The sequence below is a fragment of the Nymphalis io genome, chromosome 5, assembly GCF_905147045.1.
Source record: "Nymphalis io chromosome 5, ilAglIoxx1.1, whole genome shotgun sequence".
NCBI lineage: Eukaryota > Metazoa > Arthropoda > Insecta > Lepidoptera > Nymphalidae > Nymphalis > Nymphalis io.
The window spans coordinates 7,702,151-7,986,347 of record NC_065892.1 but is presented as its reverse complement, the minus strand read 5'-3'; the positions used below and the strand labels follow the sequence as shown (position 1 = coordinate 7,986,347).

The following is a 284,197-nucleotide window of genomic DNA, read 5'->3' as shown; positions in this document are numbered from 1 at the left end:
CGGTTCTGCGAGCAATGTGCCCCGCCCACTGCCACTTCAATTTAGCAATTCTTCGGGCTATGTCGGTTACTTTGGTTCGCCTGCGGATTTCATCATTTCTGATTCGATCTCGCAGAGAAACTCCGAGCATAGCCCTCTCCATTGCCCTTTGAGTGACCTTGAGCCTTCTTATGAGGCCCATTGTGAGCGACCACGTCTCTGATCCATACGTCATCACTGGCAACACACACTGGTCGAAGACTTTCGACTTGAGACACTGCGGTATTTGGGATGAGAAGATATCGTGTAGCTTCCCGAACGCTGCCCAGCCGAGTTGAATTCGACGATTTACCTCTTTCTCGAAGTTGGACCTACCTAGTTGGATGGTCTGACCTAGGTAGACATAGTTGTCTACAACTTCGAGTGCAGAATTTCCAACCTTGACTTGAGTGGGTGCAACATGGATGTTCGACATGATTTTCGTCTTGTCCATGTTCATTTTTAGACCCACTTGTTGGGAAACCCTGCTGAGGTCATCGAGCATAGTGCCGAGGTCTTCCAAGGTCTCAGCCATAATTACAATGTCATCGGCAAATCGAAGATGAGTGATGTACTCGCCGTTAATATTGATGCCAAGTCCGTTCCAGTCCAGAAGCTTGAAAACATCTTCCAATGCAGCGGTAAACAGTTTCGGAGATATCACGTCTCCCTGTCTTACACCTCTCTGCAGTTGGATAGGTTTTGAGTTCTGATCCTGGAGTCGGATCGACATGGTGGCGTTCTCGTACAAGCACTTTAACACCCTGATATACCGATAATCAATTTGGCACCTTTGAAGAGAATTCAGCACAGCCCAGGTTTCGATCGAATCAAAGGCTTTCTCATAGTCCACAAACGCTAAGCAAAGTGGCTGGTTATACTCCTCAGTCTTCTGTATAACTTGCCGCAGCGTATGTATGTGGTCTATGGTGCTAAAGCCTTTCCGGAATCCGGCTTGTTCGGGTGGCTGGAAGTCGTCAAGCCTTTGCTCGAGACGATTCGTAATGACTCTCGAAAACAACTTGTAAACATGACTCAGCAGTGAGATGGGCCTGTAATTCTTCAGAAGGGTTTTATCACCCTTCTTAAAGAAAAGTACCACCACACTTCTGTGCCATGCTTTTGGCGTTTGACCTTTGGCAATGACGGAGTTAAAAAGCCTCTGAAGAGCCCTGAGGATCGGTGTACCACCCACCTTCAGAAGCTCGGCTGTAATACCATCATCACCAGGTGCCTTGTTGTTTTTGAGTTATCCGAGAGCCATTCTAATCTCGAAAAGACTGACGTCCTGAAAATCTTCAGTGTAGTGTCGGGTTAGTCTTGCTCTGGGATCTGCAGCATGACTACTGACAGGTGATTGAGCTGTCGTGTACAGCTGACCGTAGAACTTCTCAACCTCTTCCAACAGCTCAGATCTTGACGTGACTATTCTGCCATCCTCAGTTTTCAGCCTTGTCAGTTGACTCTGACCAACAGACAGATCTCTGGCGAACACTTTAGAGCCTTTGTTCCGCTCGATGGCCTCTTTAATGCGCATTGTATTAAATTGGCGAGTGTCGCGAGTTAGAGACTTTGAAATCCGTCTGTTGATCAGCCGATAGCCGGCAGCATCAGCTGGGGACGTCAGAATCATTTTCCGTCTTTCCTCCATAAGCCGTAGGGTAGAGGCAGAGATCTTTTTGGTTCCTTTTGTACGGCTGGTCTTGAAGGTCTTAGACCCAGCCGTACGGACAGTTTCCACAAGCCTGTCGTTGTATGTGTCCACTTCCTCGCAGTCTGCTAGGCAATCGAATCGGTTTTGGAGTTCGAGCTGAAAGGCTTCGGGATTTCGGATTTGAAGAGGTGATGGTCGGAGCGTAGACTTCATCAGTCGGGACCTCTGGAGTTTAACATTGATATTTAACGAGCCTCTTACGAGTCTGTGATCGCTCCCAGTTTTGACTGCATTGATCACGGAGACGTCATTAAATATTTGTCTTCTCGTCGACAAGATGAAGTCTATCTCATTCTTGGTTTTCCCATCAGGGCTCACCCAGGTCCATTTACGCTGACCTGGCTTCTTGAAAAAGGAGTTCATCATAAAGAGTCCCTCCTTCTCCATAAAGTCGGCCAACACCTGGCCCCGAGTGTTGCGGTCTCCAATTCCATGAGGTCCCACCTTTAACTCATCACCGAATCGTTTGCCCAGCTTCGCGTTGAAGTCCCCCATTACAACAGTGAAATGAGTCTTGTTGGTATGTATGGCTTTAGATAAATCCTCATACATGACCTCAACCTCATCGTCGGAGTGTGTCGAAGTCGGCGCGTATACCTGTATGACCTTCAAAGAATACCGCTTGGTGATTCTGAGTATAAGGTACGCCACCCTAGCCGACACACTCTCGATTTTCACAACGTTGTTAACGAGGTACTTGTGGACTATGAACCCGACACCACCTTGAGACAGTTGATCGCCCTCTCGGAAATAGAGAAGGTTACCGGATTTCAGGATCATCGTATCCTCCCCCTGTCTTCGGACTTCGGATAATCCGACGATATCCCAGTGTAACCTGCTCAATTCTTCCTCCAGTTCGATGATCTTCTCGTCGGTCCGCAGTGTACGCGTGTTATATGTTGCCAGGGCCAGAGGTCGTCGGTGTTGGTAACACGAAATCTGCCGGGGATTCTTAGCACCCCCTGCCCCGCCGTTACCACAGCTGTTACCAAGGCTAGGAATAGCAGGGCTGCCGGGGACTAGGGGCCGTGGTTTAGTTGCGCGAATCATGAGGGGATATGCCATAATCGCCACGCTTGGCAGACGGGTTGGCGATCGCAGTAAGTTAGTCATAGTACTCAGAGAGACGCTGCTGCCCGTTCTCCGGTGTATATTCCCTCGGGTCGACTTCTACGCCCCCCACGGGATGACATGGGGTGGTGATATTCGTCGCCGTCACCACACGGCACACGGCACACCAAAGCATAAGTGATTTGTTAATGCTTATGTGACGCCGCGATATACATAATAATTGGAATTCCTAATGTCGTATTTAAGTATCTTAACTATACTATCTTATTTAACTATAGAAGATTTTTATAATTTTTGGGAAAAAATGGAACCCTTTCTCTACCAAGGAACTAGATTTTTTCAATCGTGGTCAAAAGATGTGCATGTATTTGTGTGACCTATACAAACTTGCCTTTAATAGACGTATATAAATAACTTTTATATTATTAAGGTATTAGTATTCCCTTGGCCTGTATTTAATCATACAAAAAAATAAACTTTATAGCAATGTCACATAATTACAATCTTCAGAAGAGGTTTATAAACCCGTAAGTGTGATCACGTGTGATGTTACATACGAGTACCTTTGCCTTCGGGAAATATAGACAAGATGTTATGTAATGTTTATACAAACTAAATGAAAACTGAAACAACTTCAATTCTTTTAGATATTTTTTTTAAATCATTATTATAGGGCATGGTGATCCAAGATGCGAAAAATGAATGATTATTCGATTGATTTATTAAATTAATGTACTTATAGCAATTAGTGATAATTATTATTAATCTTTATATTTATTATTATATGCATACAGCAATTCTTTATTTTCTAAATATTATACTAGTAAAATAATATCGCTTGTAAGAATTACCGGAATTATCAATAATCATCGTATTTTATAAACTGGCAACATTCACGTTTTTCCGAATGTCGAAAATCGAGTGTAAATCAAATGAATATACGTTTTTCAATATTTATTCGTATGTTACAAAAAATAGAGATTACTTTTTAAAAAGGTTTATTACTTTTAATATTATTAACTTTTTGTCCATTGCATGCCCTACTTCACACAATCTCTTTTTACATTATTTATTTCGTATTAAAAAGTATTGCTATATCAGATAAATACTCGAACTATTTTGGTGTCATATTGAAGTTTTATTAATTCGTTGACATCAGCCTCCTGAATGAACGAGACATTCGAAGTTATCGTGACATTGGCAGAATATTTTGAGCTTAACTAGCATAAATATTCTTATACTTACGATAATATTAAAATTAAAATATTCAAATAAATAAATACACTCCAGAAAAAGGATTATATAGATTCCAAAGTAACGCGTAAGGCTTGTGAAATAATACTATTGTTATTTGTATATGAACATCATTGATTTAGTTCATGTTAAAAATTGTTATTACATAATTTTAATATAATCACCATTGTTTTTTTTCTGAGCTTATTTGCATTAATAATTTAGAAAGAATCCTTATTTCTGTTTCACTAACTTTCCTACGTATTCTCTCAACCAATAAATTTCGGCATGTCGTATTTATCGAAAAATAATAAATACATACCCAATTGTCCAACTTAAATTTGCAGTTGAAACGCTTGGACCTTGGAGTAATAATGCAAAAAGTTTCATCAAAAATATTACACCCCGTCTTATTGCCTCTACTGGTGACAGGAGGGCTGGTTCATTTTTCGCCCAGAGAATCGGAATTGCGATTAAAAGGGGAAATGCTGCTAGCATTCTTGCGAACATTCCACACGGTCACGATCTGTACAGTAACTATTTTTAATTGTTATTTATATTTATTTAAGAATCTATATTAACTTAAAAACACTTAACTTCGATATTAATATGTAGTCTGTCTGGCGCCCTGAAAGCTAATAATGAAATATTTCAAGCTGAATCTAAAAATCTAACCGTGCATAAATACATAATTCTTATGTAACATTATTCGTGAAGGTTTGTCTTAAAATGTAATTTACTATGGTTCCACATAATTAAAAGATTTTTTTTTAAATTACTTATACTCTAAGGTGTATTTTTCATGGAATAAATGAATTAAATCGACATATTAAAAATCAAATACCATAGATTTATCATCGATAAATGTTACTTATAATAAAACAATCATAAGTAATACTTAATGTGGTACAGGAGGAGTAACGGTAAATAAACAACTTTAAATAACAACGCGATAGCGTTTGTTGAGATGTCAAATATCTATGATATTCACTACGGATTCTCTTAAAAATGACGTTTTGCGTGTCAGCGACGCTATTGTCGGAGTTTTGAAAGTAAAATTAAAATGGATAAAAGTAGTTAAGTGGAATTATGTTTTATAATAAACAAATGTATACAACTTAACTTATAAACATTGCTTAGCTTTTTTTCAGTTGAACAGTGATTTCGCTCTTTCTGTCATTATTAATTTGACATTAGAAAGAAGAAGGCAGCATTGCTTAACTAATTACCTGCTATACTACATTAAATATATGTAAAGCAAATATTAATCAAGAGATGTTTATAGTGCATAATATATAGTAACTTATTAACTCGTTGCTAAAGTAAATCGCATGGAATATATTAATCTAAATATTTGTTTATCTAGACTCGATCTTTAATTTGTTTTATATACATCAATCAACAGCCAATCGTTGTCCACTGCTGAACATAGGCCTCTCCCAAGGTGCGCCAAAGCTCCCTGTCCTCCGCCTTCCGCATCCAGTTGGTGCCCGCCACCTTCTTAAGGTCGTCGGTCCACCTGGCTGGAGGGCGCCCTACGCTGCGCTTGCCGATTCGCGGTCTCCACTCTAGGACTCGTCTGCTCCAACGGCCATCGGTCCTACGACATACGTGACCAGCCCACTGCCACTTCAGCCTGCTAATTTTGCAAGCTATGTCGGTGACTCCGGTTCTTTTCCGGATAATCTCATTTCTGATCTTATCCTTCAAAGATACTCCGAGCATAGCTCGCTCCATAGCACGCTGAGCGACTTTGAATTTGTGGACTAGTCCCGCAGTTAGTGTCCACGTTTCGGCACCGTATGTCATGGCAGGTAAGACGCATTGGTGTTTGAAGACTTTCGTCTTCAAACATTGCGGTATAGACGACTTGAGGACTTGACGAAGGTTGCCAAATTCTGCCCATCCCAAGCGAATTCTTCGATCGGCTTCCTTCTCGAAGTTGTTCCCACCGACTTGTATTATCTGTCCTAGGTAGGTATATTCACTAACAACTTCGAGAGGTTTCCCCTCGACGTATATCGGTCCCGGCACGACATGCCTATTGAACATGACCTTGGTCTTGTCCAAGTTCATACCGAGACCGACACACCGGGAAGACTCGCCTAGGCTACGCAGCATTTCGGTGAGTTGTTCCAGCGACTCTGCTATGATGACGATATCGTCGGCAAATCGAAGGTGTGAGATGTACTCGCCGTTTACATTGACTCCATACCTAGTCCAATCCAGCGTTTTGAAAACGTCTTCCAACGCGTTGGTGAACAGTTTCGGGGATATTACATCCCCCTGTCTCACCCCTCTGCGCAGTTGGATCGCCTTCGTCTTACAGTCCTGGATGTGGACAGTCATTGTAGCGGCGTTGTACAGACATCTCAGTACCTCGATATATCTCCAATCGATATGACATCTCTGCAATGAGTCGAGCACTGCCCAGGTTTCGATGGAGTCGAAGGCTTTCTCGTAGTCCACAAATGCCATACACAGCGGCTGATTGTACTCTTCGGTCTTCTGCACAATCTGCCGAACAGTATGGATGTGGTCCACGGTGCTGTAGCCTGATCGAAAGCCGGCTTGCTCTGGGGGCTGGAACTCGTCAAGTCGTCTGGCGAGACGGTTCGTGACGACTCTTGAGAACAGCTTATACACGTGACTCAGGAGGGAGATTGGTCTGTAGTTTTTCAAGAGGGTTTTATCACCTTTCTTGAAAAACAGTACCACCTCACTCCCGCTCCACGTTTCCGGGGTCTTGCCATGTTGGATGACGGAATTAAAGAGGCTTGCTAGCTCTTTCAGGACCGGAGTCCCGCCTGCCTTAAGCAACTCTGTTGTGATTCCGTCATCTCCCGGAGCTTTGTTGTTTTTAAGCTGTTCTAGAGCCGCCCTAATCTCTCCTTGGTCAACGACCGGGAGCTCCTCGGAGTAATGGGGCATAAGAGGGGCGCGCTGGTCATCAATACTGATTCCCACGGGTTTATCCGATCTTGAAGAGAACAACTGCCCATAAAACCTCTCTACTTCTCCGACAATCTCAGGCCTAGAGGTAACGACCCCACCATTTTCAGTTTTAAGTTTTGTCAGACGCGGCCTCCCAAACTTGCGAGCGAACACTTTCGATCCCCGATTTTGCTCAATCGCAGCCTTGATGGCACGGGTATTGGAGCGTCGGAGATCGCGTTGCGTCAGCGTTTTTATTGTTCGGTTTAAGGCCTTATCTGACAAAAACGATGGTAGTTCTCGTCGTTTTCTCATGAGCTCGAGTGTCTCAGCAGAGAGTTTTGGTGCGTTGTCTTTTCTCTGTGGCGGAAAACACTTGCGGGATGCGTTTTGCAGTATTTTGACCAGCGTGTCGGTTCTCTCATCAATGCTGCTTATGGTTTCCAACGCGGTGAATTGATTTTGAAGTTCCATTTGGAACTTTTCGGAGCCTTGAGCAGCTTGGAGCATGGTAGGTCGGAGAGTAGACCTCATCATTCTCGATCTTTCGGCTTTTAAGTTGATATTTAGAGTGCCTCGAACCAAGCGGTGATCACTTCCGGTATTAAACCTGTTGATCACTGAAACATCTCTAAATATGTGCCTTTTATTCGAAATGATAAAGTCTATCTCGTTCCTTGTCACGTTATCGGGGCTTCGCCAGGTCCACCTCCTCTGAGGCTTTTTTTGAAAGAAAGAATTCATCAAAAAAAGCCCCTGCGCTTCGAGAAAGTTTACCAGCATTTGCCCCCTGTGATTTCTGCAGCCCAAGCCGTAAGGTCCGACTTTCGATTCACCGCTATCTTGTACTCCCTTTAGCATTAAAGTCTCCCATAACAACATTGTAGTGGGCCCTCGAGGTATTGTTGAGGGCCTTTGCGATGTCCTCGTACATCGCTTCGACCACATCATCAGAGTATGTCGAAGTTGGCGCATATACCTGTACAACCTTCAGGGAGTACCTGTCGGAAAGTTTTAGGACAAGGTACGCTACCCGGTTCGACACACTACTGATTTCCACAATGCTGCTAATGAGATCCTTTTTGACTAGAAAACCGACACTACCCTGGGAGAGGTTATCACCTTCGCGGAAGTAGAGTAAGTTACCGGACTCTAGAGTTATCGTGTCCTCCCCCTGTCTTCGGACTTCAGATAACCCCAGTATATGCTGCCTGCCGATACCGCGACCGCTACCTTGGTTGGGCCTAGCGGGCTTGCCGGTAACTGGGGGCCTTTTTTTGGGCGCATCTGCCATTAAGGGAGGGGTTTGCCCATACTCGCCGCGCTGGGCAGGCGTGTTGGCGAGCGCAGTAGGGGGTAAGATGTTTATGGGAGGGGGGACGCTGCTGCCCATCCCCCCTTTTCCCCGTCCCTCAGTCGCCTCTTACGACACCCACGGGATGAGATTGGGGGAGTACTATTCTAAGCCGGTACTCCATGGCGCGATTATATACATATATAACGTAATTCTAAAAACTGAAAACTGTGTTTTTCTCGGAATCACGGAAATAATAGATTAACATCATTTAGAATTCAATTAATGAGGAAGAGACGAAAACGTAACATTCTAAAAGAATAAGTCTATATAAAAACCCATCCTCAACTATGGAATGTCCTTACCTTTTAACACCACCGTTCAAATCGAAAAACAACAATCCTTAACATTGCTGTATGGCCATAAAATATGTGGTGAGTGAGTGATACTTACCCAGATGACAACACACAAAGCTATATTACCAAATTATATATAATTACTTTTGATTACATTTTTTTTATATTCGCCGGGAGGGCAAATGACTCTACCCCACCTGATGGTAAGTGGTAGTAGAGTCCAAACGCGACGACGGCCAGTACAGACGGGAAAAACGTTCTGCACTAGCCGCCTTCGCTTTGCCGGCCCGCAAGATGCCTCTTCACACCTCGTTTGAAGGAACCCGGGTTGTAAGAGGAGGGGAACACGTGAACTGGTAAGGAATTCCATTTTTTGGAAGTGCGACAAAGAAAGGAGTTGCCAAATTTCTTTGTTCTCGATGGAATTGATGTCACTTGTCGCTGAAAAACATATATATATGAAATAAATAATCCATTCGTATTCAGTGAATTCAAAATAAAATAACATCGTTCATCAAAAAAGCGAAGATTTGTTTGAAGAATAGATTTTTTGTTATTTGTGTTTATTTCTTCAATCTTTTTACAAACTGTATAAATGATTTCACTTCTCAGATCTTTGATAAGATACGAATTCCCGTAGGCGATATATTTAATTTATGTTCGTAAATATTATATTTTATGATGAATATCTGATATATTTATGAATTTAAAAATTTAAAAATTTTACTGGTGGTAGAGCTTTGTGCAAGCTCGTCTGAGTAGGTACCACCCACTCATCAGATATTCTACCGCAAAACAGCAGTACTTGGTATTGTTGTGTTCCGGTTTGAAGGGTGAGTGAGCCAGTGTAATTACAGGCACAAGGGACATAACATCTTAGTTTCCAAGGTTGGTGGCGCATTGGTGATGTAAGCGATGGTTAACATTTCTTACAATGCCAATGTCTAAGGGCGTTTGGTGACCACTTAGCATCAGGTGGCCCATATGCTGGGGGACTGGGGCACCTGTGTTTGCGCACACACTAGTGTGTGTGCGCAAACACAGGTGCACTCGTCTATTCGTTAGCTGTCATAATCCGATGAGACGGCAATTCGACACGACTGGAAAGAGCTAAAACGGCTTTACGTGCTTTCCGAGCCACGGGAGTGTACACATCCAACTTCTAGACTCTGGGCTGCTACTGAGAATATTCTGACTGAAAAACCCAAAAACTTTTTATTGGCCCGACCTGGGAATTGAACCCAGGACCTCCGGGTCTGCGGCCTTATATCAAACCACTAGACCAACGAGGCAGTCAGTTCATAATATATACATTTCAATTCATTCTATAACATATACATTTTATAACCACAATTTAATTAATTAAACATATTAAGTATTTGATATTCATATGTTTAATCTTCACGTTATTTACATGATGATAATATGAAAACTGCATTAAATTTTCCTTAGATTTCAAAAATCATTTTTTTCTATTCGTCGAATATACATGTCCTAAGTATAATAGAAATCAAACGGTATGGATCAGCATTAGCAGCGGGTCGGCGGTCTTCCAAATATCCACGTTTGTCTTCCGACACTTGCCGTGGGATTCGTACAGAGCAACATCGGTTTGCAACACCTAATAATTAATCATGTTATTCTTTGCTATATTCTTTTTGTTAATAAAAACATGACTTATTTTGTTATGGAGTAGATTTGTCTAATTGACGCTTAAATCATTTTTAAACAATATCCTTTCTCCGCGTATTTACGTTTGACTAAATGTATAATATAGTAGAGCTCCTATCTGTTAATCGAAACCTTTTCTTTTGATCCGTAAATATCAAACCAACAGCCATTTCTGGACTAAGTTTCGTAAATAATTCTACTAACCTAGGCGGCTTCGACCACTATATTAACGAAACTATTACTTTTACAAATTTTATAAAAAAAAATCTGTAAATTTTTAAGGCGCACGAATGTGAAATCAATAAAAACTTATAGGAGCTACTTTAACGGCCCATTTACACTAAATATTTTAGCATAAACGAGAAGGTAGACTTAATTGATATTATACAATAAGCCCCAATACATTCTCATAAACATCACGATACTTATGTGCTTTACACATACATGCGAAGTTTACTTGGTGGTAGGGCTTTGTGCAGGCTCGTCTGGGTGGGTGGGTACCACACACTCAACAGATAATCTACCACAAAATAGCAGTACTTGATATTGTTGTATTCCGGTTTTAAAGGTGAATGAGCCAGGGTAATGGCACAAGGGATATAACATCATAGTTCCCGAGGTTGGTGGCGCATTAGCGATGTAAGCGATGGTCAATGTTTCTGACAATGCCTATGTCTATAGAGGTGGTTACCACTTACCTTCAGGTGGTGCCCATTTGCTCGTCCACCTATTTTTAATTACTATATTAATGTGATTAAACTCTGTAAACGTTCAATTTGTTCTCTTAATACTATGTAAAATATTTTTACCATAGCTTAGCGTTTTATAAGCATAATTATTTTAATATTCTATCCAAACTTGGGCGGTTCTTATTTTAAACTATTGAATTTATTAAGTCAGTATCTTTTTCTTATCGATTTTTTCTCTTATTTAAAAAAAATCTATTTGAACAGATATATATAATGCTCATAAAACTCCATTTAAAATGTATAGTATATTTTATACATATACAGTAACAGCCTGTTAATGTCCCACTGCTGGGCTAAGACCTCCTCTCCCTTTTGAGGAGAAGGTTGTGGAGCTTATTCCACCACGCTGCTCCAATGCGGGTTGGTAGAATACACATGTGGCAGAATTTCAATGAAATTAGACAAATGCAGGTTTCCTCACGATGTGTTCCTTCACCGTTAAGCACGAGATGAATTATAATCACAAATTAAGCACATGAAAATAAAGTGGTGCTTGCGCGGGTTTGAACCCACGATCATCGGATAAGATTCACGCGTAACCACTGGGCCATCTCGGCTTCATTTTATACATATATATAATTTTAATCTTTGGTTGTGACTATTTAGTATATTTTTTGTTTATTTACTTATACTCGTAATATCGCACTCGAATATCTAATATTTTACTTTTAACGTAAATTAAATAAAATTGTAACCGTTTTTGTAAATTATATATCAATAAATATCTATACGTTTTCAAAATTATTTACAAAACGCACGTATTGAAAGCGTCGTTATTGCGAGATTGACTTTGTTCAATTATTTGCTCCACGGGTTTTAGTTGTAATCGATATGACCAGATTACTTACTGATATTAGTTGTGCCCAACCAGTGGCTAGAATACGTGTATATTAAAAGAATATTTTGGGTTCTAGGGCAAGCACCCCTGAGTTTTCTTAACGTGATTAATTTGTTATTTATCCAATGCTGTGCGGTGAGAAAAACCTTGCATGTATCGTATGAAATTCTACCACATATGTATTTTAACAAACCGCATTGAATCAGTGTGGTGGAATAGTTTACTCTATAGTTTCACTGGTGTAGGGCTTTGTGCAAGCTCTACTGGGTAGGTACCACCCACTCATTAGATATTCTACCGCAAAACAGCAGTACTTGGTATTGTTGTGTTCCGGTTTGAAGGATAAGTGAGCCAGTGTAAGTGCACTTGCAGGCACAAGAGACATAAAATCTTAGTTCTCAAGGTTGGTGGTGCATTGGCGATGTAAGCGATGGTTACCATTTCTTACAATGCCAATGTCTATGGGCGTTCTTGTTCACTTACCATCAGGTGCTATAGGATGGTATATAAAAAAGCCAAGGACTTTGATGAGTTATCTGTTTATATTCTAGTGTAATAGCTCAAGCGTTAAATTAGCTTTTGCAATCAACTTTATATTACCCGCAGTGAAGTCGCGTATGTGTGGCATTCCATTCTTGCCGGTGAGTCGTTTAGCGTTGTCAGCGCCGTTATTTGCGTCGTATTCATTGATGTGAATGCCGTGACGTCGTGACAACTTGTCTATCGCTCTTTCTATAACTCTATATGAAAATCATATAAATATTTTTCATGCTAAAATGTAGGTTATGATGCTGTCTCAAACATGAAATAAAAATGCAAGGACATTACAATAACATTAAATAAAATGAAAACAACAAAGCACGGACAACACGTATTTGGAAATACAAAAATAAAATATATTTTTTACTGTTAATATTATTTTAAAAGATTAAAGCTTTATTGTTGTATCTAATTTCAAAAGCTTATGGTAACATAACATCTATATTTCGTTGAGGGCTTTGAGGTTGAGTTTGTTTAGTAAAAAAAAAATTGATATGTACATAACATATATACAATATATATTACGTATTTATAAATAAAATATAATAATTTTAATTGAAAACTTATTTTACTTACAAAATTCCGTCCTCTTCTCTCATATCCTTGGTAGAAAAGTACACAAATGTACCATTACCAGGCCAGTCGGGTATCGGTTGTGGTTCAAATGAAGCAACAGTTCCGTACTCCTCAGCAAGCCGACTGAGGATATAACGAGCCATCCATAAATCATCAGCCGCTTTGATCCCTGGACTTGGTCCAACCTAGTAAACGTTTAACGATTTAGTGACGATTAAGAATTATATTATGTATATACATACATGTATGTATTCGTTCAGTAACTATTCGTTTTTGTACCCAGTAACAAGACGCTAAGGTTACGCTAAGTTCTTAATAATAAGGATATTTAAATCTTTCTTGTTTTTCATCTGTTGTTTTGAAACTTTCCTTAATATTAAATATATTTTTAGTTATAACTAACAAAACTTTATTTCGAAAATATCTATGACAATGTTTGCTTTTATTATATACGTGTTTATATTATTAAATTGTTACATGCGACCTCATAGCTTACAAAACATTTTTATCGTAGCTTTATAGAAAAACTTCTACTATCCGTCTACTATTCATCGATCACAATTTTAGAACAAATAATGTGAATAGTGTAAATGTGTACGAATATGTATTGTACATAATCGAACTTATGGATCGAACCAGTTATTCCAATTTTTCCTTTTTGTTGTACATTGCGACATATAAATGCATGCATGTTATTAACAATAAATATGAATACCCAAATTTGAATCCAGGAACTCGGGCTTTGCAGCTTTATATCTAGCCACTAGTCCAATGGGGCCATTGCCCCAGTCTAAATTAGCTACTTCCTATTTCTTTCAATGTATATGAGCTAACAAATTTATGTATCCGACATAAATACAAATCAATAATTTCATTTATAACAAACAATGTGAATCGAAAACAACATAGAAACTCATATACAACTATTGAACCGCCTTATTTATTTTTGCAAGTGGAATTTTTTCTCTGATAGAACCTTTTATGTTATCAGGTTTTATATGAATTATTATTGGAACAGATACGTTATAGTTAAAATCCTGATAACAATAAAACAAGAGCTATCAAATAATTCACATACCTAGCAAATATCTAGCTAAAGTATAAGCTGAAAGAAATAGTATTACATTTTGAAACTTTATATTATATTTAAATAAAGTGAAAAGGAAAAGAAATAGTCTGTAAAAGTCCTACAGCTGCTGAACGAAGATCTCATTTTCTCTTGAGAACGTTTACCATTTTTTTCAAACTATGGGGCATTTCATTCGACACATACAGGTTTCCTCGCGATGTTTTACGGAATATCAGTGTGTATCAATATTGATATTGCGCACTCAGAGGAACCTGTAATCTTCGGTTATGGGTAACAAGTCTAGCCTTTGGGCCAACATGCCTGTTAATATTTAAATAGGTTCAATCTAAGTGATAAAAGTATTGTTTAACTAAGTAATCTCATATAATTTAATTATTTTACAAAGCATTTTTAAAGAATATAAGTTTCATATATTTTCTATTTACAATTAGTGGATACTGCTTTGTGCAGACAGTACTGGAATGGTTCCATTCAATTGCCAAATCAATACTTGATATTGCCGAGATCCAGTTTGAATGATGAGTGAACTAGCAACAACAAGGGCTACGATATGCTAGCTTGATTACAATTAATACACAAAAATCTTTATTAAATAAATTAAATTGATAAAGTGCTTAGAAAAGGTTTACAAATCATTTATTATATATTTTTTTGACAACATAACTTCATCTGTCGTCATTGTAAGAGATTATATTTTATCCACTTCGCAATTATTTTAAACGTTTAATGTAAAATGTTCTAAACTTTACAGATTCGGATTTAGCGTAATATTTATTGTTAGATTGCGTAGGGTGAGCTGTACAATATATTCAAGTCGTAAGGGAGTCTACCGGGTAAGGAGAGTTAGAGCGATTAACATGTCGTTCGTATGATTGATAAAATCAATACATATTGATAATACACATAATTTGAAGGAATAAGGAGAATTATTTTACATATAATATAACATAAGCACACACAGAATCACCAACAACTTTATAAATAAAAATAAATGTTTTTTGTATGTTTGTCCTATATGCGTTGCTAAACTACGAGTCCAATTGTGATGAAACTTTAGTGAATTATACCGCGTACGCCCGCGAAGGTTCCATGCACGAAAGAAACAAAAATTTACTTTATATTTATCTTTTAACATAAATATTTTTTGTAATATATATTTTCTGGAAAGGAAAATGACTCCCATTCACCTGATGGTAAGTTGTAGACGAGTCCAAGCGTGACGAAGGTCAGTGCATTCGGAAGGGAATGATCTGCACTAGCCGCCCCAACCAAGTATGTTGGTAAGAATTCCATTTTTTGAAAGTGCGACAAAGAAAAGAGTTGCCAATTTTTTTCTTGCGCGATGGAATTAATGCCACAGTTAGGCGGTGACATCGAGAGCCAGCACGCGTAGACTTGTGAAGGAAAGTGGAAGCAGAAATTAAAGAGAATAAATCGTTTTACGTAAGTTTCACTTTGACAGGTAGCTAGTAATATAATATAATATTCAAAATAAATATCATTCATTCTATTACACATCAATACATCCCGAGTTCGTACAAGAAATAATGAGGTTTGACACCATACTATTTTTATATATATTTAAAAGCTAGGAAGCTTCCAGTTAGGTATTTAGGTAGGTAAGCCTTTGCTTTAAGTCAGGGTATAAATTATATGTATTTCAAGTTTCATCCAAATCCTTCCAGTTTTTGAGCAATTGAGTAAAGAGGAGAGCTATCTCTCAAATACCATTTTAATCTCATGCTCTGATATCATCAATAATTACTTTGTAATATTTCTAAAAAAGTATTAGATTATTATTCCATCTAAAATCTTTTGTACCCGTTATAGTTATTACAACGTACGCTTGGACATCGCCCAGAAAATATTTTTTCGGCTACATGACATAAAAAATAAATCTAAAAAATGAGAAGATAATAACGACATTGCTAATGTCCTTTCTGAATCTATAAACAAAAATTTCTATTATAATTAGATTATTTTCCAAGAATATATATTTGTTAGAATTGGTTCAATTCTGGCAACACTTACCTCGTTATAATATTTTTATGATTGAGAAGGGTATTTTCTAGTTAGGTTGGCGGCTTCAATTTTACATTATAATAAAACTCCATTTAAAAACTAACGACCTTATTCATAAATGTTGTTTAGCAGATATTGTTAACAGTCGATACAACCTCAAGAAATCACTTTGAAAATATTGTATATAGTTGGGAACAAATGCTAATTACATTATACGAAAGATCAATGAGCGAGTCAATATTACACACCTTTACGACGACAGAGAAAGCATTAGCCCGCATGTTTTTTGCCCGACCTATGTGTCTGCTGATTTAAATATGTATGTATAATTATAATGTGAATAACATATATAAATTTCAGCTTTACTGATATAACGTAATTTTTATAAAAAAAATATAACATTTGAAATTTTATAAATCACTCTAAGAACCATAATAAAAGTCTGCATTGAAGTTTTTAATAAAAAAAATGTACACTTTAAGATAAAAAACAAGAGATGCTGCGATCACTTTTTAAAAATCAACTTTGGCGATTTCGAAAATTTACTAAAATACAATAAGTTTGCCGATCGCTGGCTCTTAAGCCATTATTGCATCAAAGAGTTACAGCGGCGTATCAATCGAATGCTTAATAACTATCAGATATTTTAGGTAAATTGAACATTATATTGTTTATAACAGTTTTACTTGGTAGGGCTTTGTGCAAGTCCGTCTGTGTAGGTACACTCATCATACAAATAATTTACTGTCAATACGTGACCGAAATGCCCGTCTGCAAAATTTTTATAATAAAAACAACAAGTTTTATTCTAAAAATGTCCATATAATTTGTAGCTATATAAAGACGTAATCAAAAATGTCATTGGTACGATTTATCAGCTGATGACGCACTTACCTGAAAATTCCATTGAGAAGGAGTGGTTCCAGGGTTAATGCCGTTTATTCGCACGCCCGCATACAGACAACACCTACGAACATAAACAAATTTATAGAGTCTTGGCCATGAGTAAAATCATAGATAGTAAAATATTCCAATTGTACAAAAGAACGAACTTATATCATTGATTTACATAACGTTTATGTCAGAATACAATAACGTTGCATTATATTAAGTATTTTGTTAATTAATTTGTAATTTAGGAAATTTTACTTGTATCTATATATTCGTGTCAAAATTAACATACTCATATATAAAGAGTTCCACATGGTAAAGGTACTAAATTTACTTTAAAAAAAAGAACATTAACCATTTGCTGAAAACGGATCGTGATAACGTTACCTACTTATTTCCGAACACTAATTCGCTTAAAGCAACAATGTAATAATTAAGGATTTAAATAATCTTGAAATCAGATTTTAACGACACGTTGACATAAGCTAAAATGATCTATTAAAATATATATATAAATATATATATATATATATTTATATATTATATATAGTATTAGTATATATACTCTGCTTGCTATATTTTAAGAATAGCATCTTCAGAGATGTTTAATATTAAGTTAACTAAAAAATTTAACACAAGGACGTCTCCTAGCTGATTTGGCTGTAATATATTTAGCTGTAGACAACGTTGATTTCTCTCTTTCTGTTATTATTGATTTGACATTCGAAAGAAGAAGACACGGCATTATTTAACTAATCCCTCGCTTAGCAACGCTTATAATTAAGGCCGTCTGTATTTTGTAATAATCAAAATAAGTTTATACTTTATTTCATATTTCTATTACTTAATATATGGAAGTAATACTATTTATATGAACCTATTGAAACATTTTTTTATTATAAATATGATTGTTTATGATTGAAATCCTTTTTTTTAATTTTCATTGCCATTCAATTTAATGTATGTTGACCATTTTACTTTAAGGCTTATTTCTTTCGATGACTAGAATTCATTAATTAAATATTATAAAAGGAGTTGCTCGCTGCTCCAATGCAGTTTTTCTCAAGATGTTTTCCAACACCGCTGAGCACGAGAGGTATTGTAAACGCAATTTAATCGCATGAATAATTTAAGCACATGAATATTCAGTGGTGCTTGTTCGAATTTAAACCTACAACCTTCACTTAAGATTCATGTTGTTTAACCACGGGGCGCCGTATCGGCTATCATGTTTACAGGCACTTTAAATGTATTTCGAAAACCGATATTATAAATATTGCTAACATGATAACTGCGGCCGGCTACTGGGAATTTTTCCTCGAGACAAAATTAAGCGTAGCGTAGCTACAAACAAGCCAAGAAGGAAGTCAAGTGTCTAGAGTATCTAAGCTATAATATTACTTATATATATATTAAATAGGGGAGATAATGCCGTTTAAACTACGAATAACAAAAGATTAAGATTGAAAGAGAAACTCGACGGAATAAGATAAAATAAATACTAACCAAGTGACAGTGATAATTATTTAGCATTAAAAATATAAATGAAATTACAGATAATACATTTAAAAAAATATATTCTTCATCTTTATTGTTTGGAACATACTATATTATTTACTTTAATAAAAATCACACTACATGAGCGATGGTGATTCATATTCATGTTATATATATATATATATATATATATATATATATTATATATATATTATATAAATTACAGATAATACATTTAAAAAAATATATTCTTCATCTTTATTGTTTGGAACATACTATATTATTTACTTTAATAAAAATCACACTACATGAGCGATGGTGATTCATATTCATGTTATATATATATATATATATATATATATATATATATATAACATATATATAATTAAGATTCAGAAGATTAAGATTATATATATATATATAACATATATTATATATATATATATAACATATATATAATATATGTTATATATATATATATATATATATATATATATATATATATATATATATATAACATGAATATGAATCACCATCGCTCATGTAGTGTGATTTTTATTAAAGTAAATAATATAGTATGTTCCAAACAATAAAGATGAAGAATATATTTTTTTAAATGTATTATCTGTAATTTCATTTATATTTTTAATGCTAAATAATTATCACTGTCACTTGGTTAGTATTTATTTTATCTTATTCCGTCGAGTTTCTCTTTCAATCTTAATCTTTTGTTATTCGTAGTTTAAACGGCATTATCTCCCCTATTTAATGAGTTCTACCAGACTAAACAAAACGTAAATAATCTAAGTTAATAAGGTAAATACAATTATTTTGCTTACATTTTTGACAATGAATGAAACCAAAAGAATTTTCTTATTCTGTTATTTCAATTTCAAAACGTACGAGTATCGTTTGTGTCATCTGTGGCATATGATATTTCTTGTAAAAAAATCTTGTACATGCAAAAAATGTTGCCAATTAATAATAATGAATATTATAATTATTACACGAATACCGCAGAAGACGTTATACTCCGTTTCGTATAATAAGGTTTCACGTGAATTTCAAAAATACTCGCAACTACACGCAAACAATTTAAATGCATGAATATTAAATATCAATACTAGAATATAAAGCTTGTTTGTTTATTTTTTGTTTGAACGCGCTTATATCATGATCTGCCTGTCCAACTTGGAAAATTCTTTGTGCGTTAGATATATCGAAAAGTTATAGAGTATATAACATCACTTTACGACTCACGGGAACGAACAGTGACGTTTATGGTATGGTCAGACAGCGGGCGGGACGGGACGGCAACCGGGCGTGAGCAATTATAATGTATTACCCACTGTCCATTTGGTTATTCACTTTTTGACAGATGGTGCTAGTGAGGCAACGTAACATTCTGATTATCGATTCGATTATTATTGAAACTTTAATTGGTATGTACTATCGATTTTATCGGTTTTTGCTATTGAATAAAAATACTGTTTGTTTTGTTTGCGGTTTCCATACCTTGCGTTTATTATTATTAAATCAAAAACAATACAAAATAACCGCTTTGTTAACTTTATATTCAATTTTACAGGTTTTATAGGAAATAATAGCGTAAAAATATGTAACTGAAACTGTGTGTAGTGCATCTACAAACGTTCCATGTCGGAAGACAGAGTAATCAATATATAATTAAATATATTTTAAGCATATTTGTCGTGACATAACTTCTAAATATTTATAAAAAACGAACACTTTATAACCATTAGCTTCTTTAAAAACAATCAGTATTTAGGATTGCTTAATTTATATATTTCAGTGATAATCAAGTGGATGCAAGGATATTTCTATTAATATTTAACCACGAATAAAACCATTATTCCCATCAGCTATCTGACCATGGCTTTAAGGCGGGTGTAAATAATTAGTGGCTTAACATAAACTATAACAATAAAATATCATTTTGTGACCTCATCAAAGAATGTTCCGGGAAAACTTTCGTGTTGATCGTAGGAACACTATCTCAAATTGATTACAAAAATCACCACCGATGCAATGTCTACTAAAAAAATTTACGACCAAAAGTTAGAAGTATCGGTTTTTTGCATTCTTCTCGTATGCGGTTCTTGGTTTGAACTGTTCATTACTTTTTTCTCAATCTTAGTCTATCGTCACTTTACTTTATACTTTATTATACAACACAAAGGTAAAAAAAGAAAAATAAATTACATAACACATGAATATAACCTAATTAATATACACCTTTGGCGGCCTTATCGCTATATAGCAATCCCTTCCAGGCAACGGCGTAGGGAACTACTTATAGGATATAAGGTAGGTGGTTCTAAGTATGTAAAGAGAAGGTTGCCGCCGTCCTACTAGTTGATATTTTTAATAATTCCTATGTACCCATATTTTAGTTTTTAAACGTTCATTTGTGGTTTTACAGTGAACGAGTCTACTAAAAAAATGTCTTCACCAATTATTTTCTCCCTCTAAATGTTGCTGCTCTAGGTCCTGCCTTACTCGGCCTCAAGGGAAATCCGCCCCTGACAACCTCAGAAGTATAGATGAGCAGCGACGTAGACTTAAATTACTTGGAATATCTCAATTCGTATTGAGCAAATGATAAACGAAAAAGCTCACCAGCTCCTTTGCCGCTAGTTATGAATCACGTTACGCAAAGGTAAAGCTCAAAAATCAGGCATACTTTAAATAAAAAAATTATTGGTTTTTCTTTTTCAATTTTATAGTTTTTTTTGCAATAAGTATTAACAATCGTTAATATTACTTCCTAGAATTTGTTTTTAGTACGAACACTATCGGATCGTGCAGAAAAACCGAATGTTATCCTACAAAATGTGGACAACGTGTTTATTTCTCGACTAGAAAATCAGATTTCATTCATATTAAATTTATTTCTTTCTTCACAATTATTTCCGTCTATACATTTTGTTACCTTTCTGTATTATATATATGATGATATTTTATGATATTTTATATTATTTTTATTTAAATAATGAAATGGTTGAAAAACCCATTTAATAACTTATATACTGATTTAGCCCATCCACGCACACATTAATAATTCTTAGCGACAAGGTAAATATTCGTCGTCTGTATTATATGTGTACGTTTCATTGATGTATAATAAAGAGTACTTATATTGTAATATCGTATAATTTAAAAATAAGCTGGAAATGTCTAACTTATTTTTTTAGATCACATTTTATTTTCTAAGGAAATATAAGCTGTCAACTTTACCTACAGAAGGACTCCATTAGATCCCGAGCAACTATTTTGTTAGCACCGATTGCGCAATAGTACGGACCAGGTGGGGCAGGAAAGCCTCCCGGTGGCCAGCCCAGTGGTCTGTTATCTGTTGTCGTTAAGAAAAACTCCTGGTTGAAACCAAACCATGGCTCTTCTACTTCACCCTTTTCACATACTAACGTGCAATTCTTTCGATGATTGGAAGCTACAAAAGTATTACAATTAATAAAAACATAAAACACGTAGATGGTCCAAATTATATTGTCAAAGCAATAAAAGTATAATTTTTAACCTAAGATTTAAGCAATTTATATTACCGTAACAGCCTGTGAATGTCCCACTGCTGGGCTAAAGGCCTCCTCTCCTCTTTTTGAGGAGAAGGTTTGGAGCTTATTGCACCACGCTGCTCCAATGCGGGTTGGTAGAATTCACATGTGGCAGAACTTCAGTGAAATTAGACACATGCAGGTTTCCTCACGATGTTTTCCTTCCCCGTAAAGCACGAGATGAATTATAATCACAAATTAAGCACATGAAAATTCAGTGGTGCTTGCCCGGGTTTGAACCCACGATCATCGGTTAAGATTCACGCGTTCTTACCACAGGGCCATCTCGGCTTTTTTAATGGGCCATCAGATATGTTGAAGCGTAATAAAGCAATCATATATGGTAAACTAATGTCAAATATGTCAAGAAAATGATAAATTTATATTACATTTATTTGTTTGTTGATTGATGAATCATCACGTCTTAAGCAATAAAATATTCATAGTCACAAAAGTAAGTGCATAATTTATTTATTTTTTTTAAACATAGTAATTAGAATATTTCATTTTCTGTGAAATTTTATTAAATCAAAGTATATAGTAATAATTATATTTAGGTTAAGTTATATCTACGGTCGAACTATCAGAAAAATAAATAAACAATATCACGTTTGTCACTTCTATAAACAATTAAGACGAATATATTATTTATTCGTTTCCTGTACTTCCCGACGATATTTATTACACGTTTAAAGCTCTAATATTTTATCTAACATATAATGTAGCTAAATAAGAGTTCAATATTGATATATTTTACTATAGTAATATTTATAGTATATATGTATAGGGCATAAGTTTTTAAGATCGACTATATTTCTGTATAAACTTCAAAACTTTTCCGGTAACTTGAATCTTAAATATAATATTATGACGTACAGTAAGATGTAATGTTATAAACGAGCTATTTGCAAGCATATTTTTCTTTACTTGGTATTGCGGCTCTGTGTGAGCCAAAGCAATAAATATTCTGTCGCAAAACCGCAATCATTTGTACTGCTGTGCTCTGATTTGAAACGTGATTGACAGGGTACAACAGGTACAAGGGGCTTGATATCTTAATTCGAATTCGAATTGAATGTTTTTACATTTGTCACTGTGCCAATGCTTATGGACAGTGGTAACCACTTACTAACAGGTGGTACATTCTTCCGTCTGCATTCCTGTTAAGCTTAAGTTAATAAACATAATTGAATATAAAACAATCATTTTGTGATTTGTTTATGGTCGCTATAAGTAGATATTGGTATGACAAAGCTAGACTAGACAAAATGCTTTCGACTATAATTGTCGAAGCGCTTTCAAATTTTTGTCTTTATTATTCAATTCAATACGACAATAGTTGATCACGTGATAAATCCAAATTAGCATTTTCTACAAACAAAATCGACAATAACTATGTGAATTCGTCTAGACTGTAACTACTTTTCTTAGACTTAATAATTCGTATAAATTATACCAGTAATCAATAAACACGGATCGGATCATTTGTAGTTTCATAAGCCTACAAAAATAAATCATACATTTTGTACGTTTCCAATTCTAGTACATATATACAAAATCATTGACTACTACTAATACTAACCGGTTGGCTGGTAATTGTACTGATAAGTGTCTGCCAAAACCAGTAAATGGCTTCCGCGTCGAAACGGATCGTGATATATCACTTCTGGGAAGATGTACGTGTCAGAGTTGTCTGAGCTGGCTTGGAACGTATTGCTCCCGTCAAAGTACCAAATGGGTAAGTCTGTAATATAAAGATAACTATAAAATAAACAGTCTTACTTATAAGCGTTGTTTAGTGGGTAATTAGTTAAATAAACTTGTCTTCTTCTTTCGAATGTCAGATCAATGATAATAGAAAGACCGAAATTAGCGTTTAACTATACGGCAGGTAAGCAACATTTATACTGTAAATGTTTAAAATATATATACATTTTTATATAATAATATCCTGGGAAATTATTCACACACGGCGATCTGATCCCAAACTAAGCAAAGCTTATACTATGGAAACCAGACAACTTATATACTAAATATACTACTTTTCTTTTGTAAATACATACTTATATAGATAATTACACCCAGACTCAGGACAAACATGACATGTTCATGCACACAAATGTCTGTCCTGGGTGGGAATCGAACCCACAACCTTCGGCGTGAAAGGCAAGTATCTACCAACCACGCCAACCGGCCCGTCAAATCTAATATAAAACTAATATAAATGTATCCTATCGTAATTATTAATTTGATAATCTCCATCCATAATTTATTATTGAAATCGACTTAACCGTTTTTTCTCTTGATATACTACACCGCCATCTAGTGGCGACTTACACTAAGGGGGATTATACGAAAATTTGAATTTTTAGATACTTATCGAAATCTGTCGCATCGAAGACAGTATATATATAACTGCATTATGATGAAGAAACGGGCAGCGATAGTATTTTCCGTTTTGTAGGCGTTTTGTCGTGCAACTTAGTTTCAAACTTCAATGTTGTTTTAGATCACATGTTATTAAAATCACTGCCTCGTTGGTCTAGTGGTTTGATGTAAGGCCGCAGACGAGGAGGTCCTGGGTTCAAATCCCAGGTCGGGCCGATAAAAAAATATTGGGTTTTTCTGTCAGAAAATTCTCAGTAGCAGCCTGGAAGTTGGAAGTGTGGACACTCCCGTGCTTCGGAAAGCACGTAAAGCCGTTGGTCCTGCGCCTGAACTCTTTCCGGTCATGTCGGATTACCGTCCCATCGGATTATGAGAGTTAGGAAATAGAGAATGCACCTGTGTTTGCGCACACACTTGTGTACTATAATATCTCCTGCGCAGTTTGCTAATGTCTCTCGAGATTGGCCGCCGTGGCCGAAATCGGTCTGGAGGACATTATTATTAAAATCATATTTTTTTTATTTCATAACGAATAATAGTTTATCTAATTTTCCTCTAATTGTCCTCAAATCGACAAATATGAATCAGATCGGATATTATCGGTGATTTATGGTTATTATAAAATTATAGACCAAACGATTATGGGCGTGGTCACAACGCCATTTTGAGTGTTTCAAACAAGTGTTTTCCAATAGTTACCAACACGGTTTAAAAAAGGCATACTGTCGATGTTTTTACAAAACATATTGTATCTTTCAAATTTAAATCTAAGTACATTACTTACATTTAAATTAAAAGACTTAATAGTTTGTTTTTTTGATTATGTTTTAGGTATGTTAACGGGCAAATGGGCCATTTGATCGTCACCACCGGCCATAGCCCCATAGACATTGGCGCTGGAAGAAATGGTTAATATTTCTTATATCGAAAACGCGCCACTAACCTTGGGAACTAAGATGTTATGTCCCTTGTCACATAGTTATACTGGCTCACTCATCCTTCAACTGGAACACAACGATACTAAGTATTGCTGCTTGGCTATAGAATATCTGATTAATGGGTACTCACCTAGTGAGTATACGCTTAAAATGAATGTATGCCTTTAAATTCGTTTTATCTGCAATTTTTTGCCTTTAACCCCTTGAAGCGTTAAGTTCTATAGTATAACCAAACGTGTTAGTTTTTACGTGCTGGAAAAAATCTAATCATTCATTTCAAATATTGTTCAGCAATTTCAAAAATGTCCCAACGTCTTTTAATGAATTATATATTATAAAAGTACTTTATAATTTTTCAATCAATCGAGGTTTTATTTTCATAGATCACGTTTTATCGAAATTGGCCGTTGGATTACGTCACGTCCTAACATTATAAAAAAAATTCACATCACATACTGTATAAACTTTATACGTAAAAGAATTTACAGCTACAAAGTAACTAACTTTGATTTTGTATTTGTATGATTGAAAGCGCTAGTATCATAAATCATCTATAGTATATAATTCTACCTACTAATAAATGGTATAGCAGTGAACTATCGGTTTCTAAGATCACACATTCACAATTAAGTTATTTTTTTCCATAGTTGCTGTGGTGTACTTTAAAAGTAGAAACTAATTTATTTTCTTATTCTATGGTTAGGATTTAAGTTCCATAATAATCTACTATGATAATAACAATGACATCAGTTTTTCATCACAATATAACGCAGTATTACGTCATAAAAAACTCATAAGAATATTAAAGCACTTAAACCCGTTGCCCTGTACCTGAACTCTTTCCGGGAACTTAAGAACTCCGGTCTTATCAGATTGCCATCCCTTCGGGTTATGAGAGTGAAGGATTAGTATGTACGCTCTGTACATATGTTTGCGCATTGTCTTGGGTACTATAGTATGTCCTACGCAGTTGGCAAATCTCTTTTGAGATTGGACTCCGTGGCCTAAATCGTACAGGAGGACATCATCATTGTAGTGTTTGTATCTATGCAATAGATACAATACATTCATTCTGTCTCATGTACACGAGTGGAGAGGGTAGCTGTCAATCAAGCAGCCTGATGTTAGACACCTTGTGGGTTGGACGTATGCCTGCGCTATTGCTGCGTGTAGTAGTGAGCCAGTGATAGTGAGCATTACAATCATCATAGTGGTTACCTGGTTAATATTTAACAATATGACTAATAAAATAAAAATATGTATTATTCTTCAGCTTAAGCATAAAAATGATTCACATCAAAGCAACCTTCAAATAATTTTAAATCAGCCTCCAAGTTCAAAATACAGTAATATCCCTAATATTTGAAATAAAACGTGAATATAGAAAATTGACGTTCATTAATAAATTAAAAAAAAATTGGGTTAAATTTAAAAAGGTACGGTATCAATCATGTGTAAACACTGGATATTGGTTCTTGCAAAAAAATAACTTAAACCAGGCTCATTAAATATTAATCTTAATTGCTAAACGTTATACAATATTCAATCAGTTTTTGATAATAATTAGAAATTGTTATTCACGGGTTTCTACCACATTTGACGTAGATGATGAACACGAACACAGGAATATTATCCGATTGAAACAAGTTATGTTATATATAATAGATAACCATAGCAAATGACAATAATAATATTATTATTATAATACTATAATAATATTATTCTGTTGATAATATTTACAATTATGTAAATACCGGATTTCGGAACAAAATTACGATGCCTAATGGCAAATGAATTTTATTTGGGGTAAATATCAGTCATCGAATTTAATATTCTAGTCTAAACACAGATCAGAGTCAGTAATAAGTTAAAAATAGCTGACAATTACAATTTAGGATATCTATTATTTAAGTAATTGCAATTTACAAATACATTATTAAATACTCAACATACAATAAATAAAAAAGCATAAATTATTTATTTATATCTTAAAATATGTTGCTTAAATGGGATCGTAGAACAAAAACATACTTGTAACTGTCAGATTAAATAACAATTTCAGAAATCATTAGCAAATTTTTATACGCTCAAAATATGAACAATAGTATTCAAATAAAACTACAACAATTTAATTATTACTCTCTTAACTCAATATTTTTTAATATTCCAATTAGTAAGCTGTTTTAATAATTAAAAATACTGAGCTGACTTGCATGTTTATTGTTTAAGAAGTTATAGGGATATCTTTTATTTAGTTTCATAATCAAATAATCAATGAATGGAACCTATTAGCAATTTATACTGATTTAACTGTGACTATCCTGAGACTATTATGTATTATTATACAGCTGGCAACCCTATTGATTACGTAAAAACGATTAGAGATCTTGGAGTAGTATTTTAAATACTTTTATACAGCATATGGAAAATATAATCAGCATAGCATCTAAAATGATATGATTTCTCAGAAGAAATAGTAAATTATTTCAAAATCCAAAAACTAAGATTATATAACACAATAGTTTTGTCAGGAGCGTCTAGGAATATGGAAGCGTTGTCTGGAGGCCTCATTACACGACTCAATGCTTAAGAGTTGAGAGAATACATAAACGTGTTCTTTATCATTTTATTTTATCTCTGGGTAAAGCCAAATTTCTTTCTACCTAAAATAAAATAATACAATATTATAAAATTCTTTCTCTAAGCAGGCGACAAGATTTATGAGACCTTTTTAAAAAAACACATAATAATATATGATAATTATTTTTTAGTATCTAGAGAAAAATTCAATTTTCTTGTCGTCGTTTACGAAAACCGGTAATTCCATTAGTAAGACCTTTTCGCAAAACTGCTTTAGGAAGTACTAGTAAGTTACTTAAGTTAATGAAAATAGAAATAAAGGAATCATTACCCTAGATATTATTTAATCCTTTATTAAACTCATAACTCAAAAACTTTTCATTTATATATAGCGGAATCTCGTCTATGCAGATGCAAATGCAAAAAAATTTTAAATGACAGCGCATCATCATCCATCATCATCATCATCCATCATCCTGACCTTGCACTTTGAAAGTGTGCAAAGTCCATCTTCTATAATTTGTTTGGCTCCTAAAGAAGTCCTTTGCAAATATTGATTATACCGTGTAAAACAGTCCATGAAATGTTTGTGTTCAAGATGTTTACCCATGATCCTGCTATCAAGTGATCCAGGTAAACGCAAATGATCCGGAAGCTGTACTTTACCCCGCAAAGTGAAGTCACTTTGGAAGCGAAGTTTTGTATAAAGAAACGTATGTCTTGCACCTCCCTAGGAGATATTTATCTTGAGACATTGTTTATTTTTCATTTCATTATTTGCACCCAGAAGTATGTATACGAAGTTTTTGAGCGAATACATCCAAACAAACATTATATATGACACAGGAAAACAAACCACCCGTTTGGGTGGAATTTCCAAAACTCTGCAATACATGTTTATCAATTCATATATGAAACACAAATCGTAAATTTTAAGCAGATCAGCCATTTATTTATACTAAAGTTTCCACCCCATTACTCCCATTTGGGGTTGAATTTCTAAAAATGACGATATATGTAAGCATTTATTTTTTCTCAGAAACTTTAATTTAAAATTTCATTCTTCTTAATTCAAAAATGAACTTTCAACTCCTATTTCAGAAGAATCGTTTTAAGAACTTTTATATCATTGTTCCACAGTCACCGTTAGATGATAAAAAATATTACTTTTGTATGTCTTATCACCTTTCAATAAGATATGAGATGTCAATAGTTTTGTTTGATAGCTTCATGTGTGAATATACTGGATGCTTGAACAGGCACTATATTTCCATCTAACGAGCCACTCATCAACCTAGATTGCAATTTAGAGAAAAAATAATGACTTTTAATATTATGGATTTGAGGAGTAATTTCAAATAGCAAATCACGATACCGCGTCATATTTCGTACAGTAACTAGTTTTTATTTTCATTTGTATACACTATTTAAGTCATTAAGTAAATTATTCTTATATAAAATATTTTGACTTAAATATCTTGTTGTTATTGTTTGTTGTTGTTGTTCCACCAACCCACACTGTAGCAGCGTGGTAGAATAAGCTCCAAACCTTCTTCTCAAAAAAAGGGAGAGGAGGCCTTTAGCCCAGCAGTGGGACATTCACAGGCTGTTACTTATTATTATATGCTGTTATCTTGTTGTTAAGGCATAAAACAGATTCGTATTCGAACAAAACCACTTTCGTTAAAGTGTATACGAGTATACAACATATGTACAAAAACATTTATTTATATTAATCTTTTATTATTTAGATAACCATATTTCAAAACAGGGTTTTGAAGAATTTCTTAAAACACTAATGCGGTTTTATAAATCGTTTGTTTTGCTTATAATTGTAAAACGTTGCTCGAATTTAACAAAAAACTCGACTTTCACTTATTGCACTAAAATATTTATAATAATATTTAAATCATATTTACATACATCCAACTTCTAGATTTATTATATAATTTTTGGGTTTATATATTTACTAAGACAACGTATACATATTGTAATAGTTAAAGAGATTATAGTTTGAAATTATATTATAAAAGCTGAATGCCTTATTAATATAACATAACACAGCCAGGGTACACAGTACATTCATTTACTTAATAGGTAATTTATAATTTTGCAAAGAAAAATGTAAAATACGGAGCACTTATGAAGAAAGCATAATTGGCCGGTCATATTGCCATCAGTATGACTTAAATAGTCATAAATTAAATTAAATTAATTAAATTAAATATATATTATTTTTTTCGTACTATAGGTACAAAATATTTAAATAAGGATATTAAATAGCAATAAATATTAATGATTTGTTGATCTGTCACTTTGTACAGACATTCTGACGACCACCAGATAAATCACTCGCTTAATAAAAAAGTTTCTATTGGAAATTGATTATAATGTGTTTTTTTTTATTTTATAGAATTGGTAGCGGACTAGCATATGGGCCACCTGATTGTAAGTGGTCACCAAAGTACATAGACATTGGCAATGTAAGAAATGTTAAATATCGCTTACATCGCCAATGCGACACCAACCTAAGGAACTAAAATGTTATGTCCCTTGTGCCTGTAATTACACTGGCTCACTCACCATCTAAACCGGAATACAACAATACCAAGTACTGCTGTTTTGCGGTAGAATATTTGATGAGTGAGAGGCCCTACCACCTACCTACCACCAGTAAAATATAATATATATAATAAAATAAACATATATATTGGTGTGTTGCGTATGCGCATGAAGCCGAGGTCGTAATCAGTCTGTTAATGTTCCACCTCTCCGCTTTAAAAGGTTTTGGTCCTTATTTCACCATGCTGCTACAACGCCGTTCGTAGATACGCATGTTACAATTTTTTTCGCATGAAATTTTTCTTTACCGCCAAACATGATGAATTATGTATGTATAAAAAATAGGCACATGAAAAACCCGCAATCTTCGGTTAAGATGGACGTGTCATAGGGCACAGGATAGGTTAAAATAAAAAAAGTTCTTATTATATTACAATATAAACCTAATAATTTATATCCAGTTTTTTAGTATTTATTATGAAAATGAAAATTATATCCCATGGTACTATAAAATTGGAACACACAAAACTTCGCATATGAAAAACATGACATGAAAAAATATTACCACATGAATTAATTTTGTATTTTTATTACGCAAATAGTATTTTTTTTTAATATTTGCTATTTTTATTTTCCTTAAATTTGAAATTTCAAATATAAGTAATAATTTAAAGTATAAAATATAATTTACAAATAAGAGCGGACAGATGATTAACCAATAAAACGACACTTTACCTTTGTTTGTTTTGGGCACGAAATCGAAAGTCCTATCCTTTGAGCGTAAATTAATTCCAGTGCCGTCGACCCAAACATAAGCAACAAGAATAGTTTCACAAGGTATTTCGAGGTCTTCGTACTTTCGCATTGCTGCTTTATTCAATGCAATAGGAATTGAATTCATCTTGACACCTATTGAGTAAATACGTTATAAATTATCTTATATTTCATAATTTTTAATTAAAACATTAAGGATTTATTTCCATTGAACGATAGAAAACTAATCGGGGCGTGTATTTTATTTATTTTTTTGTACATTCATATAATTCCATTTTCTGGTTCGTCTGGTGTGAGTTTGTTTGCATGGAAACCTTATTTATATCACATTGCGTGGTTTTCGTGTAGGTTTACACACACACTCGCCCTTTAATTCAGAACATAACAATACTAAGTATTGCTACTTGATGGTGAATATATGACAAGGAGGTAGTACCTACCACCAAGAAAAAAAAGCTAGAAAAAACTATATACACTAAAAGACTGAATATAATTTCATAGAAGTATGCTATAGCTTGAATACATTACTTACTTGATTTTGATTTAGAATTGGTAATGAAACTTACAATTTGACACAATTAATGTGAAGTTTGTTTTATTATTTGTCGTGAAACTATGAAGTTTATTTTTTAATGCTTAAAAATATAATTATATGAAAAAGGTTTATAGGTAATTTAATGCTTGTTAGATCAAGCTAAGACTAAATAACTACATAATTTACTTTCTATCTTAGTCTTACATTAAATATGATTTATTAACAAAAGTTTATTATATATTTTGTTATTGTTATATTATTTTAATGTACTTTTTATGGTCTTGTAATTTGAAATTGTAGATTTCAAACAGTGAAAGCGAATTCTAAGCGGGATCTTACGTATGAATTATACAAAAAAGTTAAATCTGTAAGGGATATCATTAAAATCGCATCAAAGGCCTTACATTAAATGATATATTCTATGAGCTTTATATTTTCATAAAAATTATACTGACAACATTTGCCGATATTTATTTATGCTGTTGTAAAAAAATTATAACACATGTCACTACTACGGTACGCATTCATAATTAATTCTTATATTAATATTCATATTTGACTGCCTCATTAGCACGTAAAGCCGTTAATCCTGCATCTGAACTCTTTCTTATCGTGTCGGATTTGCTGTCCCTTCGGATTATGACTTTTTTTATCGCTAAGAGAACGCATTACGCGTTCCCCACGGGAACAGTGGGGGGGGGGGGGTGTAAAGTCCCACGACTCACCGGGGTCCAAGGCGCCGAGTGCGCTCCGAACATTGGAATACCCACTAAAAAACCAATGATACCCTTTCCGTCTTAACGAGGAGCACCACGGGATCGCTTGCGCATGCTACCGTGACGCTCTGACAGCTGACCAGCATATGCGAGCCTCCATACTCTAGGAAGGATTACATTAAACCCCCCGGTGTTGCCTATTGCAGCGAGAGAAGGGTGCATAGCGCCTCTTTCTTCTTCCCAGTCTTCTTCGGCGGAGCGAGTCTCTATTAATTGATGTCCGATCAAATCATATAGATTCAGTCTCGTTTTAAATATAGCAAACTACCATATAGACAAAGAGTGTAGATGAAAGCTTTAGATATTTTTCTATAAATAAGCACGACAGATATATATGATATATTTAACTTTCCGTTTTCAAATAAAATTAATGTAACCTATTCCTATAAACCTATTTACGGGTATAAAATGACTTAACGTCAAAATTAGTAGAACAATTTTATCTTGCGACGTGCAGTATTGTTTACTATATGAATTCCTTTAAAATCAAAAGTTTTATAAGAATGTTTTTTCTTGAATAAGTTATATAGTGACATGTTGGGAACAGTGTTTATAAAAATTATAGTAGCTATTTTTGTATTAAATATAGGTGTGAATAGTTTTGAAGATATAAATTTTAGCCATGAAAATAAAAAACAAACAAATATTATTATTTCTACGAATAAAAAACACATAAAAACGACTAGTGAATGGAAAGTAGAAAGAAACGGACAAAATCATTATGGAATAGACAAGATATTATCAAAGAAAACAAACACATGTTTTAAAATAAATAATGTAACTTCAAATAATGAATTGAACTCTACAGAAAAAAATGTATATGACAAAAGCAATCATCGTCATCATGTTACATTACTTAATCGAAATCCCAATAAAGATTTATTTCCGTTTACACGTCTCCAAACAAACTCACAACCATCGACTCCTAGTTACATAGAATTTCATTATTTCGATAATTTAAAAAGCTTGAATACAGATCGGATGAAAAATCAAATTTTTTTTAATAATTATGAAATACCATTTTTACGTTCTCCCTTATTTTTAGTACGTTTAAATGATGCAGTTTGTAATAGTCCATCTGAAAATTTTATGATATCATCAACTAAAGTTCCGTCAAATACAATTAAATTTAGTAGACATAATAATGTTTTTACAAAAAGTATTCAATCACTGCAAGATGAAAGTACAAAGTATAGACAAGATGTACTATTTATCAATAGTCCAAAAGTTAATGAAAAAACTTGTGCCTATAAAACGTCAACAGATATTTATAAAAAAGAAAACCGATACATCTTATCCCGAGGAATAAATAATACTAGAAATAGAAGTCCAGCGGTTTCAATTGAGAAATATTCACGAAAATTTGAATCTACGACCGCTTACGATCGTATAAAGTTTTTCGAGATATATGACAGCGACACATACCCTCCAAGGTCGTTGCCCTTAAAAGAAAAAAACGATGAATTTCAAAGTAACTGTAATCGAAGTAAAGCCAATATAAATTTAAATAAAAACGATAATAACTTCTATACAAGCAAGAGAAATTATTACTTAATGACATACGTAAAAAAAAACCCAACCCCTAATGATACAAAAAGTGAATATTCAAAATACATTGAAAAATACAGTACAAAATCCACTAGTAGTATTAAAATGAATAATCCGAACAAAATTCTTACTTCGACGTGTTTTCCGTATTTGAGTCAATCAGCTTCCTGGTCCGAGTTTCCTTTTGTTGCTGTTTATACGTACGAGCCAGCCCAGGTATACTTATCTTTTTACCTTTTATTTTATTTTAATAATTTTTAACAAGTAAACTTGAAATGAGAATTGCTTAGATTTAATTTTTAAATATATATTTATATTATTGAGCTCTTATTGAACTTCACCTATTTTTGGGTTAGGTTTTGGAACAGAATTTTAAGCTAGAGTTTATTGTTCAAAACATTTTATTTATAAAAGGTTTTTTCACTCGATATTAATGTACTACTTCAATATAAACTATGATCTTAGAATTAATATTATTTTCTTTTAACATAAGGTGCGTTTCAAAATAAAAAAGGAAAATATAAGAAAAACGTTGAAATTTAATAAGTTACAGAGAATATACAAATTTACATAGATAATCTGTAAAAGTATCCAACACTCTCAATAAAGTTCAAATGTCGTGCGCCTCAGCTCGTCGCGTTTTATTCGGTGAAAAGAGAAATGAGATTTTTATGTACGAACATTTTTGTTCAAATATCTTATAAAGGTACCTTACAAAGCATATATTGCAAATTCTGAACACTGGCACCGACACAGACTATTTGCCCTTTTATTTTAAAATAATATAAATCCTTAAAGAGCTGGGATGGCCCAGTGGGAAGAACAAGTGAATATTTACCAATAATTGCGGGTTTATAACCCGGGGCTCGAAAGCGCGTGATTTTTTTTCCATTCGTATATACACCAACCCACAATGGATCAATGTAGTGGAATAATCCCCAAATTTTCTCGTAAAAAGAAGAGGTCTTAATCTGGGACACTTACTTTATTTACTTTATTAAACTCTTAAAACTTACAAATTAGTTTATAATATTTTGTTATAATGTCATTTCGTCTTTATAATTATATCTCACTTATTAATATAGATTTTCGTTATTTATATTAGAAAATTTAAATAACATTTGTAAAGTAAGAGGTAATGAACCCACAAAAAATTTATGAAAAGTAAAATTTAAGCAAAATATTATATTAAAGGTTCACTGTGATTGTGCGTCAATTAGTTCTCACTGGTTAGTATCATCAGCTACGTGTCTTTATCTTCATCACAAGGATCTTAGAACAGAGGGAAGATCGGCGTTTGTAAGCTACTGTAGCAATAATTGGAGACAACCCGGTCGAATCGCTTACGTCAGACGAAGTCTCCTCCATCCTCGATTCAAACCAAGCGATAAAACTCGACGACAACTTTTTAACATAGGTAATAATTTAATTAAAAAATGGTTTGCTTTTATTTACAAAAGTGATATCTAAGTTAATTAAATATTAAGTTTAATTAAATTGTATGATATTGAAATATTAAGCAAAAATTGGCGTAATGTTGCAATTTAAAAAAAAATAGAATACATTTAAATATTTTTTTATAATACTAATTGTATTGTGATTTGCTATAAATAATATGGAATAATTTGCCTAGTATTGCAAGTCACATATTTAACAAATTATAAATATGTTCAGGCGTTATTCAAGTTGCAAATTCAATGGCAAACACCTGCAATGGATGGCAGCCAATATCGTTAATGTCACATCAGTTTGTGGCTGGCCCTGATGGAACTTTAGCAACTGCTGTCGGCTGGGGATTAGATCGGTTTCTACATTTGATTAATAGACTTATCAATAAGTAAACTTAACGTTCGACTTGGTTTAAACATAGCCTGTTTGTTTCAATATTTAAAACGCTTTTTTTTTAATATTGACAGTTCAAATCAATAACAACCATGGGGAAAAATAAAATGTTAATAATTAGCATTTATAGAGCCACTATAAGTTAGTGATATGACCACGTGAATTTTTACTGAAAATTACGTGTTCAAGCGCGGGTAGCTCCTCTTAATTTTCATGTCCTTAAGCACATGATGATGGTTTTATTTTATAATTAATCAGGAGACTGATGTGATAAAAATCTGGCACATATGTATGCACTAACTGATATTGATCGTTTTTCCGAGGAGGCCTTGGTCCAGGATTGCGTCATTTTCAGGCTGCAACATACTTACTTAACATTTGTAATAAAACAGAGGCCTATTTTGCCTGGAAGAACATAATAACCTGATTAACTTACTTCTCGAATTAAAATCTAGGCGGATGGCGGATGACTTAAAGGAAATAGTGTAAATTACAAAAGTTTTTAACAGGAATTACTGTACTTGCAATATCGACATGGTGGGCACCATGTTAATAGCCAACGCTACGATTTATAATAAAATTAACAATATAAACCCTTAAAATACAATGTCCTTATTATGACATTAGGGCGCCTTTAACCTTCTCTTCTTTGAGTTAGAATGTACAAATGTACGCTGTCCTTTAACGCTTAGGCTAGCGGCTTTTTGTCTGTCATTTGATACATATGTATAAGCAGATAACGATATTGTGTAAATATTGTATTTAATTTCATACAGATAAAATATATTTATTTATAGATATTAGACACAATTGTAGACAAATATAATAGTAGTTAGCACAGTAAAAAATACAATTACACTTTAAATTAATGAAGGTAGATAAGATAAACTAAAAATTAATATCAAACTCAAATACTCCTGTTGATTCAGTGATTTCATTAAAAGTTTCATTATTCAGTCATTTTATTACATAGAAAAAAAAACAATAATTATTACATAGTTTACATTAAAATATTTTTCAAATAAATTAAATTTATAAATTGTAATAAGATACTAAAAGTATATTGGAAGAATACTTACTCTTAGAGAACGAAATTCGATAGGTTAGGTTCAACTTTATTTGAATAGATTTACCAATGTACTAATCCTTTGTAAGTTCCCATCGGAACACATGTTTATACATCAGAATAAGTACTAGTGACTTTAAATCCGGAATTAATAAAGGAAATCTTGCCTACGTTTTCGTATGCTACTCATAAATATAAATATTTACTGAAAAAAATGTCTACAAAAAATTGCGTTATATCATTATGAGATAGATAGTATTTAAATTAAAATTCCAAATCTTTATTAAATGAAGAAATACCTCATCTATCTAAGAAGAAACGGCAGGACGGGATTTTGGTTTTATTCAAATTGTATGTTTACAATAACAGCGTTATTTATTTTTTGATACAGTCTGGTAGCGATCATTTTATTCCCACGATATGTTATCATCTATTAAGCAGTTAGTTTTATAATAAAAATTACCACATAAACGCTATTTCAGTAAAATATGATAAGAATTGAGAAATATTGATAGCATAGCTTTTTAAAAGTATCATGACTAGTTGAATTGTAGTATATCATGACTGAACCACATTTCGAAAATCGAATATGGCCGTAACTATTAACCTGAATTGCGTCAATATTTTACCTTATCTTCTCGTATTGATCTTGTACTACGTATGTTACAGATATGATACTAGATATAGTACTTCCGAATTACCTTTGCATCCACTGATGATGTACCAAAGCCTCGTGTTCTCTGATTCATGTCCTGGAAACTTGGGCTACAGGTGCGCTAATATAATTAGTACCATATATATTCCAAGCGTAACTGTAGATTAATACTGTGTTTACATTTCAGTAATGCGAAGCTCTTTAATGAAGAAAGTGTTAAAAATGTATACTGTCTGTCATTGCCACCTTATATTAAGGAAGAGAATGATACTGTTCACGGCGGTCTACTTTTGGTGGAAGGAAAATTAATAGCGCTTTATTTTCAGGTTTAACTTCATTATTTTAAAATGTTATTATAATAATAATAATATCCTAGGACATTTTTCACACACGGCCATCTGCTCCCAAATTAAGCTTGTACAGAGCTTGTGCTATGGAAACCAGACAACTGATATACTACATATACTACTTTTCTTTTGTAAATACATACTTATATAGATAATTACACCCAGACTCAGGACAAACAGACATGTTCATGCACACAAATGTCTGTCCTGGGTGGGAATCGAACCCACAACCTTCGGCGTGAAAGGCAAGCATCCACCAACCACGCCAACCGGCTCGTCGTTATTATATTACTGTGGAATACACACTTCGAGATTTTGAAATTTTTATGGAAACGGTATTTATCCTATTGAATCACGTAATATTTATAATAATTATAAAACTGTCGCTGGTAAAATACTTTTGAGTTTAAATATAAATTTGGCGTTTACTGATATTACTTTTTTTGGTTGTGTTTTCAGTTCCATCTATCAAATTTCTCGATTATCATTAGTAACAGCACTGACGCTTATGTTGGCTGTTTCAGTACTCATGCGACTTTAGTATAACTAAAAAATACAGTGCTATTATGAAAGCCAATAATGTCGTTGAAATGAAAGCAAATTCTGGAAATTAATGTTATTCATATTATGATTGCTTTTTGTTGACGGCATTGTGAAAGAATATTGCTATTTTATTTAATCAAAGTATTTTTCATACAACTCGTTTTTTATTATTATCGGTATAGTTTTAGAAAAATGCCTAGAAAATGTTTATATTAAACCAATTTTTTTTTCTATACAAGGACATAAGATGTCTTTAATGTCATAACTGATTCAAAAAACGTTATATTTATTATATTTTTTTTATTTAATGCTTCATCATTTTTATTCTTTAACTGTAAGCTTATTACTAATGCTTTAAAAACAGGCTATATGTATATGCATATTAAGTACTGACTAGGCTTCTGACCAAGTAAAAACTTCATCTCTGACGGGTTCTGCAGCTTTACAAAAAGTAAAAGCATATGTATATAAGTGTAATATATTAATATTGATTTGGGCATTTAATAGTTCAGTCGACCGTTCGGCTTAGTAGATAATATTATAGTATCACTAGATATGCAATGCTCATTTATATTCACAAACATACGAACATACATATACAACAATATTCGGATGTACATCTTTCTAAAATAAACCAAATTAAACTTCATTGTAATAAAAATAATTGTCGAAATACAGATATCCAAAATATCCAAAAATCGAACCCATTAATTACCAAAAAGACTAAATTATTACGTGACTTAGTGTAAATCAAATGTTGAAGATTTAATTTTAATTTATTTTAATTTTTTAGTTGAATATTAATAGCAAACATTTATATAGATAAATTTGTAGCAAACGAGATATATTACGGGTATAATAAGTGGTAATGCGTGAATCAATTTGTTAAATTTTCAAATATATCAATTAGAAATTTCCAGTTATTATTATTTTTTCAGGAAGAGCGGCGTTCCTGGGGCCTCCAGTCGGCGCAGTATACTAGCATTTGGCGCTTAATCCCATGGCTACTCGATGTAGCACAGGAAATAGATGAACTAGACTAATTAGATGCAGAAATATAAAATGTTTTTGCACAAATATTCAGATTTTAATTGCAAATTGTTACAAAATTGGTAAAATGTAATTTTACTTTTATTTAAAGGGAGATTTTTATATTAAAATGGGAAAAGGGCATAAGTACGAAAGCGTTTAACAAATTTTACGCTATCGGAATATTATAGATAATCGTTATTAGGAATTTTATCAAAAACATTATAACATAGAGAGGCTTTATTCACATGTATATACATACTAAATAACAATATTTGAAAAACACAATAAATATATAATACAAAAATGTAAGTAAAATATAAATTTTTTTACAACGAAGCTTATATCGAATATAAAATCAGTGTTCTTCCCGTCGTTTCTTCGTCGTTCCTCCATTCTAAGTGCACCCGTTTAGTATTTTAATTTAACGAAATGAAAGAGATTTACAATAAATTTCCTTTACTATAACATTAACGCTGGGCAAACTTGAGTCACGGCTACATACGTTTCTCCATCAATTAATTATTGTATACTCTATTGGCTATGAGAAGCGAAAATAAATCGTGAGAGTAAGAGATTAGGTTTCTGATTTCATAGAACAGTCTATCAATAGTTTGCAGTACTAAGCCGTAATAGAATTTGTAACGTCAAGCTATTCGAGCGGAATGGCAAAATGAACACGAATTCAATAGAATGGTATTTTTTATCTTTTACTCAATTATCTTAACAGATCGGAACACTGATTATATTCGCGACATCAGAATGTGCAATTTAGTATTTTGGTACATCAGACTTTTCTCAAATTAAAACAAGGAACAAAATAAAATACTTTGATCTTGAAAAGGGTATTTATACATTCACAATTCTAAGTTTGACCATATCTTAGTAAGTTTAGACTGTATATTGGTTTTGATTTTCGATATTATATTAATTTGAATCCTAAGTAAATTTTAGTATTCATTCAACCTTAATACTTAATGTTCGGTTACTACAAATGAAATGAGTTCGATTTCGATAGTTTTGTTTACGTATATATAGAATTATGTAAAAACCATAATTCAAAAGCGTCCCTATAAAAAATCGTTACGTATTTAATAGATAGAAACGATTTCCAAGGCTTGTTAGTCGATATTGAAGAACAATCGGTTACTGTAGGGCTATTCTGTAAGAGCAAACTCGCTGCAGAAATCGGTGTGAGACGTCAGACAGTGATATGCGACATTGACTATAATAATTATAATATTTCAACAATACAAGCATCAAAATATTATATCCAGAAGTAGGTTGTTATCATTTCACGGGTAATGAAGTGAGTTCTTACAGAATTTCCCTGCTGATATATATTATCGATTCGTAAAATATAGACCTCCACATATAAGAACAATAACAGCCGATTAGGATGATTCGAAGTTAAAGCAAATGACCATTGAAATATAATTCACGGAAATGTAACAGATTTTATAACGGGGAACGCTTATAATAGTTATATAAATAAAAGCACAGCCAGTAATATAGATTGATAAGTACATCTACTATGCTCATAAAAGATTATTTACTTAGAAATGTTGTAACTTCGACATGAGAAAACGGTCTGCGAGATACAAATTATATCTCAAATGTCACTTTGATTAACTCCATAATCAGTCGTCGAAGTAATTATTATTCATGACGTCACGAATCCATGACACGTAACCGGATGTCCTTGTATAAATTCCGTATTTGCCTCGTTTACCGCAACCGTCACCAAAACTCGTAATACCCTGAAAATTATTTTTTTTTTGTAACAGTAATCATCAATTTATTAAAACATACATATAATCAAATGATGAGAGAAAGACAATATCAGTATTCAACAAACACTCATTGCCTTACAAGCGTTGCTTAGAGTGATTAGTTGAACAATGCTGTGTCTTCTTCTATCGAATGTAAAATGATGAATTAAGCAGCCGCTACGCAACGTTTATAAATAAGGCGGTGTAACACTTGTAACTAAATAACTAGTAACGTTAAGTCAATTTGAATAAAAAGACACAGTGAAAGAAAGAAAAATAAGGTTTACTATAACCTCGACTACTAAGTTTCGAAATCTAAAATCTGTGCCAAGAAAAGTGACTTCGGAAGAATATAAATGACCTGCAATTTTAAGCTCGAACTAAAAGCGAAATAACATGATTCGTTAAATTTCTATTACATTTTTATTATTGTCAATTTCTAAGTCTAAAAATTCTCATACGAAAGTTTAAATTTAATATACCTTATGACGAAATAGTCAACGAAAGTCGAAATAGAACGTGGTTTCGACTACAGTTCCGTTCGTATAGTCTTTATATAATATAAATAATATTATTATTATCGTACGATTCAGGGGAATTATTATTAAAGATATTAATTGTTGCTCATTATTTATTATCGAATGTAATTCGCAAAATTAGTTGCTTTATTACATATCGTGCACTTATTTAAAAGCCGAGATAGGGCAGAACACGTTAATCTAATTAACTGACATGTAGATGAGTGAGCAGCGCCAAGTTTTCATGAGCTAAATTAATGTCGGGCTTGGCGGTGAAGAAAACCGTCGCCAGGAAATCTGTAGCTGTTGGGTGAATTTAACTATAGGAGAGTCTGCCCCTCCTCAATCTCAGAGGGCTATTGCCCCGCAATTTGACGCCTGCACTTGGGTTGTACTTAATAAAACGTTAATTTCATGCTTAAACTCTTGCATATATAAATTCTACCTGTAAAAAGTATCGCATATTGCGATCCCGGCATAGAAGAGGACCGCCAGAGTCCCCAGCGCAAGAGTCCCGGTGACCTCGCCCTGCGCACACCATGTTGTCCGTTATGGCATATTGCCAGTAAGATCGACGACAAACCCCCTGCTGTATTGTGGATACCTGCTCAAGAAATCATAATTATTACAGGGTATTAAATTTCATCATCATCTGTAGTATGAAATAATACTGACAGATAGACGTTCCGCTCCTGAGGGTCCCGAGCGGTGGCGAGCATTAACCAGGTTATCTTGTCTAATTGAATTAAAATGTGATCAAAATATTTTACTGTATAAGCTCATTTTGAGCCTTACTTAACTAAAATAACTTGAGTTTATGTTTGTGTCAAGCCAGATAATGTTAAGAAGAAAAATACCAAGGATTAAATACAGAAGGACAATTAAATTTCTAGACAAAGTAATATATATTAATATAAAAAAATCACTTCAAACCTTAAAACCTATAAAACTCAATTACTTTAATAAATAGCTATTTTTATAATTACTTGCTTATTCTGCCTATAACCATTTAAAAAATTCAATGAAAAATAAAAATAAATACCTGAGCTTCATGAAGAATTCTCGTACCGTGTACGTCAGTCGAGCGTTTCTTCCCCCACCCTAAGATTATGCAAGTCGAATGTGGCGGTAATATCTGATGCGGCTTAGGTAAGCAAGCTATTCCATGTCCTAAGTCTGGTCTGGCTGGCTCAGGCAATCTATAATCAATACACAAGTAATATAACATAGACTAATTGAAGTAACACCAGAGATTTGTGGCGCATTGGCGATATTAATACAACTTGCAGTTTTAATGTCAATTAGCGGTAGTGACCACTTATCATTAGGTGACATATGTGTTATGAAAATAGGATAAACCTTTCTATTAAAAAAAAGAACATCTAATCGAGAGATCACAGACCAAGTCAAATAGTAGCTTGAAAAACTATTTTTTGTTTATTTTAGTCCTAGAGTAATTAATGTTTTAAATAAATTCAGTCTCAGATTAATAACTCAATCCTATAGTACTTTTTTAAAATTTCGAATAACTAATATCTACAAAGCTTCAATGAAAAAAAAGATCAGATAAATCTCTAACTGAAAGGTTACAACAATGAATAATTTATACGCTTTAAATAAATATTTTTAATCACTCACACTGTTAGATATAAAGAAAAGTGTAAATAAAATAGGCATTATTTTTATACTTTTTACTCATTAATTCTGTAAATAAAAATGCCGCATTTAAGCCTCAGTGACAGTGAATAAACAATGCAACCAGTAAACCCATTCACGAGGAAAGCAGATAAAATTGAATAATGATTGGCAATGCAAGTTTGCACAAATTTAACAAACCAAATCTAATGTATGATTAGAAAATCAGAGGAAAATAACATTTGTGAGCTTTGACGCTGCTTAATAATCTGATTGCCCCGCACCTACAAATAGACTTGTGTAACATTAGTCTTAACGAAGTTTCCGACTCGGTATGCGATTTGGCTGTACTAAATCTTTTGGCTGTGATAAATAAATAAAAACAAAGTATTTCTTTTAAGTATTGATGATATCCAATTGACATTTTTTGGTCGCGGTTTTCAATAGCCACTAGCCATTTGCGCAACTTTAACTTAATTAACGTTACAGAAAAATCCAGTAACTTCTAAAAAGATAGTGGTGGTTTTTGATATTGTATCTAGATTAAATCTTTTTAAAAAATGTTTAATTTTGCTAGGATTTCTGGAAGAAATTTCTTAGAAGAGATAAGGCATCTTTTGTATACTTTTTTTCATAGTTTGTTTTAGCAGTAACAAAAAAAATCATAAAATAACAATGCTCTTCTACTGAAGGATAATCTGTTTCAATATAACAAAATCCTTAGCACGAGCTTAATATCGGAAAGTTAAAAAAATAACAATGAAAAATAATGTAGTTATAAAAAAGTTATGGATTTATTATCTTTAAAAATGCTGCAGTGCTGAGCTAAGGCCTCCTCTCCCTTTTGAGGAGAAGGTTTAGAGCTTATTCCACCACGCTGCTCCAATGCGGATTGGTAGAATGCACATGTGGCAGAATTTCAATGAAATTAGACACAAGCAGGTTTCCTTACGATGTTTTCCTTCACCGTCAAGCACGAGATGAATTATAAACACAAATTAAGCACATGAAAATTCAGTGGTGGTTGCCCGGGTTTGAACCCACGATCATCGGTTAAGATTCACGCGTTCTAACCACTAGGCCATCTCGACCATTCTATACATATGTATAGAATGGTCGAGATTATTATATAATAAAAATGTAACTGATCGCTGTCTGTATATGAAAAATATATGAGTAAAACTATTTTCGGGGGCCTTTATCAACGCAGTAATCCAAAACAATGATTGTTAGAATTTTGGTTTGAATTGTTGCAGCATTGAATTTGCAGTGAACGCACGTATGTCGGCGCTCCCTGGTAACAGGGACCCGGTAAACCTATGTCTATATTCGTTTGTAATAGATTTTGTTAGGTAAGGATATTAAAAAAGAAGCTTATTAAAAAAAGTGTACATATTACGGATTTAAAAAATATATAATATGCATTTATTTTGTTTTTCGATTTATATTTTACTAGCTATTACCCGCGGCTTCGCTCGCGCATAAATAGATAAAATGATAAATATACAACCAGTATATGCTATATAACATCACGCTTAGACCAATAGGAAAGGAGCATCAATGAAAAATGTTGCAAAAACGGGGAAAATGTATCGTTTTTGCATTTGCCTTCCCGGCAAATATATAAAAAAAGTCATAAAATTAACCTAACTACTTATTGTGATACCTCTAGCTTCATAAGTTTTGGCTCGCCAATGTTGATTTCATAAATCATATATTTTTTAAAAGAACTTGTAATAAACATAATAATGTTCTCAACATCTATAATGTTGAGAACTTGTTTGAAATTGTTTTAAATTGTTTATCTATATAAAAAACTTTTTTTTTTATATATTCGCCGGGAGGGCAAATGACTCTACTCCACCTGATGGTAAGTGGTAGTAGAGTCCAAACGCGACGACGGCCAGTACAGACGGGAAAAACGTTCTGCACTAGCCGCCTTCGCCTTGCCGGCCCGCAAGATGCCTCTTCACGCCTCGTTTGAAGGAACCCGGGTTGTAAGAGGAGGGGAACACGTGAGCTGGTAAGGAATTCCATTTTTTGGAAGTGCGACAAAGAAAGGAGTTGCCAAATTTCTTTGTTCGCGATGGAATTGATGTCACAGTTAGGCGGTGACATCGAGAACCAGCTCGCGTGGACTTAAGAAGGAAGGGGGAAACAGGAATTAGAGAGAATAATTCCTCAGAGCACTCGCCGTGATACAGTTGGTAGAAAGCGCTCAGTGCTGCTATCTCACGACGCAATTGTAAAGGTTCAAGGGTGTTTGTGACCTTTACGTCGCCAATAATGCGTACGGCACGTCGCTGCAACCGGTCCAAGGCCTCAAGTAGGTACTTAGCGGAGCCATCCCAAAGGTGCGAGCAATATTCCACGCAAGACCGTACCTGTGTTTTGTACAGCAGGCACAGTTGTTGTGGCGTGAAAAAACGCCGCACCTTGTTCAGAACTCCGAGTTTCTGTGAAGCTGTTTTTATAACAGCCTCGATGTAATCCCTTGGACTAAGGTCGCAGCGAACGTCAATCCCCAGCATGATGATTTTGCTTTGCATCACCAGCGGAGTACCACAGAGGGAGGGAAGAGGGGAAAATGTTGACTTTTTCGCCGTGAGAGCGCATACCTGTGTTTTCTTGGCATTAAACTCAACAAGATTATCATAGCCCCATTTGGCGATGACCTCTAACGTCCTATCGAGTTCAATGACAAGATCCTTCCGCCTCTCCTCAATTTCCGCTCGCCCAGCCACTGCGCATCCGTGGTATCCACCATGCACTGTACTATCGTCTGCATAACAATGTATGTTCCCAAGAGAGAGCATATCATGCAAAAGAAAGAGTGTGGGAGATAGATCCCTGGGGGACCCCAGCATTCACTACAAAGAATTGTGAAGCGCAACCATCTACTAAAACACGAAGGCTACGCTTGTGTAGGAAGCTGGCAATCCAGGTGCATAGCTGAGCAGGCAGACCATATGCCGGCAGCTTGGAGAGAAGACTTCTGTGCCAGACCTTGTCGAAAGCCTTGGAGATATCGAGGCTGACAGCCAACGATTCTCCATGCTTGTCGATAGCTTGCTAGCTAGCTAGTTGTATTAGCTTCACCCCAGAGGTGTGTTACGTACGCTAGAAGATCATCTGTGGGCCGTTTTGGTCGAAACCCGTACTGACGATCGTTAATTAAACAGTGATCTTCTAGGTATTGGATCAGTTGGTTGTTTAAAATCCGTTCCATCACCTTACAAAGTACTGAGGTGATAGCTATTGACCGACAATTTGCCGGGTCAGACCGATCCCCTTTTTTGGGAACCGCTTGCACATTAGCTCTTCTCCAAGCCTCCGCCACACATCCCGAAGAGAAAGAAATCGACTCAATATAAGTTCAACATTTAAAAAAATGCCTTTAAATCCATTTCTCATATGATAATTCAAATCCATTTTATCTCATAACGATGAAAAGAGACCTTATAACATTATCAATTTCAAAGTTAAGAAATTTAATAATATTTACCTTAGTAGTGCAACATCGTTAACAACAGTGTCTGGGTCGTAGTGGGGATGTATGACAGCCTCAGTAACCCGCATCTCGATCTCACCGTGGCTGCGCACGAGCAAATCATGCTCCCCCAAACGAACATAAAGTCGTTTCCTTACACAATGGGCCGCTGTTACAACCCACCGTAACGCTACTAGTGTTCCGCCGCAAAAAGCTTCCTACAACAACATTAAAATAAAAAATAATTAAAAATAATATATAATATTAGTTCAAAACCAGATTGTAATCAGGTCAATGTTTTATTAGTATATGTAAAGCAAATGTGATTAAACACCGCGGAGCATTAATTATTTTAGAAGGGTCGCAAAATTGCCTCGATATTAATGAAGAAACTTTGTAGGTAAGTGAAATTCTTAGGCACAGTTTCATAAAATTATGATTGTTACGTTTTGCCCTTTTATTAATATTTTCTTTTGATTAAAACACAATGTGTTCATAATTAGAATTCGTAGTAATTTTAATATTAAATTTAAAAATATATTTATTTTATTTAATGTATTTATATAACGATACTTCGGCATAATAGATAAAGCATTATGTTTTAATTTGAAATTACATAACATAAAGTACGCAGTTCCAGTAATCATCAGCTAAGAATCACGTGTTATAAAAACTATGCAATTTAAACCTAGTGAGTATATAATACTCAGGATCTGAGTATTATATAAATAATTTTACTATAAAATAACTGACCTTATATCGATTTAGGACAGCAACTTGCCAAATCCATTTTCCTGGTGGTGCAGCCCTACCACCTATAATGCGGACCATTTCTTTCATTTTAGCCCGAAGACGACTATACGGAGAGCCGCGGTATCTGCCTAGTTTACCGCAAGGTGGTAGTTTCTGGGATAGAGCTCTAGAATCTTCTGGATGTATAGCTGGCACTGGTTCTGGCATAGTCTCAACGACACTATTTCCTGGAATAATATAAAATATTATCATAATGTTGTATACGTTGAAAAGCCAAAAGAAAAGAATTATCTGTATTCTACGAATATACTTATATGAAATATTTTACCGTGTAATTATTAAGATAAATACTAAGAATTTTTTTTTACAATTTATAATTGTACATTATAAAATTACGTACGTTTATTTAAAATAAATTATATTAAAAAGGTCCTTCTTTTATAAACTGTAATTAACTTCCATTTAAGAAAGTGATTGAATAGTACCTAGTACGACTAAAAAATATACGTGGTTAGATGTATGTCTGCTAATATTTCATTTTTGAAAATAAAGTTGGTTGTTTTTATTTCAAAAATTTAAGTAATTCTTAAATGAAAACACAACGGAAAACAATTTTTCGAATATAACAGCAATAAATTGTTACTTCATATTCAACGGAACCGATATAACTTAAATTAATTTGTGTAATTTAAAGGTAGATTAATTTTTCAGGTCCAGCGTAATTAATAAGCAGCTTCATTTGGCATCGTTCGTTAGGCCAATAACCGGAAGCATCGGCTGCCAAATGACATCATTCCACAGATGGAATGAAATTTACATTTTAAAAATGGTCTGTCTCGTATTTTAAAGTCATATTTCATTGATTAATGCTATCGTATCATTTATTTATTATCATCGGAAAATTTTATATGAAACAATAATATGCGACTCTAAAATACAATATGATGTTAATAAATTATTTGTTAATCAAGCATATTGCATATATGATATGAGTTTTATTTTTTGAATAATTTATAGAAAAGCTACAGAGCGAACCATTGTATACGATTCATAACCGGTTATTATATTTAACGAATCGTTTTTGTTTTAAGAACTATTTTATGAAATGGTTCCTATTTTAACATAAAAAATCGAAACGAATCAACAGCTAAACGATCGTTTCTTATATAGTCACCGGATATTAGTCGTTATGGGTTAATAGATAAATTTTGTTAGCTGGATACCTATGTGCAATTTCACCTGGGTCCTTTCGTCGCTGCATTCTGCCACGAATCCATTGATAGCAAAAGCTATCCTCCAAGTAGCAATACGCAGACTGTCTAATTACTTTTCGTCCGCATACAGCTGGCTTCAAACAATGCCTATGAAATGCAATTACAATGTGCTAACTGCAGTTTCAACGTTTTGGAACAATATAATGTTTGAAAATTGTTGAACTTAAATGTATTAACAATTTTGGTGTTTCGCCATACAATTGTATTTAAACCTCGCATATTCGTTATCAAAATAACTTATATTTATCAATTTATTGCACTTTATGGATCACTCCCTAAGTCCAAATAATATATACTATTACAAAGTAAAAAAGGAAGATTGATTATTACTTTTTGACAAACAAAACTGATATTATCAACAAAATTATATTTTTTACAAAAGCGACAATATTGTTCAAGATAAAATCAATTTTCTAAATTGTTGCTTAAAAAAATCAGAATAAAAATAGTAGAAAATTTTATATGTAACTAAAAAATTCATTTTTTCTTACAGTGCACATTTAATTCAATACTAGAATAAGAAAGACCAGACTAAAATTTGTATTATCATTTAGTACAAAATAATAATTTAATTTATTTTATTTAATATTATTTATTCAAACACACAAACATAAACATAAGTTGATATATGGATATATAGATTACAAACTGGTAAGCTTATGTACTGAGGCATAACATTAAAAGTACCATTTTTAATTGGAAAAATGGTATTTTTAACTATACAGTAACAGCCTGTTAATGTCCCACTGCTGAGCTAAGGCCTCCTCTCCCTTTTGAGGAGAAGGTTTGGAGCTTATTCCACCACGCTGCTCTAATGCGGGTTGGTAGAATACACATGTGGCAGAATTTCAATGAAATTAGACACATGCAGGTTTCCTCACGATGTTTTCCTTCACCGTTAAGCACGAGATGAATTATAAACACAAATTAAGCACATGAAAATTCAGTGGTGCTTGCCCAGGTTTGAACCCACGATCATCGGTTAAGATTCACGCGTTCTTACCACTAGGCCATCTCGGCTTTTTTTTTTAACTATATTAGTATATATAATAGAGAAATTTTACTTAAGCGATCTCACTTTTGGTGTTAACTTACGACGTTAGTCGAAGAGTTTGCAATAATTTTAATAACTGAGCAACGAAGTAAAGTTAAATAACGAGCTTTTAACATAAATAAAGAAAATAATACCTTCGCCTAATCGTAGTACATTTTCTGGAACATCGAGTCCAAGTGCTCCAGGGAGAGAATCCTAGAAACTTTCTCTGAACGTCTTTTGCATCCAGCTGCCGTAATTTGGGCTATAAAAGTTTAAAAGAGGTTCCAATAAAATGTTAATAGAAGAAGTAAATAACGAATTTCTTTGTCAAATAAAACTCGAGTCGTTTTGTTCCCTGAAAAAGATCGCTTTCTTAGCGATGAGGCCGCCTCTGTAAACTATAAACTAGACATATTCCATATATATACAATAAAGAATTTGTACTTTTAAAGTTAGATACTACTAAGAACAAAAGTCTTTGTCAAATCTTAATACTAATGTAATCATTTGCTAATAAATAATTTGAATTTGAATCATTTACTGCAAACTTAATGTTTTAACAGACAACCCTTCAAATTATGTGTAATGGATATATCCATTCCTGCAAAATCAAATAAAAGATTAGCAATTTTGCTATATCTTCTAAGCAAAACTATAATGCAGATCTAGAAAATTTATTGAAATGATATAATAGAAGGCAAAAATAAAAGTTATTCGTAATTAAGATAAGTACATTAAGACAATAAGGAGACAGCAAATTGTCGAAGTCTACAGGCGTAGTGTACAGAATATTATTTTTGAAGATTGTAATTAAAAAATAAATGCAATTACATACAAAGACAAAATAATAATAATAATATCATGACACATTTTTCACACACGGTCATCTGATCTCAAATTAAGCTTGTACAAAACTTGTGGTATGGAAACCAGACAATTGATATACTACATGTACTACTTTTTTTTTGTAAATTCATACTTATACAGATAATTACACCCAGACTCAGGACAAACAGACATGTTCATGCACACAAATATCTGTCCTGGGTGGGAATCGAACCCAAAACCTTCGGCGTGAAAGGCAAGTATCTACCAACCACGCCAACCGGCTGTTTAAGAAAAAAAAATTAAAATTATATATTTTTTCAACAAAAATCCGTATGCTTAAGTTAGTAATTCGTTATCTTTATATATACTTTACCTAATTAATCCAAAACTGTCAATTGTTTAATAAATTATTTGTTTATTTGTGTAAGCTCATTTCTCCTTTCTAATTGAAAGAAATTTTTAACAAAGTACTAGAAGTATGATTCCTTATGGGAGTATATATCTTTCTATATGTAATAATAGCAATTTAAAATTTAAAAATTTATAAATAATCTTACTAAGAACAATATAATATAACACTTACGTATAAGCATTATTAGTATTAATTATTAGCATAATATTCTATGAGATTAAGTGAATGTGCTACTTCTCTGTATTCAATATAATTTCATATAAGTAGAAGTTCCCTATGTCAAATATCATCATTCGTGAGAATTGTATTTTATATTACCACTATCAAATCTTCGACAGACCAATGTTCGCAAATACTTTTTAAAACACTTTACGTATTTTCTTTCTCTGTTCACACCAATAAAATGTTTTATCGCTTTTTAAAAATTGTTTTCTACTATATTTTAGCTGATCATACATCCCTCTTCAAAGTATTGTTGGTTTAAAAGTTGGAAGCCGTTCGTGAGGTTCCAAGTTACGTCACGTCGCACGATCGTTTTATTATAACTATAGTGTTAAAGGCATATTGGAATTTTCATTTTTGGTATAAATGAGGATAATTCCGTCCGTTCGGAATTGATTCTAGCAACTTTTCATACGATAGATTTTAATACGATTATAGAACTCTAGTCTGATAATCATAGAGGAAAGTGCAATAATCAATTAAATATTATATTTGTTTTCACCCAAATCTAAAAATACAATCTCTTATACTTAGTATACTTTATTCTAGTAAGTTCTGTCGCCATGTTACACATAGAATACTTAGTTTTATCCGCTATAAAATTAATGTACGCTACCATAGTTACTTCGATTTCGAATTGCTAAACTATCTTTCGAATTTGCGAAATTTACATTATATTGAAGCAATTAATTAAATTATATTTATTGCTAAGTTTGTTTAAGAATAATAATTTGAACTACTTTACTTCTACTTTTGTAGTTATAGATCATAGTTAAACAAATAAATAAAGAAATGGTTACGCTCATCTCAACAACTCAAATATTTACTGTCACTTAAAGTCCATGCATTATTAAAAAATTTAACATTTAAAATAAATCTTACTATCTATAATCACAAATCCGCATTAGAGAAGAGTGGCGGAAAAAGCTTAAACTCCCTCCAAAAGAAGAGAAGGTCTAAGCCCAGTTGTGGAATATTGTTGTCCATGTTACTTACTTCGCTTTATGTGTATGTATATATATATATATAGTATATATAATATAGATAACAGGTAAATTCTATTTAATGAAATATACAGTACAGTAACAGCCCGTAAATGTCCCACTGCTGGGCTAAGGCCTCCTCTCCCTTTTTTTTAAAAAAAAAAAAAAAAAAATGAAATATAATTACACCTAATCATATCTAATTAAAAAAAATTTATTTCGAATACCTACTGTTATTTTACAAAACGTTATGTACGTAAAACCGGCAAAGCCACAACAGGTTTTGCTCGTTCGTAAATATAGGTTACATTTTAATTTGGTTTCCTTTTTTAAATAGATTCGCATGACGAACTTTTAATTATACTCAGAGATATTAGCCGAAATTATCCATTAAAAAGATACATCATATTAATTTTAATAAATCCTTTTTGATCCTCTTTTCAATGTAATATGAGATTATTTTATAGATAATTCATGTAAACTATAAAATGTAGTTTTATCTTCTAATAAAAAATAGATTTATAGTATATAATTAGTTTTATTTATGTTGGTTCGTAGGACTTACATCAATATTAGTAGTCTTTAATTGGGATATATAATTACGTTTACCATTAGTATATGTTGTTTGTCGTTTCCTTGCATATTGCTCGGCTTGTGCGTCCGACGTAAGATACCGCAACTGTAAACAATAGTCACAATAATTTGTACACATTAATGTAGAATAATACTTTTATTTACAAACAATACTAGATTCCTTAATAAGAAGAGCAGTGATGCTCATTGAATAAAATACTTGTATCGTAACCGAAGATTGCGAGTTTCAGCTAGCATTGGCCAGCGGTGGACTTCTTGACTTAGTGACTTCTACAGACTTACGTTATTATTAATATGTAAAGTATATGAAATTTAAAATAATAGTAATACAATCTTAGAACAAAATGAAATTAAATATTGCTTGATATCGAATATATCTGTTACAGTAAAAATATCTTAACGTTAAATTTGTATTTCTACTACAACAATAAAGTTATATGAATACCTTGCGACTTGTATTCGGAGCGAATCTCCGCAAATGTGCCGATGTAAGCAGTGCCGTCGCCTCGTTTTGTGACCACCGAAGCATTCACTCCAACGCGCCCATCCAGAATATGAAGACTTTTTTAAACCTTCAAGTGAAATGAGACTATAAAAGATAACCACTTTTAACCCACAGACTATTTCGTGAGAAAATTGGAAGCATTAAAATTTAAAGCGCTGGAAAATGAAAACTTCTCTTACATTCATATTATTATGGATAATAAAAAAATATATATAACGTACCATTTTCCAAAACGTATTCTTTATTTGAACTCTCTAATTTTGTATTCATTCGGAATTCAGGTTCTATCTGAAAACGTATTGTAATGTCTAATCTATGTAATTCAATCGATATATAATAGCACACGTTTAACAATATGACGTTTGGTTAACTGGGTCAACGATTTTAAACATGTATTTACCACACAATGGTTGCAATGGTTTATATTGAACAAGCAACACATATTTCAATTTGGCAGAACGCCATTTGATTTTTGTGGAAATGCAATGCCACTTGCAATATCAACAATGGTCCTTTTAAAATTTTATTAACTTTTGTACATAGCTGAGATAAGAAACAACAATAGGATATCAAATTTAAATGGGGCATGTAAATAAGGTCATACTCACATGATGTCCTCGAGATAATTCTTTGTCGATAATCAGTGACAGCATTAATATATGAATCCACATCGTATCTTATAATTTCTAATGAGTCAGGACTCAACATCTGTTAAATAAATAACAACTTAAATAACCAGTATAGAAGAGAAACGAATAAATTATTTACATCATCCAGTTTCAATAATAGTTGCGAAGTTAAATAAGATCGTTCTAGTGTTAAGCAATTATCTAGAATTTACAGACGGCGAGTGCAAGACTAGTAGACAATTATAAGGGATAAATTCTTAACAAAGTTTTCACTTCATTTCTTTAATAAGTTTATCCACACAATGTTTATAATAAATCAGTGTAGCGCATTTAATTGAAATCTAATTAAATCTATATTTTAAAATCTATATAAAATCTCTGTTTGAGGCTTCTAAAATCCTATTTTAAAAAAATGTACATTGTTTTTTTTTAACGTTGAGATGAAAACTTAAAATAAATAGTCGTCAATGACAAGTAATCAACATTTGAAAATAAATAATTCTTTCGTTTTTTTTAAATGTTGTACATATATTATATCAATAAATAATTATAATTCACCATTTATTTCATGTATTTTACACAAAAAAGACTGTTTATGTGATTATAAGGATTTTATCACACCCTTCTCCGACGCCTACTTTCGTTGTGAAATTAATTAGCGTGTTGAGAATGTTTATCGTACTATGACAAAATGAATTTATTTATTTTATTTATGATTTTATGTTTGTTTAAAAAATACTTTATGTATTAAAAACAACATGTAACACTTACACAATCATTTGAGAAGTAAAAAATGTGTTTAAAATTATTAATAATTTAAATTCTTGTTTCAATTAAACAATGTAACAGCCGGTGAAAGTCCCACTACTGTACTAAGGCCTCTCCCTTTTTGAGGAGAAATTTTGGAGCGTATTCCAACACGCCGCTCCAATGCGGGCTGTTGGAATACACATGTGGCAGAATTTGAGTGAAATTAGACACATCTAAGTTTCCTCACGATGTTTTCCTTCACCGTCAAGCACGAGATGAATTATAATCACAAATTAAGCACCTGAAAATTTAGTGGTGCTTGCCTGGGTTTGAATCCACGATCATCGGTTAAGATTCACGCCACTGTGCCACCTCGGCCTACAAACAATTGAACACAGTGAAAAAATTACAATTTCTTCTTTCTTTCGATCCCCAAAACAATTTCACCATTTTGTGTATGAAAAAAAATAATTTAAATATTGCCAAAAAAAAAACCAGATATATTGTTCTCACAGTGTATTAAAAAAAATAACTTTTTATAACTTGTGATAATTATTATGAGACTACCGCATTCGGATTGTCCTGTGATGATAGTTGTAAAAAATAAATAAATACTTTAAATCTACTAACTGAAAAAATATATATTAAGTACAAATAAAGTTAGCCTCGACTTTTATATCTATTATTGCATCTAGTAACACGAACGAGAACAATGCAATTAGTAACCGCTAGTTACTCGTTGACACCTCTTATTCACGATCACCATTTGTAGACGGCACTTATATGGCATTGTGTCATAATTTTATTCAAAGTAGCGTAGATAGACAAATTATATTAGTCAAAAATAGCAATGTGGGTCAAGAAGAAAATTGTCTCACCATAAAATCTTTTATACGTACCATAAGTGTTCTGTTATAGTCGACATGGATATGATCACGAGACCAAATAATGATTTTCTTAACATGTACCTGAAAATAATATTTTTTTTATTTATATTTTATTTAAAATAGGTTGCAGCATGGTATACCCGTACATCGTCAATGCCTCACCACCTCACTTTGGGAACTAAAATACCCTTGTGCCTGTAGTACTATATATTAAGTATTGCTATTTGGTAGTAGAACATATGATAAGTGGATGGTACCTATCTTGAAATGCTGTTGAGTTTTCACTTTCATTACTATATTACACATGCGTATTATGGCATAAAACAAATTATATATTTAATAAAAACGACTCATGGATCACTTTTTGCCAACAAGTCTGTTGGCACAAAGTGTAAGATCAAATTGATCCAAAGACATCATCAAAATTGTGCGTTGAATTCCTGCTGTTTTTTTTTTTTGTTATGTTATTCTTTTCCTATTGTGTTTAATTATGAAAGCATAGGGCTTTATTTTTTATTTTATTATATGTTGACGCGATACTTTGTGAATGTTGTGTACACACATAATCGATATACATATCAGAAGTTTACTGATGGTAGAGCTTTGTGCAAGCTCGTCTGTGTAGATACCACCCACTCATCAGATATTCTACCGCAAAACAGCAGTACTTGGTATTGTTGTGTTCCGGTTTGAAGGGTGAGTGAGCCAGTGTAATTACAGACACAAGGGACATAACATCTTAGTTCCCAAGGTTGGGGCGCATTAGTGATGTAAGCGACGGTTAACATTTCTTACAATGCCGATATCTATGGGCGTTGGTGACCACTTACCATCAGGTGGCCCATATGCTCGTCCGCCTTCCTATTGTATAAAAAAAGTTTTTTTTTTTTTTTCGATGTTATGTATGCCACCATTTAATATGTATATTGTTAGTGTGCTTAAATAAATAAATAAATAAATAAATATACACCACAAGGACCTTTTGTTGCGTCTATAACTTCAATCATATAAATATATTCCATATCCCACGAAAAGTAAAGGTAAAATTTATTACACCGAATGAATACATCTTCCTGGGAACGATATTCTATTCTGTAATCCAAAAACATTTCAATACTAATGAATTATTTCAATATTTTGTTTTAAATGTACAAATTAATATATGCATATATGTATATTCCGTGGCTTGGTGAAAAAAAGGCCAAAGTACATTTTTGAGTAAAATGTAAAATAAAACTAAATTTTTCCATTTGTCAATTAATTAAAAAAATAAAAATATTTGAACTAATTTAAGAAGAAAACACATAAAATGAATACAATGTTTATTATGATATGGATTCATACTGAGCGACAAATAAATTGAAGTACAGGTGTTGACTTCTTTATTAAAGATAAATATATGTTGTCACGATAAAATATTCTTTTCTATGAAAATTACGGTATACAAATCTTGTTTATATAATATTGTATTATACATAATGTTCTTGTATTTATTATATTTTGGCAGCGTTTGCTTAGAAAGCGCTGTCAATTCTATTCAACTAAGTTGCCCTAACAAGCTACATAAAACTATAATCTATCATGATTTTGTCCCATATCAATCGCGTTTGAAGGTTTTCCGGACTTTTGTGGAAAAAATATAACTTAGCTCTTTATAAAATTAGTATGATTATATTTGTTACAACATTTTAATGAACAAATATAGAAATCTTGCATTACTATTATTTTAGTGCAGGATGTAAATTAATTAATGTTGGATGGATGTTATTAATTAATTTTATTTTTAATAAATTATATATTATCACGTTTTCTTAGCTCGCTTCAGGTGAAGGTGAAATTATGAATTGATTTTTTACTAACTTCTTGATGAGTAAGAGAATGTGCTCATGCAAGCTTACTTGAATTAAAAAAAAATCGCTTTTTTAATTTTAAAAACTCAAACCGTGAAAGCCTCTTTCGTGTGAGAAACATAATATGTTATTCTCTGTTATATTTATGGTGGAGATTCCAAATGACAGGGGTCTGCTCGTTGTTACTTCCGTCCTTCCTTGCGAAGAACTGAATAAAAGTTAACTACTGGAACGTCAAGATTGACATCAAAGTAAATGACATGAAAAATTTTAACGTATTCCTTTGATAAAAATTAATGTATTTAAATTGAAAGAAACTGTAAAAGATACCGAGAACTGTAACGTTTTTATTTAACTATGAAAACCAAAAATACAAACAAAAATTAATCGAAATATTATAAGAGCGTTTTATATTCATACTCAAATTTACAAATCTTTAATATAGAATCATTTTATTATTATAATGTCACATATTTCATAGAATGTTTTCACAAGCAAGCGCGAATGTTGTTCTAAAATATATACGATTTATAGTTTTTATCTGAGAACAAAAAAAATATAAACATATAGGTATTTGAAGACGGCAAAAAACATCGCGTTACCTAAACATTTAAGTAACGCGATACTTAAATATTTATGTAACGCGATTTTTCTGCTAAAATAAGCACCGCATAATATCTGCCCTCTCACAGACTTGTAGAGCTATTATGTAAGAAAAAATTCGAAAATAATCACAAAACACATTGTACAAAATGACAGAAGGTATTATACGACATTGACCAAAATAAATAACATTTCAACGACACACGTATATTTTTTTTATAGAATAGATAGGCGGACGAGCATATTGGTCACCTGATGGTAAGTGGTCACCAACGCCCATAGAAATTGGCATTGTAAGCAATGTTAACCATCGCTTACATTGCCAATGCGCCAACGACCTTGGGAACTAAGATGTTATATCTCTTGTGCCTGTAATTTCACTGGCTCACTGAACATTCAAACCGGAACACAACAATACCAAGTACTGCTGTTTTACGGTAGCATATCTGATGAGTGGATAGTACCTACACAGACGAGCTTGCAGAAAGCCGTCTACCACCAGTAAAATCAAAATGGCAAATCATCGTATTATTTCAACATATTATGTATATGTTCATCGTCAACATTTCAATCGTGAATTAAGTACAAATATTTTGTTACAAAAGAGCACTACAGTAAAAAAATATGTAACGAAATGAAGAAGTGCTTATAACGAATTATAATAGCAAGAGCAGAGATTTAAAAAATGTAATTGCAACGTTAATCATTAACAGTTAACTCACAATAAGTGTTTTTGTGTATGTAACAATTTTAAGCTCGATTTAAAATAGTAAGAGTGAAAATTAAAAATTATTTTATTCTTTCTCCCTGCGCGGAGATCGTTTGAAGTATAGTTAAGATTGTTTATAATACCACTGTTTCTGGGCGCTGGATTAGAATAAATGAAGCAAAGAATACTACGGTTACGCGTCTACGAAAATTTGGTTTAGGGAAAATATCGATAGGTCAAGGTCTAAATAGTCCCCCCACGCATCTATACTTAAAAGGTCAAAATTCAAAGTGAAAATATTTAACCAATAACTTCATACTTATGAATAAAATATTATTGATCAAAAATAAAATTACATAATAATATAGAGTATTTTTATTACTTGTTATATTTGATTTTTTATCATTCCTTTTAATGTATGAGTTGCAGATATATATCAGATCAAAAAAACACTTTCTATTTCTAACTATCTCGTCGATCTAGTTGCTAAGTTTTACAAGACAGCAAATTCAAATTAATTTATTCAAATTTTTTATATTATAGAATAGATATGGCCAACGTGATGATGAATGTTCACTACTGCCCGTGGATATCGACACAGAAGAAATAACGATAAGGGATCGTCGCCATCGCCAATACGCCAACAACCTTGGGAACTAAGATTTTATTGTCCCACTGGCTCAAAAGCATTACTCTTATTTATTGCAAATAAAAACTACCACCGATTCTGATATACATGAGATGTATCGCCGAAAGAAACTGAGCGAGGTTTTTGTCAAATTTATAAGACGAAGCTTGAAATGATTATTTTATTTTTACTTCAAGTATGAAATTGAAGTATGTCACTTTTCTATGCATAATGGTAAATATTGTTACATATACATTTATAGAATATTCGCGTAAATATACTGTGATGCAATTGTCATAACGCCAATATTCTAAAAGACAAATCTATGGGAAGTTCTAGCTTCTAAATTATAAATCGTCTGAATGGCTCTTTTCATCATCCATAAGCTCAGCTTTTGCACAAGCTTTTCTTTACAAATTAATAACAGACGCAGTTTGAACGCTTTCTGGGATCTTGTTGTAAAAGCGCCTCACAAATTAATTACGTTTATTTTTATGTATGTTTTTATTAATTACGTAACGTTCATATGAAATGAAATTATGTAACGTGTATCATTAAGAGCAATTCATTTTTCATTAATTGCCATCTAGATAAATATCAATACAAAGTTTTCAATCAAATATAAAAAGTTTTCATGCAATAAGTTTAGCTAGAAGTAGATTTAAAATAAATTCGTGGAAATTAAATAATCATTAGCGAATATGTCAATTAACATCCACATATTGCAACTTACACCGACCTTGATTGCTTTTTATAGACGGAAGCGTTATTAAAAAACAGAAGTTATTTAGTCTGCTCTTGTAAGTTTACCTTTAAGCTAACAGGAACGATTACGTAACGACGTCAAAAATTATTATAAAAACAATACAAATTTCATTTATATACAGTAACAGCCTGTTAATGTCCCACTGCTGGGCTAAGGCCTCCTCTCCCTTTGGAGGTTTGGAGCTTATTCCACCACGCTGCTCCAATGCGGGTTGGTAGAATACACATGTGGCATAATTTTAATGAAATTAGACGCATGCATTTCCTCACGAGTTTTCCTTCACCGTCAAGCACGAGATGAATTATAATCTCAAATTATGCACATTAAAATTCAGTGGTGCTTGCCCGGGTTTGAACCCACGATCGTCGGTTAAGATTCACGCGTTCTAACCACTAGGCCATCTCGACTTATTTATATGAAAGTAATTTATTCTTAATCATCATAACTCGCGAAACAAAAACGATATCCATTTTTATAAATCTATCTCGAACTTTTATTTGAATAAATAAAAAATCACAAACATAAAATACCAGGAGTATTTCATGTTTGTGATTTCTGGTGCTTCACTTAATAAAGATAAGGGAGTTAAATGAATTTACAAAATCATTCAAGCGTTTCCTAAGTAAAGTTGTCACAGGTTTCTAGACCGCACACTAAAATAAATAATCTTCTGTCTCAAGCACCTAAGAATAAACTTACTTAAAAACTTAATCTAATGAATCCTTTGTATTTTCAAATTTGTAGCATACATTAATCGAATTATACGAATTGAATTCGAGTTTCAAATTCAAAAACTTAAAATACAAAAGTATTAAACAAATTTTGTCTATTTTTGATCTGATAAAGATAAATAAACAATGATCTTTTGTAACGCAACTGAAGTTGTAACAATAACGTTAAAAAAAAAAAAAAAAGTTACTATATTTGATTACGCTTATACGTTACCTATTCTGACTGCCTCTATGGTTAAGTACCATAATTTACACGTTTTTAAAAAAGATCACATGTTAAATACATATATAATATTATTTAAAAGAATAGCATATAAGGACGCATATTCGGAAGTCCTAGGTTAGTTCGAAGTCTTTGTTCCGCAAAAATTTGTTTGCGCACACTTGTATACTAGTTGGCATTAAATAATGACCACTATGACCCTAGCCAGAATTGGCCATGAAAACCTCACCATTATCATCGTCATCGTACAATAAATATACTTTTGTAACAAATCAACAATAAAGTTACTAAACGAAATTTGAAAATTTGCCTTAACAATATATTTAATTTTAATGTCATAAATATATTACGGAAATTCATGTACATTAGCCTAAAATAAATCAAAACTATCTTACTCTTAGGGGTTTATAAAGAACTGAATCTACTAGTTATTTATTTAAGTAACAAGACTCATATACAAAATTACAAAAAATAAAATAAACACTACTATCTACTACTTATATAATTTACTGGTCCAGCCGAAACTTTACAACAGCGGTTTATAAATATACAGTCTAGTCTGTTAGCTACCATGATTAGAATTTTGTTTGAGCTGGCCCGGACCCTGTGAACCAAGGATGCACACTTTTTTCGCATTAATGCGTAAAAACAGTCTATATTTAATTCAGCGAACATCCCTGAAGCACTACAGAAGCGAGGCAAACCCATCAGCAATCTAAAGGCATTATTGTACTGGACACGAAGAGCATTGTATGATTTTAATGAATAATTAGCCCACAAACTACAAGTATAAAAAGAGGAATAATGTTTTTTTTTACGGCCCTTGAAGCACGCCCAAATCTTTTGACAATCATGTTAGCTTTTATTGACAATGCTCTCCTCTCCTTTTCAATGTCATTATCATCCTTAAGATTGGTGGTTAGTAAATGTCCAAGGTATTTAAATTGGAAAACTTGAGTCAAGCTCAGATTATTAATTTTTACCGAAGGTATTATTTTTGGACATTTATTACCACTTTCAAATATCATTATCATGCTTTGATAATGATATTTGCCTTTTACCCCAGAACTTTAACTGCTATAGCAAGATATCAAGTTTCCTTAAATTAATCATTTAAAGCTTCAAAGACAACCTTCTATTAGGACAGTAAAATATGCCATTTATAAATAAAAAATATTGGTTAGTTTAATATTATTATACTATTATGAAATGCAGCAATTAATCACGCACTTGCCGGAAACTTTTAATTCAACTATCGGTATGTCTGTAAACGCAACGATCGGTCTCGGATCGTTGGACGCGGTCATAAATCTACGCATCTTCGCCCAACCACGACCAACCTTGGACAAAATATTATTCGTCACTTGCATAAATTAACCATTAATTAACTTTATTGGCTCCAAACATAAAAACTGCGTATCCAAGAAAATTAATTTATGAGCGTAAAATTGCAAACTATCATCATCCGCATCGTTGGTTACGATATTAGTAATAAAATTTTAATAAGTAGTGAAGTTTCTTTTTAAAATGTACGAATGAATTTTATTTGAGTAACAATGAAATGTCAATGACTTTATTTATATAGATAATACAGGAAATACTAATATGTCCAATAAATAACAATTTCGCAGTCTTTACTAAAGCGAATAAGAAACTCATAATTTGAACTTTTGATGCTATGGCAACGCTCTCGAAAAACTTTATATTTTCTTAGATGTATTATTTTTAGCCGTATGTTACATAAAACTTTAGTAAACTACGTAACAGGATTTATGATGGTTTATAATAACACGTGTTACATTCGCGTTAGTTTACCGCAAACATTTCGTTTCAGACATAACATTTCATACCATTGTAATCATTTGTCATATATATGTGTTTTGTTATAGACAAAGACAGAAATAGTTTAATATTTTTTCCTTTTCTGTTTGTCAAACGGTTTTGTTGGGTAGCTATTGACAACGAGCTTTAGTGTTGTCAATAAAAAAAAAACATTGGAACCAAGAGTAGAACAAAAAATGTTTGACAAATCCATATTCTCAATTTTTCATGGATTGATGTCGAATTGCGTTCACTGGGCCAACACTGGTACTAACATATAATTAGGTTCTGTCAAATATATAAAATTGAAATGTTTGCTATACATATAAACTGTGCTTGCGACATGCCACTTCGTGACTTTGGAGAAAGATCTTTTACATTTTTAATAAATAACCACGTACACGCAATTTTATAATAGAATCCAGTGGCGTTTCTAAATAATCAGAAAATATAATAGGTATTCAAGGGCTGTTAATCGATAAACACATTTCACGACAAGACTTAACTGATCAAACTATGAGCAATGCGTTTAGTAAAATTATGAATAAATTGATGGATAATTTATTTTATTTAATAAATTAAATAATTAATTTAACGACATAATAATAAACAAAACAGTGGGTATATAACATTTGCTATAGTAAATTCGGATGTGTTTTCTAGCAATAGATCAATTTGTTTGTAATATTTTTTAAATTATCTTTAAAAAAATGTATATAAGCAACTTTAATTTATTAAAGACAAAAAAAATTGAAGAAAACAGGTATATATATGAATTTATATATTTTACTCTTTGTTTTATTAATAACTTTAATTTCGTCAATATATTTAAATCTCGGCTTGGCGGTGAAGGAAAACGCGAAGAGTGTATCTGATGAAATTCTACCAAATGTAGCCCGCCCTGGGCAGCCTAGTGAAATCCAGCCGCTTCTCATTAAGGAAATGTCTTTACCCAACATTGAGATATTTTCAACTATTACTTATTCATCGAATAATCGCCCTAATTAAAATTCAATGTTAATTATTATTTTTACAAAAACTATACTGTAAACAACAATTTCATTATAAATACTTAACCTTGGAAACGAGAGCAAATACTACAAGAAAATATCTGAATTGGTATGGTTTACCAATCAAGATTAATTAAGATGCTAAGAGCAAATCTACAATAAAGTCCTTGCACGGGATTCCATTACAAGAACTCGCTGACTCAACCTACCAAACGTATGGTGATAAAAAGTAGGTTAAATATATTTGGAGTTTCTCGATAACATTGTTTGATCAGACAGAAATTGTAAAAATATTTGACAACTCTTTTCATTAATAGTAAGTACGAGCTCACTGTCTATACAGCCAACTACTCTCTAGCCCCGACCAGTATTTTTTTTTTCGATATCTTGTTATATTTCTAAAACTATTTATATATTTATTTATTAATTTATATATTAATTACATTAATAAAAATTACCTACATACAAGTAAATTCGATTTCATCTGTTATCTATTAATTTTTTTAATATAAATAATTGCCTTTACTACTAGTAAATAGTAAATGTAGTTATATGCTATATTAATCGACTGTCTCGATGGTCTTATAGCTAGATATAAGGCCGCAGGTCCTGAGGCCCTGGGTTCAAATCCCCGGATCAAAAGTTATATGGGTTTTCCGTCGTAAAATTTTCACTAGCAAGCCAGAGTCCTAAAGTTGGAAGTGTTGACATATTCGTGTTTTGGAAATCACACAAAACCTTTAGCTGGCTGCCAGCCTGCGCCGGATCTCTTTCCGGTCGAGTTGGATTTGCCGAGTGAGAGAGAATGCACCTGTGTTTACACGCATCTGTGTGTTATAATATGTCCTGCGCTGTCGGCTAGTCTTTCTTGAGTTTCGCCGTCGTGGTTGAAATCACTCAGGAGGACATCGTCAGCATATGCTGTTACCTTTTATGTAGACAACTACAAATCTTAAATAATATATAGATTTCATGCATCTGTTATAGTTTTGTTTGTGGCAGCGTTCGCTTTGAAATCACCCATATCAACAATTCATTCCCGACGTTGACGTTGACGTTGACATAAGTATAAGCCAAATTAAACAAAATATACAACATCTAATCATACTATGTTTTCTATAAAACTATAACCTATCAAAATGTGAAAGCTCCACGCCGAAAAGTTAAACAGTTTCAGAGGATAAAATGACGAAAATAGCATAAGTTAATAATATTTTGCGTTTTACAATATCAATGCCAAGGGCACTTCTTAAATTTAAAAAATAACAAAAATAAATTTTAAAATAAGAAATAAAGTAAACATTCTATCAAGTAAAACAATCCATAAATCTTCTGTTAATCATCATTCGTTTTCTTTTAACTACAGGATGTTGAGAATGTTCGTTAGATTCGCTCTAAGCCTAATATTTACTAAAAAAAATGTTTGCTTCTGTTTTTGATGATGTATGTAGATAAATTATATTCTTAACGAGCTTACTAAGTACCTAATAATTAAATATTTATGTTTACTCTCTATTATTTTTTATAAACATTAAGCTTACGCTATTGATTACAGATACCGTTTTTATATTTACATTTATATTTGTTTTTTTTTTTTAATTTTTGTATATTTTTTAACCTGCAATATTGTGCTTAAAATTTGCCAATAGCAACAATATATTTTAAGCGTTACTCAACGCAATACATAATAATAATAATAATGTACTCCAGACCAGCAACAGTCTGACCACTCCAGAGCAGTCAACACAATACATACAAGACACAACACAATATTGATAAATATTTTTACGTATGAAATATAAAATATACTATCTAATATCTACTCAATCATTTATGTAACATTTATGTGGATAATTACCGATGCATTATAGATAAACCAGTGAAATGGAGACCACCTATCTTGTCAAGCAAGCTCGAGGCTACCTTGCAGTTGATTGAACTTTGCAATTACTTATCAAGCCCATTTGCAAATTATTTAATTAAGATTGCAACAAAATTGAACATAAAATGTTTTTTTTAAAAGAGTTGACATTTTTATAAAAAAAATATATAATATAAATGGTAATGATGTTGGGCAAGCACGCGAGAGACTTTACTTTAACGTCGAAGTGTAACATATATTTATTCAATGCCTTTTTACGTATCTTTATTGATTGCTTCACACAGCACGCACAATAGTTGTACAAATTTTTGAATTTATTTTTCGGAACTGTTTTTCTGGTTTATTTATTAAAAAATAAATAAAGTGAATGACTTAGTTAATATTTAGAAAAATATGTTTTAATGGTTTTAACTTTTTTAATTTTATACTTTATATCTAAATGTCAAATAATTAAAGTAATAGTAATTAGTACGATTAGTATACCACATATTGATTACAGCAAAGTATTAATGGTAATAAAATAATCATCAATTTTTTAATATACGTAATTTAAAGTCAAGTTTTTTTAATAAAAAATATTTTTGTTTAGCAATTGTTTTCTATTTTTATCGTTCTTAAATAAAAAGTATGATCCATTTTCGTAAAGTTTTCGCATCTTAGTTTATATATTTTTCATTAAGCAATTTTTTTCATAATTTCAGGTTATTTTGGTAGACTTAATTATTATTAATTAACAAACTGCTACATTTCTAAGTTCTCGTTTATAATTTTCGAATATATTTTAAATTTCTAAAATTAATTCGTTATTTTCAACAAAAAATAAATTAAGAAAATTATTTATATTAAATTACAGCTTACCGATATAAATCGAATCTTTGTTTCATAAATACACTATAAATCAAACGTCTCTCGGATCAATGATATGCACACAACGATGCTTCATAGACATGGACGCAACACGCTTCTAACGAGAGCAATACAGAACTGCGCGCGCGCCGACTATCCAAATCTTCACTAGTTACTCTCACATAAAAAATTGTAGATACTCAATTTTATCTCACGTAGTTTTTTTCTACTACTACTTAATGATTAACAAATATAAACTAAAAATAGCTGCGTTATCCGAAACGAAAATTAGGTTAATAGGATCTATGTTATTACTGATAATATTAATTATCTACTGAGAGTTTAAACAAAAATAGCCCTATTAAATAGCGCCCTAATCTCAATTTGAAATGAAAAAGGTAGATTTTTTTAAAAGCTTTTTTTTTTAACTATCAAATCAAATCGTTTTTATTCGCTGTATTGTTTTGTAAATTTTTTTTTCTCTGTGTGTATTTGCAATCAGCCCCAAGGCTTTGAGCAAATTTGTTCAGTGCTGTCATGCGGAGTGGCTTCCCATTGGAAGCGTCTACTCATCTGCTGCTCAGAGCTACTGCCGGTCTTTTAGCTCTAGGATATGATGACGTTTTAGTCGTCTCACATACTGGTCCATGGTGAGTTGGCGAGCGAATTCGTTTGAAAAATAGTTTTTTTTTTTATTTGAATGCGAAAAGCGATTATACATGTTTAATGTTTACGATAAAACGTTATAGATTTTTGTCTCATTCAAGACGAATATCATTGAATATATAATATATCCCTATTTAAATAGAAACAGTAACGTACTTTCGTATGGGCAATCGCCTACTGCCGTAGATCCCACGCGATGATATTAAGCTTATCCTTTTTTTCTGCAACCGTTTTCTAGGGTGACGGACCCTGAAAAAATAATGTAAGAAAATACGAAGCACATAAATGAATTTGCTTTTTTAATAATTTCAATATAGTGCTTACAAAGATAGTTTAATGTTTCTGTGTAGCAATTTGTTAAAATTCACAATACAATTTGAATGAAACTACAACAAATATTCATCCGAAGTTAACGAGAGAGTTCAAAGCCCAACAGATACCGTTACAAATCCGTCATACCAAAGGAACTCATTTGTAATCCGCCTCGGGTTATCGGCGCAAATTTTCTTACACAAATAATAATCATTAGTCATTTACGAATGATAGCAGTAAAACTTACCTTGCCTTAAGATATGCGCCAATTTTAATTTATTTAATAATTTGTTTCTTTTAATAAAATTACTAAGAAATAACGCTATACATAAAAAATTGATTAATTATTATAATGAAATAATGAGCAAGTGATTCTATATTGAATATAGGATTTTGATTTGATCTGATCGGAAACGTCTCCAACGATTTGGCACAAATTTAATTTCTAGATAAGATTTCACAAAAAAAGTAATTATAACTAATTATTATTAGAGCCTAACGAAACATAGTCGGCCCATGTGTTATAAAATTTTTAAATGTTTTATTTAAAATGTGTAAAGTGTAAAAAATAATGTTTTACTTTTAATGTTAATATTAATTTACAAAAGTGAAAACGTCTGCGAAACTTTAGTATTGGATTCTAAATATATAGTAATATATATTTTATATAATAAATCAAATTCCTTACCGTAGCAATCCAGTCGGAAACATTCTTTGTGATCGTATGACCTTAAAAACAATCATAATATTACTATTCTGAACTTTCGGTCGTCGTTTCGTTCAACTGGAACATGTCATATCGTGTGAATTTTAATTAAAATTATTGTTTTAATATAGTGCAATGCAAGAGTTGAATTTTGAAAAGCTCTTACTTTTCCTTAGTTTTTGCAGCCTACTAGTATTGTATAAAAATGTAATAGCTGTTCTTAAAAATTTGTCGTCAAACTCCACGAATAATTGGACTTTCCTAAACAAGACGCGTTCAAAGAAATAAATTTTTGTCAAAAGAAAAGTCTCATTGAATTGAAATTGAAATTGTCTCACTTTATATGATCTGAAGTCAATGTTAACAAATTTATTTATTTATTTAGTAGAAAATAAGAAACAATCCCTTACAAAATAAATAAGATAGTGAATATAAAGAAGTCGACGAAGCCAGTGACCGCTTGTTGAATAAAACTTCATCACCCAAGGAGGGTGTCAATATTATTTTGGGATTACACTTCTTCTATTATAACATTCTTTTCATCTTGTTTCTTATTATGATTTTCGTTAATATTTACTTAATAACATAGAAAGTGAAACTTTTCTTTTGATAAATAACAAAAAGAACAATAAAATTCTTTAATATCCATTAAACAAAGCAAAGCGTTGAACAAAAAAATAAATGTTTCATTATTATTATAAGACGGTTATATTTAACTTGAGCCCGCATACCGGATTTAAAAATTAGATTTAAGTATTATATTTTAATTCATTCAGAATTTAGTATAAAACAAGCGATTTTAATAAATTAATACAATTAGAATATCCAAGCCGAGATGGCCCTGTGGTAAGAACGCGTGAATCTTAACCGATGATCGTGGGTTCAAACCCGGGCAAGCACCACTGAATTTTCATGTGCTTAATTTGTGATTATAATTTATCTCGTGCTTTACGGTGAAGGAAAACATCGTGAGGAAACCTGCATGTGTCTAATTTCACTGAAATTCTGCCACATGTGAATTCTACCAACCCGCATTGGAGCAGCGTGGTGGAATAAGCTCCAAACCTTCTCCTCAAAAAGAGGAGAGGAGGCCTTTAACCCAGCAGTGGGACATTCACAGGCTGTTACGAATATCCAATGGATAATAATTACTACGGAAAACAAAAAACAAATTAATAATCATAAATAATTAACCCAAAAAATGAAATGAAGATGGTTGCTTCAAATACTAGGTTCTGTACGAGCGGTGATAATCTTATTAATTATCTACAAAATGAATTGTTATGTCAATTAATATTATTGGTTAATCAAATTAATTATTATAATTATTAATTATTATTAAATAACAATATTTTTTTTACAGTTAAAACAAAATGTACTTAACTTATGTTTCCAAAATGTTGGATTGTAATATAATATTAAAGAATAGAGATATTTCATACATTAACTCTTTATTCGTTAATGAAGTCTAAAACGCGAAGAACGTTTGTTAAAGAAATGATAATTGTAACAAGAAGGAAAATACAATACGTTCTAAGTAAAATATTCTTTAATAATAATTTTCGTTCAATATTGATCTAACGCTTATTGAATCAAAAACGACCTTATTCGTTCGACGATGCCTTCAGAATTCTAATGATTCCGATTTACATTATACAGTTAGTTTAAAAGCAATAAAAATAAATGCAAAATTCCAGGAATAGCATCCATACATACTTTGAGATTGTCTGTCTTGGGCAACAATTATAATAGTTAGGTGCCGACTTTACTGTTCCATTCGAGTCCTATTAATTAAAATTAAAAAATGTAATCAATTTGATATAGAAAGTCCTTTCGCTTTTACATGATCTTGTCTAGACCGTCCGTAGACGGTCAATATTAATGTAAATATACAAAATATGTTTGGAAATATATTGTGACACAACTGTACCTATTCCAAATAGCTCAAATAATATTAATCGACGTAACAATTTATTTTGTAGAATGAAAACATGTTAACAATGTTACATATCTTAACGTTGTTTTCTAATAAGTTATGTGTCTACTGCTTCATTTAAAATTAAATGCCCTCACGTCGTTAAAGGATCATTTCAGTCGCAGTAACATCTAGTTATTGCGTGAATCTGGAAAAAATAATAAGAAAATAAACTGTAAATAGTTTTATAACTCGTGTACATTGTTTCCTTCTCGACAATATCCAGTTTTGTTGCTAAATCGTTTGATTGGAGTAAGCGTGGGTGCGAAGGATTTTATGCCGCGCCGGTAATAAGTTAGAAATAGAGTAGGGACCAAACTTCGAATCTACTTACTTGGCTTAAACTTCCTTACGGTTGCGAAACATCTTATCATAGCAAACACCTCAAAGGTCTTGTTAATATGTTACACGAGTAGCTATTACATTACAGTAGCTTGGAAACAATTAATTCGTTATTTAAATTCTTGCGAACATATTGCGAGTACAATTATTTTTATACAAATATCAAATGATTCATTAAAATAAATAAATATATTTTCATCACAAAAATCTACAGCAAAGAAACCCACCATTAAGTTAATTCTTTCAAATGCTTGAAGGCCATTTCTAACTCGAACAATAACATAATTCAATTGAGTTGTTTATTTAATTTATTGTATGCATAAAACATATGCTTGATACATTTACCGTTTTTGCTTTAAAAACTGCTCATTGCTTGTACAGTAAAAAAATTAAAAATTATCTAAAATATTTAGTATGTTCGTATTAAAATAATAAATCATATCTTAATTTATTCAAAATTTCAAAGTGCTTAATGGAGGTCTCTTTAAGCTCAGTCCTAGAGCGGTTATCACGCCTCGTTGAAAAATATCTTAAATCCAAATAATGGTTATTTCATTATTAAAATACACAAAAAGCGATGATTTCAAAATTTCCAGTTTTACGTTATCACACACACTGACAAATATACGTACATAAAGATGTAATACATTTTTATATGACAAGTATTGCCTGTAAAATAAAAAATGAATGAAATAGTTGTCTATTTTGGTGATACATAAAATCAAACCAGTAAAAGTGCTTCTAAGTTCGCCTTTAAATCGGCATTACCTATGCTATTTTCGTGAAACTCTTTCGACCTATTGCACTTAATTTCCATGGCTTAATGGTTTTATTTAGTGTACACAATCCAAGGTATATGTGTAGAGGCGAGGTTTATAAATAAATTATTTATTTAAAATCAAATTTATAGAAAGTTTGTGTGCTCCTTCCCAGATCAGAATCAGATGGGGGTATAGAGGTGTGATAACAGATAATAAATGAGGGCCAATCGCGTTTACTTTCTTTGGAAATTAGAGAAGAATTTCTTTGAGAATCATAAATCAACTTCTTTTATTAATTAAGTCTTTATTGCACACACTTTACAAACATTATGTAAAAGAATAGGAAGTACATAAAGTATGCAAAGGCGGCCTTATCACTTACAGTCATCTCTTCCAGGCAACCTCTATAAAAAGAAACATATTTTTGTATTTAGGCAGAACATTAATCGGGCGTAGTGTGCCTTCACTTATAATTAAAATTTATTAAATTATTAGAAACTTAATATAAATATGTAACATACTAACATATATACTCTTATATGTACAGACATAAATCTATATACATCATTATATAAGAAATAAACAACCATAATCGTATAACAATGTAACATGTAATAATTATATTACATATTACAACTTATTAATTAATTCGGTGGATTCTTATTTAAGCTGGAAATGATGAAACGAATCATTTTGAACCCCCACCGTACAGTAATATACTAAGAATGAACAGCATACTTTGTTGTTGTAACTAAAATATAAATTTGAAAATGATTTGATTTTTTTCGCATTTTTTTATTCTGAGCGACATACATTTTAGTTACATATTGCCTTTAAAAGGCAATTTTTATATCAATGACTTTGCTACGAACCAATTGTAAGGTTCATATACCAGTTTTTTTAGGGAACAAAACAGCAGACGGCCAAATGTCAAATTATCATAGACATTAGCAATTAAGACATTATATATTGGTACCGTGCATTGCCAAATGAGGGAACTTAGTTGTGGCTGTAATTACGGTGACTTGCTCAAAGATTTCAAGAACTCATTCTACGCTATAAAAACACACTTCTTAATATTATGTTATTTGGCCTTAGAAAATACTTCCTACTCATCTTAAAGTGAATTCGATTATCTAACAGTACATTAAATTAACAGTAAATTAACAGAACAGTAAGTTATAATTTATAATATGAAGACCATAGTTTATAACCTCTAAAGTAATATGTTAGTCAAAATACTCTTCAACTGAAAAAACATATGAAATCAGATAAGACTCCAAATACTACATTTACTGTTTCCATTTGGAAAAGCAAACTCGCTATCGACATACAATTATTTACGCAGGGAACAACAATTTTAAACAAATTTTTAAAGAAAATGAATCAAGACAGCTCACACAAACTCAAAAATATAATATTTACCTACTTATATGGTGAGTAATTTGTATTACAATCAGATCAATAAAATCAAATTTATATTATGTAAAGCGACAAAAAAGCTACAAACTACGTTTTTTCCAAATAGTTTGCATTGCAGTGGTGTCCAGCATGTCTCCTCCGTAGAATATTGCCAAAAGGCGTTTCAACCTCATCAATTCAACCAAGAGTCGTAACAGGCAACAATCGAACTCAAAGTTGTTTTTATAAATTAATTTCACTTTACCATAATTTCGATGTAGTTATACATTATTAAATAGTAAATTGATAACCCCATTACCCACTAATTAACCTAGGGCCAACATTGTATATGTAAAAAGATTAATCTATTTAATGTAATTATGGTAATTAACAAATCTTACGCCTTCAAGAATGAGCATAGGTACTAACATATTATGTTAGTCTATTCTTGTTTATAATAAATATCTTTATTACAGTCTTATCTATAGTGTAACTATTGCTACTAGTAAGTACTTATTTTGATTTGTAGTTTTAATTCGTAATAGTTATTTAATACGATGGGAAAGTTTTAAATATAAAAATGTTCTGAACTATTTTCAAAGACTAGCCACCTAAGCAGGTGTTTTGCCTATAATCAAACACATTGTGTGTGTAACACACACTGTCTGATGACAATATATTGAACAATATATTTTCGTACTTTTTGACGCATAAACTGCTATTGATAATTACTTAACATAAAGTAACAATATTTTTTCATAGGCTCAACTCAGGATTCGTTCGGATTAATATGTCCAGTGTCACGTCAACGCAAAAACTGATGTGTAATTATGTTTGGTATCAGAAACCAGGACAGAATTTAACCCCCTTATCGGCTTCACGTGCCGCAGGTAATGTAAGCTAAATATATCATATCTCGGTATGGACCAATTATTCGATATACCTTTCATTTTTCATTCCTCGTGCAACTTTTATCATCGTCTATTTTTAATACTCGATCGATATTCGAATTTTATATTTTTGTTTCACTTGTATATTTTCTAGTACCTAAGTAAATATTCATTCTTTAAAAATGTTCCTTTAAAGATCGAACGGCTTTCCGACATTGGTTTGTCTAATTGTATAAAAGAGCACGTGCAATTCTCGACTGCAATGCGGGGATTACATCTTGTAGTAATTACTAGGATTTACCGAACAAATTTTCTTACTTCGGATTAGAAACAGTTAATTACTTCTCTGATAACTATTGGTCTTGATCTCAAACTAACCAATCAACCAACTTCTCATTATGGACCGACATATCGATTTAAATAAACTATTTTGTAAAATTAAACATTTAAAATATTTGATCAAATTAAAAACGAGTGAGTGATTTATATAATGTATTCATCGAGATATTATCCGATAAAAGACTCAAGAGTGAATCAAGATAATTTTGAAGTGCAGACACCACACTATCAAGCCTATTAGCTCATGTACACTACCTAATATCTGATGAATTATGATACGATATATTTTAAAGTTACTTAATTAGCTTGTTGTAGCAATGTGAATTCTGTTCGTTATAAAATATTTAGGTTCGGGATGGATGCGGACTGCCCAAGATCGGGATGGTTGGCGTTCTATGGGGGAGGCTTTCGTCCAGCAGTGGACGGCAAAAGGCTGAAAAAATAATAATAATTGTGCTATTCATTTGAAACACGCGATGCGCCTCAATTTCGCATGAATGTATTGTTTTATAGCGTGCTCTATATTTGTAAGCGTATATTTAATTTCCATTTAGAGTTTAAGATACACAAAATAAACAGTTAAATAACAAGCATTGTATATTAGTTTTTCTGTTACTAATAAAATTTCGTATACTAGATTGAATTGTGACCATTCCCATATGTGCTATGTGCAAAATTTCAGCTCAATCAGCTAGGCGGAATTGTTATCAAATTCAGTTGCGAGATTTGACCTACACATACAAGTGAAGTTAAAGCTTGTAAAAAAATTAACGATATTATCAGTGTCGTGCTAAATGATGTCGAGGTTTGCTTGTGAAAGTCAGTTTGGTAGTGGAGAGCTGCCAAACCCAGAGTCAAAACCATACCGACGATTTTCTATACGACTATGAGTGACATTATTTTGGGTGACAAAATTATTTATTACATATAAAAAAAATATTTTGTACGTACTTTAAATAAAGCCTTATTGCAATAAACTTTTTTTTTTTTTTGAACGAAGACAGTAAAAAACAAACAAAACTTTTGCCTTTACAAGTGTGATGTGTGAAGGTACTCACATAATGTCACCTTAAGTACGGTCTACTTGAAAAAGACTACTACTTGACTATTCAAAGATACGAGCTTGCTTTCACTGGCTCGCTTTCACGGTTTTGATTTAGGTATAACAACTCTGTTTAATTTACTATTACATAATAATAATAAAAAACGTCACAAGACGCCCAGCAAATATGAAATATGGATAAGAGAGCGTCATGCCGTTAGCTGTCATCGGCATGCGAGCCGGTCTTAACTGAGCCCCAAGGCGCGCCAATAGATATTTCAAATCAAAATGATCTGTCGGAATCAATATAAATCTGCTGAAACCGCAATGGCGCTTTTGATAGAACATGGATCTTTTAACAATAGGTCGCCGGTTCCAAACCAGATAACACTATAGTTACGTTTTTAAAGCGAAATCTGTGTTGTTTTTCTGAACCTGCTTTCACATAAATAAATAATGCAACGTATTTAACTTAATTACTTAGTAAATTCTATATATAATACTCGAAAACCTTTTAAAGAGCTTTTGACTCATTAGTGGTGAGAAATTTAGGTACGGACGGTTAATTTTCTAAAAAAAATGCTAAATAGATTATCTGAAAATAATAATGACGGATAATTAATTCAATACATTAACCGTTAAAATTCTGTATTTAATTAATAAGATTTTATTTTATTGCTTGTGAAAGTGAAAGCAGGTACGTTATTCGTACAACACTAATGTTTAATTTGTCAATTAAAATTGATAAATGCTTTTTTTTATTATCTGGGTATAATATATTAAATATCATCAATTACAAGCATTTACTAAGATTAGAACAATAATTTAATGGTCAACTGATTTTAACAAGCTTTTATTTGACCTTCATTTTGATCAAATTACAATATTCTGATCAAATTATAATATACAATCAACATCCCAAAAGTTTGTACACAGTTAATTCGATCGGGTCGAAAACTTTTGTTTAAAATTTATTTGTAAATTCGACCCACACTAACGAGTGGAGTATAATAATTAAATGTGATGAGATAAGATACTCCCGCACAGTACAAGGATCGATTGAAACCTGATTGTTATATATTTATAATTAATTTTTTTTTTAATATTTTTGTATATTTTTTATAAAAAGTTATTAAATTCTAATCAAATTCTAAAATAAACTTAGGCTTACTATTGATTTGGAAAGTTAATAACATACTTCCTTGCTGGCGAAGACAACTTGAAGGACATTTATCGCCTGCACGCAGCTGGGTTCAATCACTATCAGTCTCGATTTACGGAAGGTTGGGGGGTTTTAATTAGGTTGATTAAGTACAATCGATTTGTACGTCCAATTTATTTTCTACTAGCACAGTAAAGTCGTCAAAATTGGCTTTTTCCTCCTGAAGCTTGAAGTTTAACTTGGATATAACTTCTTTCCTTATACAATCTGTGTGAGTTGATTGAAGATGGCTGAAGATTAGATTACACTCCAAAATTACACATGTAAAGTTAGCTAGTACTTTATGGGTTTAACTCAGACTTATTTTCGTCATATTAAGCACTCTACCGAGTTACAGGTTTCCACAGATTACTACTACAGGGAGGCAAAAACAAGTACGACATAATAATACACTTTCGGAGGTAAAATCCTTAACTCAATTTCAAAATATTTATAATATCAGGAAGTCCTTAAAATCTGCCCAAATATAACAAACATAAAAAAGATGAATATAATAAATATCACTTAGCTTCGTGCGTGGTAACGTGTGGCAACTTTTAAGGGTAAAACGTCAGTCCGCGCGAACACGGTGCTTTACAGTGTTAAAACTACCGTGCCATGGATAGAATGTAATCCGTTAGTCCTGCACCTGATTTCTCTCCAATGATGAGGAGACCTAATTCAGCCAGCAGGGTCTCTTTTATTATCATTGCATATTCAACTGAAATATTCGGTAGTCGGCCTATTAATTCGGATTAAAAATTTCCTAGTACGCCAAATAACGAGAACTCGGTCAACTCATTTTACAATGATATGTTATTAAGGGAAATAAAACTAATTTAAAAATGAAAAAAATAATTAATATATTTGTTCAATAATTATACTCACAATACTCAATAAGTCTTTTAATTTGTGTCATTTTATTTTGTAATACAAGCATACAAACAAATAGATTTTATTTATTAAAGGAAAAATAGCTGCAGAAAATTATAATAACAAGTTTATAGTTAGTGTAATGTTAAGTTTATAGTTAGTCAATTATAATTTAAATATTTATATCACATATAATAATTTTGTAATTATTAGCTACTTTATATAATAGTAACCGTAAAAAGTATAAAAATATCAGGCTATATATTCTAAATTTATATTGTCAATACTTTTAAACATTACTTTTTTATAACGTTACAATAACCGAACTTAGAAACATAATGTAGATACACATTTTTTTCCACATCTTTAAAATTACATTAAATTCCAAGCAATCCACACACGGATAGAACTTAAGTGCACATTCACACAGGACGTCCGTATTTTCATGATCATTTTTAAAGTCCGTCGCTACTAAAGATTATATTCACATATAAGTCTCGATCCTAAAACCATATACGCCGTCGCCGAATAAAAACGTATCCGATAAAACGGACAGCTGTATATATCGGTATTTTTTTTACTGAACTCGTTCGCTATCATTCATTCATTCGCTCATACGCCACCTTCGAAAAAAAACGTAAACGACAAAACGAACCTCTAAATCGGATCATTGTGTAAATTAAGCCTTACCGTTAGATGTACAAAGTCGTTTGTTTTACTATAAAGTTCAAATATATTAGTAACTTTGATTTGAAGGATATTAAATCACTCAAAGTTGACCCAAAACGTTTTAGGTATCCCCGGCTGCCTCAAACATTCACTCCAACTGTCCGAGTAAGGCGATTTCTCATCAATATGGGCCTTCCCTAACATTTCCTTCTTCGCCATTTTAGTCTTGCACCCGAGACTGATATAAATGCTAACTTTATTCAAACTAGCTTTGAAAACAGTTAACTTCACCGTTGCCGACTTCGGATCCCATCTGGCGGATATTGTTGGGACAAATCTATCACTTTTCCAATAGCATTCCGCTTTATTAGCTTCTAATATAGTCGCTTTCAGATACAAGGGAGCTGAAAACAAAAGAATGTGCTGTTAGGTTAAAATATTTAATGAATTATATTTAAATATAATAAATTATAAAAAAAAAAGAATTAAAACTATTGGCCGTTTTAAAAATATATATTCGAACTTGGCAAAACCATAAATATTTACTGATAAGTTAATATTGCAATTATTTAAATAACAATAAATATATATATATTTGTATACATTATCCTTACAAACTTTTCTTTCATGTAAAACCAATATTATACTTAAGTTTTTAGTTCAAGTCAAACAAAACTATTTTTCATAAAATTTCAAGTAGTACTTAACCCTAATGGTCCAAGTTAAAAAGTAAGTAGAATTTTGAACTAACTTTTAGATAGATCTAGATATTTTCATTTATTTAAATTGTAACTGACAAATACGTAGAAATTATCTGTAAACAAAAAACAAATCCCATACATACAAGGACGCAATAAAACGAAATTCAGCCTAATTTATAAATATTTTATATCAGTAAAAATACAATCTCTGCTTCTTGTATCGCATCCAAAGCATTCATCGATCACAAGAAGGACAAGGTATTTGCAATTTGCATACATTACCGCGTGTTGTGACGTATGATAGTAGGCTGCAATCACCTTGCTGTTTATAATTCAACACAAGCAACGTCAGCCTACTCTCTCTTCTTTAATAAGCAAATACCATTACACGGCCTACTGGCCCCTCTGATAAATGCAATCCATTCTTAAACATTTAAGGTTTGGCGCTGACATACGGCACGAATAGATAAAAGAGATTACTATGATTTTAGTTGTATCCTTTATAGGAATAAAGAATTTTCTACGTACCTTATTTTATTTTGTATATTCAATTATGTCTATAACTTTGTATTTCTAAAAGCTCTCTTTTCATGTTTTAACTTTATTTTATATTCTAATATTGGAAAAAGTTAATTAAAATCTTTAAAAAACTTTTATCTCGGCTTGGATTGTAAACACGGTATTAATATCAAAGGTGAAAGCGATTTGTATAACCTTTATTGAAATTTATTTCTTTCATGGTCGAACCTTTTTCGTTATTGTTTTACTTTTGAAGTGCAAATACATTGTTTACTATACCGAAAAGAAATTTATGCTGTAATTGATAGCTTACTTATATTCTATTTGTTTACAGATTAAATTCAACATGCAAATAAGAGGAATGTTTTTCTCTGTATTGAATGAACTTTAAATACTTTCGAAAACTTAATCCTGTAACGCCGGATGTAAATATTTTTAGAGCTTGTTAAAACTCGACTGAATACTACTGAAATATAACCCTTTTTATTCCACGTCAAGTACATATTAATAGCTAAAACTTCGTTTACTTCTCTTGAAGAGCAACGAAACGATAAAGATTTACATTAACTAAGATTCAAAGTTTTAATGCAAAGCTTAACTCGTGTAAACTGTTTATCAACTTTTCGTTACCAATACAGAGTCGTGTTTGTTATTAAAATATTATTTTTATATAATTTAATTATATTATAATTATTTTATTATAATTTTAATTAATAATTTAACTGTTAGAAAGATCCGTATCGATTACAAAATAATAATTTACAGAATATATTTTTAATTAGTCTTAATTTTGTGTTCATTGTTTTAAGAATAAATAAAGCGATTTTGGCCAAACTTGTTTTGTTCTGGAAATTAGTATACCAAAGCTGTCCATAGTGTCCACTGTCTAGTCATGATGAAAATACTCTCGATCTGAATCAACTTTCAATAATTTTCATACCTCTTTCTCGAAATACCAATACACGTAAATAGGCAAATACAAAAGAGTTCAGTACCCTTTTTGTCAATCGATTTTTTTATTTTCATTTTAGTCGATATTGACGAGCTTTATTGTTATAATAAATTAAAAGAAATACGAGTAAAAACATATGTTCGAAATATTTTTTAAATTTTCAATATCATTATTGTCCACCACGACCACCAAGCGAACACAATTTTATTTAAATAGCCACACCGTTATGAATATCATACTGCAACGCTCAGCTTGACATTATTAAGATGCGAACAGCATATCATATTCGAGCTATTGGTAAGGATTACAAACGACTTATTCTACCTACCTTTGTATTGTTCTTGCTCTTGCATAGTTTGGACTGAACACCTGAGCCTGTTTACAGTTAACTGCACCGTATCATTTAGTCCGTCTTCACTCGCCGTGTATAGCAACGTCACTTCCAGCTGACCTTTCTTGTTTTCCCTCTGAAGACAAGCGATACAAGTTCATATTTATTTATTGGGTCGAAACAAAACTTAAATCAGCAAAATGAAAACATATTTGTATTATAACGTTACGTTAAACGGTTTATGTATTAAACTATACTCGAAAGCAATAACTTAATTGTGATATTAATTATTCTTAAGAATACAAAATTTGGCCGTAATATTAGGAATGGCTGAGGACATTTAAAATAATAACAGCTTACTAGCGACACTTAAAGGCATTGTCATGTTTTTCATGTATCAGACTAATTTAATGTTTTCATAACATTTCTTATTTATTAAGAAAATAATTATATTCTAATTAATTATCTAAACCATATTTTTGAGATAATTAATTAAAATTGTAGCCTACCTTCATTTTTATCTTTGTTGCCATTTATCAATACCAAAATTAAAGTAAGGTACTATGATAAATTTTTAATACATAAATTCTTATTTTAAAATAGAATAGAATATGCTTTATTGTACACCAAAATAGTTACAGAACCATTTTAAACACAAACATAAAAAAAAACGAAAACTATTTATGTACAAAAGGCGGTCTTATCTCTAAAAGAGCGATCTCTTCCAGACAACCTTTGGGTGAAGGACATGAAATAAATAAAGCGGTAAGGTGTACTGATCATACTGATCAACTCAACTTTTATTTTTTTAAATATATATTTATTTATTTATTTATTTATAATACAACACCTACATATTCATACATATACATATAAATAAATTGTTGGTTTTCAGTCAATGTCAGTAAGCCCGTAAATTTTCTTTCTACCTTGTAAAATTTTCATTTACATAAAATAAATATATAGTAGAAGTAGTAGTAGTAACAGCCCGTTAATGTCCCACTGCTGGGCTAAGGCCTCCTCTCCCTTTTGAGGAGAAGGTAAATATATATTGAACCTCAATTCATAGTGATTTCGTGAACAGACAAATTAACAAGACTTGGACCTCCTCGTTTCGTCGAAACACCAGGTCCGGCCAATATAATACAGCCCAGTCTTGAAGTTACTTCCGTTCATCTAAGACACGCGAAGTCTTAAGCCTGAACTCTTTCCGGTCGTGTTAGATTTTCCGTCCTATCGGAATTTAAGAAAATAGAGTGTTCACGTGTTTTGTATATGTAATTAAATTTGTCCTACGCAGATGGCCAGTCTACCTGTAGAGTGGACGCCGAAATAGGTAGACGGACGAGCATTTGGGCCACCTGATCGTAAGTGGTCACCAACGCCCATAGACATTGGCATTGTAAGAAGTGTTAACCATCGGTAACATCGCCATTGTGCTACCAACCTTGAGAATTAAGATGTTTTGTCCCTAGTGTCTGTAATTACACTGACTCACTCAGACTTCAAACCGAAACACAACGATACCAAGTAATGCTGTTTTGCCGTAGAATATCTGATGAGTGAGTGGTACCTACCCAGACGACCTTGCACAAAGCCAGTAGGGCCAATGGACATCAAACGAAGACAATAAAATTATGTTTGTTTACTTTGTGTCAATATTGATTTAAAATAATTAATATTTTGACAATATTATATTTTATGCACAAACTAAACGCTATCGTAGTTTAATTGTACGCGTGTATTTAAAACCAGATACTAATTATATAATTGCTGTAAAATGTAAGCATCTTATAAAAACTAAATTAATCGAGGCCGATGTCTTGCGTCAGCGTAATGATGCTAGGGTACATGTTGTAACTGGGATCGGTCGAGGTCAAATCTATTCTATTGTCCGATACACTAAAGAAGCAAGAATATAAAAGTCAACCAATCCGATGAATCATACATTAATTGTATTTATGATCCTCTATTACAGCTGACGGTTTATGTAAGATAAAACTATATCATTTACATACGAGTATCTTATCATATTTAATAAGTAATTTACGTGACCATGTATTACTTTATTTAAACATTTTTAATTAAATTAAGTATCCAGTCATGTCTTACGATTTTTATCTATACTAAGCTGAAGAGTTTCTTTAAACGCGTTAGTCATTTGAACTATCTATCAGATTAAAAAAAAAGTCTATATAGCTCAATTTCCAAGGGAGGTATGGTATAGGTTATGTAAAATCTCTCTACGGTCCGCTAAACAGGAACGTTTAACCCGGGTAAAACCGCGCGGAGCAAATAGTAGTGAACGAGTATAAAATAGGTACTTACGTACGAGTTACCATAAAAAATGTGTATTCAACAATGTTAATGATGATGTCATTCAAAACAAAAACATTGCTTTTTAAAGCTATTAAGTGATAGCGAGTGAATAATAATATTAACGTAAAATAGAACAACAATACTTAAATTTACTAATATACCAGTACAATGCATATTGTATGGAAAATTACACAAATATACTAATGCTATAAAGAGGTGAGTTTTGTTTGTTTTTGTTTCGATTTTATACAAAATTTATCAACCCAATTGGATTGATAAATTAAGCAACATGGAAATGTCATAAACTTTTTGTATCAGCCCAAGCCTAGGCTATATACTTCCTAATATGAAAGATTTGTAAATCGCCAAAATATCCACACATTAACAGCGAAACCAAAAAAAAAGTTAAAAATAATAATAATTAGTTTGTCAAACAGTCATAATCCTTATTGAATTAAATGACAAGTTATTTTAATTGCTTTCTGTTAATTAATGTTGTCTTTTAGATTTTGAAGCGATAATTTTAGAGACAAAATAAAACGAGTCTGAAAGATTATGCATGCGGCGACCCGTAAATTGTATGTATAATGGACAGTACGAGTAAAGGAATGCTTGGCTTCAGACTTTTTGTATTATATTGTTTTTTTTTTTAAACGTTTCCATATATATAAATACACAAATACAAACCAGTGCAGTACCCTTTTCTCCTCTGTTTGACAACCCATTACGTTTATTTCACCGCAGCTATTTACGAAATAAGTTTTATAAATACAAGAAAGAAAAACAGTCAGAAACATGCAAATTCAAATTGTTTTCCTCAACATTTCAATAATAATTACGGTCTAATTTCGGCCACTGGGCGAATCATGCAGCAAAACGCATTATTATTAAGGCAAAAATAATATTTTACTTACTCTAGAATCTGCGGCTGACAATCCGCTAGCAATCGCATTTATAGGCCTCCAAATATCAGGAGTGCCAATTAAACCATTCTTGAGATCGTTTTGAAACAATTTCGAATCGAAATTCCATGTTGCTGCTCCTACAGTCCTTCTTTTTTCTAATATAGACTTTTGTGCAATCGCTTCAGTCTTTGTAGATTTAAAACTATTAAATGTTTTTCCAAATAGATTACCAGGTTTTGTCTTTTGTTCTTCTTCACTCATTAGTTTAGAGGGCTTCGAATCTAAAGTTTTGGCACTTTTTCTTCTGTCCACATCGGCTTTTGTTGGTTCCAATAATGCATAAATAGTTAGTGATAAAAAATGACCAGCGACTAAACCTTGAAGGTCAATTTTGTCCGTTGTTTTCTTAACATCCTTTTGTTTTATTTGAAATTTAAAATCTTCGTTCCAAATAGGCCATGAACTTTCTTGTAACGATGTTTCATACTTATTATCACCAGGAAACATTTTGACCTGAAATAAAACAAAATTATGTTACTTAATCTGTAAACTACAACATATTATTTTGTTCGAATGTAATAAAGGTTGATTGTTGTTCAGTGAGCCTAGTACGAGTTTTCTTACTTAAATGAGTTGCGATTTGTATGGAATTTCAATTACTGCCATTAAATGGTGCCTCTTATCATTCCATACAAATCACAGTTAACGTAAACGCGAATAATGTAACTTCTAAAATCGTCAATTTTTATTACGTAGAAAATAAATATCGCCTGATCGTGATATAATTTTATTACCTCATATCTTTATGTTTTTTGATGACATAACGTATATCAAGCCTATAACGATAGGTAGGTAGGTATTAGATGGGTCGTCTGATGATAAATGGTCACTTTTACCCATAAACATTGGCAATATCATACCGTACTTAAGCATAACAGTGTAATCGTCGAACCGAGATATAATAGCCCTTGCCTCTATAATAACACAAGCTAGGGTTACCAATAACATTTTATAGCAATAACGTAGCTATTTTATTTTGTTTGCTGATTATCGTATTCATCACAGCCTAGTCGGTGTGTGGTGGTCGCGACTTGCCGAGAAAAGCAAGCCAAGCCAAAGGCATGCCGGAACAGTTATTGCTGGAGCTGTCAACCAAACCGATCTCTGACCATTATCGTCACATCCGACTGACGAGTGGGAAGAGTTGTTATTGCCGCCCGTTTCATAAGGCAAGTTCTCTTTAGATTTTTCTTATAACGTGAGAAACGCTATTGTATAAACTTACATTTTGTAGGTGATCAGTGAATATATAAAATGTTTATCTTGTAGCTAGCAAAACTGTAATTGGTATACTCGTATAAGATTCGTATGTTAAAATATATTATTGAAAGTATTTGGGAAGCTACGATCCTCAGCTCAGAAATATTAACTATTATTCGATTAATTTATATATGTAGATATAAATATATTACAAAATAAAATGCGTTACAAAATAAAAACAAACAATACTCGAAAAATCGCATGGAAGCAAACGTCGTTGAGATAAAATTTAAAAAAGTACCTATAATTTACGGAGAAGTAAGAGTTCGGGATAATATATCTTCAACAGATGGAATAAAATATACCTACATAGGTAAACATGGTTATCGGTACATCAATTTTCATTAAAATCTCGTATCCAATATATTACGGCTAATACTAACAGTTTGCTATTAATATAAAGTTTTTGAGTGAAAATATTTATAAAATCTATGTAAAAGTAAAACTTTTTTTTGTTATTTGGCTCCATTTGTTTTTTTAAAAACCGTCAATCTTATATTTTGATCTTATTAGCTTATAGATATTGCATACTAAACATCTTATCATGTTTTAAAATACCCCCAATACGTAATTGCTTGCAAGTCGTGGCTGCGAAATTGAGACATTGAGAATTGAGATTGATAGCCGGTAAATTCAACCGGGCTGTACGTAATAAAATGCATACATAACACACAAACACACACACACACACACACACGCACAGATACGTACACTTACACAATCAGATGATTAGTTGCATAGTATCCTAAAACAAGGAAAATTATATACTTAATTGGGGGCACCTAATAAAGAAATGCAAATGATATTATGAGTGATGAAAAAATATATATTTTTTATTATCTGTAAATATGTCACAAAGCAAAAATACTTTTATTTATTAGTCGCTTTTATTCACTGTATTCGTGTCAATTGTCACTACAAAGAAAGTTAATCAATGAAAAATACAATCTCACTAATGGGAATAACATTATAGCATAATGTTTTGGTTTTTTAGATTGTAATAATATGATAATCTGCTCTGTTTTAATATGATGATGATCTCAGTTAACCTTATTAAGCAGACCCAGCTTTGATGTATCGAATAGTGTCATTAGTTATATGTTTTATATTTTCATAATAAACGGCACATAGACAAAACAGACTTTTTTTTAATTTATAAACGGAGTGTAAGCTAAAAATGATTCGTACTAGCCACAAAGATTTAGGTTAACTTCTGACTCAACATTCAATTTGCCCTAAGGAACAAAGGTTTATTAATTACAAAGACATAAGTGGGAATAATATTACATTTTTCTTCTTTTTTATGGTCAAAAAGTAGATAAGAATCCTTATAATTGCACTCGTCATATATTTGCTTATATCACAATCACAACACATAGAGATTGGAACCACGCAAAAATGTATTATATAATAAATGTAATATAACATCATAATAAAAAAGATGATGTTTGCTTATAAAGAAGGATCTTATCAGAAGATGTTATCAGATGATTGTGGTGATTTTAGATCACATATGGTCATTATATACTTTATCTAACTATGAATATGCTATATATTTTATAATGCTAATTAAATATCACTTAGGTACTACTTTATATCAACTTCATTGTTTCTTAAAAATTAATTGCTTGTAACATCATTATTCTGTCTCTAAACTCGTCATGCGGAAACCACTAAATAGTATAACTGAAACTTATTCTAGCATTATATTATGCCTTGTATATTAAGCTTTATTTTATATATATATATATATATATATATATATATATATATATATATATATATATATATATATATGCCCCGGGATGGCAAATGACTCTACTCCACCTGATGGTAAGTGGTAGTAGAGTCCAAACGCGACGACGGCCAGTACAGTCGGGAAGAATGTTCTGTACTAGCCGTCCCCGCCTTGCCGGCCCGCAAGATGCCTCTTCACGCCTCGTTTGAAGGAATCCGGGTTGTAAGAGGAGGGGAACACGTGAGCTGGTAAGGAATTCCATTCTTTGGTAGTGCGACAAAGAAAGGAGTTGCCAAATTTCTTTGTGCGCGATGGAATTGATGTCACAGTTAGGCGGTTAGGTATTTTAACGTATATGAATATATATGTTATAGAAATAAGTAATTATAATTAAAAATAGAATTCGTTATGACTTATGTACGGTTTAATGGCGCTACTGACAGAGACATAAGACGCTTTTATAGTGAAATGAGTAAACGTGATAAGATTTCCGATCAATCTTGTTTATGTCTTTGCCATCCTACGTAAACATTGGCAAAATAATCTGTTACCCGTTGGCCAGGATTGAGATGATTTAAACAATTGTTTTAAAATAAACAATGATTTCAATCAATTGGCCTATTTACCCGAAGTTCGCGGCACGCCACCGTAAGAACTATAGAAAACAATGTTCTATTTTTGGGTAAAGAGTTGAGCGCAAAATTATAAGCTCGTAATTTTGTTTCATTTTGTATTGTCTAATAGTATTGTTGTATATTAAATGCCATATTTATTGCTAACGTCAAAAAAAGTATTTATTAATAGAAAAAATGTATAATTGCAACTTATAGTTGTATGTATTATCTTAATAGCACAATTATAGGGTATTTAAATTTTCGACTTTACGGTATAGCAGAAACTATTTTCCACACACACTACACAGTTCAGATGCAACAACGACTTTACGGGCTTCCCGAGGCACGGGAAAAACCCAGTTATTTTTCTATTGGCCCGACCTGGGGTTTGAAACTGCGGCATATATATCTAACCAATAGACGAACGAGACAGTCATACATACATAGGAATTAATTCGAAAATTTCCAGCGTTTTAAGAAGAAGCAAAACAATCGCTACCTATATTTAACGTTAAGGCGCAAAGCATCATCATTATGATACAAAATAGCCGAACCATTAAGTATAAGAAGCGAAACGGTGACCTTCACTTACATGCCTCTGCCTTTACGCTTCGCAGAACATGATGTTAAGCTGGCAGCATGACTGTTACAGCATATCTGATAACATTCATAAAATAAAGATAATTTTTTATTAAAAATGTGCTACTTTGATTATTATCTAATGTGCTTCTTATTATCACTTCTCACTGCATTTTTTTTTATTTATGTTCAGATTTTCGTAATAAAAATAAATAGGTAGTAAATTATAAGTTACAATATTTTTACACTTTTCTTACCTATGTATCTCATTTGACACAAGTCATTTGTCTAATCACAAAATTTTAGCATTTTATACGTTATAACAGTTTACGTTACAGTGTGTGTAATATATAGAATTAAAATAAACAGTGTTCGTAAGAATTTCAAAAATAGTTCAAGCGCAAAGTTGAGTACACTGCCAATATTAGATTGTAAGGTTAATATACGTTATGATAACAAATACAAAACCCAAATTAGAATCATATATTTTATCTCTGAATATAATTGATATATAAGAATTATATTGTATATAGTTTAATGAGTGATGTTTTTTTTTTATATTCGCCGGGAGGGCAAATGACTCTACTCCACCTGCTGGTAAGTGGTAGTAGAGTCCAAACGCGACGACGGCCAGTACAGACGGGAAAAACGTTCTGCACTAGCCGCCTTCGCCTTGCCGGCCCGCAAGATGCCTCTTCACGCCTCGTTTGAAGGAACCCGGGTTGTAAGAGGACTTACCAGCTCACGTGTTCCCCACACGTGAGCTGATAAGGAATTCCATTTTTTGGAAGTGCGACAAAGAAAGGAGTTGCCAAATTTCTTTGTTCGCGATGGAATTGATGTCACAGTTAGGCGGTGACATCGAGAACCAGCTCGTACTCATTAAATATCTCATTTTAATGCTAATACCTTAATATATAGTCCGATATAAATATTTTAGCGTACAAAGTTAAAGTGCAACAGTATGTATATTTTGTTTTCTTCTGGTGTTTGTTTACGGGTGTAAATAAGTACACATATGAAAAATGGCTGAAGCCTCAACCAGTAAAATTGTTACATAAGGGAATAATAGTAAACAAGGAAAGAGAAACTATTGTTGAATAATTTTAATATCGATATATAGTTTAGTAATGAAGATTATGGAGAATACGATGTGAATATAACTGAAACAGGACATAATTATGATAAATATAATATACTTTGTGATTTTCTTGATATGATCCCTAAGTTATTATTTCACAAAAATCCATGTGTTTTAAAATTTAAAAACTATATTTAACAATATTAATATTATGAATGAAGATGAGTTATAGGACCTAAGTTAATATAATTATTGTTCGATTTCCATCCTTTATACAGAGCCCGACCATGAGCTAAAATTAAAGAAATTACGCCACAGACTAAGCCCATCTCTCAGTTGTCATTGGATCGCCACAAGATCCTTGTCGAGCTATACTATGGTATATAATAAAATATGTTTTACAAACTCCATATTCGTCAAAGATAATTATAATAAATATGTTCCATGGAAGTTTAGAAGTAGCAGTCGTGCATAGACGTCGAATGTAACGATTTTCCCATTTGTATTTATTAAAACTTACGAGTACATACTTGAAACATGGTAGGGATGTTTCTTTTAGTAAACAGAAAACCGCTTTAGACATTTAATAAAATAATATCCACACCTAAGAGGGGAAGCGAAAGCTTTGAAATTGTACGTCTATTCACCAGTATTTACCTTTGTGCCTTCTAGAATTTAATTTCCGTGAAACGTACTTGATAATCACGGCTTCATAGCTTACATCCGGCACTAAGTGGGTTTACATTTAGTAAGATGGTAAATTTATTATAACGAATACATTACAATACATTTACAACCATTACAACATATACAACATTTCTGTACTTTTAACACGATTCCTTTTGCGAATGCGTTTACCAATTAGTCCTACATATCGGTACATTTATGAAACAAAAACAATTTGTGTCGGAAAATTCGATCTTTTTCCTACTCCTATAAACCAAAAGTATAAGTTTACGAAATACTTTCAGAAACGTATTTTGTAAATTTATACCAACTACCAACGTACGTTTAGGACAGAAAATAATTTTATTATTTAGTAAATAAATAAACAATCCAAGATTTTGCTTTTAGAATTTATGTTTTTTTTTGCCTACGTAATTTAGTTTTTTTTTTTAAGTTTTATTACAAAGAATGTACTTTTTTTTCCTACGCATGTTAAGTTGGCCTATATCGAAAACCCGAATCTAATTCAGCGGTGTAAGCACGCAGACCAAAAAATTTCAACAGCAAGCCGCACCCAGATAAGCTTGGCACTTCGATTGCACCGAGTTTATTTTTTTGACTACCGGAAAATACAAAAATCTGTGGAACAAATCGTCGACTGGGAACCCGCAATTTATCCGACAAGTTCGATTAATCGTCTCGCGATAACGCCCCGACCAGCGCGATGACTATTATTTTCGTTTCATTAAATTTGTAATTTGATCCCTGAAGTATCTGTATACTGGTTACAAAGTGACTTGAAGATCCCTTGAAATTTTCAGTTACTTTGAAACTCGGTATTTAAAAGAATAAATAATAAAATATTTGAGCCAAATACCTTTTTAATTCAGTTGTTTACTTGACGGCAAGCCTTTGAAAGGTCAGTGAGCCAGTGAATCAAGCATAAGAGACATAAAATCTTATTTCTCAAAGTTGGTGGCCCATTTACAATGTCTGGGATGGTTAATATTGCTGTGTATGAATGACGGTAACCACGTATGGTCAAGTGGCCCATTTGCCAATCCGTTAATAGGTCGGCAATTGGTATGTAAGTATTGGTCCGTAGTACAACAAAAGTTACGTTGAATTTGCTGAAAAATACTCTTGGATTTTATTTTATAGTCTTTTCGTGTTAATATATTAACAGTTTAAGCAAGCAACGAAATGTTATCTAATATAACACAGGTAGGTATGTATGTATATTTCAGTATGTGTAGGCATATTATACGTAGATACCTCGTCAGTAATTAAAATACAAATGTTCTTAAGCGTTGAATTTACGATCTAACAAAATTTAAACGCAAGGTAATTCGCACAATAACGCGTGATTGCAATTACTTTATAATTATTACCATAATGAAGTTAATAACATTTTAGTGGTGTTTTACTCATACATTTTTGTAGGTTAGTACCATTAATATAGGTAGTTCCGTAGCCAAAATAATAGTAACTTTGTAATTATATTTAAGACGCCATTTTTTGCGATTTTTTTAATGAAAATCGTCGATTATCGTAGATTAATGTCAAAGTTGTTTATTTTTGTCTTGACATCACTTGTGGTTGGAATAGGCTTTATATATATATTATGATAAAAATAAAAAAAATAAAAATAAAAAATATATGGAAACAAAGATTGGCTACGTTGTCGATCGTGCGACTAAGAGTATAGGTATGACGTAGAATATTTTCTGATAGCGAAAAAACGATAATCACTTATTGGCCATGCATGAGATATCGTTGTGACATATTTGCAATTTACTTAAGAAAATATAGGTAGTTTTCGTTTACATATTAATTAGTATTTATCTTTTTTTTAAATATGTTATTAAAAATAGAACTCATTACACGATATTTACATTGTTTATTCAAATAAAAGAAAAGAATACACGAATAAAGTTCTAATTAAGTACCTACAATTTACATACCCAATGCATATACAGTGTTTTTAAAATTAGGTAAGTAGTAAATTAGCATATGTCGACTAATTATTTGGTATTTGAACTCGACGTTAATGAAACGTTACTACTGCGTGTAGCACATACAGTTTAATTATGTTTTTAGCATAAATTTGGTTTTATTTAACCGTTTCTAGTACTATATTCGGTTATTATTCCAATTTTGTATATTGATTATCACGAAACTTAATTACACAATAAATAAACATGAACATAGCCCTGCGATAATTACCTTCACAGGCAAATGTAGGTATAATATTGTATACACATTAATTATTTTAAAAAAATTGATACCTACTTATGTAATTAAAAACTTAAAAACCGACCGACATTTTTTTTTAATCATTGTAATTGTTAAAATTTTAACTAAAAGTTAGGTGCGTTTACTTTGGCAAACAGTTTCTTATGTCGGGTTGGATTTGAAATTCACATCTGGAATTTGGGGTTGATAAGTGTTGTTTTTATAGGTGTTGTCTGTCCCTTTCAAACGACACCCCCCGCACCCCGCGGAGACTAGAGGTATGTCATGAAGAGTGCAAGCCTTTGCCCAGCTGTGGGCTATTAACGGACTGTTACTTCACTTTTTAAATTTAATATCTCAGGTAAAAAAACCGAGCTAAGCAAACGAAAATATATTGTTTTCATAAAAGTGACAATTTCGCTTATCTGATAATGATGTTAGAAATAGGTACTTAAAATTTACCGATTCCAAACGTGTAATGCGGTTATGCAGTCAGCTGTAATGATAAGGTTTTTATGTTATTACTTTGCCATTACAAACTTTTATTTAACGCGAAAATAGGAAGCGTTTAATTAATAAATATTAATAACATGACATAATATCCATTCATAGAAACGCTTATCGTTTGCCCGTACCTATACACCTAACTTAATAATTATGGAATGTGGAGTGGCCTTAATAAGAAAAAACTGTTAAACGAAGTGATCTCTTAAACTCCATGACTACTTTATGAATTGTTACATCATATTCATTAGTTCTCCATTAATAACAAATGTCGTAAAACTTAATTACTTACATGTGTATATGTACATACATTAGATATGTATGTACATATACACCTAATGATATTTTTATCTGTAAGTACCTGTATGTATGCTAGTTTTAATTTGTTTTAATTTTAAACATAAATAAGTTTATGCTTAGAAATGAAAATACTTTTTAAAATAATAATAGTATATATTTGTCGAAAAATAGAAACAAAGTTGAATACCTTAACGAGGTAGCCATGAGCTCGACTGAGTCCAAACAAGGATGGCAGATGCCGGGCGCCGATAACAGTCACGTACAAATTTTTATTAACTGGATGTAATGCTAATTTGAAACCTATTTCCGGGTGCAAACTGCCACTACCCGCTAACTGACTGTCCTTATTTATATTCAAAATATTTTTAAGTTTATTTATTGAAAACGCCATTGTAAACAAAGTCGTTCTCAGTTTTATTTCACAGAAAACTTGTATCAAAACCGGTTTTTCGTATAATCAGACGTACACACAAATAATCATTTTATTTTTCTTTAGAGCCGTTAATATTTGACTCGTCCACTTCATTTATTAAACAACAACACAGGCCACAACATTAGTTAAAAATCACAAACATTCAATAAATAAATAACAACAATACGCGACAATTTGTTGAATATTACTAGTCCCATTAGAAATCAGCGTGTGTAGTCGTACATGAAGGCAGCACTTGTCGCTTCCCACTATCATATTTGATAATGCGATGCGACCCATTAATGAAGTAGTATCGAAACACCATTGTGTGTTATCGTCTCTCTCTTTCACTCTCGAACTTTACTTTTGAGCATATGACGTCTCGTATGAAACAAAAACATGTGTAAAGTATGAAATTCTCATTGATAGTATTACGATGTCAATCTACTAGCCTGCCATCTGCCGTATTATTGAATTTTTATTTTACTCTCAAGTTCGACACTAGATGGCGCTGTAAATCCAATAATTATTATTAAGGACGTTTAAAAATTTAATCATGATTCGCCATAAAATTAAATATTATTTAATATGTATCTATCTGGTTAAGTACATTTACCGTCATCTCTTATGTTATTCATTATTATTCGTTTTGTTCTATTTTAACTTCAAAAAGCAAAAACTGTTATTAATGAATCACAGCTATACAAAATCTTACTTTGCTCATAAAAAGTTTTGAACTAATTTCACGATGCTGCCACAATATAACAATCGTTCTATTATGTAGAAGCTGATTTAACACATGCGGCAGATTTAAATCCGAAACATGCAAAAATCCTCAGGCCATTTCAATATGAATTGTAATAGGAAATAGGAATATACAAGACAAACACATGAAAATTCGGTAATGCTTGCCCAGTACCCGCGACTTTCGCTTAAAGTCCACGTTTCCTACGTATTGGGCAATCTTTGCTCATATTTAGGTACCTATTTTATGATTAAATCTGTTTAGTTTAAGGCATACATCTCTAAATTTTGATGGTTACTTCAAGTTGAAGAAGAAACTTAAAGGCCGCTATCGTCTCACGTAACTTTTTTCCATCATCTTTTAAAAAAAAAATTACGAAAAATTCCAAACTTTTGATTCCTCTTCCATATGATATATACCATAATGCAAATAGCAATAAGAATATTTAAATGACGGCGCTTCTATGGTTTCAACATGCACAAATTCGTAATTTACAAGTCGCGATAAATTCAGTTCATTTTATTCACATTCGATAAAACACAAATTCAATTCAACAGTCACGCAATCGTCGATGTTAATTTTTACACTATTTTCAATACCAATATATTATAACTTTATTTTATTTAAATTGTAATCAGTCTTCTAAGGTGTAGCTGTAAGTGAGGTATGTACTATAGTTATTGTTATAAAAATAAATAAAATGATGTAGAAAAAATAATTATATATTTATTGAAAATTAAATACTAAATTACACAGCAATGTCTGTACAAAACGGGTGCATATAATGTTCAATATATTTAAAATTATTATTATGTCAATAATGTAGTCAGTAAACAGTATTACTACAAATAATAAGAAATAAGTCTTATAATTTAGTATATTTCAATTTTAGGACCTTGTGAGTATTTTGCCCATAAATTGTACAATTACGTCGTAATAATGTATGAGTATTGACACTATTAAGACAAACATAGCAAAACAAATGCCAGTGATGTACATGAACTGACTAGCTTCCTGTGGTGTCGCCAGGAGTTCTTCACTACTTGCATCGCGGTCCAAAGCATCAAATTCTGAAGTATCTAAAAAAATAAAAATGATAAATTACATTACATAACAAACTACATCATTTTAACTACTAAATAATAATTTAATTATAAATATATATTATTTTTCAAATTGTTTATACAAAGCTGACAAGTTTTAGATATAAAAACTACAACTCAGATTTTAGAGTTTCTTTTTTTATTAGATTGTCCAATCATAATGATGGCTAACTGTGTGAAACAGGCTTTTATAATCCATGTATAATGCATGTGACACTGCAAGTTACAGCTAGTATTGTAATAAAACTATAATGTGACTATAAATTATAGGAAAACACTAACAGGACAAGTAAATTAATAATATTAGTAAATCAATATATATGCAATAATAAATTTTTACCAGGTTATAATACTATACCTGCAGGAGTTTCGACATCACAGACTACATCGCCTTCAGTGATTTGTAAGTCAAGGAGCTCTTTAACTGACAACAAAGCTTCAGCTGGTGCTTCACCAGGAAACAGATAGTCACAAAGATAAAGAGGACCCACAGGCACCAAAACTCGACGTGGAGGCTCATTAAAACACACTTTCTCTGTAATAAGTAGGAATTACTATTATCAATTATATATTAATATAGTAGTATAACATCTTATATATATCAGAAAATAAATTATTGCTTTGGGAATATATATTCATAGTAAATATGATTCATAAAAAAATTATAGTTTAGGGATAAAGAAAAGAATTTTTTTTCATTACTTTCAGATATAAAATTTTTGATTGGATGTTTGTTGTCCAATGCAATTTGATAAGACTATAGATAAGGATTTACAGAACATGTTATATAAATAAATAAAAAGGATTTTGATAGTAAAATATTTGTCAACACACTTTGTTTTGTTTAATTACTAAAGCTCAATAATAATATTAATTTTAAACTAACTACTAAACATAGTAGTTAGTTTAAAAGAAAGTATTTGTAGATAGTATAGTCATAAAAGAAAAATAATTTTACCTTCTGGCAACAAATTATCGTCAATTAGCGCATCACAATGCATTGTGAAGCGGGAAGCTAATGAACGAATTATATCTTGTTTAACTGCGGCAATGGCTTCACTGACTGTTGCTTTTGGGTACATAAACACACTGGACGATACAACGCCACTAAAATGGATGTTACCATCACATTCCAGATATTCTACTGTTTCTGGGAGGCTGTTTTCCTACGGTAAGCAAACAGATTTTTTTCCATATATTATAGTCAAGAACAATGTAATACCTAAACTTAAAATCACAAAAAAATATATATGTATAAATAATATATAATATTATAAATAAATATTTTGCATAATTTAATTTACTCATAAAATATAAAAATAACTCTTAACTCATTATTTAATCATTAAAATAATTGTAATATAATATTAACTTATATGATTATAATAATAATTATTTAATGGAAAAACTATGTCTATTTATTTACTTACAAAAGGCACAAATAATGAAACATGCATTGATTTAGGAGTTTCTTGAGCATTCTTTGTACTACTCTTCAGTTTTTTTTTCTTTGTAAGTTGTTCCAAAGCATCAGAACCATCTTTTAACTCTCCATCAATAAACATAACACTTGATTGTATTGTTTTGTATGCTACTTCCAAAATTTGCTGAAAATAATGAAAATTAGGATAGTGGTAATTAATTTAGCATACAACTCAAATAAGCCAGTTTGTATTGCCCTAAATATTACACTTGAGCTTACTAATCTCATACATATAACCATTATATGACATTTAACATTCCAAACAAATTTAAGATAGATAGAATAAGTTTTCCTAATCCTAGTAATACAAAAAAACCATATAATAAATTCATCCTAAATGGATTATACATTGTAATAAAATTTTAACAATTCCAATAATTTTATTAAAGTAATGCTAGAAAATTATGCATTATTATAAATTTTGTTTAGGCTACACTAAAATAAAAGCAGGAGTTTTGTATTTTGTTATACCTGAAATTGTTGCTTCACTGATATACCACTTTTCTTGACAATGACGGGATAAACATCATCAAATTCATAATAACAATCAAGTCTCTGCCATTGCTGCATCTTTGACAAAAATTTCCACTCAACTGGTTTCATTGATGTAGTTTTACTCGACCCCACCTCAATACTTTTACAAGTCAGTACTTTAGTACTAGTAGACATATGCAATATGAGTCTCTCATTCATATGAGGATAATTTCCAAACATAAACTGATTACTACTCAAAGTTTTATGTATGAAATTGAGGACAGCTCTAATTTTACTAAAATGGTTAGGATCTTCAAATATATCTTCATCGCTTGTGATAAAAATACCTATAAAAAAATAAAGTTGAAATCATGTAACAAAATTATATCTAGTTTAAGTTTATTGTAAATAATATTCGCCATAATGTATTTCTATGAAGTTAACAAAAGTTTTTATCCCTCCTTACTAAGTTTATTTTAAATATTACAATTTTGTTTCTCCATATCTTTGATGTTTAATGTATGTATACCTTGAACAAACATTCCTCCTGGTAACATTCGTGTTACATGTTTTGCGTGATCTGCAACCCATGCTTCTGACACTCCCAGTAAATTTCGTACGGATTCTGATTTTTGTGAATCGTAACTTTCCTCTGAAACTGTATCAGCGGTTTTGTCGTCGGGTGTTCGAGCTAAGTGAATTATATTTTCACGTGCATCGGTTATCTGTAAATGGTTCAATTTTTCGTTAGCAAGTTAATTGATATTATAATAATAATAAAGAAATGGGAGATATTACCTGGCCTAATATTAAACCCAATACAAAGTTTTCTTGACTTGCATATTGCTCTAAATATTGAAGACAGTGTTCAGGTGAATACACAGTTCTAACCATTTTGCAAGATTATATGATATTTGTATTCAAAAAAGTACTAGGTACCTATCATTTATTTATTTTGTTATGTCGTGGCGACAGACGACATTTGACAATTTGATGGTTCATTGTTGACACTTGACACTATATGTTTGTCATAGACAATCTGTCAATTGACATAACGAAAGAGAGTGAGATTGATCGATTTTTCATGTCTTTTCCATCCTACGTGACATTGGCAAAATAATTTTGTGTTACGTATGTACGATGTAATAATACCCTGTTGGCACAGCTAAAATAATTAAGATAAGAACCAAATTGTAATTTAATTTAACTGACTTAGGTACATGTTAATAAAAAAAACAAAAACATATTTTAAGCTATAGGCTTCATGGTAACGAAACTTAAACTTTATTTTTATATGAAAAATTTAATTATTAATCAATTTTATATCATTCTCTACTCACGTTTCCCGTTTTTAGGTTTTTTCCTAAAACCTTACCTTGCAAAAAGGTGCTAGCCTAGCACCTTTTTGCAAGGTGCTTCTCTTTCTGTGTTTTCACAATTATGGTTGTAACACGTAATCATCAATCACGATTACAGATTAACTTTGATTGTTTTTGCAAAGGGCGTGCAGGGATTCTCTGGGCCACTTACTTGATTTACTCACTTTACTTTTTTGATTACTTTCGTTATGCTGTAATCGTGATTGTTATATGCATTATCATAATGCATTTACCCAAGCCTGATCTTCAGTGTACATTATTATTATTAAGATGATAAGGCAACAACGCGTCATAAATTAAACGAAAACTCTTAATAATATTATGTACAACTCTCAATGTAGCCAATATTGAGCTAAGTAAAACAATAGCTTATCTTTGCCTAGTTCAATCACCAATGGACGGATAACATATTTCAAATAATAATCATGACATAAATTAACTGCTTCCTTAAGAAAATATTTCTTTAAATTTAATGATTATGTAAAAAAATAAGCATTTACGAGCAGAACAAACAAAATATAGGTACTTCAGTCAAGTAAGGTCTTATAAGCTCTATTGAATATACATTATTGTATTTGCAGAAAATATTAAATATACACGTTTCGATACGAAGATTCTATTAATAAGAGTAGTCAAGAAACTCAAAATTAATATCCCTCCTACCTAATATTAATGATTATTTTATAACATAAGAGTTGGCGAAGTTGTAAATAGTTGCGAATTAGTGTACAGATAGCGAACCAATCGCAATAGGAAGCTAACGTCTAATTACAGTTAAATTAACATTGTAATTATGCCGTAAAAATATCTTTTTTATATATTATAAGCAGGCGGACAGGCAAATGATACACCTTATGGTAAATGGCCACCACAGCCCATAGACATTGGATATGTGAGAAATAATCTTTCCTTACATTGTCAATGCGCCACCAACCTTGGGAAGTGAGATTTTATGTCCATGTAGTTAGAATGGATAACTCGGCTTTTAAACCGGAACGCAACAATACTAAGTGTTGCTCCTTAGCAGCAGAATATCTGATGAATGGGTGGTACCCACCCAGACGAGTCTACACAAAGCCCTACCACCAGGTAAAGCATAACGTATTGTAAAATCATAACACTAAATCTAAAAAAGGATAAGTACTGGATTATAATTTCATACATAATTATTACCATTCTTTTCCTAGGAGTACAAAACCTCATTTATGGGAATTTGTACGGGTGTGTCAACGCAAACTCCGATACACTTGTCAATACGAAGCCCCCACGCAACTAACGTGCTCCATCTATCTCATTTTTTGGTCAGGGTAGCTTATGTTTAAAAGTTATATCTGTTATATTTTTACTGAATCTCTAACTGCTCTGCTAATCGATGCTATATATTTATATTTTTTATATCTCCTATAACTATTGTAGTATTTAAGTTTTGCGATGTTTGGTTGCGAAACAATGACAATTTTAATATTCTGAAGAGTAAATTGAACAAATGTTAATATATTTCTTTTTGTTTTAGGTTTAAGATTACTGCGTAAGTCGCAGATATAGATTGATAAAGCTAACACTTTAGTCATTTACAAATCACTCCTAACAAAGTTTTGTTTATAGTCAGTTTTCACTACAAAAGCGCAAAGTAACATGACGACGTACGTCTTGAATCTTCCCGTCAGATTTCGACCAAGGCGGCCAACTTCAAACGAGAGTGGCTAAGTGTCCAGTACATATTACGCAAACACATTTATACACTCTCATAATCCGATGGGATGGGAAATCCGAAATAGCTGGAAATAGCTGCGCCAGAAGCGCAGGACATACGCGCCATAAAGTTACAATCAATGCAATATTATTAGGTCCTTACATATGAAATTAGCGTTTTGTCGTACTGACCACTTTGATCTGAAATATCTCCTCTTTGGTTAAGAATTCCAAATTCAAATTTATAAATTCATTTAACTGGTACATTTGAGTTTTGAAAACAGTCATTCATTTGTTTTTTCCTCATTATTTTGTTCTTTGGTGTCGCTTACTACCGCACAATGGAAAACATGAAATATCGGTTTAGGAGTACGAGTGCTACCGTGGCACCAGTGCTGCAGAAACAGCTCGAAGGATTAATGATGTGTAGAGCGCTGGTGTCGCAAAAGAAAGCACGGTACGTTTTTGGTTGCAACGTTTTCGTTCTGGAAATTTCGACCTTCAGAACTAACCCCGTAGATGGCAGGAGACCAAAGTAGAAAAGGGTAGAAAAAAGGCTATTGTGGAAGCGGATCCATCACAAAGCACTTCAGAGATAGCTGCAGGCTTCAGGGTAAGTGATAAAACTGTATTAATCCACTTTAAGCAAATCGGGAAAGTAAAAAAACTTGAGCGATGGGTACCTCATGAATTGAGTGAATCGAACTTGCAAACACCCGTCGACTGCTGTGTTACTTTGCTAAGCCGACACAATAATGAAGGGATTTTAAATCGAATCATTACTTGTAATGAAAAGTGGATACTGTACGATAATACTCTACTGGTGGTACGAGGTGGGGTGTACGATCTACTGGTGGTAGGGCTTTGTGCAAGCTCGCCTGGGTAGGTACCACCCACTCATCAGATATTCTACCGCAAAACAGCAACACTTGATATTGTTGTGTTCCGGTTTGAAGGGTGAGTGCGCCAGTGTAATTACAGGCACAAGGGACATAAAATCTTAGTTTCCAAGGTTGGTGGCGCATTGGCTATAAGCGATGGTTGACATTTCTTACAATGCCAATGTCTAAGGGCGTTTGGTGACCACTTACCATCAGGTGGCCCATATGCTCGTCCGCAAATTGACAAAAAATTGACTCAGAAAAAGTTACTTGTGAGTGTTTGGTGGACTAGCGCCGGTGTCGTTCACTACAGCTTTCTAAAATCTGGCCAAACGATTATGGCAGATATCTATTGTCAGCAACTGCAAACCATGAAGGAAGAACTAGCTGCTAAACAACCGAGATTGGTCAATCGCTCTAGGCCACTGCTGCTTTACGACAACGCAAGACCACACACTGCACAACAAACAACCACTATGTTAGATGAGCTACAATTGGAATGTCTGCGACATCCACCTTAATCCCCGGACCTTGCTCCAATGATTAACATTTTTTCCGGAATTTACACGGAAAAAATTTCAACTCCGATGCGGCAGTTCAAACCGCCTTCAAAGAGTTTATTGATTCTAGCCCCCATGGTTTTTTAGTAAAGGCATCAATGAACTACCTATGAGATGGCAAAAGTGCATAGATAACAACGGTGCATACTTTGATTAATTAAATATATTTTACAAAAAAATTGACTTTATATTCCTCCCGTACAAAACGCCAATTTCATATGTAAGGACCTAATATAAAGTCTAGTAAACATTTTAAATTAGAATAGTTTATTATTCAACGCTGAATATCAAGCAAGAAAAAAAATATAGTGAAATATATAGTAAGCTAAACTTATCGGAATAAAATAAAACAATAATAAAACATATATTTCTTTATTAAATAAACATCATAGTTTTTACCAAGCAAATCAAGTAACGAATCGGTTGAAATATTACTATTGACTAGTAAACGAGTTTTATTTAACTTTTATCTAAGTCGAAACGACATATGGTTATATTTTAATGGATACGATTTGAAAAAAATCAATAAGTTTAAGGCTCGACAGACAACTTGTTTGCTCGACTATTAATTTTCAAGTAATGAAATCGACATGCAACGTTTACAATCAATATAACCAGCTCTTATTTTAATAAAGCGAGTCATAGCTCGTCGACATCGAAATATTGGATACGTTTAAGTTTATTCATCTTTAATTAAATTTACACTTCGAGAAATCCATTTCCGGATGTTGTTCCATAAATCTGTGAACAAAAAATAGGATATTATTTATCTTATGAAAAGATAATTTCGTTGAAGTCTGGCACTGGTTTGCGGAAAAAGTTAAATGTTTGTATTCAAGGCAAAATGTATTGACATAAGAGGTTAAATAATAAGTTTTACTTTTTGGTAGTTTGTTTAAGTACTTTTATATGTATTACGTGTATAAGTCTCGATTTCCGCCCAATAATACGATTCTACCTTTATTGATCACGTGAAGAGGAATGAGGAAAAATATTACGTGAGGCTGTTTTACTACTAGTTAATTCTTATAAGTGTAATTTAAATACATACATTTGACTTTATTATTGTAGTTGATGCAATCATTGTTGGCTAACTTTAAAAAGCTAACATGTTTTTCCTTTTTTAAATAACTTGAGACAGAGGTACAAAACTATAAAGCCACATACAAAACAACTAGTTAGCATTATATACGTTAATTATTATTTTATTTAAATATTTCATAGTAGTTTAAATGTGTGTTGGAGTCTTAATATATTTGTAATGACCACGAGACGTTTTTGTTTATTTTATTTATAAATATTGTATTAGCTTCTCGTAATCATTATAAATAGCTTACCATTTTCTGATTCCACTCTCTTTCTCGTCTCTGATGGGTAGAGATTTAAAGCAATACTTATACAAATGATGACAACGCAAATATGTATTTAATAATAATATTTGAAACTTACTTCTTAAGTACATCCTGTTTCTTCTGTTCCTCGCTGGTCGGTAGTCCCCTTTCTTTTTGCCTTTGATCGTACATCATTTTCTCAACCAGCCCTCTTGTCTCTCCGTCTAAATCCGATAATTTCGATGGTTCTGGAATATCATTTTGTATTGTTAAAAAAGTATAATGTACTATTACAATTTATTATTCAAAATCTCAATTCATATTGGAAAAACTTTTGAAAGTACTCTCTTATATATTATTATTACCTAATTACCGATTATATTTAGACGGATTTTATTTGAGGATTACCGCTAACTTATCTTGTTTCTCTTTATAACAATAAAATTATAATTAAAATAAAATACAAAAAAAATAAATCTCATTTATTGGTTCCTAAATTAGAAAGTTTTAAGTACATAAATTGATTGTTTATTTAATGCAATTTTAGTGTAACGTTAATGTGGAAAGCGTTTTTGTGTTGATTGTTTGGATTCGAATTTTTCGCATTAACCGAGGAATTCGCGTATCGGGAATTCACTGTATTTATTTAGCACCTGACCCTTCCCCTGACACAGCGGGCGAAGCTAGTGCTATACGCTTGTTTATGCTGAAAAAAATTTAATAAATTTTGTATATTAAAATATATTTTCGATATATTCGGATTGAATGCCACGATCATTTTCGTTTATATTCATAAAAAAACCTAAAACTATTAGCATAATTTGATGATTAATCCGCCCGCACTAGCTATCCTAACGTCCGTTGTTAATACGTCATATACGCCCAGTATGTTTTTTTGTATTCTATAGTTCCTTTAACTTTGTACAATTATATTGTAACTTACGACGTTAATAAATGCTACAACAAATAGTATATTTAATGTTATTATAAGTGTTACATACTAATTATATTATATCAACAGATGGAATTACGTTTTTTTGCACATTAAGATGTTTAATAACGCCTATAGTAACAATATCCTGGGACATTTTTCACACACGGCCATCTGATCGAAAAATTAAGCTTGTACACAGCTTGTGCTATGGAAACCAGACAACTGATATACTACATATACCATTTTTCCTTTGCAAACATATACCCATATAGATAATTACACCCAGACTCATCACAAACAGACATGTTCATGCACACAAATGTCTGTCCTTGGTGGGAATCGAACCCACAACCTTCGGCGTGAAAGGCAAGTATCCACCAACCATGCCAACCGGCTAGTCAAATATATTAATATCTAGGTCTTTGTATATAGATGTTCTCACATCAGAGTCGATCAGGTTAGTTAAATTATCATTAATAATAAATAAATAATACATCTTGTATCAATTTTACGACGTAATTGATTTCGCTATAAAAGTCCATCCGTTCTATTGTGATTGAAGGACAAACATCCAAACAAGCAAAATTATTATGAATATATAATATTAATAACATTATATTTTTTAACTCTTACAGTATAAAAATCCAAAAAATACATGCAGGCATTTTTTATCTCTTTTTTATTTTTAGTTTAAGCAATAAATATTATAGTTTGTATACTAGATATATATTGTATCTTATCCTATTGAGGAAACACATCAACAATAAAGTGAAAATAGTTTCAAAATCGGCGAAATTATTGCGTAACATACACAAAAAAAAAAAAATCAGAGAAGACGAAACCTTGGTTTTTGGAGTCCGCTAAGAATATTTTATCTTTACAATCTATGTCCGTTCAATACACATACTTTTATGTGCCGTAATTACGTGAAAGTTTATCAATAGTACTATTAGTTACTCTAACAAAACTTTGCGAATATGATGAAAATAAAATACTATAGAATAAAATCTTGACCTAGTATGTACGACTGCTATACAGTTACGAGACAATTAAGTTTCTCTTTATTTCAATTTTAAAAAGTGGAATCAAGTCAACTGTATCTACACACTTCTAACTTCAAGACTACTAGCTGCTACTGAGAATCTTCGACAAAAACACCCTATAACTATTTATCGGCCCCACCTGGAGTTTCAACTCAACAGGACCCTCAGCAACCCTTAGGACCTGCGGCCATGAATCTTACTACTAAACCACTACATATTTTTTTACCAATAAATAAAATCAAGTAGTTTTAATCATTATTTAACAAGAAAAAATGAAAAAGTTACCACCGGTAGTAAATGTAGATTCTATCTAAAAATAACCGTTAAGTAACTCAGCAGCTTTTATATTTTCTGACAAAAGTCTGACATAGGTATAATATTCAAATTAAATTATTATTTATTCTGCATGACGCACCATTTTATAAGCAGAACATAATTACTGTTCTTTAGTTACTAGATTATATTTTTGATTCGTGTTTATTATTTATTTTTTAAAGTTCAAACGTTTTGTTTTTATTTCAATAATACTTTAACTTCTTTGCTTCTTATGTGTACGTTAAATCTTAATTGACACAATTATTTGTAGGATATTACAACTTACAATGTCGTTTATCGTTAAAGTAAACGAAGTAATTATAGTATTTATTTCATTCTCACGATTTTTAAAACTTAGAAAGACGTCTTGACATCCTTGTAAGTTTATATACTAGGTAATGTAGGAAATACGAACGGAAGGCTCTATCCATTGCAGAATATATTTATTTAACGTAATGATTGCAACAGTCGAACATCTAATTATTGAGATTTGCTAGCTATTTATTATGACGTCATCTGTGATATTGGGTACGCTATGTCCTTTTCTGTCGACGTACGTATGATATGAAATTTCATGATTATGGTTTGAGTAGATATTACGTGAAAACGTAACAAACAAACCCAGTTCGGGTATATTCACAAGAATTATTTTCCAATTATAACCATAAGATTTCATTTCTCGAAACCTTGACCTAAACATTATCTTTTAGACATTATCTATAACAACTTTCACATTTATTCGACGTTTTAGAATTTGGTATTTAAATAAGTTTTATTAATAAGGTATCGTGACATAAAACGATGATTTATTTAATCCAAAGACCTACTTTTCGACTTACGTTATAATTGCCGACCTACTAGTCTGTTTTAAAGCTATAATCCTAATTTTATAAATGTTTCGATTATCGTGTACTTTTATTTTAACATCGACTCGAAAAGGAAACACTTTTACTTTGATTTTTCGCTATCAATAAGATTTTCGATACTATCAAATGGGCTATATTGATATGAAACACATTTATACTCTACAAGTGTACATTGTAATTTTATTGCGTATTTTGTTTTCTAACAATTATAAAGCTGAAAACAAATGACAATAAATTCACCCGGCCTTTACTTTTGGCCACGGTCTCCCCATTCCTGTTACCATTTGCATTCGTATAACGAGAATATTTTTCATAAGTGTTTATAAAAGATTTCTAAAATGTTTGCAATGTTTATGCTGAACGGCGAAAAATAACTTATTAATAATTATTTTACCTGGATTGATTTTCCGAGTGGAAATTTCGGGATCGGTGGTGACGAGGCGGCTCCACCAATTCATTTTGTTAACCTTAAGTAAAAAAAAAACAAATGAAATTAGATAACTTCAAAATAAACCATCGCGACATAAAATCGGTTACAAGAGCGATGAGAAGAACAATCAAATAAAAAGTAAACCTTAAATAATATAAAATTTAAATTAGCATAAAATACAATTGTAATAGGTATTGCCTATTACGTGATATATACGAAATATCGTAAAAGCACCAAAAACTAATGCTTAACTTATATTATAGATACACATTCATATATTTCTAAACTTTAAGGAATCTAATGGGATATATAAATACAATTATCCAATCGATTTTTTGTTTGTTTTTAAGTATATTAGGCTTCAAGTATCAATATAAATCACCTTTTCCAAATTGACGAGTAAATTACGTCCATCCTGTAGCACCCAAGTGGATTCTTCAATTTTGACATCGGAATCCAATTCTCCATCGATGATGAGCGGTTGCCCTTTAATTCCCACTTTGAGGTGCCGCTTATTAATAATCACCGTCAGGTCACGAGGACGAAGAACTTGACGTAATGGTACGCGAAGCTGTGTGAAACAAAATGTATTATTAGTATATGTAGTTTGTTTTGAATTCTTTAATATGGACGACGACGACGAGTTGCATGAAACATAAAATCTATGTTTATTTGTGCTATGTTTCATTCAACTAATTAACGATCTTAGAATTTTATTTTTAAACTATAATTTAAATAAATACTCGTTTGAAAATTGTTAAAAATAAAAAATATTCATGTTAATTATATATTTTTATGTGTCTCTCAGAAAAGAATAATTATATATTTATATATTTTTCGTTACGTTCCCAACTAGGATCTCGGGATTTGTAGTAAAATAAGCTAGCTATTAGACCGACGAGGCTTTTATGTATATACAGTAATAATGTCCTCCAGACCGATTTCGGTCACGGCTAATCTCAAGAGAGATTAGCCAACTACGCAGGAGATATTATAGTGCACAAGTGTGTGCACAAACAAAAACAGGTGCACTCTCTATTCCCTAACTCTCATAATCAGATGGGACAATCCGACACGACCGAAAAGAGTTCAGGCGCACGACCGGCTTTACATACTTTCCGAGGCACGGGAGTGTACACACTTCCAACTTCTAGACTCCAGGCTGCTACTGAAAATTTTCTGAGGGAAAAACTTTTTTTTTTTCAATTTTTTAGTTTTTTTTTTAATTTGTATTTTATTTTGATTTAGCATCTAAAAATACATATAACCCTCCTAACCCATCACCGCATTTTGTAATCATGATTTTAGTATTTTTGTATGAACAATATCAAAATAATTATTTATAGTGAACCTCATCGAACTTTCGTCTACGTCATTCACGCATTCAGCATCCCGTCATTTTGACATTTAAAAATTTGCAAAATATTTAACGATTTATTTAATTGATAAGAAATATAAACGTGTTTTATATTGAAAAGGTTGGTAAAATACTAAAAGATCAAATACATCATCGGTTTACCGTTTTTATCAGTAAATACAACAATTTGGTCTATTTGTGTGTGTTACAGTGAAAAATGCCAGCAAGACGCAAGGGGGCTCATTTGGGCCGTCGAAAAATCCAACAAAATAACGAAAATGTGCGTGTGATCATGTGCATGTCACCATTAATCGGTTTGCTCATCGGCACGTATCCAGTAGCAAGGCTGTTCCTGAAGTCCATTCGCACACGAAAAAATATCGCAAAGAACTTCGTTCCTCCCCGGGTCTCTTCCCCTAACAATATTTTTTGTTATCGTTTTAATTTACACGGGACTTTTATCCCGTATAAATAATATAAAATTTAATTATTATATAAATATTATAAAATTTAATTATTTAATGCAATAAGTAAAACTTAATTTCATTTGAATTCTGTTAGTAGCGCCACCTTTGAACAGACTATGTTTGTTTAAATAGTTTGTGTGAAATAAATCATCTTGAGTTGTGTAAAGTATTAAACTATATTTCAAAAAATATTTAGCAGTAATTCAATTTGCCTTTTTTAATAAAAACTATTAGTTGCTAATAATTGAATCGATTGAAAGACAATAAAAAGACGCGGTTGCCTCACTGGAATTATGTTAGGATTAATTTAAATGAATATCTTAGGAGTCACGGCAAAATTAAAATTCTCGACCAAGAAGAAAAATTATGGTGCGACAACGATGCGACAGCGAAATAGCCAGCGCAAAGATTATGTTCCATTCGTATGTACTATGTTTATCTATATACATATTCTACCGCCAAACAGCTATATTTAGTACTGTTGTGTTCCGGCTTAGAGGGCCATGGAGTCAGTGTAACTAAATTGTCCCTTGTTCCTGACAAGGGACAATTTAATTCCCAAGGTTGGTGGCACATTCGCGATGTAAGGAATGGTTAATATTTTTATAGTGCCAGTGTATATGGGAGGGGGTGACCATTTACCAATATTATAAAGAAAACAAGTAACGGACCATCTTTTTCAAAAGTTCTGTCTCATAATGTGGGACGAATGTACGATGAGCCACCACTGCATATGCATGCAGCTTTATGCATATATGTATAATGACAATCAATAAGTCGCAAGGCCAAACGATGTCCGTTTGTGGGTTAGATTTGGGCACACCAAGTTTATCACATGGACAAGTAAACGTGGCATGTTCTCGGGTGGGCAAACCATCGAGCTTATTTGTGTTGGCTAAAGACGGACTGACAAAATAATCGTACACTTAATTGCTCTTCGAAATTAATTAACTGCTTTAGGATAAAAATATATTAGTTTTTTCACTTTACATTTAACTTTTAATCAAACAATAAATATGTCCATTACATTAATGGAATACATTGAATTAAGAAAATGAATGGTTGGTGTTTTTTTGTTTTTATCGGCGGTCATCGTCTACAGCGCTCCTTTTCTTTTTCTGTCATAGATCCCAACCCCACACACTTACAATAAATTCGTTACTTTTTATTTAAAAACCAAAATATTCAGTAGATATATATTCAGTAAATATTTATATGGCAAAACAACGTTTGCCGGGTCAGCTATATTTTAGGTCAGCTTTATTATATGTATAAATATAATAAAGCCCTTCTCAACGAGCCGCTCAAACCTATACCTACCTATCTATTAAAAATATCAAATTCGCAGTTAATGAAAACAAAATAAAGTCGGATTCACAACTTAGTTTTTTGTGAAATTGAATATTATTTATATTTATTTTTTATTACTTTTTAACTTATTGGTGTAATAGCTCATTGCTACACAATAAAAGGAGACTTACTGGTAGCGATTAAATGGATAATAAAATAATAAATCTTGCTTTTTAAATATTTACATTAATACAAATAAAGCCACAAGTACTTTATTTTACTTTTTACATATTGAACATAAACGACCATATAATGTTATGGCAACAATGCTTTACTTTATGAAAAGATGTATAATAAATCATAATTATCCTTTTTAACGTACGCGGATATAACAAAATATTGTGTTAAAAACAAGGTTTACTTCGCAATAACACTCATATTAAAGGTTATAAGATACGTATAATAAGTATGTAATGGTAACGATCTCAGAAATCGTTTCCCACTAAAATGGGATTTAACTTCAAAATAATCTTATGTGACGTCATATATTGTGTATAATTATTTTCAAGTACCTATGTAATGCAATAAATGTATTCTAAGTAGTATAAAAAGACTAGCATCTTCAGTTCTTATGTATAGCAATTTACAAAGTCGAAATTTATTGATTTAATATTTTTAATAGATAGAATAAAATGTAGTGTAAGAATGTACGACATTGTATTGTCGCCAGTACCCGAATGACATGGTAAATATCATTTCTCGCCTGGGCGAAACTGGTTTAAAATTAAGCAGCAAGTTTTGAATCACACATAGAATAAGTAATATAAAATTTAATAAAATCTTGTATAAACTTGTTAAATCTAGTAATGATCAAACTTATGAATTTATTCTTCAATAAAACCTATGTTTTAAGGAGGCTACGATTTATGATTATTACGAGACTAAATTCAGCCTAAGGCTTTTTAGTCGTCTATAAGAATGAGGTCTAAAATAGACATGAATGTTTCACGAAGGACTAAAAAAGCTTTAGGCTGAATTTATACGGAACTTATTGTTACACTATTTTAGCAACTTATTAAGTAATTAAAACTTTGGTTTCATCGGTACGAGGTGAAATTCGTAAGTCTCGGTTTTTGTCGCATTAATTTTGATATAAAAACATTTGAAAAATTTAAATAGTTTTAGTGATAGGTTCACATATTTTTTGAAGAGAATCTGGCTTCACTTACACATAAGTCATTCGGAAATATAACTTAACATGTCTAGAATGTAACAAGTAGATTAAATTTTAAAAATTAATCCAAAAATAGTATTAATAAAAAATAATCCAAATTACCAGACAAATATAACGTTAATATAATCACTTGGTTATAAGTTGTATCCGGGGTTGTTGATTATTTCTGGGTATTTCCGAGAAAATCTGAAGACGAGAATTGCATTAGGTGGTCGACTATAATATCAACTGAGAGATCACTTCCGTGATTCATTATATAATTTCATCATCATGTGCGCATGTACGATGAATACGTCAATCGAACAAAAAGTCAAGAGCGTCTGTTCAATATACACTCTCAATAAAAGGAACTGAATTAATTTTGCTATTAACATGACGTTTAGGATCTTATTTTATTCAAACTCACTTGAGTATAATCCTATCGAATGTCATTGCAGTTATTATCCTTTCGAGTCGATTGTGTCCGCGAGAACAAGGTGCGGGCAATCATAATGACATGCATAGAATACGGAATGATCCAAGTCTAAATCGACGATTATTATGTTTCACAAGAGGAGCGCCTCGAAAGAACGCGACCGACTACGAAGGCGTGATGACCTCGCATTCCTCGCAAGGACGATGTTTATATTAATTTATAGACACTTGAACCGGACCGGGGTATTATATTTTATAAGTCATTAAACTGTCGAATTTCGTATAAACTGTCTCTAACATAAGAATATTAGTGTCAGAGTAAGTAATGCTATAACTGTGCATCTCGTTTTGCCGATTGATCTAAAGGTTACTGGTAAAGTACATATTTACGTAAGACACTTATTAAATCATATCTATGACGTAAAAGAGTTAATAATTACAATATTTTTGTCTTGGCATTACAGATATTACGGAGAGCAGAATACCTTTCACATACGATGATTGTTTCGATCAAGTCGAAACAACCTCGCCCTTTAATTATACTATTGCAACAAAAGTTACCTTCTCCATTTAATTCATTTTTGTGTTGTACTAATTAACAAGCGATATTTAAATTGCTTCTAATTTTGATCTTCGAAATATAAATATAGTCTTAAGTGTTGTCTGTCCATATACAAAGTTTGTGAACGCGACAATGTATTAATACAAAAGTAACGTATTGTAAATATTATTTTTTCGGGGAATTCCATATAAGAGGTGCGATACATTAATTGAACGGAATTGAACGTTAACACTGACAGCCAGATATCATTCACAGTGAGGATGTAATGTGATTAAAACTATTTTAAATGTTAAGCTGTATTATGTCATATTTACTCGGTTTACTTAGTTCATATTACTTTAATGTTGTTTCAAAAGACAACTCGCACACTAACTGTGCTACTAAAATAATAATATGTTTTTAAGATCGTTAAGTTAAAGGCGTATGTGTATATATAAAGTAAAGGCGTTTTGTAACGGAATACTAAGCAAGTGATTTGTCTGTATTATAACATAACATATTTTTTTTAAATACTGGATTAAATTATACTGTAATATTAATTAGGATTATATGAATACAAACTCCATGAAAAAACGTGTGCAAAATCAATCAGTTTGATGATGTATACCTAAAATATAGAGCTTAAGTCATTTTACTTTAGACAATCAAAAAGAGATTATAATTTAGACAACGACAAAATATATTATCTGACATTAATAACGTGCAGACTGCATTATAAAAATGTTCAAAATACTTTTATGAATAATGAAAACTTGTTGTTTTTATAAGACTTGTGATAAGACATTAGGGATGTTGGGCAATGACAAATTGATACTACGAATGTACAATCCAAATTACGATAAAGCTGAGCGTGCGACTGAGAAATTAAGTATAAAGCAAACCTTCAATCTTTTGTTACTTTAGAGTATTATTTTTTTATAAAACCTTGTTGTAACTGCGCTCAATAGCGTTGTGTTATAGCACCTTCACACGATTACACGCAGATTACAGACGTGTTACAATGGCAACCATAGTCTTAAGGTGATGGATATTTTTTATAAGTTAGCTGATTCATGTCGTACCAATTGATACATAAAATAATATAAAAAATTCAATCTACTGTAATTAAACAAAATAATTATGAAAGAAGCTATACATACAGAATAACATTTTAATGTCATATTAAGCTGTATCGATCTTATAAAAGTCAATACCTTCAACTTGTCACGAAAAGCCTACACTTGTCTTGATTATCTCTCCGACAAAAGCTTTTATTATATACATATGTGCGGTTACTTTGACAGATAAGCTTTACATTGGTACATTGTAATTTAAAACAAATATTTAGTTGAATAATTCTTATAATCTCAGTATCTATTTTTTTACACGCGTTCGTTGGTGTCAAGAAACTTAAGAAAAAATAAAAGGCAACCTACGGTCGTCATACGTATTAATTATATTGTCAGTCAAAATTACAATCATTAGGTAAATGATTCTGCCATCCAAGCACGAGACTTCATTTATAACAAAGAACTCCTATTTATAATCATAAAATTAAATTAATTTTTATATATTTTTATATCTACATATATTTGTCACCTGCACGTGTCTTAAACCTGTCTTATGGATGAATGGATCTAAATAATTTTTTGTTGTCTAATCATTGTCTTCAAATATGTAATTTTCAAATATAATTTTAGACATTATATAATAACTACATAACTATTAATTGTTAAAATTAGACAACCAATACTAAATTTTTTTTAACCTTTTCTTTTAAAATTCGACTCGTTTACTATTTTGAGTATAATACTTTGTTATTATTTTCAAGGTTTCTATGGAACATTCATACACGATTATTAAATAAATATATAGAAACAAAGTTTAATTAAAATATACTTCGCTTTTGAAGTAATCTTTGGCAGATTTCGTACATCTATTGTGTTTTAGTTTTCGTACAACATATGGAATCTATTTGTTCACATATACCTGATGCTTGTAATAGCAATATGGATGTTTTGAAACAAAACTGTGAATGTAATTAGGTATATCACATTAAAATTAAAACAAGAAGCAAAGGCAAGGTTTTTGATAACATAAAACATTGAACTTGGACGGGGCACGTACATCCTTTTAATCGGCGTAACGTTTTGAATCATAATCGTTACCTTCCGATCCCGTATGATTCAATACATAGACGATATGTCCTTGCTTGTTCTTGCACAACCACCGGTGGAGTAAAGGGTGCGTCACGACCCACTGTTCCACGGTGTAACGTGACTTACTGTATTCGTTGAAGAATCATCTTATTTTCCTGTAGCTTAGTGACTTGGGTAGACTTGGCCACCGAGAAGCGACGTTTGTATCGACGGACATTAAATGCTAATATTACGTGTACTGTATTATGAAATGTCTTGTGCGAATATTATGTCAGAGTAAAAATTTTATAAAAAAAAAATTAGTCTTGGATTTTACCATTCGATTCAGATAAACGACATTAAGCTTATTTAATGTTTTATATACCTTGCAATTACCAGTTGACTTGCATAAATGTACTTAAAAGTTAAGACAATAAATTAAACTAAATTATTATTATATTATTTTTTGTAATCACATTTTATTTATTATATTATTTAATAAATAAAAACATCTTTGGAGCGGCAGCGTACAGTCTCATATATAAGCCTTGGAGATTGTTGCAACACTCTCAGTACGACTCTAGTCGCTTTGCCGCTTGGAACAGGCACGTTTTACGTTGCCGGCCACACGGAGAGGGCGAGAGAGCCTGAATTATATCCACTGAAAAGTCGAAGCAAATCTTGCAGCCATGTGGACCAAGTGAATGCAGTGATCAGTGAAGTAATAAGTGCAATTACCAAAACATTCGTGAAGTTGACAACACGGTAATCATGGATGTCAAAGGCTCGGTAAGTGATCTATGCCTTTAATATAAACAATGCATAGTTTAAACGAAGGATTATCAGAGATTGAAAATCTTACTTTGCAAAAAATTAATGAGCTCTATCAAATAAAACTGCTTATTCAATATTTTCTTTGAAAATATATATAAATATATATTCTTATCCACTTTATTATTATATAACTCATATAATTATTAGTTGCATGTTATAAATTAATTCGGTGAAAAAGCAGAATGAATGAATTATTTTTATTTCATCTAGATTATAGTTGTTATACCAAAGCATATCAGAAGTTCAATCTACAATGGTTCCGACGCTGCCGGCAAGTTCGTTAGCGGCTGGGCATACAATCGAATACGCTAAAATTATTATATTTCTATTATTAATCTTGACCATGTTTTAAATAAGCTAATATAACATGTAACATTACATTGTATAAATAGGTCTGACATTTATATGCCTGTTCCTACCTCGGACGAGTAAAAATTGTACAAAGTAAGCCCTCCCATTTCCTCTCCTTGAAATTTAAATTTTCTAGTAATCCTTTCCTAGCGAATACTTACCGGCTTTAAAAAACCCATAAACCATATAAGTTTTCCAAATTTCAGCTTACTAGACTCAGTGGTTTTGTCCGTGCTCCCCATATAGCTATACCCAAATAGATATTTTTTCTATGAAATTGTCAGATCTTGAAATTATTTACCATCTGGGACAATATTGTCATTTAATTAACTAATCAGCCGATCGGAATGGCCTATTCATAGCTCTAACATCGAGGTCGACAATTTTTTCAACTGTAACGAGACCAGTTTCATTATATTTATTAATTAATTTAAGTATATTATTGTTTTCATGAAAGTATTCAGCTTAATTAAATTATATATATATATTATATATATATATATATATATATATATATATATATATATATATGTATATATGTGTGTGTGTCAGGTGTTTAGTCTCTTTAACCTTTCATTATTTCGTCATAATAGCGTTGCGGTTACCTAAAAGCCGATCACCGAAAGATCATCGAACTCCGACCCTATGCGAATCTATTATCCAAAAACTAATTATAAAAATTACATTAAAAAGCTACTAATACTTAAATAATAATACGAATGTATTTTTAATTAACCGAGGACGTAATGTGTTTAAATATGGGTATCAAATTTGTATTTATAAAATACAATTTTTTAATAATATTTAAATAACTATTATATTAAATTGGTCTTTTTATAATTATAAAAGGTTTTCTATTTTAAGAAACTCAATACTATATTATAATCCGGATCTAAAAGACGAAAACATGTATATTATCAGCGACCATATTTGTTTCTTTAGATCCGCATACATTTGAAATAGAATCCTACAGACGTGAGATATTTCTCGAAAAAATTAATTCAAATGAACATTATATATATATATATATATATATATTATGGTTATATATATGACCCTTATGAACGGATTATATCGGCTATTAAAGTATAAAACGGATAGTGAAAAACGATTATTTGTACAAAATTTTTAATTTGATACTCAATTTTAAGCCGCCATTTGCAAGATCTGACAATAAGACAGACTAATATTCTAGTATCCTTACGAGGTAGATATCTTTTTTAGAGCCGCAATTTAAAGGCAAGGCTACGGAACCGGCTAAATAACAGCAGTTAGTTCCAAATGAAATGGCACAGGGACTGAACTAAGTTGGTTTCGACGGACGGCCTTCACATTTCACAACACCCGGACTTAAATGAACATCAAACCAGATCACCGGACGGTGCACTTCGCTTGGTTAAACAAAAGCGGGGGACGAAAAAAATATAAAGTCAGCTGCGATCGCCTACGCCTCGCTCATCGTTCATTGAATGGGAATATTATTTTTAGCTCGAAAATGTTTGTTATCTTTTTCTTTCGAAATACACGCTTCAATGACATATTTAAAATTCATGATCTATCAGTGTCAATAGCATTGAATTTAATATAGTTTACCTGCTAGTTCAGGGTCGGTGTTCAGATTTGCAATGCTGGTTGTATCATATGCCACGCAACTTTAGAAACCACTACATTGACTTTTAATAAAAATAAAGAATAAATGTTATTATTATTATTTTTTTCGCATACTTAAATATTAGCTACATCATATAATATAACATTTGTTAAGTTCACTCTTGTAAAACAAAGTTAAAAAAAAAAAAAACATAAAATAATTGTTTTGCGATACATTTTAGTTTAGTATTTTTCCAAAACGGTAAACAAAAGTATTAGTTTATTATTATACGATTTATTATAAGGTCATCCGGAAAATTTGTGCCGATTGATATTAAAAAACTTAATAACAGATATTTATGTATTAGAATAATTAAAAAACGAATAAGAATAATAGTTACGAGCATTTAAAAACATTTGATATTTTGGTGACATATTTGGCAAAACGAAGCAGCTGTTTGAGCTTTGCTCGTGATTAAGCTGAAATTTTTTACTCTTTTTTCCGTTCTGAAATTTGTTTAGATCGCAGGCACAAATACGTAGAACGATTTTTGAAAAACTGAAACTCGTATACCTGTGATACGATGCACAGGAACGAATATAATATACAAAACAGTTTCAACACAACAACAAAACCCATATTAAAGAACTATTTACGGCATTTTTCTTCTGTCTACATTTTCATCTGATAGACGATTATGACACATTTCCCTGTTGTTTAGGTAATATGACACTATTACACACAACACAAAAACAAACATATTATGTTTTTTGATAATCATTTTGTAATTGCGTTATGTATATGTTACGCTACCAACATTCTACGCATATTTAATAACGAAGAGTACTTTAACTGTCGCCAATAGACTGCACTGATATATATGTAATAACTCAGATACGTTATATACAATATCGAATATAAAGACTTAAAGATATTATAGCAGATATTTTAAGTAACTAACATTTCGTAAAATATATACTTTAACGTGTAAGGCATAGTTTCGTGAACCTCTTGCCAAAACAAATTTGTTGTGACGAAATATATGTAAATTTTTTTCAACGATGTCATAGACAATAATTGTTCAGAAACATTTCAAACGCTGCATGTACCAATAGCCCTATTGCATATGTTTAGAGAGTGAGCTATACTATTAGGAGTAACTAGGTCGCAATTAAGGTATTACGTAAAGTATAAGGTAAAATTGTGTTTATTACGGTAATTTTTTAATAACTATAAATTCTAATAAAGCGTTATTTAGCTTTGGTTATACTATTTGGCTTTTTGTAAAGTACTAAGTATGTCATTTTGAAAAAATAAAAATATTGATTATTTAAATTGTATTATAACAATCATTGTATATGTTTAAGATGTAAATATATACTTAAACATCGCGTTTCCAACTACACTAATGTATATGTCAATGCATACCGGGCCAACGCATATACTTTTTTATATAATATTTAAATCCTGCAATAATACATTTGTCACCTATATTTAAAGTATATAATTTTAAAAACACCATTATTTACTCAAAACATAACTCTGATCCAACGTCCAAGGCGATTTCGTTCAATTACCAACCTAGCAGAAAATATTATATTACATAATCGAGTTACATAGATCCACTATTTTAATCCTTCATTCTCATAATTCGGTACGACAAACTAACATCACTGGAGAGGTAAGGCGCAGCAGTGGTATTCTGTAAGAACTTACCTCATTCTTCACCCATGTGACATGTGTGTGACATGTGACATGTGGACAACCGATTAATTATTATGATGCGATATATGTATTGTGACGCGTGTATACGTGAAATGTTTTAATTAATATGGTCAATGTCATATATCACTTTCTGACATTTCACAACCGTTTTTCGTGTTTGTTTTTACAGAATAGCCTTACAGGACGGCTTCTAACTGAGATTTTCTTGACAGAAAACTTCGATAACTTTTTAATTGATTTTTCCGGGGTTTGAACTTTCGACCTCACGTTATGCATTATCACCTATAAGAGGTTAGCAAGTAGCTAAATCAACAACGCAATCAATACAAAGCATATTATCATTACAATCTAACAAATTACAATAAACTCGAAAAATAACAGCTTGTCGTAAACATAAGAAGATTATCTCGAAGGATATTTGTATAAAATTTTATTTAACTATCCAAAAGATTGTTACCAACTACTTTCTGGCAATATTCGGTGAAATCCACATTCCAAACCGTTAGTAGCTTAACGTACAACTGTCACAGATTTGTAATGTGACTATTAAAAGCTGTTTGTTGATGTCAATATGGCGAAAGTATTTATTTAAGTAATTCAATTTTTAATATTATGTGCGAAATGGTTTTTGTAATGTAGATAACAACGTTGGAAATTCGGTTGTTGTTACCGAAAAACAGGTTCTTAGTCATCTCTATCCCAAAAAGAAATCATATTATTTTAAATATTATAAAAAAAACTTTTATTATAAAATAACAATCAGTTCCCATCGCGGCTTCGGCTGCGTAAATATAAGAATAATAAAAAAATTTAAAACCTCGACGCGCCCCTAATATGGTGCAGGCTTAGTAATTTAGTTTTTTAGCACCACAACTGACATTATATTGTAAGGAATTTTGATACAGAAATATAAAATTACTAATAACTTAACTACAGGCCAAATTATCGCGATCTCAATCGCGAAGAATTGGTAACAAAATTTACTCGTTTAAAATATATTATGTATTTTCGTACTTCAATGTAACTTGATACGAAAAAATTGAAATTTTCTCTATGTAACAGACTGTGCATGTCCCACTGCTGCGCTAAAGGCCTCTTCTTCCTTTTTGTTGAGAAGGTTTTGGAGCTTATTCCACCACGCTGCTCCAATGCGGGTTGGTGGAATACACATGTGGCAGAATTTCAGTGAAATTAGACACATGCAGGTTTCCTCACGATGTTTCCCTTCACCGTAAAGCACGAGATGAATTATAATCACAAATTAAGCACATGAAAATTCAGTGGTGCTTGCCCGGGTTTGAACCCACAATCATCAGTTAAGATTCACGCGTTCTTACCACTGGGCCATCTCGGCTACTATATTTTGTCTACATTTTAATAATACTGCGTGAATGTTAACTTCTGGTTACACCGTCAAAAAGTTATGCACGCCATTGCTTGTTTAGAAGAATGACTCATCAACATTTTTACCTAGCTCAAAGGTCGTAAGGTCGTATTTTTGTAGACATTCAATTATCGACCCGAATTTTACTCTGGATTTCATTTCGAATCTGCATTATTTATGTTCCCGGAAAAAAAACTAAGACGAACAGCGAGGCATTCAATTCATAATACGCGAATTCTGATTTTTTGGTTATACGTATGGAACGCGGAAATCAAACAAACGCAGTTAAATATCTGACTTAAATATAAAGATATTGGACATTTCGGATATATTATGTAAAAGATACATCTGTCGGTATCTAATTTCATTTATAACCAAATTAAAAAAGGAGGCCGTTACTCACCACAAAGCTTGTATTTTTTTTTATATTCTGTTTAATCATAATATCCGCATTCCTAATTCCAAAGGGCCTGTGGTATCGTATCATGTTAACAATATTTGATATCTTTCATTTCATGTGGTTTTGAGAACTTTAGACAAAATATTATAAAAAAATAATCCTATTACCTTGCTTTTCTGCAAACCCTGCAATGTGTTGAAACCTAACTTCTTGTCTAAGGTAATTTATTTCTTGCCTAATCTATAATAGATCTGTGAAATGAATGTAATGTGTAATTCTACCTTTACAATTTTAATTACTAGCAAACGTTTAAGTTCTGACGGAAATTATTTATTTAATATAAAAAGGTATTCCAGATTGATGAATCTGAATTTATTTATAAAGTTTTTTTTTTATTTTATTCAGCGAATAAAACCTTGCAATTATAATATTCGTTACTTCGCCGACATAATTGCGCAAATAGTAAGTATCCGTTTATTATGGCGACCTTTGTATACCTACCTCAATCGTGTCGTGTACGCACAAGTGAATCGAGTAAGCCTCATATATGATTTTCGATAAAAAAAAATATTTATTTATTTTAGGTAAGCGGACTGGGAAACGGGCCATCTTATGGTATGAGGTCACCACCGCCCATAGACATTGGCGCTGTAAAAAATATTGAACGATTACTTACATCATTGTGCCTGTAATTACACGACTCACTCACACTTCAAACCGGAACTCAACAATACTAAGTAATCCTGTTTAGGGGAAGAATGTGATGGAGCCACCTCGTAAACGAAATATTATGATATTGACATGAAATTACAAAAACAAAGAAAAAAAACTGTTAAAAAGTTATATTATTACTAAGGAAAGACATAAAACAATGGAAAAGTATTTTACGTGTGTGCCGTAAGTGTCTTTAATTTAGTTGTAATTATTTACGTTATCATTGTCTAAGTTTACATGAATTTAAATCTAATGACAGTGACCTTAATCTCAATTTACACAAGTTATAGACGACAACATGATATTTATCAACTAGTTAACACCGCAGCCAGGAAGCGTTGTGGTAGATAGATAAACTTTATTTTATAAAGGTCCAAACCGCCACGGTAACTTACCTTTGTATTATTTCATAACGACAAAAACACTCATGTTACTTGAGCAGCATCAAATGTGACAGATAAAATAATATCACTCAAAGCTAATCAATAGGTATAATATTACACAATACTAGGAAACAAATTAAGCACGATTATTACAAAAAGTACTACAAAAGTAAATTGAAGATGTTAACGAATGATGTCATGATGAAGAACTCATTCATGGCCACTTTTTTTTCGTATTATCCCGCTCCAAATTACTGTTAAATAACACTAATCTAATCCTAAAATAAAAAAAGAAAATTACCGATAAGTGGTTAAGAATAAAACTTCAACGTGTCAATTTGCTTCTATAAATTAAATTAATATTCGGTTACTTACATAAATATCTAAAATCTAAAGAACAATATACTGCGATCTTTATTTCAATAGATATTCGGTCAAGACCACATTCATACACGTGGACCTCGAGCCGGAGGCGAAAGATTATCGGTATTTATACATTATTAGATGGAAAATAAAAAAACAGTGAAACCAATTTAACCATGCATTAGGTAGACCTTCTTCATTGTCAGTCAGTAGTCAGGCAGCTTCCAAAGCAATTTGCATTGACACGATTCCTGTTAGCTTCATAAATACAGACGATTGAGTTCAAGGACGACAATAAGCATCATGTCAGTGTTTGTGACCAGCGTGAACAATGAGTTATGTAGCGGTGTCCTCATGCAATTGCGTATAAAATATGATAATTGGATGTTTAAAATTTCGCTTTTTTAAGTTTAATAGTATATTGATCGACTTAATATTTGACATGCTAATTTTGCACGTTTGTTTATGGATACTTAACCATTCACGCTTTAGTCGTTTTTTTTTACAAATCGAAGTCTTCAGCAAATACGACTCTGATATTAATCTTATAGTATTCGTGTCCCCCTTTACCGTTAGACTTTCGTTCGAAGAATAAATAATGCAATGTCTTGTACCAACCATTATGAGTGGCAGATATTCATAAAATTAAACGTATTAAAGTGGTGAACTAAAATCCGTTATCCATTGTGACATTTGCATTACCGAAAGTGTTCCAAGAAGAGACATGAAACAGCACACTTTCTCTTGCAAAGGGGAACAATCTAGATGGTCGTTAACTGATTATCATGGTAAGTATAGCATTGTTTATGCGTCGAGCACTAAGCCTAACTTAAGACACGCTTAATTACTCGCAACTATTTTATAATAAAAATATGAAACAAAGAAAGCAGATGCAATTAAATAAGAAAAAAAAAGCGTTACAAAAGCGCATGATTAATTAGCTACGGCAAGTTTATCGACGCAATTTTTATGATGGATTATATAATATTATTTATATAATATAATTTTGTTCGCTGAATATGTTGCGTTAACGTTTGCGATAGTAACAATTAATCCAAAATGGTTATGAAACATGCCTGTGACTGTGGCTCTGATATATTCCTTGATCACAATGCACCGTTATTGACACGCATTGGGCACATTCAATTAGACTAGTCAAGATTACCGCTGTTGCATAATTGGTGACTCGATGAACCAGACATGTTACACAACTATACACCTGCCATTACATTTTTAACTGGATCATCACCGTTAATGCCAACCACAGTTCAATTACGAGTTTTAATATTATATGTATTTATCTACTATTGTTAGCATCACTGTACTCAGTAGTAGTAGCTCAGCGTGACTGATTAGTTAAATAAATAAAAATGACTGTACATATATAATCGATTTGCAACATCATAAATATTAATAATAAATATTCAGTAATTCACGTGTTAGATCATATGCGTACTGCATAATAGGTATAAGCGTGGTAAATTGCAATTTGTTCGCATGGGAACTCCTATGTGTGTTTGTTAACAACACGTGTTTATGGCAATTAAAAGTTAAGTTTTACTTGCGCACATCCTTTATCTAGCACGTGCTTCTCGTGCATTATCTCAAGGTATAAATATAAAACAATGAAGTCATTGAAATTATCTATAGGTATTTGAAAAGAAACCGTCATAGTAATTTATTTAAAATGTTTAAAGTATAATGTCAATGGACAACATCTGATTTAAATGAGATCGTATAAAAAGCGAAAGTGATAATGTACTTTTAGCAAAGGCATTTATTCTGCGGTACAACCATAGCTAACCAGAAATAGAACCGGTTTTTCGTACTTAGTAAAACATTTTGCAATATTACTAATATGCTTTTAGTTATATCCAATATTTAATATAAACCAGTTGAAAATTATACCATTTAAATATACCATTAAAAGTAACAAATTATATGTTTAATATTATATTGGACGGTGTGTTATTCTTTTATTGTATTGTTATAAACAATGAAAACGCCTTTGTAAGAACCATAAGAGAAAATTATTGTGCCACTGGCTACCTAAAACGCCTATCCGTCATCTTATCAAAGTAACAAAATGGACTATGAGACCGAAAGCAAATCTGAGATTTATTGCGACAGAGGTCGGCGAAACAAGACCGCAAATAAAGAGAACGCGAACCTTGAACAACGTATCTGACAAAATCAATCAGACTCGGAACAAAACTTGACCTAAAATTAAAATTGATGAAACTTACCCGAAAATAGTAATAACAAAAATAACGTCATTTTGCTACTCACATTTGTGCCTGTAATAGTTTTCCTGACCTTTACTGTTTACATTACTACGAAGTGACTTGTCAAAGTTTTTATACGATGTACTATGTGATTTGCATAATAGCAATGCGCCCACGGCGAAATTGGCGTGTTATGTAATTTATTATAAACACAAAAACTGAACATATGACTAATATAACTTTACATACATACATATGTTTTAACGATTTATTTAAAAGGGCATTTTAATGCATAATTTTAGAATTTGATTTCATACAATAATTTTATTATTTGCAGCACAAGCTTTAAAGTAATCCGTGACGATTTTTGTAGATATTCATTATACTAACAAAATCGAATTACACAACAGTTACAGCATCTGTCTGCTACTTGAACTCTTTGAATAAAACAGTCAAAGCTTTTTCTTTTACGTACAAATCAATCAACTCAGTCCATGTCGCAGTTTGGACTGCTAATGTTCTTGTTTCGTCAGTCGACTTCTTCGGACTTAAGCAATATAGGGAATAATAAAATAACATCGTGTCAATTTTGTTACACGTATGATTTTCTTATATACAATATTTGATTTCAGATCTCAACAAAAGAATGGCATATACCGCGTCCATCGCTGGCAAGTAATAATGGAAGCATCAATGACACGCGTTCTCGCGGCGGCTCCGCCTCAAGCCAAGGCTCATCTAGTAATCACAGCACACACGTAAGAAGCTGGTCATGAGTGTCGTATTAATATCCTACCACATCATAAAATATTTCTTTTGTAGTGGCGATTATAATCACTTTTATTTTTTTCACACGAAATAAAGTATTTGAAAAATTAACACAATCCCATTCTGTTACCGCTTTAATAAATGTTACCGTTTCTTTTAATGACTAGCTGCTCAGCTCTCGTGAGTTATAAATAGAATTATTTAAAATATAAGCAAGAAAAAAATAAAAAATAGTCTGTTCTAGTATTTGTATGTTGACATTTGTTTCCTAGCCAAATAACAAAAAACCACTCGCAGACAAATCACTTTATATGGAAATTTATTTAGAAGGATATATTCTAATGCTAAGCAACAAGCGACCGTTATGGAAATATTACACGAATCCTTGTAGGATGCATAGTATCAAGAACAATGATACGGATGTTAATTTAAAAAAAATGTAAACACGGATGTAAGTCTTAGTATTTCGTGTGTTACGTAATGAAAATAACCAGATAAAAAAAACTATTTGTCGCGTAGTAAAGTATTCATCCCATACAGTTGTACGACGCGGAAATTCCCACTTTTTATGCTCATGTAAACTCTTTAGATATTAGCAGTCAAGTCGAAAAGTAAATATTTGTTGAATATAATATATAATATTCAAGCGTCTATTGTAATGTTCTCGTTTTCAGAGCGTGTCTTCGGGGTCATTGTTGTTGAGTGCGGCTAATTTAGCTCGGATGAACGGCAGAAATTCAGTCCAAGAAGAATGTGAATATTACCAAAATCAACAGCAATCGATTAATTTGGTAAAGCAACCGACGATGTCTAAAACAGTAGTGTCAATACCCGAGGAATCACGTGAGGCAACTGACACTTTTTGGTCAGATGTAAAAAGAGGATCAATGGCTGGTCCGGATGCGACGTCCGTCGCAAGCTCCACCCATTTCACTGTCGTGAATGGATTTACTAAGCATCGCCCTAGTAAGGAGCCGAAGTCGTGCTGCTGCAATCATTCCCACCAGATAACCGTACTCGTTATATCGATGACAATTTTGTTTTCCGCATGTATACTGGCAGCTATTTGTTTTGTGGAAAGTACGTACTAACATTTTTTTTGTTTAAAGAAATTTTTATGAGATAATATACTATTATTAATAAATCTTATAATATTCGAAAAAAAAGTCCCTACTGTACCTAAACTTGACAAATAGTAATTTCACAACACTTTCTCTTAACGTTAACAGATAATGTCGCTATTATTTTAAACTTTATGGACATTATTTCAAATTAACAGACATTATTTTAAATTATAATCTGAAACCAATCCTAGGATATTAATTATCAATAGTATTATTATATATAGTATAATAGTAATTACAATGTTTTTTTTAAATATTTCTCTGTATGTATAGACAGATATAGCATAGTCTGTCCCAGGACCACAACAATTAAGATATAAAAATACTAAAATCAAATTAATATAAATAATATATAAAAAACATTTTAATTTCAGTGCGAATGCGTAGAGAGACTGGTATGTACAAGTACTCCTAAGACGAAATAAAGACCGAAGAGGACAACACAATTTTTAACCTATACATAATTATAATAAGTATGTAATCATAATATCCTTCGTTTATGCTATAATATAATATCCTCCAGACCGATTTCGGCCACGGCAGCCAATCTCAAGAGAGATTAGCCAACTGCACAGGACATATAGTCCACAAGTGTGTGTGCAAACACAGGTGAACTCTCTATTCCCTAGCTCTCATAATTTACGTGCTTTCCGAGACACGGGAGTGTACACACTTCCTACTTCCAGACTCCGGGCTGCAACTGAGAATTTTCTGACAGAAAAAATCCAATAATTTTTTGTTGGCCTAATCTGGGATTTGAACCCAGGACCTCAGGGTCTGTGGCCTTACATCTAGCCACTATACCAACGAGGCCGACCATAAAAAATATTAGCCTCACGGTTCCTTTTTCGAATATTTAATTTTCACTATGGCAAATCATACTTTTTTGCATTATAAATGGAATTGAAATACACATATATTTAAATATTGCCATTTCAAATATGTGAACCAGTACTGCTAGCTAGATCTGAAGGACTGCAGAAATAAACGTGGTTACGTCATATTTGTGTAATATAGTTGTGCATTCCAAATATAAATATCGAAATCAGAATTACTATTTAGCTAATTTTATTTATTTTAGTTAATTTACATTAATTTTACTTGAAAATCCAATACATCTTTGTTTACAAAGTTTAGATTTTTTTTCTCAATTTTAATTTAATTCGCACAGATGTGTATATCTGTCAACTATTTTATAGTGCAATAATTACCGTTTCTATATCAAGTTAGTAATAATTAGTCAAATGTACGATTAGTTTTAGTTATTCATTATTTATTGTTAATACTCAAAAAAACTGCAAGAATGCTATGTGCAGACAAGTAAAGTTTACATTAAAATTTCAAATAAAATAACTAATTATTTTGCAACTTTAAATAAAGTTATGTACTTAATATGAATTTTATTTGATTACATTTGTTTTATAAATTCACGTTGCTTTCATATGCCTTTGCAAAATTGTGTTAATGTAATTTTACGAAAAGATTTAAAAAAATGGTTTTTTTTTGTAAAATTACAATCATATTTTTATTAAATATATAGTAAAGCAGTTTTGCAAACATCATTATTATTAAGCGTTATAAATGGATTTTGAGGAGAGGCCTTAGCCCAGCAGTGGGACATTCACAGGCTTTAAATATCCGCCGACTTAGAAATTCAAATTTAATAAACGAAATAAGAGCTTTCTTTATTTTTATATCATATTATTATTCGCATATTGTAACACTAATTTTATAACAACCAATAGCAAGTGTTCTTGTTTTAAAAGGTATTTAAATATTATGTGTAAGATAGAATTGAGTAAATTAATTTAAATGTGGTGTAATAACGTAAAACTGTGATAATTAAATGACTTGAAAAAACGCAACCGTTTTATTTTAAATATGGATCGACATGATCACACAAAAGAGTGTCATTTATTTTTATTCTATTTGTATTTTATTCTATGCAGATAAGAAATAAAATTATAAGATAGGAAAATATTTTTAGTTACAATGAGGATATGTATTTGTATGTTCAATTTATGATTAACTTAACAAAGGAAGAATTATATTACCAAAATAACTATGTTATAAATATTATAAGTTATTTATGAGTAAAAAACAAACTATTCTATTAATTTCGTTTTGAAATTTCAATAGTAATAATAAGTATTTAATATGTTCGATCATGTTTTATTAGGATGCAGTATTGAACAGTAATTTGACTGATCTTTAAATAATAATTGGTATCTTAGATATACCTAGTAATCACATGTAACGCGTGTAATACATTATTTTAGGATCAGCATATGGGCTCCTGATTATAACTGGTACTTGGTGGATCTTTGATATACATACTGGATACTAATTATCACTTCTTACACCGTTAGTGCATTTCCAACCTTTACTGGTGGTAGGGTTTTGGGCAAGCTCGTCTGGGTAGGTACCACGCATTCATCAGATTCATCAGATTTATTCTACCGCAAAACAGCAGTACTTGATATTGTTGTGTTCCGGTTTAAAGGGTAAGTGAGATAGTGTAACTACAGGCACAAGGGACATAACATCTTAGCTTCCAAGGTGACGCATTGGCGATGTAAGCGATGGTTAACATTTCTTACAATGCTAATGTCTATGGGCGTTGGTGACCATTTACCATCAGGTGACCCATATGCTTGTCCGCCTATCTATACTATAAAAAAAACATTAAGATTTTATATATCTTGTGTCTGTAAATACACTGGCTCACATAATAATGAAACTAGTACACAAGAATGTACGGTATTCATGCTTGGTGGTAGTATAATCAATAAGTGGTTGTTTTCATTCAAATAAACTTGCACAAAGGCCCGGGTAAATGGTATTACTCTAATATGTCCTAACAGCACAAAATAATAATGCCAATATTACAAAAACACATTGAAATCAATTTTGACAATAAAAAGATTAGTAATAGCACTGTGGCAATTATAGTTGCTAACATCCACCTTTGTTGTATTTATTATAAAAATTGTCGCATGCATTGACACTTCCTTTCCTTGAAAATATTGACGCCAGTGCCTATACAAAAATCGAATGTCAAAACAAAAAAAAAAAATTCATTTTTTTTACATGGAAATACTTTTCACAATTAACGTAACTGTTAATTAAACTTAACTGAACTCCAAATTGCTATATAACATATGCTATATTTTGATGTAAAGGAAAACATCGTGAGAAAATTATGCCACATGTTTATTCTACCAACCCGAATTGGAGCAGCATGGAGGAATAAGCTCCAAACCTTCTCCTCAAAAAGGAGAGAAGGCCTTAGCCCAGCAGTGGGACATTAACAGGCTGTTACTGTACTGTACTATACATTGCTAATATTTTTTTTTATACTGGATTATCTGTGACCTGCATTCTTGCATTCTAAAATTTCAATCTTAAGACAGTAAATAATTATGATAAAGATAATTCGCAAAGTTCAATTTATAATGTTATATCATGTTATTATTTTAAAAAATCATTTGGAAATAAATACTATCTAGATGTGCAAGGTACTAGGGACGAGAGGTATATCCTTGTTGGAGTTGCGGGTGAAATGGAAAACTTGAATTAAAAATTCTTCTACTGGAAATCGAACCTATTGGCTTAAATGAAGTAGCATAAATATATTTGAAATAATAATGAAGTATTTGTCTCAAAAATATGATTGTACTTTTTTTTAAAAGATTAGAATGTCACAGATTTAAAAGATTACACTTTTAATTGGCTATGTAATAAAGCAAATACTATGAGAGAAAAAATTTCAAAGTATGTGTAATGTAATTGTGTAAAACCTTTGTTTTCGATTCTAATATTTTTACTAAATCAAAATATTTTATTCAACATTGTAGCATTACACTTGCTCATTTATAGTCCAACTAGAAACTATCACCAATTCGGAAAAGAAAAACCTAGCTCTGAGAAGAACCGGCGAAAGAAAACCAGCGGGTTTTTTATTTTTTTATATCATGTTTCGTTTCGTTGACATACTCATTCTCTGAAGCTGGTATTGAATTTTGCAAATATATCTCATCTCTACAAGATATGAATGCATAGATTACATGAATATTTTGGATCAGTTTACTTAAATAAAATAAGTGCTTACCTCAACTTCTTCCAAAGTTTGGGTCCATCTATAATGTTCGAGGTCACAGCCGTTGCCAGAGTTCGGCTTTAGTTTGCCTTTTTCCTTAGGATCATCGTCCTCAGCTGCATCTGCTATTTCAGTGTCACTAGCGGCAACATCACCACTGCCATTTTCATTTTCTAAAACAAATAATTTAAGCAATCAATTAACATCTAATCTTTGAATATAGTCTGTTAAGAGTTTGTTTTAAGATCTCAATAAAAATAGGATTTGAAACAGAATAAGAAGAAATTACTTGAAACTTTTTATCCTTCTATTATGCCAAACACTTCTAGTGTTTTTCTTATTACTCAGATTATATTTTAAATTGTGATACATTTTGGTATAACATTCTTTATTATTAACATTTTGTTTGATTGTCCAAATAAATAATTTTATGGTAATAACTTATTTCTTTATGATGAATATTATATTCATATATTCTAAAACACCTTTTAAGTCAATAATACAATATATAAAGTACAGAAATAATTTATATTAATCATCATGATATGATTTAGTGCATTGACATGATAAGCCCTCAGTTGAAATGATTCTCTGACAAACATAAATATTTTATTTGTCAGCGAGGTAGTGTTGCATATGCAAAAGTCATTGTAAGCTAGCTGATGTAGACATATAGATGGTTGATCTTATATGGCTAATAAGCTAACCGACCGTCAGCTGCCCAGGTAGTGATAGGTTTAGCTGTGGGAGGTTGCAAAAATTGTAAAAAAAAGAGAAATTAATAATAGCACATCGGCAAAAACTTATTTCAGTAAAAAATTTGGTTGGGAGGTAATGTTGCAGATACAAATGATTACATGCTTGTTTACCACAATGAGATTTTACAAACCAGTAGTAATTAACAGTCTTTTTTAGATAAGATTTTATGAATCGTCATAATCATTATGGCAATATAGTAATATATCCAATTATCCAAAATATTTATTTTGCCTATATACACTGGCCGCCAAAAAAATCGACCCACCCGTATTTTTTTACTTACAAAGTTGTTATCTTAACAATGCGACGACCTAGGTGGATTGTTTTACTTATGGGACATACATTTAACATTTTATTACCCACTTGATATTGATTTGGAGGAGTTGTAAGTGTTATTGAGGATATTTGGAATATTTTTAAAGTATTCATAAGAAAACGTTACTTTGTGCACAAAGTGCATGGTTAGTTTATTTCCAGTTCTTAACGCGAAGTCATCTCGGTTCGATGTTTATTATTAAGTGTATGAAACTTTGTTAAAACAATAATTTTAATAAGTTTAAACATAAAAAATGGATACTACTGGAGCAGAAGCTGCTCAAGTCGTAGCTCTTATTCATGAGGAGTTAAGTCAGCGAAATGTGGCTAGAACACTAAAATTAAGTCGTTCAGCGGTGCGAAGAGTGTACAAACGCTACTTGGAGACTGGGGAGTATCGCCGGAGACCAGGATCTGGCAGGGGGCGTGTCACGAACCCGACCGATGACCGTTTTATTGGTTTGACGTCTTTAAGAAACCGACATCTTTCGGCTGTTGACATTCAAGGTAGACTCCGAGAAAGTTGTGGAGTGTCTGTGAGTGAAAATACTGTAAGAAGAAGACTTCGAGAGCAAAACTTAACCCCTCACAAGCCAGCAACAAGACCAAAACTCACAGCATCCCATCGACAAGCAAGACTACAATTTGCTAGGCAGCACGTCGATTGGACACTGGACCAATGGGAGACAGTATTGTTCAGTGATGAAAGCCGAATGTCTCTAGTAGGCTCTGATGGACGACGTAACGTCATGCGAAGGCCAGGAGAACGCTACTCTCAGTGTTGCATTCGAGAAACAGTCCGATTTGGTGGAGGCTCTACAATGTTTTGGAGAGGTATTTCTTTGACGGGACGCACAGAGCTGGTTTTTTCCGTAATCGTGCTGTTAATGCTGAAACTTACATAAGGGACATTCTGGAGCCTCATGTGATGCCTTACGCTGGATATATTGGGGATAATTTCCAACTTATGCACGACAACGCACGACCTCACGTCGCTAGAATTGTTAAAGACTATCTCAGGGAAGTCGAAATTCCAGTTATGCGGTGGCCAGCCAATAGTCCGGACTTAAACCCGATAGAGCACCTCTGGGACCAGCTAAAACGTACGGTTCGAGCACGAAATCCAATTCCAGAAACCCTGAATCAACTGGAAGCTGCCCTAACTGAAGAATGGCAACGGACCCCACAGGAAGACATTAAAAAGCTAATCAGGTCACTTAATAGGCGTATGCAGGCAGTGATTAGGTCAAGAGGAGGAAACACTCCCTATTAAAGTAAGATTTAGGCACCCAAATTTAAAAACAAACGGCATAATCGTTTTGTACACAAAAAAATAAAATTGCGTAAAATTTTGTGTTTTCGTGTTTTGTCACATATTTACCTAAAAACCTATTTTTTGCGCACTATTTCTGTTTTTGTACAATCCTACAATTGCATTTTTTCATTATCAATCTTAAAAATATAAATATGTGGTAGTTTAAAACCATACGATAGCTTTTTTACAAAAAATGTAGGTGGGTCGATTTTTTTGGAGGCCAGGTATTTGATTGGCATATTAATAAGAAAAAAAGATAACTAATGTAATACTTAATTGACAATTTTGTTACATAAGAGTGACGGCATGAAGATTCATTAAATAAAATTTAAAAATCCAGGGAAAGAAGAATACTGACACCAGTGCAAAGTTAAGGTAATAAGAAAATACATACTATTCTTTTTATCTTTATCAATATCCTCTTGTAACTCAACGGCTTCTTCTTCTGTAAGTTCCTTCACAGTAGCCGGTTCAAAGTCTCGTGCTAGACGTTCTTGTTCTTTTTTCTGCTGAATATCCTTAAGCCTTCTGTCAGCTTCTTCTTTTTCTTTCTTTATTTTATCGGCTTCCTCTTGAGCTTTCTTGGCATGTTTATAAAACGTGTCTTTTACTATCTGAAAATATTTTAGTATTATGTGTATATATTATGAAAAAAATCAAGTCTTTCGTCTAGTTTTCCGATATTTCAACATAATGTTTTTGTTTTATATCAAACACAGTGGAATTTATAAAGGTATTACTTTTAAAATATGTATAAAAAAGAATGATATACCTTTTCCCATTCTCCATCTTTACCTCCGGTAAAGAAATCAGTTTTTCTTGCTAAGAAACTAACTATTGTTCCCAGTAGCTGAAAGTAAAATGCAGTTAATTATATTAATATAGATATTTAAAAAAGTATATGTGTTTTCGTATTTTAACCACACAAGCAGAAAACAAAGGCATTTATTTAATGCTGCCGTTTATTCAATTCCATATTGAATCAATACAAAACAGCAATATTTTTCATGGAGATTTTTTTTATTTAGGCCAAACAGAATTATAAATAAAGATACAACTTACATCTTTAACACCACCTTCATGTTGTTGTGCCATTGCAAGAAGCATGGAATCAAACTTTTCAGGATCGCTACTCATTTTTATATTAAGTCTTTTCTATAAACGACAAACAGTATTACTTATGCAACTTTATTGATATTTTATATATCCAATATTAAATCGCAATTCATGCGCACGTTTCTGTCAATACACAATAGTCCACCAAACACCAACAAAACGAAGGTACCGGCACAGTATAATAATTGCCATTAGTAATAAAATACAATATCATAATAAATAAGATATGATTATAATTATTGTCGTATTAATCCTAAAATTATCTAGTTTAAAATACATATTTTTTAAAATGTTAATGCGGGAAAGTATATTAGTAGAGATAACATTGATAAAACAAGGCATACATTTTTTGTAATTATTAGAGCCAAAATAGTAATATTTTGATTATTAGATGTGGTGGTGTTTGCTACTCAAGTAGCGAAACGAACTTGACAGTTGGTGCATTAATTATTGTTCAATTTTTGCTTATTTTTATCTTAGAAAACGATTCTAATCCAGTGAGGAGACCGAGAAATAAACCTTATATCATATCGAAGGTGGTGCATTGCCGTATCATTTCATGTTAAAGCGATAGCAAGAATAAAATTGCCGGCGTGTGTTTTCACGCGTAAGTACGACGGTTTTGTTCCTAAATATAGTTTCTAAGTGATGTTTATTTGTGCCATAGCATGACGGAACCTTAAACTGCATTAAAATCCTGAAGATAATAGGATTTTCCAGTTTCTATCATCCATAACATATAATTATTTATCATGTTAGTGCTGCCAGCGTCAGCTAAAAAAATGTCCCGATTTTCGATAAAAAATATCGAGTCGTTGACAATGTAAACAAATAAATACGGAGTCCAATAATAACCTAAAGTGCTTCGTTTTATATAAATATGTTATTTTAATTTATTCGTTCTCCTATTTATAATTTCGTAACGATAACATTATTTAACATTCTTCATAAATTTACAATATTATTAGATTCTGAGTCAAGAGGTTAACATAGAAATATATGGGGCAACCATTCTTTATTGATAATTTAATTGAGTGTGTTAGATTTCAACATCTGAGGAGAATGCTAATCCAGTACCATATAAAGATGCTGAAGTACTATTGATAACGGAAACAAAAAAAAACAAAGCAACGGTTTTTGGGTGTAGTTGGAAAACAAAAAAATATTTTAATTAAAAAAATGTATAATAAATTTTTTTTTCAGCCTTTTGCCGTCCACTGCTGGACGAAAGCCATAGAACGCCAACCATCCCGATCTTGGGCAGTCCGAATCCATCCCGAACCTGCCACCTTTTTTAAATCGTCGGTCCATCTTGTCATAGGGCGTCCTACACTACGTTTGCCTAAGCGTGGTCTCCACTCTAGCACGTTTCGGCTCCATCGGTCATCAATGCGCTTGGAGACATGACCAGCCCACTTCCACTTCAGCGAGCTAATTCTACGCGCGATGTCGGTGACTTTAGTTCTCTGGCGAATGTCCTCATTTCGGATTCTATCTGCCAGAGAAACCCCAAACATCGCGCGTTCCATTGCTCGCTGAGCGACCTTAAATTTGTGGACCAGTCCTACGGTAAGTGTCCACGTTTCGGCACCGTAAATCATTACACGTAGGACGCACTGATTGAAGACCCTGGTCTTAAGCGACTGTGGGATCGACGATTCAAAAATATGACGTAACCTCCCGAATGCCGTCCAGCCCAAACGTATTCTTCTTTTAGCCTCCTTCTCAAAGTTGTGCCGGCCAAGTTGAATAGTTTAGCCCAGGTAGATATATTCCTGCACAACTTAAAGAAAAGAGCCATTTACGACCACTGGTCTTGGGGATACATGTCATAATCAATTAACATTATTTATAAGTAAAATTTAATAATCTCATTTTGTTTTAATTAAATCCTGAAAATTATTTGTCTCCCAAAACAGGGAATGCAGTTACTATGGCAACATTATACGCAACATTGAGAAGCTGTCTCTGTCTCAATCGCGGTTTCACGGCCCATTAGTCTATTTGTTTCTTTGTCTACAATTTCAGCAAACTAAAATGATAAATTATATAAACACTTGGACGAAACTAGTAAATCGTCTATGATCTCTAACTTATGGTTGACTTAACGAGTATCCGATTATTTGTAAAAGTGCATGCTTGTAAACTGCATTTTAAAAACATTAATTTGTCTATGGCTCAAAAAGTGAAAGAAGACTGTGTCATTGGAGGTCATGCACTTTATTTTTATTCTTGTAAAATTGTCTCTATAAAGTTATTGCTATTACAAAAATTGAAATAAATAAATTAAAAGATTCTACATTTTATAAAGTGATGTGTGAATTGGTGTGTAAAAGTTATATATTTTTTTTTTGGTTTTGTTTGCCTACAATTGATAGTAAAAGCATCGAATGTATTTTTGTTTTTCAGATTTATCTAACGAACACAATATAGTTATGGCAGACCAGTTTTGCTTACGGTGGAATAACTTCCAGACCAATATAGTTAGTGCATTGGATTCACTAAAGTGCTCTGAAGATCTGGTCGATGTTACGTTAACTTGTGAAGGCAGAAACATCAAGGCCCATAAAGTTATACTGTCAGCATGCAGCCCGTACTTTAGGAATGTGTTCAAGGTGAATGACTTGGGACATTATAACCTTCACGTTTATAACACTAGTGCTGCCTGAAGGATATATTGAAGTTATTATTAGTTAAACATACTAATTTTGTTATTATTTACAGGAGAATCCATGTCAACATCCTGTTATAATTTTAAAAGATGTGTCAGCTGATGATATCCTCAGCTTGTTGTCATATATGTACCAAGGAGAAGTTTTTATAGAAGAAAGTAAGTTGTCATCATTTCTGCATACAGCAGCTTTGCTACAAGTAAAAGGCTTGACAGGAGTGACACAACAGGCAAGTGAAAAATTATATAAAACTATGTATAGTAATATGTACATACATACATTTAGATTGTCTCATAACATACATATAGCTAGCAAGTATTTATCAGTATAGTTACAGTTGTATCTCTTTGGTCTTAAGTAACTAAGTAGCAATCTTTCTTCATCATATTTTATTTTAAAATTGTATATTGTTTAAGGCATAAGTTTTATAAGATTGATTAAAATTAAATATAGAACCTTTTATAAACACAAGATTTTTCTTTTTTTATAGAGTGACAGTTTCTTTTCCACAAGTACAACAAACAAATTGTATACTCAGCTAACAATTTCTGCAAAGCCACAATTACAGGTAGCTCATAAAGAAACTAAAATCCCTGCACTAAAGAAAAGAAGAAGTAGTACATCTGACAAACCAAATGATGTTTCTTTTGGGGATGGAAACAAAAAGATTAGAGTTCAAGAAACAAGTGATGTGTATAGCAAAAATAATGGTACCCAAACTACAAAAGTTGACAATTTGTTTGCACCAGAGAATAATATTGACAAGAAAAATGAGGGAAAAAATGAACCTTTTATGACAACTAATGGAAAAAATGCAAACCAGGTAAGTTTTTATTCATTTATTTATATAGTTTTATATATATATATATATATATATATATATATATATATATATATATTACACTTAGGATATTTACCTAACAAATATTGACAGAAGTTATGAAATCTTAAATGCTTTTGTTTTTGCGGACAAAACATAGCAATACAATTATATTTTACAATATGATAAGTATATTCAAAATAATGTCAAAAAATAAATCTATTTATGAAGAGAGAATTATAATTTAATTATATTAAAAGATTTCTAGTCAGGTACGATTTAGACACTGCTGTATATGGTGGCATGTATTCATTAATCTAGGGAATAGAAATATTTAATATTTTGATTTAGTGCTTTTACTGATGTAAGTCAATCCATTGGCTTAAATAACAATGTCGGTCTGACATAAAATATTTAAAAATATATGTTTTTTGTGTTATTATATTATATCCACCAACCAACAATAATTGATCTTATTAAAATATATTTTATGTTTACATACAAACTAAGGATTTTTATTCCATATATATGTTCTATGCTTTATCTAAAATATTCATTCTATTTTATTTTAGGTACAAGATGACATTCCAGTTACTATAAAAACAGAATGGGATGAGGAAAATGTCTCACCTATTGCCACACAAACAATTAATTCTGAGAATGACGATAGTCTTCCTGATTATGAAAACAGTATGCTTGCCAGATCTTTAATCTCAGGTAAAATTTTAAAATTATTAATCTAAACCATATAGAAATTTTATCATCAAATTCTACTAGTCATATTATTATTACCTTCTCTTCAACAAGGGAGAGGATACCTCAGCACAGCAGAGGGACATTTACAGGCTGTTACTATTTCGTAACAGCCTGTGAATGTCCCACTGTTGGGCTAAGGCCTCCTCTCCCTTTTTGAGGAGAAGGTTTGGAGCTTATTCCACCACGCTGCTCCAGTACGGGTTGGTGGAATACACATGTGGCAGAATTTCAGTGAAATTAGACACATTATTACTTACTATTTATGTATAATAATTTATTATGTTTGTATTTAAGGAATCAACCCTTCAAAAAGTGACATATGTGCCAGTCCAACCTTAAAAAAAGTGCCAAATGTATCAGATATACAAAATATTATTCGACCAAAAGAATCAACCATTGATTCAGCTAATTTTTCTACCATAAAAAGTCCTGTCAAAATGTCAGCTAATGAAGATTCACTAGTGAAGGCCGAGAAACCATCACCAAAATCAGAATTAGAGTATGAGCCCGAGGTGTTGTTATCAGAACATAATGATGGAACTGATTCAGAAACATACTCTCAAGAACAGTCTCACGCATTATTGTTACTGGCTGGAATGTCGACTGTTACTGGATTAACAGGTGGTGCTTCAACTTCTCAAACCATGACTTCTCATCAGCAATCGAATCATGCAGCTATCTGTGGGGACTGTCCACATTGTGGAATGAAATATTCCAACCAATCTGCTCTTAAGTATCATGTAAGGTTAATGCACTCGGATTTAACAAATAGGCTCTGTTGCTATCTATGTCCGAGATCATTCACAATGAGGGAAACTTTCAAGGAACACATGTGGACCAGTCATGGTCAGCGAAATTAATCTCATCAAATAATGTGCCTTAGATTTAATTGAACGAAAATTTGTGCCTTGAATAATATTTTTATATAAAATTTATAAACACCGAACTATTAGAAACAACTAAATTATTGTGAAGAAATACTATTGTATTTTGAGTGAGCCTTATGATATTAGAATTAATATATTTAAACTTATAAAACAGAAACTATTTTAAATTAAAGAATATTATGCTTGCTGATTGCAAGGGAAACTAGATCTCTCCAAAATAGATATTATATATAAATAATAAAGGTGCAGACATAGTGGAGTTGTTGTTAAGAATTACTCTTAATGGTGCTCCAGAATTTACTAAAAGTTTTTATTATTGTATAGGTGATGTAAGTTATTTTAAGATGTAACTATATTGATGTTAATGGAGTAAAAAAGTCACGGAATAGAAAATTTGCAATCTGTTACAAAAATATTTAAAATTTTTGTAAGTGATTTATTCTACGACGTTTTTATGAGATTCCATAAATAACGAATATAAAATCGCAGTATTAAAATAACAATGCAGATATGTAATAAGGTATTAAAAAAATTGTATTTTATAAAAAAAAATCAGATTTAATAAAGCTATCTACAATGGTCAAAATGTTTATAGGTCTTACATATTTTTATCACCAACAGTATTTTTCGTAGACAATAAATTATGAAGATTCAGTATACACATTAGTTAAGTGTGATAAATGAATCAAATATTTTATAGTTATATTTTGATCTTTTTTGGTAATTTGTGCCAAAACTATGTAATGTTAAGTTTCTATACTATACAGATAACATATTTATTTAGTTACCAACTTTCCTGTAATTTTATAATTTACATAATATATGTAAAACATCAGTTACGTAATGTTATTATCAATTACTTTATAGATGCGTATAATTATTTATACCTTGTTGATTGTTACCGAGTTAAATTTTATTTTGTGAGTTGTAATATGTAAAATTATGTTAGTGTGAGAGATGCCATTAGTTAAATGTATGTAAGTGTGTTAAAAAAATATATCTTTTAAGATTTTATTGATTGAAAGGAATGCTTTCAGGCTTCAATGAAATTGTATGTATTTACTGATTAGTTAAATATATATGTGTTGTATATGTATATTGTTAAACATTTTATTCGAAAATTTTACAAGATTTATATTTTAATTATGTTAAAAATAAAAAATGCTTTTCAACATTTATTTGATTTATATAATTCCTTAATTTATTTTACGAAAAGTTATATAATTATTAATTATTTACAATATCTTTTAAGTGAATAGATATATAAATGTTATAACTTATTGATTTTATTATTTAAAGTACAGAAAAATCAGAAAGAAGCACTCTATTCGGCACTTTTAACATATAATTTTCATGTGATAGGTTAAACATCACCAAACAAACATACACAATAGAACCTTAAGTCGAACATCAAGTGCTATAAAGCCAAAATTAAAACAAAACTTTATGAACAAAAAAATATTTACTTCAATATAATAATAATTAAGTAAAAAACAAAAAATTAAATTGAAAATTTTCTTTTCAATTTTGTTTGAATTTACAGAATATGTTTCCTATTTTAAAATTTTGATCTATAGATTCATAATCATATCATAATGCTATTCACTTTTATATGCTAATGTCAAAATTCAGTTGTGTATTTTGTCATTTTTGTTACAGATAACAAATCTTGACTAAACTTTTTTTTCTTATTTTTTTTCAATTAGAGCAACAACTTTTATTTTAAAGTTAAGTTTAACCTATAATTGGTATATATTTTGTAACACTTTTTTTATATACGTAATAAGAAAATGTATTACATAGTATATATAACGTTGGCTTCCTACTATATTAACAAATAAATCAAGGGAGAAACCAAAAAAATCGAGTTATTTTTAGAGTTCGACTTATGAAGGATTTCGACTTAGGCGGATTTTGATTCGACTTGTAGAGATTAAGATTCATTCTAATTTTGAGTTAAAAATCAAGTTACAGAGATAACAAAATGTTTATATTTATTATAAATCAAGATTATTTCAAAACATCCTTAGTCTTGAAGTTACTGAAATCGAGTTTTAAAGGTTGTAAAATAAATCATTGCTATGTTCGAAATACAGAAGTCCACTTTATTCTTTCGAGTTATAAAGGGAAAATATGTAACAAAATAGGACTCACTGATTACTTCGACTAACAGAGAGTTGAGATTTCGAGTAATGTTCCCTACACATGAAGGGTAGAGGGAACTTTTTTAGAGTTTTAGTGGTTTTCGATTTATCGAGGTTCGACTTAAAGAAGTTCTACCGTACAATAAAAGATAATGGAATGCCATCAAGTCTTGGGTAAGTAACTCCTCCATGTAAGCACCTCCTAACGGTAACGGTTCCTACATAGGTTTTTACATAGCCCTACCACCTAGGTAGGGCTTTGTGCAAGCCAGCCTGAGAGGGTACCACCTACTTACCAGATGTATGGTAGGTGAGCCAATTTTAACTACAGGCACAAGGGACATAATATTTTCGTTCCCAAGGATGGTGGCGCATTGGAGATGTAAGGAATGGTTAGTATTACTTACATCGCCAATGTCTATGAGCGGGCCATTTGGCCGTCCGCCTACATACCTATAACAAAAAACATAATGGTGCTTTTTTTAGCCTCAAATTATGAAATGAATTCAAAAAATGAATGAAACAAATTCTTTTCAAATATATAATTGTTTATAAAAATGTGATTAATCACTAATCGCTTAAGTAATAATATAGTTGCATAACATTCCCAATTAGGTACCTGCAATGTAGTAGTAACTACCAAGTAGGCATTCGGTAAGCTTAAGTGGCCTACTAAGTGGTTTTAAGACCTTATGTGTCCTTTGATCTAGTCATTGTAGAGTATGGCTGTTCAAGTATAGATTTACATAACGTACCTACATACTAAACATCTTCGATTCGATCGTTATTAAATTTTAATGGTGAAAATATGCAAATGGGTAAGAAGGATTTTAAGAAAAGTTACAAAATATTAAGGTTAAAAGGGGTTTTAAGAAATTCCATTCGTATTATTTTATTTATAATAAGTAGTAGGACTGGTGCCTAAATTGCCACCACATGATGGTTAGTGGTAAGTAGAAATATTAACTTTGTTTTGAAGCTATCTCCATATCTCCAAGGCTTTCTACAGGGTCTGGCACAGAAGTCTTCTCTCCAAGCTGCCGGTATATGGTCTGCCTGCTCAGCTTTGCACCTGGATTGCCAGCTTCTTACACAAGCGTAACCTTCGTGTTTTAGTTGATGGTTGCGCTTCACAATTCTATGTAGTGAATGCTGGGGTCACCCAGGGATCTGTGTTATCTCCGACACTCTTTCTTTTGCATATCAATGATATGCTTTCTCTTGGAAACCTACATTGTTATGCAGACAATAGAACAGTGCATGGTGGATACCACGGACGCGCAGTGGCTGGGCGAGCGAAAATTGAGGAGAGGTGGGAGGATCTTGTCATTGAGCTCGATAGGACGTTAGAACTTGGCGATGCCAAATGGGGCTCTGATAATCTTGTTGAGTTTAATGCCAAGAAAACACAGGTATAGCGCATACACGTCACAGCGAAAAAGTCAAGGAACTCCTAACCAGCTTACGTGTTCCCCTCCTCTTACAACCCGAGTTCCTTCAAACGAAGCATGAACAGGCATCTTGCGGGCCGGTAAGGCGGGGGCGGCTAGTGCAGAATATTCTGCCCGACTCTACAACCACTTACCATCAGATGGAGTAGTAATTTGCCATTCCGGCAAATATAAAAAAAGCTAGAAATGTGTAGATTCATTTATATAAGCAGTTTTAAGTAGAAATAACGTGAATTTATGGTTTTTGCCAACTCCATCCCTATATTGCTTAAATAGAAAATAAATAGTTTTAAGTTAGATTGAGTTTTCCTTTGTTTTTAAATATAGAGATTAGAATTAAAATAATTAAAAAATATATTTGCTGCCGTCCCGACTTTGATTTTTTTAAATTATATTTTAGTAAAGAACTAAATGAAAAAAATAATAATGTGTCGTGTTAGATGTCAAATGAAAGGATTCAATCAGCACATCATCATTTATTGATTGCTGCTTTGATTGCATTAACTCGATTATTGCTTATAATTTAAAAAGTCACGCCTCACATATTCTTTTAGGCTATAGACGTAAAGGATAGTTTCATTATTTATATAAAAATGTAATTTTTACATAAAACAGTAATCGATGAATGGATAAATGTAAAGACTTTGCCCACATCGTCAATTTATGAGATTTTTTTATTTTAAAAATTGAAATATGAAATTTTTAATGGCTAACATATCAGTCAAGTCTACTAAGACAAGACTAAAGATCCCTGAAAGATTTCTATATTTATTAAACCCTCCAGGAAATCTTATTACTCTTATATCAATTCGATAGCCAAGACCAAGGTGCTAGGTAGGAAGAGGTAAAGCGAGATTACGAAATAAGAAAATTAAGAGCGACTTTTTTAATCTCCAAATATTTTTCCGACCAGAGTTTTTGTTGCACACAATTTAGATAAGTCACAAAATCTTGCTTTTTTTTCTTTATTTAATTTAGAGACTTTTGTCCTACACAGCACAAAATCTTGCTAAGAGTTGGTAATCAGTACTGTGATAGATCTATAGTTATTATTCAAAATGCAACGGAATCAAGAAATTTAATTTATCTTATTATATTTCATATGGTCTAGAAATAGGCTATTAAGACACAATTACTCTGTACCACCACATAACTCATTGTATCGTACTATTTCGAAATTGAAAAAAATTAATAAAAATAGTAGCAACATCCCAACCTGTAGTTATTGTTTTTGCCAATATTCAATTTCATTTTGAAAAATAATAATTATTATTATTATCAACTTTGTTTTATCAATAAGGCCATAAAAACCACTGAATAAATTTGAGTAAGTACTACTGTAGTTAATAAAAGAAAAAGTCTGATTGTATGGTCTTTTATTGTAAATGACTGCCTACTTTTGTGGCGCAATTTATTTAAATGGTCGAAAACTCCTTCAATTGACTGTCTTTGAAATAAATGTAGCACTAAATTCCTTCTTGAATTATATTATATATAAGATACATTAGGATTATTTGAATGGTAAAAATTATAAAATATTGTTCTGTTTGAACTTTTTCGTTTGTTTTCCATGTTGGAACAAATGTAAACTATTAATGTTTACTGTATGTTTTAGCCGAGATGGCCTAGTGGTAAGAACGCTTGAATCTTAACCGATGATCGTGTGTTCAAATCCGGGCAAGCGCCACTGAATTTTCATGTGCTTAATTTGTGTTTATAATTCATCTCGTGCTTGACGGTGAAGGAAAACATCATGAGGATCATGCTCCAATGCGGGTTGCATTGGAGCATCATGGTGGTTTTACTTTAAAAATAACTGGAATAAGCTCCAAACCTTCTCCTCAAAAAGGGAGAGACCTTAGCCCAGTAGTGGGACATTAACAGGCAGGGTTACTGTACTGTACTGTATGTTTTAGTGCGAATGTGCCTTGACATTGGTGACAACTTTAAATTTTATTACTTTCAATGCTGAAAAACATATTTTTATAATTATACAGAAGGGGCTGCAATTTATTTTTTTATATGGGATTTTAACTGAACTTAACATATTTATAAAATATAACTAGCTAGTACGTCTTGATATCGTACGAGCAGAATAAAGATGTACAATGTACAATGTACATAAAACTTTTATAATTAAGGACAAATATACAAAGAAAAATTATAGTTTTTTAGTGCCAGGAATCTAAGGTAGATTAAGGTAGATACGCAGAACAACTCATCAAATTACAATCGGATCAATGGGACGCATAGAGGACAAACATACAAAGATTATTTTGTATGTATATATAATATTTAAATAAATTTACTTTGATTATTTTGATTCTTCTTAGCTTTAAGAGCCAATTTACATGTTATATATACCAAAATATCTTTTAAGATACATTTTTACCTATTAATATAACTAAAAAGTATGGGCAATATGCATACAACAATGAAACTCTCAAGCTTGTTGTATTGTTCAACATATCTCTCTACTCACTACATCTGTTCTTTATTAGTAAAAACTTTGCAAATTACTGGACGTAACACGTTTTCTCTAATACATAAACTAGCAAAACGGTGATTGTTATAATTATATGATATGATTATTTTTTTAAATAAAAATTCTGCTATATTAATGGATTGTTATTAGATTTCATAATTATTTTTGTTAATTCAGTACCTATAGAACATTTGAAAATAAAAAAACACAATGAAAAGGTAAGGCATTGTTGACAAAAGACGTCAACCAGAGTCGAAGTTTTAAACAAAATAAATATTATTTAATGGTGCTTTTGATTCGATGAAAACTCTTTTGTAATTAACTTGTGAGACTTTCACAGTCAGAAAGGGCATGGTAGAGCAATAGTGGTTTGGGTCGAAGTCGCTTGGCTGTGACATAACATATATCTACATTTATGTATTAGAGGATGAATATCACAGGTGTTTTCGTGCATAAGAATTCCACATTCCCCTGGGTCACTTGCTTGCGAGTCTCATATAGCTGTATTAATGATTGTAATAATATTTGTAAATAATCCACCAACCCATATTGGAGCATATCCATTAAACCTCAAAAGGAGAGGAGGCGTTAGTACAAAAGGGGGATACTTCCTACTGGCTTTAAATAAATAAATAAGTATAGTCTGCAAACAATACAATATTATAAAATAATTTAATATACATTTAGATTGTTCAATATTTAATGAAAGAGCATTTCAAAGTTTGATCGCCTGTATATTGAAACAATGTTCAATAAGATTTATTCTTCTATCCTTTCAGCTTTGATTTTTTATCTGAATATAAAATGTCTTTAAGATTTCAATGAGACACCACTCCCTTATGTATATTGGAGCTTTCGAACTATATAAACAGTATAGAAAATGTAAAGTACGTATTTTTCGTCTTCTGTCTGTGTGTCTGTCTGAACGCGCTAAACTCAAAAACTATCAGACAGATTTTCATACGGCTTACACCAATCGACGGAGTGATTCATGAGGAAGGTTTTCGTGGATATTTCATTAAAGTTTTGTGTAAACTGACTGAAATATGACAATGATTGTTGAAGATCTCGGATAAAAACATGCCGACTGCGAGGTGCGAAGCCAGGACGAGTAGTTAGTATGGATATATTTTCGGAAACCGAAAACAATCAAAATTAATATTAGTATTTCAGGATACATTTTGTATAATCACGAAGAAATTATATTAAAAATGTGGGTGAATATGTTATTTTTTTTATTAAATTATTTAACGTACCTAATGCGGAAAACATTCATAAGCAATATTTTACTATTATAAATCCCAACATGGAATGTGTAGGATTGACTAATTAAATAAAACCCAATGGTGTGTTTTTAAAAATGATGAATGATTACCTTTATAATAATGTATTATAATCAAATATTTATTAACAACTAAATACCTACTTATATTTGTTTAAGCTTTAAAGTATTATTATTGGAAAGAAACTTTAAGCAACCCTTAATTGTTTAAAAAAAAATTTATAATCACAGTAGAAAACGAATGACTTCTCCGTACTTGAAGCGAAAATAAAAAGAATAGTAAAAGTGAGCCACGTGCGAGACGGACCTGCGCACCAATGATTCCTTACAATATAGAATTTAAAAGTAAGGAAGGGTTTCGGTAATTTATTTGTAAGAATTTTTCGTCAAAGTTACTAAAATTAATTAAGTTGAGATCTGGCCGCTTGTGCTAAATTTGAAATTGTTATTAGAAGCGTTTATATAATAATTATTTTTTTCTTTTATCAAAATATCTTTTTAAGCAACTTTATTATTACTTCAAGGATTCAAATCGTTAATAATCATTAAAAAACATTCGAAATAGGTAATTTAATCGCAAATATGACATAATAATAGTTTCTTTTTTAAAAACATACCTAATTGTTTATGATATACTTAAGTGTGTTATTAGAATAATAATAATAATAATATCCTGGGACATTTTCACACGCGGCCATCTGATCCCAAATTAAGCTTGTACAAAGCTTGTGCTATGAAAACCAGACAACTGATATGCTACAAACAGACATGTTCATGCACACAAATGTCTGTCCCGGGTGGGAATCGAGCCCACAACCTTCGGCGTGAAAGGCAAGTATCTACCAACCACGCCAACCGGCTCGTCAGATGTAAAACAGAAATGTAAGAGGTTTTACAATCTTGACAAACTGACAATATGAAACTTTAGATCGTTTCATTAATAAGAATCTCTATTCTATACTTTATCTATCTCTATTTTATATTTTACTTAGTTGTTATGATGTTATATATAGTAACGAATAAAAACTAAAAAATATTTGCAGAAAACAGACAAAACCGCAATCGCAATAGCGTTAAGGAAGGAAATGTAGCGGGCGTGAGTAAAAAATTATGGATTTTTTTTAAGAATTTTTTACATAATAAGAAACAGCTTATACTGAGAAATGTACCTCTCGTTTGAGAGTTCTATATAGACCCTATGTTCTATTCTATACCTCTGACAACGTGTATGCAAAATGATAATTGGTTGAGTAGTTAAGGCATGAAAGCGTAACAAACAAACAAACTCACTTCCACGCTTATAATATTAGTAAAGATAATAGGATATATAAGAGGATATTTATTATGTAAGTACACAATATTTTTTAACTGAAAATTATTAAATATAATATTACGGTTTAATTGCGGATACAGATTAATTAACATTAATTGTATGCAATTATCAATAATATTGATGATAATATTAAATATTGATAATTTATATTAATATTTAGTTATTTTGTTACAAAATACACATTTTATGAGATAAATAAGATCCGTCCTTGCAAGTGACTTTAAAACAACCTGCCATTTATTGAATTCCTTGCAATTGAGGTCGCTTTCTTCAAAAACTTTAGTATAAGATTGTATAAAATATAAACTTAATAAAAATAAATAAATTTAGTCATGTAAATTTATATACTTATATTTAAATACTAGCAAATGAACAAAAAGTTTTAAAACTCATCGACAATTATTATTAATGCATAATATTCCTTTAAAATTATTCCACTGCATAAGTACGCTATTCTTTGCAACGTGAAGTGATGTATGAAGTGTAGATAGCTTGTGGATATATGTGAAGGCGTTCGAGGAAGCCCCTTAATGCGGAGACAGCTCCGTTGGGACGCTATTGATCGTCATCCGCCGTCAGTGGCCGAGGCGCCCCTATTGATTCGCCGCAATCTGCATGATAACCCGCGCCTGGCTTCTATACTCGCTACACAACGTATCATTAGGACCTAACTGTCATATTGTACGAAAAATATTATCTTTTGTAAGAATAAATTCACATAAAAAAAAAAAACTTTTTACATACAATTTATGTAAAAAGTCATCCGATATCCTACAACTAAGTTAAATTAAATAAGTGTTTAAAAATATATAAAAAAGTTATCAATTTAAATTTTTTACGTCAATAATAGAAGATTGAATTCCAATTGAAAAACTTTATTATAAGAGTTTCAATTCAAAATTTGCGCGCGTCAATTGTCTGTTTTATATCTGTTTGCGTACACAGTTTGGCGCGAAATCAGAATTCGAATGTAGATGTGGACATTATCGTTGGACTTTTAATTTTTTCTTTCCTGGAATGCTAAGCAACATATTTTATTTGCAGTCCGTGCTGGCGTAATTAGGTGACAAGAGAATCAATAGAAATGTTTATTGATCAATGAGTGAAAGTGAAGCTGTAAACTATGTAGGCTCCCAATTTGTAGACCGTAGTTGAAGCTACATACCTATACATTACAATTGTGGCTTACCATTAATCAATATTTACTAACCGATCTCTAAAAACGTATATAGTTTCGAATTTATATAATCATAATCATTAAGCCAAGCACATTCATAAAAAATGGACTTGAGATAATGCGATTGTCTGTTTTAATGTTTTTTCTGCGCTTTATACAATCAAGGTAGGCAAAGCAGAATCGTTATGATACTAAAGAAGACAGTAAAATTAAAAGTTTTCAATTATCAGAATCTCCGAAGGACGTAGGGTGGTGCGTAGTTCGTCGCATAACTATAATTGACCGTAATGTGGGTCACTGTCGCCTACGCGCAATACTATAAAACTTTGCAACTATCTTTTACTTACTTATTAGTTATGCATATAATGTTATATTAATTAATTAAATGCGTACTTATTGCACCCACTTACTTAAAGTTTAAATCGATGATAAAAAAACAACACTTTCGATACGTATGTTTCAAAAGCTTCAAATAATTAATATAAAATTAGCAGGAAAAAATGGAATTCAAATAAGAATAAAAGTTTGTTATGAAATAGTTCCATTGGAGGGCGAAAGTGTGTACTAATTAATAGTGCAAAGTATTGATCAATTGTTTCACCATGGTTCTAAATATAAAATTTCGTGGAGAAAGACAAAGTTCGCGCGCAATACGGGCGCGGGCAGGTAGAGCGGGCGCGGGCACGCGGCGGCAGCGTATCGATTCCGCGGCGCCTTCAGTCGGCGTCCGTCGAGCGCCGCGCTGCGCCGAGCCGCCGGCGAGCGGGCGTCGCCCCTCCCGCGGCCCGCACCCGCTACCCCGGCCCTCGTTTACTGAATCTCTCGCTGTCGCCGCTACGCCGGCAAACTCGACCGACCTCTTTTAGCTAACTAACGTCGCAACCGCGTTCGTTTCCCGCCGCGAAACTGCGTTCGAACTCTTCGTGATTTTGCCGCACCGATTTGAACTTTTTAAAGCGGCCAAATTGTTTAGTCTTATTTGATTACTAGAATTCTTAATTCAAACGATGCGTATTATTTTATTGTTATGTATTTAAAGAGCAAAACTCGGTAGAACGGATAGACAAGTTTGAGAGCATGAGTGCGATGCGTGTAAGTGCGCGCGGTTGCGGACGAGCATGGCCGGACGCGTTGCCGGCTGCGTAGGCGCAGGCAGCGATGGACTGCTGCAATTACGGCGAGTACCGCGGGCAAGCGCACGCACAGTACGGTGCGAGCCCCGGTTGGGAGGGCTACGGTTACGCACCGCTGCCTTACACGCCCTACGCGCACGCCTACTACTCGCCGCACGCGCACGACCCCTATACGCGTTATTACCGCTACGATTATCCCGCGCACCACGTGCATCACAGCGACCATGCCATGTCCATGGGTTGGTATATAAGTTAAAATATTTCATTTATTTTGATATACAGTCAAACTAAATAATTTTTACATTTTATAAAGTAATCTCTTACATTCATTTCATAATTTTGGGTATGAAAACTATTTAATCTTAATGTATTTTAATTGATTTTTCATACAGTATTTTTCTTTTGTTTTGTAAAATAATTCCTAAAAACTGAATTCGTTTTCTAAAAGTAACACTGTGTTTTTTATATTGGGCAACCGACATATTATGCTTATATTTTTTAATTTTATTAATATAGAAACTGAATTTAAGAATATAAAATGATAATATTTCTAAAGGAGTTGCGTATAATATTTACTGCGATACGACGTTATACGAACGATTTAGAAACAGTTAAAATGGCATTGTTTTTTAAAGGTAAAAATTGAAAGAATGGTAATATTAATATACACATATGCCGGTATTAGTTACATTCTAAGTAAGATTTGAAATAATAACATTAATTCATGTATTACATTTATTTCGTTGCGTACGAAGTTTAGGTTGTTTCGTTAAGAGGTGATGTTTGTTTACCAATATTTGAAAGATCGGAATCCACGCGCGTGGTGAGGCGACATTCTGAACAATGAAGAATGAAGTAAGAATTAATGTTTACGTTTGGGCGGATTTCTCGACGCGCGACGTCTGCCGCACGTGTCGACGGAGGGGCGGGCGGGGTCGCGCTACAGGTGGTCCCCCGACCCCGCTACCCGCGCTCGGGATTGATTGCCCGCACGGCGCACAGCCACTCTACATATTGACCGGGGTGCTAACACCCGCGTCTCCTCTCACTATGAACTTTACAGGCTACGTGAATACGACCGCGTCAGTTTTGTAACTATGCATCTATATACAAACAAGCGATATGTGTATTAGTTAAACTATGCTCTGTTCTCGATTTTGTAAAAGATTTTAAGTTTCATTAATCGTATATAACTTATTTAACGTTAAAATGTTGAATTTTTTGTCGCATAAAGTTTACAGCCGAATAAACAAAATAAATGAATATGGAAATGGCATTCCTAGTCACGCGATTAAACGCGAGCTTGACAGTGAGCAATTTGTATTTTAATTTCATTATTTACATAGAATATCTCGCGAAGAAAATTGTGACAATGTAGCGCAAGTTACATCAATTCAATGAAGTATACAATTTTTATTGGCGCGACAAAACCTTACGAAACTATTTATTTATAAGCCTTTAGAATTATGTTATAAGAATATTGTTTTATAATTGATTGCTTATAGCATAATATTAAACTTAATTTAGAATATTTAAAATTAAGAGTAAGGAATGCATATAAAGTAATAATAGCTCAATACTTTATATACAGTTAGAAGTATCTCAAATGCATTATATGTTCTTTATAGAATACTATAATTTAACTATACATAATATTATATTAAGGTATTTAGTAGACGGTTTGTTCTAAAAATGCGATGTTTTAATGAATAGCAGTGGATATCATAGGCTAGTACTAGAGTACTAATATAAAATAAAAACCATTAATAGGTTTGAAGCCTTATAAGTTCTTTCATAAATAGGTAAAACCCAAATATTTAATAGGAATATAAAAATTAATGAGTTTTTTGAAAACTTAAACCACAAATGAAATAATACGGAATTTATTTTTATTACAATTGTTGTGTGTTATCTTATACATGTTGAAATAAATAGAATGTAAGAATAAAAATAATAATATTAGCTCTGTTTCTGTCAGATTATGGCGCCTACGCGCTGAAGGAGGCGCGGACGAGACGAGCCTTGGCAAGGCGGGAGCTACGCACGCATCCAGCGCATTTGCCCCTACCGCACACGGTAATTATTATTTATAATGATATAACACATCTAATTTGTTATTAAATCGAATTGATAATATGAAGAAATAAATTCAGTGTATAATATACTAAGCTTAATTCTTTTCGATTTTTTATTACTTAAAGTTTATTTTCTCTCATTTATAACACTTGGTCAATTATAAGTAATGTCAAGTTTACTAAATTGCAAAGATTTTAATGTATATTTTAATACATAACAAAATCAAGGAAATAAAAAAATAATTAATAGAAGATTATAAATAAATTGTTATTGTTATTTGCTACTTCAATTTCACTTAACGAGTTTGTGTTTTACTGGTAAACTCTAATAAGTGTGTAGCAACATGATGTATAATTACAGTTATGTTTATTAATAACCAAATAAATATGTTTATCATGATTTTCATCAAAACAATTAACTACAACAACACTCCAAAACTTCATATTAAGTACTACTAATTACTGCCGCTGTACGCACAATTCGAGTGTGAAATATCGTTGCGGTGCGCGACGTCCACTCCTGAATATATAGGTCAGTGTCAGAGGACAGTCTACGTTTGTACAATGTCCACGTCGCGAAACTTAACTCCATTTATTCTAATCTTTATCAACCTTATAATTGGTACATTAGAGTTCAATATTGCTTGATATATTATTTTATAATACACCTATGAATTAGTTTCCGCTCTTTGCCAAATTAAGCTTGCTACTTATCAAGTTGTGGCAAAAGTTTTATCCGATTTAATTGAAATTAACTTGGTCGGTGTCAATGACATTTTGCTGCTACATTTTATAATCGTGTCAACTGACGGGATTCAAAATTTGTCGAGTAATTATTGTATTTGGGGATGGATAGATATTTTTGCGAAAAAGGTCGTATTCTTACTAATACATACTCGTATTAAGTTAAATTATACATATTAACTTTAACTAATTTAGTATTTCATAACGACTTTAATGTTGTACAGCAATATCATTCTTATTAAATTTATCTTAATAGTACTACACTCTATGGGCGACCAAGCTCCGCTCGGCTCTAATAATAAGTTATAATTTTTATATAATAAATATTGCGTTTTTCAGGAAAGACTTAAAACGCAAAACCTTTACCTAAATACAATATTTGAACTAAGTCGTTAGAGCCGTTTTCGAGATACACAAAATATATGGATATACATTATAAGCTTTGAAAATTACAAAACAGTTTCGCCTAATGTAAAATATTGAAACTATGATTTTTTTCGGATTAAAAATTTAGGATATGAGACTAAGTAATATTGTTATGCCGAAAACGGAAGTAGTTTCAAACTGGTATTATTTACGGTGTTATATTATGAGGAACAGAGGTACAAAGGCGCTAATGAGGACGGCGGGTGGCGCGGGGTGGTGGCCCATGAAAGCTGTCAGCGGTTGATTTTTCCGAGTGTCGTGGGCGCGCTGATCGATAAGTCACGTGGTTCGCGCCGCGCTCGCCGGTTACCGCTCGATAGTTAGCCTCCGCAAATCTCCCGCCACTACTCTAATGTACCGTATGACTAGTTTTCAGCACCACATGCATTGCGTAATTACTTTTGTACAAGGTTGTCAACATATTTATGTGCATTATGATAAATATAAATAGCTTCTTATTAAAAAAAGTATTTACAAGAACTTTAAAATATATAAAAAAATAATTTTGGCATTTTCGTCAACACGATCTTTTTCCAAGAGTCTAAGCTCTGTATTAAAGTTCTCCGTTATAATATTCATACACTCAAAAAGTTCGTCGCGATGAATGCTGTAAAAAGTTATGATTTATGTATCAATATAATATCTACATCTGTTATCATTAATAAAATCGTATCTATTTGATTTAGACACATATTTAGTATGTACATAATCATATACTTGTAAACAAGCTATTATAAAAATATATGCTGTCCTAATAATAAATCAATTTCGATAGTTAACTGAATGAACGCGAGTCATTTTATAGATGTATTATACAAAACATGAGAATACATATAAGAAATAGCAAATAAGAAAGTGCAGGGTTTTCCCAAGATGTGACGGATGCAGTACTGCAACGCAGAAGTGCAGAGGGAGTGACGGACATCGATCGTGGCGCGCCGCCCCACCCCATCCAACACTAAACGTTATCTCGTATATACATACATACGTTATACTAGCTTTATACACGGGTTATTAAAGGACTAATCATGTGTATTTAATATGTGATACTCGATAAAATATTTGTTAGTATTATGCATCGAATTGTTACGCGGTATAGTATGACTGATCAAGTTCCACCGCTGTCTAAAGTTATATGATGGAAATTAAGTTAAAATAACGAAAATTACAAAAATTACAGTTAAATATAAATAACGAAAATTACAGTTAAATATAATTATTTAATGCAGGCAGTATTTTGTTTAGTTTCATTTGATTCGTGAATATTGTGTGATTTAAAAAAGTGGCTGCGCAGTGGTCATGCCAAATGCCTTATCTAAGAGTATTGGACTTCATTCCCACGTGTCAATGTTATTTGATAGCATTTATTTATTATTCCTTTAAAAGTATATTTTTGTTTCTTAACACAATGCATACGTATGTTGGGTTATTTTTTTAGTTTCTTATTAATTTCGTTTAAAATTTTACCGACTTATTCCATTTTTCCGAATATATTATAATAATAAATTTAATAAATAATAAATTTCCATGACGAAACAACATATAAATATAAAGAAAGCTGTCAAATTTCGAACAAACTATTTTGACATATAAGCTAATAATAATATACATTTGTAGTATATGATCATCTGTATGTACACTTCATAAACAATTAAATAAGTCACATCAACATATCGCTAGTAAAAAAATGCAGTTTTTTCAAGTTAAAAACTAAATGGCTTATAACGACGGCAACTGAGTAAGCCGGCATTGATTGTGCTAAGTTTATGTTATCGATTGCTCGTTTATCGTCATCAGTTCGCTATGTAACGCGCCGTTTACTTCACTCGAAGCTTGAATCGATACTCGCGAAACGTTCTCTTCGGCCCCTAACAAATGACACACTAGTTTTACACCTCAGCGCTTACATAAATTTAGTATGGTTTCGAAGTTTTTATTTGATTCTTATGCAGCATTGTGTATATTATATTTCAAGCATTTTTACAAGTAAATTACGGTATTTTTTAATAGAACAAAACGTTAGCTGTGTTTGTTTGCTACGTGGGACTTAAAACGGCTTTCGAAACCAGTATTTTTCCTTAATTCTTACTTATTTGTATTTTTTGTAATCGATTAAGATTATCCTATTATTGAATGTAATGTATTAAAACTCTTTTATACGTATTTTCAGCCACCTTTAGAATGTGGCATGAATGGCCGTGGTCAAGGCTATTGCGAACCGCAAATGTGGTCTCCTTACCAGGTAACTATAGATAAAAACTTTGTAATATTACGTAATAATAATAATAATAATGTCCTCCAGACCGATTTCGGCCACGGCGGCCAATCCCAAGAAAGATTAGCCAACTACGCAGGAGATATTTTAGTGCACAAGTGTGTGGGCAAACACAGGTGCACTCTCTATTCCCTAACTCTCATAATCCGATGGGACGGCATTCCGACACGACCGGAAAGAGTTCAGGCGCAGGACCAACCGCTTTACGTGCTTTCCGAGGCACGGGAGTGTACACCCTACCAACTTCCAGACTCCGGGCTGCTACTGAGAATTTTCAGGACAGAAAAACCCAATAACTTTTTATTGGCCCGACCTGGGAATTGAACCCAAGACCCCCGGGTCTGTGGCCTTATATCAAGCCACTAGACCAACGAGACAGTCAAATATTACGTAACATGTCATAAGAACAGAACATATTTAACTAAAGTATTTAACATGTTTACAGATGGGCATGATGGGAGGAGGCTGGAGTGGGATTAACTCTGTTAACGGTTCTTGGGCTTCCCGAAGTATGTGTGCGCGGGAACCAATGCGTTATGTCTCTGATTGTAGAATGATAAAAGTAAATATATCCATATCAAATGATAATGATATACATATTTGTGATAAGAAAAAAAATCAAAATATATTTTATATTTTTTCAGAGTTCAAATATGCATCATCAAAATCAAGTTTGTGCACAGGATGAAAGGTCAACGCCTTTTCCGACGTACGAAGAACCACATTATAATAGGGAAAACGGACCGAAGCAAACTAACATTCAAGAGTTTCCAGGGCGAAATATGTTACCGTCTGAGGCGGCGCGACCCACTCGCGAACACTTCTACGCAGAGCAGCGATGTTCTCCGCCAGAAGAAAAACGACCTCCGGTAGTTCCGCTACCAGCTTTTCAACAGGCCTTCGGCTCTACCGAGATAGGTAAATTTGCCGAAGCCTTTAGTCGAGCAGAGGTCGCACATGAAACGGAGGATTCAGCTGACAATTTTATGTTCGAGTCGTTTCAAGACTGGGAAGCCTCATCCGACCAACAATGGACCTCGCAATCGGCCACTCGGGAAATAAAATGTGAAGAAAATTTTTGAGGATAACTTTGTCTTCTCGCTAGTGCTAATTTTAGGCGGTTCCGCCTCGTAGGTAATTAGATAATTTTTTAGTTTCACCACCACGTTGCCAAAATGATGTAGTTCGATGTCGCAGATACCGCGATATTTTAGAACTAGGATGTGATACCAAATTTTTTAAAGTGTATGAAGTCAGCTGAACAAATAGTGGTGTGACTTTTAATCGATATACATATGATATAATATAATATAATATAATAGAAAAATTAGTTATTCCCTTTGACTAGTTTTAGACCTTAAAAAGACAAGAAATTAAACTATTAGTATGGGACGACGGAGGAGTAGGTAGGAATGGCAATGAGTAGGAAAAATGAATTACTTTTCAATGTGCCTTTAATTGGAGAGCCTGGCCGCAGCACGCGCGGCGTCGCGCCCCTCACCGCTCGCTCATCTTTACAATAGCTATCTTAGGGACCAACGTTTAGACAAATATACACGACCCTGTCGCGTACTCGACCTATGCGCAATAAGCTCAACGAAACGAATGTGAACGTTCTATCAGGGAGTTTAACGAAATTTATAGGAACCCTAGTTGAATGTTATTAAATTACTCGATAAAGAAAATACAGATTTAGATGTCTATGGTAATAATTAATCTATTTTGTAAAAAATATCGCTAGTATAACATAAAAACAAGTTTATGGTGGTTATTGATTATATAGTAAACGTAAATTTACAAATACCTGATTATTATTATAGCTAAATGATATGCAGTGGGCGTATTTGCTATAGTAAGTTTTAAATAAAATAAGCAATTAACCTACCATTTTTTACCAAAAATTTCAATTTAATAGACACTACTGTTTTTTTAACAAGCAATCTAACAAAATTATATAGTTTTTATGTAATTTGTCAACATTTTATTTTTTATTATAAAGGGGCTGTAAAGACGCCGCGCGGTATCATGTAACCTTTGAAATAATTAATGAGTAATGAAAGTCATGTAAGTATATTTAGGTAGGTAAATTTTTAAAGAGATTACTTATGAATAAGACAGCTTTTTGAAAAAATGCTAGGGGTCCAATCAAGTTGAAATAAATACCTGTTACGGTCTTACAAAACAATATTACAATCTTCTAAATGTCCCACTGCACTTACTGGATGCATCAATTTTATGCGTATTATAAGGACTCTTTGTTTTGATAAAATTGGACCTGATCGTTTCGTGTACTTACAAATTACATTAAATTGCATTATGTATTTATAAAATCCATGAATCCCCTTTCAAATTACTATTATTTTTGTATCTGTGATATATTTTCTGTATTTTTATTTATTTAAATTTAAATTGTATGGTTCTGTGCAATCGTTTTAGAGTATTTAAACAAATCTCACAAATAGTTTATTTATAGTAAAAACATTTCCACTGCTTGTTCGTTTGTCATATGCTTAACTATTTCTAAACTTAATGTCTTTCAAACATACGTATTCGATGTAACTCGTGTACTTTACAAAAACTTCCAATCGTCTTCGGCTTACAATAAGAATCAACGTGTCTGTATCTGAACCTCTTTCGACAAATCTGCAAAATTAAAGGAGTGCCTTATGTAATTATTATAATATGAAACTAGGTGGAAGATTTTTATTCTAGTCTAATTTGATGAAACACCATATTATAGTTAATAATGAAACCTCTTTTAAACCGAGAATTTCATGTATAAGTAGATGTGATAATAAACTTATATAAAGTTATTTGACATATATACATGTAATAGCGCGCGTATTATATAATATAATAAATAATTAAAGTTATTTAATGTGTGCGCTATCGTAAATTACAATAGATACGAGTATATACAAAGTAATTTGTTATATAATAACAGTTTAATTTGTGTGAATATTTATGAAGTTACGAGATTTAGTTTTATTTTACGTTGTGTACTGATTTATTTTTAGGAAAGTTGTATTGAATAAATGACCTTTATTAATGTAGCTTCTTAGATAATGGTCAACATTGAAGATTAGTCAAGACTCTTAGTATAAACTGTCACAACGTTTGCTTCAGTATTCAACACATGTAGAATGTTATACATTTATCATAAACAGTATATTCATGAGATAATTTCGTATTACGTTTATTTATTTTTTCAATATATATATTTTCTAAAATACGTAGATAACTTTAATGCTTATGAACGTTTTGTGTGATATTCGTTGTTTTAGACGCAGATATATAATTTTTTGTTCATTTACATTATTATAAAACGTAGTCTGTGCCACATAATATAATGTATATACAATATACATTTCTTTAGATAGCTCTATTGTTATTTATTTAAGTTAGGAATTTATAATTTATACTGTAGAGAGTTGTACAGAACGTATTTTAAAATATTCTAAGTGTTTCACTTAATATAGAGCTTCCCGTTTGATTATCCTACAATTTTGTCTACCACCAGAGTTAGTTTTATCATTACTGTAATATCATTCTAGTTTTCATATAAATTTATTATTTTTTAATTAAATTAACAAATGAATCCAAGTTCTTCATTCTTAATAAGCTCATTAAACATATTTGTCAACTGTAACATTATTTCAAAAGTGTCAAAATGATAGTACAAAGGTACACTATTCATAATTATTTTTAAACCGAATTGAATTTCATTAATTTATGATTTATTGAACAAAATAGAGAAAATACGATTGATAAATTAGACAATGAATATAAGTTAAGAATAGCGATGGCAACAAATCGTTCAAAAAAAGAATTATCAAGGAAAATTTAAAAAGAAGAAAATGTAATGAATACAAATACGTCTAGTTAATGTTTTTATTGTAAATATTTAATTATGTTTAAAATGTTTAATTCATATCAATTTAGAGAAACTGTTTTAATAGCAAATTGTAAGATTTTGAATCCAAATTCACTTAAAAATTTTGATTTAATATTGACGTCGATGTACAATTAAAATAAAACATTTTACTGAACCTTAAATGTAGTATTATTTAAATATATTATACCTACTCTTAAGACTTATTGATTTATAAAATCCTATATTTATTTAATAAATTACAATGCAATTAGCAGTACGAATTATCATCGATTTATCATCGATTATATAAAAATAATCGATCAACCAAAATAATGCTACCTATGCGTACTACGACAATGTATACTTCTCTCAAACACAGATTCCATTATATGAATTTTCCTTTTAGCCTTTTAATTTTACGTAATACGCCTGTAGTGGAGAGGCAAGTAGATCGCACAACATTTTATTTTGCGGCACGTAGATCAGCAAAGTGCATGCTATAAGACACTCTTGAAAGAAAGCACGCGACAGCAATGTCAATGCAGCAGCAAGCTGTCAACGACTGTCTTAGTAATTTACCTACGTAAGCAATTCACTTCGAAACCTTTCCAGTATCAGCATGTTTAATAAATGACTACATTTACCACTTTACTGGCATATGTATTCTATCGTTTAATCTCAAAGTCCAATAGCTTAGGACGCCTCCACCGGAGAGTGTCACCGCTAACCTAATTTCTAGATAGATTTATTATTATGATTTCGAAAAAAAAAACCAATTATAGATAGATATCTACTATATTCAGTTTTTAAGCTTAATCGATACTATATACTATATGTCGTGAGTTATATTTTATTAAAAAATATTTAAACCGTAATATTAATTACAACCGAAATTTCGAACATAATTTCGAGTCTTCATAAATATTTTAGTACAAAAATGACATAGGTATAGTTAAAACTTAATGATAAAGGTAAATGGGAACAAAAAAAAATTGCAAATGTATATATTTTATATTTATTCATAAGCAATAAAAAGTAATTTCCATAATATGTGTCACAAAATTGAACTTATCGATACTTACAAAACGAATAGGAATGCATACATCAATAATTTAGAAATCAATGAATACCAACGGAATCACTAAAATTACGAGAGCAATGGAAAGAACATAAGGAATACAAACAAACTACTATCAAACTGCACGACGGTAGCCCGACAGATGCGTGTGCACTCACGTTTAGTGTTCACGAAATACGTAAAGGCACTTTTAATTTAGGCGTAATAATAAAATGAATTCGATAATAAAACTATCAAAATGTCTACCAGCGTCCCGTTGTTTCGTAGGCGGACGTAGTGATAGAAAATATTTGCTAATATTTCAAAAACGTCACGCTAATTTGATGTAGTTTGAAAATATTGTAGAGGAACGAGGAGGCGATGGAACCGAACTAACAAATCATATAAGGTTAAATTATAAAAGTACAACACTTATAATAACATTAGTTACATTCGTATTTTACTTCAATAAGTCTTTCTAAATATTCATTCATTTTCCTACGTTACTTCCAATTGTCATTGAAGTATGAAATACAATCGCAATTAATGAGCACATTCTTCATTTCATTATTCACTCATATTTGTTTATTCTTTTTATTAATTATATTTTCTTAGTATAACAATATCTATAAATTGATTGTATAAGTTCGTAATTATTAAATTCGAATATTTTAACATATGTATATTAATAAACAGGTTTTATTTAATAAATCACAAAACAATTTTCGAACCGATACTTAAAATTTGAAATATCATTGCAATTTGTATTTGTGTGATAATAATAATAATAAATATTACAATATCTACACAGTATTGATACATAATATACAATAAATTTAAAAATTACTGTAAAACATTTAATATAATATTATTAAAACCACAATATATCATATTAACTGAACATGACGTCGTCGGTGATATGTCCTAACTTATAATTATTAAAGATTTTCAATTATAAAAAATATACTTACTCATATTTTAAAACAAGTAAATATTTTAATAAATGTTACTTTCAAACAAATTTACATATGTATTTAATATGCAGATAAAAATATGTACGATAATAAAGTTCTAAAACCTAAAATTATTAATAATATTTATTAAAATACAAGGCAAGAAGGTAAACATAATTTTTCCTAAACACGATACTGAAACATAAAATAATATGAATTTTCGAAACAGTTCAGTTTAGAGTTATATGGTGGTTTTGAATAACATATCTATAATTAATTATCTGTACGTCAAAGAAACGTGTATTTAAATATTTATCAACGGGTAAATAATATAAACCGAGACATGGATATATGTTATATAATTCGCCTAACCTATGATAGAAATTTCGAATTTGATCACGAAGAGAAATTATTATCAAAACTACCTAGTGTACTTTTTCCATAAGGTAATGTGCATATTCAACTATAGGGTAGTTAAGTGATTGCGTTGCCAATGTGAGCAAATGAAACGCAAATAGATTACAGCTAACTAATTTTACGATATATTTACTCCGTACTATGTTAACAGTGAGTATAAAAAGCATGGATATGGGTGTGTGGAACCCAGTTTGGCACAGAATATATATTAAATTTCATTTTTGGCAAATACGTTTTATTAAACTAAGTTAATTGTATGGTATTATTTATAATCAAATATTATTCATTTATTCAAAAGCGTTGTTTGAGGACATAGAAAAATCACTGTAAAATAAATAAATAAATGTAAGCAAGTATCTAAATTAATAAATATACAAAAAGAGTTTAAATCGATAATTGTCATTTACTTAGTTATGAAGTTGTATCGTAGGTTTAAAGTAAATAATATATTAATAACATGTACGCTTTTAAATAATAAAATACATTTTAATATTATTTTGATAAAATATCATACCGACATTGCAATGAAAAGTAAATCTATTGATATTCATTAGCGGGCATTTTATATTTACGGGCTTGACTTAATGACTTAAAGAGATTCTCGTTAGATCTAACATGAATAAATAAAACTTATCGACTATCCGAGTCTATTTTCGTTATATTGGAATAAACGGGAATTTCTAGGCAGGTGTGCGACGTAGCACATTCACGATAATGGGATATATTAATTGAGTTAAGTAACCTTATATAGGTAACGGTATATACATAATTATATAGATACTTCTCAAACCGATTTTATTGATGAGATCTCTATATTTATTACATGTCTTCATACCACAGACGAGACGCACACAGTCTTATGTTGGAAATAATAAAAAGTATTTGAGCATAAAACAAGTTATGTTCACATGTAAATAAATTAAATCTTTGAGCTTTAAGCAATTGCTGTCAATAATTTCTACTGATACTAAAAACATTATTCTCTTGAATATACGTATTATATCTAAAATATTAGTTTGCGAGTTTAATAAACAAACTGAATGTTACTTTTTACAAAATTTCTACGATCACGACTCTATCATCTGTCTCTACCAACCACTCATCATTGCCGTGTCCAGAGATATATAGTAACGGAAGTGCACGGCTCCAATATAAATATAATTAAGTCTTTAATATTGTACATAAGATAATAAACTTTTGTAAATAAACACTTTTAATAAATATTTCTTCAATTAGTTACTGTTTTTGTCTACATTATGTGCAATCAATTACTATATTTCCGTGGTTATACTTGAAAATATCCGATTAAAATTGATTAGTTTATACGTAGTTCAAGTTTTTAACATTATTTTTCTTATCGATTAGATGTATATATTTCATATTTAATTCCTTCCATAATATAATATTCCGTTTTTAAATTAATACAACACGATTGATTAGTTCAGTTACTTTAGTTTCGTAGTATTTTATTTAGACACTGTAAAAATGAAATAATTTTATAAGTCATTGCTTAAAATATAAATTGTGCAATATATATCCGTTAATTTTCAAATCCATGGAAGCATCAATTTGAAATAGATGTGTCATTTATTATTTTTAGAAATAAGAACTCAGTTATGATTTAAAACGCTTTGCAAATAACTGGCTTCTGAACCTTATTTAATTATTTAGAATATTAAGATGTTTATTTTAAATGCATTTATTTAAATCTTTACAGTTAACAAGGTCCATTTAGAATTTAAGACAAATTTCTAAGTTTACAAAAACGCAATGATAGTAAATATCTGCAAATTGATAATAAATCATAATTAGCGAATTTAAGCAATTAAATATGAGATAATTTTATTTCATAATTGGAAGCATAAGATGGAAGTTATAGAATAAGGAAACGATCCAGGTCAGAGGAGTATTATATTGGCGGCGTAGGTTCGTCAGGATTAGAGCGTCAAGTACCTTTGAAATATTTAAACACTATTTTCTCCATAAGAGTTATTTCATGTTACATTTTTGAAAGTTATAGAATTTTTTATTGATCTTTAATATATCCTTTGTTCATTGTCGGTAACTTTTTTTTATAAAATAAGAAATGTTAATTAAACGGATATAACAAATAATGAGATTGAAAAGAACAATCAGTTTGATTTTTGTTTACTCTCGTAGTCGGAATTAATAAAACATTTTCAAAGGTACTTTGATTTGTACGCCCATATAATTTTTGTGATATGAAGTACGAAAATATTTCGTCCGTTCCAATCCGATCCGTTAAGAGGTACATAGTAACTGAATGTATCATGCGTTTTATATGTTGCTGAATGAAGGGATCGAACCGGATCGGAAACAGAGGGAGAGGTTCGGGTCTAGTGGCGTTTTAGTGTCGGTGGTCCGGCGCGAGCGACTTGCGGCTGGCGGAGAGGTGCGGCGCGCGAGGCGCGGGGCGCTGCGAGCGCGGCAGCGTGGTGGGCGCGGGCGCGGGGAGCGGTGCGGGCGCGGGGGCCGCGGCCGCCTCGCTCGCCACGTCGCGCGGTTTCCACACGGGCGACCCTACAACACACCAAACACCGAACTCTTTTACACGTTGCTCTCGTCCGTGACGCGTCCTGGACGTTCCGTCGGATTTTTTTTGAATTTGCACCGATCGCCGGATTGCTGCGGCTCCGCGAAAAGAGTTGAATGTTTGATGAATGTTGTCGTCGTCGCCTCGTCCGCTTGCGCATCGCAATACATGAAACGAAATCGCGACTCGAAATGCATGGTGCACGTCTCGTGCGCGTCGTGCGCTTGGTGCTCAGATGTGCTCTCGGCCGTGTGAGGACCGTTCGGTTGCGATTTCGTTTCGGCTGCGTTGTCACATTGTGAATCGGGCCCGTAAATATGCGAGTGAACGTAGTAGAAAAAGCTAAAAAGCTTTGAAGCTGTGCCCTTAAAGCAGCTAGTTCATGATTCGGAGGTCAACATTGTCATCGAACATTCAAAAAGCTTCGGCGGTGTCGTAACTATTGTGATCGATACTATAGGTATATTAATATAATTTATAGCTATGTCACGATTATATATTTTCATTACCTATTATAAATCTAGAGTGTACCAGTACATAGATGTTTGATTCATTTTACTCTTTCACGACATTAAGTGTTTGGGAATTTAATACGTGCGATATCTAGAGGCCATCCCATGGATAGAGTGCATGTCTAGGTGCTAATAAGTTATTTTAATGAATATTTTCTCTACTTTTATAAATAGGTTATTATGTCGTTAGAGTATTATAATGATGTATATTAAATGCTTTATGGCTAGCCTATTATACGATATTTAGTATGATAATTGAGTATTATATTTGGTTATAGCATGCACATAGATCATATAATTATCGATTAACTATCATAGTATAAGTTATTTAATTGCAGAAAACACATTAACAGCATTGTTTCATATTCTAGTCGATATTGTAGTTTGCGATTAGAGTATAAATTAGAAGGAAGGATTATTGTAATTTCATGATAGTAATAATAATAATAATATTTAGCATAGTAAACAGTAAACTTAAATCTAACTTGAGCAGGCACAGAATAAAAATTAAAAAAATAAATTAATGTTATTAAATATAGGTATTTCGAAATGGAAGACTTAATGGTACAAATCCATAGCGATGTATGTACGTAATAATAACAATATGTTACTTGTATAATGGTAATAAGAATATTAGAAGTGAAATGATTTAATAAGATAAACACTAGGACAAGTTGATTAAGGATTAATTATCATCAGTACGATTCCACAGCCATTAATATGTAACACTTAGCTCTTGAGGATAAGAGTAAAGGGTATTTTTTTATTTAGTTTTACTATGAATCCATTATATACTACATATATTTTTAATTTATGTAATTCTACAGATTATACCCTAGAAGGGGTTGAATCGAGTTATGTAATTGTAAATAGTAATGATTACGTATACGTAATTTGAACCTTGCCAGTTGTCTCAAGCTTCATCTTGCAGTCGTTTTCTACGATTAGATTAAATTAGTTGGTGTCATCTACTTAATACGTAGTGAGATTATATATACGTCTTAAAACAAATCTAGGATTTTTTAAGTTACTATCTAAACACTTAAAATAACTTTCTTTTATCTTTCTCTAATCAATTCCATTCTTTAGTATTCCATTAAAGTCCTTGGTCATAACTCGAGTAGTAGCGACATCGTTCTATATCCACCAATTTTTCGTATCTCTCATTAGGTTTTAGAGACATTTCTCATAAATTACGTTCCATAAAAGGTACGTAGTAGTTATACAACTAAACAACAGCGTTTGCAAACTGTTCACTAAGCGATGAAGGTCCAGCAGTAAGTGACTACAAGATCTTTCGATTTATTTACGTGACAGCTACAACAATGTAACTTCATTCGAAGAAGTGTCGCTTAGTCAACGGTTTGCAACAGTTGTCAAGTAAATTAAACATGTATCTGATCGAAATCATTCTTCAGGCAATGACGGGAGGAAGGGCAACGGCCGCGCTCGTGCCCGGAGCCGTCGAGCGTCTCAACACTGCTGCGATCCGATGTTACTAAAATCGATTGAGACGCTAAAGACTTCCGGCGAGGTTTGGGCTGTTTGCCCTTCCCCTTATGCTAGGAGGTTTTACTTTGCTTCTTCCCCGAGAGGTAGCATTCAACGCAGGTCGGATGCTCGATAGCTTTTGCGATAGACTCGGTCGATTTAGACACGACGATACCCATTTTTATTGCCTTATCTTCGGCTTTCGCCAGTTGTGAGTAGTGCGTCATTCTATCGAGGGAATTAGTTCCTAGTTTAGCTAACTTCTCACCGCTTGATTTAGAAGATCGGCGACTAGTGTTTGGAGATTTGCAGGGAGATCTGTCAAAACTAGCTTGCGGAGTGCGCATTATGCCCTTCTTGGGGGCTGGTTTTGGTGATTTTGCTCGATCAAGGCTACTCTCTCTCGATTTCATTATACTACCGCGGGGTGATCGAGAACCGTCGAAACTCTGCTGAGGCGAGCGAGATTTGTCAATCGATTCTCGAGGGGATTTAGATTGATCAAAACTACCTCTTGGTGATCGATGGAGCGCCTTACTACTTTGCTTCAAGCTGGACTTATTTGGGGATTTGCAAATAATAACTTTCGTCACACGGTCTCTGTCGGGTGAAATATGTCCGCTGGATCTCATTGGAGACCTATCTCTATTAATGCTGCTGCCACTGCCTGACCGTATCACTTTGATTTTTTTCTCTGACGCAGATGAACCCCTTCTCTCTGGTGAAGATTTAAGCGATTGAGACCCATGCTTACCTAGCTCCCTGACCATAGTAGGTTGATACTGGGTTGGTTGATGCGAAGATTGGATAAGTCTGGCCTGGCTTCCCGTACTTCCAGCGCTCAACGTCGACGTCGTGCTGCAAAACAGTTTATAAAATTGAATCAAAAAAAAAATTAAAGCAAAGTTGACTAATTTATCAAAAATCCAGCAAAAATATCAAATTATAACGATTAGTCATTCTTCGACTTCAGCTATATCTAAAAGGGGTGACATATGTATGAGAAACAAGCGAACCTACGTCAGATTATGGATAAATTTAGAGCCGGTATATGAACAGTCAACTAGTGGGTTCCAATCGCGCAGGCGGTGCCGGTGTGGTTAGCCCATACATATGTTGGTACCTGAGGGTGAGGTGGTTGGGAGTGCGGCCTAACCCTCGCTTGGCGGGCGGCGGCGGCGGCTCGTCCTCGCCTTCGGACTTGGAGCCCTCCGCGCCCGCGCCTGCTGCGCTCGCGCTCGACGCACCTGACGCCACTCGCTTGCTAATATCTGCTGGTTTGGGCAAGTCACACATGTTAATCATGCTGTGCTAATAATAACTTGAAAATTCGTCGTTTATATATTATATGTTTCTATCACAACATATACAGAATAGTAGCAAAAAACAGATATTATGACTGTTTATTTCACTATTTTCAAGATATAATAATAGAATATAATAGAAGGAAGGAGATTTAATAGATAATAGATAAATTACTAATTACATATATAATAGGGATAATTTTTATGGGGCTACTATAAAAAGGAATAATAGTTGGTTATATTGAAATATAACCAACCGGCGAAATAGGACTGTCCGAATGATAGAAACATTGTTACAATGTTTTTTTTTTGTCAGATAACCACGAGGTTAAATACACGGAGGGCAGCTTATTAAAATATAAGAATTGATTGGTATTTTTACGATACAATATCTATATAAAGGTAATACATAATAGTATAAGCAATGATAAAATTACAATTTTCTTCGCTCGAAAATCATTTTTCCCTTTTACTTTAATAAATAGCAGGATAGCATTTATTAATTAAAACTATAAAATTATGTGTATACGAGTATGTATATACATATATTAAACGGTTTCTAACCTGCTGTATCGCCAAGCGTCTTGCTTCTCTGTCTAAATGTAGCTTCATCTGAAGATACCTCAGACATTTGCGGTGGTTCCTCAGCTTCTTGTGAGTTCTCCCTAGATAAATCACCGACCTGTCAAAAATTTAAAATAAAATTACTATAAAATAGAGCTATCTATTTGATTACTAGACAGCTCTAGTTAGGTAAACGCATCATCACTTTAGTATATATGTAATGCCAGTGTATAATAAGATATTGAAAATGTATACTTCGATATTTCCAGCAGAGAGGCGTTGTCCAGTAGTTTTAGGTTTCTTGGTCTTTCCAAGTGTTTGGGATCCTTGCATTACCTGCACCTATAAAATATAGTTTAACTTTAAAAACTCTAATACATCATCTAATCTTTGCTAAACAAGAAATACATTTAAATATATGGCTTGAATGATAACGTATTTAATTTTACCGACGCAACATTTAAAGACTGGTGTAATTATTTGCAAAAGACTTTGAATGCATAATTTTAATTCTGCTCTATAACTTAGCCACATTCCAAATCATCTTATACTTTATTTAAATTGGCTTTTGCTAGCACTTTATAACGTCATTTTTCAAAGCTTTTCTTTGTTAAAGCTATTCCTAAAAGGTTCGTTAATTACCTTTTTAAGCACATTTTAGCATATAAAAATACTCCTTTAGATGCCCTTTTGGAAATTATCGTACACTACTACTAGTAGAGTGACGTAAGCATTCGGATTTTAATACCGACCTGGTCTGCTAGACCTTATCCCTAAAAACAGTGTATCACACTCAGTAGATTGTTAAACATAAAAAAAATATCAGTCGATTGCCCTTATTCCGTTGATTTGGAGTTTTTGTCCATATCTTCTATAGTTTATCTTCTATAGTAATTTCCTTAGTCGTTAACTTCTCGCTCATGTCATATACCGCACAGTCTCTTGCCTTATATACAGAGATACACTCGTACCATACCATATATCATATCGTAACAAATATATTGTGTTACAATAAAATACATCTGTGAGAAGAACATCTTACTAAAACATAAAAAAGTAAAAAAGAGAGAAGATTTCCAAGAAATAATTCATTACAGTAATAGAAATAATAAACAAATAATTCTACCGCAATTATTTAACTGCAGTTTTGTTAATGTAGCTCATATTACTAAAGTTTGCCAATTTATTTATTTATTTATCAAAAAGTAATAATTACCTATTTTAAGCCGTATTTCATTTAATTTTAAAATCATCATTTAAAACAGTTTCGGTCATATTCGATTTTATTTTGCAGTTCAAGTTTGAAAAGTTATCTGAATCTAGAAAAAGTTTCTCCTCAAAGTTTCAGACTGGCTAATGAGAAAAACTTTTTCAGTACTACACATTTCAAAATCTGTGGCTACCCAAGGCTTCGTATATTATTCAAGTCTTGCACAAAAATCCTAGAGAATGAAATGTAAGTATATGTATAGTCAGACAACTGTTTATGAAAATGAAAGCAATGAATAGAAATTAAACAGAACTTAGATATTTAATAGTTAACTCGTTAAAGGTATATATGATACAAATAATAATAATAAGTGAGTGAGTGAGATATGAGTATTTAACCAATCGGAGTGGGCCTAACGTGCCAAGGTATCGTTACCGTTGCCTATAACTTATTTTATTTGAATTTATTTTTGTCGATTATTTTTTGTTTTTGATAAAACTTAATTTTGTTACATGACTTATTATTTTTTGAATATAATTCGTGTAATTATTCTATTATATAAATACTATATAAAACTTGCTTCTATCTTTTATAAATCTTCATATGATGTATGTAAATTCTATGCTGTAAAAAATCTCTACAATAGACTACTACAATTTAGCATAGAGGTTTCGCCTTGATTGGTCAAAATGTTAAGCATTCGAAGTTTTACTATTTGCTCTATCAAGATATACGTGATTGGTATTCAGTAGTAGGTTAACTGTTTAAGCAGTCGTCACCTGGTGCTTGGGTCGGTCGAGCGTGTGGTGCGAGTGGTGCGCGTGCGGCGCGCGCGGCGGGGCGGGCGCGGGCCGCGCGCTTGGCAGCGACATATTGCGGACCGACTCGCGGATTATTTGCCGAATTGTCTTGAGGAACGCGTTGCGGAAGTCCGCGGTGCTGTTGAATGGTCTCATTATTAAAGAAACGACGAATTATTGCTGTTGATATCAGGTTCGAAAATCCCTTCGTCACTCGGAAGTAAAGAATGATTACATTTTTGTTTAAACTGTGACTAAGTACTATTCATGATACTTTATAAACTACACGTAGGTCAACTTATAGAGCTGTCAAGTTTTGTGTTCAATTGTCGTATTGAAATATAATTTTAATTTTAGATATAAGCAGATTTGTGTTATTTTACCTGTTTGATAAAACGTAAACTTTTTCGGATCGTCGTTGGAGTTGACTGCGCAAGTGGATAAGTTCCCAGAGGAAGTGACTGTCCATATCCTTAGCTGAGGAAGCTCGAACTTGCACTTCCGTTACCGGTATCAATACTTGGTAACGAATTATTTCTACCTCGTTAGAATTATTTTTTGAGGAAACACCCTACAATTCAATATTAGACGTTTTAAAACAGAGTTTCACATACAAAGCACAACTTGCATCGAGTATAAATATGTGTAAAAGTAAATTCAAATTTGCCTCTAAATAACAAGTAATTACAAAAATACGACAGTAAAATAAGAATTTTTTTCAGTGCAGGTTTTAAATTTAATACTAAATAAACGTAAAGATCAACAGAGTAAGCTAACTAGAGAGGCGCTGTAAGTTCATTATAAGCCTTTGGTTAACTCACAAATTAAGAGTGCTATTTTTTTTTTAGAATAAAACAAGTTACATAAACGAATTTACTTTTCCCTAGGAAGTAATTCTAATTATTTTCAGTGAACATAAAAATTTTTACATACATAAACAGTTATAGAATAGAAACTGTAAAGAACGTGATGCAGTGCAAGTTTTGTGTATTCAAAGACAAGAAGCTCACCATTAACTTTTTCTTCTGTCTCAGTCTTTCTTTGCAAAGGAAGACAACGGCTGATTTAAAAACAAAACACATAGCGTGCAATTCCAGTCCCTTCTTTATTTTACCTAAAAAGTCTGATATATTCAACCATTCTACGCCTCCATAGTACAACAAATCACCTGAAAATATTCACGATGGCATTAAATTCCATAAAAGTTTATCTTATTTGATTTTTATTACTTATTAATCTAACCAGGGCTCAGATCAATGGGTTGCTTGCAAGACTTCTGGTGTTGTCTAAACAAATGATCAAATATAGCACCGTATTCTTCGTGTATGCGTTGCATTTCATTTATATGCTCTGCAACTTTTTCCATTCCCTTTAAGGCTTCTGTAACGTGAATAAATAGTATCTCATTCATAAAATAAATTTACAGTTTAATAATTTATACAATAATATTATTATATCTGAATTTAAAGTGGCTATTATTATATATTACTGCCTTACCCACTAAATGAAGATGTTCCTCCGAATTCACGTCAGTCAAATTTCTCAACTGTTGCAGAAGTAATGGATATTTGAGGATTCTTTGAATAGGTTTAATTAGGTACGACTCTAAAGTTGAAGAATGTTGTTGTTTTGGATTGCGAGCTGCCAAGAATTCTTGTAACGCTTGGTTACCTTCGTCTGTTAGCAATGAAAATACATTTAGTACAAAGTTAAAAGAAAATCGATTAAGAGATATTATCTCATGTGAAAAACTTACTCGGATGTAAAACTTTCTGTGCCTTACTGTGACTGGCGCAGAAAGAACTGTATAATTTGAAATGGTTGACGTAATAGAGGAAAGCATTTCCAACTGCGAAGAGAACGTTCTGGAAAGTTTTATGAAAATGCTTAAATTTTACCGAAATTATAGAAGTTATGAATGGCACAACTCAACACACATATAACGTTCAATAAAATATATGTAGTTACGTTACGTTAGTTATAGTTTGTTTTTTGTTGTTATAGAATTGGTAGGCGGACGAGCAAATGGGCCACCTGATGGTAAGTGGTCACAAACGCAAATAGACATTCGCATTGTATGAAAATATGTTAATCATCGCTTTCATCGCCAATGCGCCACCAACCTTGGGAACTAAGATGTTATGTCCCTTGTGCCTGTAATTGCACTGGCATACTCACCCATCAAATCGGAACACAACAATACCAAGCAGTGCTATTTGTTACCTACCCAGAGGTGCTTGCACAAAACCCTACCACCGATAAAATATTTAAATAAACTTGTTGGATTAAACAAAATGTAGGCTATTTTGTATTGAATATTAATGGACTATATAGTTTTTGATGATAATATACAATAATTGAATATATATCGTCTTCATACCTTGAATTGATTAGATAATTCGAAATGGTTGAAATTGGGTTCAGCCTCCAGCGCTTCTTCTAAATTTTGTAGGAATTGTCTTTGGAAAGTTACTATCTCTTGAATATTTCCAAACAAAGCGTTGATTTCGGCGTTCGATAAAAAAGTTTCCTTCTTCAGCGGTTCCAAGTAATTCTCCAACAAGTTATTTAGATGCTGCAATTATTGGTAAAGTAAGACACACAGTCGATAGCTCATTTAGTCAGTTGTTTAGCTGTAAGTTTCAAAAAGTTATAAATTTACCTTAAATTTAAGATTTTACCCATGTTTATTACCCATTTTTATAATATAAAGCTTCCATTATTTAAATGCGTTAAAATAAAAACAATTCAAATGTAATCTATGCTTTTATGAATAAAAAAAAGGCCAAATAGGCATTAAAATCATTTTAGCTGTAAAAGGAATGTATATGTATTTATCATTTAACACAGAATAAAATCCATACACGAATTATTAATATATCAGATAAAAACGGGATGCGACGCGATCACCCGTCATAATGATATATTTTGCACGTCGTAGATCCAATCGAGTAATCGGCCGTGAAAGCGCAGTCAGCTGAGTATTACGACACGTTTTTACCACCTCAGATCTTTCGATAAGCCGCAACGCCGGTTCGTACGAGATAGATAATGGTTAGATAATATCTGACACTGTCGATTGAGCGTCCTCGACTCTAGTCTCTGAACGTGAACGTAAGATATCGATTCATAGAGCCTCGACCAACCTTGACGTAAGCGCGCTCGGTGTCGACGAGCTCCATGAGGACTTTACGCAGCTTGTCCGCGTCGGAAAGGTGTCGCGAGGGCGTGACCGCCGCGCTGGTCAGGCTGCCGGTGGGGCTGCCACGGCGCGTGTCGGCCGGAGAACGGCACCAGCCCGTCACCTGCTCCGCACTCTGCCGCACACGGACACGCCCACACTTCTATTTATGCCCACGGATTAAAGCTATTATTGCTACGTAGCAAATGTTATGATGATAACGAAACAATGATTGCGGGGAATACTTTTGGAGCGTGTTCCTTACGAAAGTTCGTTTCTTCCGAGTCTGATTACTCTTATACTTGAAATTATTGGATAAATCTTAGAAATCGATACCAATATAAGGTTGATTAATTAATCATTTAGAAACGGATTTCGTATCGAAGCGAGTGCCCTTGAGTAGTCGACGGAAAAGGTTACGTAGATCGTTGAGATGTCGAGTCAAGCGGGTGAAGGGTGCAGGAGTGAGCAAAAAAGCTTTTTAAGTGAAGTCTTCCTTATTAAGCACCTTAAGGAGGTTCTCGATCTCGAAGGAGTTAGTCCGAGAGCTAACCTTCGGCGGGCCCGTGCTCGTCGCATCGCCATGTGCTTCCGCTTCTGGGCTGTACAGTTCTTTACCTGTTTGTATTTAGATTATTATTTCTTCAAATGTATAATATTCTGTAGATCAGAAATGTATTTTGTAACTTTTATTCTAATTTATAAATAATTTACAGAATATATCGTTCTTATAAAATACTATATAGTTATCACATTCGAATTGGAATTGTAATAGGTGTTTTATTATATATTATCATATCTTTAAGTATTAAATTTTTTTTATTATTATTAATATTATACCCGTTATACAAGAGCAATCAGTTGAAATCGTACATAAGCCTATGTGTGTACCATATGTGTTATATGCGTAGGTACAAATATTGCTCGGTAGGTAATAGTGTATTAAGATTTACAACGGAAATTAAAATAATTAACGCAGAATGTTAATTACAATTATTATATGATAATCAAAATGTAGCTAATATTGGAATATCACATCTGAAATAAAGCCGCCCTAAATTGCTATCAAGTACGTCTGAGTCATGACGACGCTCAAAATCACCGGCGATATGAAATACGAAACGTAATTATTTATTTGGGTTTTTGATAAGGCAGCAGATTTCAAAATTAACGGCTAAATTACATCTCAGTTCGTATTGTGATAAGAAGTGACACAATGAGTTTTTTGGTCGAGGTAAGTCGACATCAGGGGCGAGCAAATAGCCCAGGGGAAAGGGTCGCGACCTTTATTTGGAGGCCGCGATGAGTGGTTTTGCTTTCAGTTTTGAATTTGCTGTAACCTACTTCATAAATCTAAAACACTAGGCTTAAGGAACATATTATCAGTTTTGCTTTGTACGTTAAAATTACTATATATTACTGGTAAATGCCGATATGATGTATTCAAATATATAATTTAAATTCAAATATATTCATGACATTCTCGTTTAAAATAAATTATAATTTATTTTTGTATGGTTATAATTATGATACTTTTGTACAAGTTTTATAATGTCGAAATTACAGTTTTAAATAAAACTGATTATCTCCATTACAGTGATATAAAAGATAAAAATGAATAAAGCTGCTCTGTTTGAATGTGGCAATATAATAGCGCGTAATAAGGATTTATGCGGTCGATGAGGCTTATTGTTCCGAGTTCATATTCTCTATCGTAGCATCAAGTATCGCCTCGCATGTCAAACCAATACGGTATTATAATTGCCTCTTGTGTTGCAGACCCTCGTACTGAAATAAATCACAGCGAGTGAATCAAGAGCGTAGCAATTTCGGGCTCGTTCTAAATAGTGACCACACCGCTACAATGATACCGTTTCGGGAGACAAAAGGCTCCATTTGTAATTAACTTTTAAAATGAACTGATACGAGTACTGTATATTTTTTAATTCAACCCTATTTTAAATACCTTTATTCTAAATTTAGATGCGTCAATTCAATAGCATTAATCGATGCAAAATAAATTTCATTTTTGCAATCTATTTAATTTATTATTATGTTCAAAGGCAACTCTTCTGATAGAATATCTAATTAATATGAGTAGGTACTCCATACTTAACATATTTACAATATGAAAATATCCTATTAAAATTAATTAATGTGACCTATTTATTAGACATACATAACAATCAAAAAGAGCATACAATTACCAGAATTATATAGTATAAAAGTTAGCATTGGGAATCGATAACCGCAAATTGAAATGATGCTAATTGTAATACTTCGGTGTACTAATAACAATACTGGCTGACAGCCACAATATTGGAAGCTAATGAAATTTTGGTATAGCGGAATCGTTGCCAAGTATTACGTCGACGAAAAAACTCAAGTTGCTTGTTAAGCATTAATATTGTGAGATAAAAATAAAAGTATTTTTGTTCATGTTGTTAACAAAGAAATAAATTGGTTTAACATACAATATAAAATGTTTATGATTATTTGCGTCCATCTGAATATGTTATTTCTTATTATTGCGAATATTTACATAATATAATGAATACTGTACATAGTACCGAAACGTAGTTTCTGACCAACGATATAATAGCGTGTGTGCTTGGGCATCAATATCTCGTCAGTAGAGGCACGGACATATTCGTTATGCTTTAATTGAATTCTAACAACATAACGCTTCGTTAGTTCGAAAGATTAAGTGTTGCCATGGTCGCTGAGAGTTGCAGGTTGAAAATATAAGAGCAATTTCTATACAACGTGCGCATTAAATACAGGGCTGGATTTTAGAGTTTATGCTAGGAACCATATATATACAGCATGTGTTGATGTAAGGCTTAAAGTTACGCTGTGACACCGGCGTCGTTGTTTGGTCACGTGTGAAGAGCTCTCAGAAATGTAATTATTATTTAAGCCCAAAATTATCTTGCTACGCCGGCTATGGTTAATTTAAAATTTCAGGTAAACAGAAAACCCAACGACATCAAACGCTCATCTTTTTTATCATAGCCTAAATAAATGCGCTAACAATCAATATGTGTAATGATCGTTACGGGTGTCAGTCAAGGAGTATAAACAATATACTCACTCCAAGCAGGCGCCGGCACGATGAGGCCGGATATCATGTCGTCGGAGATGACGGGCGGCTCGCTAGGCGGCGGTGGACACACCAACGAATCGATTATATCGTCCGTGGCTGCGCGCATCACGCCGCTCAGCTCCGGCGGCTCCGTCCGCGACGACCTGCGACCAAACCGTGTTCACGATTCCTCTACATTTATTATTTCCTAGTAAACCGCGATTCTAATTGTCCGGTTGACTGTATTTATTTTACAACTCAAGAGAATATTCTTCTATTTGGTTGGTAGATTACGAACGTTGGAAAAATTTTGTCTAGGCGTATCAAAATCCTTTAGGAAAAATCACATGTGGAGCAGAGCGCACATTAGTCTATTTACCAAAAATCTACTAAAAATTCTAAAGATATTTTTAGAATGTAATACAGCATTCTGATTACATTTTTATGTTATTGCTAATAAAGATCAATAAAATAAATATACGAAAGGTAATATAAATTTGAAATACAATAAGTGGGATAAAATTTTTAGAACCTAGAGCATGTTGTTTGAAAAAACATATTTTATGTTCAATGTGTATTTTGATTCTCGTAACCAATATAATTGTTTATAAAACCTGACAAAAGCGAAGCTACCATAGCTTTTAAATTTAGGTACTGAAATCTAATTCATAGCTAGTACCTATTGGTGATCTCATGCAGGCATGTCATCCATTTCCGACAGTTCCGTAAGCGCGGACTCGTATGTAAATTGCATCCACTATACAGACGTCTGTTCCCTGCGTTTAGAACGCTCTAGTGTTTGAATTAGAACAGCGAGAAAGTAGGTTGGAATAAGCGTAACAGTTATTTGTGTAAGTTCGACTTAATGAAAATGCAGCACTTTAATGCTGGAAAATGAATTTAATTAATTCGTTCATTGAAGCTTATGCTTGATCGTTTTTTAGGGCTCGCTTGTAGAAAACATACGAAGACTTCAATGATTAAAACAAAGGCTTTCAAAACATAGACTCATACACCATACACATAAAAATCAACGAACAATATTAGTTTAATTGTAAGGAATGAACTCATTGAACGAATAGTTCAAGTTAGTAGTTTAGTTTTTTAATTAAATTTATCTAATGTTATCATTATATTTTTTTCATCATGCCAGAAAAAAAAACAGATATAAACAGTAACAGCCTGTTAATGTCCCACTGCTGAGCTAAGGCCTCCTCTCCCTTTTTGAGGAGAAGGTTTAGAGCTTATTCCACCACGCTGCTCCAATGCGGGTTGGTAGAATACACATGTGACATAATTTCAATTAAATTAGACATATGCAGGTTTCCTCATGATGTTTTCCTTCACCGTCAAGCACGCGATGAATTATAATCACAAATTAAGCACATGAAAATTTAGTGGTGCTTACCCGGGCTTGAACCCACGATCATCGGTTAAGATTCACGCTTTCTAACCACTAGGCCATCTCGGTTCAAAACAGATATATTAGAATTAAATATAAAATGCTTGCTTCCCTTGATTGAGATTTTTTTTAGCACACTCAAAAAAGATAAAATAATTTACTTGTATTTTCAAATGAAGTTGACAACAAAAGAATTCCCATTAGGTCATAAAATTGTCTCGTCATATTATATATAATAGATCGATATATAACTTTTATATGCCAGTAATATATCTGTACTTTCGACATTGAATTCTTTACTTTTTGTAAGCTACTGCCGTACTTTACAAAGCTACTGTTGTACCAATTTAAACAGGCGATTATGATCTTGATATTATATATAATATTACGTTTCAAATTTCTTATAAAATGTTTCAACCATACGGAACACTATTTATTAATGGTAAATTGTACAATATACAGTACAAGAGATGGTAATGAAATGTGAACAATAACTGAAATGTATCTCGACGGAACGATTTCAAGGTAAAATATAGTTAGTATTAAGTCATTACTTTTAGAATAATTTAAATAACAATTTTAAAAGTGAACTCATCGATAATTAAATGAAATTTTTCGTTATCTTCAAAATATCAGGACTGTTATTTTATTATATTTTAAGTTCATATCGGTTCAATTGAAATTGTAAACGACAACATTTTCTTTAATTCAATTCAGTGAATTTGATTTTTTTTTTCGTTTAATATAAAAGCCCTGATTGAGTCGGGCGGCTTTAAAGTAATAAGTATCGAAAATAATTTTGAAGCAAAAAAAAGTTTTGTTACGAAGACAATGGCTTTTCTTTTCGTATGAAATATTTTTGATTTATTTTTTGGAGCACAAATTTAAAAGGTATCATGATTCTGCGACCGGGAGACGTTTTTTGTCGAACTTACCACAATCAACAGGACTAATTTCTGGTCAGGTTTAATACGCAGAGGAGAAGAGCTCAGTTGATGTAAAAGTTGCCAAGGCTCATTCAATATGGGGCTGTAATAATAATAATTCACGCGCGACGTCAAGAGGCTCGGCTGCGGCGCGCACAATGGCGTGCGCGAGACGCGGGTGAGGGCCGCGGGCGAGCGATAGGGTTGCCAGATTTTTTTCAGGAACAAACATTCTAGACTCAGTGATTTTAGTTTTATGTAGCTATTTATATTTTGATAATATTATTTTGATATATATTTAATAGAGATTACTGTATTATGTATTTTCGGACCAAGTTACTATTACAATCTTGCAACACATGATATTGTTTTCGATTTAACGATGTACTTATTTTTTCTAAACTTGATTTATAAAACTTTGTACGTCTTCCCTAAGTTAATGTACTTAAGTATATTATTTCCCCGATAAATATGAAAGACCGTAGATTTTAACAAAATTAAAGAAACAGGCCTAGGATAGGGTTTTTAAAAGGACGTTAAAATTCTAAGTCAGTATTTAATTTATCGGCCTCTTGGTTAACCTAGCGAGGGAGCATGTAGGTCGTTGCGAGCGCTTCAGTAAACTTGTCGCGGTCGAAAGGTCAGGTGTATGAGGGCGGGAAATGCCGACGCGAGCCTTCCACCCTGCGAGACTTCCACACAAGGAGCGCTCTGCCACGCTTTGACTTCCGTTTTATTAGGTCCCACGACCCGCTTTCCAGTTTCGCTCCAGGCTACACTCACAAAGCCACGAGAAGCCTTTTATTCATAACGAACTCGACCTCGCTGCATCGAATTATGCGAATCGATGCTAACGAATGCACGCGAAGACCGTTGATTAATGAACAGCGGCTTACTCACCTACCGATCGGCAAAATTGCATGAAAGTGATAATTAATAGACGAGTTTAAACCTTACCTCATCATCATAACCAGGGAGAGTTCCTCTTGTAGCACGCTCTCCAAATACATCATATCTAGGTCAGATACGATCGCTCCATTAATTACCATTATTTCGTCGCCTTTGATTATACCTGACAACAAATTGATTGCATAACATTTTTTAAACAGGGTATTTGGATTCTAGTACTTTATAGAACGATCTGTGAATTGCAATGTTAATAACCACAACTTTTGTAATTTTATGTTATTTTATTAACGATTTACTTTATTAGTTTTATATCATTGTTAATTTATCAAAGAATGTTCTACGATTTTTGAAAACAAAACACCTATACATTTAATATTTTGAAGATATACCAAGGGATTGCTATTCTTAATCTTATCAATATTTTGAATCAATGACAGGTTAAAAATCGATAAGAATGACTATTTGCAAATAATCGGTGTTAAGTTTACTATATAAATAAGCAACTCAAATGTATATAATAGATTTAGAAAAGTTACACGTTTAGAGTTTGTCTTGCTTTTTAATCCTAACAAAAAATCGATAGTACTTACGAGAGAGGATTCTTTCGCATACTTCCCGTACACGGAAATCATGCTTTCGATCTACGCTACTCGATTTACGCTAGTTAAATAAATTACTTGTACCTGTAATTAATAATGAAAATGACTTTGTGAAGGTTATGTTACCATTCTGCATAGCGACGCTCTTGTCTTCGACGCGGCTGACGTAGCAGCAGAGCTCGTCCTGGCGCTCTGCATTCTCGATGAGCTCAGCCTCAACGCTAAAGCCCCACATCTGCTCTAGCGTCGTGCGCTGCAGCTCCACTTGATACAGGATTTTGGCGCACACTTCTACTACTTCATGAGTGTGTAGCTACATCAATTATCATGATAAATTTTTGCTATAAATAATATTATTGATTTTAATTCTAATTTTTTATAAAAAAAATGTAGTCGTTAAACAAATAATTACAATTTTGTAATTATGTTATATTTATTAACGTATATCGAATTGATATTTATATCAATTAATCTTTATATTAGTATTAATTCAGTTAGAATTTCTTAAAATACATAATGTTATATGTTTATTTTTTTTAGACGTTGCCGATTTAGAATGCATTAGCATAGATCAACTCACATAGGTTTCAATGAGATCACTTCTATGCGGCACGAAGTAGTTGTGGTCTTCCATGTCGCGCCGTTTCTTCACCCTCACGAAGTGCTCGAGCGGGTTGAGCGAGCGCCGAGCGCAGGCGGACGCGAGGAACTCCTCGACCGACATCCCTTCGCGTACGCCCACAGTCGCAGTGGTACCTTCGGGTAATGAAACCCTTACGGCGGCTTCGCCTTCTTCACGCGACATCTGTTTTACAATGGGAACATCACAAAAGAACGCCCACATAAAAGTCTCAGTCCATATTTTAAAAAAAGCGAAGAAAAGAAAACAAAAACTTGGTGTAATAGACAAAAGGACTTCCAACGGGAATATATAACGTTCCTGAAATATAATGGTTACTTATATTCTGTGTATAAGGATTGTTCAAAATGTTAAATAGTAATTATAATAGTTTTAATGTTAGTCTAATGTGAATACCTAACAAAATTCTTGTCTGTAAGTCTTAATTTTTGCCTTAATTTTTTGTACAACAAAACTACTGTACATAGTTTTGTAAAGAAAAACCGTCATAGTACAACTTAATTTGGGTAGTAAAGCTACTGTGTTTGCTCGAGGGCAATTTACCGCTTTCCTTAATAGAGCCGTGCTCGTAATTTGTTCTAGTAACAAGGGCGAAATGTCTAATGACAGGCAGTCGGCGGCTGCGAGTAACTAAGTAATCGTTGCTTTTCGTGACAGTGTATATTACAAGTTCCTAAGATATTAGACGGCACGCCACCTCCATATACTTATACCTGAACTAGGAGTTACAGTTTTCCTGAACTTTGAGAAAATATTGTGTATTTTTGTTTTAGTTTATTGTAGTACATATAATTAGAAAGAGTTTTGAAAAATAATTCTAAAAACAAAAACATAAATTTAATCTGTAAAACTCAAATGTTATCCAAGAATTACCATTTCAAATACAATATTAAAATGTTGTAAGCTACTGGACAGCAATGAACAGTGCTTCATCTAATTGGGTACGACGGCCTCAGCGCCGCATTTGCCTTTGTAATTCAATTTTCACGATAATGGATACTTTCGTTATACGAGTAATTCTGTGATGTAACTTATGATGGGTTTAGAAAAAGAATACATTGAAATTTTATAAAAAAAAATGTTACCATAATTATGAAGAAATATACCAACCTGCATGGAACGTCGGCTGGAACCAGAGTTGGATCGTGACAGATTAGGAGCCCTGCGCTTGGTTGCGCCGCGGCCAGCAAGTAAGTTGTTTAGCAGCGAGGGGGAGCGTGCGCAGATGAACGCGTGGAATGATGACACCGTGAACACGCCCAGCTTGTTCAGCGTGCTTTTGGTGCCACGTGACACGTGCGTCAGCAATGACTGGAACGTTTCTCACACTTAGCCCTATGCTACTTTTAAAATTTTATAAATCTATTGAACGAAACTCGCTATAGTTCGCATGCAATTATTTGATTAAATACATGTATCATTAGTATATTGTGATGTTTGAAAAAAATTAAGTATATGTATTTTTTAAACCACAAAAAGTTTACCATTTAATTGAAATTTATTTACAAATTATTTTAGTTTATTACTATTAAAAAAAGCTAAAATAATTTAAAAATCACAATCGTGAAACGTTTTTGTCATAAAAATACAATTTTTTTTTGTATTGTAATTAACAATAAAGTTTGTGCTAAGTTAGCATTGATAGAGCAGTAAAGTGTGACAAGTAATAATTTCCATGTTTCTCGAAGAAAGCTCTTAAAAAAAATTGAAGTTTTTTTATCCTAATAACAATTCCGATCAGATAATGACGTCTTCCTGACTGTTTTCGGCCCCGGCAGCCATTCCATCGGTGCACAAGTAGGCAAATATAAGTCCTCTCTATTTATTCACTCTTATAAATCGAAAGTAACCTCAAATAACTTTTTATATGCCTGACCCGGTGTTCGAACTCAGGACAACCGGGATCTAGGTCAAACAGGCAGTCATTATCTATCTACTCATACACAATAGAAATACATTTCATTCGATTTTAAAGTATAACGTAATCCAAATCATCAAACTTTATTTTGTTAAGTTACCGCGAATATCTACCATATTTAAATTTTAAAATGAATGTTGACATAACGAAATCAAAGATAGTATGGCGTCGCTATAATTGAGTCAAGTATTACATTCGAACGAGGCCAATGTATGGAAATATTGTAGATATTTTCATTCCGATTGTTGAGAGGCAATTTATAGAGGCGTGACATGGGTCGGCGTAACAGATACGATCCTCCTCCCGGTCAACGGATCTGTCAATTTGGGCAGCGAAGCTAACAAATATCACTTTTCTGTCAACTCGATAAAATCATTTCACAACATTTTTATGACTCATATTGATAGGTTCAATATTTCTATTATGATATTCATGAATTTTATGCGTGGGATACATAATCTTTCTTAATTGAAATTATTAATTGCAATGTTTTTAAAACACATAAATATGTTATTATCTTAAAACATATTTATTAAAAATCAAAGAGGTCTCTAATTAACAAATACCTCATGATTCTTAAGCAATATGAGAACTTCAACTTAGTTTAACGGGAAGATAGAGCTTTGTTTACCTTAGGATTTGGTAACTCGCCGCTCTGCAGGCTAGCCATGTAGCATCGAAGTCGGAATTGTTCGCAGTGTAGTCTTTCCAGATTTTCTTCCCACTGCAGCATTTGTACTACCAACTGCGCTCTCGTTTCCGGATCCGATACAACCGATTGCTGCAGATCTGCCATGTGTTTCAACTTGTGATCCTAGACAAAATATGTTATAGTTAAGAAATTGGCAGTTATTACCAATTTCTTTTAATATTTTTTTTACATTGTTAAAAAAGGCAAACATACGAGAAGTATTATGTTTTTACTGTGCCTAAATTATACAACATATGTCATACTTCAGTCACGGTTAAAGATAACTCAGTATGTCATAATTTGATGGCAGGCGCGGCCCTCAAACTGTACCAGGGCACGAGGTATCCCATGAATATTAATGAGCGCGCGCCAACTGCCTGCGATCACTATGGCTCGCGATAAACTACACACATCTTACACGAAATGTCGGCGGAATTCATTCATCAAACAAATATATTTGACGAGCCGGTCGGCGTGGTTGGTGGGTGCTTGCCTTTCACGCCGAAGGTTGTGGCTTCGATTCTCACCCAGGACAGATATTTGTGTGCATGAACATGTTTGTCCTGAGTCTGGGTGTAATTATCTATATAAGTATGTATTTACAAAAGAAAAATAGTATATGTAGTATATCAGTTGTCTGGTTTCCATAGTACAAGCTCTGTACAAGCTTAATTTGGGATCAGATGGCCGTGTGTGAAAAATGTCCCAAGGTATTATTATTATTATATAGAACTGTAATCACGCTTTCCATTGTTTATGTTTTAACGAGGAAAATTCACTGCTGCTAATTTCATACGAATGTAATCAAATGGTAGGATATGAAGAGAATCGATCGTTTCGAATTGCAATTATGCAATGTAAATGTCAGTTTAGGTATTAGGTCACAGGGGTATTACTGTTACTGAGATAATACGGGTAAGTACATAAGGAATCTAAACGATTACATAGTCACCGCATAGCGATACACTATTTTATATATAACTATATAATATAACTGTACTATATAATATAACTGTACGATAACTGAACAATGTGGAATAATATAATAAACTAATCTATATTGCAGCGTTTAATTCACTGAGATTTATTATTAATATAATTTATAATTAAATTCATTTTATAATTTAAATTCAACCCGTATTTTGGTTTGGTTGGATTTCTAAGATTTAAAAGCATTTACACGCTTGTGGTAAACGTGTAATGATCAGATACTGCGGCAAAGGCTTTGATGCGTGTTGCGGTTAAGCGATGCGGGTCAGAAATTGGCTCGATTTGCACGAGAAACGTCGTAGACCACACGCCGCCAGCACACGCTAAGTGTGTACATACACTGTATGTTACGTTTAAAAGTTTCTACAATAAATTATTAATATTTCGTAGTAAGTTATGTAGTAAATCCAAGAGAAGTTTGGGAATGACAAAGTAAATAATTTACATTTATATTCTAAACTGGTACTAGGTATTTATTTTTCGATTACATATTTTATATTTCTTAGAAACTATTTGTATTAAAGTTAGTTTGACATTGAAATGTTTGTTACTATATATATATATATATATATATATATATATATATATATATATATATATATATATATATATATATATATATAGGTATTTGTTGTTAACTGGAAGCAAGAATGATATTTATGTGCATAAATAGTGAATGCTTTTGATCCGGTACATTGTACACACTTCAAGTCTTATACCGAACACAGCAAAACTCATTCTTTATTAAAAAAAGACTCTTCAATGCAATGCTTTAAAGTTGAAAATCGTAAGAATCTATATTAGTTTACAAAAAAAGTGAGTGATTCCTACTAGTCAAACAATAGTTCTGTTGGTTCAGAACGACGAGCGGTGGAGGTCGAGCCTTGCATAATATCTCAGTATCTGCATTGTATCATTGTATTCAGCCACCTTTCGAATGCAGACTGTAGTGATTTATAATCCCTTACGTCTAAGCTTATTGCTGTTTTAAATTAACTGAAAATATCAACCTACTTTCTATTTATCCTTTACTTACGGATTCAATTGCTTTCTCTAGACGGTAAATTTCTTCTTGAAGTAGGTGAAGCGTTCCTGTTTTGCCGCGGTGTCGAGCAAATGCCGCAGCACATGCACTGTGTATACTATTCACCCAGTTTTCGAGCTCAATCTAGGGGAATCAAAAATATAATTCTCAAAATTGATTCGCTATGGGTTGTTTTTTAAATAAATATAAAAATAAACTTACTTGACATGGCGCTTGGAATAGATATGCATCACCAAAAGCTGTACTTAAGCAGAATATGTAATCACGTTTGGGATGTTCAGGTATCGGTTGCATGATGGCTCCGTCGACAATAATGAGATGTTTTGGTGCAGCTTCTACTGAACGGCCCTCACGAGAGTCGCAAGGGTAAAAAAGTAGAGTTGTGCCCTTCAGGCAGACCCAGTACCCCTTCCATCCTCGCTTACGAGCGAGCTCAATCTGGTGTTTCTTGCGTAGCAACCACTTTTTCACGCTTAAAAATCTATTACAAATGAAAATTATGTTTTAATATATTGTTAAAAATGAAAAAATTCGAAATTATCATTAAAATATAATATAATTGTATTAGGAAATAGATTCGTTTTTGTCATTTTCGGCAAACTTCATGTAATAATTATGTTTAAAGATATTCAATAGCGTATTTCTTGAGAGATTAAATGCTTACATTTTTAAATATTATGATTGAAATAAGGAGTTAATTTGCAAATCTATCTGCTGTCAACTGTGATAATTCTTAGGTAGAAAGTTATTATGACTGCGGAAAAGACAAAACAATATCTATACTAATATTATAAATGCAAATGTAGCTTCATCTGATACGCTATAAGACTGAACTGATTTTGATTAAATTTAGTACAAAGCAAGCTTGAACCCCAAGGAAGTTTTTTTTCGATTTTTTTCGCCCAACACCAACATATCCCCCCTTAATTAACACGCGAGCAAAGCCGCGGGTTAATTGAGGGGGACACTAGTATTATACAAAATAACTTACTATTTTTAAAATGATAAAATACATTAAATAATGGTTATGATATAACGCTTTTGGTAATTGATTGATTAATACTACGCGAAGCATAAATCACTTCTTACACCGTGAATAGCATTGATATTGGTATTCTTTAATATACAATAGTTGACCTTAGAGATTGTATCTTTCGTGTTTGTAATTAAAATTTTAAACTGGTTTATCTTGAAACCGGAAAAAAAGCAATATAAAATATTGAAGGTTTGTAAAATAACTGATAATAAGGTGGAATCCACCCAGACGGGCCTGGACAAAGTCCTACCATCGTTGAAAAATAACGAAACATCGGTTTCGAAAATATTGTTAGCAAGCTTTGCATACGTTATAAAAGGACTTTTTTATGTTATTTGAGCAGCAGATTTTAGGGTTTTTTTTAATGAAATTCGGTTCGGTGGTTTAGTCGTGAAAGCGTAACAGGCAGACAGACAACTTCACTTTCACATTCTTACTATTAGTGTTTATAAAAGTAACCAATTAAGTATTATTTTGTATCTATATATTTTAATATAAATTCGACTTAAATAGTTAAACATAAATTAACTAATTGATTCCATTTTGTTGAACACTGTTTGAAAATTAGATAGCATTACATTATGATTACAATTATTTGAATATTAAATTAAAATCTCGCGACATTTACAAAATGTGTTTATTATAAGACATTAATCAATCTTATATGCTGACTGAAAAGATGTTTCTTAAACGAAATCTCGTAAAAGAAATTAGTCCTTGAAGGAACTCGTCGAAGGTACGATATCCTGTCGTCTTACACAACGTTTTTACAGCGTCTTTGAATGGGTCACGGCTAAGATTTCCCTCCGGTCATTTGGGATTCATGGGACAGGAATTGTTGCCTTAAGGAATATAAAAGACGCTGTAGGCTCTAGGAAACTCGTCAACTTTCTACGATATCACTTTTCTTTGTTTCGTTTTTTTATCTTTTCCCATCCTTTTACAATAATTTTAAGTCTTAGGATACCCAGGTGCTTTCAGTGAAGTTTTGTTTATATCTGTGTAGTGTAAATGTTCGGTTTTCGTTATAAATAAGAACACTTTTACCTGTGATTTCGAGTCAAAAATATAATAACGGAAAATTAATTTTATTAATTAAAAATATACAGTAAGTTACCCAGCCTTCCTGACAGCACCGGTGCAATTGAATGACGCGGCAGCGGCACCTGTCTGTTTGCCTTTGTACGGAGAGTTCATTGCGCTCTCACCAGGTTCCTCTTCATCAGATACGGCTGTGGTCAGCGACATGCGGTCATCATCCGATATCTGTGTAGGTATTTGTATAAGAGTAAACTTAGGATCAAATACAGATTATAAAAAATAATAAATTTCGAAATTACGATTAAAAAATATACAAATTATTATTTACGAACAATATACATACATTTTTCTTATATATTATATATAGTCAATTTTACACATACAATATACCAACGTACTTACAGTGAACTTTCCGTAATAAGTAAATAGTTCATTTTCAACAAAGCTTTGATTAACTATTTTAAATTCAGGAAATAATGTAATTTGAAAAGTTTCAAAAATTAATTCAACGATAAATGAAATTTATTTTTCTTGACAGAGCTTAGCGACGCTCATAACGCTGTATTGCTGAAGTCACGACATTTAATACCATCCTGGAAATTACGTCTTTAGAAATACATAACATAGGCGATAAAACATTGTGTAGCGGTGAAATGAGAGTTTTCCTGGTACTTCCAAGATTTTCTTTAACCTTCTTTAGATGGTGTGAGCATTTGCGGGGAATTAATTTATTAAAGGCAGTTAAGCCTTGCAACGAAGTGCATTGTGTGTCGCCTGTAGCAGACTTATATAAGAGTAACGTTTTATACATTTAACGTTTCATACATTTTATTACACAATTTATTACATATTTAATATTAAGCAAGCATATTTAATTCATTACTTGTTTAGTAAACACACGCACACAAGCACTGCGTCATAATTGGAACTGTGTAAGGTAAGCATAGAATAATATCGAAAAATAAATTGTTCGCTTTATATGAAAACAATTTTTACTGAACCGTTGTGAATACACACTTTAAAAATAATTTTAAAATGTAAAAATTTACAAAGAAGAAAAAACATACGTTTATGTATTCTTGCTATATAGCAACATTCACAGTATAACGCAATTTACCGGCACTCGCGCCCTCATTTCCATCACTGAAAATTGTTACCTCTCTTGCCGTCTGCAGCTTGATATATATAAAAATAAACTACAGTTAAGTTATAATACATTTTAGAATAATTTAATTAATTTATTATTAACTTTGTGAAATATCTTTCTTTTAAAAATAGCTTTTATCTAAACGTTAAATAGATTTATGTATATAAAGTAATACATATATATATATATTTTTTTAGTTAAAAGTTTAAATTAGAGGAGCTTACTAGTTTTCTACCAGTACGCGATTAAAATAGTTGAGTTTTATTTCTTATATCGCTAGTAGTGACAAAATTAAGATATAAAAATAGGTTTAGTTAAAATGAATTAAAATAATTTCCTTAAATTAAAAATACGCACGTCTGATTTCCTTTATGGACTAAGATGTTTAACAAAACTAGTTTACTCTGATATTATAAAAAATAAATAATTTGTCTGTTTATTAAAAAAAAATCTATTGGTTAAAATTCATTTGTCTTTGTACATGCATAAGTTAAAATTTTAGTGAAAATATCAAACTTACCTCCCTACTTCAAAAGGGATCAAAAGTCTGCAGCATTTTAATATTCGGAAATGTGTGGAAATTGACGTGCAAGATTTATTTACATAGAAAGTTACAGGACTAGCTTATAAAACGTGTTAATAAGGAAGGTTCTTTTTATAAAGCGCATGCAGGGCTTAGCACCGTGCTCTCCGCTCGATGGCTCTTGACGTCGCTGGCGTACTTTTGAAAACAATGAGATATATATTTCATATAAAAACCCAAACAAAGTTGACCATACTATGAATAATTAAAGGAAAAGACAAAAATATTTAGCTTAAAAATATATGTATATATATAGAAATTCTCTAATTCGCTTCTATTATCATTTTTATATCAGATTTATTTATTCGAGCGAAAAGAATGAGCAGATCTCATACGTCGAAAATGATTATGACGCAAAATCGATATTTATCGTCAACTTATTCCAATTTTCGTATATAAAAAAATATTTTATTACCGTATAGAAATAAATTCAAATGTATAAGGCATAAGTTTAGTTAACAAAAATGTAGCAATATTTATAAAATATATTATTATTAAACTTAATTATAAACCTTAGTAATAGCCGAGTTGGTCCACGGGGTACCTGAATTGAAGATTGCGTTTTCAAGCCGCAGATCAAACTGAGTTATCATGTGCTCACTTTGTGTCAAAATGGGCTCATCTCGTACTGGACAGTTAAGGACATATCATGAAGAAACCTGCATTCATTGGCAGATGGAAATGTGCATATGTTCCAACAATCACAGACACAGCCAACCAACATTTCTCTTTCATCTTTTACATATATTTCATGTAACTAAGCATTACATTTTATTTACTGAAAATGGAAGGTGAAGTTATAATGTTTTGAATTGTTAATAACATAAAACGAGATCGCAAAATTATTCTGCAACTTTATAATGAAATACCTATTTATAGCAAGCCTAGTTGAAGGCAGAATTCATAGTTTCGAAACTAACTTTTGCATTGCTAAATCGTTTGCATGTAGTTGAGTAGCTCTATATCGTCAAATCCAAGTTGTCAGTAGGTAATGAAGTTTTACTTACAAACCATTCCGCTCTTTAGAAACTTGAAACTGAGAAGTGGATTAGGTAATTACATGAAACAATAGTTACTTGTATGCTTGAGGCAATGTACCTACTTAAAAATAAATGACACATAAAGGTTCTCTATTTACAAAAAACTATGAAGAACTTATAATTAAAAGCTAAGTTTTTATTTTATGATCTTTTCATAATTACCAGCTAACAAAAGATATTATATTAACAAATAATTAAAGGATTGAAGAAATTTTAATCATTAAGAGCTAACTAATTTCCATTCTTTTAGCTGATATCTGTGGCGCGAAGAATAGTCGAAAATGCGAAAAGAGATACTTAGGTTCAGCTATAGAGTAGTAAATAAAAGGCCTCATTAGTAGAAAAGGAAATTGCAGCCTCGTGGAGGAATCTAAAATAAGGTCAAAATGTTAGCTATATTTTACTGGCTTTTATTCTTCAAGCTATCCATTGTAAAGGTTATTGTGAAACCTATTGAGCTTCACAGGTACACAAGTGGAACTTTTAAAGCAACCAACCTGCGGTAGACAATGTGTCTTTATATATAAGACTTAAGTTTATTTAAGCTCATACAAATCATGAAACATATTTTCAAATAATTAAATAGACTTAGTTATAAACAGAAAGTTAACGATTTTGTTAACATAACATAACCTTAATCTAAATAATATTTAAGCAAACGAACTCACCTTCCTGAGAAATGCTTCATTGCAAGTTTGAGCTGTCCCTTTCCAATGATAGTGACGAAATCTTACATTCCCTAGTAGCTTTGCACCACGTAACGTAGATACTTCGTATACGATTCTTCGTATGTTAAGAATATCCGTACGTTTCTTATATTTATTTAATTTACGCCGACGAACTATACGTTCGTCTGGCTCGGAGTACTCGCCAGTGCTTGTAAGTCCTTCCTCTGCGGCCCAAGCACTTAGTACGCTTTCTATGAAACTGAACAATTGTTGCACATTGGGTTCTAATTTGCTAGGTATATAGAGGTAAGGCGAAACGGTTTTCTTTGGTACCAGCGATTTTTCCTCTCGTTCGTCTTCTGGAGGAGGTGCAACATCGTGATAAGGACAGGAGTGTACCTTGTGGTGATGGTGATGATGATGATGGTGGTGGTGTTTCGCTCTGCGCTTTGGTTCCTTTGCTACCGAACCGCCACCGCCTTCTCCTTTGTCTGCGGTTTCGCCACCACTCGAATGAGAGTCTGCACTACGCTCCCGGTGCGGTTTCGGCCGTCCGTTTGACGTCAAAGCCACCAAAGCACCAGCAGCCAAGCAGCAATGGTGCGCGACACAACAGAAACGCGCGTCTCCTTTGGTGTCACCTGTGTGGGCTTTATGACAAAAGGAAATATCCGGCACTCTTGCTCCGAGCGCTGCTAAGTGGGCCCGGTCGGCGCAAACCTGCATGAGGAGATTTTCTCCAAAATGTACAGTCTTGTGGCGACGGCGGCGGAGGTGCATCACTGTGCCGCTGCCAGATAGCGAGGGTGGCGCGGAAGCAGACGCAGGTTTTCCACGATGCTCGGGCACGCGCGCACATCGGGGCGGCGGCACGCGTTGCGTCTCCACCATCATTGGCGAGGAGCGGCGTCAGCGGCCGGCGCGTGAGCGTCACCTCATCACGAGCAACAAGTAATTCGCTTCTTTTTCTGTTCTCTTTTCACTTCTACCACACTTAACTGTGTTGTATCACATTTTACATCTTAAGGATATTTTAAAGTTCAAAGTCATTTTGAATACTACGAAAATTCCTTGAATTAGGGTTAAGGTAAGATAAACGGAGCCGTTTCAGTGTCTGAATCGCTGAAAGACTCTGTAGAATTCATGTATTTAGCATTATTTGAGCAATTAGTAAAAAGACGTATTTATGTGTTATTAAATCACGTTTTGAACATACCAGTATTTAGTTAAAATTAGTAGATATACAAGATCATATGTAGTCTTTTTGAAATGTATAAAATAATAAATAAAAGCTTAATGTGATGATAAAAAATACAAGTTTTTATGAAATTAACCGGGAAAAAGGATTTTCATAAAAATGTTATTAGTGTTACGATATTTTTTTCAAAAAATGTAATAGAAAATATAATCGGAATAAAAAGTCGTCGAAGACCCAATGCAAAATTTAAGCGGGTCTGCATTTGAAATAGCTTACTTTCTGAAATGGACGCTAACAACCTGTCAAGGAATTGTGGTTAAGCGAAATAAATCATACAGTTTATGCTATTAATAAAAGATTTCCATCGTGGTTATTGTTTTTCATTTATTTTTTATTGATTTCATTCAATTAGAAATAAACTAAATATAAAGTAAGATATAATATAGAATGGTAAGCCTATATTTATTAAATAAGTGTGGAAAATTACATATACATATGTATATAATTTTATACGGTAAAAAGATCAAAAAAATTTACCGATATATAATTTTCAATTTATTCCCTAACGTTCAAATTATAAGATAATGTCGGTGACGTATTTTATTTATGTAACATTTATATATTCTCCTATACTACTTTATACTAAAGATAAGTTAACTTTTCAATTTAAATATTATTTTCAAATATTAAAATTTTTTATTCTTATTTAGATAAGATAGATTTTATAAAGTAAATATTTATTGACGTAAAGTTTCCATTTTGGGTATTTTTTTAATTGAAATTGTTTTATGTAAAGCAGCTTTATAAGAAGACCTTAGAGAAAACTAGACTGAATAATTACGTTGCAAGTCGAGGATCGTTAGGGAAAAAACAAAGCCAACGCTGATGCAAATCGGTCAAATTAGGCGTGCCGCGAGCTAGCAATAAATTAATTATAATTTTTCAAATGTAATATCAATCTATTATTCAATAGGGAATATTTAATTGCACATCAGCAAATGTAACGCATATGTAATATCTGCACCATACAAACTATTTTAGAATGAATTATATAAATCCGCTACAGATACACCAATTTATAATTAAAACTTGTACAAACTAACGACAAATCATACCAAAAATGGTTGTTTTTTTGTTTTAATAGTTTTATTTATTTCAGATATTCTTCTATATCAAATCAACACTTACGTTGGGTTAGATATGATAATTTAGATTAGGGTTAGCCTTATAAAATCTAGTCATAATTATGGCTGATAATTGTAAGTGTTTAATTTGGAAAATATGAAATATTTAATTTGTATGAAAAGGGGTTTCATTCTAATAATACATTTGATATTCAATTGACCAATTCACAGTAAATAAATTAATAAAATTAAGTATGCATTCTGATATTCATTTGTTACTAAAATTAATTCTAGTTTGTATATTGTTTCAAATATATATGTATAAAAAATGTTATTAATATTTTTGATAGGATACTAAAATATGTTTTTTATTGAAAAATGGGTTTTCTGATGGTCAATACTGTATTTAATATTTATGAACAATTAAAAGTCGTGACTTTACTTTTAGTTTTTCCTGTTTTAATATCTATTAATCATTTGACTATGATAAAGAGAAATAACTACCAATTATAAATAATGCGTTGAAAATATATTTAATTATTACCTGTTGTTGAATTATGTTACAATATTTTAAGTGTCAAGTAAAGGATTTCTGTTCTAAAGAAAAACAAATGCCCTTCATCAGTTGAAAAAAAAAGAAGTAGTATGAGTATCGTAAGTAATGTTATACACATATGTAGTAGTAATACTTGAGTGCAATATTTATAAACTAAATTAATTCATACAGAAAAAAATCTAATGTGCTATTTTATGCTCACCCATGGCGTGAAAATGATGTATTTCTTATAGTTTTGTCACGTTTTAATTACGCTAACAGCCGGCGCGTCCCAAGGGAAATAGGGCGTGTTATACCACAGCAAACCAACATTGCATTTGGTCTATCGAGTCGACATCGTGTACGCCCTATAAGTGGATTTCAAATCCATGTATAGTATTTCAATAAAATATTTACAGCATTATGTTGCTCAGATTCATCGAAGAGGTAATTTTTATGTCTTCGTAATTGTAGGTGTTGAGTCTCAAGTTATCACACATCCCAAGACAGCTATTACTGTTGACAATGTCTAGCTTTACAAAGTCACAACTAGTTAATTGCTTACAATTTTCATGTAATTAAAGCCAGCAGTTAAACTTGAATTATTGTTAGATGCGGTAGACTGTTTGAAACTTGTGCTTTGTGATGTCGTTAAAATATCGGAAGGTTTTAATTGAAAAGCTTAAGGAACAATTGGTAGATTCGTAGCAGATAAGACGCAAGTCTGAATCTAATAGCCTCATTGTTATTTATAAATGAGCTGAGAATAATAAAATCTATTTCATATTTTATTTAATATAGTTAAATGAAATTTCTTTATTTAAGTAATAAATAATAATTAGAGGGTTGAGATTAAATAAGATTTTCGTGCCAAGTAATCAAAAAGTAAGGTGGTGATTTGTCTGTTTAATTTTCCTTACTCGCTAGATTTTATGGTTGAGATAATTTAACTAAATCGATCTATTTAACAGTATAATAGTACATTATGTAGAATAAAATAATACGTACTTAAATTAGAATTACGTATTTAATCTTATATCTATCTTATTTCGTATAATATATAATTAGTACCACCACCACAATAAATGTATATTTTATTAAATATTTCAAAATTGTTAGACAGAAACTTCCTTTCATAAAAAAAATCTTTCTACGTGCAATTATATACCATTAAGTTAATTAGAATAAGGTTTAGATTTTTAAATTGTGAATTTGTTAATTATTTTTATGCTTAATATAAAATCCGGTAATTAAATTTACTTAATTATACGTGAATTTATGCCATACATAATTTGACGACCAGATGATTGAAATAACAGATGATTGAAGCCGAGATGGCCTAGTGGTAAGAACGCGTGAATCTTAACCGATGATCGTGGGTTCAAACCCGGGCAAGCACCACTGAATTTTCATGTGCTTAATTTGTGTTTATAATTCATCTCGTGCTTATCGGCGAAGGAAAACATCGTGAGGAAACCTGCATGTGTCTAATTTCATTGAAATTCTGCCACATGTGTGTTCTACCAACCCGCATTGGAGCAGCGTGGTGGAATAAGCTCCAAACCTTCTCCTCAAAAGGGAGAGGAGGCCTTAGCCCAGCAGTGGGACATTAACAGGCTGTTACTGTACTGTACTGTACTGATTGAAATAACTATGCAATATATATATATATATATTGATATGTCTTACAGGAAAAATTGTCAAGACAGAATATTTCTATGTCTTATAAAATATATTTGAGTGCTGATAAAGGAATTACATCGATATATATAGTTTATTTTATAATGTGATTTCATTTACGAAAAAAAGTAATTACAGAGTTTCTCCCGTTTTTTTTAGAAGAATCAATTTTTCAAAACTTATGATAACTTAATATTCAAATGATTCATGTAGCATGACAATTTAAGTACAAGTGTATAAGAGGCTCCTTGAATAACGTATTTTTTTTAAATTTTGAATCGATGGTAGTGAACATGCAGCGTTTTTTGCAACTAAACTACAAATTGGATTAAAGTAAAGGTGTGCAACGCAAAAAATAAACCTCAAGATTAGATAGAATTCTCTGTGTACGCTTTTAGGTCAAGTATTGTCGCCGAGCTTTGCATCATACAAATGTTTGACACTTGTGCTTGCTGATTCTACACAAGTTTAAAGTGCTGAAAGCTCTTCACTTATTTACGAGATAATCCTGCTTTACCTTGATCTCTCTAAAATGCTATCTGCAATTTAAGTCCATTATTTGATAAACTGTTTTCGAAATAAGACAGATAGAAGATTGCCATATAAGTAAATCTTCACGTATTATTAAATATTTGATAGTATTCAAAATTCACATATTAGTTAATTCATTACGGAAAAAAATGTAATTTTAAAATCAAATAATATAATTTACTTTTTCTTTGCTTATGGCCGGGTATTAAAATTTAACAAAGGTATATGACTGATTGATTTTATCAAAAAAAAAATAATTAATTACAAATAATATAACGTTGTCTGTGATTTTTATCGACTACGGCACTGAAATAATCATCTTGTTTTAAATTTTATGTTTTTTGTTATGACATGTTTTTGTAAATAATTAAAATGAATTTATTTTAAAACCATTAACAGTTCTGAAAGCAATGAACAACTATATAGATCTTTTCATACAAGCGTCCTGCATTGCGCCAAATTTCTATTTGTGTTGTTCTATTTGTTCTTTTAATTGGAACAGCAATTACGAGCATGGCCCGGCATGTGACAAATTAAAAATCTTCATTGTATTCCGATTCATTTATATCATTGACTTGAAGTTATTAAACTATACATTTTGATACGTTTCTTGTCAAAAGTTGAGAACCTACATTTAATTTATACGATTTAAAAACATTTAAATGTATATTTTAAATGGATACGTCGATCACAATAAAATTGAAACAACATTTTTGAACGAAACGATAAACCTGTGCCGATGTCTATAGCCGCGAGGAAAGGCGGAGGTACACATCACTTTAACACACTCTATCGGAAATTATATCTAATTGGAATTCAATATCAGAGTCTACAATTTTTATCACAAATGTCTTTGAAGATATTTTTAAGTTGATAAATAAATAAGTTTATTCAGTTACATAACCGAGCACTGGGTACACGGAAAACTGTTCCAACGCCCAGGCGGCCCTCACTGCGACTGGATCCGGCACGCGTCGACAGAGGGTGGCTGCGATCGTCAAACTTCGTTACGATTCGGAGAGAAACGATCGTAAGTCCTCGGGCGGTTTCGGGACACGCGCGCCTGCGGGCGGGCGGCACCACGGCGCCTGTGTGCCCTGCATTACTCGCCTAGTACTACACAACACCGACCAAGCCTTTCATTAAATTTCCTTAAATCGAACGAAATGAATGTTTTACTTATCAAATCTTTATTAAGACAAGTTAGCTCGTTGATGGAAATTGCCGATTCTTGCTTTCATTGTGACTCAAGTACATTGCATAAATTTTGTTCTTTTACGATAACTATTATTTACATGAACGTATATTTTAAACATATAATTTGAATTAAAAGTAATTTATAAAGTATGAGTAATTTATATTATAATTATATCTATCATTCCTGAGGCGTAGTTTTGTTCAAATAGTAGAAGAAACCAAATAATATATAACAGCTGAAACTGATTTTACATATTATACAAAAAGTGGTCTAGATAGGTATTAATACATCGTCGTATAAAGTACTTGGAGCTATTGATTTATCGAGTAACATATAATATTTTTTATTTGATTATTTTATATAAATAATATTTGATAATATTACAAAAGTTTGTTTGTAAAATCAGCGATAATATATATTTGCTACTGAAAATTATCTTGAGGCCGTGACATCTATTAAGCGAGTTTCAAACGAGATATAATTTTACTCTCCATTTTTTTTAAATAGAGAACAGAAAGCTATAAAATGCTATTTATATTTGCTCATGAAGGCGCGATAAAAACATCCTTACCGGTATTTACACAGTACAGATTCATAGAATATATAATACGCATGGATATTATTGATTGATGTAAATTTTGCCCGTTTTTTTCACGTCTTTCGTTTATTTTGATCACGATGACGTCATAAAAACGGTAGTAATGATCGTTCATCAAATTAAGGTTATCGCCGAGCTTGACATTAAATTTATGAAAATACGCAGATTCATGTCGTCAAATATAGTAACTTTCTCGAAAAAAAAATAGATTAAAATATTATGTTTGAATTATTTTATAAAATGTAAAATCATAAACATAGTGTAGCTGTTTGGTGTAGCTTTTTATATTTATATTATAAAGTTTGTGACTTTGTAAGATTGATAGCGTTATGCTAAGTAATTACAAGGCCGTTTCGTAATATTCTGATAACGTTAAATAGTCGTTACGAAACGATCCATAAACATCACCACAAATCCATAAACAGTATCCATAATCTACAACAACTATTGCAAATATATATCTTAATTTCTTTTAAGTTAAATCGGGACATATTAAATATAATATTAAAGATGAGCCGGTTGGTGTGGTTGATAGATACTTGCCTTTCACGCCGAAGGTTGTGGGTTCGATTCCCAACCAGGACAAATATTTGTGTGCATGAACATATTTGTCCTCAATCTGAGTGTAATTATCTATATAAGTATGTAAAAGAAAAGTAGTATGTGTAGTATATCAGTTGTCTGGTTTCCATAGTACAAGCTCTGCTTAGTTTGGGATCTGATGGACGTGTGTGAATATGCCCAGAGTGTTATTATTAAAGACTTATGTATTTCGACGATCGTAGATCAAATTCAAGTGCAAGAATATGCATGATTACGGAGCAAACTTATATACTTGTATGTCATAATAATATCGACACATAATAACATGCATGCGCAGCGAAGCTTGTAAAATGTGTCTGGAAATAGGGGTAGACGACATACCCTTTGAAAATTTGTTATTACATCTTTCTTCATCCTTTGATACTATTTCTTAAGCAGAATACAATTTCGATGAATGATTTGATTTTTGCGTCCTACTGGCTGATTTTGTAAAACTGCTTACATTTATATCAACTTACCTAATTTGTAATTATGAAAATATATAAAATAATTTATGAATACAACATTACCCTTGTTTAAGCGTAATGGAGTATATTAAATGTATTTATGTCTGTACTAATATAACTTTTTGTATACGGATATAAAACGACTTCTGAAAGAAAAGTAATAAATAAGAATTCAAGGTGTTTTGGTAAATTTACACGGTCCTAATTAAAGTAAAATCAAAAAATATACTCGACATGTCAAGTGAATACGAATTTTCACTCGCTCCTATGCATTTTTTATGAGCTTCATATGTTGGTATTTAATTAAACTATATGAATTTTAAATATTCTAATTGATAATTTATTGAATTTATATGATTAGCCTTAAATAATTATGACATTATTCTATGTTATATAAAATATTAATCATATAAGTATTTGCGCATTTATATTTGTGCTCGAATTACTGTTTTTGAACAGAAATTAATTTTTTTTTTTTTTTTATAGAATAGGAAGGTGGACGAGCATATGGGCCACCTGATGGTAAGTGGTCACCAAACGCCCTTAGACATTGGCATTCTAAGAAATGTCAACCATCGCTTATAGCCAATGCGCCACCAACCTTGGGAACTAAGATTTTATGTCCCTTGTGCCTGTAATTACACTGGCTCACTCACCCTTCAAACCGGAACACAACAATATCAAGTATTGCTGTTTTGCGGTAGAATATCTGATGAGTGGGTGGTACCTACCCAGACGAGATTGCACAAAGCCCTACCACCAGTAAATTAAAAAGTAATTACCCAAGAAATATGATACGTCGGCAGGCTGAGCTGAAAAAATATTGATTTAGGGTCTAATTGAATCAGTTGCTTTTATCCTTGAATTTACATGATATATGAAAATAACATAATTTGTATCCTATATATATAGATTTATGTTTTTAGTAATATCATTTATATTTTTATAGGATCTAATTATGTAAAATTAAAACTTTAAAAATACGTCGTCATTGAATTATCGAATATATTAGAGATAATTGACCGAGCAAACGAACCGAAAGGACGTTACAAGGGAATAATATGGCGCTGGTTGCTAAGCGCAGGCGTGAGTTCCTGCCTCCCTGCACCGTGCACGGAGTGAGGCGATGCGACATCAGGGCCACCGCCAGCATCACAAGCGTCAACTTTAACACTATCATGGATATTGCGACCCAGTGCAATCACTCTTTAAGGGAGCAGAAGCGGCGCTACGTAATGAGACTAAATTTAAATTCAAAATCAGCATCGAATAACCTGTCAAATATATTAACGTCACAATACTTGCCTAATTATAATTCTACACGTTATTAAAATAGGTTTAGAGGCACGCCTCTATGTCTTGTATTAAAATTTGACTAGCAAAATATAAATATTTTATCTGTATTAGCATAATTAATTTTTACGATTTATTAAGTATTCAAATCATTATGAAAGATATATATTATTATGTTAAACTTTTTAAATAAACGTAGACAAATATAAAATTAGTGTAGAAACAGGATGAAAATAAGACTAGTGTTTTATTGACCTTCTTAACAATGCTCTTTCGTAGTCATGAATATTCAAGCATACTGTTTATTTTTGTCCAGGATTTAAGAGAAAGAAAATATTTCAGTACGATTCACTATTACCATTAGGATAGGTAAGCCGTGTCGTATATTTCTAAAAGCTTTTACCATTCGGCTGAAACATTGCCGAAATGTGAGAAAATAAAGAAAAAAACAGTATTCAGTACGGGGTACATTCTTTTCGCTCTTTTCCTAACTCAAAACTTTAGTTTAAAAAGAAAATAAAATATCATGCGTACTTACAGTTCAAGGTCGATTTTGTGGAATTAACTTACCTGAAAAAGAGAGATAAATTATTAGAAAGAGTATAAAAATATAAGAGTTATTGTTAAGACATATAGTTTTTACATTTGTATGGCCTCACAGCCAACTGTGAGGCCTATAAATGTAAAAACTATACTTTAAACAAACAAAGCAGTGTCAAATATGAGATTCAATATGTGAAAACCCATGTGGTTGTAATTTCGCTTGTTATATACTTCTCACTTTAATACCAGAACGTGAACACAGCAACGCAATGTATTAAGCACATTTGCTACATATCTACTTGGGTTTTTACGTCATACACTAACTAGGGTATTTCCGGAGAAAAATGTCTTGAAAAAGCAAGTTTTTCTGCCCATTTATTACGTCAACAATAAAAAATTATGCCTATTTGTTTGGAACTCGTACAATAAACAGTTATGTCTAGATTTTTTGTAAGGTATTGTTGATAATTTCAGAGAAATCGAGACTTTACTTTTGATAACAGTAGTTAATATGGGATTATTAGTTTTATATGTGGTAAATATGCGCCACCTACTTGCTTTTTATTACAGTGTGAATCAGTCTAACTATTGTAAGTCGTTTCTTTATTTTATTAAGCTAGTATTTTTTAAAACTTTATTATATGTAATAGAACTAAATTACATACAAAATTATATAAAAAAAGAAACGAAACTAAGCCATCAACAATAAAATCTATTAGCAAACTCAATTCAAAACGACATCACTGTTGAGTTTTGAAATTGTCGAAAAATAATATGATCAATTGGGTCAAACTATTTTCTTTTTATAACTCGTATATAAATACGTCTCTAAAATTAATTGAACCCGTTAAGAGGAAAAAGTATTTAACCAGTCAGGAACATATTTGTCTACGTGCGATTTAGTCTGCCTAAGCTATTGACTTCTCTATTTAACCTAATTGGAGTAGTTGTTATTATTGAAAAAATCACGTTGATTGAATTTAAAATTTAATTACGGAGCTTTGGCGCACCTTGGGAGAGGCCTATGTTCAGCATTGGATAATGATTGGCTGTTGATTGATTGATTGAATTTAATTAAAATAGGTGTTTACTGTGCGAATAAATGTCGTATGAATGTTTCTTATTTCAAGCAATGCAAGGCAGATCTAACTGCCGTTGCGTTAACATACATAAATACTTTCTTTTTAATAACATTATTGAAATCTTGGGACCTCCAAATATTTTTTTTTTTTTTTATATTCGCCGGGAGGGCAAATGACTCTACTCCACCTGTTGGTAAGTGGTAGTAGAGTCCAAACGCGACGACGGCCAGTACAGACGGGAAAAACGTTCTGCACTAGCCGCCTTCGCCTTGCCGGCCCGCAAGATGCCTCTTCACGCCTCGTTTGAAGGAACCCGGGTTGTAAGAGGAGGGGAACACGTGAGCTGGTAAGGAATTCCATTTTTTGGAAGTGCGACAAAGAAAGGAGTTGCCAAATTTCTTTGTTCGCGATGGTATTGATGTCACAGTTAGGCGGTGACATCGAGAACCAGCTCGCGTGGACTTAGAAAGGCGAGTGCTCTGAGGAATTATTCTCTCTAATTCCTGCTTCCCCCTTCCTTCTTAAGTCCACGCGAGCTGGTTCTCGATGTCACCGCCTAACTGTGACATCAATTCCATCGCGAACAAAGAAATTTGGCAACTCCTTTCTTTGTCGCACTTCCAAAAAATGGAATTCCTTACCAGCTCACGTGTTCCCCTCCTCTTACAACCCGGGTTCCTTCAAACGAGGCGTGAAGAGGCATCTTGCGGGCCGGCAAGGCGAAGGCGGCTAGTGCAGAACGTTTTTCCCGTCTGTACTGGCCGTCGTTGCGTTTGGACTCTACTACCACTTACCATCAGGTGGAGTAGAGTCATTTGCCCTCCCGGCGAATATAAAAAAAAAAGTCGATAGAAAGCGCGCAGTGCTGCTATCTCACGACGCAATTGTAAAGGTTCAAGGGTGTTTGTGACCTTTACGTCGCCAATAATGCGTACGGCACGTCGCTGCAGCCGGTCCAAAGCCTCAAGTAGGTACTTAGCGGAGCCATCCCAAAGGTGCGAGCAATATTCCACGCAAGACCGTACCTGTGTTTTGTACAGCAGGCACAGTTGTTGTGGCGTGAAAAAGCGCCGCACCTTGTTCAGAACTCCGAGTTTCCGTGAAGCTGTTTTTATAACAGCCTCGATGTAATCCCTTGGACTAAGGTCGCAGCGAACGTCAATCCCCAGCATGGCGATTTTGCTTTGCATCACCAGCGGAGTACCACAGAGGGAGGGAAGAGGGGAAAATGTTGACTTTTTCGCCGTGAGAGCGCATACCTGTGTTTTCTTGGCATTAAACTCAACAAGATTATCGGAGCCCCATTTGTTGATGAGCTCTAACGTCCTATCGAGTTCAATGACAAGATTCTTCCGCCTCTCCTCAATTTCCGCTCGCCCAGCCACTGCGCGTCCGTGGTATCCACCATGCACTGTACTATCGTCTGCATAGCAATGTATGTTCCCAAGAGAGAGCATATCATTGATATGCAAAAGAAAGAGTGTGGGAGATAGCACAGATCCCTGGGGGACCCCAGCATTCACTACATAGAATTGTGAAGCGCAACCATCAACTAAAACACGAAGGCTACGCTTGTGTAGGAAGCTGGCAATCCAGGTGCATAGCTGAGCAGGCAGACCATATGCCGGCAGCTTGGAGAGAAGACTTCTGTGCCAGACCCTGTCGAAAGCCTTGGAGATATCGAGGCTGACAACCAACGATTCTCCATGCTTGTCGATAGCTTCACCTCAGAGGTGCGTTACGTACGCTAGAAGATCACCTGTGGACCGTTTTGGTCGAAACCCGTATTGACGATCATTAATTAAAGAGTGATCTTCTAGGTAATGGATCAGTTGGTTGTTTAAAATCCGTTCCATCACCTTACAAAGTACTGAGGTGATAGCTATTGGCCGATAATTTGCCGGGTCAGACCGATCCCCTTTTTTGGGAACCGCTTGCACATTAGCTCTTCTCCAAGCCTCCGGCACACTTCCCGAAGAGAGAAAAAGTTGGAACAGGCGCGTTAACACAGGAGACAGCTCCGCTGCGCACTTCTTCAGCACTATGGCTGGTATTCCATCGGGACCGCTAGCTTTCCGTACATCAAGTGATTGCAGCTCCGCACGCACATCACGTTGCCTGATTTTAATGTCAGGCATCGTATGGCCACATGCAGGTATTGTAGGTGGCAGTGCACTACAATCATCGATGACGGAATTGTCGGCAAAGAGTTTAGCCAGGAGATGAGCTTGCTCTTGCGGACTGTGAGCTAGCGATCCCTCCGGATTTCTGAGCGGTGGCAGCGAAGGTTGGCAGAAATTGTTTTGCACAGACTTGGTCAGACGCCAGAAGCTACGGGAGCCCCTAGGATGCGAAACAAGGTCATGACCAATCTGTACAATGCGCTGTGCATCCGCTCTCGTGTATGCCTTTCTACAGGACTTGGAATTTTATATATGATATAAAGATTTGTCAACATAATCCTCCGAAAATTTGTTCTATAAGGATCAAAGGACGGGAAAGGGAACGATCCCTTCCTTTAAGATTTCTTTCAACAAGAACCTCCAAATGAAAAGTTAAAAATTTAACAATTTAAGACAAAAATACGAAAACGTGAACAAAATTTATATAAAAAATATTTTTAAAATATCAGTACAGTACAGTAACAGTCTGTTAATGTTCCACTGCTAAACTAAGGCACAATGCGCACCACGCTGCTCCAATGCGGGTTGGTAGTAGTTGGCGGCATAATTTTAATGAAATTAGACACATGCAGGTTTCCTCACAATGTTTTCCTTCACCGTCAAGCACGAGATGAATTATAAACACAAATTAAGCACATGAAAATCAGTGGTGCTTGCCCGGGTTTGAACCCACGATCATCGGTTAAGATTCACGCGTTCTAACCACTAGGCCATCTCGGCTCAAAATATCACACTACTCAAATTATATATACACGCCTAATCTCAATGCTTTTAAAATCAACGTTGCTATATTTTAAGACGGTTGCGGTTTTTTGGAAAAAAAAACTCGCAATTTCTAAGACGTTGGTGCGCCCTGGCACTTAAATCAAGAGGACGAATTCTTTTATAAGTATAATTGAGCACAAAATTGAAGGGTAGCGTTAACAAAGACGTCTAGGGAAATACGGACGTACGTATTGAACTGATTATGAAGATTAATTTTGTACTGTTAAAGGTAAAGGACAAAATTATTTTTCATTTTATATTTAATATCTACAAAATAGTTTCTCCTTTTTAATATTTTACAACGAACCAAAAACTTATTAAATAAGTTGAGGAATAAGAGGATGGATCGAAATATTATAGTGTTTACGTGTAAGTTTAATAAACAAATATATGCCACGAAAAAAATATTTTTATGTTAACAAGAGGAAAAGAATAAAGTTTAGATATATTATAAGTTGAATTATAGCTTAGAAATCAATAACATTATACTAATTACATTAACTTAATTCTATGAAGCTTACAAACTTAGATGAACTTTAATAAAAGTAAAAGGTTCGTCCGTCTCTACACGACATTTATGTCGATCAATCGAGAATAATCAAGTGCAAATTGGTCGTACATATAATACTATATATATACAATGACTTTGTCTACAAATAATTTATTAACTATTTGAAAAATAAATTCACTCCTTTTAGTGTTTAGTTTAGTGTCCATAAATTACCCATTGCTGCGCGAGGGCCTCCTGTTCTCTAAGGAAAAGATGGTCTTTGTCTTTACGACACATTTATCACGATGTTTTATTTACTGCACCATTGAACACAAAATAAGTTATATATTTTTTTTATTGTATTAATTGGCGGATGGGTAACGGACCACCTGTTTTTAAATGGTTATCGCTGGTACCCCTACCCAGACCGGCTCGCACAAAGCCCTACCACTAACTCGAAATATAGAAGTTGCCCGTATTTTACTCACGGTTTGCGGATACGATTCGCTTGTTCGCTTTTGTTGTGTGTAATATTTATTACTATGATTAAAAATTCTTGTTATTTATTATATTATTATGATTAAAAACAACAATGTATTAAAACGTGTAACTTTATCAATATCGAATTTAAATATTCTTATAATAATTGGGGGAAACGATGCGAATAGCGAAATATATTGTAACCCTTGCTTTGTTTAATCAAATAAAATAAGACTTGGTTGTCGTTATCTGTTTTCGACAAGCTCTTTAACAATGCTACCGTAACTGCAAGCAAGGAGATGGAAAAGTAGTCGCATGAATGCTTGTGACTAATTGTCTTTTAAAAAGTAGGTATCTTAAAAAAGTTAAATCTGTTTAAAACTTATTATATATCGATGTTAACAGTTTTCTACGACTTATGTTAAAATTTAATATTTTTAATATTTCAACCTTACAAACTTTATAAATATTATAACAAAGTATATCAGCTTAAAGTAATATCAGAAAGAAACTAAATTTCTTTTAAATGTTGAAAAAATTAAGAAGCTGTTTTTAACAAGGGGGTAATCGATAAATTTAATGAGACGATAATAAATAAACGTACCTTACCCGTTTCTACAAAATATTTCTTTTTTGCGACATTAAAATGATATATTTTTAGATGATAAAACAAAAGCTTGATTTAAACTTATGTTCTTCAAACGATTCTTTGTTCAAAAAGTAGTCACTGTGTGCAATGGGCTGAGAAACATTATTATTCCGTTTATTAATTAGTCCCGTTCTAAGCGGAAAAGACAGTGAACGGCTCGGTTGTCGCAGTGAAGAAGTGAGATCAATAGGAACCGACCGTGACACAATTTTCAGTATCCGTAAGGCAGACAGGGTTGCGGCGTTCAAAAATAAACATTCGGCATTTATATCCCGTTACATAGCGAACGATGTCGAACAAAGTGTAATTTTTTTAGTTTGCATAATAGAGTTTGCACTCAGCGGGTATTATGTTTGTGCGCCTAATATAATGTTTTTGTATTTAAACGGCTTTTATTAATAAGTTTTTTCTATTTTGAATATTAAAATATGAATTTACTATAACATCAGTAATATACATTGGGTTTCCTAGTTTTATAGATGTAACGCATTTTTCTTCTTTAAAATATACATTAAAGTCGTTGGCTACACACAGCTTTATACATTTTATATAATGTTTACAGATAGATTTAATCAATCAAAGTAATCCGGAGCCACCAGGCTGCGAAGCCGGTACTCTGCCAGATGTTCCCTGGAATGTATACTATTCACGCCTCAGATAATTTATCTTATTTGTTCTTTCATATTTATTTCAATATAGCATGATTTATTTTGGTAAAGGTAAAAAACTCATTGTTATCATTGCCGTATACCCTATATCGTATACCTTATTGTCGAAATTTAGTATACTAAATAGATTTATGGAACATATACAGATAAAAAACTAGCACTTTTAAAATATTATGTGTTCAAAACACATAATATTTCAGTATAATTAGACTGATAATAGGAGCGTAGAAGTTAACAGAAGATCGTGAGTTCAATTTCATACAATTTGTACTCGTTAGTAAGAAAAATATCATGACGAAGCCCACATAGGTCGGATGAAATTAATATTAATATCTACCAACTTGCTTTTGAGCAATATGGAGGAATAAGTAAATAGTGGGAGACCGCTGTTTCTTTACGAAATTTTATAATGATCTTTTAACAACATATTTTGTGTTAAGAACTTTATCCAAAGATTACTAATAGAAGTTTGGACTAAAATTGTATCAGAAATTCTTTTAAAGAAGCGGTAAACGCTACTCGACTTACCTACTTCATCATACAATCTCCAACGTAACTATATGACCTACTTGCATGAACAATGAATAGGTTAATAAAGAGTAGTATAACAGAACCATCCCAAGTTATAATGAGACATTTTTAAAATCCCTAAGAACAATTTTGCTTTTAAGATAAAATGTAAATAGCTTTTCTAGCATATCAATCTTAACCATTAAAATAGCCTAAAATAAACTTTCTACTGAAATGATTCGAAGTTATTAGATGAAACAAATAAAAATACCTATATCATCTTCGTGACCATCTTCGTAAATGTAACAAAAATAGTAATAATAGTAATAACGAAATGAATGAATGAATGATGTCAATACCTACGTATTGACATCATTCATTGAAATAGAATTCCTTGAGATGTCTAAGTTATGAGCTGAGAAAAAAATCAACCGGCATATAGACCTTATTTGGAATCATTTTTGGTCACTTGAAGATGTCTGGAGAAGTAACTTTACGAACTATATTTTATCTCGTTGCGAGGTCTGGTTCCAAAAATTTAATACAAGCTACCAAGGCGATAAAACAGAGGACACTAGGACATATTTTATAATCCTGGAAGGAAGGAGCTTAGTACAAAAATAAACCTGATAAACTAACCTAAGATTTAGTAAAATGTTCAATATTTTTTTAATCGAAATTGTCTTGACAATGGAAGCTCATTCATCTTAGATCTTTGCTACAGTGGGGGGGGGGGGGGAGATTACTTTAACATACACATATATATATATATATATATATATACTTATATGAAAGAAAACATCGTTGCATTGACACATTTGTGTGACACAGTGACATATCTTTATTTTCTCGAATGCCAGTTGCCATTATCTTGTATGGCAATTGTCATTGTCATGATCAAGAACCAAAGCCCTACTGGTTACAAAAGCCAATTTGCATAAAGAACGTTAAAAATATGTACGTCGTTAGAAGTACTAACGAAACCAACAGGTGCACTTTATTACGTTATTCAGTTATAATAGCAATATGCAGGACATCTGAACATATAATGAAAAGAGATTGGCAAAAGACAATGATGTAGTTGGACCAAATGGCAAGAGAATTAGTATAGAACGACCGGAGAAACGTTGGACAGCTGACATTATACTAAGAGCTATGACGGGTACACAATGGATTACAAAAGCATAAGACATAAAAAAAAAACTAGTTAGAGGACGTCTTTAACCAAAAAGTGATTCCTATTCAATATTGTTTCACGGCTTTACTCACGTCCGAGAAGAGCCGAAGAGGGCGTGGCGTTGGGAACTAAGTTATTTTCTCTACCATACCACTACTACAATGTATGCAGAAAATCATCATGATGATGAAATAATGATTAAAAACGTAACTGCTTGTTACGCTTACTTTCGCATTTATAATATTATTTAAGATTAAAAAAAAAACTATTCAGAAACTGATAGAACTAAATTAATTCAAAGAATCATATAGTATAATGTATGTGTTTTATATACAGTTTTATATTTATCTCTAAACTAACGACATTCGAGTACATATGTATTTCGATCAATACGAATTAACAAATACTTTCTATTATGTTGAAAGATTTTATCTCATGACGCTAAATAAATAAATTTTACTTTCAAGTTGCACATGAAATGACTACATTTAATATAGTTATTACAAAAAGCACTCAAAACTCAAATCTATTCCTTATAATGATCAGTTGTTTATTTTTGTACTTGCTGTTTCATCTCGAAATTTCATAACTTTACTGTCATCAAATAATTCAGTTTACAGTGTAACGCGGCTCGCAGCTCTGTTTAAGTCTTTATTCAGTCTACGGAGTGCTTATGCTACGACAGTATTTTATCGTATTGTGAGAAATTTTCTGACGTGATTTTTTCTGAGATATTAGTATAAATTATAAGGTTTGAAGAATAATTTAGATTAAAATTAAAAGCCAAACTTTTCAGTTTAGTATCTGAAAAAGATCAGTAGTCAGTATAGGTTAATAGGAGCTAGATAAGTGTAGAAAAATAATATCATGGTGGATTTCTGTAGTGTTCTGTAGAATGTTTTATGATATACAATGCCAATGTATGTTAAAGTAATTTTATTTATACTTTAAATGGTAAAATTATTCTACAAGTGATATCAATCAGATATGATACATACGGTACATCTTATGTCTTTTTTCAATAGAATGTTTTTGAATCCCCTGAACAGCTGCCATTTTGGCAAAAGATACTAATTTATATAAAAAAGAAAAATAATACGGACGCACGACAAGTAATATTGGAGATACGCCTTTAAAATGGCCTGCTAATTGCTCAGTCGCAAGGTGTGGTTATGTGTATATAATTACATTGGAGTAAATGTCAATTTTCCCATGTTTGTAGTTGCGAGTGAAATAGCATTAAGTTATAAACATAATTGCGAGATATTTTTAGTTAGTAATTTTTGTTGACTTATTTCCGAAATGTCTCCTTTTATATGATGGGTAGGTGAAAACATGGTATATTTTTAATTATTATTTTATTAACTAACTCTAGAAGTCAATATCTTTTCATATTTTAAAGCAAAGTTATCAACGACGATTCGGTAATAAATTATTTTATTATATCTAATGTTATTTAGCCAGCGTAAGTTATGTTAGCACCATTAAATTTCCCTTGAAATAAATATCTCTGAAAAATACTTATAATTTTGTATAATATGTATAATATTTTAACATAATGCACATAAATAATAATGAAAATATTATACGTTTAATATCATTAATAAAGCAAAGGCAGAATAACTTCAGATAACAACGAGTAACCAATAAAAAAAACAGTGACATGGTATAAAATATATGGTAACGAGGTCAAAAGAGAAACTTTTTACAGTACTGCATATGGTTATGAACGTACAAGAGAACTTCCGTACTATAACGCAGTCGCTTTTAAATGCATCACGAATCCATTACAATGAAGAACAAAATACTATTTGGCTTAATACTACACAGAAGTACAACAACAATGTTCATCAAATAAAGCGCCCAAAACTACTGTTTAACTACCCAAAGCCAGCTATAATTAAATCAAAATTCAATGTAGGCTTTATATTACTTTTATAATTATTAATAAATTTAAAGTAATTTAAATATCCACCATTCATGAATTTATTAAGATTTTTTTTATTAAACGTACATTTGAAATAATTTTTATTAACTTACTCCACAAAAGGAGGATCTGCATGCAGCTGATTTTAGTGCAAAAGTTTAACTAAAAATAACCTGTTGATTATTCAGCATTTTATGTGGTTATGTCTGTTGTACTTTGTAAAATTGTTGTTTAAAAAAGTGAAACTATTATGTGTATTGTTATATTAAAACAGTAATTGCATTCAATATTATATAGCAAAGAGGTTACAATGATGGTTTTTCAATAATTCGCCTTTCGCGGATTATAAATTATTAAAAAAAAAACTTAGTATTTCGTTATTTTCATAAACATAATTTGATATTGCATAGCTTATACAAACACAAAAAATAAAAACTTACCCTATTATATCAATAAAAAGTCACAGATAGTTATTGCTTAGTAAAAACAAAGACTTTGTTTGAGGAGACAAACTATGAGGATATAAGAAGATAATGAACACGAGTTTTTTCGGAAGCAATTAAACTTGACTCATCATTTAAATGACTACATATTGCAATTGCTTTGATTTTATTATATAATTATATTGATTTTATGATATAAAATCAAAGCAATCAAAGATAAGTCATTCATAAAATGATATAATAATTCTTATCAATTAAAATTACTAAAAGGTATTTTCATTATATTAAGTATCAGTATATATAATATATGTAAGGACGATACAATAATTTGTTAAACATTGACTGAAACCCCCTTGTAAATTATCATATTTTTCTACATAAGCGTGCATATTATTATTAGTAGATTGTTAAAATATTATGCTCTAATACATAAAGTTCACAACTAACTAGTTGCCTAAATTACTTTTAAATTGAATTTTGTTTATAAAAGTTATTTAAACTTGAGTTATTCATCTCATAACACGGCATGAAATACTGTCGAATGAGTATTTGAATTAAATAATATTTAAATGTCTACATTATTAAGAATTATTGTTTACCTTTATAAAACCAGCATTCTTCGATTTGATGGCCCCCATGCAGTTATTATATAATCTTTTTATTAGCACCTTATACTATTTAATAATATTTCACATATATAAACAAGAAATTTGAGGTTAGTTAACCATACAACGTTCAACAATAGGTATATATAGAATTATTACACATAGAACATTTATTTACTATATTCATAATATTTTAGTTATTATCAATTCCTATTATAACACGCAATTTACCATAAGGAAACTCTAAGGAAATTTCATTGTTTATATTTTTAACGGCAGTCGAAAAGTTATTTACAAAAGTCAATATCTAACACTTAAGAAAGAATATCACAGGTGGATTAAGCGACATACAAGCGAGACGTCTAATATTTAAAAATCTATAACATTTATTTCTATTGCAACTCTATAAGAACACTGTAACATGAGATAGGCCCTACAATTGACGCAGGATATGTTTATACAACACGATAACTCTATAATTTTTTTTTCATCAGTCTACAGTTCAACTTTATTGTAAAAACCATCAGGAATAACATCCATTAACGTCAAACGCAGTGAGGATGATGATATCTTCTTTGTCCGTGCACTTGACAGTAAAAGCTTTGTATTTACACAAATAAAACGTCTTAGTTTTCGGTGCAAAGTTCTCTTTCGCGACATTCGACACGTCAGTGTTTAAACAAATCAAAGCTCTCAGGACACACGTTTGACATCAGTTCATTTTATTATGAGTAGAGAAAGTTAACCTCAAAATAATATTTTTAATGCTACGTTTAGGATACGATTGTGGTGCCCACGGCGCAGCGCCGAGCGCCGCGGTCTGCGCACACTCCGCCGAGCGACCCCGAGCTCTCCCAGATCTTACTCCGAAGTTACCTCGGGCTATTTTGCTAGTAAGTACTTCGTCTATTTTATGTTTATTTAATGAGATCAGGTCAAATAGAATTACCAGCCCCACGTCACGCTCATCCTTTAATACATAATCATCTGACTATTATATACTACATTTGAAAAGAAAAGTACGAATCAAGTATGTTATCACAAAATGACCGCTGTTATTGATTTATCTTTTCAGTGACTGAATAACCGCTTGAACTCAATGTACATGAAGTACATATTATATGAAGGAGGGATTTATGTTCTAATTGCTAGACTCAAATAATTTTTATATATATTTGTCTAAATAAAAATGTATACATATTGTTACTAAGTTCCAATAATAATATCTTCCGTAACAGCCTGTGCATGTCCTACTGCTGGTCTAAAGGGCTCTTCTCCCTTCTTGAGGAGATAATCAAAAGTCAATAATATCTTGACTACATATAATTTTTTCATTAAAAATAGTATATTTAATCAAATGTAAAATTCCCTTTGTTTATTGTCTTTTCAGTCATTTGATCTTTATTTTAATTTAATAGTTTGAGTTTCAATTAGCTTATTAGTTTTAATAGATTACAATCGCCATTTGAACGATACGATTCTTAGGAGTAGACCTAGAGAATATTAGATAAGAAAATATTATTTATTATATAGATATTTGTGGTTGCAACCGGAACTTTGCTTAACGTGAGGTAGTTAAGCCCGGATTAAGCTGACCCGAGCTGTAATCAAACCAACGACCCAAAGTTTAATCCGGGTTCACTACTCTATACATCGTTAGTTAAATTACAGGAGCATAGTATAAAATCAATAAGAAGAATATTAATTTTTAAAGGATTATTTTAAGTTTACATATTATTTTAAATCGTAGAAATCAGACGTCTTTTGATATTCTATATTCTACTTTTATCGATACATCAGACAGTATCTTTGACACCGTAGGTCCAAATATTAGTTGGTAATGATACTTTTTTAACTTACTTATTATAAAAATAAATGTATGCTGGTTTAAAATATTTGTCCTTAAGCACACTCAAAGCGCTGAAAGGATTTGTATGCTCAATACATAAAAGTGTAAAGACTATGTGCAATTTAAGACAAATTATACTTTTTATTTATTTGTATATAATTTGTACTGAATAAATATAATTCAGATAGTCCTAATTATAACGCTTGAAGTTATATATTTTCATAAAGACTAAGCTAAGTTATAATTTATTTCAAAGAGGATTTAAATTATGAGGCAAAATTCGCGCCCGGGTAAGATATATTACCTTTCGAAAATTTTGGACTAATTTTTACGTTTCAATTTCGGTGTAAACTGTTTTTATATCATTAATTTTTTGCCTGATTATCAAAAAAACACCAAACATAAGATACACCGGTATGTGATACGCTGAAATAGGCAAGTAGAGAAAATTATAGAAAGAAATTACTACATATTTTTTTGGTAAATTTAATTATTAATAAAAAGTACATTCAAATGTGATTTTTTTAAAGCGTAATTTAAAGACTTACGTAATATTTAATTAAAATATTTACAAAAAAAAAATACGGACTGTGAAAAAAATTGGAAGAGTAAAAGAAGCTTTAGATTGATTGATTTATAAATATAAGATCTAGCTGATTTTGTTGAAGGAGAAATTAAACGCCAACAGCTCATCTTACATCTACAGCCCGTTCGATTCGTAATTTTTTTCGTAGTCGGGTTTTATTGTTCTATAATAATTTCTGTTATAACCATTTTACCAGTTATTTTTAGATATTATTGACTCTTGATACCTTACTGGTGGTAGGGCTTTGTGCAAGCCCGTCTGGGTAGGTACCACCCACTCATCAGATATTCTACCGCAAAACAGCAATACTTGATATTGTTGTGTTCCGGTTTGAAGGGTGAGTGAGCCAGTGTAATTACAGGCACAAGGGACATAAAAACACCCAAGGTTGGTGGCGCATTGGCTATAAGCGATGGTTGACATTTCTTACAATGCCAATGTCTAAGGGCGTTTGGTGACCACTTACCATCAGGTGGCCCATATGCTCGTCCACCTTCCTATTCTATAAAAAAAAAAAAAATATCTAGAATACAAAAATAATATAAGAACGTTTGCTTAAAATTCAATTGTTATTGTATACATAAGAGTTATATTTATATTGGAATGTTCCTTTATATATCTTCTTTTTGATAATTACGTCATACGATAGATTATGATAATTTTTTGTTCCACGACATAAACACGTGCATCTTAACCGATGATTGCGAGTTGAGTTGAAAATCTAGGCGAGCACTACTAAATTTTAATATATTTAAATTGATCTTGTACTTCTCCAAATAAGAAGAGGAGACCTTAGACCATATTAACCGGATAAAAACCTACAGCCCTTTACAAGTTGTATTCAAAAGTGCAGATCCTGGTAACCTCACTATTTCTCTAGCTTAATGTATGGGGAGCTGGCAAGTATTTCGGTATATGATTTGGTCATGTTTCATATCTAGAGCGTTTTAAGTTCAGATAAATACGAATTTATACATACGAAAATAGAATTTAGTCTTGTTCATTAAAGACCTACCTACCTACTCAACTACGTTTTTGAGTTATAGCGATTCAGATTTGTAAAAATAAAAATGTTAGTAATTTACTTGCTTATCTGCCTCTCAGGCTGATGGTCAAAATCATCCTAGAAATAAAGGAAATACATGAGGCAGACATTTACGGCTCTGCATTTCCACAGGAAAATGTAAAAAATGTTTTGAAAATGTAAAAAAATAAGCTTTTTTAAATTTATTCAATTAATCGAATAAGTGGATTTATTCAAAATATATATATTTATGGTAATATAATAATAACAATCATCCATCCAATTAAAAGTATTGCACAACATTTTTTATTTTCGAAGCACTGAAAATCTACTATTTTTCTGTGGTCTTCCACAATGTTGATAATAGTTATATAGAATAGTTCAGGCCTGCCAGGTCTGATGGTAAGATAAAAAAACACTTAAAAAGAAAGAATACAACAAAAGTCAGAGCCCTGTATGTCTTGTCTCTTCGATTTTCGTCGCTTAAGAATGAATTTTAACTTAAGCTTCATACTTCATATTTCAACAGACGTGAGCAATAATATATTTTTTGAAAATTAAAGGGCTGACAATGAAGCGTTACTATGATGGCAGACCAAGCCAATAGCCAATAGAACTATACATTATTTGCCAATAAAAGATTTCCATCAAAATAAATTAAATATTTAAAAAAAATAATATAAACATCTTAATTAATCTTAAATAGTTAAACAGTTTTTAAGTAAATTGTGATTTTATTTTGTAGTTACGGAAAAACAATTTTGGTATATTTTCTTTAGTAAAAAATTAGATTAGAGATCTAAAGCTTACGTAAAGTAATTTAATCAGTGCATTGGGATGCTATTTGGTAAATGAAGTACTATCAAGTACTGAATTCTCAATTAATCCAATGACTGAATCGTCTGTTTCACCATACATTCCAAGCTGCTGCTTTCAGCTGATAGATTCGATTAGATGATTAATTGGAAGTGACTATGTCTGCCAAATAATGTCACATAAGTAAAATACGTATATAATATAAATTAATATTATATTACATAGTTAAACGTGTATGTTTCTCAAATGTATGGTAGAGATAAAATTACAGTGTCTAGTCGAAAAAGTATATGCATAACTTGAGCTTCGAAAGGTTTTATAAAGTAAAAGCCTAATTTCTAAAGCATTTTCTGTCTGCAATTTATCCCTCGTTATGTTCCATTGATGCAAGATAAAATGTTAGAGTTTACCGCATCGCAACCTTTTCTACATAGCTCCATACGTTTAAGTGCTCAAGAGGCTTAATAACTCCATGATACTTAAAAAGGCGCTCCCTATTTTTAGACGTAAATGCGTAATGAAATCGTTTAAAGAGTGCTGTAAAATGGACGAAAGAACATTTATCACTCAATTAATCAAATCAGCAACTTACCTAAAATAATTTATTTTATATGTTTTAATTTACCTATGTATTAATACACGTATTATAAGGAATGTAAAGGAAGAGAATATCTAGTAAGTTAAACTTAGTATTACATCATATTAATAAAAGTTTTAGGTTTTCATATGCTTACAAAATAATAAATTTATTCAATTTATTTCTTCGTGGTAATATTTAGGTTGTGAAAAGAAGAAATTAACTTTAAGAAGAAATGTAACTTACCTCACTAGAAGTCAGGTAACAAATCCTGGAGTCCGTGCTGTCGATTGAGGCCTGCTGCACGATACCGTAACGGGAGGACTCACGATCGCTCGCATACTCCGATCGCACACTGTCTTGTCGATCGAACACTCCTCTGTAACCAAATTAATACGCATTTTTCTTCCCTCTAGAGTTGAAATACTTCTGTTACTAATTAAGTGGTGGTTCTTGATCTTCATAATACTCGCAAACATATTTTATTTCGGTATATTTTTGTCCAATAGAAAAAAATTGATTGGAAAGAAATATAATTGCCTTTGTCTTCTTATGATATGTTACGTTCACGTTGTGATCACGTCAGGCTTTAATGTTGATATTATTTAATTTTGACACGTAATGTGAAGTTCTGTACGTTAATGCCAGATTACATCTGTGTGTCCTATAAAATCACACACTGAACAAGGAACGTAATAAAAGTTGGGGTAATGTTCTTAGTACGTGACAACTAAAGGAAAATAAAAAAGTAATGGGTATTTTTACAGCTTTCTCCAATACTTTTTTTGCTTGGGCTTTATTAGTTTTTATCAACTATAGGCTGTTCGTTTCGGTTTTGCTCATGTAATGTTGCAGTTTCGATATTTGACGTCTTGTTATTTTTTTATTAATATAGTATTTACGATTAATTTTATTTGAAATATTTTTATTTATTTTATTATTTATTATATTTGATCTCTTATTTCGTGAGCTACCGTGCTCTTTGTCAGTCCTGCCTTCTAACACTTATATGAGAATCAATAAATATCAAGGAAAATACTCTCTTAATAGAATCTAAAATTCGGTCGGTCGATAGTATAAGGCATGTTATACCAAAACTGATAGGAGAGACTAAAAAGGAAGAAATAAGAAGAAACCCAAGTAACAAGGTGAAGGTTTATGTCACCATTCAAGATATTTTAAAATTACACAAGCAATAACTTCTAAGTTTTATATATTTTATAATCATTGTTTATAGTCACGTAGTCATAAATATAATATATTACGAATGAACTATTAAGCTTTGTCTTAAGCGTAAATCATGAGTGGTTGTGGTCTACGAGATAATAGGTAAATTGGTTTCGTAGAGGTTCACAAGTCAAGACATAAATAACAGTTCCAGCTGTTGTTTCGCAAAAGCTTATCAAGATTAAAAAGCTACTCTTGTCAAAGACAATATGAAGAAATTAATTTAAGAAATTAGTTTAAATGTAGAAATTCAGCCGTTTTACTTTTATAACAATTATCGACATATTATTCAATCGTGGTGATATATGTTTTTTTTTATTATTTAATGAATGTCTAAAAATCTGTTTTAATCGGTTCATTTCCAATATAATATTATCATTCATTTATTCGTTAACCATATATTCATATACATATATTATTATAATTTAAGCTATGTTTTTTTTTTTTATAGAATAGGAAGGCGGACGAGCATATGGGCCACCTGATGGTAAGTGGTCACCAAACGCCCTTAGACATTGGCATTGTAAGAAATGTCAACTATCGCTTACATAGCCAATGCGCCACCAACCTTTGGAACTAAGATGTTATGTCCCTTGTGCCTGTAATTACACTGGCTCACTCATCCTTCAAACCGGAACACAACAATAACAAGTACTGCTGTTTTGCGGTAGAATATCTGATGAGTGGGTGGTACCTACCCAGACGAGAATGCACAAAGCTCTACCACCAGTGAAGGCCATGTTACATTGATAATGTCCATAGTATCTCTAAACAAAAAAAAAAAATTTCATGCACTGTTACTCACTAAGAAAGTTTATTAATCCTGGTAACCTTTATTAAAAATACTTTTCATTAAAAAATAAACAAATCCAAACAAGGCTAAGCCTGATGAACCTTTAACTTTTGTATAGCAGGTCAATATAACTCAACAAAGCAGGTAAAATAACAGTTATAGTATATTATGCGTTATATATAAGTAAATTTAATTTAATTGAAATCGGGTTTATCGAAATCGGTTTAATAAAAAAGGTAAAAATTATGATAGGACGTTTTCACAGGAAACACGAACGAATCGATTAAATTACTACAGCCATCCTAGAGGATTGCATTCTTAGTGCGCATTACGACAGTAAGCTCTTCAAATGTCTTGTAATTTAAGTTATTCGTTAATAATAGTTGGTCAGTGGAGCCATTACCTTTATATACAAATATATATCTATATAAATATTTATCGGTGGTAATACTTTATGCAAACCTGGATCATTAGCGCTCACTTACTAAATATTCGAGCGTCAAACAGGAACACCTTATTTTTCTATATTCCGATTTGAAAAATAAAAAAGATGTTGTTGAATTATATGTTATTTAAATTATATTAAACACAATATATTCAATGCGTTGCTTAAGAAGTACTTTATATTTTATACAAAGCCAGTGTCCACGCGCGAATGTGCCAATTGATATGAGTTAACCAATTTGCCCACCTACCTTCCTAATATGATTTATATTAAAATAACATAGATTCGTACAATGTTGTAATATCATAATCAGCAGACATACTTGTCAGGGATAAAGCTGTTTGTGGTTATTATAATTTAAATAATATATAAAATATCAAACATTACTAACAACTCAATATTTATTTACTGTTAACGCAATATGTTATAAAAGCAAAAAATATATATATTTGAGGCTGCAATAAAATAAAAAGAAATTATATTGATCTTAATGTATAATGGTTTGGAGCTTATTGCTCCAAACCTTCTCCTCAAAAAATGGAGAGGAGGCCTTGAGCCCAGCAGTGAACATTCACAGGCTGTTACGGTAAGTGTAAGTGGTACTAAAGGAAAGCACCTGCATTGTGTATCTGCGACTTCTGCAGTTGGACAAATAAATGATATTGTAACTATTCAATTAGACTTGTATATATTTAGGTTTAAATAATATGATATGTTATTTTGGGTTAGCAGTATATAGTCAGTAGTATTAAGATTGAATTTACAAACTAATAAAATAATTAGACATTCAATTATTATTACTCTAAATGTCCGAATTCTATGTATTCTATATATTCTTTGGAAATGAGAAGTGAAATTATTGGACTTTTTGTGTGGTGTCTTATATTATATAGAGTCCACTGCAATGAAGTCACGGGCTTTTGAATACATTGACAAATTAATATATACAAATAGATACGTGATTTCATCTTACAACTGCTCATATTCACAAGCGCATCAAATCGTCATATTTCGAGATTAAATGAAAAGCTACCACCAATTCTGATATAGTACAGTATATGTGGATTACATATTCTTCATAACATATATTTTTAATACAAAATATTAAAAAAAAAGTATTGAAAAGATATTTATTCTTCATAAGAGTTTATATTTTAAAACAATTTTATTATTATATTATTACAAAAAATATTATATTCTACATGAAAATCAACAAATACTGACTTCACGCATTTGTATTATGCATATTATCTTGTATTGAGTAATACGGTTTATTTATTATTATTTTTTAGCAAAAATGTTCCAATTGCCTACAGCAATTGATTATAGATACAAATACCTTGCCCTTAAAAGAATGTATTAACTTTCCGAAGTTGGAACCTTTTATTCGAAGTAAGATCATAATTTAATTTACTATATTAAATTAATTCAATTAGCGGTTTCTAAGTTATCAAGTTTCAGTCATTATGTTAACGAAGGGACCTAAGGGGTAAGTTTAACCTAAGGGGTTTGTTAGTTTACAGTTTAGTTTTATTAATAAATGTGTACTCATATTTGCGAACTCATCATATTAACCTCGATCGATTTTGCTTGTAAAGAAATTACCGTAAACTAGACGATAATATGTTATACAAAATATTGTAACACATTTGCCTGCAGCTTCTAAAATGATGAATAAAGTCAAATTTAGTTACCTGTGTTAATATTGAATCCTCATTGTTTTTCTATTGCGGCATCGGTTAACATCGACCAATGATTATTCAGATTAAAGTCAAGTTTGTTAATGTCACTTTTATCAGCATTTTGGAAACTGAAGTCAGTCAATACTACGATGTTTCTATTAACTGTTTTTAATTGAAAAAGGTAAAATCTCTTTGATGAATAAAACACTTACCGCTGCTCAAAGCTATCAGCTCTATTGCTTCTATACCCGGAATCGTTAAGGCTTCCTTCATGTCGGAGACTGGGTAAGGAGTCCCACGGTGAGCGACGAGGCCCAGGCGGCGGGGCTCCGCGCCAGCCGTCAGAGTGGCGATACCACGCGGAGCGTGCCGACTCACCGATACATGATGCGCAACGAGACGCGCTTACGAAACTAAAACAGATTCATCAATTTAATTTATATATAAGTGCCCACACAATTAATTTCTCATTTGTCATACTTAATAACAATATTAGTAAACAATTAGTGAAGGTTTATTTTTTAAATACGAAAACATTTTGAAAGAAAAAATAACGGTTTGAATAAAGACTAGATCACATTTTTTTGCTGATAACAGATCAAAATATATGTAGTTAATATGTAACACAAAATGTTTATGTTAAACAAATAAGTAGAAGTACGTTTTAGCAGTGAATATCATATTTTAAATTATAAAAAAATATATATTTAAACCATAATTTTATAAGTTAATGTGTTAATAAGCAGTTTTAAGCTAAATGAAAGTTAGTCCTGAAATTTTCACGTAACTCACGATTCAAGTTCATTAATATATTTCTAAATTTTGTAGTTAAGGTGAATATTCAATATAGCTCTACATAGCCAACTCGAGATGGGTACGGCGAGATTGTCAAGATAATGCGCTATTTCAATGCATTTAACGCAACCGTTTTCTTTTCCAAGGGAACGAGATGCCTATACACATGTTCCATGTCAAGACAGTCCATTTTTTCAAATGACTTTTATTAATCCAATGTTTCGCATTTCAGCAGCTTTAAAAAATGTAGGTAATAGGGGATTGAGGGTAGAAAACTTGTGTATACGTTACTTATTTTGTTAACATTTATTAATTAATTCGCCGATTGTAATTCTTTATAGAATATGATTAATTGTTATTTGAATAGTCCAAAAGTAGGCTTTTTTAAACATAAAAACAAAATAAAAACCTGCTAATTACAAATATTCTACACCGAAGAAGGAGAGATAAATTGGGAAATTTTAAACTTCTCTAAAAAAAAATGTTTACAAATAAATAAAAACAAAAGTACAGTCTTTTATAAATCCTATAAAATGCTAAAGTGAAAAAGTAATCACAAAATAAAATAAAGAGGAAAATCAAACCGTTTCCTACATTGGGTAACCTAATTTAGAATGGACGTTTCGACAATCCCCAAGAGTCACAACAGCTTCGTGTCAGGTTGAAACTCGCTTCGAATCTATTACGAGTTTAACAGCATCGGTATTATGAGAGGAAATGTACAGGCGAGCGCTTCTGTGCCTAAATATACCTTTTACGTGATTTGCTCGAAGCCAATTTCATATTTCAAAAATATTTTTCCAATTTCCTTTCCAATATTGTTTTTTAAAAACTGAATTTTGTGCGTAATATGTTGTTTCTCATTAAATTTACTTGAAAACACGTTAAATGTAAGAATTGTCGTTAAAATAATTTATTCAGAATATTATTTTTTCATTCATATGACATCGCAAGGTATTTTTATAAAACAACAAAGTAGTACTTGTTCATTCAAATTTATGAATAATTTAAAAATTCCATGTATGTTCGACGCCGTATTTAAGTTAAAAAATTGTTCAAAAAATTCAAATTCAATTATTAATATTTAGCATTTTATTTGAAACAGCGGTTGAAGCGTTTCTTTAATATATTTGCGCTATAAATGGAGTAACTATACAAGTCTGTGCATACAGTTTTGTAATACGTCCATTTCTAAATAAGGACAAATCTGAGATAAGAAGGCCGAGTAGCGCCCCGCAGCGGAGACCGTCCTATAAAGACTACGGGTACTCTTTAATAGAATTGAAAATAGTGTGATGCTTTTTATCCTATTCTAGGGGATTAAATAGCTTTGCGATATAGTTTTCTACAGACATCTTATTGATTGCTAAGGCTTTGGTTGAACAAAAAAGATTTATAGATGCACTATATTTATATTTCTAAATTACGTATAATTTGTTTGTTATAATAAAAAATATCGCAAGTTCAAATCCTGAAAAATACTTGATTTTGATTGCGCCAATTTTATTTTTATAATTAAGCTCGTGCATGGCAGGGATAGAAAGTAAATATCGATAGGAAACTGTGTTGGATAAAATTGGGCTGCACATGTAGCAGATGTGAGTGCTACCAACCTGTACTAGTGCAGTGTGGGAGTACAAACCTCATACATAATCCTTAAGCTGAAGCTTTGCCCAAAAGTGGGTTTTGTCCAGAAATATGATCTTTATGACTAATTAACTGCACATATTATAATGCATAGGTATGTGTGTGTTTGTGTGTGTGCATAGATTGTAGTGCATCTTTGTATTCAAACACTCTCATACTTTGGTGGAATGGCAATCCAACATAATCGAAATAACGTATTAGATTTTTTTTAAACCTTCCTAATTCCGAGATTATTAACCCATTATTTTTTAGTATCCCGAAATTTCAACCCAAGATCTCACAATATGCAGCCAAGGAAGGTCATATATGGCCTATAGACTTATGACGCAGTAGAGAGTATCATAATATTATAAAAAGTAAAAAGTTTTTTTAGTTTCACATTTTAAATAAGTTTTAATGTCATGAATATTAAGATAAAAATATTTGATAAAAAAGATAAATTAATGAATACGGTGAGAGAAATCTGCACGTTTTTCTAGAGAAAAAAAACACACGATAAAATTTGTATGGTATATATTTGTGTAGACCGAAATTTGTACATAACATTACATAAAAAATGATATGTTCTTTTAGGTACTGTTCTATACAGTTTTAAGCATTTTGATAATTATTTTTATACTGAAAGCATTATATAAAAGTAGTTTGGAAATTGTTTACTTATTTGTTGTTGATGACTTTGGTCGGAGGATTAATTCGCGATTGATTTTGGATATTTTTTTTTGTTTATCACTTTACTGTTTTTTGTGTAAAAATTATAATAATAATAATATATTATAATTATATATATATATATATATATAATATAAATATATAATAGGTTATAATTACTAACGTTTGAAATCAATAGAAACTTCAATGTTTGTAAAAGCTTATATTAAATACGTAACGTCGTACTTATACCTTTTAATGAGGTATAGCTAGGTTTAGAAAAGTTTAAGGATTTTTTTAAATATTTTTATTGTATCAAGTAAGGCCGGCGAGTGAGCCAACAAGCAACTCAAATATTCTTAAAATTAATTAAAAATATCTTGAATAATTTATAAAACTAAGGAATATATTTTACTGAACGGTCAGGTTTGCACAAAGCTTCACCATAAGTAGAAGTACCCTAATAAGCTAAAGTATTTTTAAACATATTATTTCGTGGCATTAGGTTAACATGGTAGTAACAGTTAGAATAATGGTTAATGTTATATCGCTTACCTTGACTGATGGTCGCTTAGATATCCTTGATCTCGATCTCGTATACGATCCCTATAAAAAAGTGCTGTTAACATAAGGATAACAATGGAAAAAGGCAGTATATTTACATTATGAGATTTACTGTAACATCTAGAAAGATATACAATTTATTAAAATATTTATTGGAAATGTACTTACCACTTGTAGATAAATATATGCTCTGGCTATTTTATTAAATTTAAATATGCTATTCTCATCAAAGCATTTTATCACAACTATTTAAAGAAAACCCTAGGAAAGTAATAATAAAAAAATCCTTTAATAAGAATTTCTTTAGGGGCTTTAGTTCGAAAGAGTTGTAAATTTCTCTGTTTTCTCATTCAGACGGGACACAAACCTTGTATTGTGGTCGCTGAGATAGCCACGCTCACGCTCGCGGTCTCTCTCGCGCTCCCGCATCAGCTCGTTGCGATCACTAGAACAATGGCAGATTTTAATCAAACCGTAGATTAAAAATGAATCGATTTATGAATAAATAATAAAGACAAAAATTAGAAATTATAACAATTAAAGAGATATTGAACGCATATTAATTATGAATGCGAGTATTTGTGTAAGTCTCTTTTTTATTGTTCAAAATAACGAAATATCATCTAGTACTGTATAACTACATCTATTGTAATGACCGGATCGTTCATTGCAAGTTTTTTTGGCAAGGAGAGAATTATGCGGCTAACAGATATAGATATAGATATCTTTATGAAAATGAAATTTTAATACTTTATTTTTAATGTGTTCTATCAAATCTTGTAATAAAAATACATTATTCAAGTGCCTACTTAAATAATGTATATTTTGATTGCACTTTTTAATCATTGAACATTGTTTATTGTAAAATTAAAGCTGGCCGAAGTACATCTTATTCCAAAAGTTAAAAATATAACAAATAAGTCAGTAACGAAACATATATCACGTATTTTTTGCAGAAAAACGCAAATCCATGTCACTCCTCTCATAAACAAAAATATAATTTTATAAGGTTTTAAATTGAATAATTCTTTTTATCAGCAATTCCTTTTTTACATACTCTCTAAAAGACTTGGTATATTAAAAAAAAATCAAAACACTTAAGAATTTGTTTTTGTTAATGTGTTTTCTGATAGAATTTTTAATTTTCCTTTTAGTTTTATTTCATTTCATCTGTGTCGCATACTCGCAAAATATAGTACAAATACTAGTCAAAGTTAAACATATAAAATAGGTATTAGTTATAAATTGACATTTTGTTTGTATGTATGTATATTGATATCGAAATTTGACAATAATCATTACTTTGATGACAATACTCGATAATAGCTTCTAAAAAAATAATAACAAACAAGTTACTGAACTTTTTACCTATTTATACATCGATAAAAAAATAAGGTCACCCCGACACACGAGCTCCTGCAGATTTTAAATTGTAAGAAAAGCTCTGTCCAAAGACGTTACATCACCGTAACATCTAAGATAAGCGCGAGTTTGAAGGTTCTATAGAACTTAAAATGAACAATAATTTACAAGTACAGGTAGTACAGGGTTAATTTTCACTCGATCCCAATCCCTTCAAATGATATGATGTTGGAATTTGGCAAGAAAGTAGTAATATTATATTTACAAAATTTTACGTACTTGTAGTCTCTTTCTAAAATAATATTTATTATGTATCTAAATAAATATGTATATATAAAATAATTTCTAGTTTATGTTGAGATCATTTTCGAACGCCTATAACTATCTTATATCCTAGTATGCAGTATGGTATTCATTTAATTGTTTCAGTTTAATATCAAACTTAATAAGATGCAAAATGTAATCCACGGTTTGGTATAGGAAATAAATTAAGATTGACCTATTACTTATACATACATATTCACGCTTTGTCCAGACAAAGTTTAAATCACAAATCGATACACTGTCGTAATATGAATTGCCAAGTAACTCGGAAACTTCTACTAAAGTTCTATTCAACGGAATAGGAAGCCTCGTTCGAATAATAATATCACACTCGCTATAATCATACATCTCGGTTTCAAATATCGAATAAGATAAACAATAACATATTATACAGAAGTTTATTAATATCTTTACATATATATATTTATACCCAATTACAGTAGAGCAATAAAGTTTGTATTATATAAATACATATTTACAAAAGCCGCGATGGCGCATGGTGGTAGATGTAAATCACTAAGCTATTTTAGATGATTTCAAAGAGAAAGAGGTCATCAATTCTACCTTTCTTTTTGGGTGAAACTTTAACAATAGTTTGCCGATTGAGATTATTTTATTTATTCTATAGGCTTCGAAAAGGATATAAATGTACTCCTTAAGAGTGACATAAGGGTTGAACTTGTAAGACACTTGTTTTGTGTATATTATTCGATAATTTCGGTGATTCTAAAAATGATTAAACTAAATTTATTTTAATATGTTATAACCAGTAACAGCCTGTTAATATCCCACTGCTGGGCTAAGGCCTCCTCTCCCTTTTTGGGGAGAAGGTTTGGAGCTTATTCCACCACGCTGCTCCAATGCGGGTTGGTGGAATACACATGTGGCAGAATTTCGATGAAATTAGACACATGCAGGTTTCCTCACGATGTTTTCCTTCACCGAAAAGCACGAGATGAATTATAATCAGAAATTAAGCACATGAAAATTCAGAGGTGCTTGCCCGGGTTTGAACCCACGTTCATCGGTTAAGATTCACGCGTTCTTACCACTGGGCCATCTCGACTTTTTTTAATATGTTATACTTCAAGGTAATTTAATTCAGGTTATTGAAAAGAAACAACATAAAAAATATATAATATTTTAACCGCTACTAGTAATTAAATTAATTTTAACAAAAATAAATAAATCTAAAGATTACTAATAAGTTTTTAGAGTCGTTGTTAGACAAAGCAAGACATATGAACGTCGACATCAACAGTTTAATTATGTAGTTGACGAGGTTCATAAAATTATCAAAAATAATAATAACATTTTATTTAAATTCAATCAATTCCAATCAAAAATATATCGTAATAAATCATAATTCACATACAAATTTGTACACGGTATACACATATGAGTCAGATAAGCTAGATCTCTGTTTACAAGAGACTGGTTGGCTCTATTAGATGATAAATTCATTGAACCGAAATATGATCTGTCTATTCGTATATATCAATTTGTATACCGACGTATAACTACCGTATTGCAATTCGTTTTCTCCCGTCTTCCTTCGCTTGAGACATTCGAATGAAACGGATTTATTCATTTTGTAACAAATTATTTATAACAATTTTTTTCTCGTATTTTTAAAAGACCAATTGTAGAACATTAGATAATAAAAAAACTATGAAATAAAAAATAAAACGGTTTGTTCTTAATGAGTGTTCTTTATCAAAAATTTAAGTACACTTTGTAATCCAATGGAACGTAGCAGCCCTTATGCCCTCGGCTGACAAATTCGAAAATGATAAAATCGGTTTTGATAACATATCATTTATTTATATTGTTTTCTGAATTTTCGAAAGATGAATCATATTTATTGTATAATTTTCGTTGTACAATTTAACAGTCCCTTTTTTTTAAATTCGAGTGATCCAGCTAAAGGAATTAGAGAACTATCATTAGTTCTCTCATTCCTTTAGCTGGATCTTAATGTAATACACTAAGACATATCATTTATTAACAGAAGTTACTTATTATAAAAAATTGGATTTAACCGTTTGTTATAATGTGCGTTTTTTTTCAATTATATCAATTTAATAAATCCATATCTCATTATCAAATTTTCTCGAAATTCATTTTTCTTGAAATTCATTTATCGAAATTTGAGTAATGTGATAATATGCTGAATCTTATCAATGAAGGCCTTGTTGCGTGAACTGGAGTTTTTATTGAAAATGGTTAAATCATCTTGAAAAAATGATGGGATTGTGTTTTCGAGTCTGTTATTTTCGAGACATTAAGGATAAAAATGAAAAAAGTAAGAATGGCGGGGAGTAGTAGTTTTATAGCAAAGACTGCGCTAACAAAACGAACTTCCTATATGAACAACGTAAGAAATTTGACAAGTGACAGTGAGCACCAATAACATATTTGGAAATACACATTTGGAACTTTGGTGTAATAGGGGTTAATATACTTGCCTGCCAGGGCACTTTTACTTACCACTGATCATCGAGTAATTCCGTCCAATTTTGCGAGCTGAAATCAAAACTGAAACGATGATACATGGAGAATGGTATTATTCTGACAATTCACTCTGTTTAGTGCAAAAAACGAGGCAGAGAATCTAATGGTGAAGGTTCATTTCTGGTATGGGGCCTCATTTGTATAGGAGTTTCATTTCACGTGCTTTTCATACACGTTGAGATCAGCAAGGAAAACTAGTATCGTTTTAAACAATCAGTATAAGCAAAGAACCCTAGTATCATGCTTGGACATCCAAATATACATGCAATTTATCAGGGTTGATAATTAAGCCTGTATCGCTTTCTTTATCCTGAGATCGAAATAAAGATATCGTTAATATTATTCATTTTATTATGAAAAACCTCAAGCATTATGTTTCACAATCGACACGGATACTGTTTTAGTTCATACATTTATAAAACTTGAATATATCAATAATAATATATATCTATACATATAAATAAAATTGAAGTCTGTCTGTGATTTCAAAATAACTGTCTATATTAAAGGTAGGTTGGCTATTTGCGAATTAGCAAAACCAAAAAAATATTTATTTTTATTTTTGGCTGTTTGTCCAGGCTAATCTCGGAAACGGTTAAAAATTACAAATTGAAATACCTAAATTATTATAAGAAGTATTTCGAGGTTCCGTTTAGTCTTTATTTCATCAAAATCGGTTGAATGTATCAATGAAATTACAATTAAATTAATGAAAAACTCATACAGACAGTCGAAATGTATGACAGAAGGTCACTCTATTCAGAAAAATAATCCGCCACCTATGGGCCACAACATATATTATATATACGTACACAAAAATACGTACGTGAACTTAAATTTTTATATCTTTTGATAGACTCAACCGATTTTTATACTGCCTTGGAATACTTTGTAAAATAATTTTAGTAGTATTTGATTTGACCCCAAAGAGGGTAAAATAGGGGTTGAAAGTTTGTTTGGAGATTCCATCATAAGTCGTTTTTACAAATTTAACATTAAGAAAATAAAAAATAAAAAGTATGTATATAAATTGTAATATCCGAATCGCTGACTCTAATATTACAATTTATTTTACTTTCGGGGTCAGAGGTTCGTCACCTATGTTACTTATGAAACATAATTATAAAAATCCTAGATTTAGATAAAACTGCCAACTAAAATTGTGTACATGTTTTTGGATGTAAATAAAATTTATTATTATTATTTATGTTATAGGTAGTCGGACGGGCAAATGGGCCACCTAATGTTAAGTGATCACCACCGTCCTTAGACATTGGCGATGTAAGAAATATTAACCATTCCTCACATCTCTATTGCGCCACCAATCTTGGGAACGAAGATCTTATGTCCTTTGTGCCTGTAGTTACACTGGCTTACTTATTCATCCTTCAAACCGGAACGTAACCATACTAAGTATTGCTGTTTAGCTGTAGAATATCTAATGAGTGGGTGGTACCTACCCAAACGGGCTTCGGTACGGGCTTGATAGGGCTCAAAGCCTACCACCGTTTACTTTAGAGGTGCTTCGATTATTAATTATAAATAAAGTTTTAAGTGAGTTGAATAGCTTTGTTTAACCCGAGTTTGATAGAATAAAAAAATGGGTACGCTTGCTCACTTACAGTATTAACTATATCCAATGGTGTGGGTAGATGCCGTTGTATTTTAGCAAAACAAATGAGATCGGAATATTTGTATATAAATTTTTCTTCAAGCCATTTAAGTCACCATAAAATATATTAAGTGAAACTAAAGGGACTTACTGTAGGTTCACTGATGATTTTTAAAAGAATAATCATCAATCTAAAAATAAAAAACTCCTTTAACCTTACTTTTTTCTAACCAGATTGTCATTTCATGCTTCTTACTTAAAAATCACAAACCTCCAAATTATTCATTTTTTCCTTATACTTAAGCGCGAGTGAAGTCGCGGGCAACAGCTAGTATCATATATTTCCCACACCACGAATGTCTTTAAATTCGTAATATATTAAATTCTCACTGAGTTTATCTTGTTATGTTACTAATGAGTTCAAAAAATTACCTGCTGACGGCTCTTTTCGGTAGAGTAACTTTTATGTAAAAATTTGGGTAATATTTTTATTGAATACTAGCGGTTGCCCGCGACTTCGTCCACATGAAAGTTGGTTTAAGGATGCACCCTGTCTTTGTTTTAAAAATTATCGATTACTACTGCTTTATTATATGTATAGATAAATTAACATACATTTATAGTGAAATGTGACGCCTTATGTAAAATTATTAGGTCAAAGGAAAATCGAACAAATTCGTTTAATTTCGAAGAAGTATTGAAAAACCGTCACAACTGTTATATAAACCAAATCGTGCCATATTATTTTACACGCCAGTATATAGGACCAAATTAGTGTACTTAGACGAAGAAAATTCATAAAGACAAAGAGCGCAGAGACCCAGTTACCTCGTGACGACACCGGATACAATTTTGCATGACGTTAAAACTCGAGTAATATTTATAAGGAAATGTTTGTGGTAAAATCAAAACGACTATCTAACACATACATATTATTTTAATTTTATATTTATGTATTTAAAATGTATGTGACTATAACTCTAAAAACAAACTTTAAAAAAAACTTTATTACTTTATTATAAAAACCCAATAATTATTTTCGACCCATTCGATCGATATTTATATACTATATACATAGCGATCAGAGACCTTATTACGCTAATAAACCTTTTTAGTTACATTTAAATTAACATATTATAATCTTCAATACCTAACCCAAGATTATTATTTTATCAAATCAGTCTGTCTTTAGGAATGGCATGAGATATTAAGGTTTCTGCGCTGTTTCCAAAACAATTTTTAGCATCAACCTTTTCAAAGTCTTGTCCTGATCTTTCTACATTTGAAACAGTTGGTGATCCTGACTCTATTCGAATTTTGTGCCTCTATTGTTTGGTCCAGATAGAATAATTTAGTCTAGTATCATAGGTGAAGCTATATGATCAGAATCAATCAAATCATGGGTGTTTAGATCAGGCTCTTATGTGATGAGACCAGCAGCAAGTTTTGAATATAAGTCGCAGGCAGTTTGAATTCAGCAGCAATGCTGATATTCAGGTTATATTAGGTTATTTAGGTTATATTATGCTGATATATAGGTTCTGGTCAATTCGTCAAAGCTGACGGAAAAAAACGGAAACGTCGAAAAAGTGTCCATTTGTGTGTTGTATATTCCTGAGAAAGAAGATCCATTTTCTACCATGTGCGAACTAGTCCTTTTCAATTAGGTCCCCTCAAATAATATTGCCACCTCATTGAGAAGTAATACGTCTAACGTTGCTTCTTTCTTCAAGCGGATTTACCCCTCCCTACCCGCTTTGCCCAACCGCGTTTTTTTTAAATTTCAAGATACCTAACCTACAAATAAAAAATGTCAACTATTTTCGAAGAAAAGTACTGTGAATTACTACTTAATAATCATAGAATAATGATAGACATCCAACAGTTTTCGACTATTTTAAAAAAATACTCAAATATTTTAGTGAAAAAAAAGTATTGCATTCAAACATTTACTATTATGTAAATAGCTTACGATTAAAAGAGGTATACCCGCTTTAGGCGGTATACCCGCTTTGGGCTACCTTTCCCTTAATATGTAACTGATGAAAGTTTGGAAGTTGACGACAACTCAATCTATCTTAATAAAGATGGACGCGTTTGCCCAGGGGTGCACTATTCACAAACGTTAAGCTTTTGTGTGCAATACCCAAGTATAATTATCAAATTAAATAAATGTACTGTTTATTTCATTCATTATAATTATTTATATTTTGCTTACTGCTATTTTAACTTGTACAAAAATTAGTTGTTTTTTTTCTAATAATTAACTTCTGTTTTAACTATTTATAAAAAATCTTCATTTATTTCACAATATAATAAGATATAATAAATGATTTGAATTTGTGTTATAAAAATAACCATATAATAACAGTTCCAAGGTTAGCGATATGCAGCGGTGAAGAAAGTAATAGTGAAAATGCCTCGTTCTTATTCCCTTTAAAATAAAGTCAACATTTTAGATCGTGCACACCATTTGTATAAGGACACCAAACACCGTTTTAAAACGCACATCAATAAGTAAATAATGCAATATTAAAAACAGCCAATTAATTGAATACAAAATAATAACATTATTATTAATTACCCGACGCTAAGATTGTTTTGTACAATACGCTGTCATAGATTACAATATTTATATAAAAAAAATCAATTCATGTTTGTCCTATACCACTGTACAATTAGCTAGTAAAACAATGAATAAAATTAATCAAACATATGTTATGTTAAACGTCTTGGGTTAGATTACATTCGTTGCACTGTAATAATTTTACAATGAAAGTAATTGAAATATAATGATATAAATAGATCTTACATTTTTGATTGGAAGTTTATAAAGGTTCACATTAATAATGCTTATAGCAGTTTCAAATGTATGGTTAATTTAAACTAATGCTGCCTCATCATGCATAATGTTTCTTATTTTTTATATAATTAATTTCTCTAATATTATAAAATTGGAAAATTTGTATATTTGAACGCGTTAATCTCAGGATAATTCCCGCTATGATTTAAAAAAAATATTTTGAATCTTTCATTAGGTCACCCGTTGGTTATGTGCACGTATTGAGGAAGTGCTAAGTTATATAGCTTCATACCACGGATTTTGGGATCGGTGCAGTGGGAGTACCCATAACGTTGACAGGTGTCATTGGTTGAGCGGGGGCATTATTATTATATTAATATCAAATAAAACATAACAAGTCACTTCAATGAAAACAACGCAAGAACTTTACATACGTCAGTCAACACAATTTAATTATTTTAATGCACCATAATATATGTTGAGTAAGTTATTATATAATGTTGTATAAGTTTTGCGATACAGTAGAAACCGAACCATAAGCCACTTCTGGGTAACGGTGTAAGCGATTGTGCGGGGTGTGAGCGAAGACGTACCTGTAGTATCCATCGCGATCAGCGCGGCCAGGGTGCGGGCGCTCGGCGAGGCGATGCGGCAGCGGCAGCGTGGATGAGCGGCTCCCCGCACCCGAGCACTGCGACGCGGGGCCTGGGGGATACATTGTAACCGTTGCGTACTTTGTTTTTTTCCATTTTGCTTACTTGACTATGTAGAGATTAGCATTATTGTATCCAGGAAAAACTTGGCAATAATTTCTAGAAAGAAAGTTCTATTCACAGAGCTCGGTATTGATTATTTATCATTGAGCGTTAAGGAATTCAACCTTATTGGGAACCAATCTCGTTTATCACAAATTGTAGCAACTAGCACTGATGTTGATTGGACATCAAGATGTCCAATCAATCTAGAATAATATAATATAATATAATAGAGGGGAAAAACTGAGTTTAAGAAAAATATTCCTAGATATTCCAAGAACCAATATAGTATCAACAACCATTCATTTTGATGGAGAAGCTTGGTTCACTCTAGATTTGCAAAAAATCAATCAGTTCTGCTAACCATACTTCGTACCGCTTTTGGGCAATCTTAGTTAATTAACCAAATTAAAACTGCCGTGGTCATTTATCGACTTCATATTGCATAAGTAATTTTAATTAATTAATAATAATATACTAACGTCTACGTGGTGGGTATGGACTTCGTTGATTTGAAGGCGGCATATTGTCGCTGTATTCTAAATCAGAGAAAAATGTATATTAAAGTATGCAATTGCGTTTCTTTTAAATTCAACGTGTGTACTTATCATTTAAGAGTATATATACCCAATATGTGAAAGTTCAGATAAAAGTGCATATCTTTAAGTGCTTGGGGATATCCAAAGATAAAAATTTATAGAATTAGTTCTAGTGTATAAGAACCAAGAGAATCACGTCAATAAGTGTCATGTCTCTTCGTCTTTCGCAAGTTATCTATTTAAAGTGCAACTTTTGTACTTAGCACATAAATTTGGATATCTCACCCAAATCCTCCATACTCTGGCTCAAGAGAGCTTCGAATGTATGTAGGCTATAACTCTCGGCGTCCATACCCTTGGCGAGCGTATTGCGGAGATGCATCTCATACTCGAGCAGCAGCCGCGACGTCGGCGACCCGGGGGCTGGCGTCGCGCTGGACTGCGACGCCTGACGCGACAGGCACGGCTTTTGCTGCTGACAGACACATCTCTGTCAAGATTCTATAGCGTACGAGCACTTTCATTTACCTTCTAAAATAGCGTTTGGAATACAGATGTAAATTGAATGTAAATTGAAGATTACATAACACCAATTTTAATTATATGACATTGCTATTCGTACATATAAAGTGAGAGTATACTATAATTTTTTATTTCGATTCTTACTCTTGTTATAAAAAGTTATTGGGTTTTTCTGTCAGAAAATTCTCAGTAGCAGCCCGGAGTCTGAAAGTTGGAAGTGTTTTCACTCCCGTGTCTCGGAAAGCACGTAAAGCCGTTGGTCCTGCGCCTGAACTCTTTCCGATCGTGTCGGATTGCCGTCCCATCGGTTACTAGGTTACGGTTAGTTAGGGAATAGAGAGAACACTTGTGTTTGCGCACATACTTGTGTACTATAATATCTCCTGCGTAGTTGGTTAATCTCTCTTGAGATTGGCCGCCGTGGCCGAAATCGGTCTGGAGGACATTATTTTAATCTTTTATGAATTGTTTTATTATTATCTTAACTGATACTTTGTGTATAGATATATAATATAGGTATATAATTCACGTTATCGATCTATAAGTAAAAATAATATGCTACAATATACTCACTCCGTGGTGATGTTGTCTGGGGTCTCGATCACGACGCTGACAAGGCTCCTGATCGGAGTTCCCATTGGAAGACGAAGGCGTGGTCGCGTAGCACTGGTTGTCAAACATCACGTTATCAGATGGCGGCGACAGGTCACGCTCGCCACCACCCAGCTCGAGGTACAGGCCGCGGCCCGGGTACCCGCTCGGAGCCGCACCCACGCCCACGCCTCGGCTACAAGATATACTTTGAATTACAAGTTTTCATACTCATCATTTCTTTTAGGTAAAATTTTTATAAGAATATGTAGTTTCTGACTAATAAATATCTGAAATAGTGTTTCCGATAAAGATAAAATCCAATATTCCTTAACTTTTGTTGCAGCGTCGACAGTGAGTTTTAGTGTGTTATATTAGTATATACAATACTTGCTTTACTAATTAATTTCATGTTCTCTTTTAAGAGTAGGGAAGTTGTAAAAACGGCACTGTACATGACTCTTAGTATATATAACCTATATTGTAACAAATTCATGTTAATCTAAAGCTTGTTATATTATGATTGTCCAGCGCATAGGATATTATTTCAATTTTAATATTAATTTATTATTATTTATTATAATAATCCAAACACGCCAACATTATACTTTTATTTTAAGTATACATGTATATGTTCATTACTCCCTATTTTTTTCATGTAGACACATGGTTGATAATTTAAATGATTAAATTAGATAATTTTTGAAAAAAACAATTTTAAAATAAGACATTGTGTATTTTTTAATAATTCGGTAAGTATATGTATGTAAGTCGTATATATATCACCTAGCGGAAGAATACCGTTGTGAGCCTTGTCGGCCATTGTTGTTGACGACGTGAGCGTAGTGTCCATGATGCATGTGCTGCGGGTGACGATGGCCGTGAGACCCACAGGTTGGAGGACACGGTCCGGCACCGCCGTATCGACGGCGTCCCATCTCCGGTGACGTAACTGGGCTTTCTGTTGACGGCATTGGCTTCAACATTCGTTTGAGTGTGCTCGAATCTAAATTGTGAGAGAAATTTACTATTTTATCAGTCAAATATTAAACACAATAAAATAATAAGTTAATGCAACAATAATTATCAAAACTTATTTCAAGAAGAGTTTTTCTTTTTTGTATTTGTTATTTTTATTTGTTAATAATAATTAATGCCTTTCTTTTAATATTGAAATATTAAACATATAATGAATGATTATCAAAATAAAACTGTTCTTTATTATTTGCTCTCGCCACAAAAAGAATCGTTATATTATTTTTAATTTTATTAATCTTATTAATATAGACATTATTCTCAAGTCCGGCTGAATATTTTATTCAGTTTTTATTTCGGAATTATTCTAATTCTGAAGAAGTTGAAAAAATGAGATGATATTATATGAGAATAAATATGATAATTTTAATTATCCAAAATTGAAGTAAATATATGCTTGATTTTGATAGCTAAAAGAAATAAATTTGAATATTCAGAAAATGCTTCGCGCTCTGTATTCATAGATAGGTTATTCATAGGTCACTATTGGCGTTAGGACCAAACGATGTCACAATGACAATGTAAAATAAACAATATATTAATATATGCGATCCAAAGTGGTGCTTTGGATTGCGAATAGTGGTGCTCGCCGCATGAGGTTCATGTTTTACCTTAGATAGATAGACTATGAACGATATGACATGACGACATCTTTGCATTGCTTCGAAATTCGATATGATACATGTATTCTTGTTTCGCACCTTGAAGGAAAGACCATGCCTCCACCGCTCTCTATCCCACTGTGTATACGTGATGCGTTTACTATATTGTTTTCCGCTTAAAGAACTTCAGCCACAGCGGCCATTCTTAAGAGACATTAGTCAACTTCGCGGAACATACTATAGTGCAAGTGTATATACAAACACAGGTGCACTCCCTATTTCCTAACTATCGTAATCCGATGGATCGGCAAGTCCGACATGACTGGAAAAAGTGCAGGCGTAAGGCAAAGTGATTTAAGTGGATAATGAGTCATGGAAGTGTAAACACTCAAGTTTTAAACTACGGGCTGCTGCTACATGCAAAAATATTTTATTACTTAAAATATAATGAATATGTGATAATTCGCTGGCTACCAAAGTTACAAGGTTGTTGACTCAATAATTATCGTAATTATATGCACGTTAGTAAGCACCCTTTCACACCCCGGTAGGGAGAGGATAGAATTATTTCTGCTAATGTAAATGCAAATTTATTGTATGCAGTATTGATTTGTATAGTAATGTTACTTAGTTTTTTAGATTAATTATACCAAGTTTTTTTATTTGGTCTCTGCTATTTTGCTTTAAGAAGTACACTTTCTGTCTAAATTTTTCAGGTATTGTCTTGTCAGTACCACAAAGGTTGGCAGGAAGAGATCTCTTATTAAAATAAGTCCGCCTTTCTATACTTTTTTTTTGTTTAGTAAATAGTTTACTTTATTTATAAATTCGTTTATGTTTAACAAAGAAATCTACTACAACAAATAGACTTACCCATATTCATATCTTCTGTGCTTTTAGATTTTGTACGTCGTGATCCAGACGTATTGTTATTGATTACGTTGTGGTTGTGCATAGTATGTCGATCTTGTTCCCGAGACTGAAAAACGGAATGTTGATCAAATATATCTTTAACAGCTTATTCAATTTGGTATAAGAAATCTATCCACATAGTATGATAAAGTTGGGCATTTTATCTTCAATCGTCATCACCGCCCATAGACTTTAGCAGAACAAAAATATTAATCATTGCAAACAACGTAAAATTACGCAAACAATGGAAATTAAATTGAATAATAATAATTGATAAGAGGGTAATATGTATCAATATGCGTTTTCGAAAATTAAGACTTGTAGATTTTCAAGCGCCTGATCTCTTTTTGAATTCTAGTGAAGAAAAATATTAGCAGACAAACTAATTATTTTAGAAACCTTTAGAAGAGTTTCAGAGTACTTCTTTTTTGTCAGTGAGACAATTACATTGTTGTGGGTGGGTGTGGGTCATTAACACCTGTAAAGTGAGAATCTAAAAGTGAAATTAATAATTACACTATCTAAAAAAAATTAATAAATACACTATCTAAAAGTGAAATTTTTCAACTGCCTCAGGTTATTAAATATCAATTTTTCTAAATAGAAAATATTTGTGAAGTACAAAAGAAACTGCTAGTCAGGTAGGCTCAATAAACCGTGTATTTCCTACACATACATACATTCCTACATACATATAGATGATTAAATTCCCAACGCAATAAGGAATATTTCATACATAGAATTTAGGAAAAACTGCTTTACAGTATGCAGCATAACTTTTTTTAAGGTCGGCACATTAAAGTATTTTCAAGTATATTTGCATATTTTTTCTTTTTGTGATATGCTTTTATGGTATATAATGTTAACCTAAAGTTATAAAAACTTACAGACTCATTTCCGTCCCCGTAATCGACGCTCTTAGGCATGTGTTGCAGATGATCTTTGGAGCGTGTGGAAGTACCAGAAGACTTAGAGGAAGTCAGCGTGCCTCCTGCTTGGATGCCTTCTGATTTAAGATCTTGACCATGCTGAGTTGTCTGGCCATTGTTTGTTTGGGATTCTTCGTTTGTCTGAAATATATTAAAAAGTTATCAGTAACGTATTAAATATTCAGCATTGCATACTGACTGGAGATAGAGTTACATATAGAATAAATACAAAACACGGTGCCAATTCCAAACGAAAGAGATAATTAATAAAACGGGCTGAAAGTGTACTCGTATACAAAATAATCGAACTTTATCTTAAGCAATGTACGATTTTTTTATTTCTAAATTGATTAATAAGCGCACGCATAATCTTTCAGGATTTATAAAATATAGGTTATATATTATAGCTTTTAAATCACAAAATGAATGAACGAAAAATATATTATACCAATTTGTAAATATACTTTCAGCGCCAAAAGTGTAGAAATTTTCAACACCCTGTTTTGGTGAACAGGTCCGGTGTAAATAATTTAAAAATCAGTTGACCCATTCAACTAACAGGTGAAATTCAACAAAAGTTTGTAAAAAGTTTTTTTTAAATCAATTTTTAATGTATTTTTATACTTCATAATGTGTACATAGAACGTTTTAAATAATAATAATAATCAATAAAATGACTCGAACTCTAAATAACGTAGTATATGTAATTCTGTTTATTAATGTTCCTGCCACGAACAGGATACCTGTTTTTAAAAATTACTAATATTCCTATTTACCCCCCAATTAAGCATACGGCTTGCGCTTTGAGTGGGGACGACAATAGCCAAAGGGATCCGATAGAAACTGCGACTTTTACATCGCTAGGGCCATAAATCACTGCGCTATTAACGCTTTATATTTTATACTTCATTATAACCAACATTATTTTTAGAAATAGTAAGCAAGACAGTTGATAAACATACATTTGTGCCATGTGTGCCCACAGAGGCGGTAACGGTCTTTGGCGCAGTTGAGGTGTTTGTGGTCATGGTCGAGGTCTCCTGTGATTTAGGAGGACGTGTAGGCGGCTGGGTTTCTGTTTGCCGAGCAGCGGCTGCAGGCAAAATTTCAGAATGATAACAACAATATAATCGTACACAACATTTAGTTACAAAATACACAATATATAATAATCATATAAGTAATTGGTGAATTATAAATGGTAATGATGATTGTAACGATAAACAAATAAACAACATATTTTTTATTTTAAATTTGTCGATAAGAGTTTGTATCCCGCAGAAATCAGTTATTACAATAACTAAAATAAATTACGTTTAGGTGGCGCTTGATTTGCGGGCTGAGAGCTGCTGACGTTGTCATAGAGTGAAGTAGAAGAAGTAGCGGCAGCAACCTTGTCGGAGCGGCCGGCGGCATTCGCTCCCGCATCTGTTTCAATGGCACGTGTAGTTGTACGTGGCAGAGTAGACGAGCCTATTCCAAAAGAACACAGGATTCTTGATTGTCAAACTTTTCAAATATTGTGCGGTTTGACTTGAATTTTAAACTTATTTTTGAATTTTAATAAATGCATTATTAAAGCAAAATATTATAAATTTGTAACATTGTTTTTGACATTAATTCCTTCGTTTGATATGTGTAAAATTTAACTTGTGCCCTTTCCGAAAATTCCGATAAAGCAAACTAAACAAATATGCTCACTTTTTAAAGATTCTTCTATCCACTCACAACTATTCATTTTCGACATATATCTAGACTCAATGATAACCCACTCTCATTAATTATTACAACACAATTTTCTAATTTAAATTCTTATTATCTATGTGTGGTTGACTGCCTTACATCGCCAATGCGCCACAACCCTTGGGAACTCAGATGTTATCCCTTGTTTTCTATAGTTACACTGGCTTACTCAGCTTTCAAACCAAGCAATGCTACGTCTTGCTGTTTATCGCTAGACTACGTGGGTAGTATCTACCTAGACTAGCCACAAAACCCTAAAAAGAAAATGTCGTCACGTTTACTCACGGTATCGTGGATCTTGCGCTCTTAATCTGGCATACTGTTCTTGTGTCATGCAGGTGCATTGTGGCTCGCGGCCGTAAGTAAGGCTGAAAATAATTTTAAATTTGGAAATGAAACTTATAATATTTTTTTTAAAAAAAACTTCTTTATTGTTATTAAAAACAAATCTTTCTCTAAGATTTCAGCGTCAGTGTTTATCAGTTTTTTTAGTTACCTTGATCGGTTAGGACTGGCCGGTGTGGATACAGGTTTCCTCTTGGTTTTGAATTTCTGTTTGCTGCCCGGTGGCTCCAACTTGAGGCTGTAGCTCGATGAAGCCTTACGTGAGAATTTGAATGACGGTGACTAAAAGCATAAAACGGCAGCAGTTCGTTAACCGTTTTCATTTTATATTAATTCTACTTTTCTATATTACGCACGCTGAATATGTGAACATAATGAAGCAAATTTATCAAAATCTATTTGATTTTTGAAGTGCAACAGTGATTAAAGTGAAATTTTCATTAACCGAAGTGGAATTTTAGTGCGGCAATGTTAACGTTTCAGAATCAAAAAGCAAATTTCTGACGCTAAGCTTCTCTTATATCATATAAAATATAATGTATGATATCCTGATAGATAGCCTGGTAGTTTTTAAAGCAACTTACGCAACATTCTCTGAATTGTTTGGCGTCGATGGGAGAAGTAAAATTAAGACCCCATGTGTCGTTGGTCATTGGATCTTTCCAGTATACAAAGCATTCTGAAGCCTGGCCGATACGAGTGCCTGAAATAAATTATAAAACTACTGAACAATATCAATTTTATACGTTGTACACTATACTATATTTTAAATATACTTTTACGTCATATTAATTTTATGAGTTCATATGGTGTTCATCAGTTCACTGGTGGTAGAGCTTTGTGCAAGCTCGTCTGGGTAGGTATCACCCACTCATCAGATATTCTACCGCAAAACAGCAGTATTTGGTATTGTTATGTTCTGATTTGAAGGATGAGTGAGCCAGTGTAATTACAGGCACAAGGGACATAACATCTTAGTTCCCAAGGTTTGGAGGCGCATTGGTGATGTAAGCGATGGTTAACATTTCTTACAATACTAATGTCTATGGGCGTTGGTGACCACTTACCATCAGCTGGCCCATATGCTCGTCCGCCTTCTTATTCTATAAAAAATATGTATAATCAAATAATAAAATTACATTCTACACTTTCTTTATAAATAAATCTGAAGTGTATATTGAATCGTGAATGTCGATTTTATATTCAAAGACGCCATGTTGTGCTCTAAATACCGTTAAAACGATCTATATACGTCGAAATAAATGAATTATAAATAGTTACAAAGTAAGAGCAGGTTTAAATGAATAACGCACTTCACTGATTACACAGAGTAAAGCTAGAGAGATACAGAAATAACTATAAATACGCGATCCCAAGATTTCAAATGAATAATAACTTCCAACGTACAAAAGGAAATAGCAGATTCAATATTCAGTTTCACGTATATGTGAATTTCGGTCAATTATACCATCTAGTGTAAATTTAAAACTAGGTTACAGCGGCCGCCATTGCTACTTTCGGATTTGCTCGTAAAATTAACTACTGTGTAGTTCAAAACAAAACATTTGGATACATTTTAAAAATTATCAAATTGCTAATGAGATTTTATAAACAGCTTTTTAACATATACCTAAATTATTATATAATATTAGGCATAATAATTCATACTTATGAATAATTAATAATCGAATTAATTGTTAAAATATTTATGAAACTATTAAGTATGTAAAATGTTGTCCATCTTATATATTATTTCAAAATATATGTATATAATGTAAACATACCAGGTTGCAATAGTCTGACGTCGAGTATTTTGTCGACCTGCGAATTGTAAGCAGTGATGTGAAACACGCACTCGGGCGAATCTTGTATACAGGTGATGTTAACTGGCACTAAGTCCTCTGACACCTGCTGCCATTTAACGGTGCCGGCGCCGCTTGCTGATACGTGAAATACTTCAGCCCATAGTCTGAAAGGTAAACATTTAAATTTGTTCGAATCTTATATTAAAAATGAGGTAACTGTTTTTTTTAATAAATCTCATAAATCTGAAAATATTAACAGAGAACATATACATAAGTGAAGCTATTTTTATGAAGTGTTTCTGTTTTACATATTTAATGAAGTCCTGACCAGTGTCGAGTAAGGCAGCCATTCTCAAAGAAGACAAGTGAACCAGAGGAGATTTTAGAGATATTACAGTGTACAAATGTGCAATCACAGGTAGACTCTCTTTTCCCCCACTCACTTTCAACACGACCGACAGATCAGGCAATGGACTAACGGCTTAACGTGCTTTCTGAATCACTCAAGTGTAATACTAGCAACTTCCTAATTCCAGGCTACCAATTTATTTTTGACCCTAAGGATTTGAACCTGCACCTCGGAATCTGCAGACTTAAAAGCTAGCCAATTTTGTAAAAAAAGACAGGAATTTGCCGACTAAAACTTACCCGAAATGTAAGTCATATTATACAATCATTATTTTATATTCGTGTATAAGCCAAATGTCTCCACCGGGATTAAGTGCTCATCGCATGGGTTACTCTATAAATATTTTATTACTGAACATGCACATGAGAAATAAATAGACTAATGAATAGAAAAATGAGACTAGACAACAAAAAACTAAATTGCGCAGGTGATATTATAGAGCACAAGTGTGCTGTGTAATCCTCACTCATATAATCTGATACTGACAGAATGTCGTAATAAAAAAAAAACTTTTTAGTAGACCGACATGGGACGTTAATAAAAAATCTCGATGTTCAGCCTTATAAACTATTTTAATAACTAGATCAGCGAGGCAGTCAACATAATATATTGAATCATGCATGTAACCCTATAGATTAAAAACAATCGCACTAAAATTAAAACAGAAAACACACTACGAAACCCTAAATAAATGGGATAAGATTGCTCTTATTGCCTGCACGTATAACGATCAATGCTGATAATGTAACTTATGAAGTAGCTTTGAAAACGTTACCGTAAGAGATGTCCATCTCGTCGGCGGGAGTTTTGCCACGGGCTGTCTTCGTAGCGGTACGCCTTGCGGAGGATGGGAGCGCACGAACACGATGATAGTTTGTTACCCATCGTGCGCTGGCCGCACTCGGCGCACGTTACTACGCTGCCTATAACATTTTATTTAATAAAATATTTCAATTGGTATCGGAGCCTGGATGTTTTGTTACAATGAAGTAAGCAACCGTAATTAAGTTATAATTGTAATTAAAAGAACATTATAGAAATTAAAATTAAATATATAAGTATCCATATACAAAATAAAGATTCATAGAAACTACAAATAGAACTTCCTTAAAAAATGCGGCTTAATAAATCTTGATTTTTATAAGTTTAACTCATTACATTTAGAGTTAATAAATATTGATAAATTACTCTCAACTCCATAAATTTCACCTTATTTTTGTGTACTTGCATATAATATAATCAGTGAACGTATTTCCAAATCATTACCTAAAATATTTTTGTATTTAATAATGAACACGTATTTTAGCCTAAGCATAAAAATATCATTATATTTCTTAGTAGTTTCAAATTTAGGTACCAAAAAAATGAGCCGAATTAAGATAATTCTCTTTTTTAAAGCCGATTAAATTTAAATATCATTTTCGCATATTATTTTTTAAGAAAATAAAAATACCCGTGGTCCCGTGATGTCACCAGGTGCCATCGGAGCGCGAGAGCGAGTGTCCACGATTAAGACTCTGCGAGCGCTGAGTGCCGTGTCTGTGATGATGTTTCGCTACTCCATGCTGTAACCATATACACATTTAATATCGTTGTTACGTAAACTCAAATGTTTTCCTTTTATTATTTAAAATAAACATCTTCACCAATTTTTTCCGTATCGCTCCGTCTTGCGTTTAATAATTAGAAACGTTTCCTGTTCATTATAATTTTTGAAAGACAAAAACACAAATAGTGTCTTACTAATAGGTGGTAGGAACTTTTATAATTACTTAAAACATTGTTATTAGTATTTATAAATTGCATTTTATTATAAGCATTAATACCATTTCACTACAAGCATGCTCGTAAAGAAAATCATTCGCAACTACATAAAAAATCTAGCCGTAAGCCGTAACAGCCTGTGAATATCCCACTCCTGGGCTAAAGGCCTCCTCTCCTCTTTTTTGAGGAGAAGGTTTTGGAGCTTATTCCACCACGCTGCTCCAATGCGGGTTGGTTGAAAAAATCTAGGAAATATTTTATTTTAAATTAAAGATTCAAGATAATTAAATATCATCTGTAGCAGCGGATGAAGTGCTTTACCTTGTGTTTTGTTAAAACTGGATCATGTGTTTATGTTAAATGAAGTGAACATGCATGAAAAATAACAACATAATACTTTTCTTTAAAACCTTATAAACTTACATCAAATCATATTAATAAATGGAATATTAAAGTGTAAACAAAATTCGTATACGATTTCAGTTTCAATTTACATCACTTTGTAAGCTTTTGTTTATTTAACATTTTATTGAATACAATATGTCTATTAAATAGCTACTTACGTCATACTTCTATATCTAGTCAATGCAGTAACAAATTTATTATTTACTATAGAAGTGCAATATTTTTCTGTAAATATACCTAATTTTTGACAAATACGTTTACTTTCTTCTGTGTATGGCTTATTGAATATTAAAAGCCTGAAATGTTTTTGTATATAAAAATCACATTGAAATCGAGTGAGATTGACGTTTTTGAAATATTCTATTTTGATATGGATAAGAAGCCTTAATAGTTCAGTCAGGAATGCGCGACCTCGATTTCTAGGCATCAGGTAACCCAATAACGTAACACAAATCGTGTAATCTATGATAATTGTTTGGATAATTAGAAACTATCTTTTGGATACAATTATTATTATCTATATACAATACACTAACAGTTATACATTCTAAACCTAATTCCATCTATTCTAATGAGATCAATGAATAGTTAAGATTAAATTTTATTTCATATCCAATCATATATTTAAAAGTAATTTAAATTCAAGAGCCGCATTACAGTATGTGGGTCAACTCAGTTTGGCTTCAGTCTGAATTAAATAGACTTGTAGATATTACCCGATTTTTGTTGAATGATAAGATAAGCTTAGATGCAAACATTTATTATACATTTTTCTGTTAAAATGAATAAATATGGGCACACATTCTCGTAAATTATTCCTTATTATGTTACATGATTATTTTAGCCTATGAAATTTCAATAGTCGATGTTCATTTGATTTTGTCGAATTATAATTAAGGAAGTATTTATTGAATAAATTATTCCATATTGGTATAAAAATTTTAGACCTTCTTTCTTACAGATGAACATTATTATTTTATTTAGTTTAGGGTAATATTTACTATTACATATTTAGCCATTAATTTAATCATAATGTGTACATGCATAGGGTTGCGTTGCTTTACTGTGCATAAAATTTATGAGGTATTATGTTTAATTCAAGTAATTTCACTTTATTTAATATTCAATGCCCACAATACAAAAATACACGAGGACGAAGGGGAAACAAACACTCCATGTGCAAATTAATTTAAAGGTACTACGAACCTCGAAATTGTTCCAATTTTGCGCAGAAAATTTAGCAGCCTCCACGCTTTCTTTAGCACCCATACTTATGTATTTGTGATATCACTCGAATGAACTATGACAATTCGGTTTCGATGCGTATGCTGTACGTTTCGTGACACTGTGACAATGTGCGCTACAACTGTGCTCACTGTAGAGATTCGGGTTGAATAATTATTAAATACCTCTAAGTCGCTGGTTCGTATATTAAAAATTTCACAGCGTCGAATAGTATATGAAGGATGTCCGTTGCAGCGAGCAAGCGCACGGGTAGATTGACTCGCGGATGCAGGCGCGGCGTGTAAACACCGCCAGCTGGCTCCGGAGCGCTCGCCCCGTTCGCCGCAGCCCGAGCTGCTCGCGCCGCACGCGCGTGCCTGATTGACCTCTGCACTACCGCAACGACTACCTACGACCGCTATGATATTCAACGTTAGCAGTCCTAATGCTCCTAAGAAAAACACCTTTTTTGTCTATAAAAAATGCGCACAATTTAATTTGCGACGGCACAGTAAAACGGATAAATCGACACGGCGACACCGGCGACTTCGTAAAACGTCAGAGCGGACTGGGTCGCGAGGCGAGCGTGCGTGGCGGCGCTGTCGCGCACGGTTGCCGGCCGCCGCCGCGCACCGTCCGCCCGCCGAAAGCCGAGACGCAGCGACGCCCAAACTTAGCGAATACGGCGGCCAGCGCCCACCATTACTAAATATTAGTAACTCATAAATTCATTCAAAAAATTAAATATGCCTGAAAGCGGTTCTATAGGAATTTAATTATTTTAATACTATTACGTAACTACAAAATTATCATCAATAGGTGGCATACGAGTAATGTTCATCAAGTATATTGAGATTAAGAAGATCATCAATGGGCGTTTGGAGCGGTGCGGTGCGAGAGGGGGATGCGCGCGCAATTTTCCTGAGACATTCGATTTTGGTCCATGACTGTAGGATGCTTACTGTGGCTCACCAAGTGATTTAATAGTTCATTCTAAACCATGACACGACTTGCGGGTGTTCATCAAATTTTAAGTTATCTAATGTAATTGAAACTTATCTTTAAGAGATATGTCTCTTAATGATACATCCGTTACTAACGTCAATTTATAATATTCTCAATAACTATACTTATCAACTGCCTGTCAAAGCTAATGCATTTTTGTAAAATTATTAATTCATTAACATAATCAATTGTTGGGTGTCTATTTACAACGTAATCATGTTTTTAGTCTTCTGCGAAGGCCAAAATATGTTATTACCGATTTTATGCACGTTAAATACAGAATTATCTTAAAAGTTACGTCAAGCAAGTTACACAGGCTATAAATATATTTAAAAAAAATATTTGTTATTGAATTCGAGATAATTTGACAGTATCAAAAATAAAAACATTTCATTGACGGAACAAAAATGTTTTATTTTAATTTTATTTTTTTATCATTATCTTTGATTTCAGATTATTCGATAGTTGTAATACTAACTTACATGTTTATATTAAAATTGAAATATACAGTCCATCGATTTAAATATAAATATCCTTAAATACTAAATATTTTACTTTTGTCATAATTATACTTAAGTTTGTTACTGTGTATTTGCTTATTGTTGCTATATATTTTTATTATTATTTTTTCGCTTTAATTTGCTCTATATATTATTTTTTCAACTGTTGACTGACAGAGAATGAAAAAATGACATTATTACTTGTAAATTTTTTAAAAATAAATTAATAAATCTTAGTAAATAATTTATAGTACACGAAAAAATCGGTCAAGTACAAGTAAAACTCGCGCACTTAGCATTCCACACATTACGCGTTTATTTCGTACAGATAAATAAATATTTATATTTTACCCTTATAATAATAAAATCTTTAGGATTTTTTTTATAGCTTAGTGCTTTTAACATTAATAGGTTACAACAAATTATGTTATATAATCACATACTTATAACTCGGTAATTGAGTATTGAAATATTTTCTTTATGTTGAGTTTTTAATTGATTCAACCATGTCTTATTTCACGCATAACAAGTTAAGAACACGATAACGTAGTTTTGTTTAAGCTATTGAAACTAGATATGTATTCTGAAACACGTAATTATGTAAGTAACTCTTTCTCCTATGGCAAAATTATTCTTATTTTGCATCAAAATTGAGAAAAACGTGAAAACAATATTTATCTACCAAATATACAGATAATAAAGATCTGATTTTGATAATTTAATAACCTTTAACTATTCAAAATTTTAATAGAGATTTGATAACACTCTCAAACAAAAATCGAACTCTATAACTATCCTATAACAAGTTTTTTCTAATGAAAACATTATTGGTCATGGATTTTCTTTATCCAGGAAAACTGATCTTTAAAAGAAGTGAAGACAGAGTTATATAAGTTAACCAATTATAACGATACTATGAAAGACATATACTTATAAAGATACCCGACCCGGCTACGCACGGGTAGCATAAGGATGTACATAAAACGTTTATATCGTAATAAATATCTACACCGCGTACACCAGTAAAGCTGCTAGTCATGATTTTTGCCGACATCTTCAGCAATCATCATCATATTTTGGCCAATTTTCACAAAACCCTAACAAATTATAAACCAAAACCTTTCTCATGAAACACGTCATCTATTGGTGAAAATTGTATGAAAATCCGTTCAGTACTTTTAAGGTATTGCGTTTAGACAGACAGGAAGTGGTAGGAGAACTTTATTTTATCATATGCAGTGAGTGCTAAGTACGCTTAAGAAACATTAAATATATATATATATATATATATGTATAGTTATTTTTATTTTATTACCAAAACTAAACGATTTGTTTTATTTAATATATATATATATAAATTTACTTATATATATATATATATATATAAGTAAATTTATTATTTTGATTGATCCTTACTCAGATGTAATTTTCAAACTAGAACAGTTATTAGCTACTAAATTACACATAATATAGAGCTGTTAATACATATAACAAGACATATGAATAAAGTTTCTCTCAAAAATATATATAAAGCTATAATCGTTTTATATCAAATATATAAGCAAAACAACTAAAAAAATAAACCATTCGAATATAATAGTATGTATATACTAAGAAACAAAATACCATCAGAATTAAAAATAGTTACAATGTTATTTACAAATTGCTATCATGTCGTTAAGAGATCAATTTCTCCCAGACAACCTATGAATAAAGAACACACGATTAAAAATAACAGTTCGCTATCAAGTAAATAATACATATATAAATATGTATTTATACACATAAATACATATTTATATATTAATAAAATTAGTACCAAAACTAAACGATTTGTTTTATTTATTATATCAAGCTCGATAATTTGTATCGTTGAAAGCGCTAATCTCATGAGCTACCAATCTGATTTAAATAATTATTTTTCGTTACCTATGCCGTTTATCCAGAATAGTTATAGGTTATATAACTTTACGCTACGATCCTCAGAAATTGAGCTTTAACCATTAACATCAAGCTATAATAATATATGATCTAAACTATTAAACAGGCATGTATAATCCAAATTTAATGAGGATGGAATACGCGTTTCCATCCTACTTGTTATGTAATATAGGACGTATTTCATTGTTCCAGATATTCCCATCTAACTCTCAATACATGACTATATTATGCTTAAGCTATAACTACAGTTAGACAAGAGGAGTAGGCATGCTGGCTAGTGATAAGACGTCTGCCAACAGCGAGTACTTCACTTCCATATCTGAAGCTAGTTTTGTGAATTAGTTATATTATTTTATTAAAGATCTTTATTTTTTTGGAATTAATATAAATAGAATAATTGTTGATTAATTGATAACTCTTTTTAATAAAATCATTTATTAAAAAATAAAATTGATCACTAAGTGTCTTATACAATTCGGAAAAGAACTTTCTCTCCAATTAATAAGAAGGATTAGGAGTCTTTTCCTTCTTACTGCTTTGCTGCGGTTCGGTGGATATAGATGATTCAGAATTTATTTCGACACATGCGGGTGTGCTCACTATGTTTGTTTTCAACGCTGAGCACGAGATTAGCTGTAATTTAGTTCTTGAAAAACTCTGATATATTCAGGGTTTCTACCCCACGACTATTGGTTCATATCTACATTGCTATCTCAAGCCCAATTTGGGTCTTATATTACTGGATTACGTATTTACATCTCGGATCTTCCTTAAATCTTAAAAAAAATTAATGAATTGTTAATACTAGAATTAGAATTTCAGTATATGATTTAATCATGCCTTTTCATGTTAATAGCGATAAAAATTCAGATCAATACGAATCGATGTCGTCCAGTCAATTAAGATGCTACATTGTATACAAAACAGTCATTAAATTATAAATACTTATGTTTTTTTATATAGAATAGGTAGGCGAATAAGCATATGGGCCACGTGATGATAAGTGGTCACCAACGCCCATAGACATTGGCATTGTAAGAAATTAATATAAGTTAACCATCGCTTGCATCGCCAATGTGCAACCAACCTTAGCAACTAAGATGTTATGTCCCTTGTGCCTGCACTTTGCACTGGCTCAATCACCCTTCAAACCGGAACACAACAACACCAAGTACTGTTGTTTTGCGGTAGAATATCTGATAAGTGGTTGGTACCTCCCAGACGAGCTTGCACAAAGCCCTACCACCAGTAAATTTAATTAAAATTAATTTAAAGTTGTGTGTTTTAAATGCTCATATCCGCTACTTAGGCTGATAGTCAAAATCATCATAAAAACTGAGACTAAATCCTGTGTCATTAATTTCAAAGCATTAACACAAGACGTTGTTAAAGCTGTTGTCATTTGCTTTGAGTTCCAGTGGCGATTGATTTAATTACTTATGATAATATAATATTCTAAACGAAATATAATGAAAAATAACGATAATATGATAAACGAAAAATATTGGACAAAGTTATTTTTATTTTATTAATAGACTTATTTTTTTCTTTCATGCTTAATAGCATAAGCATAGAAAGTGTTCTCAAACTACCTTCTTTCTTCCTTCAATTACTATATTAAACATCATTATGCCACAATTTTCGCTATTTTATCAATGAGCAATTCATATAAAAAATATGCAAGTCAGCCTCCAAATCAATGGCCAGGTCTTGAGGGATATCTCAATGCGTTCTATTTCACCTAGAAATCTTTAAGCGAAAACTGCCTTTAACTAAAGTACGGTTAAAATCAATTACTTGGTTTTGTAGCTTAGTTTACTGCACTAGACGGGTTTTGATTGCAACAAATTAGGTCAAAGTAAAACTTTAGGATTGTAATCATACTGTTACCTATATTTCTAGCATAAGTGAATAATAAGTACATATTATGTATATTTACATTAGAATTTTCGTATTAAGTTGTCTATAATAATACGTTGGCGAATGTTGCAAAAGCTAAAGAACAATTACGCATTATCAATTGGATGTAATGCATACGTATTGTATGTGTCTTTTAATTTTTATACTTGTGATATTAAACATTTAATATCGTCAAAATAAGATTACGAATCAACGTAATTACTATTGCTAAGATTTACATATTTTTTGGAGTTTATATAATTAACTGTTTAAGGTAAAGTAATATATTTTTAAAACTTTCTAAACAAGTAGACATTTACAATTTATTTAAAGCATAAATACGTATCTTTAAAGTAGATAATATTTTTGCGATATATTATTTACCATTAATAATAATATCAGTGACAGCCTGCTAATGTCCCACTGCTAGGCTAAGTCCTCTTCTCCTTTTGAGGAGAAGGTTTTGGAGCTTATTCCACCACGCTGCTCCAATGCGGGTTGATGGAATACACATTTGACAGAATTTCGGAGAAATTAGGCACATGCAGGTTTCCTCACAATGTTTTCCTTCACCGTGAAGCACAAGATGAATTATAACAAGTTAAGCACATGAAAATTTAGTGGTGCTTGCCCGGGTTTGAACCCACGATCATCGGATTCACGTGTTCTAACCACGAGGCCATATAGGATATTAATATCAATAAGAAATAATATTTAATAATTATTAATCATTTGTATGTCATATCAGTCTTTGTATAAGAAAAGATGATACGAACATTTTTTTAACATTTCAATGCTAAAATATATAATTGGGACTTTGTAGCAAGGTAATAATACACCATGCATCGTAACCGAAATATTCAAATCCTGGTTTTAATCTGGGTAAGCACCATCGAGTTTCGTGTGTTTAATATAATTTGTATTGTCTTGTGCTTTTGCTATATAAAAAGTTAAATTATTCTTATAAATGATAATTACGCGCCGTACCATTTGGGCTTTATCAAAATTAATTTTGCTTCAATTTACAATGAAAAATAACATATCATCGATTACTTATAATAAGCCGCTAACAAATTCAGTGTTTCATTTAATAGTTTTTCATATTAAAATATTATCAATAAATAGAAATTTTATTAATTGTGTAAGTACCTACTGAACATAGTAGCACATAGTTTATAAGTTCAGTTACTTTAACAACAAATGTTATTTTGTTTTTATATATACCTTGCAATTTTCTGCATACCTTAAAAAATCAAATTTAAGCAAATTACAAGTTGATACTATTTATTTGTAATATAAATACAATAAAAATAGACATTTTTGTAAAAACAATTTTTTTTAGTATTATGTAAATTATACTAGAAAAATATAAATAGAATGAAGTACAAAATTTTGTTTAATTAATTTTAACATATTTTAATATAAGCAGCCTGAAAAAAATGTTAAATTTACAATCATTGACAAATTAATCTGCAGGATAAAAAATCTACCGAATTTGTCGCGTAAAGTTACAATCTTTCCTATTTTTTTTTCTTATGTAAATTGGAACAAATAAATTAAATAAATAAACATTTTATCGTTGTATTTTTATATAAATTAAATTCTTGGTTTGTTATTACTAATCAAATCCTACATATCTGATGGATGACATACATATATGTATGCTACTATTATTATATTGGTAGTGGAAAATTTAAAAATAATTTAATTACTTCTTTTGTTACATTAATTTATATTACCAAATTTAAATGCATTCCATAGTATTTATTTTTTCAATTTCAATTGCTTGAGAAAAGCTTTTTTTTATTGTTTGTCGGGTTATTTTTAAATCAAATTTACGAAACATGGTTTTTACGTGGGTTAGTATATCAAACGTAATTATTTTATGGTATAACAACATTGAGATATTTCATAAAATATTGTCTACAAAATAATTCCTATTGAGATATTAAGAAGGGTTTATTTATAGAAGCCTAACTACCCGCCCCAACTTCTTACAGGTCAAGTTGATACAAAGTTACTTTCCCCCATTTTCCTTTCTTAAAGTTGAAATTTCTAAAAAATATTTCTTAGTAAATCCTTACATTTAAAAATAAACCCATATTACAAATTTCAGCGTTCTAGACCAAGTAGTTTTGGGCGTTTGTTGATAGTAATCAGTTACAGGGATAGACGATTCTATAAGTCTAATTACACGTTTTTAACAGTTTTAAAACTTTAAAAAAAAGAATTGACGCATTATTTTCTAATAGTGTGTACAAATTAATAAAATTGTTTATTTTATATGTCTATATATTGTATACTAACCGTTTATCATTAGCAGGATAATCAAAAGAATTCCTGAAAAATAAATAAGTAAAAAATGAAAGTTAATGGTACAAAAATGAATGAAATATTTTAAGCTATGAAGGTAATTTCTGAGTATTATCTATTTTTATGAAATAATAGATTACTAAACTAAATATCTAAATAAATTTAAGAGCTAAGCACATCGCAAAATCCTGCTAAAAATTAGTATTAATTATGATGATACAACGTGGCATGTTTCGAATCGAATGTATTATTCATCCTGTTTCGGGTCGTTACACAGGCGCGTTTTACATCCATGCGAGCAAAACTGCAGGCTTAACTAGTTTAAGTATTGAAATGCGAGAAAGAACTCCAAGTAAAACTGAGCAATATCTAATTAAAAGTAGTGATCCTATTAAATATAGTTAATTTTGTTTTACATTTTCAGTCAACTCATTAGATCATTGCTTTCATTATAATATATAGTTAAAAGGCATTACAGTTACTACAAAATATGATCTACATGCTATACTAACATTCAACTAATTATCTTCTCAAAATGTTAACAGCCTGTAAGGTGAACTCACCATATTATTTTAATGGTAGCATATACAGTCTAAAATGAATAACACTTTTACTCTATTAATTAGACTACTTCATGGTTGTGAATGATTGTTTTAATGTTTAATATTTAAATGCTTTGGTTCTTCATATTGAAGTATTGAATGTATGATGCTTCTAATAACTAAAAAGCTTAATCCTTAACTACCTACATTTGGATCAGACACTTAACTTACCATAAGCAAATTAATGCCAATTATTGTCCAAATTTGATATAATTTTTGAACTGTTCGACGATCTACGTACACATCGCATTTCGATACCCTATTGATTAAGATATATCTGTGTAAATTAATGTAAAAATAAACTGAAGAATATCATATTATAGGGACTATTATATCATTCACTAAGCAACATTGAATCCTTGTTCTATATTAACATATCATATATGAGTATTACATAAATTTGAATGTACATAGCTATTGAGATGCAACGCTACAAAGTCTAATTTGTTGAGAATTTCAAATTACTCAAGCAATTGTCTTTTTGCTAGAAGTCAATAGAAACAATATTCTATTTAGTCAGATGAGTTGATACGCCGGTATCAGATATAGAAAAATAATTGATTTATAATTCACTTGACAGATATATCTTAAGCACACCGTGTATATCTAATTATTTTATACAGAAAAAAACAAATATAGTTTTAAAACAAAAACCCTAAAAATAATAATCGATATGCTAAGACTCTAAACGGCGCTGAAAAGGAGATTTTGTAACGCTGTTAACGAGAAGTTATCGAGGAATGACATCGATGCATCCGGCTAGGGGGCGGGGAGGACCTTAAGATAAGGGAAAGCACATGAGCGCGTGTACAGCCTTGTTATGCACCTTTTAATAGATCTCGATACCGAATCTCTGATGGTCCAGAAAGTGAAACGTCAAATGATTTGCACTAAAGACTAGCGGGCGCGTGAGTGATGCCCAGTCGGTCGGAGCGCGGCGCGGCACACACTAGGGCGGGCGGACACGGCAGCGTTACGTCAGCGAGGGGCACGGGGCGGCGGGGCGTGTGAGGTCGGAGAGGGGGTGAGGGGAGCCCCGCACTGCTGCATCCTCGGGCGCCTATCTTCACCCGACTCGCCTGAAAAACGTGACATCTCTAGCCACCGACTGCCTCGATGTTCTCCAAGGACCGTGAATATCCACACGCAGTTATGTACTGCAAAATTTATTAGATAATTTCTTATGTAATATATCAAATTTTATGATTTGTGCTAACAATAAATAAGTCTTAATATGTAAATTGATGAATTACAAATGTTACATTTTGAAACATACAGAATTAATAATAATAAATTTATATAAATCAACAATCACATAAATAATTTAAAAGCCCTATTTTATTTGTCGAAATGGAATTATGAATGAAACGAACGACTATATTTTATGCTTAAAATATTTATGAGTAAGAACGTTTAATAAATACAGTTTTGACATTGCATAACTATTATTTTTAGTGTAAGGTTCTTCTCAATTAATCTTCTCAAAAAATCCTCTGAGAGTTTTACATTATCGCAAATGGGATAATTATTAACAAAAAATATAATATCCGAAGGCGAGATGGCCGAGTTCTAATTTTAGTCTTCTCATCTTTACCGTTGAGATTGAAGGTTCAAACCCGGGCAAATATGACTGAATTATCATATTTATTATAAAGTTTATAATTATATTATAAAGTTTTTAATTTGTATTATAATTCGTGGTACTCAGTTATTAGAAAAACATTGTAAGGAAAGTTTCATGTGTTGTGTAAAAAATATAACACATGTGTACGGTGGGTACGCAACTGGCATTCGAGCAGCGTGATGGAATAAGCAGCAAAGCTTATCTTCAAAAGTAAAAGAGTCCTTCGCCTAGAAGTTTTTACAGGCTTTATTTTTCTTTTACAATAAAATAAATAAATGTAAATTATTTTCGGTAGTTTTTTTTAAATTTGCCGGGAGGGCAAATGACTCTACACCACCTGATAGTAAGTAGTAAAGTCCAAACGCGACGACGGCCAGTACAGTCGAGAAGAATGTTCTGCACTATCCGACCCCGCCTTGCTGGCCCACAAGGCAGGAGTTGCCAAATTTCTTTGTGAGATGGAATTGATGACACAGTTAGGCGGTGACATCGAGAGCCAGCACGCGTAGACTTATGAAGGAAAGGAAAAGCAGGAATTATAGAGATTAATTCCTCAGAGCACACGCCGTGATACAGTCGATAGAAAGCGCTCAGCGCTCGACGCAATTGTAAAGGCTCGAGGGTATTAGTGACCTTTACGATGCTAATAATGTAAACCACACGTCGTTGCCACCGATCCAAAGCCTCCAGTAGGTACTTAGTGGAGCCATCCCAAAGGTGTCAGCAATATTCAACGTAAGACCGTACCTGTGTTTTGTACAACAGGCACAGTTGTTGTAGCGTGAGAAAACGCTACACCTTGTTCAGAACTCCGAGTTTCCGTGGAGCTGTTTTTATAACAGCCTCGATGTAATTAATCCCTTAGACTAAGGTCGCATTGAACGTCAATCCCCAGCATGGCGATTTTGCTTTGTATCTCGAGGGGAAAGTTGAACATGGTGACTTTTTTACTGTGAGAGCGCATACCTGTTATTTCTTGGCATTAAATTCAAAAAGATTATCAGAGCCCCATTTGGCGATGAGTTCTAACGTCCTATCGATGTATATCCTGTCGGTAGTTACAATATTTCAATTTTTTAAGCTAACAACTAAAATGAATTAATATCTAATAAACATACTTTTCGGCTATGGGGATGGGAATGATATAAAAATATTCTCTTGCTTTCGTAGCATCTTGAGCGGTTATTAAGAAAAATGTTTATTTTTAAATAACTTGGTTCTAAGCAGTTCTTACACTGAGTCTGAAAACTGATAGACCTGAACGCTCCACGGTCGTGAAGTGGATCTATAATCCGATAGGGAGTGTGTAGGGACTAAATAATACACTGTGTTTGTGCATACACTCATACACTGCCGTTGGGGTTGAAACATATTAAAAAATAATATAATAAATAAAATCTTTTTGAGATAATCAAACTCAATCAAAAATCAGCTATGACGAACAAATAAGCTTCACTCGTACCAAGTTTACAAAATCTCTGACTTAATCATAATTGACAAAACTACTAATATTGCTATATTTTTCTTATTTGTGAGGTTAAGCAGACTAGCAAGTCTATCGGTGCTGTGTACTTAAGATTGTGTAGCAAATAAATCACCAGATGATCATAGGCTAACTAAAGCTTTCAAATAACATGCTGGTCCCGCAGTGCGGGAATTTTCATATATTAAGCTGGAAAAAACAGATGATTGAATTATTTTTATAAAGACTAGTTCAGATTAGGGGTGATAATCAGAAACACAAATTTCAGGAAATAAAAGACCAATTACATTTTATAATTTATTTTTCTTTGAAAAATAAAAAGAAAACAAAATTTAAACTCTAAACATAAGACAGACAAAACCTTTAATCATTCAGCATTCAAAGATAGAATGACAATAATAGCTAGACTTTGTATACGTTTAATATTAACTTATCAATAAACTCTAAATTTTATTAAATTATGAGGTAGATGATTTCAAATAGTCTTTAAAATCTTATAAATAACTACATTATGCTTATATATTAAAATTAGAAACCCGTATTTGTAATACCTAATTTTAGATTTCTCTTCAAAGTATTGCTTGCTGTTTGAAACATTCTTACCCGTCTAATCTTGTTTTTGTAGAACACATTTAAAATATCCATAAATGTTACAAATATATTATGCATAAATATATGTTTAAAAGTTTTTTTTGATTGAACAAATTAAATTTATGTTTAAAATGCAAACAATGTAAGTGGTATTTTTAAGACATCCATTTTACAGGTCATTAATATAATATAAATTAATCCTAAGTGTAATAAACGATGTGGGCAATTCACCAAAAATTAATATGTATATAATTCTTTGATATTTTAGTATCTGTTTTTGTATTTTCGAAAATTAAAACTAGTCAAAAACTAAGGGCTAATGTTGAAATATTTTTTTATCAATAATTTTTCCGATATATTTTCCATACAAGTAATATTTGTTTTTATTAAACGTCACTTAGCATATATACTTAACCTATTTATAAAAAAAAATCGATGGGTTTTTGTTTTATTGGCATTGTTAAAAACATTAATAATTTTAACCGAGTAGATTGTAGAAAAATTGTTTAAGCAGAAATTGTTAATTTTGTTAAATAATTTTTCAGGGTTAAAATTATAACTATTTTATCGCTGGCACCATAGCTAAAAACAGACAATTCTATAATAATTTAATGTAAATAATTACAATCTAAACATTATAAAATATTGCAAAAGCATTCAATCCACTTTGGCACATTGAGTTGCACTTTATTGACCTTTAAATATCTTTATATAAAAAGTTTGTTTCGTTTGGTTATCTGTAGTTCCATAGTATTCACGTTTCTTTAATGGAATTTTGACTAAAATATTTCTTAAGCTGGATTTAACTTAGACAAATGAAAAACAACGTTAAATAAAAATGTCGTTTGCACTGAACACTCTTACTCCTCCACTCTTAGTACTCCTAACCCTTTGAAACATTCCCTTCACTACTTGGACTTTAACCCTTCTATACTTAGACTATTTCAACATGAAGTTCTTCTCATGTTTATAATAGTTATATCAAACGAATGAAATATAAATTTTAATTATTTATATTATTCTATTTCTTAAGCAGAAAATTATGATTCCATAACCTCGACGAACGGAAAATAAATTAATAAAGTAAGTTAAGTAGATAAAGATATTTGTTTCACACAAATATAACTTATCGCTACCGTTAGTGCCAATTGTTTTGTATAAAATGATCAGAAGTATGTAAGAAATTTCCTAGTTATATTAATGAAAATAAATTTTGTGTTTCATTTGAGAAAAAGATAAACTACATAGTTACTAGTAGTTATCTAATGCAATAAAAATTCCAAGCCGGTGACTCAATGAAATGTTAAAACATTACGATTAAAAAGTGCCTATAAGAGCATAATCAAACTCAAACAAAATCTAATTTTGGAAAATGTAATACATGTATATATTTTCCATTCTGCTGTTTTATTGATAACTGATATAATAACATAACTTCTAAATCTAATATAATGCATATTTATATATAGAAAAATTACAGCAACATAATTATGACATTCTGCAGTTTTAAATTGGGACTTCAATTTTTATTAAACATTTTGCATTACACTAGCACTTCAAGCAACGAAAACGTTTAAGAACTTAAATTGTAATTTGGTGTAAAGATAGTACCTTTCCTATATTAACCTATTTTTATAATAAAGAATAGTATTCTTGATTGAATCATATTAGATTAAGATTTATTAAAGTATTTATTATTATATGAGGCGTTGAATTAATTTGGCTTGAACTTGAAACTATACACACTTATGTCTCTCTAAGAAAACAGCATTGAACTTTTTCAATAATTTGGCCTCTCAAATATCGAAAGGGGTGGTAATATAAGGGCTTACATTTAGTTGGATAATGAAAGTAAATATAATATTATATATAATATACAACGAGTGCCTGTTTCTTATAAAAATAACCGGTAATCCCTAAATTTACTCTGATGTAAATAAGTATGGTATATATTCTAGTCAAATATATGTAAAATAACATAATTTCCTTGAGAAAATATGAGCTCTAAGGGATAGTAAAACTTCATGTTAAAACAACAAGCAAAAGTCTTTATAGCTCATTATAATATACTTAAATCCGTAAAAAGTGATTTTTTTACGAGCATGACATCAAAATGTTATGTAAAAACTGCATTTTATTCTCTAACCACCAATTCAGGCGTTATTAGCAATCAGGTTTACTTATATAACTAAATACTGTACGCTCATTGATCGCTTTTGCACTATCGGCTACACTCGACCAGTGACCGTTCAGATTAAGTCAAATTAGTTAGTCTAACTTTGATCAGCGTTTTACTAGGCTAATAGCTGGCTCCTCGAACTAGTAAACGCTAGTTGTAGCTAAATTTAAATCGAAATCATTTTTGCATATTAACCATAACCGTGTATAGGTCTCATTAAAAATAGCTTTAAACTAAATTATTACTTAAAATCGATTGTAATAGAATATAGTAACAAAATTAATAATAATCATAGAAACACACACAACTTTGGGTATACAATATTATGTAATATTAAAGGTATCGAACACTCGAACACATAAAATTTGTACTACGTTACATTTTGCAAACTTAATCTTAAATCATAAAATCTTAGAGTAAAATAGATTTGTACTGATCAGTCTTCTACTTTTAAATGTATATTGAATCTTTGTAAAAATGAGGTAGATAGTTATTAAAATTAAGTATACAAACACTATTCACGTCGATTTTCGTCATCTGTTCCGCTGTTCGTCTTAAGTTATATAATAAAATATTAAATGCCACCAGAAAGAAAGATATTGAATAAAATTTAAAAATTTAAATCAAACATGAACGACGAATTATAATGTATTGTTACGGCTGCTGAGGACTACCCTGCGGGCTTTCTTGGGAACTGCTTGAATTCTTCGATTGCGAATCATCCTTTCTTTTCTCCACCTTAAATAATAAAAAAAAACCTTTTTAAAATATGATGTCATAACTCATATCGAAAGTAATAAGAAATTGTTTATACTTAAATGCTCTGAACGTACCTTGCAGGCAATTGTTTTATAATATACTTATATTATAGTAGCTATTTTAGATACTTATTTACTTGTAGTGAATTTATCATTAAATTAAATATAAACAAGTAATACCTTTACTGGACAGTCCGCTATGAGGTGATCCTCACTCTTGCAATTGTGACATCTCTTTGGTTGTGGGCCCATGCTACATTTGGCGGCTATGTGATTTGCGAATTCACCACAGTTGTAGCAACTAAAATAAATCAAATTAATGAGAATCTCTTTGTAATTATTGTATTTAATGCAAGTCCTTGTAAATTATTCCAGCATATAATAAACGTTTTTGAATTATCAAAGATTATTTAACACATTTTGGCTTATTACAAAATATTCACCGTATCTTTCTGAATCGTTTTTTCGACAGCGGACGCCGATGTGAACCTTGACAGTCGACGGCGGATGGCCCGGAGACACGCGTTGCTTCCAGCCCTTTATCCGACTCTTTGCATTCGAACTCCACTAGTTCTTCATCTCCCAATGATCTAAAGCCTGGCATCTGGATGACGCTCTGAAAAAAAAAAGTGTAACAATAGCTTCGATAGTTGATAACGAGTAGATTAAAGACATGAGAAAACATTAATAGTGCTTACAAAATGTTTGATAGAAAGAAGTGGTATTCAGAAAAAAAATCAAATTATAAATGCACAGAATTATGAAGTTTTTTTCTAAAAATACCATATAAAATCGTATTTTTAATTAAAACAAAAAAGATTTTTTATTTATTTGACGATACAATTATAGTATCCAATTTTCTTTTGTTACCTCTTATTATGAGGGAGTTCGACTATACATATTTATTATTCAGTATTTTTCTTATCTTTATAAATCATAGTTTAACATTCCCTGGTATAATAAAACATTTATATCGTCTATAAGTTTATAAAATAAAAATAAAAGTGATCTCGTTAATATTAGTAATATATTTAATTCGGCCTCAAGTAAAAATTGTTTTAAATCAATTTCGTATTTATTAATATAAACGTAATTTTAGCATAATTAACAATACGTATGAGAAATCACAAAATAATGTCTGTCTATACGTAGGTCGTACATCAGAAATTAATACTTGTTAAATAATAAATGATAGTCTGATGATAGCATACCTGGATTAACATATATTTCTATATTTATCCCAGAAATAAACAATTGTCATAATAGTGAAAATATCGCATCGTCAACTCCTTTTATACATAAAATCAAGTTACGATATTTATATATAATATAAAAATATACATATGAATATTCAGATATACTATTAAATCTCATTTCTCATTTTCGATGGTAATATAAAAAAATATTTAAATTACATAATATAACTGCACCGGAGTTGACTTATAAAGGATTATTTATTATTACTATTAATTTTTTTATGGAATAGGTAGGTAGACAAGCAAATGAGGCACCTGATGATAAGTGGTCACCATCGTCCATAGAGCACCATTAGAACTGAAAGAAATGTTAACCATCGCTTAGATCACCAATTCACCACCAACCTTGGAAACTAAGATGTTATGTTCCATGTGCCTGTAATTACTCATTCACCCTTCTGGAACACAACAATATCAAGTACTGCTATTTTGCAGTAGAATATATGATCAGTGGGTGGTACCTACCCAGACGAGCTTGCACTTAGCCCTACCACCAGTAAAATCTGCTTTATTTTTATTTTTTATGTTATACATCCTTACATCACCAATGCACTACCAACCCTGGAAACGAGACTTGTTATATCCCTTGTACCTGTAATTATTGTGCTTAGCTTATAAAGAAGTATTAATGCTTGTTTTTTTGTGCGTATTCCAAACGTTTGCGTATCATTTATACGATTCCACAGAAACTTTGTACCGTAGTTGGCACGCGCATATCACAGTACTTACGTACTCTTATCAAAGTACGAAACGATTTACAAAGAAATTAAACAGGGAATGCATGTCGGCCATTAGTACCTACAACATTATTATTAGTGCCATATTTTCATTGGAGATTAGTTTTGATTCGATAGGAAAATCCCCATTCGTTTGCTTTGAATAATACTCAATTTTAAAACTTACACAATATAATTATGACGTTAAAGTCAAACATTTTAATTCGCCGAAACAGCTATGTGGGATTTATGAAACTTAGGATTCGAGACTAATCGTAATTGTATAATCGCAGACAACATCGCGGCATATAATATACTGTACAAAGACACCGTTTTTTTTGCTAATCGTGCAAACTGCTTAACATCAATGTGTCGTTCTCACGACCCAACTTCATACCATCGATAGCCAGTTTGGTTTCCAACATTAACCGGATTGATTTAATTTTTAGTTTAGATTACGCTCGATAATGTAATTTAAGTGAATAAATTTAAGTTACCCTTCGAAAGTCACCTTTTTAATTAGGTTGACTTGTTATTTAATTGCTTTACTAGTATATTAATAACAACATTATGTACCTCTAAAATATATGTATAACATTCTACAATGATGATAAATCGGAAACTTGTTACTCCGAGGTACTATTTTGATAAAATAAGTAAATATGTACAATCATAGCCTACTGACAGTAGTTTTCTTTACTAACTATGTCTGTACAGCTATATATATCGTTCGTTACTAAATTCTACTTAATTTGGCAGTAATCGTGGGGAAAATTGCATGTGTCGGATGAAATTCGGCCACATGTGTATCCCAACCAACCCGGATGGAATAAGCTCCAAATCGTCCCCACAATAGCCCAGAAGGACAATTAGATGTTTTTACTTTATTTATTTATTTTGCATTTTTATTGTGATCGGCCTGATTAATAGATTTATATAAATACGTATTTACTTAAATTTTTAGAAACTATACAATATTCATTTAGGTGGATGATGTTAGGACAAAAATACAATCTCTTATTAGAAGTAAGTATTTACTGTAAGAAATCACTTTTAAGAAGATATTAATATTTTAAAACAATTGAGTATGTAATGTTCTTCGATCAGCCTCTAATAATTTCTACTGAACATTCCTGCAAAAATCATATAAGTCGATTATCAAATTTAATTAGTATACTAAGAGTACCTTTACTTAAACTAAATGTATTTGGATATAATTTTCAATGATATATAAATATGAACTATCCGTTTACCTCCTTTGAGTATACAAAGTTGATGTAGCACGCGAGCAAGGTAATTGGCAATTTAGTTTAGACAAGATGCAATATTGGATATTTTCCCAACATAAAGAGAAATGTTATAAGTTGCTTTGTCGTATTAGGATGTGGTAGTTATATATATATACGACATTTAATATATATATATATATATATATATATATATATATATATATATATATATATATATTAAATGTCGTATATATATTAATTTTAAATAAATGTCGTTCTCTTTTAATATTTGAGAATTTCTAATAATATTTTTGTTTATTTCGTTTAATACTACCCTAACTAGTTTTATAGAAAGTGATAACTATTATTTTAGTCTTACTATTACATTTGAATATAATTAAATATCGCTATTAAAATGATTAAAATTACAAGACATTACCAGAAAATACTCTACCTTATTACAACAGATGTAGTCGTGACCTAATATTAATTTTACCGCTAGCGTTGTTACAGTGGGCCGAAGTACAAATTTGGTGGCATAAATGTATAGAAAAAACATCCGGACTTGATAAGCCGAACAAACAAACAAGCACGCTATCGGCCCGACCGCTAGATACGTAGCGTGTTTTCTCAATGAATATTTTTTTTACCAAATACCGAGAAACTTGTCGATGAGACAGTTGTGCAATACTATGCTTCAAATTTCATTAATGTGTGACAATTTACCGTCTGGTATTCTAACCAGACGGTAAATTTAAATTTAAAAATATGAGAAGATGTGTTGATACCTACAATTATATTCAGATGTTATTCTATATTATATTTGCTCAAGCCTCCATTGTACATCATCTGTTAATCACCGTAAATAATCACCTGATGAACGAAGACATCCTGACCGCCATCATCAGGGGTGATGAACCCCCAGCCCTTAGAAACATTGAACCATTTGCAACGACCTCGCCGCGTCACGCCTGTCACGGCTGCCACTTCGCTGCCGCTCACGCTCCCGGCACCTGTAAAAACAAAAAATATATAGTTCATATTTACAAAAAAATGATGACGAAGCCTCAATATTTACACCAAACACCATTGCTTCAAATATTTTTTATAACACTAATAACTTAAATTAATGAGATTTTTAAAAATAAAATTAACTAAGTTTTATCAAAAGTAATTAAGCGTAAAGGTTAATACTTAAAAGTTGTCAAGTGGCAAACACAAAGGTAAGGTACTAACTAATATTTACAATTATTCAATATATTTGACTTGACTATTTAATTTATTCACATACAAAAGGTACTTTTATTTAAATAAATAATCTTACTATTTTACTTTTTTTTTCTATTTTCGTCTCTATTAGACGGCATTAATATATGTTTTTAATAATAAATTTTATACTACTTCTCAATAACGTATATTTCGATTTGGATAATTCAAACTGCGTTATATTTATAGAAATTTGAGCAAAATTAGTTATTTTTTATCATTGAAATAAGTTCAGTAGTTTCTCAGTGACATAAAAATGCAGCTTTCATTAACGCGCAACTTACATACAAACTGACGTTCGCCCACTTCTTGATAACTGCAGGTCAAATTATTTGACACGCGGTATTATTCCTTATCAGAATTTATAAAATATTCATTTTAAAGGTTGTCTGAAAATAAATATTACGATTTCCACGCAAGTTGGACTTGTTTTTTTCTGACATATATTACACGATGTTTTTTAAAAAAAAAACCTAAGAGCTCGATGGTAAATCGAATCGCATATTTGGTTACTGTTGCTCGTTTTAAATTATACTAATCCTATTTGAGAAACACATATCCATAGGTCTTTCTTTACTTTTGTCACTGTTGTGAGCGGCATTAACTTAAAAAAATTAACTTGAGTGAATAAAAAAAAGGACCTAAATAGCTATAATAATATTATATTTTGATTATGTTACGGGCAAATCAACTTCCTTCGTCCACATTACTACTCGCTATTCGAAAAAAGAAAAAATATTCTTGTATTAATTAAGTAGTCTCGATAATAACAGAAAATGCACTAAAAATCAATCAAGTTTTATATGTATGTAGGATACGTATAAGCTGTTTGAAGTCGGTGCCAAGCCCTTTAAACTAGCCCGCGACTCGCAAACTATCGTCGCTATTATTCAATAACATAATTTGTAGGTAACTTCACTGTAATTATAATCGTTATTATTAATGTACAATTTATATTTATTTATATTTCTCATAGATTCTTTGGAAAAACCAAAGAAAGAATAAAATACATAGACACTGCCTTCAGTTAGTTTTGTGACTTATATAAATTTAGTGTTATTTGCAGTTGTTTACAAATTAATATATTCATTTAATTAAAAATCTATCTTTTAACTACCTTCAACAGGTTTCTTATATGCAAGCGTGCTACATCCTAGACCGTGTCGATGCTTAACATCAGGCAAGTCAACGATCAAACGTTGGCCTATTAAGTGTAAAAAAAACCTTCTTAGCTAAATGTTTTTGTACAAAATTATAAAATAATCCATGTTTTCTATTATGCCTTAAATATGCTGAAATAAAAAATTATTAACATTCTGCCAATTTCCAAACTCCAATATTTCTTACAAGATATACTGTGATAAATGTATACTATATATATAATTACTGTGATAAATGGTGACAAGTATACACGAATAGACAGATACAAAAGTTATTTCATTGTTCAACAAATTTTTTTTTTCATTGTTCAACAATTAATGTTTTTTATGTTAATAATAAATGAAACATAATTGACATGATAGTTAAATCTTAAATTAAACATAGTTTTAAGATTGTAAAGCTATTGCTTACGTATACTCTTATATGTGTTAAGACTGTTATATCTTATAAAGTAATAATTTTTAAAAATAAATTGTAAAATAACTTCCACAATACATACGCAATCCTTCAACTATATCCAACGACTATTTAAAAGAAAAAAAAAATAAAACAAAATTTTACACAAATCACAAATTATACTAATTAACAATGATTACATTACTCCTGCGTAGGGGGCCCAATAAAAATTATCAAATTAATTTGTATGTTATGTTAATATTAGAAAATATTCCAACTTTTATTACTTTTAATATTCTATTAATCAGTACGATTATTAATGTAGGACAGTCTTATATAGTACTAGTATACATATAATTATAATGACTAAAACGATTGCATTTCTATGTATATCGTTGACCTTATCTACATTTCAAAACATTAATTTGTTAGAGCCACCTGAAGGAACTTAGAGAAAGTTGTAATTGAATTTCAAAACGAACACACATTTGACTAGTTGTGTGATTGCATTAAGTGGATCGTCCCCTCTTTTAAATGCATACATATTTAGACATTTTACCGTTCGAAAATCTATTAGCAATAAATAAGGGCCCACGATCGTTTACAGGACTAAGAAAGGGTATACTATTCCCCTTATCGGCTTCTTCACAAAAAATAACGTGGGAACCGAATGAAAGAATGAGTTCTTCTTTTTATGTGTAGATATCACTATAGCTGTTAAGGTTGAAGAACTTATTTTAGAGGGATTAATAATACCGATGCGTACCTTAATTAAATAATCCCACAAAAAGAAAAATGTCATTTCAAATAAAACTGAAATACGAGATAAAACATTTTGAGTTGATCGAATGACCTAAGAATGACAACTAACGAAAATATTTCCGCAAAATGCGTCACTACAACTTACTATTTTAAAAATGTGACCACTTCCGGAAATCGGTACTATTGATGACTAATTTTAATTTTATTTAAAATTATATCAAATACAGTTACACTATTAATACAATACTGAAACAAATAAAAACCAAAAAACATTAAATTATTTTAAAAAATTGGGAAAGTAATTAAACTGGTACATTACCGATTAAAACCCTATTGTAGACAAAAGGAAACAATGATTTGTCAATTAAAACTAACTCGTATTCATTGTGGTTTAGATATAAATCATTTGTTACATTCGTTTATTATTTTCTGTTCGCTAATTTAAATGTATCTGTGTGCTGGTACGTACGGGTAAGCTAAGCATATTATTTCGGGCTGTAGCGGCGGTAGGTAAAAGCGGCAACACACGTGGCGGCGACGGTGGGGACTCGAAGAATGTGTGGTATTTAGGTTGCGTTTCTGGTACCTCTTCATTCACTGCCGTAACACTGCACCTTGCCGTGCCTCGCCCCCCGATGCCTTGTCGTCAAGAATCAACCGCACACAAGTAGATACTCAATATTTATTATGCCCTATACTGTATTAATGAGGAAACGTAAATTTCGTTTTGAGTTTTACTATTTCGTCATGTGCATGTTTACATGCGTTAAATATAAATATGTATAAAGTGAAAATGGATAGGCACATGTTGTGTATTACACAATTAATATACATATTTTTTTCAAATACATATCACTAAAATATTTATACTAATTAATCTTATTGAAGTAAAATGGTAAATACATATTTTTGTACTTTTACATGAAAAAAACTTTTTGAATGTCTCTCTTTATGAACAAAAAAACTAAAACGAAACAAGTTGAACAACATTGTTACAATTAAAAGTAAAAGGTATACTACAGCATTTTAATTAAAAAATACTTTACCGCCGAAAAAGTTTTATCAATCCAAATCCGGTCTATTTTAAGTGTCACGGTACCGTTCAAGAACTCATTGAAGAAAGTTTTTATCTTTTTTTAGTTTTAGTTTGAATGAGATATATGCCCAAACACATTCACTCGCTACTACAGTATTAGTGTAATGGACTTGTAGAAGTAATATTTGTTCAAAACATTCCGAAATAAAGGGAAGTGGTATATTCGTACAAAAGGGATTGACGTACTTCCTCAAGTGATTGTTGGTCTGTCTCGATTAAAATGTATAATAAAGGTACTACGTGTACATTCATGCCCTTTTATTATTACCTCGTAATTGTATGGATGTAATAGGCGTACATTATAAAAAATGGCTAAGTTATAGACATTTCATATAAAATATATTCGTGTTTAAATTTAAAAAATCAAACGTGTTAAAATGTATTAAAGAAATGAATAAGTTTAGTTTTATCGTTATACCCTGCTAACGTCTTTATAGTAGGTCTAAATTGTTTTTTCAATATCCATTTGCCCTAATATTTCTGCTACATATACAGTTATAACATAACGATGTTAAGTTATAACATCTGAAATTGAATGTATAAGCATATAACAAGGGATCATGTTATTATATTCCATTTATTGTGAATATAGGACAAGTGCAAGCGGTAGTAGCGCAGGCGCATCCGAGTCGTGTATCTGTTATGTTTACTCAGCGTGGCGCGCGTGAGTCGACGCCCGACACCGCGCGCCCGCGCCGCACTGCCCGCATCTACGCCCTACCACTAAAACATACACTTAGGAATTTCAAACTTATACGCCTGCTTAACTTTTGATTGCATTCCATTAGACTGTGCCCTCAAATATTTGTACATAAAATATTCACTAGTTTCATTTTCAGACTATTTAACGCCAACATTCTTCGGCTTATTTGATTTATCAAGTTGTTCATAGAAATGTATAAATTATCTTCGTTAATCGTATAGCGTCATAGAAACTAGAAAATAGAGCATAAAGGAAATTAAAATATAATAGAGACTAACCTTTAACGACACAAAATGTACACTTCCATTATAGAGTATGTTAATAAAATAGATATTCAAAGGTACTTCAAAGGTACTAGTTCTTAGAAAATCAGTGTGGTTGTAGTTAATTATAATTTATATGTATAAGAAATACACTTCTAGGCATAAAAATAGACTTTAAATATTTGAAAATTCACTCAAGTACATCTACGTAACACGAGGGAGATATCTTGACATTCCTGGTTTATTGTTAGTTCCAACAGATTAACCTAAGAGTATTTCGAAACTCTGGTTAAATTAAGCTGACTTATTTTAAAGCAGGAAGGGGAACCTAAATATTTTTACAAGAATTAAATATTTATAGCTTTTGTTACTTATATATATTTAAACAAAAGCGATATTTTATAATGTAGCTACATCACTAACTTTTGATAGGGTATACTTGTAAGAATTTCAAGCATTAAAATGTATTAAAAAATAAATGGTTTTTAAAATCGTATTTTATGAAAAATTTTGATGATCGCTTTAAGTATTAATGTTTCACAAATTTGTTACATTTATATTGTAATCTTTTTATTGCAATTTTTTTATGAAATATTATGAAAAAAAAAATAATTTTTTAATAATAATGTAAAAAAAATACGTGCTAAATTAGTTAATAGATACATAAAGATAGACAAACATTAAAGAGATAGATAGATGAAACGCATTGTTCGTTATAAAAAGTACATTTATTATTGTTCTTAATTTAATCTAAATACCTATTAGCATAATAGACGTTAGAAAAAATAAAACAATGTAAGTACAAGACAGGTAGGTGACATTTAAACTAATTCATTTTATCTTATTATGGGTGTGTCGCCAAATTGGCATTCAAACAATTTACAATAAATTAATTAATATGATTTAAAACAGTTAAATCTAAGAATTTTCAATTAAAAAGCAACATAAAAGTTAAGTTCTATAAAAAGTTTAACAATTTACGTTGGCTCCAATTGTATATATATTTCCGGTCACAAATATTTTACTACAAGTTATAACTACACATTGGGGCGGCGCGGATCAAATAAAGCATTACGCCAAGTATTTTAAATAACTTAAAGTATAAACGAAAACGAGTCGTAGCGGTCTCGATTGACATGAATTGAATAAGAATTCATTTAAATAGAAATGCACATAGCTCAGTATTCCGTTATATCTTGTTATAGTCATTTAATAAATTACTTATCAAATATTTTTTATGCATTCCGATATTATCGAAACTCAAGTTTTATTTTATGAGAAAACGTAAATTTTAATTTGTCGAAGCAAAGTAATGTAAAAGTAGCAGCGTTAACGCACCAAAAAAAACTGCGCTCCGTAAGTAGATTTTAAGAATATTGTGCCATTCACTGCTTTTTTGCTATTATCAATCGCAGGTATGGAATTTAAACATGAATCATCGTCAAGTGGCGCTTGCGTTCGGGATCTTTACCTAGGAGTGAAAGAGATGGTTAAATGTACCACCATTCAGACTTAATTGACTGGTTACGGGCTCGTACCCTGCCGTAGGGACGTAGCGTTACTTAACATCGACTTTCTAAAAATTCCAAATAGGTATTTCTTATGTCACTCTTCATGAATAACAATTCCTTTCGGAAATAACGCGCTCATGACTTACATTTATTTACTACAACTACTGGTGTTGTTAGTGAATAAAGTGTTACAGCTACTCATTGAAATTCAATCATATTTATTATTCTTTTATGTAATAGAAATTTCCAAATAATATAATGCTATACGAAATGTATTTAGAAAAAATATATCGATAGGTATGATCTTCACTACTTGTTTGGTATGTCAACTCCAAAAACACGTAGTAGAAGAATGGTGGGGAATGGCGATTACAATCCTCCGAAAATGCAGTCACTCAAAAACGCACACCGATTTCGTATATCCCACAAATTAAAGAAATGTTAAACGTTACTGAAAAATAATCTTTAATATAACTATTTTAAAGTTCAAAGCTGAATATAACGCACATGTCCTACGCCCGTAAGTAACTTAAACGAAATTCTATGGTCGGTACGAGTATAGTAAACAATTTACGGCATGATGCGTACCGTGTTTGATAATACGTTCCCAATTCTGTTTTAGTAAAATAGTACGATGTTTATTTTAAGATAACTGTATCTACGCAACAATATTTACAAGGCAACAAAACTACGCGTAAATTAAAAATATACATTTTGTATCACCTATTAGAAGATTTTAAAATTATCGTTATTATTGATTTAATATATTAAATTATATTTATAAAATATAAAATTTATAGCTAAACTATCGTAATTACAAAAAAATAATTAGATAAATGTTTTTGTTGTTGTAGATGTTTCGAAGTAAACATGGTACGCATATGTGCGACATCAATGAACGAGACCATTAACCTCAATTCAAATAATTTCAATGATGTTGTAAACAATTTCTATGATTGGCTTCCCAGGCCCTACAAGTCACACATCCGCTCGATAAGGCCACAAGTTCCAATACATAGAATAGCTTTAGAGGTAATAGGTTCTTTATAAACACCTTACAAACAGACAAATAGAGGAAACAAAAACATATAAAATATGTTACCAAATTAAAAATTAAATTGAATTTGTAAACAAAAATTACATGTACATATAATGTTGTATTTTTGTATACTTACTTAAAGACGGAACTGCATTTCCGTCTTCCCTCCCGCTCATGTTAACTGAATTATCTCAACTTGCACCACTAATATCACCTCTGCGTACCATCCATCCTCCGCGTGCACGAAATACACTTTTAGTTACAGTTTATTTAACGCTTATAATTTTGTGATATAAAATTTAGTTATCAACTATCAAAATTCGTAGAGTGCATGAGATAGGACGCGCGTGCGCGCGAAGCGACCAACAACGCGTACGCAGGTCGACTGCATCGAAAATGAGTAGCAGTGGTGAGGAGTCGACGACGCGCGGTGATGTGGTCCGTCCCTTCCCGGATATAGCCAAGCAAGTAGTTTTTAAAATAGAGAAGCTAACGGAACGTGTGCGCCGCCCGAAAGCGCCGGCTGCTTTACCCCAATCCAAGATATTTCACTTGTCGATGAGGTGTAGTCATTTAACGAGCTTTTGTAGATAACATATAGAAATAAAATACATTGAATATTTTTTAAATCTCTAACATTAGAATAACTTTATTCTAATTAATCATAAGCCAAATTAACTTATTAAATCTCATTACTAAACAATTACCATACAAATCCTTTAGTCACATTACCCTTTTATTTTATACTTCTTTATGTCAAAAGTTTACTATTTAATATGATTATACTTTTATTGTTTTGTATAATGATTTATAAAACTTACTAAAAACATTGATCGCTATCATAAGATTTATAAAATTAACATATTTCATTAACTACTAGAAAAATGAATGAAATTTAAAGAATTCATATAAATAAACGTGATTCTTGTTATATAATCTTCTGGAATGCGATTTTAAGTGGAACTTTATAACGTACATCAATCGAGATAGCTCTATGTTGCACAATTCTGAATTACGTTATTGAGTATTTGATCATAATTGATGCTCTTCGGAAACGTCATTAACATAAACCATTAACAGACTTGATGCAGGTTTAAAAAAATATAATTAGCTATTTTTATATTTTGTTAATAAATATAACTAAAAATTTAATTATTATTATTTATATAACCTGCTTTATATTTTACATAGAACTACAACGAACCTTTACGAATTAAATTTACTACATGGTTCGTAGCAAATTATTATAATAATTTTATTTAGTTTATATTTGGTAAAGTGTTTATAGTATAAAATATTTACACGTGGCTAACATTTAACAAACGTTATGGCAAAATTTTCAGCATTAAGCATATGCAAAATAAAAAGTAGGTTTTTTCCACCCTAAACGGTCGAGGAAGTCCCCTTCACTGACTTGTCAAATTCTGACGACTTGCCCATTCGACCCATTGTAGACGATCTAATCCATGATTATGCACCAAAATTGTGCGACAATAGAATATACACAAGAAAGACAAGTTTTGAAAATAATAAAGCCCAACTGATTGTCGCCTTTACTTTCTATCTTTTCACCCCTGTTAACTTCGGTGCTAGTTAGCGATACTATTTTGTAATATGTGCATACTCAATATTAAATTGGAAGTACTGTGTGTTCCAACATAATTTTTACAATGATAATAATAAGTATTTTATATAAAAAGCGGATTAAAATATGTTTTTTTTAAATATGTTTCAATTATACGAAATAGGAAAATCTTCTTTTATTATATATGAATATACAATTATGTGATTACCTTCTGGTTTGATTAATAAGAATTTATACAAAATTGCTATGAATTATGTTGACGTAAGGAACATTGGTCATCATAACCCGAATAATAATTAATGACTCATTTCCAAATACTAAGAAAAAGTATTAGGGTTGACTCATAGCTACCCCATGTAAACTTGAACTAATAAACTGTATAAATGACGATAGTAAAATACACTTTAACCTAACAGATTTAAGATAACAAATAAATTATTTGAAACAATACTTCGTAGTATAATATGTTTTAATGATTGAAAATTTTACTTGTACGAAACAAAAGATACATTTTGGGGTAAACTTAGCAAGATGCGACATCTTTGTCACTTCTAAAGTTTCATGAACTACATATATGCTACTATCACTGCCAGCGAGCTACTTAAGTTAATATAGAGATGGCAGCACAGTCTGTTTTACTAACGCCATCTATGCTCAATAACATGCGACTCAATAATATGTAAGTAGAGCCCTGAAACCTAATAATACTATTCACCCTCCATTCTAATAAGATAGGGCGGCACCCCAATTGAAAAAGGGGTGGTACTATTTCATTGTAAAAAGTGTCGATTTAGAAGCTTGAAATTAAATACATGTATGTAACAAATTAAATAACCAACGGAAAAGAGATCTTGCATATTTAATACTGCGCACTAAACGCTATGTCACAAAAGTATTAATGATTGGATGTTACCATAACGCCACTTATAAAAATAAGTATTATTAGTTATACATGTAATCATAATAAATATTTAAATAAGCAAAACACATTAAAACTAATGTAGAGCATATACCAAAACAATAGAAAACGTTAATTGATATCGCAAGTCATTATTAATACGCTAAATGACGCTGACACTTCCGATTCAGTATATAACCAACCTATTAATTGGATTTATTACAAAGATTATTAATGGATGAACTAATTCTAAATTTTAACCTAAAGTATTTTCTTTAATAAGACTAAAAATAGTAAGATTCCAAAATTCGATCCTCGCTTACATAAGGGGTATATGTAAAATAATTCACTATGTAAAAGGTACTAATATATAAGGATTGACAACGAGGTTAACTAAAAAAAATGTGTTCTATATATTCGAGCGTCGTTTAACCGCATCGCAAGTTAAAATAAGACGATTCTTTAAATTCGTAAAAATGATCAATTTAAATCGGAATAGCTTATTATGATAATATGGACCCTTGCTGTTTGGCGTAAGAATAAATCCTCGAATAGCTTACAAAAAGCTAGCAAAAAATAATTGGTTATTTTTTTTTACTACATTACGATTACTTCTATTCAAGGTCAATTTGGTCTTAGAAATATCTGGTATTTAAGTAGTTAAAAATAATATCGTAGTTAATGTAGTCACCAATAATTTCTTTCATTTTTTGTATTTTTCTTTCTTTCTCTTTCTCGTTATATTTGAGGACTTATCGTTTTTATTCGTACTTATTATATGTATTTATATTATATACTTGTAATTTTAGTATGTATTGATAAAATAATTTATTTATTCATATATAATATGTGTATTTTATATTTACATTTATTTATTTGTTTGTTTAATTCTAGATTAATGTTATATCATTTATTATTAGAGCACCACCTTATATCCTATGAGTTATTCCTTATACCGTTGGTTGCAAGAGATCGCTATGTAGCGATAAGGTCTCCAAAATTGTATGCTACTTTTATTTAGGCTGTATCCATGTTTTGTATTTTTTCTCTCTTCCAATATTAACGATAAATCCATATAAGATGCAATTCAATCTTCACAGAAGATAAACATAAAGGCAGAATATATAACGCCCATGAACAACTCACGAACGACTCAAAAAAGTTAGCAATTAAACTTATAATAAACCCTTGGTATACTATATATGAAATATGCATAGTTCGTACTTTATGTGCGTAGGATAAAGTTTTTTTGTAAAGTGAGATATTTATTATATCAGCATAAAAAATACTAAAAATTAATAAAAAGAACATTTTTAATTAAGATATTTATTAATTTGATTGTATTATTTTGATTGAAATTAAACAAAATAGTTATGATGATGATGTCCTCATGACCGATTTATCAATCCTCAATAGAAACTAGCCAACTAGCCAGGAGATATACTTATTAACTGAACTCGCTTATTTTAATGAGGTGAACATTTATAATTAATTACAAAATAGATGATTAAATAAAGTTATATTTTGATCAAAAAACCCACTCATCGGTTAATTAACTAACCTATTATTTTTGTACCTATTTGACAGAGTCAACGTTAGAACATTTGAACAGAACGCTTCCATTGGTTAAAATTAAAAACATAACGCTACCATTTTCACAGAAAAAAAATGATTAATTAGCTCGATTGGGTCAATGAAATGATTAATTTTTAATTATATATAATAAAATAAATATATAAATAATAAAATATAATCAATAATATTATATAGATTAAAAATAAATATATTGAAGGAAATAAAAATAATTTAAAAAAAAACCATCATTATGGCCATGGCAAAATTGGTACAAATTAGAAATAGGAAATTATATTTAGTTTTTTTATTTAGTGTGCGTATATATATAAAAATTAATATCTTTATAAATGTATATCAATTAATAAATAATAGCTTAAATATCTAAATATTTTTGCCGTTTGTTAAACGATTGCAGTAATTCTTTTATTCTCGAATAAATTATAGCCCAAAAGTGGCCAGTTGTGGTTGGAATATCGAACGGTATACTATACTGACTTGTTGTGTATATACTACTCTATACATTAGCCAATGGTAAACTGATTTTAACAATTGTATTATTATTGAATAGATTTCAAATGCTGATTCATTTTATATCGATGTAAACAATAAATCATCACTAATAACCATCTCCTCAAAAGGGAGAGGAGGCCTTAGCCCAGCAGTGGGACATTAACAGGCTGTTACTGTTACTGTAAAGAATTAAAACAAACAATTTGCTTTTAAGCGCCGAAAAAGCAATATATGTTATATCCGATTAAGCCATTTGCAACAATAAAATTGTGAGCCATATTAATACAATAGACATTTCAGTATAGTAAAATCGTTGACACATTATTTTTAGGAATTACGTGAGATGAGAAGAAAGCTTTATTAGTATTCTAGTGATTAATTACAGAAAAACTCAACTCCGCAACACATTGAAAATTAGAATAATATACTGTTCGATTACCATAATATTGTTATTTTAACAGTATCTCATTGCTTAAGTTATACTACATTGGGTAACTCTTTTTAACAAATAGTGGTTTGGGCTATTTGTAATCTTGGAGTTAGTGAGTTCTTTCAGAATGTTTTTAAGAAAGTAGAAATAACCTTATCTTATTTTTGCAGAGACAGTAACATAAAAGATATATATTTGAACATGTAAAATATTTGATTAACTATTGATGAGATTGTTGAAAAGGAGTAACTACAAATTTTCTTGCCGATTCTTTCCAGTAGAGTAGAGGTCAACATTTCGATCTGATAGCGGATTTACAGTACATATGCATTAAATGTATCTTAAAAATAAAGTAAAATGTGTATAATTAAAATAAAAAATCTTTAAATTGATTTTGAATTAAGTCGCTCATATTCTAATGATGCGATATTAAAGCTTTGATTTTGTTAGTTCATTACCTCTTACAACATTAAGCCACACAAAATAATGGGTGGCTTAGATCAAAATTTGTGGTCAGCTTACAATCTTATTAAAAACAAATTATTTTGTTAAACAATTTTTTTTAACAATTTTTCGCTTTTAAATATCCAAAGGCCTATACGTATATATATACCATTCTGACCTATATATATATACGTAATAAACACATTAAAAGAAATAAACAGGCCTTGTCTGACATAATTAATAGCTGAAATAATACTACTTTTTCAGCAGAGAATACATATAGAAGTTACTTACCATTCTTAGAATATCGTAATGTTTCTCCATTAACTATTCCATTAGTCACGGGAGGAGGCGAAGTTTTTATTGGTTCAGGATCTTGTGGCGTGTTCCACGATGCCGCTGCTGCCGCTGCTGCAGCCGCCGCTGCGCACACGCTGCACTCTGTAAAATAACAATATATTAGGGTTTTTTTACGTTTAGAATATCATGAATTTCACAGTATTTTATTTTATACGACTATGAGTCATTCATGTTTAAAAATTTGCGAAAATTCTAAGAAGGAGATAGAGGTAGATTGTGCTATGAGATCGCTTATAGAATATTCAATCATAGTAAAAATCAACAATAACGATCCAATTTAACATCTAACAAAGCGAGCAAATAACATATATTTTATTATAGAAATACATATATACTTGTGATTTGTGATTTTTTTGTGTTTGTGATTGATTTTATATAAATAAAATGTTGATATGATTTAATAATAATTTCCTATAGTACGCAGTTAAGTAGTATCGTATAATAAGATACCTATAATTTTATAATGTGTAATAGTAACGTTAGTTATTATCGATAAATCGTTTGTTATTATTACTTGCTGTGATACTAGGCATATATAATTAAATATAACTCATGTCTACTGTAGCATATAATTTAAATGGTAAAAAAACAAAAAAAATATTGTTGTTTGGTGTCAATATTCAAAGATCTCAACCAATCTGACTTCTTCCACTATGTTTAAGCAGATCAAAGTATAATCTCTGCAAGTTGGCTCTTACAAACTTTTCCTTTACTGGTGGTAGGGCTTTGTGCGAGCTAGTCTGGGTAGATACCACCCACTCATCAAATATTCTACCGCAAAACAACAGTACTTGGTATTGTTGTGTTTCGGTTTGAAAGTTGAGTGAGCAAGTGTAATTACAGGCACAAGGGACATAACATCTTAGTTCCCAAGGTTGGAGGCGCATTGGCGGTGTAAGCGATGGTTAATATTTCTTACAATGCCAATGAGCGTTGGTGACCACTTACCATCAGGTGGCCCATATGCTCGTCCACCTACCTATTTTATAAAATAAAACAAATACTTTTAAATTGGCATTTTATAGGATTATAATATTAAATATGAAGCTACCCACCATATGTTTCTGCTATATTTAAACTAACTAACTAAATCAAGAACAAGTAACTCTTACAGGTTTTTCCTATTACTTAATTACTTATATTTTTATATGTCTAATAAAATAAATACGTGGCCTATCGGTTTTGTATTTTCAAATCCACTTTTATTAACCTTTGACTGGCTTAAACATTTTGTATTTAATGGAACAAATACGGAATATCATTATATTTCGTTCTAGCCTTTAAATATCTCTTAATTTTTTTATTAAAATTGTAAGGCAACAAATTAATTACCTAAATCATATAAAATTAAAAGGCGAACAAAAATTTTGTTTCATTTTTTCCAATAAATAATATTTATTGCTTAATTTATGAAAAATGTACGTATAACGAAAGAAAGGAATTTAATGTTTTTAAAATAATAGATGAATGATAATTTAAAAAGTAGGTAAATACATATCTATTCTAAACAGCACATAACAAAACTCACCCTTCATGTGGTAAATGTTATGCTCCCCTCTTCTATAATCTTTACCCAAGCGTATCACCACATATTTATTGTACTATTTTACAATACATTAATATGATTTGCTTTTTATAAACAAAAACATATTCGAAAAAAAAAAAACAGTAAAACACTTGACTCTCGCAAACCGCTTTATATTATCCGTTCTTGGTTCTTATTGGAATATTATTGATTCAAACATTTGTTATTTTTTTTAATTGTTGTAAGTTGTATAAATTTATGATATACATTATAGAGACGCGGTGCGTGTGACGATTTCCAAAGTACTGCGTGGTACGTTTTGCGTGAACCAAGGGTCGACGCGCATGGACGGGGGTGGGCTCAAATTATATATAGTAAATAATATATATATTTGTTTTACTTAATTTTATTGAGTATATACTTTATCAAAAAAAATAAGGAATTATAAAATTTTATGAATTATATAACCAATCTGCTATCATTATTAATGTGTAAATGTTGTGAGGTTAATTCAGAAGCTTTTTAATCAATACACTTTAATGAAGTTAACGATTTCAACATCAAAGATGACTACGGATATAAGAAATTAAAATAAAATAAGCTTACACTTTGACTAAGCACGTGTTTTTTGAAAATTAATATTACGGATCAGAAAAGATTATGGTTGGTAAATACGTAAAAAATAATTACAATAATATCATGATTTTACCGTAAATATAGTAAAATCATAATAATACACATAATACAAATATAATTATATATATATAATATATATAATATAGATATATAATTAATTAATTAATTTAAAAAATAAATAAAGTGTAGTAAATATATAATAGTTTTTTTGGTTTAGGCATTTTCTATTAAAAAAACGCTCTACACTGCCTTTCCATCTATTTTAAAATTATACAAATAATATTTTCTTGCAATAATGAAACTAGATGTAGGGATTCTAAAGTGTAAATATCTTATATTTGTTTACACCACATTCACATATTGCAATTTACTATTAAGATAAAAAAAACTTCTATTTATTTTATTTTTGATAAGTTTTCTAAAAACAGCAAGTTGGTTATAATGTCAGCAGCCATATTTGTTCATGGGACGCATGCGCTTTGAGTGAATACAAACAGCCGGCCGTTCGCACATCTGCTGGTCAGCTCGTGGACACAATACTCATACTATTAAGACCATGATTAATACAAATCAAAATATATATCGATTTGGTTTTTCTTGGATGTTTGTAATATTTATTTGTATCTATTTTTCGAATTCATACAAAATCTTCTCTTCAAAAGAAGATGTAGCCCAGCTGTAAGCAGGTATAAATAAGCTACTTCTCTAATTAAATTAATATTCCTGAAGTAATATCTAACAATTTATATATTATCACGTAATAATTATATATGTATATATGAAGAAGTAGACTAAAAGAAAAAAATAAAAAAGACCATGATCTTTTTACAACCAGTGACATAAAGTCCACTCCATAACGATAAGAATGATAAATTAACGTGAGTGCATCCGCAGTATTTAATAAGAATAGTATTAAGAATTGTTTGAACCTTAGCTTATGCAAACATGGCTTGGTAAGTACCATCCACTCATCATATATTCTACCGCCAAACAGCAATACGTGGTATTGTTGTGTTTCCTTTGGAAGGGTGAGTCAATCAGTATAACAACAGGCACAAGAGACGTAAAAGTATAGTTCCCATAGGTTTCCACAGATTGTTGGCACATTGGTGATATAAGGAATGGTTATATTACTTACGGCGCCAATGTCTATGGGTGTTGGTGACTACTTACAATCAGTTGATTCATCAACCCCACGTCCGCCTACCTCAATTATATAGAAGGAATATGAGTATTAAAATAAAATTACTATTGCAAAATACTAATTGTATTGTAATAATATTATGAAAGACATTGGCTCTTATAACATCCGTTAAATAAGCCTATGTAAAAGTAGTTTTAATGATTATTGTAAAAATAACCAATGCTGACTGCATTGGACAGCAAAGCTCATGGTAACCCTACAATTACCTGACCGACCCTATGACTTAAATTTATCCTTTTGTGCGCAGATTTAATGCTCCACATTTTTTTTTTCATATCGCCAATATTGATTTTGATAAACATACATTCTAAAATTAATTAGCAATTTAATTTTTATTTCTATTTAAATATTTAAACTATTTAAAGTAAAGTTATTCAAGTGACCAATGTATTTAAAGAACAAACACAAGCCAATTACTACATTTTGGATAATATTAGAGGTTATGTTTAACGAATAGTCAAGATTCTGTATCAACTTTCTAAAGTCATAAATAATATCAACGAAAAAAATATCATACCAAACCTATGAATAAAAATGTTACCGAATGCGATAAAAAATATATCAAGATAATGTTTCATGAAATATTTACATTTAATAAGCTCTCAGATCAAAGGTCCCAGCTATTTGTAAATAGGGGAGGAGTTTTTTAGCTAAAGTGATACATAAAAAAACGAATAACCGTAAAAAGTAATTTGGACGCGTGTCAGAAAAAGTGGACAATAGAAGAAAGCCCGTGTTAATAAGGTTTGGAGAACAGCTATCGGTAAAATGTAAATAAAATAATAATATACGTACTTTCAAATAAAAAATCATGAAAAAAATTAAAAGACATAAAATCAAACTTATATTTAACAAATATTGATAATGCTTTCTATGAGCTACCTACTACTTAGTTCTTTAATTAAAACTTTTTAGTTATGCTTAACTCTTATTTGTCTCATAGTTGAAGCTTTTATTTTAGAAATAAATCTGGATATCTGTTCGTATTGAGTTCTAATTTTACGCAGATGCAGTTGTGAATTTGCGAATGACCGTTGTCTGTCAATCAATCAGGGTGAGGGAACTAAACTGACCCCTCGTTGACCAAGCAAAAAATTCGAAAAAACACAAAGCGATATAAAAAAGTAAGTATTGCGAATAATCCCAAATTAATGGGAACACTATTCATTAGGATTACGTTCGCGTGCCACAACGGCGAAGATTTGTAATAATACAAATTTATTTTTACATATTTATGAAATATAAAAAACCCTGTCTTTTTTAAAGTTAAATTATTTTTTATCTGAATGATTGCAAAAGATTATGACATACGCTTAAACTTTTTTAACAATCTTTTTAGCATAGGTAATGTTAATGAAGTAACTAAATCTTAGTATTAAAATACTATAATTTATATCTATATGTTGAGATTTAATATTAGATTAAAACGAAAATTTGAACTTTGAGAATGAAATTGCCTAAAACCCAAATTAATATGAGCACGCATGCGCCTTGCAAACACTACCCCTCATAACATCGAGGGGGCGGTAGCACCCACGACGAGGCAAAAATGACAACTTTTTGCCTATTTAACAATGCTCTTCAATCATGAATTGCATTAAGCGCGAACCTCGCGATAACAATGCCCGAATTAAGAGTTGACAAAATTGACTGACAAGTTAAAATCATTTCGAGTTTGTTTATTAGCTGATCGTCTCGAGTATTATATATATTTCCTAAATAAACTGGGGTGTGAATACAAAGTTTATACTTGTAAATTTTTGAGTTCAATGTCAACATATTTCATTATGACAGACGACCACGATTTGCAAACTCGATTTTGTTGAACTTAACCACGATTATTTGTCGGACTATGTATATCGATACCGATATCATTAAAAAGATTTTAATTAAATATTATGTTCTTGTAAAGGCTTACATTCATCCATTTGATTTGAAAATAACCCAATAATACAAAAGGTACTCCAAATTTCCATGATTTATTATAAAAAATAATAACAATAACAAAGTATTGCTATACGCTTATAAATTTTTATACAAAAATAGACCGAAACATCTGTAAATGTGTTCTATTTGATCAAAAATTGAACACTATTGCAATTTTTAGAATAAACTTGTTGATTAAGTAAAGAAATTAATTCAATTAATACCGTTAACGAGTTCGTGTAACAACAATAATTTTGTCCAGCTTATTTTAAACTTAAAAACATAAAATTGGCTTTAAAGGCTTTTATGAAATTATTGCACTATTTTTACGTTATTATTTCACAATATATTCGTTTCATATTCAGAGCGTAATTTGTGAAATATATAAATCCTCGTACCATAGAGAAAACTGCAC

General features: G+C 31.9%; 11 protein-coding genes across 15 annotated transcripts; 4 read left to right on the top strand and 7 right to left on the bottom strand.

The window, feature by feature from the left end:
• Positions 1 to 10,064: 10,064 nt before the first annotated feature.
• Positions 10,065 to 31,897, bottom strand: LOC126768447 (glutamine synthetase 2 cytoplasmic-like). Its single transcript, XM_050486506.1, has 8 exons — positions 31,862 to 31,897; positions 31,291 to 31,464; positions 23,670 to 23,831; positions 21,753 to 21,966; positions 17,001 to 17,073; positions 12,995 to 13,179; positions 12,479 to 12,618; positions 10,065 to 10,241 (listed from the first exon to the last, which is right to left on the bottom strand). The coding sequence occupies exons 2-8, from the start codon at positions 31,454 to 31,456 to the stop codon at positions 10,093 to 10,095; spliced, it is 1,089 nt and encodes a 362-aa protein (XP_050342463.1). The 5' UTR covers positions 31,457 to 31,464; positions 31,862 to 31,897; the 3' UTR covers positions 10,065 to 10,092.
• A 2,311-nt stretch (positions 31,898 to 34,208) lies between these two features.
• Positions 34,209 to 39,684, top strand: LOC126768382 (uncharacterized). Its single transcript, XM_050486406.1, has 6 exons — positions 34,209 to 34,404; positions 35,383 to 35,605; positions 35,863 to 35,992; positions 37,766 to 37,867; positions 37,939 to 38,077; positions 39,580 to 39,684. The coding sequence occupies exons 1-6, from the start codon at positions 34,294 to 34,296 to the stop codon at positions 39,682 to 39,684; spliced, it is 810 nt and encodes a 269-aa protein (XP_050342363.1). The 5' UTR covers positions 34,209 to 34,293.
• Positions 39,685 to 41,310: 1,626 nt separating this feature from the next.
• Positions 41,311 to 53,962, bottom strand: LOC126768381 (elastase-1). The gene is made up of 10 exons (XM_050486405.1): positions 53,914 to 53,962; positions 53,633 to 53,759; positions 53,203 to 53,272; positions 50,301 to 50,410; positions 49,078 to 49,199; positions 47,839 to 48,065; positions 47,101 to 47,303; positions 43,003 to 43,159; positions 42,406 to 42,564; positions 41,311 to 41,430 (listed from the first exon to the last, which is right to left on the bottom strand). Exons 1-10 carry the CDS (start codon positions 53,960 to 53,962, stop codon positions 41,311 to 41,313), a joined length of 1,344 nt encoding a protein of 447 aa, XP_050342362.1.
• Positions 53,963 to 77,579: 23,617 nt separating this feature from the next.
• On the bottom strand, positions 77,580 to 93,626 carry LOC126768445 (uncharacterized). The gene is made up of 4 exons (XM_050486505.1): positions 93,156 to 93,626; positions 83,941 to 84,444; positions 80,705 to 80,843; positions 77,580 to 78,608 (listed from the first exon to the last, which is right to left on the bottom strand). Exons 1-4 carry the CDS (start codon positions 93,357 to 93,359, stop codon positions 78,301 to 78,303), a joined length of 1,155 nt encoding a protein of 384 aa, XP_050342462.1. The 5' UTR covers positions 93,360 to 93,626; the 3' UTR covers positions 77,580 to 78,300.
• Positions 93,627 to 94,831: 1,205 nt separating this feature from the next.
• Positions 94,832 to 98,186, bottom strand: LOC126768444 (protein odr-4 homolog). Its single transcript, XM_050486504.1, has 7 exons — positions 97,984 to 98,186; positions 97,715 to 97,910; positions 97,183 to 97,532; positions 96,659 to 96,835; positions 96,187 to 96,394; positions 95,587 to 95,763; positions 94,832 to 95,204 (listed from the first exon to the last, which is right to left on the bottom strand). Exons 1-7 carry the CDS (start codon positions 98,077 to 98,079, stop codon positions 95,014 to 95,016), a joined length of 1,395 nt encoding a protein of 464 aa, XP_050342461.1. The 5' UTR covers positions 98,080 to 98,186; the 3' UTR covers positions 94,832 to 95,013.
• Positions 98,187 to 102,053: 3,867 nt separating this feature from the next.
• Positions 102,054 to 133,687, bottom strand: LOC126768448 (nuclear migration protein nudC). The gene is made up of 8 exons (XM_050486507.1): positions 133,470 to 133,687; positions 133,180 to 133,257; positions 132,802 to 133,021; positions 130,031 to 130,191; positions 106,999 to 107,187; positions 106,581 to 106,653; positions 103,147 to 103,276; positions 102,054 to 102,438 (listed from the first exon to the last, which is right to left on the bottom strand). Exons 1-8 carry the CDS (start codon positions 133,542 to 133,544, stop codon positions 102,387 to 102,389), a joined length of 978 nt encoding a protein of 325 aa, XP_050342464.1. The 5' UTR covers positions 133,545 to 133,687; the 3' UTR covers positions 102,054 to 102,386.
• Positions 114,609 to 127,770, top strand: LOC126768450 (uncharacterized). Its single transcript, XM_050486510.1, has 4 exons — positions 114,609 to 114,846; positions 124,660 to 124,785; positions 125,470 to 125,875; positions 126,294 to 127,770. The coding sequence occupies exons 1-4, from the start codon at positions 114,829 to 114,831 to the stop codon at positions 126,332 to 126,334; spliced, it is 591 nt and encodes a 196-aa protein (XP_050342467.1). The 5' UTR covers positions 114,609 to 114,828; the 3' UTR covers positions 126,335 to 127,770.
• A 1,997-nt stretch (positions 133,688 to 135,684) lies between the features above and the next one.
• LOC126768443 (modifier of mdg4-like) lies at positions 135,685 to 139,824 on the top strand. The gene is made up of 6 exons (XM_050486503.1): positions 135,685 to 135,848; positions 135,933 to 136,138; positions 136,248 to 136,424; positions 136,686 to 137,018; positions 137,588 to 137,732; positions 138,066 to 139,824. The coding sequence occupies exons 2-6, from the start codon at positions 135,959 to 135,961 to the stop codon at positions 138,629 to 138,631; spliced, it is 1,401 nt and encodes a 466-aa protein (XP_050342460.1). The 5' UTR covers positions 135,685 to 135,848; positions 135,933 to 135,958; the 3' UTR covers positions 138,632 to 139,824.
• A 9,443-nt stretch (positions 139,825 to 149,267) lies between these two features.
• On the top strand, positions 149,268 to 159,196 carry LOC126768449 (uncharacterized). The gene is made up of 5 exons (XM_050486508.1): positions 149,268 to 149,902; positions 151,642 to 151,739; positions 155,079 to 155,150; positions 155,629 to 155,745; positions 155,828 to 159,196. The coding sequence occupies exons 1-5, from the start codon at positions 149,689 to 149,691 to the stop codon at positions 156,263 to 156,265; spliced, it is 939 nt and encodes a 312-aa protein (XP_050342465.1). The 5' UTR covers positions 149,268 to 149,688; the 3' UTR covers positions 156,266 to 159,196.
• Positions 159,197 to 163,119: 3,923 nt separating this feature from the next.
• On the bottom strand, positions 163,120 to 244,559 carry LOC126768442 (protein still life, isoforms C/SIF type 2). Of its 5 annotated transcripts, none has more exons than XM_050486500.1 (42): positions 244,457 to 244,559; positions 243,779 to 243,926; positions 242,574 to 242,758; positions 241,374 to 241,492; positions 240,941 to 241,071; positions 240,730 to 240,812; positions 240,016 to 240,174; positions 239,664 to 239,794; positions 238,660 to 238,842; positions 237,734 to 237,839; positions 236,025 to 236,229; positions 235,206 to 235,419; positions 234,396 to 234,582; positions 234,054 to 234,110; positions 233,410 to 233,521; positions 224,569 to 224,646; positions 224,193 to 224,243; positions 220,760 to 220,960; positions 216,647 to 216,779; positions 187,459 to 187,607; positions 185,507 to 185,786; positions 185,297 to 185,428; positions 183,211 to 183,393; positions 181,772 to 181,972; positions 180,602 to 180,826; positions 180,148 to 180,334; positions 179,471 to 179,585; positions 176,195 to 176,349; positions 173,609 to 173,718; positions 173,066 to 173,236; positions 172,300 to 172,494; positions 171,676 to 171,784; positions 171,417 to 171,596; positions 171,162 to 171,299; positions 170,930 to 171,087; positions 170,303 to 170,490; positions 169,899 to 170,058; positions 168,165 to 168,251; positions 167,910 to 168,027; positions 167,165 to 167,315; positions 166,796 to 166,899; positions 163,120 to 164,025 (listed from the first exon to the last, which is right to left on the bottom strand). In XM_050486500.1, the coding sequence occupies exons 2-42, from the start codon at positions 243,886 to 243,888 to the stop codon at positions 163,853 to 163,855; spliced, it is 6,114 nt and encodes a 2,037-aa protein (XP_050342457.1). In that variant the 5' UTR covers positions 243,889 to 243,926; positions 244,457 to 244,559; the 3' UTR covers positions 163,120 to 163,852. The 5 variants fall into 5 exon arrangements, with proteins under 5 accessions (XP_050342457.1, XP_050342458.1, XP_050342459.1 ...); XM_050486501.1 differs by having other exon boundaries at positions 167,165 to 167,312; XM_050486498.1 differs by lacking the exon at positions 163,120 to 164,025 and having other exon boundaries at positions 165,784 to 166,899.
• Positions 244,560 to 261,187: 16,628 nt separating this feature from the next.
• On the bottom strand, positions 261,188 to 272,865 carry LOC126768451 (protein lin-28 homolog). The gene is made up of 5 exons (XM_050486511.1): positions 272,826 to 272,865; positions 265,366 to 265,505; positions 261,735 to 261,907; positions 261,472 to 261,592; positions 261,188 to 261,271 (listed from the first exon to the last, which is right to left on the bottom strand). Exons 1-5 carry the CDS (start codon positions 272,863 to 272,865, stop codon positions 261,188 to 261,190), a joined length of 558 nt encoding a protein of 185 aa, XP_050342468.1.
• Positions 272,866 to 284,197: the final 11,332 nt, after the last annotated feature.

What these genes read in the sequence shown, in the direction of transcription:
- LOC126768444 (XM_050486504.1), bottom strand. Translation starts at nt 98,079, where the DNA reads ATGGTTAGAACTGTGTATTCACCTGAACACTGTCTTCAATATTTAGAG. An exon ending in CGATAATTTGTTGCCAGAAG is followed by an intron (nt 95,764 to 96,186) that starts GTAAAATTATTT and finishes TACTTATTACAG; the next exon opens with AGAAAGTGTGTTTTAATGAG. An exon ending in TGATGTCGAAACTCCTGCAG is followed by an intron (nt 95,205 to 95,586) that starts GTATAGTATTAT and finishes TTATTTTTTTAG; the next exon opens with ATACTTCAGAATTTGATGCT.
- LOC126768449 (XM_050486508.1), top strand. Translation starts at nt 149,689, where the DNA reads ATGGACTGCTGCAATTACGGCGAGTACCGCGGGCAAGCGCACGCACAG. An exon ending in AAATGTGGTCTCCTTACCAG is followed by an intron (nt 155,151 to 155,628) that starts GTAACTATAGAT and finishes ACATGTTTACAG; the next exon opens with ATGGGCATGATGGGAGGAGG. An exon ending in CTGATTGTAGAATGATAAAA is followed by an intron (nt 155,746 to 155,827) that starts GTAAATATATCC and finishes ATATTTTTTCAG; the next exon opens with AGTTCAAATATGCATCATCA.
- LOC126768451 (XM_050486511.1), bottom strand. Translation starts at nt 272,865, where the DNA reads ATGAGCGGGAGGGAAGACGGAAATGCAGTTCCGTCTTTAA. An exon ending in AAACGATTCAGAAAGATACG is followed by an intron (nt 261,593 to 261,734) that starts GTGAATATTTTG and finishes GATTTATTTTAG; the next exon opens with TTGCTACAACTGTGGTGAAT. An exon ending in TAGCGGACTGTCCAGTAAAG is followed by an intron (nt 261,272 to 261,471) that starts GTATTACTTGTT and finishes TTATTATTTAAG; the next exon opens with GTGGAGAAAAGAAAGGATGA.
- LOC126768445 (XM_050486505.1), bottom strand. Translation starts at nt 93,359, where the DNA reads ATGGCGTTTTCAATAAATAAACTTAAAAATATTTTGAATATAAATAAG. An exon ending in CTCATGGCTACCTCGTTAAG is followed by an intron (nt 84,445 to 93,155) that starts GTATTCAACTTT and finishes GTTTTATTTCAG; the next exon opens with GTCAAAATGTTTCCTGGTGA. An exon ending in TGTCAGCCGCAGATTCTAGA is followed by an intron (nt 80,844 to 83,940) that starts GTAAGTAAAATA and finishes GCTTGTCTTCAG; the next exon opens with AGGGAAAACAAGAAAGGTCA.
- LOC126768447 (XM_050486506.1), bottom strand. Translation starts at nt 31,456, where the DNA reads ATGAATTCAATTCCTATTGCATTGAATAAAGCAGCAATGCGAAAGTAC. An exon ending in CGTGCCCAAAACAAACAAAG is followed by an intron (nt 23,832 to 31,290) that starts GTAAAGTGTCGT and finishes TTTATATTACAG; the next exon opens with ACTTACCCATTTGGTACTTT. An exon ending in CTAATGGAGTCCTTCTGTAG is followed by an intron (nt 17,074 to 21,752) that starts GTAAAGTTGACA and finishes TTATGTTCGTAG; the next exon opens with GTGTTGTCTGTATGCGGGCG.
- LOC126768443 (XM_050486503.1), top strand. Translation starts at nt 135,959, where the DNA reads ATGGCAGACCAGTTTTGCTTACGGTGGAATAACTTCCAGACCAATATA. An exon ending in TGACAGGAGTGACACAACAG is followed by an intron (nt 136,425 to 136,685) that starts GCAAGTGAAAAA and finishes CTTTTTTTATAG; the next exon opens with AGTGACAGTTTCTTTTCCAC. An exon ending in TGCCAGATCTTTAATCTCAG is followed by an intron (nt 137,733 to 138,065) that starts GTAAAATTTTAA and finishes TTTGTATTTAAG; the next exon opens with GAATCAACCCTTCAAAAAGT.
- LOC126768448 (XM_050486507.1), bottom strand. Translation starts at nt 133,544, where the DNA reads ATGAGTAGCGATCCTGAAAAGTTTGATTCCATGCTTCTTGCAATGGCA. An exon ending in AAACTTTGGAAGAAGTTGAG is followed by an intron (nt 107,188 to 130,030) that starts GTAAGCACTTAT and finishes TGTTTCACACAG; the next exon opens with CTTCGCGTACCATTACGTCA. An exon ending in TACTCGTCAATTTGGAAAAG is followed by an intron (nt 106,654 to 106,998) that starts GTGATTTATATT and finishes TTTTTACTTAAG; the next exon opens with GTTAACAAAATGAATTGGTG.
- LOC126768442 (XM_050486498.1), bottom strand. Translation starts at nt 243,888, where the DNA reads ATGGGTAACAAACTATCATCGTGTTCGTGCGCTCCCATCCTCCGCAAG. An exon ending in CGAGATGGACATCTCTTACG is followed by an intron (nt 242,759 to 243,778) that starts GTAACGTTTTCA and finishes TTTACCTTTCAG; the next exon opens with ACTATGGGCTGAAGTATTTC. An exon ending in ACAGAAAGTTTTACATCCGA is followed by an intron (nt 171,597 to 171,675) that starts GTAAGTTTTTCA and finishes CATTGCTAACAG; the next exon opens with ACGAAGGTAACCAAGCGTTA.
- LOC126768450 (XM_050486510.1), top strand. An exon ending in CTAGTAATCACAGCACACAC is followed by an intron (nt 124,786 to 125,469) that starts GTAAGAAGCTGG and finishes TCTCGTTTTCAG; the next exon opens with AGCGTGTCTTCGGGGTCATT. An exon ending in AGCTATTTGTTTTGTGGAAA is followed by an intron (nt 125,876 to 126,293) that starts GTACGTACTAAC and finishes TTTTAATTTCAG; the next exon opens with TGCGAATGCGTAGAGAGACT.
- LOC126768381 (XM_050486405.1), bottom strand. Translation starts at nt 53,962, where the DNA reads ATGAATACAAAATTAGAGAGTTCAAATAAAGAATACGTTTTGGAAAAT. An exon ending in GCAGCGACGAAAGGACCCAG is followed by an intron (nt 48,066 to 49,077) that starts GTGAAATTGCAC and finishes ATATTATTCCAG; the next exon opens with GAAATAGTGTCGTTGAGACT. An exon ending in CTGTCCTAAATCGATATAAG is followed by an intron (nt 47,304 to 47,838) that starts GTCAGTTATTTT and finishes ATGTTGTTGTAG; the next exon opens with GAAGCTTTTTGCGGCGGAAC.
- LOC126768382 (XM_050486406.1), top strand. Translation starts at nt 34,294, where the DNA reads ATGAATAATCCGAACAAAATTCTTACTTCGACGTGTTTTCCGTATTTG. An exon ending in ACGACAACTTTTTAACATAG is followed by an intron (nt 35,606 to 35,862) that starts GTAATAATTTAA and finishes AAATATGTTCAG; the next exon opens with GCGTTATTCAAGTTGCAAAT. An exon ending in GTCGGCTGGGGATTAGATCG is followed by an intron (nt 35,993 to 37,765) that starts GTTTCTACATTT and finishes CGTATGTTACAG; the next exon opens with ATATGATACTAGATATAGTA.